General features: G+C 39.8%; 3 protein-coding genes and 1 pseudogene across 4 annotated transcripts; 1 reads left to right on the top strand and 3 right to left on the bottom strand.

Moving 5' to 3' along the window:
* Positions 1-22976: 22976 nt before the first annotated feature.
* On the bottom strand, positions 22977-49243 carry cacnb4b (calcium channel, voltage-dependent, beta 4b subunit). 2 transcript variants are annotated; one of them, XM_036569823.1, is made up of 14 exons: positions 49078-49243; positions 41903-41986; positions 33891-34022; positions 33275-33397; positions 32775-32902; positions 30343-30392; positions 30059-30078; positions 28310-28390; positions 27406-27464; positions 26651-26760; positions 26311-26462; positions 25990-26085; positions 25427-25612; positions 22977-24734 (listed from the first exon to the last, which is right to left on the bottom strand). In XM_036569823.1, exons 1-14 carry the CDS (start codon positions 49138-49140, stop codon positions 24456-24458), a joined length of 1563 nt encoding a protein of 520 aa, XP_036425716.1. In that variant the 5' UTR covers positions 49141-49243; the 3' UTR covers positions 22977-24455. The 2 variants fall into 2 exon arrangements, with proteins under 2 accessions (XP_036425716.1, XP_036425717.1); XM_036569824.1 differs by lacking the exons at positions 41903-41986; positions 49078-49243 and adding an exon at positions 39744-40308.
* Positions 49244-60231: 10988 nt separating this feature from the next.
* inpp4ab (inositol polyphosphate-4-phosphatase type I Ab) lies at positions 60232-152440 on the bottom strand. The gene is given in 25 exon segments (XM_036569822.1): positions 60232-61401; positions 73603-73757; positions 78479-78591; positions 79141-79238; positions 81204-81471; positions 82752-82875; positions 84849-85021; positions 87015-87047; positions 89219-89540; positions 90652-90867; positions 92780-92966; positions 95564-95581; positions 102063-102171; positions 104558-104662; positions 105661-105791; positions 107442-107589; positions 109588-109678; positions 110750-110861; positions 111187-111245; positions 111247-111267; positions 111420-111536; positions 112268-112386; positions 112942-112986; positions 114166-114375; positions 152329-152440. Coding segments are annotated over 24 exon segments (2988 nt in total). The 5' UTR covers positions 114257-114375; positions 152329-152440; the 3' UTR covers positions 60232-61268.
* A 6254-nt stretch (positions 152441-158694) lies between these two features.
* Positions 158695-165785, top strand: tmem182b (transmembrane protein 182b). Its single transcript, XM_036569486.1, has 5 exons — positions 158695-159005; positions 160959-161088; positions 163310-163396; positions 163496-163633; positions 165062-165785. Exons 1-5 carry the CDS (start codon positions 158826-158828, stop codon positions 165340-165342), a joined length of 816 nt encoding a protein of 271 aa, XP_036425379.1. The 5' UTR covers positions 158695-158825; the 3' UTR covers positions 165343-165785.
* A 91100-nt stretch (positions 165786-256885) lies between these two features.
* Positions 256886-256993, bottom strand: LOC118808738 (annotated as a pseudogene).
* Between the last annotated feature and the right edge of the window lie 9297 nt (positions 256994-266290).

Raw genomic sequence — 266290 nt, 5'->3', positions numbered from 1 at the left:
GCATGCCCTTCTGTAAATAAGGTGATGAGTCATCGTTCTGTCATCTCTCTCTCTCTCTTGCGCTCCCTCTCTCTCTCTCTCTCTCTCTCTCTCTGCTATCCTAAAATAGGCCTACAAGAACTAAATTTGGGAAAAAATCAATTGTACATAGAAAAATCTGCACATTTATAAATACATATTACCTTTTATGGAACAACTTTAACCAAGTACAAAAATATATTAATAGATACTGAACAAACGTCCAAATTTAGTCATCACTCTGTGAGAACATCAGAGCGTCTCCCTATCGGTTTGACCTGGAATCAGCTTGAATTTCGCTCGAATGCATGTCACGGTGCTCCTTGTAACCTGAAAATGAAAAGGTTGCCATAGCGTTCATCTGATCAGCGTTCTCATGGTTTTTTTCCCCTCTCACTGGGGGCCTGTTCTAAACATAGTGCTCAAACGGCGCTGTTATGTAACACCTTTCCAACAACGCTCATAGTTCTAAAAGCACATAAAAACCATCAGAGCTGAGCACAACTTCCTCAGCATCACAGACCCAGGCAGCCACACGTTAAATACAGGGATGACTGTGGACCCCGTACCAAAACCCCAGAGTGATAAAAGAGTGCTGGATCATGGGAGAGAGCCAGAAATAGGCTTGGGAATCGGGAATACATCTTAAACACTCGGGAAAAGTGCCAACTGTCAGTAAATCAGTCAACCAATAACGTTCATTGCTCAGATTCATGCTGACATAAAGTCTACCGTCTTCAGTTTTCTGACTATGGTCTGCATTTCAACATTCCTAAACATATAACTGTACACAAGCAGTATTCATAAGCAGTACATACATACTAGTAGAGCAGTACATAAGCAGTATGCTTTTCTGTAGTAATAGTGTAGCAGGATGCCACTAGCTTGTGCGGCTATAGGAGCGCTGGAGGTGTGGCCATGCAGAGCGATCATGCACACAGGCTCTTGGAAGGTGCCAGTGCTGGCAGGAGAGACTTTAAACTTTGTAAATAAGTTGCTGATGTTGAGGTTGGGATGTGTTTATGTGTTATGTGTGTAATATTATGCTGGGTGGTGGGGTTAGCTGGTATGGTTTGTGGTTATTGATGACCTGCCCTGCTTTCCTGGCCATTCAGTAGATCTGAGTGTTTTTCCCCAGCTGCTATGTTCAGTAAAAGAGCACTCGCTTAAAGCACTATGTTTTCTGTGTCTTATTCTTCACCAATGCCACAATAGTTTCATGTATTAACATATAGTAGATGTCAAAATTTGTAGCTGAATACACAAATTAGAGGGATTATGGCTTTGGATGTATAGTGTATGTTTAGTGTATGTTTCTTACAAATCAAATCTTACTTCAAATTCACATGAAAACATTCCATGCTTGTAATTATACCCTAACCAAACCTTTATAATTAAAAAAAGCACAAGGCTCATTAAAGTTTAGGAGCTCTGAAAATGCTACACCAGCTTTAAGCAACACACCACTCTCAATAACAATAACAACACAGCACATAGCCCTGTCTTTTGTTCTGCCATTATAGTGAGGTGGATGAACTGGACTATAATTAGTGAGGGAGTTCAGCCATTCGGTCCACGATTATAACTGTCAGAACTGTAAAAATGATGGACGTTCATACTGGACTAAAGTCCTGTGTCTTCTGCAATCACTTAAATTACAGTCCCTCCCCAGTTAAACTAATCCAGCTTGAAGAGAGCTTCGGCTTCACCAAATTGGTCAGAGGTATTACCACAAAACTCTGGAAAAAACTATGATAAAATACAGTCCTGAGATGGTCCACTGTTGTAGAAGACAATAGAAAATACCACCAAGAAGCAGCCCTGAAGATCACTGCATCAAGGTTAGGCCAAAGCCCTAACTGAGGTGCATCTACTGTGGTCACCCAGATCAGATCTGCCCCAGGGGATACTGCAGACGGCAGGTCAGAAAGGTAGATGAATGTAATGGAACAAAGCTGCTCGAAAGGAAAAGCCATATCCTAACACCACTATTTATTCAGAGAACGTCACAGATTTGAGGTAGCGGGTAATATATTTGATTATGAAGCAGACAGTTATGGGTTCAAGTCCCAGCTTGAGTACAAGGATGTCAACTATGGTGACTCAGGTCTTTTTGTCAATAGGGTTGGAAGAGTGTGTGGCTTTCTCAGAAACACATTTCAAGCTGAAAAGCAGCCACATTTTAGTGATGTGCACTTGTACTCTTGAATAGCAATTTTAGTAATAAAAAGGCCATATCCTACCGTTTTCTTACATTTTATTTTTTTTCCTGACATCTAATTATGATTTTTATATGGGATTATATACCAGAAATAGTCATAATTAATTGTGACATGGCTATTTTCCATCCCTAAGAATGAAATAGGCTGTTTTTATTACTGTGCTTTTAAGACCAATATATAAATGACCTTTGGTCTGATGTCGGCTCTGTACTGTGTCTCATTCATAAAGCAGTCCAAACTGAAACACTCCTAATAATGTCAACATGGCTAAACTGCTGCAGGCTGAATAGATAGATAGATATAATAGATATGCAAATGCATCGGCGTTTTGTGATATCACAAAAACCACTGAATTTAAAAGGGAGCTGTTTTTTGCAGCTTATTTTGAGTGGCATGTTTTGAACCAGTGTTTACATGTTACATTAAACTCTTATTTCAAATTTCATTCCATCATATGGGCCCTTTAGTAGCTGCACTACACCAGTGGGACACCTATAAATACCTGCAATTCAGATAGTGCAGATAGTCTTAAACTGACACTTTGATATCTTTCAATGTATATTAATCAATCACCAAACTTTGCTCTGTTCAAACTCTGCTGCATTCAGAGTGAAGCATCCTGTATCACTGCCAAAATGGCTTTCAGAGCAGCTTCCTCCACAGTGCTCATCGCTTAAGGTCAGAAACTCTCAAGGTTTCTCCTATTCAGGCCGGTACAGTCATTCGCTCAGAGTTAGTGCCCTTTCATTGTGCAGTTAACGCTTTTGCCGCACACTTTGATACGGTGACATGATTAAGCATTACTAATAGCCCCTGAATCCAACTTAATTCACTTACTTTTCTATATATGTGCGAGCTTTCAATGCCACAGTTCAATCTCATTCATTCGCTGTCATTCACCGCAGCGCCAGATAACTCCCACCCACACATCCTCTTCTACAACCCCAGCCTCTACGGTTCTTGTAGCCATGGCTACACCTGAAAGAAAGAGAGAGAACGAGAGAGAGAGAGAGAGAGAGAGAAAGAGAGAGGCTGACTCATAATACCATTAGCCACCAGGTCCTCCTGAGGCAGTTAGAAAGTGAATCATAAGCACTTTGTGCTTTGATCATACTTAAAACAATGGTTACCTTGCATGCTTTAAATATGTGTTTTTAATAAAGTAAAGCGGGGGATTCCAGATGTTAGCACGACGTGTCACGTTAGGCTAGAGTTTTGCTGCCCTTGCTAGCCTCACACTACCCTAATGCAGCATGGCCACAACTAATTCATCTGTCTGAGTTTTATAAAGATGTTCCTTCATGCTCAAAAACTCATTAAAATCCAGCTTAGCTTTCACAACATGGCAGTACTGGCTAAGGACACTCCAGCCTAAAACTCATTCAGCATGTTCTCTGTGATGTTTTGAAATTCGGTTGTAAAGCATTGCATCCGTCAGACTCACAAGTTTGACAGAATTCACAGTTTAGTATCCTTTTTGTGCTTTTGCGCATCAATGTTCTCTCACTACAACACCCAGCATGCATTACGCCGTTTATACAACCACTGGGATTCCCTCACACTGTGCAACCTGCCTGCTAGCTTAGCCTCTGACGTAGAGGCTAATAGCAGTTGCCATATTCAGCATTCTAGCAGCACAATAAGCTATCTGGCCTTCTTCTGCATTAGATAGCTAGCTGAAATTTTAGCATCCACCCAAAGCACAGCGTAGTTTTTCAAAAGTTCCTCCCACCTTCAAGCTACATCATCTTTTCTGGTCTTTAAACAGGAAAATTTTCCGACTACTGCAACTATGTTGTAGGGGGCAAGTGAGTTAGCAAACGTAGCGATGGTTACACTTTCTTATTTTGGCTGAAATGTCTCTTTAACTCATCTTTAATTGAAGTCCGTTCGAATCGGCAATATAAAAATCTAGAGAGAAGTTATAACTGATAAAAGGGTCATTCTACAGAAACATTTTACATTTTTGTGTCCCTAGCATTTACAGATATATTACACTTAAAAAACATGTTAGGGTTACAATTTATTTATGTTTTTAAAATAAAACAATGAGTTATTTTAACAGTTACACCTTCTTGAGCCTCAATTTAGCAATATTGGTTTTTATATCAATCATATAGAATTCCAAGCACCACAGAAGAGCTCATCCCCAGAGTTGTGTGTAAAGGCTGAGGCCATATTTAAAAAAAAAACAAAAAAAAAAAACACATTTTTCTGCAATTTTAACTACAATAATCTATACATGACTATGGAATATATAAATTAAATGGCATAAAGGAAACAAATGCTAAATAAATATTATAAAATATATAATGAAAGCTGTTATCCCCAGGAGTGAGGTCACTGGTGTTACTGCGTAACAAAAAATCTCTTATTTTGAAATAAAAGTCACACTGATGACATCACGACCTCCTTTTACCTATTATCTGAGGATCTATGGAGAAAAGCACATGGTGAGTCCACTGTGTCTTTCAGTTATCAGAGATTTTCTCATTTAGCTCCTGATTTCATATGAAGCTTTTAGTTGACGTCACTGGTGTGACCCACTTTATTCTTAGGTGAAAAAATAGAACAAAAATGGATTAAAATTCCATATTTTAGTGGATGTTCCATGATTGACAACATGTGGTTTGATGCTCTGTAGCAGCCATTTTATAAAATGCATTTTTCATTAAAATGTCTCTGGTGTTCCCTTTCTTATGTGTAACACCAATGAGGATCAGTAACACCAGTGACTCCTATGGAGAGACAGAAAAGTGGACGTTTCTGTAGAATGACCCAAAACTGATGAAACTGATGGAAAAGGTCACCTAATTCATCCCCTGATCTGATGGAATGGATACCAACCTTGTTACATCCCTAAACCAGTATGTTGACAGACTGTAAAAAGTATGTGCTTCCAGTAGCCTATGACATTTAAAGCAACGCTTCTATGGTGTCCTGCAGACAGCTAAACATAAGCTTCTGTCAGGCCCTGACTTCAGAGGCAGTTTTTCTGAGGCCGCTTTTCAGCAGAAATGTAGGCCTGGCTATTCAACAAACTAACTGGGAATGCTGAAAGTGCTGCGGTTTGAGTGCCGCTCCGTTTGAGAGAGAGTGGAGGTGGTTGAACCTTGTGGGAGAAAGATGGATAAAAATACTCTGCCAAAAATGGCACGGCTCAGATAGACCTACTGTCAACTTTTAAGTACTTTATTCAGATCACAGTCAGTTCTGTTTCCTTTTTAGAAGCAGACAAAAACCGAAGCTGAAGTTAGAGTTTCAGTGTAGGTAGACGGAGCTGCCAGCTACATTCGAGAGCCAGCAATGAAAAAGGTATATGTGGGGATCTTCACTGCCACTGCTGTTAATCTAATCAGATAATCTAATCTAGGCTATCTTGCATGCTTTAAATAGCTCTTTTGATAACATTAAGTGGGAGATCTCCGAGGATAGCATGGTGTGTCTTGCTAGACTTTTTTGCTGCTCTTGCTAGCCTGATTTTAGCATGTCCACAGCTACTTCATTTGTTTGGGTTTCCTAAATATGTTCCTTCATGCTCAAATGGAAAATTATGCTTTAAATCTTAACTCATTAAAAAATAGCTACCCTTTCACTACAAATCACAAATTAGGATCCTTTTTGTGCTTTCGACCGTCAATGTTCTCTCACAACTATATCCAGCATGCATCATGCAAGTCATACAACCACTGGGATTCCCCCACTCTGTGCTAACCTGCCTGCTAGCTTAACCTCTGATGTTAAGGCTAATAAATACAGTCACCAAATTTGGCTTCCTGGCAGTCCTTCTGAGCTAAATGGGCCCAGCCTAAAACTCGCATTCAACGTGTTATCTGTCATGTTTTGTAATGTTTGGTATCACAGCATCCCAGATAGCGAGCATATATCAGTCCACTGGCTTGGTTGGAACCCCGCTGACTGTTTGCCACTGCTGGTCCACATTCGGACCATCCAGATTACTGTCCTGCATACAAGATCTAACTAGTTTTTAATCTCCTCAAACAGATTTTAAATGCCCAGAGACTTTTATTTTAGAAAATAAGACAAATATTACAAACAACTGAGAGAAAAAAATAATAACTAGGCCTGATATAAAATGATTTTATAGTAAATGTTGTTTCTGACTCTGTGCTGGATTAAAATTATTTACTAAACTAATTTACAAAGTATAGCTAAAGAAAGGAAGGAAGGAAGGAAAAATCAGTAAGTGAGGGAAAAATGAGCGATGATAAATGGAAAACGCTGAGCAAAACGGCAGTGGACCACCGGCTTTGCCATTAGCGGGCCGACAGTGGTCCACTATCCTCTTGCTATCAGGGATTGCATCACTCGGCCTCAACGGTTTGATGGAATTCTCAATTTTCTTTCATTAATGTTCTCTCACTACAATACCCAGCATGCACTATGCAAATATGTCACACAACCACTGGGAATCCTCCACATTGCTACAAGGAAATCCTAAGACTAATAAATACAGTTGTCATATTCGGCGGTTTTATACATGGAGGGGTTTTTACTGCCACAGCATATATTACTGTTAATCTAATTAAAACCGCAAAAAATGTCAAGTATCTAATTGGCTGATTCCTTAACTATCAAGGTCAATTTGATGGTTGGATACAGTGGGGTAACTAGGGTCTTCTTGCCTCAGTGCAAAAAAACATTGATAATGTTATTTGTTTGTGTTCTCATGATTTAACCAAGTTGGACTTATAATGTAAGTTAATGGTTGAAGTAAATTATCAAGATATTATATTTGCCCATGAGTGTAAAATTGCATAAGTCATGATATTGTTGTTTGCAAAAATTACGTGAACCATCTAAGCAGTGGTGTAATTACTGGCCATGCAGGTGGGGAAATCACCCCAGGCATGTGGAGACTTGCGGTGACCAAGCCCCCCTAATGTCTTTCACAGGATTGTTTATACAGTCATATGCAAAAGTCTAGGCACCCCTGGTCAAACAACACTCTAATAGGTTAATCCTCTACAGAGAACACACTTCAATATGGCATTTTTCTGCAAGTTTAGTATTTTTGCTGTTTATTTGAGGTTCACATGCCATTGCTGTCCACAGAAAACCATGTATCTCCATTTTTGGCGATTTTTATTTTTCTGCATCATTTCAACACACCAGCTTTCTTTTACGTTGTATGAAATTTTTATGATGAATGGACCAATACAAATGCTCTAAAATCACTTGGAATAAAATCTCTTTACATTGACTTACTTTGAAAGGTAGGACGGTTTTTGCCCTTTCCTGTGAAGTTACTGTGTTGGAGTTTGCTTTTTTTCCTTGGACAGCGACGGTATGTAAAATGTAAATATAAAGTGTGCTATAACTTTTGCACAGGCCACATATTATGCCTTAAATATTTTCCCAATCTGATAAATTCACAAATAAGCAGCAAATGTATTTTAACACGTGCAGCAGTGTGTTCTCTGTAGTGGATGTGTTCACTTTTTTCACTTAGAAATTCAGCAAAATGTAATTTAACTGGGGGTGGCTAAACTTTTGCATGCGACTGTATAAACGATCCTGTAAAAGACATTAGGGGGCCTGGTCACCGCAGATCTCCACGTGCGGGGGCTCCCGGTGTGATTTCCCCACCTGCATGGCCAATAATTAGGCCACTGCTTGGCTGGTTCACGTAGTCTCAGAGCCCATTCAGGAGCGGTGCTGCTAAAGCAGTCTCTTTCTCTCGTGTCTCTTAACACCTTGACCATTGTCATTCCCAATTTGAAGCCATTTACACCGTGGCCAACGGGCCTGTGCCTTAAGCTGCTGGCTTTGACACATGCTGATGAGGCAGGGGAGGGCATTGTGTTGTGTGAGGTGGGAAATCGTTCTCTAGCCTGAGGCCTAAGGGGGGGGATGCGCTATGGGGCATGCAGGTACACACATTAAGCCCAATGGACTTCAACAGCGGGGGTTACTTTGGAAAACGGTTGGGGCTGGCGTTGGAGCCATCAGCTCTCCTCCCCCATCAAGCTGTGCTAAAACCCTATTGCTGATTGAAAGAGAAAAAGCCCAACAGTGGTTAGCAGACCGGGCTAAAGTAGGCCAGCTGCCAGACCGATGCCTCTGCCTGCACACTGGGACTGAGAGAAGAAGCAACTGGAGCATAAGAGAGATGGGACAAGCATCCAGGCAGACAGATAGACACACATGCACATGTAGACTGGCCTTTCCCTGTGATAATACACTGAAAAGGAGCACTGAATTCACTCATTCAAATGTGTGTCATTTAACTTCTTTGGCAGCAGCTGTGTTGATGATTAACACATTTGAGTCAAGTAAATTCCATGCATTACTTTTCTGTTTGTTTGTGGTGGCAAATGCATCAATATTGAGATAAAGTAGTCCAGATGCAAAGTGGACACATTATTAATGATTATTATGGTACAAAGTCCACAGCTGATATCAAAGTGTTTTTCTCCGGCCAGATAACAGGAAACATGAGTAGTAAGGGAGAACAGAGCACAGCCTGTCATATTTTGGTTTCTGATTAATAACTGTAAATGTATTTGAGTAGATTCATATATTTTAAAACGAGCTACCTACTCATCTCTATGGAAGCCCATTTTGGCCACTTGAAAAAAAAGCCACATACAGTATAAAATACAGTCTGTTACAATAATCAGAATTCTTAAATCTCATAATTGTCTTAGTATCTCACAATAACAACTTAATGTTTTATAATTATGAATAACTTTCTTATCTCACAATAACAACTTAATGTTTTATAATTATGAATAACTTTCTTATCAGTGACTAAAAATGAGAAATTTTCCTCCTAATCATTAATCACTAAGTCATTATTATCAGAATAACTATAAGAATGTAAGTCATAATTATGAGAAAGTAAGTCATAATCATGAGAATGTAAGTCATATTTATGAGATACTAAGTCATTATTAGGAGATACTAAGTCAAAAATTATGAGTCAGGATCTCATTATTATGAGATTGCAAGTCATAATTATGAAATACTAAGTCTTAGGAGGAAATGGCAGAAATGGGCTTCTATACATGCTACAAATTAAACCGTAGACTTTGGGTCTAGCACCTGCTTCTTTCTGAATAATTCTGACTAAGGGGCTCACTGATTTTTTATGCCACAAGAGTCGGCGTCTCGTCCATTCTTGATTTTGTCCAGCGAGTATTTGTGTTTGGGTCGTTTGCTGGCAGTTTTTCAGTTTCTTTTTCTTCTTTAATCATTCAAACTAATTCAAATTAATCAATCACCCATTGACTGTGTTTTTCCTCTTTTTCTTTTGCCGAGTTGAACAGCTGCCCATCCTGCTGCTGATGCTGCTGCCTCTGCTGCCTTGATCGGGTGCCACTGCTCACCGTGCAAACCTCACCCTCACAACCTGACCCCACTGATGCTGCTGCTTCTGCTGCATGAACTGAACTATTCAAATTAATTGTTTCCTTCACGTTTTACCCTGTTTTTTGTACTATAATACTTTATACTAACAATGTTTACTATCCGGTGTCGACCAGAGGAGGATGGGTTCCCCTTCTGAGTCCTGGTTCCTCTCAAGGTTTCTTCCTGTTTCTCTTAGGGAGTTTTTCCTTGCCACTGTCGCCACTGGCTTGCTCATGGGGGCTCGGACCCGGACTTCTTTTTGTAATGCTCATTTCCTTGTAAAGCTGCTTTGTGACAACACCTGTTGTAAAAAGCGCTATATAAATAAACTTTACTTACTTACTTACTTACTTTTGGTGGGGGAGGTGTGTGTGAGTAGTTGTGGACAGTGTTTAGTCTTTTGAAACTTTAAATTTGATTTCAGTGTTTTTTTATTGGCCTCCCTTTGTTACCTAAACTGTAATTGGTTTGTGTCACAGATTTGCTGTATTTCCATAGCCTAACTTTTATTAGGGAGGCTGTGTTTCAGTGAGTCCTGCTTGCAGACGCAGACGCAGTGGAGACTGGTGGTGCTTTGGGTGAGTCTGCTCTTCTTCCAGGGCCGGAGGCCGATCGAAATGGAGTGGACTGCCTAGCGCATAGATCCTGCTTGCGACTGGCGAAAAGCGAGTCCTTTGACTCGGCTCTGTGGCAGCAGAAGCCTGCAACCTAGCTGTACTAAAGGGGTACTAAAAAGTCTGCTAAACTGAAAACACAATTAATTCATTTTGTTTCTATGTTGTTTGAACCGGACAAGCTTTCCAACCTTTCCAAATAAATAAAAAAAAAAACATTTTTAATAAAAATATGATTAGTGAAAAGAGAGTGGGTCAAATACTGGCAATCGGTGGTAAGTTTTTGATAAAACCTAATTTTCTTTTTTTATTTATATAGGAGGATATGGATTGTTCTCGTTGTTGAATTTGGATATGGATTGCTGTCATTGTTGGATTGTTGGATTTGGATTGCTGTCATTTTTGGATTGTTGGATTTGGATTGCTCTCATTGTTGGATTTGGATATGGATATGGATTGCTGTCATTGTTGGATTGTTGGATTTGGATAAAGATTGCTGTCATTGTTGGATTGTTGGATTTGGATTGCTGTTATTGTTGGATTGTTGGATTTGGATTGCTGTCATTTTTGGATTGTTGGATATGGACTGTTCTCGTTGTTGGACTGATGGATTTAGATTGCTGTCATTGTTGGTTTGTTGGATATGGATATGGATTGCTCTCATTTTTGGACTGTTATATTTGGATATAGATTGCTTTAATTGTTGGTTTGTTGAATATGGTTTTGGATCGCTCTCATTGTTGGATGGTGGGATATGGTGCAAATTGCTTTCATTGTCATTACTTTGCAAGGCTTAGCATTACAACTAACCCCACCATGAGGAGGCTGTACTTTAGCCTGGCAGGCGCTCACTATAAGTTATTTATATGTTTCAAAAGTACAGTGTATTACAGCCACTAAGATGGTGATTAAAAGAATATAGGTGTAAATTCTGTGACTTCTCAATATAGTGATTTAAAAAATAATTTCTGGTACAAAAACAAGTTGAGAAAATTTGCAGATGATGTTGCTTTGGGAATACAACTAAATGACTAAAAGCAGGTTCTACTTTGAACCCATTCATCCACACAAAATATCCGTGACATTTTACGTCTATATAGAGTCTCTCCTATAGAAGCAAAGGTCTTGGAGAGTGGACGCATGGTTCTTGTCTAGTTTGTGCATGAGAAGGCTCTAACTGGGATACTGCATGGCCTTCACTTGTTTCTAGAGCATCTGACAGGCAAATCTCCAGAACCCACACACATGCTCTTCTTCTTGAGTCTCCTGCCACACTCCACCAAATTACCCCAGATGATGGATGGCATTTTACAATCACCTGCTAGTACTCCTGTGACGCAGGCCTGTTTTGATGTTGCTGTTTGATCTCTCTTTCTTTCTCTCGCTCTTTTTTTTTTTTTTACAACTTAGTGGGGAAAACAAACAAGGGCCTCTCAAATGTCACACAGGCTGCGCATCAGCGCTCCACAGAGGAGAAAATTGAGAAAGAGAAGGAGAGAAGCAGAAGAAGATGAAGAGTAACAAGAACGAAAATAAAAGGCGTAATGGAAGAAGACAGGAGAACCACGACTTTGGAGAGTGACCTTTCGGACAGTGGTGAGGAGTTACCGTGAAGTGACGTTACTCTCACCTCTAATGGAGGACGTCACTGATTGGCTGGCTTTGAGCGGCAGGACAAACAGACGTGTTACTCATCTCTCACCAATCTCTCAGAGCTCACAAAGCACGCATAATGATTAATCAACCGGGTCATTAATGGGTTGTATAGTAACAAACAGCTGATGGCTACTGCAGGCAGTCAGCACAAGTCAAGATTCTAATCGCAGGTCAGTTCCATGTCAGTATCTGTAGAGTGGCTCTTATGTTTTATGCCAGCCAGGGGTAGACTAAATGATCTTCACAGCCGGAACAAAAAGTGTACTTTTTTTTTTCTCAAACAAATGTTCTATTCTGAGGCAGTCACTAAGCAACTAAGCCAGAACCTGGCAGACGCAAACTTTCTCCGACCTTGAAACTGCAAACTGTACTACAGAAGTTTATGCAGGCTATTTACTCTGTCACTGGACAGAGTGTGAGCGACGTGAGGGACATGATTGTATTGTAACCGGCAGACGTTTATGGCTTTATGATCCCTGAATCGGATGTTTTTCTACACAAATCTGTAAACGTGGGCAATTTTACCTGCAGGCCAATTTTATGGGTCCACCAGTCACAAAGCGTGTTGTTCTAACCTTTGTGTGGTGTTGGGGTCTGTGGGAAACATATTCATTGTTTACCAAAAGAAAAAATGATGTGATTTATTATTATTTCAACCTCAGATTTATTGGCCTTTGCTCATTTTCTGTGAAGAACATATAAAATAACCCATTTTCAGTGTCTTCACTCTGTTCACCCCCCACACATTTATATTACACATGTGGTGTTGGGTGAACCTGCGGGGAGTAAAAGTGTGGAGGTGCTGTGTCCTTCACTCTGTTCTCCTCCTACATGGCCTGCTGTTAGTGTGTGTGTGTGTGTGTGTATATGTGTTGGTGAGGGTGGACAACATGGACAGGCTGCTGACTGGCTACAGCTGCTAAAGGAGAACCCTACGCTGGACACTTGTGATATTTTAAATATCTGGTATTTTTACATAAATTGTTATGGCTGTCCTGATTTTAAAAACAATAATTTGGTGGGTCCACCAAAAACATGAACACCACACAAGGATTAAATGAGGTTGAATGACTCAGGAAATGTTTAAGACTGCATGTCTTAAGTTGCAGTTGAACAAGTCGAGATGACTAGGCGGTCTGCAGCTGTTCTGAGTGAAAATTCTCAGTTGAACTTGTTATGCTTGCTGATTTAACACCTTTAACTCCAAGGGCATCTCAAAACTATGTAACTTACAGATTAGTTTCTTAATAGTTACTGAATCCATTTTTACAGTACAATTTTAAGATTGAAACTGGATTATAAGATTAAAACTGAATAATACGGCTGCATATCTTACATATTGGGCCATATCCTACTCTTTTATGGTATTTCATTCCTCCTTTAAGTCCATTTATGACAGTCGTCATATATAATGTCTACAAGGCCTCTTTTTTATGTCTTGGAATTAAACACACTATTTTTGCTACTGTGCCTTTAAGACTAGTATATGTAAATGACTTAATTCTGATGCTGTATTGCACCTCAATCAAAAAGCAGTTGGAGCTGAAACATTCCTTATAACATCAATATGAATAGGCGGGGCTAAACTGCACTGAGCTGAATAGGCGGATGTATGTAAATGTGCTGGTTTTAATGACATCACAAAAACAAAGAAGTCAAAACAGGCTCTATATTTAGCCTGTGTGGACCGAGGAAAGAATAGTATGTTCTAAAATCTACTACATCAAACTCTTTCATTTTAAAAAAGCAAGGAAGTCTAATCTTCTATGATATGGGCCCTTTAAAGGATTAATGGAACCAAGCAAAGTGCTAAACATCTAAAACTGACACATTTTAATGTGTTAATTGATGTCAGTAGATCCAAAAGTGTTGTTAATCCCAAGAGGGTACTATTTAAAAAAGGATAAATTAATTATGATGCAAATTCAGTGTTGCCTTCTAAGGAAAGTGTATTAATCCTATCTTTGGAGTCAGCTGTAATGGCCTATGTGCACTGTGTGCTTATGTATCAGCATTAGTGTCAGTATATGCAGTGTGTACACATGGTTCTGTAGCACATCATGGAGCCAGATTCTATTTTTCACCACAGTGACCAAAACCAAAAGCCACAGCAATTGAACTACACTTCTCACCTTATCTTTGAGCCGTGACCCACTTTTCCAGAAAGAGAGTTAAAGAAACTAGTGCAGAGAGAGAGAGAGAGAGAGACAGAGAGAGACAGAGATAGAGAAGCAAATCTCAAAACCGCAGGCAGCCGAAGGAAGGATCTGCAGAGGAGTGTGCCAGGTTGTTAGCCAGGTTGGATTGGTGACGCTTTGCTCAGGGTGCCCCCCCCCCCTCTTTCACACCTCTGTGCTGGCAGGAGTCGCTGGGCGCAACCCTACGTGTGACCATCTGTGCCTGTGCTAGTGTGCTGCCGCTTCACATCAGTCCATGCAGAATTATACTGCAGCCATTTAATTAGTGGACAGCCATTGTGTTATAGTGTTAGAATAATTAGTGATTAGCACCACCAAAGGAAGAATTAACCCATTCATACTGAACAACCACATTTAGGACGAAGGAAAAAGCCACAGAACTTGTTCTGACTTCTGTCTAAAGTGATGAAATGTTGTGTAGCAAAACCTCAGATGAACATCTAACAGTAATTTTCATTAACAGTATAATTTTCATATGTCTATTCAGAATTGTGACTTTCTGTTGTTTTGGTACAAAAACAGTAGCACCATGTGGCCTAAAGACTAATGGGTCATTCTACAGAAACGTCCACTTTTTTACCTACCCATCGGAGTCACTGGTGTTACCGATCCTCATCGGTGTCACACCGAAAGGGAACACCAGAGACATTTTTAATGAAAAATGCATTTTACAAAAACGGCTGCTACAGAGCATCAAAACACATGTTGTCAGTCATGGAACATCCACTAAAATATGTAATTTAATCATTTTTATTCTATTTTTTCACAGTTACCTAAGAATAAAGTGGGTCACACCAGTGACTTCAGCTAGAAGCTTCATATGAAATCATGAGCTAAATGAGAAAATCTCTGATAACTGAAAGACACAGTGGACTCACTATGAGCTTTTCTTCATAGATCCTCAGAAAACAGGTAAAGGAAGTCAAGTGATGTCATCAGTGTGATTTTTATTTTAAAATGTTTTTTGTTATGCAGTAACACCAGTGACACGACTCCTGGGGACCAGATTTTTCATTATGTATCTTATAATATATAATTAGCATTTGTTTTCTTTATGTCATTTAAATCATATATTTTATAGTCATGTATAGATTAATGTAGTTAAAATTGCAGAAAAACATGTTTTTTTTTACCTCAAAATATGGCCTCAGCCTTTATGACTGTGAGGATAAGCACTTCTGTGGTGCTTGGAAATCTATATGATTGATTTAAAAAACAATGTTGTTAAATTGAGGCTCAAGAAGGTGTAATTATTAAAATAACATTGTTTTATTTTGAAATTTAAATAAATTGTTACCCTAACATGTTTTTCAAGTGTAATGTATCTGTAAATGCTAGGGACACAAAAATGGACATTTCTGTAGAATGACCCAAATTTCAAATGGCTCCCTATGTACTGAACAATGTAGATCATGAAATATTAGCTTCTGAACCCAAATAATGCTTTATATGTAGAATAAAAGCTATTAGCTGCACAACTCTCCATCATTTAGAACATTATCTGGGTGTAAAAGCCACAGGGTGCGTTCCAATCGCCCTCGTAGTTCCCTGCAAAGTGTACGGCCCAGAGTATTCAGACATTTTGAGGGTGATTCCAAACAACAGGGTATGAAAATGTTCCGCTGAAAGGAACTTCAAACTGCACAGGGAGTAATGAACAACGCTTTATCACTTCTCAGGAAGCTTCAGGGCAGTTTAACCATCAGTCATGACTCATGCAGTGCACTTCATAGGGAGCAGTGAGATTCAGCCTTAAACAGCCCATGTTCTACATTTTCTAGTATTTTTTTCCTCCCAAGGTCCACATATGTGGTTTGTATGGTTTTAAATATATAAAAAAAGTAACTTATTTTTAAGTGACCATTTCCCAGCCTCTCTTTATCCCTTTGAATGAAACAGGATGTTTTTTTACTTTGCCTTTAAGCCTGAAATATGTAAATAAGCTCTGTTCTGATTGGCTCTCCTGTGTTGTGACTTCTTCATAACGCAGTCAAGGCTGAAAACTCCTTTTAACATCAACATGAATGGGCAGGGCTGAACTGCTGTATGCTGTATAGGTGGAGGCATGAAACTGAATTGGTTTTTGTGACATCACAAAAGCAAAACATCTAAACCAGCTGTTTTTGGAGGTATATACATACATCATCTAAACCACTTATCCTTCTGGGTCGCGGTGGGGTGCTGGAGCTTATCCCAGCTGTCATTGGGCAGAAGGCAGGATACACCCTGGACAGGTCGCCAGTCCATCGCAGGGCAGACAGACAGACATACACAGTCACACCTAGGGGCAATTCAGCATGTCCAATTGGCCTGACTGCATGTCTTTGGACTGTGGGAGGAAACCCACACAGACAGAACATGCAAACTCCACACAGAAATGACCCTGGTCGCCTGGCCAGGAATCGAACCCAGGCCATTCTTGCTGTGAGGTGGCAGCACTACCCGCTGCACCACCGTGCCGCCCTGTTTTTGGAGATTTGTTTCTGAAATGTAACTGTTTACATACTACATCACTCTTATTTTAATGAAGTGATGAACGTTTTCCACAGTAGGGGCCCTTTAATGAGAAAATGTGATTAGAAAAAAACATTTTTAAACCATCAAGTTTGATCAAATAAAAAATAACCTTCAAATTTGTGCTCCGGCAAACTCAGAGAACACATATGACCTAAAATAATACAACCCCATTTCCAAAAAATTTGGGACGCTGTGCAAAATGTAAATAAAAACAAAATTCAATGATATGCAAATCATTTAAATCCTGTATTTCATTGAAAATAGAACAATGACAACATATCAAATGTTGAAACTGAGAAATGTTATTGTTTTTTGAAAAATATTTGCCCATTTTGAATTTGATGCCAACAACACGTTCCAAAAAAGTTGGGACGGGGGCATGTTTACCACTGTGTTTCATCACCTCTTCCTTTAACAACACTCAAGCGTTTGGGAACTGAGGAGACACTGCTGTAGCTTTGAAAGTGAAATGTTTTCCTGTTCTTGTTTGATATAGGATTTCAGCTGCTCAACAGTTCAGGGGCTCATTTGTCGTATTTTTCAATTTATAATGTACCAAATGTTTTCAGTGGTGACAGATTTGGACTGCAGGCAGGTCAGTTTAGCGCCCGGACTCCTTTAATACAGAGCCATGCTGCTGTGATACATGTAGCATGTGGTTTTACATTGTCTTGCTGACATAAATAAGGCCTTCCCTGAAAAAGACGTTGTCTGGATGGCAGCATATGTTGCCAAAACATATTGTTCAGCATTAATAGTGCAGCACAGATGTTCGCGTCACCCATGCCATGTGCACTAATGCCCCTATACCATCATGAATACTGGCTTTTCAACTGTGCGCTAAGTGCTCTTTAGCCCAGAGGACACAGTGTCCATGATTTCCAAAGAGAATTTCAAATGTTGATTCATCAGACCACAGGAAACTTTTCCACTTCCCCTCAGTCCATTTTGAATGTGCTCGGGCCCAGAGAAGGTGGCAGTGTTTCTGGATCCTGTTTATATTTGGTTTCTTCTTTGCATTTAAGAGTTTTAATTAGCATTTGTGGATGCAGTGACGAACTGTGTTCACAGTGGTTTTCAGAAGTGTTTCTGAGCCCATGCAGTGATTTCCACTACAGAATCATGTCTGTTTTTAATGCAGTGCCGCCTGAGGGCCCAAAGATCACGGCCAGCAAAGTACTGGTTTTTGACCTTGTCCCTTACATACAGAGATTTCTCCAGATTCTCTAAATCTTTTAATGATATTATGTACCGTAGATGATGAAAAGCAAAAGTTCTTTGCTATTTTATGTTGAGAAACGTTACTCTTGAATTGTTGCACTATTTTTTGGAAATGGGGTTGCAAAAATAACAGAAGGGACATCAATGGATTAAAAACTTAAATGGTCATCAAATGTACATGTGAAATACGTTATCCAGACAGAACGTCTCTCACTCCTGAATCTGACTGCCTTTAGACTTGAAAAATCTAGGCTATGCTGTGTTCAACACACACTCAGGCACATGGACCTGCACTGCTTCAGTTACATAATGTTTATGTAGGTGCCCTCGCTAGCCGACAAGCTTTAGCGGCCCCCCACGACTCCCCCACGACTCCCTGTCTCTTTCTCTCTCCACATGTGCGTCCACTGATCTGGCCTACTTCCACCCCAGCTTAAACACACGCCATTCTTCAGCTACCTACGAGAACAAAGAGGAAACAGCGCGATTTCAGCAGAACGTTTCAGCTGAGTTACCACAAGCGCTGAGTCAATCGGGTCGAGAAAGTATAGAGACATAACTCAGTAAAATGCTGATGCTTAAAACTCCACATGACGCAGCATCAGCTGTATTGTTTCCATGCACAGTGTAGGCTACTGTCTCTGCAATCAAGAGCTCTTGTCGTTTTACTGAATGAGAGAATAACATGTTGCTTGGCAACAACAAAGTAGCCCTTTGCTCTGGTTACTTAACGACCAATTAAAAAACAGCATGTTATACAAACGTCACTGATTTGAAGAGAGGTAAACTTTCCATCAGTCTCCTAAGGAGGTGATTAATACGCCTACTTAAATATATCAGGGCTGCAGTCCTCGACTTTGATATGGACAGTAATGTGCATTTATGTACCGAGAGTACATTAAATGACCATTTCATAACCTCTCTTTATCTGTTTGAATGAAACAGGCCTGATTTAAACAGCAGTCTGGGTTGAAACACTCCTTATAACTTCAACATGAATAGGGTGGGGCTAAACTGATGTAGGCTACTGTACATATTGGGTTGCCTTTGCAGCTTAGTCTCCACATAAGGAACATATGAACTGGTGAGTGAATGTTACTGTTTTGAACTTAAATGCTTGTATACTACATCAAACTTATCTTCGGAAAGCAAGGAAGCTATTTTTTTCCATGATACGGATTCTTTAAATTATTTTTTTACAAAATGTTTTTTTTTAACATATTTTCATCTTCATTTTCAGAATATTTATGGCTACATATATTTGACATATTTAACGGACTTTAAATGTTTGCATACATTGTAAATATATATTTTGAAAACATTTAACAAATATGTTGCTTTTCCACATAGAATGAATATTGACCCCTCCTCCTAACTGCCCACTGCATCCCTGACTACTTTGACATATTTAATGGACTTTAAATATTTGCATATATTCTAAAAATATATTTAAAAACATTGTTTTTCTATTTGGAGGCAGTCGTGGGCTGAAGGTTAAGGGAACCAGCCCTGTGACTGGAAGGTTGCTGGTTCAATCCCCTGAGCCGACAGTATGTGACTGAGGTGCCCTTGAGCAAGACACCTAACCCCCCAACTGCTCCCTGGGTGCTGTGGTTAGGGCTGCCCACCACTCTGGGCAAGTGTGCTCACTGCCCCCTAGTGCCCATGTGTTAAACAGATAAGGCCCACCACACAATCCCATCCGGCCCACAAAAGTATTTTAATTTTCTACTGATATTAGCCCATTTCATAATTTGCTGCACTACAGTACCCAGCATGCACTGCAATGTAACTCCTTCAGTATCAGTATCATTAACTTTGACTCTCCTACCCCAACAACAGTCTATGGGACATCGGTTACACCTTTATTTTTGGGGGTTCTACGCAGTTCTACACAATTCCACACCAGTCGTATCACCAAATACACTAACAGCATTTCAGCTGCAGTTTAATCAATATAAACACTTAACTTTAGCTCAGCAGCTCAGAAACTGAGCCCACGTATTAATGAACTTGCAAGAAAGAAAGGATGTCAGGGGTCTAATTCAAGCAGATGAGCAGGTTTAAAAGACGGAGCTCTTGGGAGCATTTAAATTTTGGATATTTCAAGTATTCATGTAATATTTCAAGATCTACTACAAGTGTCTGTATTTTACTGATTTTGCATATTTTGAATAAACAATGGCCAGTTCGGGTTACAGCACAACACTAATAAAAAACGAGAAACAATGTTTTTTCTCTGGCCCACAGATTTAATGAGATTTTTTATTATCGCCCTTTTACTGGTTGAGTTTGACACCCCTGCCCTAGTGTGTGTGTTCACTAGTGTGTATATAGTGTTTCATTGCATGGATGGGTTAGATTGTGGAGGTGAAATTTCCCCGTTGTGGGACTAATAAGTGTCACTTAATCTTAGTCTTAATTTAATATTTAACCCCCCACCCACCCCCAACTGGTCACTGTATCCCTGCTGAAGATGTTGGCTATTTTTCATGCTACGTAAAGGCTGTGGCACCTCTGAGGCGTGATAGGATTGTGATGTTAAAGGTCAAATTGATTGAAACAGATAAAGAATAAAGAGAAAGAAAGCTCATCACAGGCCTCACTGAACGGATCTATACTTTCATTTATCACCTAATTGTTTCCCGGTTAGACTGACAATCAAGATAATCTAATGACATTGTTTCCAGAGTGTTAACACAAGATTTCGCCTGAATTCCGAAAGCAGGACAAAACGAAGTCTGCGCAAATCTTTCTTCAGGGTGGTGTGGTCTGCGTTTGACTCGTCAGAGAGAGAGCAGACACTGTTCCAACGGCTAGATCTAACAAGCGTCCTCTACTACAAAGTGCCTTTAATCTAGGAAAGAGAAGAGATGGGGGCGAAGGGGGAGAGGGGGAGACACTCTTTCATCAGCAAAGGCCAGCTGCTCCTGGGGACAGCAGGATGGTAGAGGATTACTGGCCCCTGGTGGTGACATGCGGCTTTGCTTCAGTAGCAAGAGCAAGGCTGTGTTTGTGTAGGTTTGGGTGCATTAATGAAAAGCCTATTGATTTGAAGTATTGATATTAAGAATTGACATGTCAAACTTAACATCTGCCACGGTCAGTTTTCTAGATGTCCTTTCTAAATCATGCAAAAAAAGGCAGATAAATAAAATAATTATTACATGAAAGCATGATTAGAGTGTCATCTAGTGGTCAAATACAGGAATAATATGCTACACACACACTATATGGCCAAAAGTATGCGGACAACTGACAGTCAAACTACGCTTGCTGGACATCCAGTTCCAAAACCATGTGTTGCCCTAAAAGAACAATTGTGAGGTCAGGCACTGATGTTGGGCAAGAAGGCCTGGCTCCCAATCGACATTCCAGTTCACCCCAAAGGTGTTCAGTGGGGTTGAGGTCAGGGTTCTGTGCAGACCACTGGAGTTCCTCCACACCAAACTCATCAAACCATGTCTTTTTAGATCTCACTTTGTGCACAGGGGCTCAGTCATGCTGGAACAGGAAAGGCTCTTCCCCAAACTGCTGACACAAAGTTGGAAGCATATCGCTGTTGTCAGAAGAAAAACTCGTATCTCCAAAATGGTAACTTTACAGTAGGAGGAAAAAACATACTCTACTTTTAATGTAAGTCAATGGAAGCAGACGTCAAGTAATTTTGGGCCGTTTCTTTTGGTCCATTCATCATGAAATTTACAGACAATGTAAAGGACAACAGGCATTTTTAAATTCTGTCAAAAACTCAAAAAAGATACAAGATTTTCTTCCGACAGCAGCGATATAATGATCTGAAATGTCTCTGTATGCAGTGGCATTAACATTATTCTACACTGGAACCAAAGGGCTGAGCCCATCCCTAAGAAAACGGCCCCAGACTACTATTATCCCCCCTCCACCAAACTTTACAATGCATTCATGTAGGTAGCGTTCTCCTGGCATCTGCAGAAGTCAGATTCATCCATCAGACTGTCCTATAGTAAAGCATGATTAATCACTCCAGAGAGTTTCCTTTGCTTTGAGTCCAGTGCCAGCATGCTCTACACCACTCCAGCCAACGCTTGGTTTGATCTAAGGCTTGTGTGCAGCTGCTTGGACATGGAAACCAATTTCATGAAGGTCTTCATGCACAGTTCTTGTACTGATGTCGCTTCTGGAGGCAGTCTGGCACTTTAGTAGGTGATGCAACAGAGAACAGGCATTTTGTACGTGCTTTGTACTTGCTTGCATGGTCTACGTCTTCCTGGCTTAACTGTTGTGGCTCCTAGATGCTTCCATTTTACAATCATAGCACTTACAGCTGCCAGGGGCAGATCTAGCAGGGCAGAAATTTAACAAACGGGCTTGTGGCAAAGGTGGCGTCCTATGACAGTGCTGCGTTTAATGTCTCTGAGCTCTTCAGTACGACCCATTCTACTGCCAAGACTATGTGATTGATTTTATACACGTTAGCAATGGTTGAAACACCTGAACTCAATAATTAGGAGGAGTGTCCACAAACTTTTGGCCATACAGTGTATAAACTCCACAACTCTTCTCCCCCGTTTGTGAGACCCCTGCAAGTCAACTGCTCCCCAAGAAATAACCTGACCCAGTTTTTCAAAATGGCCATTTATTTTCCCCTCTTTCTTTGTTTTTCTCTTTTTTGTAAAAGAAAACTTAAATACTGCTAGATTTATCTTTTACACAATTATTTCCATAAAACATTTTTTTTCAAATTTTTATAAATTAAAATCATATATTTGTGCATGCAGTTTTGCATTTCCCTCAGTAATTTTTCAACTTTCACAAAAAAAGAAAAAAAAATGAACACTTTTTTTTCTTTTCAGAGTTCAGATGGAGCCGGAAGAGGCGGTGGGGGGGGGCAGGTAGTTGGAGCAGGATGCTGGGAAGGGATAAAGAATGTTTCCGGATGAACAGAGAACTTCCATCTGATTGTCTCAAGCAGCGAAGTCGGAGATGAATCATCAGTTCGGTTATGGGTCAAATGGGTGTCGACTCTCGATCCGTTTTTGTTCATTCATCCTCAGTTACAGTATTAACAGAGAAGCATGCTCATAGACAACTGCATACAGAATGTACTTGTTTGAATACTTCTTGCAGTCCTAAGTTTTTTTTTCCAAAGATTTTTTTCTTCTTCTTTTAAAATCTTAAAGCACAATCTAGCATAAATCAATGAGACGGGGGATATGCAGGAGAAGATCCATGGTTTGGCAGGGAGTTAGGTTCTTGACTTGCAAGTTCCTTGGTCATTCATGCTTATACCTTTGTGTACATTTCCCTCACGCCACGTTCAGGTAGAATGGCGGAATGGACCCGACCTCAGCTTTACCAGCTGAGGTATGACTGCTGTCTACCTTTTGCCAAAGCCAGAGATCAGTGCATGTCACAAGAATGCTGAAGAACTTGCTACTCTGTTGATGCAAATCAACCAGAAATTAAGTGTGAAGGCCTGTTTAGTGCCTTAAGGAAAATCTTTGTTGGCATCCAGCACCCTATGAAGAATATACAATCCCACTAACTTGCCCTTTCTAAAGTGCCCTGGACTGCATCTGTTCTGAGGTCTACTTGTGGTGATTATCTGAACTATGAGATGAGTAAAGCCTAAAGAGCGATGTCACCTACATGTACTGTAAACTAGCTCAGAGCAACACTACTTACTGTTCACCAGCAGATTCTGGCTGGTGTGCGTTTCTTGGTTAAGCAGCCATTCTAAATAGCAGGTAATGGTCTATGCTGAGAAGGCCATCGAGGCCCTGGAAGCTATGAGGCAGCGCTTTCAAAGAAGTTACCCTTTCTCTCCTGAATGAACACATTAGTGCGAAGTACGTAGAACTGCACAGGTTAGTAGTGTACTATTGTGTGCTGCACCGAGCAGCGGCACAAAAGCTGAATGAATCCTACTGTATAAAAAATCCCTTTCGTCATCAAAAGATCCAGAGGCTTCGGAAGACTCTAAGACCCTGGTCTTACAGAATTCTATCTGCTCTCCATTAAGTATAACAAAATATCACTGGCAGTGGGTTGGTATATTATCAATATAAGCCTGACTGTACTATCAGAGGTGCTTCTGTGATGTACTCAGACACGTCACAGTCGCATCCAGCGTTGCGTGTTCATAGGTCAGTAATGGCTGAGGGAAGCATGTGTTAAGACAGCGTGCCAGTAGCAACGCACACACAGACTTGACTGATCTGTTCTGGGGGTGATTTCGTGTGCGTTTGTTTACTTTCCAGCAATGGATTTCAGGGCTATCACTCTGGTGTATTTTTGGCTGGGAAGAACTCAGCTTTTAGCAACAGAACCAACGTATAAACAAGGAAATAAACGATCAAGAGAAAGCATGAATGGCGGAGCAGTCTCTCCTCCATTGGAGGTCCGGACTGTCCTTCTTCTCTTAACACACACTTCGAGTCACGTTTGCAGATGGAGACGCAGGCTTCGGTCACATGACTTGGGTTCGGGGGGAGCTTATGACGTCCACTCTGACGCCAGAGGCCCTACCGAAAAAATAAATAAATAAATATAACGCGATGGAGGATGAGAACGCACGCCATCTTGGCTCTGGTCGCACTGCAGCTCAGGCCTGAACGGTGAAACTGGGCAGGGAAAGGGTCAGGGCTGGGGGCTCAGAGCCTGTGGCGGGAGTCCTGGCTGTAGCTACCTGGGGAACTACGATTGCGGTGGGGCTTGTAGCTGTCCTGGTACGGGTCCTGCTGCTCGTCCATGTAGTGGTGGTCTCGGCCGCCGCTGCCTCCGTGCTGTGAGCCAGATGAGCCGCGGTTGCGGCCCTTGTGCGCCCGCTCATTGTGGTAGTTCTCGTCGGAGGCCATCAGGTTGCGGCGCTCGTTTGGTGTGGAGTGGTCACCGGTGTGGTTGGCATGCCGTGTTCTTTGGCCCTGCTGGTTCTAAGAGACACAGAACAGGACAGTTATTTTAAATGGGGTGTCAACTCAGTTGCAGATATTAAAAGCATGTCAGTGATTATAAAGATATTTGATAATTCTCCATAAATTAAAAGCTAGTGAAAAGCTAAAGCAAAAGTGAAAAAACTCAACTTCTCTGCCTTATAAGGACTGTATTGGCAACAAAAACAACCTGACAGCAGCAACCTTTAATTTTCTGGTAAAAAACTTTAAATCTATATGAGATATCAAGTTACAGATGTCTGCTGATTTGCATCAGGTTACACAAGCCTATTGTCCCTTTGTTAGGAAATCTCTGGTTCGGTTTTGTGCTCTATATTTCACACATGCTCACACTGTACTTCATGCGGCGTTTCACATCAGATTATATTAGGCTGGCAAGCGCATGTGAGTGTTTTCAAGTCGTTCTGCGTTCTTGTGTGGACAGAGAGATTTTTAAAAACAATGTTGGCATGGACAACGATTTTTTTTATTTTTATTTTTTAAAGTATTTTCCGAAATATATAAAAAATGTGGACAATGCCTTAATAATCTACTTAAACCATGAAGCAATAACATTACTACCTCTATCATTCAACAGTGTAGACATCCTACTTGCTAATGTAGTATTTATTGAGACAAGTACAGAGTGAAAATTGAAGTAACTGAGAATGTCTGTTTGTGAGCTCCCTGACCTGCAGAGCAGAGATGGTGGACGGGTAGGGGGCAAGGGCGGCAGGGCCGAGGTTTCGGCCCAGAAGTGGGTTTAACGGGGTGCTGCTGGAGGTGTGGGTGGCCTTCCAGTATGCCTCGAGATACTCTGCCAAGTGTTCACACGCATCCTCCAGCTGATTCTCGTCCAGGATGATGTCAAACATCTCCTGTTGGATTGAGAAAGAAACAGTCGGTTATGACAGGAAAATATGACTGTAATTATGTAATTATTGTGTTAGTGCTCATCTATGTTAGTCTGTTAGTGTACTGGTGTACTAATTAGTGTGTAACCTATTCATCATTAGACACAGGACTGCCGCTGACCAAACGTTGTTACTGGAGTTTGGACATACGTCAGTATCACTGTTAGGTTAAGAGTAATCTGCCACCCAAAAATACCTAGCTTAGAGCAGCTTTGTGTTCAGGAACTGACCACTGATGAAGGGCTGGAGGACAATTAACACAAACAATGCATCTACAGATGAGCTACAGTTTCAGCTGTGTATAACTGTATATGTACGTATGTGAGATTGAAATAACACACCGGTGGGCACTGTGCGAGTTTATCGGCTGCTACAAGCTGCACATTGAGATGTTTACTCTGAGACTTTCCTCTGGATTTGATCAGCCTCTGGAGGACCTAAGAGCAAAGAAAGATTTTCACACACTCGGTAACTGCGCAGCACAGCAGAGAATCACCACAGTTTAGAAATAGCTCTGTCTCTTATGTTATTTATGGTGATTCTATTATGGTTACCAGAGTACAATGGCCACTGTTGTTGATTTCTGAAGAAACAATTTCATTGCTCTGCATTCAATTGCTCAGCTCATACTTTTACGGGCTATGTGTGTGGGCTGTGAGTACCTTTGGCGAGGACACTTTGACGTGGACGATGATGGGAGCTAGTGAGGTTTTCATCAGCTGAGCGGGGTGGTTAATGGTGTCTGCATCCAGCACTACCAGCTGCAGAGAGCGGGCCAGCTCAAAGATACGCTCAATCTCACTCTGCACTTCAGCTACACACAAACGCACAGGGTGAAAACGCACAACTTTAGTTGTTCAAATATAATCAAACACTGACAATACAAAGAGTATGACAAGTATGATAAGTTAATGACCATATTGTTGACACACCAGAAAAACTGTAATGAACTGTATCACTGGAAATGTTATTAGCAGTATTTGTCCTTTGCAAGTGTCTTACCAAGACTGGATCTGGTGTTAGAGCGTTCAATGATGGCTCTCTTGCTGGGGTTATTCAGCACAGATCTCTTAGCCAGGGAGATGTCTGCAGTCACACGGGTGATGGATATCCTACAAAGATTAAAAACCTTTGTGGTCTGTGTGGTCTTGTGTTTGTGGTTTTATTAAATTTCCCGTCTACCGACTAAAAATTCATGGAGCTGGTTTCCCAGAGAAGGACTAAGCCTAGTCCTGTAGTACACAGCATTTTGAAAGGAGATTCTCCAGTGAAAAGAAAATGTAGTCAAAGACTTTAAAGGCTTTAAAGACCCATATCCTTTATTTTTCTTGAGTTCTATGCACTAAAACAGTCTTAATTCATTTTTACATGCCAATTTTCCAACCTTTCTTTAGCCCTTAAACTTAATAAGGCTGTTTTTGTTATATGTCATTTATGTAAATGACCTCTGGTCCGACTGGCTACCCTCAAACAAAAACAGTTTGGGTTGAAACGCTCCTTATAACTAAAGCATTAATGGCAGAGATAACCTGTTGTAAGCTGACTAGGTGAATATGTAAATGCTTTGGCTTTTACGACATCGTGGTGAATCTTTAACAGTCTTTCCATAACACATTAAAACATTTTACACAATACATTATTTCCAAAAATGAGGGAAATAAGTTTTTCTATGATCTTCATCTGGGAAACCAACAAACAACCCATGGTGTCTTAAATTGAATCTGTGATTGCCTACTTGAACTTGCTACTCCACTCACCTGCCATCAAACCTGTGCTTCAGGAAGTCAAAGAGAGCCTTTTGCATCATATCAGTAACCTGCATCACATAAAATAAACGTAAGAGGCGTCTGACAGTGGAAAATGCAAAGAAGACTTTTACAGAAATGTTCTTCGACAGTGCATTTTAGTCTTTGTTATTTTTCTGGAGATTATGTTTGTCCTACAGTTTAATATCCCTTAAGCAAGACATGGGTCTAGACATATCTGACACACTATTACTCACAGTCTCTGTCACTTTTGCTTTCTTCCACCCTCTGCTGAATTTTCTCTCTCTCTCTCTGTTTCCCTCCCTCTCATTCTGTCTGTCGACTTCTCATTCATTCAGTCTTTTTTTCTCCCTTTCTCTCTGTCCCTGGCCCCATCTCTCGTTTCTTCTTTTCGTTCTTCTGTCTTCCTTTACATCTCTCTCCCCCTCTCTTTCTAATTTCAAACCTTGCTCTACTTTCTACCACTGACGTCTCTTGGACCCCGGAAGGTTGTTGCCATGGCAACCGAACGGCGGAGAGGAGGAGCGTGTTTTTGTTTTGTCCATGCAAGTAGATGCAGAGAGGAGAACAGATTTGGTGTTCTCTGTATCTTACAAACACAGACGCAATGACACAAACACGTATGAGAAGAAAAAACCAAGACAGGCTCAAGGCCTTTACACAGAAAATCTCCAAAATCAGGCCGTGATGAAGCCGTGCATCTACCCACAGCCGTTTATTTATATTTAATGTTTTTGTGCTTTTTCAAGTATGTTAAAAGAAGGGAGACAAAGGTTCACATAGTCACTCTGAATATCACATACATTATATTAAAATGTGAGAAAAGAAAACTGAATGTAAAAAAAAATCTGAATTAAAGATTATTTAGGATTAAACCTACAAACAAATTCGTTACCTCATATCCTTTTAGGGATGGGCCAACGAGCACCACAGGCCTCATGGAGGGAACGACATCATAGGGGGCCACATGCTCAGTCTGAAAAAGAGTCACATGCCAGTTACCAGACAAGTTATCAATACTCTTAGTTCAATGTGTCAAACAGCAACCGCAGCAGTATTCTTCTGTGATGACAACAGATATATTAGAGATCTATGAAGACGATGACATCATTTCATACATGGTGACATGGAGCCAGTTGGCCATCACACTGGTACTCTCCCTGTGCACGCTGCTGTCTATGTGTAAACCATGTGTCAAACACAAGGCCCGTGGGCCAAGTCAGGGCTGTGACACAGTCCTATTCGGCCCGCAAAATTACTTTCATTTTCTATTATTATTAGCCCGTTTCACTCTGAGATGCACTACAGTCCCCAGCATGCACTGCAACATAATGTGCGTTCTGACCCTCAACAGCAATCAACGGGCCAGTGGTTACACGAAAAGAAAAGATGCCTATCTTGTTGAAGTTTTGTCATATTTTGAATAAACAATGGCCCGTTCGGGTCATGGCAAAATGTTACTTAAAATTGAAATTTTAAAAAAAGCTGGCCCACAGATTTGCTGGGATTTTTTAATATAGCCCTTTTAGTGGTGGAGTTTGACATCCCTGATGTATAATGTAAATACACTGCCAAAAATGCAGACATGGAACACATATGCAAAGCAGTGTGCACCTAAGAGCACTGTTCAAAACCACCATATATCATTAGTGTTTTTTCCTGTAAAACCACCATATATCATTAGAATAAACGCAAATAAACATAACACACAGTAAAATGTAACAGTAGAAGATACTTTGTGAGTTAGTTTGAAGAATAAAGTTTCCCGATGGCTCCTCAACACCTCCAGCCTTTTCAAGAACTTTTTAACCTTGATTACCAACATACTTGACTTAACATAATGACAGATTAATTAGCCAAAAGAGGTGTTGGATGATATATAAAGTAATACTAGGTTTTCCTCAGAGGAAAGGTTTAAACAAACATATTAATGTATTGTCATTGTCCAAAAAACAGGCTTTTTTTTGTATTTTTGTTTTTCTATATTACCTGTACACAGCAGCTGTTGTTAACATGGTCGAAAAAAAGACTAAATAACATTAGCATGTGCATGCACTGCCGAGAGTCACACAAAGAATAGTTATCTAGACCATTTTCTCTGCAAACATTAGCTAGCTGTGTTAACGTGCTATTTTTTGGCAAGATTTTGATCTAGTTTATTTTCATTTTCAAATTAAAAAATGTCAGACAGAAACAAAAATACCTTCAGCTTCATCACATCTTAAAGTGAACCTAAAGTCAAAACGGACTTTTTTTTTACCTTGTTTGTTCATACAAAACTTAATTCTTCAAATCTCGTCATTTAAAAGACAAAATTCTTGTTTTTCTGTAATTTACCATCAAAATGACTTCTGTAATGTATAACGTCTATAATATATCAACCAATAATATCATGTTTCACTTCTTTGACTACAAAGAAAAATATAATCACCAGAAAAAAAATCAATGCAAGTCTATGATGTACATTAACGTCTGGGGAGTATGTGCTGCTGGAGTGGTGGCTTCAGTAATGCTCCCTTTGTCAGCTATATAGGTCTATAATATGCATATCTATGCTAAAGACCAGCATAACACCATCGTAATGTCAGCTCAGAAATGTACATTTGTGCTTTGAATGTCCAGATGCTTAGAGATGATCACTTACCACTTTTTGCTTCTGCTTGCCTGTGAAAAGAAAAAGACACAGAAGAAGTCAGTCTACCTTTTCCCGCCTCGGTTAAGGTTGAAAATAGATACGAACCAGCAGAATATCATAATACACTGTCCCATGCTCACAAGAAGCTGCTTGTTCATTCTTTAGCCTTACGCAGGACAGTGATGAAGTAAAATCGGCCATTGATGAAATGCCTACGATTCCGTTTTTCGAGGAGATTCCTGTGACCCCACCCCCATCTTCCCAAGCCCCACCCCCCCAGACCACAGGCTCACCTGATGACATCACATCCCCCAAGCTGGAGGAGGAGCTTCCGCTGGACTTACTAAAGAGACGAGCGAACAAACAGAGACACAGAGAGCACAGTATTAGGGTGCCCCTCCAAACACAGTAGTGGGCTACTCTATAACTATCAACTATCCTAATTCTTAACATAATAACATAATATACCTAAAGATGGAATTTTGATCTTATTCTAACTACTTTGTAGATTTAGTGAACTATTTAATGCTCTACAGTGATACTGAAGAATAATTGAGGAATGGGCAGAAAAATTATCTTAATATTACAATAAATCTCAGCTAGACAAAGATAAGTGTTCTGTTAAAACCCCTTAAACTCTAAGAACCTGTCCATGGGATCCCTAAATTATTTTTTCAATAATTCATAGTATTTACTGGATAATAAGCCTTGAATGAATAAACTTAAAGTTTAAGGGGTCAAGATTATGGTTTCCTCTTACAATAGCTAACAAGCAAGCAATGAGTTATCTATGATCGAGTGAAGGTGTTATGAATTGATGTAAACCACATGCATCTTCTCCAAGTCTCTGTGTTTTTGATTCAAAATCCATTTTTGGGAACATGGTGAATGCTGCCATTATCCCAACTGGAAAGGCCCATTTTTTCCCCAATCATAAATGTTATATACAACATTCTGCTGAGCAGCCAAATCAGAATCAGTGATGCAATATGGAGAATGTAAATGATCTGTAATCAAGTAAGTGTCTTAAACTACAATTCCATTTCCAAAAAAGGGGCCGAAAGTTGGGATGATGTGCAGAACGTAAAAAAAAAGAAAATGCAATGATGTGCAAATCATTTAAATCCCTATATTTCATTGAAAATACTACAAAGACAACATATATGAAATGTTGAACCTGAGAAATTTTATTGTTTTTTGAAAAATAAATGCCCATTTTGAATTTGATGCCAACAACACGTTCCAAACAAGTTGGGACGTCATCACCTCTTCTTTTAACAACACTCTGTAAACGTTTGGGAATTGAGGAAATGCTGCTGTAGCTTCAAAAGTGAAATGTTTTCCTGTTCACACTAATGCACCCCTATACCATCATAAATACTGGCTTTAGAACTGTGCGCTGATAACAAGCTGAGTGGTCTTTAGCCTGGAGGACACAGTGTCCATGATTTCCAAAAAGAATTTCAAATGCTGATTGGTCGGACCACAGGACACTTTTCTACTTCCCCTCAGTCCATTTTAAATGAGCTCGGGCCCAGAGAAGGTGGCAGTGTTTCTGGGTCCCATTTATATTTGGTTTCTTCTTGCCGTTTTAGAGTTTTAACTTGCATTTGTCAATGCAGTGACGAATTGTTTTCAGAAATAGTGGTTTTCAGAAGTGTTTCTGAGCCCATGCAGTGATTTCCACTACAGAATTGTGTCTGTTTTTAAGGCAGATTTTTGAGGGCCCAAAAATCATTGCCAGCAAATACTGTTTTTTGGTCTTGCATAGGGAGGTTTCTCCAGATTCTCTGAAACATTTAATGACATTATGTACCGTAGACAATGAAATCCCAAGTTCTTTGCTATTTTACGTTGAGAAATGTTATTCTTGAATTGTTGCACTATTTGATAATGCAGTCTTTCACAGAGTGGTGAACCCCTCCTCATCTTTACTTCTGAAAGACGGGATGCTCATTGTATACCCAATCATGTTACTGACCTGTTGCCAATCAACCACCATATGTTTTTTTAGCATTACACAACTTTACCAGCCTTTTGTTGCCCCGTCCCAACTTGCTTGGAACATGTTGTTGGCATCAAATTCAAAATTGGCAAATATTTTTCTAAAAACAATTACATTTCTCAGTTTCAACATTTGATATGTTGTCTTTGTACTATTTCCAATGAAATAAAGGGTTTAAATGATTTGCACATCATTGCATTCTGAAATTATTTACGTTTTGCACAGCATCCCAACTTCTTTGGAAATGGGGTTGTATGTGCTTGAATTTCAACCTTTTCTATATGATGATGATGATGCTACCTGGCTGTGGTTTATTTCTGTCATTTATGCTTATACATTCTCTATATAACAATTTCTACTATATCTAAGTAGAGCATTTGATTTTCTGGCAACAAAGTAAGGAATGCAGTTTTAAATAACCAAGAAGAACTTCACATAGTCAAAAACTATGCACTAAAAAAAAAAGTCAGTCAAACAAAGCTGAAAATACAATGAACAAAAACATGAAAATGACCAAATTTGCTGAGTGACAGTTAGTAAAGTACATCAAGGCAAAATTCCACAAGATTTTGTAACAATACAAGAATTGTACAAAGGTAGCCGGATTCCACAAGTACATTTTCTGCAAGCCCCCCGCCCCCTCTCCCCCCAAAATGGAAAACCAAATGCTCTAATTCAATACTTAACTTAACAGGCAGGCACTGTCCTACAGCTGCTTACCCTTGAACACGGCTCTTCTTCTGCTCCAGTTGGGCTCTGATGTTCTCCAGCTTCAGAGGGCTGGGGATGAAGCCAATCTCACAGCCCTCCTTCACCAGTCGCCCGATCCACCAGTCATTGTTGAACTTCTGCAGTTGATCATCATAAGGGAACAAAGAAAGGATGTACTTTGGAAACTACCTTGGGTGGGTTCATCTATATTTAGTGTGGCTAAGCTTTATATATCTTACCACTCTATTCTCTTGATTTCAGACTTGATGACCTTTACAAGTGAATTACAACTGGGCTATTTATTTATTTATTTCCTCTGCTTGTGTAGGTTTGCTGCTTGCTTATAGTACAAACACTTCACAGCCACTGCTTTGTGGTGTTGGTTACAGACACAACAAAGTCCAAGAGCACCGAACAGCACATTACTGACTGTTTCTTTCACTTGCAATACCCAAGAAATGTTTCCAAGGTACTAATATTGTGACAAATGGGACACAGGGCAATTCTACCTCTTTGATATGCAGGAAGTCCTTAGCATCAAATGAGATGGCCGTTCCTGGCACAGGCACATCCTCGTCCAGCGCTCCACAATAACTGACATTCGTCTTCACGGCAAAGGCCACTGCTTTGGCCTGTTAACCGACAGAGAGCCATCGACACAGTGAACACTTAATAAAGTAAGGGAAGAGCCAAACAACCATGATAAACACACCATATCTATTTGTTAATCTGTGTGTTGACTATAATTCAGCCTCCTGTCACTGTGACATTTAACACATTTAATGCTGCTTAATATATCGCATGATAATCATTACTTTGATAATGGACTGATTTCGCAGAAAGCTGCAATACGCTAATATGCCCTCTAACAGCCTTAGATGAGTGTCTCTGTGGGTGTTTTGGTAAATCACGGCTTTCACATGACCCACCTAAAATGATTCTGGTCAAAATAATGCAGGGTCATCTTCAATCATGGAATATGAACATTAAAAGTGTATTTTAATACACTGAATTTGAAACATCTGAACAATTTGAACATTTGAACAATACAAACCAGTTCACCTTTATGGTCATTTACCTGTTAGCATTCATTAAATCTATCATATAAGTACAGGCTGCTCTAACCTTGGCCCTTTCCAGCTGCACAGCGGCCTGCTGCTCTCGCTCCTGCCGGCCCTGGCTCCCACCCTCCTGCCTCTCCTCCTCCAACGACACATCCGAGTCGGATGGCCTGCTAGTGTAGGAATCAGCTGAACCCTGGAAGGAGAGAGCATCCAGCAGCGAATTACTTACACATTCAAATCAAAATCAAATCAGCTTTATTGTCACATCAAATTTACACAGGTGCGAAGGTGAGTGAAAATCTTAGGTGCGTAGTCCTGTTGTAGAACTTACAAAAAAATACAAAATATATATATATATATATATATATATATATATATATAAGAAAGAAAAATATATATACACGTTAGACTCTAAATATATACACATATACACATTCATATACACCAATGTTGCACTATTTCCAATGTACACTAACAATAAAATACATCGATCAGGCATAACATTATGACCACCTCCTTGTTTCTACGCTCATTGTCCATTTTAGCAGCTCCACTTACTGTATAGGTGCACTTTGTAGTTCTACAGTTACAGACTGTAGTCCATCTGTTTCTCTGCATACTTTGTTTGCCCCCTTTTACCCTGTTCTTCAGTGGTCAGGACCCCCATGGACCCTCACAGAGCAGGTACTATTTGGGTGGTGGATCATTCTCAGCACTGCAGTAACACTGACGTGGTGGTGGTGTGTTAGCGTGCGTTGTGCTGGTCTGAGTGGATCAGACACAGCAGTGCTGCTGGAGTTTTTAAACACTGTGTCCACTCACTGTCCACTCTGTTAGATACTCCTACCTTGTCAGTCCACCTTGTAGATGTAAAGTCAGAGACGATAGCTCATCTGCTGCTGCACAGTTTGTGTTGGTCATCCTCTAGTCCTTCATAAGTGGTCACAGGGCACTGCCCACAGGATGCTGTTGGCTGGATATTTTTGGTTGGTGGACTATTCTCAGTCCAGCAGTGACACTGAGGTGTTTAAAAACTCCAGCAGCACTGCTGTGTCTGATGCACTCAGACCAGCGCAACACACAATAACACACCACCACCACATCAGTGTTACTGCAGTGCTGAGAATGATCCACCACCCAAATAGTACCTGCTCTGTGAGGGTCCATGGGGGTCCTGACCACTGAAGAACAGGGTAAAAGGGGGCTAACAAGGTATGTAGAGAAACAGATGGACTACAGTCTGTAACTGTAGAACTACAAAGTGCACCTATATAGTAAGCGGAGCTGATAAAATGGGCGTAGAAACAAGGAGGTGGTCATAATGTTATGCCTGATCAGTTATGAAATAAAAAGCTATGATATGTTATGATATTCATGCAGTTTACAGAAAGAGATTTAATTGTGCTTTTTGGAAGAGGATATTCAGCTTCTACCTTTAACCCCTCTTAACTGTCACATCAAGAAGCACATGTGTACATACAATAAGAAGAGGTGAAAAGCAGCTGTTTAGTGTTTCTAGGTCCTTTTTCCAGGACTTGTACTTTTGTGGATAGTTTCAAATGATGGCACTTTGCATAAGAAAAATCTGAATCCATTATTTTACTTCCTTCGAACTGAGGCAATCCCAGTTACATCAACACCATAAGTATGAAATAACAATTCTGTGGAACCCGATAAGTTTATCAGTCATCATATCTGTTCCACAAAGCTCAGGGCCCAATCCTGCAGTGTTTCACAATACATAATACAGAATTGAGGCTGTATAGATACTCTGAAGTTATGGTTCAGTAAGTTAAAGAAATAACTGCACCCACTGTCGGCCAAAAAAATATTCATAAATGCTATTTGAGCACCTATTTTTCGCTCCTGCTACAGAGGTTTTCTGAAGAGTAGTTTCTTTTACTTCCACTGATTTCTTTTCTGAAATAACAGCACTCCTTCTTTGGTATGGTTCTGTTTTCTTCCCAACACTGACAGCAGCAAAAACAGCATCGTCCTGAAAAATATCACTCTCCCAGATCCACTAAATCAGAACTTAAGCTTCTAAGCATACTGAAGGAATAACAAGCAAAACATTCAACACCTGTAATCGAGTCAACTCTGTCAAAAATCTGTCAACTCATACCAGGCGAAGTCCTTAAACCAGCAAAATTATATAAATTCATATTAAAATGCAAATACAAACTTTTTCCCTCTGAAAACATTTTCCCCAGTATTCTGTGTTTTATTTTTTCCTCTAAAGCAAATACTACAAAAGTACTATCTTGTCAAGCATTGGGTGGAGCATCAAATGAGACTGCAAAATTGCTTTTAGAAACTCTAATATGGTAAGACCTGATAAGAAACAAAACTAATGTAATTTTGTAACTATAAAACTATCATCGCTATCCACTGCAGTTAAGCGTAGAACACAGTAGTAGTACAGTGTAGAAACACAGGCAACTGACTGCTAACTATCAAGCTACTAGTTAAATAATAAAAAAAATCAGTGACTGAAAAAAATCTGTAATTCACACAAGTATGTGATGTTTATAGGAGTTATGAGAGTAACTTTTTGTGCCGCATGTTACTTTAGAAGCATGTATTTGAAGTTAAAAAAAACAAAGTAATGCCACTTCAGATGTTTTTTCATGACCTTTTACCACTCCCTTTATGCATGACTAATATATTATAAAATTTCCAAATAAACAGATGAGACATTTTCACAGACAACACCTTTAACATTTATCATTTATTTTACTCTCAAATACAGGGCGATTCTAAAAGATTCATCCGATTTCAAAGTGCCATATTTTTACAACCGTGAGGCGACTAGAAACCAATCACATATCAACTGAAAGAGGGGGTCATAGAGTTTCTGACCGTCGGTCTGGCAGTGAACCTCCAACAGCTCAGAGCATTGGTCGTTGGTTCCAACAGTTCCAAGAAAAAGGTCACCAGCATCACCTTTTTTTGTGGGGGTACGTTAAGGATTCTATTTATGTGCCGCCACTTCCAACAAAACTAGACAGTCTCCAAAATCGCATTGAAGGAGCCGTGAGTGCAGCGACACCGAACATGCTCAATCGAGTCTGGGATGAATTTGACTATGGAGTTGATGTCGTCCGTACAGCTAGAGGAGGTTCATACTGAGCACTTGTACAATTACATAATAAACTTTATGCTCACTTACACCATTTACAGTTTACTGCATTGTTTTGTAATGATTTACTAGTGATATAAATCATTTTGATATCGGATGAAACTTTTTGAACCACCCTGTACTTCTACCTCTTTGGATTTCCATTGAAACAGAGCACTTCATGGCGACTTTCTTCACCTCTAAACTCTCTTTCACATGGCAGTAAAGCAGCAATAGCATCCACAGTACTATCCTACTACAACACATGCAGTACCTTTTCAGGACAATGAAAGACCTCACAATACAAAATCTGAACATTTTCGTCTGAGATTTCCATCAGGTCTTCAGAAAGCTCCATCATCACCACTGAAGAGGCAAAGATGAGATGGACTGTATCTCAATTAAAACTCAACACCAGATGTCCCAACCATTTGGTCCTACTAAGATAATGAAGGATATCCCAGCAGCAAGCGCTCCAGTCCCCGATTAATATGAGCTGCTCCTCCAAGTGAGGTATAGTGAGGGAGTTTGGTTGTGATAATCCAGTTGGGAAACAACATTAGCTCAAGTCGGTGAAAGAAGCGATCGGGTCAATATCGCATTAGGGAGAGAGAGAAAGCCTTGCAGTCGTCTAAAAAAAAAGAAAAAAAAGGAAAAAACACTCCAACATGCTGCCTATGGCAAAGCACTTTTTTCCCTATTGCAGCAGCAGCCGCTCCACTCAGGCTTACTTCAGCACGGACCCAATTGAGTCCAGTGAGTCCAATCACAAAACGCCTGATTCGGGAAACAAGAAATGCACAAGTATGCTTATCTTCCCCCCCTAGAAGTGATGATTCTGGGGAAAAAACTGGAATTCAAATGAACGCCTTTCATCTTCGATTCTGATGAGATAACAGTGTTTTGCTGAAAAATGACTTCTTAGGGTCAGTGCAAAAACTTCTCAATGAGAAGTCCCTCCACTATTATTGGGAGCAGGATGGAAAAGTATTTAAAAATATAGAAGTTTAATTAATGCATGTCTTTCATGTCGCTGTTCTTGGAACAAAACCTTGTATCTCTAAAACAGTATCTTTATAGGAGAAGGAAAAAACCTACTTTACTTTTAATGTAAGTCAATGGAACCAGAATTTTTTCCAAGTCATTTTGGGCTGTTTCTTTTGGTCCATTCTTAATGAGATTTACATACAATGTAAAGGGCAACAGGCATTTTCAAATTATGTCAAAAACTGAAAAACGACAAAAATGAAGATACAAGGTTTTCTTCCAACAGCGCTTGTGCTTCACACAAGTAGGTACTACTTAGTTCCACTGTTTTACTTTCTTTTGTGAATGTAAAAATGATGGATATATTTAAGAAGAAAACATATGATGAAAACAGGCATAACAAGGCTGCTCATTACTATTTATTACTATACTAGCAATGTGCTAGTTTGGTCTTCTAAAATATTTCCCTCTAAGTGTTCCTTGAAGAAGCTACAAAAAACAGCCAATCTTAAGCTGTTTCTACCAGTTCAGACAAGTCAGCTTAAAAAAAATGGATATAAAGTTGATTAACTAGAAAGTAGAAGTTATGAAGAAAGCACTGTCATCATTTATTAGTTCAGAATATCCCAAAATAATGAATTAATGAACTTGCAGGCCACAAACGACTTTTGAATCACATCATTCTGTTAATAAACTCGGACAGAGCCACGGCATTGTTTTGGTAACTACAGGATGGACCTTTAAACTGGAAAAAGATGATTCAGACTCATATCAGAATTGGATGTTGAGAAGTATATAACTGCCAGTTTCTTAACTCAAGTCATCTCTGAGCAGACATGCCATGAATTTGACAATATGTTCAAAGCCAATGTACAAACAATTAACCATAAAGACATAAACGCTATCTTTCCTTCTACCTCTCAAACATAGGGGCTCACACATGGATGCACACTGAGACGTATGCACACGTGCACACATATGACAGCACACGCAGGTTACTACACACATGAATGCGAACTCATGCGTGTGCGATAAAATCAGACGGCGTGAAAGAGCAAAGAAAAGCAACAAAAGTCCATTTGGACAGCTACCCTAAATTACACATCTCTCCCATCCTGACAACCCACTGGATCAGCACAGGAAACATTATATCACACCATGTGTGACACGAGCGTACGCTCACGCAGAGGCTGCTGGCTCTATCTGTCCCTCCTCACGACATTCAAGTGGGCCACCTAAACCATGTGACTCATTACATTCTACACATCATCACCGAACCTGCCTGGCTGGCTAGCGAAACCATTATTGAGACGCTGGCCCTTTAACACTGCCAGCGTAAATGCAGCTCTCTGTTGCCAGAGCCTATATCATGATATATAATGGAAGCTCTAGCTTAAAGGGCCGTCAGGAACACCTTCCCGACACTTTTATTCAGTATCTCTGTGATGCAGAACGCTTCGCTGTAGACAGATTCATGTGAGGCTCCAAAGCCATTTTTTCCAAAAAGAAGCACTTCACTCAACATCTATGTGGTCTCTCGGAAAGGTTAGCGTTGTGTGCTCTGGATAAATACACATGTATAAACACACACAAGGCTCTGCCGAATGTGTCCCTACAGTACACCCACAGTGATCGTTCTGCTGCATCTCTGAACGTTACGGTGAATCTCCCAGGCCCTGTGTGTGTGTGTATGTGTGTGTGTAGCACAGAAGAGCCAGTGCTCATCATATACATACACACAGAGACAGCAAGGAAAAGGAAGAAAGAAAAAGAGAGAGGAAAAAAAACAAAAGCGCTCACACTCACCGCCTCCGAGTCTTCAAATCCATGCAGGTACAAATTGTCATACATGGAGGTTTGCTATTCCAGAGAGCTTCTCTTCAAGAACAGAAAAAAGATGAGAGAGAGAGAGAGAGAGGAGGAGGAGGTGTAGAGGAAGAGAGGGGGGAGGAGGGAGCCACCACCACTGAGGAAAAAAAAAAAGGATCGATGGGGGGGATGACGATCCTCTCCCTCACCAGAGGAAGAGGGGGGGAAAGAAAAGCAGCAAGAGATGCCTATCGGAGAGCACGAGCAAGAGAGGGAGAGAGAGAAAGGGATGGAGAGAAGGAGAAAAAGAGGAAGAGAGGAGTAAGGCAGGCCTGTGCAGAAGGCTCGGCCTGCAGGTTGGAGCAGATCCCTCGTTCAGCCTCCGATTCTTTCACATCCTCAGGCTGGGAGAAGCTCCCCGGAGGCTGCTTGACGCTGGCATTTCATCATCCCTCAACACACGCACACACGCGCGTACGGCACGGCTCCACGCACCGGAGAGAGAGAGAGAACGAGAGGTAGAGGGGGACAGATAGAGGAAGAGAGGGAGAGAGAAAAGGTATAGAGAGAAAGAGAGAACCCTTCCTCAATCTCAGCCTGATGACACACTTGGCTAGCTTGCCACTGATTGGCCGAGCCGGCTCCCAGTCAGCGCTGGTGCTGACGTGCGTTCTTCTTGGCTGGGAGCGTTAGATATTCCCCCCACCGCTGCGCTCCCCCCTGTACCCTGATGTGATTCGAATGTACAGTAATACACCTCGTTCTCTCATTGCATTCATTCTCATCTCTCTGTCTGCATGGACCCCTCAGTGAAATCCATCAGTTCGCTCAGTGCTGTTATTTATGCACGGAGCGTATTGTTCTATAATTAGATTTGCCAAAAATAATACCGATGACAGCATTCACTATGCCAAATATGTACTATGCACCTAACTGCTCACATATGCAAAGAAAAACAGGAAAATCAATCAAATAAATACAATATACATATATTGAGTAGCCTATTTTATATATATATATATTTTGCTGTTGTCAGAAGAAAACCTCATATCTCCAAAATGATAACTTTACAGGAGAAGGAATAAACCTACTTAACTTTCAATGTAAGTCTATGGAACCAGACACTTTTTCATGTTGTTTTGGGTCGTTTCTTTTGGTCCATTCATCATAAAATTTACACACAATGTAAAAGACAACAGGCTTTTTAAAATTATGTCAAAAAACTGAAAAATGGAGATACAAGGTTTTCTTCCGACAGCAGCGACCTCTGTTTTTGGAACAAAACCTTGTATCTTTACAGGAGAAGGAAAATACCTACCTTACTTTTAATGTAAGTCAATGGAACCAGATTTTTTTCCAAGTCATTTTAGGTCATTTCTTTTAGTCCATTTATAAAGCACAACAGGTATTTTCATATTATGTCATAAACTGAAAAACGTATATATATATATATATATATATATATATATATATGTGTGTGTGTGTGTGTTAAAGTAGGCAACATATTAAAAGGGCAACATGATTTTTTTGGTATAAATATGACTAAATTGTTTAATTTATTTTTATATTCAACAGCAAATATAAAATATGTCAAATATCTAAAAAAATATGCCACCATAATTCCTCTGTTTATTCCTAATGGGCTTTGCTGCTCAGTTCAAGTGCTACACAGACCAAATGCTCAGTGATCACACAAGTTTAAAACACCCACAAGATGTTAAGCTTGCAAGAATGACAGTAACAGACTGTGGAAACAACAGCTTCATACTTTTTAGCTTTTTAATTCAACATAAGGGACCAAAAAAGAAAGAGAATCATGTGTGCTACACTCTGTCTGTCACGGTGAACACACAGTCACAGCACCGAACAAGCAATTAATCAATAGCACCCCACAAAAGCTCAGATAGAACACTCTGATTTAGGTTAGTTCTGACCTGGGTCGAGCTACCCAGAATGACTGCTAAAACTGTGATAACTGTACTCTGCAAATTCTCGATTCACTTTCAGCTCAAAAGAGCTACAACTGCAGCCAAAAATGCTCTGGGTTGCCGCTGTTATTATGAGTCCAGCACTTATTATTCATATATATGAAGACAGAAAAAAAACAAAAGATAAACAGAGAGGACTGAGCAGCAGTGCAGAGTAACTGGGCTCACCTGTCTGAGGATAAAGCTGGTAGAAGTGGTGCTGCCATCCGAGCGTTTCAGTCGGCTCCGTCTTGAGTATGTTCCTCTGTTCACCTGCAGGGGCAGCAAAGAGCAGCTCAGCTTAATCACCAGTGGACTGATGTTTTAATATTCGGGAATGATGGGAAAGAGAAGAGTCTGAGATATGAATAAAAATTTAACAAGGTTGTTTATGCAGAACAAGTGATGTTAGATTTGAAATGACTTTACCATATTATAATAAAAAAAATACCCAGAATGTGACCAAACTGTGATGAAGTAAAATGTCACAGAGGCCACATTTTCACAGAGTTCTTATGCTGCATATTATATATCTGTCCATCAACTGATGTGGTTTCTGACTGAGGCCTTAATACACCCCTCGCTACTAAATATTCGTTTTTTTTTCAGTGTAATCAATCAAACAATCTAATTATAGAGACTCATTTCTAATAAGTAGTATTATCAATAATAAGCAATATTATCATGATACTTGAGTGAAAAATAAAATTGCATTGCAATTTTTAAATATATATATATATATATTTTCTAAATACAAATATAGAAAACAGTTTAGAAGATGTGTGTGCGTGTGTGTATATATATATATATATATATATATATATATATATATGTATATATATATTAAGATGTTTTACTTTTGACTGTAAATTGTGCCTCTAAATTAAAGTGTTCTCATTTTAATATAATATAGATTAAATTATATCTCATTCCAATAGGTTTTACTGAAACAAAACACAATTCTGAAGAAGACAAAGCCATATTCAAGATGCTTTTATCCAGAGTTTACAATTTACAATGGCATGACAGTGTAGAATTAGAAGTTTTGCCCAGTGACTCACAGTCATGTAATACTACTTCCTGGCCTCATGTTTGTATTAGGGCGGCACGGTGGCGCAGTGGGTAGCGCTGTCGCCTCACAGCAAGAATGGCCTGGATTCGATTCCCGGCCGGGCGACCAGGGTCATTTCTGTGTCTGCGTGGGTTTCCTCCGGGTACTCCGGTTTCCTCCCACAGTCCAAAAACAAGCAGTCAGGCTGATTGGACGTGCTAAATTGTCCCTAGGTGTGTGTGTGTGTGTGATTGTATATGTCTGTCTGTCTGCCCTGTGATGGACTGGCGACCTGTCCAGGGTGTATCCTGCCTTCTGCCCAATGACAGCTGGGATAGGCTCCAGCTCCCCACTGCGACCCAGAAGGATAAGCGGTTTAGATGATGTATATTTGTAAGCAGTGGTGTTTACCACTACACTATCCAAACACTCCTACTAAGGACACCACTGGGAAGCCTCATTCTCACCAGAAAGAAAGAAAGAAAAATGAGAGAAAAAATTTCTTATTTCTTATCTTTTGAACAAACAGTGTAAGTCCAATCGCACCTTTTGCTGTCACTTTACAATTTCACTGTATATACACTACACTTTCCACTCGCGACTGGTGGGCGTTTCTGTTATGGAAAAGAGGAAAAAGGAAAAGGAATCATTCTGAACATACCCAGCAAAGTAAACAATCTGATGCTGTTCGGTATTTATTTTCTTTACTACATCAAGGCTCACAATAAAAAAAATGTGACTTTTTGTACTTTTTTAATTTTCATAGTGCGCATCAGTCGTAACAATATGCAAATTTCACAGTACTAAATGTAGTATCTTTATTGCATCACAGTGCAACAAAAGTTTGATTTAGCATTAAAAAAGGGAATGATAACATATCTTTAGCACTTTTTTATTTTTTATTTTTGGGTAATTCTCAAAAGTTTTTTCAGTGCTTGTTGAAGTGACGACTGGAACAAGTTACATAAAATAAATTAATATAAACAGAAGTTCATGGTCTATATTACGTGGTGCAGATGTGTGTTTGGGAAATATTTATTATTATGGCTCATTATAATAAAGGTAAACAAAAAATGTTTAGACTGTAAGGCTACATCTAAAAAATTAAATAAACTGAGAATCAAAAGTGTTCTCGGCACAAAGCTGAAGCCGGCTTCCTTTTCACTAACTTCTACAAATTTTGCGTTCCACTGTAAATTGAACAGCAGTTGCAAGGATATAACGGCTGATTCATTTCAGGTAGAAAGGAAAATTCGAATAAGAAGCTGATGAATAAGAAGCAAACTTCAGCACTGTGTTTTTTCTTGCTCTGGTAACTGACACATTTGAGAGATGTCTTAACAAATAAATTACCATAGCTGAAGTATTAGCACAGCTATTTGATAGTAGCGTTGAGCAATATCGGCATCGTTCGATCTACCAAGCTTAGTTTCTTTGCTCCCATTTCAAACAGCTTGGCTAATTAACCAATAGCATAGTGCAGGGGTTCTCAACCTTTCCCACCTCAAGGCCCACCTGGTTATCACTAGAAAGCATCAAGGCCCGCAAGAAAAACAAGACTCAATGCTTTTGCTTAAAAATGTAATTTTTGGGAAATTTTCAACACAGTGATATTAAGAGGGGCTACTCTTGCGATATGTTATGTGTATTAGTGAACGTGAAATATCAGCAGAATATTGGTGCGAGTGGCCACTAAAAGGACAAGTGTTTTGAGAGGCAAAGGACAAATAAATTGACGAAGACGCCTTTGTGCGCTGTTATTGTGGGGCATGTATTAATGTTGTTAACTGTCTGAAAACATTTTATATTTCTTTTTTATTGTTGTATAAGTCAATTATTTTTTTCACTGTTTTTTATGACAAAGTGCCATCATAGGCCCACTACGGACCACTGGACCCTCTCAGTATAGGTCCAAGGACCACCAAGGGGTGCTTTGTGGCCCCTTAAATGGCCAGAGCCTAACAGTGTGCCCAAAGTTTTATGACACACTTCTATAACCCAAAAATAGCTCAGCCAGTTTGCACTGAAGTCCCTGTAGTTACTGAAGTCTTCCTCCAAATCTTCATGGTCAACAGTGATGCATAAAACCAGGACTTTTCACCGTTATCCAAATCTGTCGTGGCTTGAATGAAGAGAGAGACAGGTGTTGCTGCCTTTCTCTTTCTTTGGAGAGAGTTTAATGTTTGTGAAAGAGCAATCGATCCTTGCCCAGTTGGCTAAATGCAATGTGGCTGCTAGACTCATTTGCATGTAGTTGAAATCTGATGAACTTTTCCACTTTCACAGAGTGGCAAAGCTAATTTTGCCACAAGTGGACATGCACCATAAGAGAACAATGCACTGTGGCATCCCATTAGTCTGAAATGGGCTTGAACCTTTAAAAGGCCTCCTATTCCTTATTCCTAGAAAGTAAGAACTAAGACAGTCTGCACTGCTTTCTATGTAATTACTAAATGATAAGCCTTAACACTTATTAAAGATTTGAATTTAAGGAATAAATACATATAATTATATATAACAAGCTTAATTAATAATTAAATAATAAAACAACGAGAACTTCTAGGGATGTAAATGATTAATTCTTTAACCGACAAATACCCAATCATTCATCCAAAGCCATCAGTTAGAAAAATGGCAAATTATTTTTTATTTCTATCAATACCACTTTTTTACTAAACACCTCACCAAACTACACCGATCAGGCATAACATTATGACCACCTCCTTGTTTCTACGCTCATTGTCCATTTTATCAGCTCCACTTACTATATAGGTGCACTTTGTAGTCCCACAGTTACAAACTGTAGTCCATCTGTTTCTCTACATACTTTGTTAGCCCCCTTTTACCCTGTTCTTCAGTGGTCAGGACCCCCATGGACCCTCACAGAGCAGGTACTATTTGGGTGGTGGGTCACTCTCAGCACTGCAGTAACACTGACGTGTTATGTTAGTGGTATGTTAGTGTGTGTTGTGCTGGTACAAGTGGATCAGACACAGCAGTGCTGCTGGAGTTTTTAAACACCTCAGCGTCACTGCTGGACTGAGAATTGTCCACCAACCAAGAATATCAGTCAACAGCGTCCTGTGACCACTGATGAAGGACTAGAGGATGACCAACACAAACTGTGCAGCAGCAGATGAGCTATCGTCTCTGACTTTACATCTACAAGGTGGACTGACAAGGTAGGAGTGTCTAACAGAGTGGACAGTGAGTGGACACAGTGTTTAAAAACTCCAGCAGCACTGCTGGGTCTGATCCACTCAGACCAGCACAACACACACTAACACACCACCACCACGTCAGTGTTACTGCAATGCTGAGAATGACTCACCACCCAAATAGTACCTGCTCTGTAAGGGTCCTGACCATTGAAGAACAGGGTAAAAGGGGGCTAACAAAGTATGCAGAGAAACAGATGGACTACAGTCTGTAATTGTAGAACTACAAAGTGCACCTATATAGTAAGTGGAGCTGATAAAATGGACAATGAGCGTAGAAACAATCATATTCATATCAGGTCATAACGTTATGCCTGATCGGTGTATGCTGTTTTGCGTCTGAGTTTCAAATGTTTCAGAGGGGACAGTAAAATACACTTGAACGATGGATGGACAGATGGATAGACAGATACTTCATTGATCCCGAAGGAAATTTAGCAAATTAATTTTGCTAAAATATATGCAAAAAATATGCAAGGAATCTGCAGTCACCCCTGCTCAAATACACTGACTGAACCACTTGAAAACCTTTATTCCCCCAGTTCTGTAAAGGTTTATAACATGTAGCCCCTCCCAACTGGCCTACTGCATCCCCCTCCCTCACTTGAAGCCAAAGTCTGTCCATGAATAGCAACGTTAACCTCAGAGGGATAGGTTAATTAGTAAGTCCTGATTTGATCCATTTTTGGCAGCCTCTTGGGTTCTCCGCTAGTGTGAGCATCGACGCCGGCTGCTCATTCTTCTCTGAGTTTGTTAAACAGGGCCACCTCAAACTGGGTCAGTGTGCTCATTTCACAAAGGGCGTCATAGAGGTTGTTCCTCCTGTGGTCATTTACCAAATGTGGTCTCAGCCGACGGAACAGCAGGGTACACAGCAAATGCAAGGAATCCCCCTGCGCAGGGGTTCTAAATCCTGGTCCTGGGGTCACCCAGCCTTGCACGTTTTCACGGTTAACCCTGCTGTAGACGATTAAACTCAGGGATGGTGTGTAATGAGTTGATGAGCTGAATGTGTGAGAGGGAAAAACAGCAAAATGTAGAGGCAAGGTCCCTGTTGCACAACGTTGCCTGAAGGCAACAAACTCATATTCCTCACTTTTCAATAACATTATACATATTTAAAGACAACGACAGGGTTAACAATAAAGGGAAGAGTTTGATTAAGTCAATAAAAAGCATGTAGCTGGTCATACTATCTCTTAGTGGGCACATTTAAACCCCCTTTTAACATTCAGTAAACATTTTTTTTGTTATAAGAATTTGCAGAAATATGTTTGTTGCCTAGAAGAAACACTGTGTGACAGTGGAATGGATTTAGCTGGGCTTGTCTGACTTTTCAACAGTGTGCGGGCAATACTCTGTCTACTCTATTTAGCTAGTCACAAAGCCAGGTCTCACCACTTCAGGGAACACGGCTCTATAGCATTTCTTCCCATTGTCGCAGAACGTTGCCTCAAAGCAACATAATCCAAAAGGACCCCTGCACACATTATTTTATGTTTCTAAATGTAATAATGGAGAAAAATAAAATAATGGACCATTTTATGCTAAAAAAGTGAACTGAATTTTTTTTTACTGCTCTCATAATGCATGCAGTAGAGGGTTAAGGTCCCCTGGGCTAAGTTGTAGAAGAGAAATATCTAGTCTCACAGCTGTGGATATCATACGCCTAAAATGTGAGCACGGCAGAGTAACCTAAATACCACATTCAGGAAAAGCCTTCAGTTAACTAACTCTAGAAAGTAGATCTTCTTAGTACATCCAGCATCTAACAGCATAGCAACTGAAGCTTGTTAGGCTTTATTCCTCTCCGTTTGGGATCATGTTGGTCTAAAATGCTAAAATGCTAATAGCACAGTGTGACCTAAAGAACGATAACAAACGAAACAGTAAGTTAACTAATTGAGATTTGTTCGTATTTGGCGTATCTAAGCTACACATTTCAAAAAATGGTTCTTCAAAAGTTCTTTAGAACTATTTCATGCTTAAATGACTCTTTGCGTGGTGAAATCGTTCTTCAGATGGATGGAGGATGTATTGTATAAGGTTTTATTATACAGAACCTTTTTGAAATGGTTCTGTGCAGCTTGTAACAAGAGAAGTAATCTTTTTGGTGCTACATAGAACCAAACGTTTCTATGTGGTGCTATATTGAATCAAAGAGGTTCGATATAAAACCACATACTACTCATTCTCCACTGTTCTGAAGAACCATTTTACAGGGTGTCCCAAAAAAACTGACATCATTTTGTAGTCTAATAACAGCCAATTCTCCCTCAAATGATCTCAAATTTTAACAAAATGTGTAAAAAACTAACCAAGTTTCATTTTTAATGGCGTTCACGAGAAATGAAAAGGCATTTTGTGTGTTAGAATAAGCTCGAACACAGTCAAACAAAAGTGTGCAGCGAGAATTTTCGAGAACATTCAATAAAACTGCACCAACTGGAAAGCAGATTTGGACACGGCACAAGAAATTCAAAGAGGAAGGCTGTCTGTGCAGGACAAAGGGGTCTGGACGACCACCAGTATCGGAAGATATTACATTTGTGAAGCTGTGAAGTCAGTTATAAAATCTACATCCCTCTGAATTTTTTGTTCGTATTTTAAAAATAAATCTTGTATTGTTCAACATGAAGCCTATTTAATTTCGTTTGCCTCGGACATGTAGTTACTCAGATATTCACCTCTCAAATGATGTCATTTTTTTGGGACACCCTGTATGTAGAACTCATGGTTCTAAACAGAACCATTTCCTTTACTAAAGAACCACTGTAGAACTATTTTTTATGAGTTTGACTGTTAGCTCCGTTAGCTCTGGTTCACTGACTGACTAAAAACGGAGTAAAAACGAGGCTCCTTTCCTCACAAACGTCCACCAGTACACACGAAGTAGAAGAACTAGCTTAGTACCGTCGAAAACTTTCTTAAAAGTTATTTTTTTAAACCGAATTTATCAAAATTTTAATTATTTACGTTACATGGAACTGGGGTTAACTTACTTATTAGCCACCTCGAGCTAACTAAAACACAACCGTTGCCCTCTCTAATGGAGCTGCTTCCCCACAGCGAGTCCACTCACCGGCCACCCTCACCTGGAATATGGGCGCCTGGATGCCCTCTCCGATCTTGTTTCTGATGTAAATGTGTCGAGACATCTCGGCCAGCACATCGGTCCAGATGGGGGGCTGCCCTGCCGGCGCTGCCCACTGAAAAGTCGGCGGGTTGCGGACTGCCTGCTCCAGCTTCGATGATCTGGGTTTCCCGCCGTCGAGAGCCGTTTGCCGCCTCGCGCCACAAATGCAGCTCGCGCACACTCGCCGTCACTGGATGAGTGAGTGCGAGTTAGCGAAGTCTGACTCGCGAACGAATCGCTCCTTTGAACCGATTCCTTTCAATGAATCGTTCGTACCGATTCCTGAGTGAAACTGAATCGAACTTATTTTACAGCGTCTAATCAACGTGTTACAGGCGAAAGAGTTCAATTCGAATCGTCTTTTGCAATTTAGCATCATTAAAAAATAGCCATAAAACTGATGTAGAAACAATCTTTTTGTGTTTGCTTACGCTCTCTCTGTAGACTGTAAATGGCTGTACTCCCTCTTTGTGTTTTTTGTTTGTGCATCCATTAATGACCAGAAGCAGCCAAATTAGATTCCCTTGCTGTTCCGAATGTCATTGTATGGAGGAGATGAGAATGAAGATGACCTGAGAATCAGTGAACGGTTGAATCGGACAGTTCAAAAGGAATCGGTTCAGTACACTGAATCGAACTTTCCCGTCACTAATGTGAATGACAGGAATCCCTGCCTGAAGTAGGCTACACCAGTCTTCTTAGAGCTAAGCGTACAAAAAATAACTTAGATTAAAGTGGCAGTCAATACCAAAATACTTTTCGAATCTAAAATCATATTTCTGTCAATGCTTGTTTATGTAGGCTTAATACAAATTATTTGTCCAGCAGTACTTTACAGCAGTATCCTTTTGCTGTTCAGACCATGGCACGAGACCAAAAAAAGCTTGAAAAACGTCACTGTGGTTATGAGATGACTCGAAGGTTTGTGAGGAAGATCGTTCATCTCTGGCAGTTTGAAGTGATGGAAAAAATCTAGGCTATTTTATTTAGGTTCGAGATGACATTTTGCACAGTATTTGTCTTGGACCCCCCCACAGAAGAACCCCAGGAACGGGACCCTCTCTTGTGAGGACCCTATAAGTGCTTTAAAGTTACTAATGAATAAAAAACAGGAGATGCCAGTTGGAATAACAGTAATATATATTCACTGAGCACTTTAATAGGCACACTATACTAACACTGGGTAGGGCCTCCCTTTGTGCTTAGAACAGCCTGAATTCTTTGTGGCATGGATTCCACAAGATGTTGGAAACATTCCTTTGAGATTCTGATCCATGTTCACATGAGCACATCTTATAATTCCTGCAGATTTTTCAGGCGCACTTTCATACTGCAAATCTCCTGTTCTACCACACACCAAAAGATTGGATTCAGATCTGGTGACTGGGAAGGCCAAAGAACAGCACTGAACTCACTGTCATATTCATGAAACCAGTTTGCTTTGTGATATGGTGCGTTGTCACGCTGGAAGTTGCCATTAGAAGATGGGTAAACTGTGGCTAAGAAGGGATGCACATGGTCAACCACAGCATTCAAATAGTCTGTGACATTCAGGTATTGATTGATTGGTATTAAAAGGTTCAGAATGTGCCAAGAAAACATTCCTCACACCATTACACCACCTCCACCAGCCTGGACTGTTGATACAAAGCAGGTTGGGTCCATGGATTCATGCTGTTGATGCCAAATTCTGAACCCACCATCAGATCAGGCTGCATTTTTCCAGTCTTCAACTGCCCAGTTTTGAAAGTGAAATGTGTCCACTGCAGCCTCAGCTTTCTGTTCTTGGCTGACATCCGCCTCAAGGTTTGACGTGTTCTGCATTCTGATATGCTTTTTGCACACATTGCAACGGCATGGATCTGTTGTGAAAGAGATGCTAAACTGGCCTGCCTGCAGTCCAGACCTGTCACCCACTGAAAACATTTGGCACATAATGAAACAAAAAATACAACGAAGGAAAGCCTGAACTGTTGAGCAGCTGAAATCCTATGTTGGGGAAAAATGGGAAAAATGGGAAAACATTTCACTTTTAAAACTACAGCAGCATCCCCTCAGTTCCCAAACGCTTACAGAGTGTTGTTAAAAGAAGAGGTGATGAAACACAGTGGTAAACAGGCCCCCGTCCCAACTTTTTTGGAACGTGTTGCCAGCATCAAGTTCAAAATGGGCACATATTTTCAAAAAAACAATAAAATTTCTCAGTTTCAACATTTGATTTGTTGTCTTTGTACTACTTTCAATGAATTTTGGGTTTAAATGATTTGCACATCGTGTTCTGTTTTTATTTACATTTTGCACAGTGTCCCAACTTTTTTGGAAAAGTGGTTGTATATGCAATGTTGATTATGGTAAAATAGAGGAAAAAACTGAAAAAAAAATCTTTGTGGACTTTTTTTCCTTTATTTAAACACATGAATTTATTACAAAAATCTTTTAGGCCAAAACTGTGTCAAAATCATTGTAAACCAATGTCACCAGCATCAGATGATATGTCCACACTCATTTCATGTAATAGCATTTTGTGAGGGAGCTTTTAGAGGCATTAAACACTTCAGACGTTCTTATTACCACCAGTGTAAACAATTCTGAGCTAGTAAGTTTCTCTAGAGCAAAGCATTTTACATCAAATCACTCTGAATGACTTTGTTTACATCTAAAAGATAGAATCACGCAGTAATTCTGAAAAATCACTGGAATTCACCTTTAATAGGTGCATTTGGTTATTTATCCTATTTACTACAGTACTGGTATGTTTAAGGGCTTAGCAGTGCTATACCGTTGATGATTTAATGTTTTAAAGCCAGCCATTAGCACGTCTCAAAAGAAATTCTTACAGACAAAGAGGTCTTCAGATTCTGAAAGACATGTCAAGATATTAATCAAAATCTTCTCTGGATTTTGTTTCTGATGTGTTTTATATACAGCACAGTGCAGACCTCTGGTGGCACTCATAGGAACATGCATATCCCTTCTCTGGTTCAGGTTCAGTCAGGAGCAGCTTTAAGTGAGAACTCTCAAAACACCTAAGGCTGCACAAAATTAACAAAATGTTCAATTTCAAGTATCCTGATATGGATGAATGGCCTGATTTATAAAAACACCTACAGAACACTCCATCAGCACCATCTGAAAATGATTATGCAGGTTACAATACAATATTGTTGTTTGATCTGTATACTAATTAACATATTAAGGCTGCAGCCATATGAATACTGCATAGGGCAATGAACACAGCATACATCAGTAGTGAGCTCTGTGATTCCATATGCCTTTCTGGTTGTTACTTATCAACACAGAAGATGAAACAGGCATGTTTCTAGTACAATCATGTTCCAATTGCACATTAAGTAGAAGTACCAAAAAGTTGGAAAGTAGGATAAATGTAAATAAAAACAGAGCAGTGAGTTGCAAATTATTTTTGACCTGTATTCCTATATTTCATTGAAAACAATAGAATAACGATATTTAATGTTTCAACTAATTATTCTAATTTTCTATATATTAGAATATTGGTTTAGGGGTATGTTTACCACTGTGATACTTCTGATTGTTTAGGAACCAAGGACACCAATTGTTGTCATGAAAGTAGAATTTTTCTCATTCCTGCTTGATATAACGTCTCAGCTGCTCAACAGTCTGGGGTCTCTGTTGTTGTATATTGTGCTTCATAGACAAATGCACCACACCTTTTCAATGGGAGACAGGTTTGAACAGCAGGTATGCCAGTCTATCACCTGCACTCTCTTAGGATGAAGCGTTGCTGTTGTAACATATGCAGAATGTGGCTTGGTGTCGTCTTGCTGAAACATGCAGAGACATCCATGAAAAAGACGTCGTCTAGATGGCAACGTGTGTATGTACCCCTCAGCTTCAATAGTGCCTTTACAGATGTGAATATGCCCAACCAGACTTTTGATATCTGTGTTTTTAAAATTATTTTATTACTCTTATTTTTAAAATATGTAGGTATGGTCATTTTATATTATGAGTCAAATGTATTCTTCTACTTATGTCATAGATCCTATCTCAAAAACTCACACATCCCTTTGCCTATAGTGTTGGTTTCCTCCAAAACATGTTGCTATGTGTTGCTTAGTACTTAGTGGTTAGTAGAGCATCAATCCCTTTTTAAAACGTGAGAAAATGGCATGCAATTAGTAATAAAGTGCATTTGTGAAATATAGGCATAGTTTGCTTTGTGCTAGTACCAGCTAAAGCTAGTAACCATCCCTCAATCCGGTCTGGCTTGGTAGCCAGTCGTGACAGCATAGCATGTTATTTAATGTTGGTATGTGAATCTTATGGCAGTGAACAGGCTCATCTGCACTCACAAAAATTGATTTAGTGTTGTTTTAAAAATACTCCCACCGAAGTCTATATACATCAAATTGCAGGAAACTCTGTCATTATTTCTCTTTTTAGTCCAGGAAAAGACCCCCATGCCTCCCGTTGTACTTGTGGCCCCCTAGAATGTTGGCTTGCATGACACCCACAGTAATAATAATGTTTTATCAAGCATCTTCTCTCACTCTGTGTGCCTTCCAGTGTTAAATCTCAGCATGTTTCTGTGTCTAACACAACCGGTTACTGCGCCACATATCAACAGTCTGATTGGTTTCTGCTCAGCTCATTTGCAGGTAATGTGTACACAATCCAGAATGTATCTGATCCATTAGCCACAAAAGACTGACTAACATTCTGTAAAACCCTGTAGCTTTAGATTTGCTCCCCAGTGTCTTTTTTTCAGGCCATCATTCATACTCTTGTCCCAAGCTCTCCAGCTGACCTATTAATGACCTCTAATTCATTGCCAGCTTTTTCTGCTCGGTTACAGACCGTCTAAGCAATGCTGCAAATGAGCTACACAGCAGCAGCACTGCTGTGTCTGATCCACCCAGACCAGCGCAACACACACTAACACACCAGTGTTAGTGCAGTGCTGAGAATGATCCACCACCCAAATAGTACCTGCTCTGTGAGGGTCCATGGAGGTCCTGACCACTGAAGAACAGGGTAAAAGGGGGCTAACAAAGTATGCAGAGAAACAGATGGACTACAGTCTGTAACTGTAGAACTACACAGTGCACCTATATAGTAAGTGGAGCTGATAAAATGGGCGTATAATAAGCGTTGAAACAAGGAGGTCATAATGTTATGCCTGATCGGTGTATAGCTGGCTATATGTCCAAGAAAAGAACGCTGAAAATAAATCTGCACACACAATCCAGAATGTATCTGATCCATTAGCCACAAAGGACTGACAAACATTCTGTAAATTGCTGTTGCTTCAGATTTGCTCCCTAGAGTCTTTTTTTTTCAGGCCATCATTCATACTCTTGTCCCAAGTTCTCCAGCTGACCTGTTAATGACCTCTAATTCATTGCCAGCTTTTTCTGCTCAGTTACAGACCGTCTAAGCAATGCTGGTTACACTCTCCCAAGCTGACTTCACAGAAATAATAATACATTAAATATTGCATTTAATTTTAGATATTCCTTTTTAAATATTTACCTATTAAATAAAATAATTCAAATTAACTGCTGGAGTTTTTAAACACTGTGTCCACTCACTGTCCACTCTATTAGACACTCCTACCTTGTCAGTCCACCTTGTAGATGTAAAGTCAGAGACGATAGCTTGTCTGCTGCTGCACAGTTTGTGTTGGTCATCCTCTAGTCCTTCATCAGTGGTCACAGGACGCTGCCCACAGGACGCTGTTGACTGGATGTTTTTGTTTGGTGGACTATTCTCAGTCCAGCAGTGACACTGCTGTGTCTGATCCACTCGCACCAGCATAGCACACACTAACACACCACCAGAACATCAGTGTCACCGCAGTGCTGAGAATGATCCACCACCCATAGAATACCTGCTCTGTGGTGGTCTTGCCAGGGTTCTGACCACTGAAGAACAGGGCTAACAAAGTACGTAGAGAAACAGATGGACTACGGTCTGTAACTGTAGAACTACAAAGTGCTCCTATATAGTAAGTGGAGCTGATAAAATGGACAAAGTGTAGAAATATGGAGGTGGACCTAATGAAGTGGCTGGTCAATGTATATTACTTTGTTTCTTTGCAAAAGATCGCATATACTGGCATTTACTGCACATAAATTTTGGATGTGAAAACATATATTTTGCATATATCTTTGTTCCAAAAGGGTAATGCTGTTAGTTTCGGTTTAGTTTCCTCTGAAACATAACTGTCTCTCTTAATAGGCGTGTCTGCAATATGCTGAAGTGCAAATGAAATGTCTGTGCACAGGCCTGTTGTGTACAGTAAAGAAAACACATACGCAAGTCTCTTTGACATTAAAGAGACTTGCGTGCAGTTTGTAAGGTACACACTGATCAGGCATAACATTATGACCACCTCCTTGTTTCTACGCTTATTATACGCCCGTTTTATCAGCTCCACTTACTATATAGGTGCACTGTGTAGTTCTACAGTTACAGACTGTAGTCCATCTGTTTCTCTGTGTACTTTGTTAGCCCCCTTTTACCCTGTTCTTCAGTGGTCAGGACCCCCATGGACCCTCACAGAGCAGGTACTATTTGAGTGGTGGGTCATTCTCAGCACTGCAGTAACACTGACATGGTGGTGGTGTGTTAAATGTGTGTTGCGCTGGTCTGAGTAGATCAGAAACAGCAGTGCTGCTGGAGTTTTTAAACACCTCAGTGTCACTGCTGGACTGAGAATAGTCCACCAACCAAAAATATCCAGACAACAGCGTCCTGTGACCACTGATGAAGGACTAGAGGATGACCAACACAAACTGTGCAGCAGCAGATGAGCTTTTGTCTCTACATCTACAAGATGGACTGACAAGGTAGGAGTGTCTAATAGAGTGGACAGTGAGTGGACACAGTGTTTAAAAACTCCAGCAGCACTGCTGTGTCTGATCTACTCAGACCAGCACAACACACACTAACACACCACCACCATGTCAGTGTTACTGCAGTGCTGAGAATGATCCACCACCCAAATAGTACCTGCTCTGTGAGGGTCCATTGGGGTCCTGACCACTGAAGAACAGGGTAAAAGGGGGCTAACAAAGTATGCAGAGAAACAGATGGACTACAGTCTGTAACTGTAGAACTACAAAGTGCACCTATATAGTAAGTGGAGCTGATAAAATGGACAATGAGCGTAGAAACAAGGAGGTGGTCATAATGTTAAGCCTGATCGGTGTAGGTTTCCATTACTTGTCAGCTCCAGCTCAATAACTAAAGAAGCAAACTTCATGCATGTCTTGGCATGTTTGTAAACAAAACAGTAAGTGTGATTCAGTACTGATAGACTCATCTGGTACCCACATAGATCACATGATTAACTTGCCTTTTGATCAACCTACTGCTTTATTCACACTGGCCATTCTAGCAGTTTGTTTAAATGCACATTGGTCATTTTTTAGGGGCACTCAGCCCCCAGGCAACAGTTCTTCCCCTTTGTGAAACAGAGCTGCTATTGTCTCATATCTGCCATGGTCTAAAGATTCAGAAAAACAACACAGTGTAGTGACGCTCCACTGCCCACACATCACACCGCCTTTCATCCACACTCATCAGTTTTGCTTTGAACTCACTGACACACTCATACACACACACACACATGCATATGCAAACACACTGACAGAACATAAAACCCAGCTGCATGACAAAGGTTTAATTCTCTTTTTAATGGCATCAGATATTGATGACGGCATATTGTACAGCAAAACTCTGTTTTAAACAGACATTGTACATCTAAGAGGGCTTAATAAAAGATACAAGTTCCGTAAAATAGAAATAAATACAAATCAAGTTCAATCCAAATATCCGTGAGCATAACGGCTTAAATAATACATGACAGTTTTATAAAGTACAGTAATCGAAAACACATCGGTGTACGTAAAATAAAGAAGAAAAACAATGGCAATGTTACAAATATCAGAATAAAAACCATGTCAAGGCTCCCGAGTGAAAGAACTCGATGAATGCAGCAACGGTGAAATTGCATTTCACAGTCGGTCTGATGGTCGCCAGCTGAGGTCGATACAGTAACACTAGTGCTTGACAACAGTGAGCTGAGCACTGGCGTTGCTATGTTGACTAACGCAACTTATTCACGATATTTACATACATGAATGGCAGATGGCAGTGCAACACAAAAAAACAGCAGTGCGGCAGAAAAAGTCCTGGACATCACAGACGGTCAATGCACACGGTACGGTGTATTAAACTTTAAACTGTGTTGAGTGAGGAGGCTTTTTTTCTTGAATTTTTAGCAGTCGTTCACTGTCCATTTCCGCTTCATAAAGGCAAGTTAAAGCAGAGAGTCTAAAGGTGATTGGCTATCCTAAATATTGAGGGGGATTTTGGTCAAATAAAACAAAAAATAAAATGTTCTGAATGGATAAATGAATTAAAATGATGCAACTGAATCATTTAGATGTAAACAAAGATTCACTCGGAGTGGTCTGGTGTGAAATGAATGATTCATTGTAGAAAAACTCATCAACTCTGATTTCCCTACAGATGTCTACAACTCAAACATAGACATTTTATTTGCTGTTTAAAATCTACATGCATCTATGGGTTTTTATACATAATGTTAATAAATAGTGGTAAATTAAGACAAATAGTGGATCTTATGAAAGCCTGACATATTTCTCTATTTTTCAGAGCCCGCCTCCAGCTTTTCAGAGATTTTACCCTACATTTCTTCCTGCTTTAGTTTTCCCTTTACTTTATTCTTCTTTCATATTTTCATTACCTTAAAACAATTTTTACTTGGTTTGCTTACATTTAAGGTTTACCAGGCCCGTGCATAAAAATAACACAGCTAATCAAATCAGGAAAACAGTTACAGGCCAAATTGATTTTCACAATGCTCTATATACAACGTGTATATGTTGTATGTATTTATATGGTGAAGAATAGAGCATTAAGGAAAGTTTGACTTAAGACATTCGGGATGTTGTTCAAAAGCACTACAATATATATATATATATATATATATATATATATATATATATATATATATATATATATATATATATATGTGTGTGTGTGTATGTATATATACACGTCCTTTGTGTGAAAATTTCATGATGAATGGACCAATAGAAATGCTTTAAAATTACTTGTAATAAACATTTTTGCCTTATCCTGTAAAGTACCTGTTTTGGGGATACTTGTTTTTCTTTGGACATATATATATATATATATTTATATATATATTAAATTACATACACATGTTTAGTTTTATTTAGCCATCTAATAGCTTATATTTCATAATTATGATAATAATTTGGACTCGGGACTCAAATCAATGTGGTTTCTCTTGGGCCAGACTCAAAAATTCTCAGGCTGCATTCGAGTTTGTCCCAAAATTTCAGGCCCAATTAAAGATGTAGTTTTTAATCACCACCAATTCTGAATTCTGCTGAGTTTCTTTAGAACCAAGTATTTCACATCAAACCAGTCAAGATGAATCTCTTTACATCGTAACCATTTAACTGTGCGGAAATGTTGGAAAATTGGTAAAACAAAAGGATAAAATAACCAATGTAATATGTGTGCATGTGGTCAGCAGTGGTGGGGGGAGGTAGATGGAGCTCCATGATGCAAACAGAAGATCTCAAAATAAAGCTCAGCATACCAGCATCACATGAGGGGTCAGAGAGGAAGAAGAGAATCGTGCATGTGCTTTAAATCAGCATTGGAGCAGTGAGGGACTGAGGACAGAGTGACTAAAGCATACTGATGACCACACAGCTACAGTGGAGTACAGTACCAGTTAAAAGTGTGGACATACCTGACTGACTGAATGCTTTTCACAGTCTTAAAGACATTTTAGTCTATTTTTAGTTGATGCTTACATATGCGCTTATTTGCAAACATATTTAAAACATGCTCGGCATATGTGGAGCTTCTTTAAGTTGGAAAAGGATCCTGGGTAGTTCCTCATGAAGCAATTTGAGAGAACACCAAGAGTGTGTAAAGCTGAATCGAAGCTAAAATTAGGCTACTTTGAAGAATCTAAAATTGAAATTTTGTTTTGTTTAATACTTTTTAGTCACAGTATAATTCCTCGTGTTGTTTCTTGGCTATCAGTATTTTGTGGCTGATACTGATATGTTACCAATAACTATTTTAAGGGGCTACAAATTCTGATAAACAATAATATCTGCTGACATAATTTTATTATGGCTGTCAAAGTCAACAAGTTAATAAAGCATTTACCTGATAAAACTACTGCCACTATTTTTTCAAATCAGCATTAATGTATTATTCTAGTTAAAACCTTTGAACCATCTATCATAGTGCAGGCTGAAACTCAGCTGACTGCTGCTCTGATTAAACACAATTAATTATTTTAATCATTTTATGTCAATTTTTACTCCAATCGTTTTAGGTGAAGTTTTACTGACAGATATGATTGTTACACTTTGTAAACTTTCGTACAGAAACTCACAGGCTTAAATAATATAAATATTCTAGCACTGGGTTGGAGCTACCTGGAATCTTTGCAGATTTGTTCTGTTATTCTAGCTATGATTTTGTTTTGTGGTCAAATTGATCACCTTATATTGCTGTCATATCATTAAACAGGAGCGACTCATATTGGGTTGACCAGAGGCATGACTAGAGGTGGGCAATATAACAATGTTATAGCAGAAACAATATGCTTTTCTGAGAATATCGTGGGTACAATCAGTACTTAAAGAAAACTGACCAACATGTTTCATCAAAAAAGAGCACAATTAGTCCTGTTTTTTATTTTTACCCGATTTTCTCCCCAATTTAGTCGTCTCCAATTCCACCCGCTAGTTCGGACTCCCCCAATCACACGATACTATCAACGCTAGGAGGGTGAAAGCTAACGCAGGCTTCCTCCGAGGCCTGTGAAACCAGTCACTGCTTCTTTTCGAGCTGCCGCTCACGCAACGTCACTGGACAGCCGAACGCGCTCGGAGGAAAGCGCCAACCGCCAGATCTGTTACGACGCCTGCGCTGACTAGCATCGCGCTGAGTGAGTGATGGGGGGAGAAGGGCAGCCATCCCACCCACCCAGAGAGAGCGAGGCCAATTGTGCTCTCTCGGACTCCCGGCTACGGACGGCTGTAGCATCACCAGGGATCGAACTCGCGATCTCCTGATGAGAGGGACAACGCTTAGACGGTTGTGCCACTCGGGAGCCCTATTAGTAGTCCTGTTTAACTGGGTTTAGTGGAGGACAGTATGCAAAACACTGGATAAACTCTTTAAGTATTGTGATGTGATATTTTTTACATATTGCCCACCCCTAGGCACAAACATTTAAGGTATTCTCTTATTATTCTCTCATTCTCTTACAAAGTCGCCCTGGCACGCTGCTAGTTATCAGGGTGTTGTTGACAATGTTCTTGTCGATACCAATAAAATCATGAGCGGTCAACATCAGTCGGGATTGATGGCCAACCAATAATATAATAATAATACCGGTCAGGTCCTAGTTATTTCAGTATTGAGAATAATAGTGAAGACATCAAACATCAGAAACTGTAAAACAGTACACAGTTGAAAAGGCCTGATATCAATATGCAAGGAGCGAAAAATTCTGATAACATCAGTTGATATAACTTTATATGATAAATTACACAACTGATTTAGTTAAACAGATCTTTACTGTCTGATATTATTCAGTCAACTGTGTATTGTGAAATAAGACCATCAGTTCCCATTACACAAGAAATTTCAAAAACGATCCAAGCTGTTTTACCCAGTTTAATGACATTAGCAATTTTATCTAGCTTAACAGTAAACTCTACGTTAGCAACACGTCTAAACTTTTGACTGGAACTGTACATTAGCTGAGATTAATAACGGAAGAAGTGAATGTATGTTCAAATATAAGACAATAACCAGTTTGTGACATTCGTCTGGGAATCTCTGGCAACCATGAGGATTGTATGATTGGTTAATCTGCATTCACTTAGAGGTTAGTTGGGAAACATGAGACTCAGTATGCCAAGTATGTTATGAGGTCAACAATCAGAGTGAGGTCCTGATTGACTACAGCATATTGTACACACCAGCTACACAGTGATTTGTTTCTGTGGTGCACGTAGCCACTTGAGCCTGGCTTACTGCGTTTAGCCTAAAGCCTGCCGGTCTGCCTGATCACGACTCCACCTTTCCGAAGGTTCCATCTGGAGGGCGGTAATGTTTAGGGAAGGCTTTCAGCTGCAGATAGTTGAAGGCATACTTGCGACATCCCACGTTCTTCACCGTGTTCTCGCGCCGGCATCCCTCACTGGGGGGGCAGGAAGGGGGGAATGAAAACAGGTGCAAAAAAAAACAAACAGGGAAAACAACAAGGGGCCATGTTTAGAGATCATGAGGAAAAAAAATTGAGACAATCAAGCAGCTTGGATATATGACTGCACATGCTATTGGTTGGGAATGAAAATGGGGGCTGGATGAGCCAAAAACAAGACGTTTGTTCGATATAAGTGAAAGAAAAGAAGGTAAATCAGATACACAACCACACAACAAGCAGAGCATGCAAAGAACATGATAAGCCAATGCAATATCTGTCCTCAGAGGATAAATACAGGGAGTAGCGGAAAGCTGAAATCAGGAAAACAAAGGGGTTACCAACAGCAAAGGCTACATTAGAAAGGCTACAAGGCAGAATTTAGAGAGGTGGGAGCACAACTTAGTATACTTATCAAGCACACTTGACAAATAAAACTGCATATAAACTCAAAGTTCACTCTAGGTCAACCTTTATGCTTTTGGATCACTTTTGGAAATTAATATCTATATTAAAGAACTCAAAACTACTGCAGAACCATCCTATGTTAAAACAATGAAAAAAGGGAAGTAAAATGTTGGGACGCTGTGAAAATGTAAATAAAAACAAAATGCAATGATGTGCAAATCACATGCGCATGGGTGACGTGCACATCTGTGAAGGTACCATTAATGCTGAATGATATATACAGGTTTTGGCAACATATGCTGCCATCCAGACGACGTCTTTTTCAGGGAAAGCCTTGATTATTTCAGCAAGACGATGTCAAACCACATTCTGCATGTATTACAGCAGCATTCGTAGTAAAAGAGTCCGGGTGCTAAACTGACCTGCCTGCAGTCCAGATCTGTCACCACTGAAAACATTTGGCACATTATAAAATGAAAAATACGACAAATGAGACCCTGAACTGTTGAGCAGCTGAAATCCTATATCAAACAAGAATGAGAAAAAAATGTCACTTTCAGAACTACAGCAGTGTCTCCTCAGTTCCCAAATGCTTAGAGAGTGTTGTTAAAAGAAGAGGTGATGAAACACAGTGGTAAACATTCCCCCGTCCCAACTTTTTTGGAACGTGTTGTTGGCACAATTCAAAATGGGCATATATTCTTCTGCTAACAACATCTGCTTTGTACTATTTTCAATTAAATATAGGATTTAAATGATTTGCACATCACTGAATTTTGTGTTCATTTACATTTTGCACAGCATCCCAACTTTTTTGGAAATGGGGTTGTAAACAAACAAACAAACATATAAATAAATAAATAAATACTTCCCCTCACATTAAAAAACAAAAATTAAAGATATGACACTCTTACCATACCAAATATCTGCTAATAAACATTAATATATCCCTCTTTTCAGCAAATGGCAAAACTGACTGGCTATATGTGAACAAAAGAGCCATAAAATGTATATAAAGCATAACCTCTCAATTTCTGAAAGACCTAATGCAAACTCTCATTTACAGTGAGCACTTAACGTATTGCATGCAACCCACTTAGTAACCCTGCTCAAAATCACACCTCATGAAAGAAAGCGGTCAGTCGTCTGAATGTCCTCAGAGAACTCAAGGTGCTAGTAAACATTTCAGCACCAGGGGGAGCTCCAGCTCAGCCTGGACTGTGCTACCTCTATCACATGCTGAACCTTCTACCCATGCAGGGTACATATACACGACGACAGCGTGGGAGGGAAGAGCGCTGTTGGAGACGCTCCACCACTGATTACAGCTAATGCGACACCCAGTCTCACTCTATTACTCCATCATGGCACGGCTAAATAATGCTTCTTCAGCTCCTCTCATTTTGGATCATATTCACAATTCAGTGAATCTAGAGGTAGTTTAAGAAATCTCGTCTTCAGTAGTAAATTACAGGAAACATGAAATATTCTATTATTAGCACACTGACATTAAACTCCTAATATGATATTTTAAAGTTTTCCAAAAAAAGACTCAAAGAACTAGTTGGTAACGGAAACATTACTGCATATATCGTCTGTGTCCAAACAAAACTTTGCAAAATTATAACTTTATAGAGGATGTACAAATTGTTTTTGTCCAAAAACAAAGTTTTTGTTCGAAGTGATTCTGGACTTTATCTACTCGTCCATTCATCACAAATGTGTCCTAATGTAAAGGACAGTTGGCATTTTCAAATGGTATTTAAAAAAATGTGATTATGAGGTTTTGATATGACAGCAACGATATCTTGTAAACATTCTCTTTGCAAGGAAGCTAAAGCCAAACCCCAAGCCATAACCAAGAAAATCAAGAAATATAATATAAAACCTCTCTCAAAATCTTAAAATGGAAATAGATCAAGAACAATTCCCAAAAAACTTATTCTCCATACTACAAAGTCAAGTTGGCATAAAGTTGAATGCAAAACTTTGAACACTCCAGTCGTATTTTTTCTTACTTTCTAAATGGAAATAAGTTAACAAATACTCTACAGAGAATAAAAATGCCATTTTCTGCAAATTTTAGTGCACGATTTCAATTTTTCTGCCGTGTTTAACATATTTGGAAAAAAAAAATTGTTAACCTACTTTACTTTTAATGTAAGTCAATGGAACCAGACGTTTTTACAAGTAATTTTAGGTCATTTCGTTTGGTCCATTCATCATTAAATTTACACACAATGTCAAGGGCAACTGGTATTTTCAAATTATGTCAAAAACTGACAAAAACCAAAAAACGGCTAAACTGGAGATATGAGGTTTTCTTCCGACAGCAGCGATATACAAATATATATCACTTTGTTTTCTTCCCAGTATGTTAAATTAAGCAAATAAGTAATTGTACACTAATATGTGCAGAGGTGTTTTCTCTGTGGAGGAGGTGTAACTTTTCTCTTAGAAAATCAACAAAAACAATCTGACCACGGGCAACTTTGCATACAACATACTACAGTGTATTCGGGCTGGGACCACTTAACAACCTGAAACTGATTTGAAGTAGTGTTTATTGTTTCTTTAGTGTTCTGTGCTCTGATCCGTGGCCCGAAACTCCTGTTCAGTTACTTCATTTACACACATAAAATTCGCCACAGTTGCCATGTGTGAATAAATGTCACATTGGAGTCAAAGCACACAGAGAAAAAACTCTAACAGATACAGCCTTATTCATGCTTAATTACAGTTTCTGTTTAGTTGTCATGAAGTCTTTTCAAACAGCATTGAATTTTCTGGGTTTAACATACTGAAACTTTCACATCAAGTCCAATGTGCTTTTTTTATTTAACACTAAGGAAGCGGGATAAAAAAAATATTTTTCTTTTAGCCAGTACGACTGAAAGACACTGAGTAATGGCCCATTCTGCTAAAGTTTTACAGACAGAACAAGACATCTCACCGACTCGCACAGCAGCTGAAACTCCGCGGCAGTGCTTTGTGTGTATATGACCTTAGTGTTTATTAGCATTAATCTGTTCACACGCCCTTTTGTGGGTTTTTTGGGTCTGTAAACCTTTGACTTGGTGTGGAAAGTCCAATCTGACCCTGCATTCACACCGGCAGCGACACGACGGAGGTCATTCTGGCGATTTCTGGCGACAGGAGGCGACGCAAACCTTGCCGATGTGAAGTGGGCGGGGTTTGACTTTATGCAAATAAGGAGCGAAACAACGTGGCGACTACCAATAGGAATTGAGAATTGAGCCAGAGAACTTGTGCAATGTCTTCCGGGTTTCTCAAACACTAGAGGGCGCTCCCGAGCGAGTCCAAAATGAATGGGTTAAGATAAGCTTATAAATGCTTAAACATTTTTAATGTTAAAGAATACATTTATTTCCTGAACACAGAACGGCATAAAACATTTTAACACTGCTTATATTTTTTAGAGCTTTTAAACTCGAGTTATTGAGTTTAAAACGTCGCATCATGTACGTTCATGACGTCTGTGAGCGCGAGCATCCAATGAGCTGCTCCGCTCGCCAACCAATCAGCACTCAGTAGCAGTAATGTTAGTGTCCTGCTGCCCAAAATCCGTTTGCTGTAGAAAAAAGGAAACATACAGGTGAGTTTTCTTTGCTTTTTTAGTGAAATACATCCTTCTACTCTCTAAAATGAAAAGAAAGTTTTATCTAGAAACTATTAACTTTTCGTTTTTAGCCTTTGAGCTCAATTTACTCCCATTCATTGAGGACTCACTCACAGGGTGCCCTCTGCTGTTTGGCAGGCCTGTTTTTTGATATAACGGGGGAAATAAGAATTGGGCAGGCTCCTCAAAATGCAGCAGCGTAGTACGCGCTTTATCTCCGCCACTGTGAAATGGCACGCTCCGTTTCTGGTTACTAGACCAAATATTACTCACAAAGACCAAATACCGTTTTCCTCCCATACTGACTGCACAGACACAAGGATTAAATAAAAATAAGCACACAAGCGATTTCTCACCAGGATTGTTATTTGTAGTGGGGATGCATCTGATTTGTGCTTGCCATCAGTGAAACCATGGCAACCAACAGTCCGCTGGAGTTTAGAAACGCCCACAGGCGCTTTGGCCAACAAGAGGGGAAAAGTCACTGCCGGTTTGATCGCAGGGTTAGATATACAGAATTTGTAACTGCAAATTAGTGAAGCTGATATTTATTGATATTTCATCCCCATTTATCGACTTCTCAAACCTGCTTATGGTTCCAGCCCAACACCGTATTAGAACCAACTTTTAAAAGTCCCCAAAGCCTAGAAGCCTCCCTGCCTACGATATCTAATCAGTGCCATAACAGAACATCACCTCAAACCTTAACCTCATTATTTAAAGTAACTAACACAAGACCCAACCTATCAGATGCAAAGCATTTCTGTCATTTCCAGCAAATTACTGCAACCTTTCTATATTTTTTTTCAAACTTCTGCCTGAGCTTTCAGTAAAAAATAGATACCACAGAAAAAAAAAAAAAAAACGCCTCAACCACAATGTTCAGCATGGATGTCTGGCTTGGATGAATGAAGTGAATATGATCCCCAAATGGAGATATTTCAGGACAGTCAATTTCCGTACTGGGTCAGATTGTACACCTTTGGAGTCCTGGTTAGGAGCGCATGCAAATCTCCACCAATCAGGCCTGTGAAATGCACGTCTTCATTCAGCTAACCACGTGCGGCACGCAAACGTATGGAGACGGATACAAAAAACTGGAACAAATCTTTCGATACAAAGAAGGGAGATCTGCTAACTCTGTAAATAAACACTCTCCTCAGATGCTAAAGTGAACATCCAGTAAATATATAGTAAAAAATATAACAAGCTATTAGAAGATATTGAGCTGGGAAACCCAGGGAAGAGCTCTGAAGCTTTGGGACCTGAATAATATGGCACAAAGAAAGCGACACGAGTAGCTTAATATTTGGCACTAGCAGATACATTCTCCTTACTGTTCCTGCATAATCTGAGTTCAAAGCAACACATTTAAGCTCACGCCCTCCAAAACAATACGCAAAAATATATGGAGATCCAACTGGTACCTTCAAACCAAAGGTACCTATTGCAATTTACCCCCTTGTGAACTCACTACATCACTGAAAGTGAAGACTTGAACACTTTTGCTAAGAAAAATAATCATATTAAAAATATGTAGCTATATTTACTGCATAATTGACTCCGTCTGAACTAAAAGTACAATCCGATAAGTTCTAATTCAATCTCTTCTCGCTAACTGGCGCTAAACCTTCGTCATAAAAGTGCACTGGCTTTGTGTTGAAGCAGATCGATTATGTTTTTTTCTGCTAAACGTAGGAAGACAAGACAACAACGAGTGCTGTAAAAGTGCAGCCGGCTTCAGATGCAAATGAGATGCTAGTTAAAACGAGCTCTGGCTAAAGCCTTTAACGTTGCATTTAAATAGGAACACATGGAAGACATAAAAATTCAAATCGACCACAAAACACTGAGGAATCATGATAATAGAGGAAAAAAACAACAAGAGACACCTCCATGGTGTATTATATATAACCAGCATGTTCTAGCATGTGCTGGAAAATGATAAAAAAAAAAAAAATCAAATTAAATTGTTACACTTTGTGCGAATATCTTATACTTAATAAATTAAACTCTATTATATATATATATCAATATATACCTTTAAGATGAAAGCTAAAATAATTTCAAATGTTTGTAATACTGTATTTCACAAACTTTACAAATCTTGCATTTCACACCTCGGTTATGTAACAAAGTAAGGAAGTAAGGCAGAGAAACTGACTGCAAGAGACACGTAGACCTTTAGACTGGCTGTTACAGGAGAAGCCACAGAGGATATGCAGCCACTGAACAGAGTAACCTGCCTTCTCTCTACGCTCCCGATCCACAGAGAGAAGGGAAAAGGGGGGAAGAGGGGAAGAAAGAACGTTTGTGAGAGGGGCTTCAGCCACTGTTTAAAGGTTTGGAATCGCTCGTCATATTAAAATGTAGACAACTCATACAGTGTAGATTAAAATATTACAGCCTAGACAGTTTTAAGACGTTTTTCAATGCAGTGTTTCATTTTTTGGAAACAAAGAATTCTAGGGCGTTAAAGGTATTCATTGAATTATTTATGTAAATAAAAAATTCTCCTCAAATTATTTCCACCCAATAGATAGTTATCTCTATCATCAACTGCTGATAATGCAGCATCACTGGACAGCTCAATATGCTTAGACTGGGATGTGGGAGGTAGGGGTACCTTCAGGATTTCAGGATCGCAGCTGCTAAAAACTATTAAAAAAATGGAAGAGGAAAGTTTATCAACAAAGATTAAATCTGCCTGACAGATCCAATTCTATCAAATCCCAGGTGGTTGGTAAGGTGTTGCTATGCTATGGCATGCCAGGCTGTTGCTAAGGTGTTGCTAGGCTGTTGCTTTGGTATCCCAGGTGGCTGCTAAGGTGCTGCTAGGCAATTGCTATGGTATCCCAGGTAATAGGTGTTGCTAGGCTGTTGCTATGGTATCCCAGTTGGCTGCCAAAGTGTTGCTAGGCTGTTGCTATAGTATCCCAGATGGCTGCTAAGGTGTTGCTAGGCTGTTGCTAAGGTATCACAGGTGATAGGTGTTGCTAGGCAATTGCTATGGTATCCTAGGTGGCTGCTAAGGTGCTGCTAAGGTATCCCAAGTGGCTGCTAAGGTGTTGCTAGGCCATTGCTATGGCATCCCAAGTGGCTGCTAAGGTGATGCAAGGCTGTTGCTGTGTTAATCCCAGGTAATAGGTGTTGCTAGGCTGTTGCTATGGTATCCCAGGTAATAGAAGTTGCTAGGCCATTGCTATGGTACTACAGGTGGCTGCTAAGGTGATGCTAGGTCGCTGCCGTGTTATCCCAGGTGATTCCAAACGTTTGAACAGTGCCGTGGGGGACAAGGAAAGGAAAAAAAAGAAAGAGGAAAGAAAGAGTGCGAGAGTTTGTAAGAGAGAGAAAGAGTTAGAGAAAGTGTGGAGGCTCAGCTGCAGCGGAGTTTGGCTAGCAGGTAGGCCAGGCTGAGGAAGAGCCAGACGATGAGCAGGTTGGGGCTGAGGGCCAGCAGGGGCAGTGAGTACAGCAGACTGGGGTCCAGCCTGAATTCCCTCACCGGCAGCAAACCGCTCAGATTCTTCTGCGTCACCCCCTCCCTGGTCCCAATGCTGCAGGAGGGGCGGGAGGGGAGCAAGAGGGGGGCACGGGGGGCCACGAAGCATGAAAAGAGGGATGAGTGGAATGTGGGGATGGGGATTTTTGGGGAGGATGATGAATCGTGGCAACAGTGGTGGAATCGACATTGATGAAGGTGAGGAATAAAATCACATACGGATTTAAAATTGAAGATTAAAAAAAGGGTCGATGCGGGTAAATAAATGAATGGAAAAAAATACGAATAAAAGAAAGAAAGAAAGAAAGAAAATAAACAAATAAAGAAAGAAAAATAAGAAGAAATAAAAAAGAAAATAAAAAAGGAAGAGAAACAAAAACAAATAAAAGTAGGGAGGGATAAAAGAAAAAAATTAATTGATAATGAAAAATAAATAAAGTACGAAGAAAAACAAACAAGCAAATAAATGTAAGGAGTGAAGAAAGAGAAAGAAATGGAGATAAGAAAGGGTGAAAGAAAGAAAGAAAGAAAGAAAGAAAGAAAGAAAGAGTAATGAAGGAATAAAGAAAGAATGAGAAAGAAAGAAAGAAAGAAAACGAACAAGCAAACAAAAGAAGAACAGTGTATCAGAGGAGCAGAACGAAAGAAAGAAAGAAAGAAAGAAAGAAGGAAGGAAGGAAGGGGAAAAAGAGAACAGGAAGAGTAATAAAGAAATGGTGCGGGTTTATGAACGAATGGCAGGAGGGCAAAATGTGAGTTTATTTACAAAGAGGGTAAAAACAAATAAAAAGCAACACGACGCAGTGAAAGAGAAAGAAGAGAGAGAATAAGAGGTAAATTAAGTCGGATGTTCTGCTTCATCAGTGTGTAAATCAGAAGCAGTGAGAGGCAGCAGTTCCTGCATGTTGGTGTAATCGGGGGTGAGGGGGGGACTGAAGCTCAGGGCCGTGCAGTTCCAGCATGCACCACCGCCTGCATGCAACCAGCACAGCATACCATCACACAGGACGTCCCGGACTACTGTCCCTCAGACGCACACAGAGTCCCACAGGGTCAGCTAAACGACCCAGTGACAACACAGAAAGGCACAGAGTCACCTGTGTGATCAGCATCAGCAGCACTGAGGCTGTAGAGGAGTGGAGGGAGTGTGTGGAGTGTGTGGAGTGTGTTTCTCCCCCCACACACTGCCAAGGAGCAAAACACCCTCACACACAGTGTCAGACTCAGAGCTCTGACAGACTGAGATCAAGGTCTTTATGCAGCACTTAGAGAGGAGTATTTCACCAAGCAGGATTAGTCAGTTAACCAGGTACCTTTAAGGGGAATTTGACTGATTTGTTTTTTTCTAATCACAAGATAATTAAACGATAATGTCTGCAAAAGTTTGAAAACTCCATGTTTTGTTGAAAATAGTGAAAATATGTTAACCTTCCTCTACAGGAAACAAACATTTTTTTTATTTGTAAATTTGTTAATTTCAATTTATTTGCAGAGCTTAACATATTGGAAAAAATAACCCATATAATATAAAATGTGCCATTAAATATTATTAAAACACAATATCACCATTCCCACATGTTGTATATCGCTGCTGTTGGAACAAAACCTCGTATCTCCAAAATGGTAACTTTACAAGAGAAGGAAAAAACATTACTTGACTTTACTTTCAGTGTAAGTCAATGGAACCAGACTTTTTGTCCAAGTAATTCTGGGCCACTTCTGTGGGTCCATCCATCATGAAATTTACACACAGTGGAAAGACCAACAGGTATTTTCAAATTATGTCAAAAACTGAAAAAAACGCCAAAAACGGAGATATGAGGTTTTCTTCCGACAGCAGCGTTAATCAATACGTCGTGTGCACTCCGGATAAAATATCCCTACAGTGTATATATTTTTTGCTTTTTTTAATTTAGAATTGTTTATATTGTTCATTTTTAAGTTTATAAGAAGGATAGAGTTTTTTTATCTTATATTTTTTACCTTTAGTGTTTATACTGTATATATTGTCTATATAGTAAGTAACAAACTGTAACCTTGTTAAGTGATTAACAAGGTTCATTACTCTGTTAATTCTCATCTTGTTACTTCTTTCCTTGAGTGCCTTGCTCTCCCTTTGCTGCTGTGGCACTGTGAAATTTCCCCGTTGTGGGACTAATAAAGGATTATCTTATCGTCTGATTATCTTATAACATTTGCATACACCATACTTTGTGTTTTTTATTTTTCCAGTATGTTAAATTCAACAAATAAACATTAATTGTGCAAAAAAAAAAACAAACAGCATAAGGACGGTTACCACAGACAGTAACTTCCCTGCAATAACAAGAACGACTTAAAATAGAAGAGAAAACTTACTGACTTGAAACCCACAACAGAAGTGTATGGAAAGGTGCTTCAGCATCTGCCCACTGGCTTCTATTCTAATTTCAAATCAGCATGTTTTCTCACCAAGCTGGGAAACTTTGAAAAGACTGCATGTGGTAAACAATTGTATGATGCAGACGTGGCGCACAGAGATTAAGGCCCATTCCCATTCTTCTTTTTACCCCTGTCCCTTGTTTTCGAGTGTCACCCTAACCCCTTGGAACTGAGTTACAAGGTAGTGGCTGAAATCTTCCCTATGAAATGGGACCCTCCAATAAAAAAGAACATTACTTCATTAACAGCTACTAGCGCGGCTCTGTAGGTGACCCTGCCAGTCTGCAGTGACAGCAGAGGAGGGTAAAGTTCAGCTCCTCACTGCTGGGCTTTAGTTACATTTAGGGCATCATATGCCTTCAAAGAGGGGGCAATTATTTATTATCGCCCACCACTAATTCTCTGGTGATATGAAGCTGATGTCAGATATTCAACAGCTTATTGTTTGAATTTTCCCGTTACACCTTAAATGGAGCAGCAGTTACATTCTGGCGCTTCAGGCATCAGAACTGCTGGACTATTTAAGGTGGAACGGGAAAGTTAGCTAGCTAGCTACCAAGACATTAGCATGCTATTAGCAATTTTTTATGTTTGTTATGAAGAAAAGGACCATAATACACTGAAACGACATTAAACTAAGATAATACAGTGGTTATCGTAATTTTTTAGCGGAGAAAATTCTCACATCGCTCGCTCAGCCATCTTGTCGATTTTTCTTTTTTTCTCATAACTCTCTGATCGGAGTGGAAAAACCTCCGTTTGGAGGGCCATGTAGCCCTAACACTTCGCCCTACCCCTCTACCTCAACAAAAATTGGGACACCCTACCCCTAGACATGAATGCACAAAACGGAGGGCTAAGGGCTAAGTGGTAGAGGCAAGGGGTGAAATGGGATTGGGCCTAAGTGGTAAAAGTGGCTGGAGTGCTCCTTTAAGCCTGTCCAATAAGAAGACAGGGACATTAAACAGTTTAGGCTTCAGTTATCCAGTTCACTGAGAAATCCTGCTTTGTGAAATAAGCCCCGGGTCACATACGCAGCCTGCACAGCAAAACAATCCCTTTTCTTGTCTCCTTTCCTCCATTCCCCATTATCTCACAGCTCAAATAACTGTGTGAAGGTTATTCGTTCACACTTCAGAGAGGAGGCAAGAAGGAGAGAGGTTTGGGACAAAGCCATTCAACTCAAACACTTAAATATGGCAATATGTGTCTGGCAAGCAGTGAAACAGCTGCAGCTATGCTGCTTCCTAAATCCCTGTTCAGTCATACTGAAGTGCTTTCGTCTTACATCTACTGGCTTAACTTATGCTTCTGTCCCTTTAGCAAGCACAAGGCAGGAGAGCAGGTAGAGGGTGATGGAGAGGGAGGATGAGGACGGGCGGCAGAGGAAAACAAATGTAACTGACCAAAAAGAGCAACCGTGACAATGAGAATGAAAACAGCATCAGCAAACATTCTGCAAAATGTGGCAAAACAGACACAGGCAGAGAACGGAGCAGGATAAACAAGAGGATGAAGTGCTGAGGACAAGTGCTAACTTCAGAGAGAGAGTGAGAGAGAGAGAGAGAGAGAGAGAGAGAATGTAGGAAATAAAGAAGGAGTGAAAGACAGAGAGTGGGCAAGATTAACAAACAAATATGGGGAAAAAGGCAAGAAAAAAATAATGGATATAGAAATAACCAAAGTAGAAGAAAAAAGGAACAAATGATTAAAGAAAGGAAGGATGGAGGGATGAAAGAAAGAAAGAAAGAAAGAATGAAAGAAAGAAAGAAAGAAGGAAAGAAAGAAAGAGTGAAAGTGACTGAAAAAAGAGATGAAAAAAGATGGCAATAAATGAAGAAATGGATAAATAAAAAAATAAAAAGAAAATGAAAGAAAGACAAAAATAACAAAAGAAATGTAGAAAGAAAGAGAGAAAAAGAAAGGAATGAAAGGGATGACAAAGAAAGATTAGGGGTGAAGGAAAAAAGATATAACAGGAAGGAGAGAAGAAAGAAAAGAATGAATGAAGGAAGGAAAAATAAATAAATAAATAAATAAATAATACAAAATAAATAAGAGAGAGAGAGAGAGAGAGAGAGAGAGAGAGAGAGACAGACAGAGAGAGAGAGAGAAAAAGAGCGAGAGAGCCTCCTGTAGTTGGCACTGTGTCAGCACTGAGGCCGGGTTTATTAGAGAGCATGTTTATTTATTTATTGATGGTCAGCAGTGGTGTTTGCGTTTTTACCTGCGCATGCAGTCCAGGGCCTGAGTGAAGACCTGCGGGGCCATGCCGTGCTCGTGCTGCAGGATCAGACACTGCTCCAGCGTGACCGACATGGCCGTGCGGTCCTTTGCACTCTTACAGCTGGTGAAGCGAACTCCATTCAGCCGTCGACAGATCTGAAGACCAGAGGAGACGAGAGGAACTCAATTAACTCACATATAATATGGTATAATACAGGAAACAACATACAGGAATATTAAAGAAACTGTTCAGCTGTAAGAACAAAGTTAGGGTTCCTCTACTAGTCTAAATGCAGGTGATCTGCTAAGACATGCTTGGTGTCTGAAGTTTGGTTTGTCTTTAGTTTTACATTAGACCTATGAGACGAATGTATCTAACAAGTAGGGGGAGCTCACAGCCCACCAATTAGCATCTTACAAACCATATGTCTAAATCACAAACTTGCCTTAAACTGTACTCCTGCATTATAACCCTTAAAATCCCAGGCTTATTACATGCTGAGGTTTATTATTCAGTAACTACAGGCACTTCAATGCAAACTGGCTGAGCTATTCTTATGTTATAGAAGTGTATAATAAAACCAGTGGGCCTTGACCATTTAAGGGGTTAAACTCTGCCAAGTATTGTAGTAAAACAAAAGGGTTAAGATCTTGAAATGTCCAGCAGAAAACTGTCATTTTTTCTCATGGCATCTATGTTGACTTAGCCAAGTGAGCACTTCCACTGGTGACGACTTCAGGAGCTGAACTGAAGACCTCACATGTTCATTTAACTACCAATACAATAAGAAAGTGACAGTGGAGTCAATCACATTTAATTTGAACTGGGTAGGATCAATTTTGTAAGGAAAAAATTGTGACCCTAGGCCTTCTGGAAGTCCCAGATACATCACTGACTGTGAGTGTGAGCGGCAGTTTAACCAGGACTCTGTGCCAGAGCTCTTCACTGAAAAACTGACTCCAAAATCGCATCACACAAGGTCAAATGAATATTAATGTCATTACAATCAGACAAATTGGACGTCTTTCTACAAGTGTCAAATGTCTTTTTTAATCTAGAATGGCCAAAATATGTTCATGTGCAGCAGCGCTAGCTTAGCTCTAACATACTATTTAAAATGCCATTGTGGGCTAGCAGATATTAGCATTATCGTAAAGCAGTTTATAGCCCAAAGTGTATGCCTACTCCTAATAGTCACGGTTTTGCCTGAAGAACATATATCACATAGCTAAAAACAATGTTATGGGTAGTGATGGATAGTTTAGGCCATTTTGCTGGCTTAGCCACATTTAAAGCTGTTGTAAAATACTTGTTATGAAACAATTCTGTTCCTAAAATGCGGCGCTGCACTAGAAGTTGCAGTGAAATGCTCGATATACACCCAACTAAAGCCTTGGGTTCACTACACGACTGAAGAGGTTATATCAGACAGGTTTTTCCATATTTTTGGGTGACTGAACGATTAGGGATCACACACACTACTCAACTTTCCAGCTGCTGCTGAACCAAACAGAACTCACTGAACTCACTGAACCCACTGAACTCGCACAAACTCATGCGAACCCTTGCGTTCTCCTGTTACTAGGGGACGCAAATAAACAAACGTGCAGCTGCTGCTGTTGTTTTCTCTTCTGTTTGCACTGACACAGTAAAGAAGCAGCAGGTAAACATGTTTAAGTGAGGATCATTGATTTAAAAATGTGATCAGTGTGGTATTTTTTAGAGTCTTAAATGTACCTAAACTCGACTGTGCCTTAAACTCAGCTCATTAAAAAGTTTCACTCCACATGTGAGAGACTTTTCGCCATTTTTTTTGTTTACTTGCTGTATTTTCTTCTTTTGCGTAGCTCAGTTTTCACTGGTTGTTGCAGGAATTCGTTCAAATTGAGTCGTTTTCCAGTTTACACTAGATTTCACTCAGAGTTGGGTTGAAAAAATTAGACGTTTGATAAACTCTGACTGGTCTGAAACGTGATCAGGAGGCTGCAAATCTGAGTCTGCGCCCCTCAAACATGACTCGATTCTCTCTCCAACCGTCGACTCTGACTGACCCAAACATCTGCAGACTAGAGCTGACCAGCTCAGACTCAGCCAGACTGAGAATCGGGGCTAAAATCAGGGCAAAAGTCATGTAGTGTAACCCCGACTCACATGGACCAACGAATGTACAGATGAAGGACTCAGTTTTCTTGAAACTATCCCAGACATGCGAAAAGGGACATACAACACAGTTAGCTTTTGTGCTACATAAGACTGGAAATCGCATGCAGGCACTAATGGAAAGTAGTATTGTGATCGTGTTGGAAAAAAAAACTTATCAAATGAAGGTTTTTGTATTAAACACTGTTATAGTATGATATGCTCATTATGATATGCTCATTATGATATGCTCATTATGATATGACAAAAGTTAAAACGTTTATGAAATGCCTGGAGTATGTAATGAAGGGCGACTGTACATTCTTGTCCTCCTTTCGGTAGTCCTTGGTTACTTGGCAACAATTACATAATCTAAAGGAAACAAAATTTCTTGATGGAATAATTGTTCATTTTGATTATTATTAATAATAGCAAATTATTAAAAGTTGTGTATTTTATCATATTTTATGTTGTCCATTTTATAAAAGCAATAAGCCACTTAATGCCCTGTGTTTCAGTGATTCTATCATGGGTAACGGGGGGTTTAGGCACACCAGTTAATGTCACGCCTATCAACACAATTACCTGAGATAAAATCACTGTAACGCACAGCTGGATTTAATCTGCAGTTAAAAACCACTGTGCTTTTCACGGAACGATCTCTGACGGTTGGCAACCATTTCCTACTGTTAACGAATGACATTATTTGTTGGAAGAACAACTGATTGTAGTAACTAATAGAATTATTTATTAAACATTTGTAGTTTTTGATCAGACTGTATTTTGCAGCTGTTTTATAAAGTCAAGCCACTCAAGGCTTTGCATTGAGTCTAACTGCTTTAGTAACAGCCAATTTCTGGCCATTTTTGTGCATTTTTATAGATTACATAGTAATAAAAGGGCATGAAACTCCATTACATTGAGAATTGTTACATTAGACTCAGAGGTTCAGGGAACTGCATAAAGCTGATTCTTCTTCAAACTACTTAAATCTAATCAGGTGCCCAGCCTGCACTATTAGAAACCTGGGTGAGTATTTATAACAGATGCAGATTATAAGAGCAATAAGTGAAGACACTGCTGTCTGATATGAGTACTGCAGAGTTTCAGTTCTTATTAATATGAGAAACAACACACAAGACGTTCATGTGACTAAGACTGAGATCTCAGATCTGAAGTGATTTTAAAATGTGGAGAGAAACACAGTCTCAGTCTCGATCTTAGGCAGAGAGGCCTGCGCACTGCCCACGTTATACCTAGTGATCTGAGCTCTGTGTAAAATCAGGCTGTGTCAAGAGATGAGAAGATGAATCTAGTTACATAACTTATGATAACAGAAGGCCAACAAAGAATAAACAGTGGTATAACAGCTGTGTAAACAGCTGTTCTGACAGCTGGCTAGTTAATGCAGCTGTTTACAGCAATGTTAAGATTTGAGAAACTCGTTTTTGAAACTGACAAAATAAAACTGGCAACCTTAACTTAAGATCTGACAGGTCAAAACAAGATTTTTCACAAATTCGTATCACAGAAGTAAATCTTATCTTGATTTAGGAATCTCATCTTACAGCATCTTATCTCAAGCTCTCAAGAAATCTTAACTAACTCAACTGAAGTCGACAATCAACTGTCATGTCTGTTACCTAGCAACCAACCATAAGTGCACAGCTGAAACATAACGTAAACACGTAAACAAAGTAATCAAGCTAGTTAGCCAGGCAGCTAACATTAGCTACCATTACTGATGTAAAAAGGTCAAACATAACTAAAGCACGATAACCTAAAAGTTAAGTATATTGATTCAGCGCTTTGTGCTGTTTATCAGAGCGTCGCCGCTCTCAGTTTCAGTTTCAGTTTCCCAAACGCTTTAGCCGAGCGCGCTGTTATTCCTCCTAATAAACAGACACACGTTCAGCTCTGTCTCTTTATTCACCACCATCATTGTAATATTATATCATCAACATTAACACACGAAGGTAATTAGAGGGGGCGGTGGAGATCGAGTCTGCAGCGTCTGGGGTTTTGAAACACTGTTAGGTAAAACCCTCACAAGTCAAAGCACCGTTTTCAGTGTAGATAAATGTAGCGTCATTATGCTGGTTATAGTGAACTGTGCTGCCTGACACTGCATAAAACAATAGAAACAAACGGTTAAAACAGAAGTTAAGACGCTCTGGGGTTTATCTTAAAGTTAGGACAGTATTTAGGATTAGGATTAGGTCTAGTTAGGATGTTTCTGTAATACTGTTTTCTGATCTGGAGCTAGGATGAGCTTGAACTTAAGAACTGTTGTTCTGTAATAGCTTCTGTCCTAAATTCAGTCCTAACTGAAGTTGTCATGGTGTCATTGGTGACTAAACAGATCAGATTTCAGACTTCAGAAGTTTCTGTAATACGGCACCTGATTTCCTTTTCAATCTCCCAGTAAACCTTCTGTTCTGTTTTCTTCTGTCCATCATTGCCATGAAATCAATAGTTTGAAATCAGCTGACATGATCATGTGATGCATTATCAACAATCTATTTTATGAAACTTGCTTCACAAAGCTGAGAAGCTTGCAAGTATTGTGGCCAAGTTTCAGATCTCAGATCTGAAGTCTTTTTAAAATGTGGAAACAAACACAGTCTCTTCTCGATCTTAGGCGGGGAGGCCTGCGCACTGCCCACACGAAGGATCCCAGATATGATCAGAGAGAAGGTCATAATGTGCTGAAAAATGTCTGAGTCACGCCGTCTACCTCTGCAGCCTGCCATAAGATGTCAACGTTCTTGTTTTTCCTGGCATGAACATTCTGGCCGAGGAACCGCAACAGCTCAGGGAGACATGTCTGACTACGAGAACGAGGGAGACCTAAAAAGGGGGGAGGGAGAGAGAGAGAGAGAATATCATTGTTATTATATACTCCATGAGGGAAGGATAAGTGTGCTGACAGGCAGTAATTCTTATTCATAACATGAATTACGCCTCTTAATATCTCTTGGTTTTAAGAGAGAGAGAGAGAAAGAGAGCAAGAGAGAGAGAGAGACAGAGAGAGAGAAAGAGAGCAAGAGAGAGAGAGAGACAGAGAGAGAGAGAAAGAGAGAGAGAGAGCGAGAGAGAGCGAGAGAGAGAGAGAAAGCAAGAGAGAGAGAGAAAGAGAGCAAGAGAGAGAGAGACAGAGAGAGAGAGAGAGAAAGAGAGAGAGAAAGAGAGCAAGAGAGAGAGAGACAGAGAGAGAGAGAGAGAGAGAGAAAGAGAGAGAGAAAGCGAGAGAGAGAGAGAGAGAGAGAGAGAGAGCGAGAGAGAGAGAGAGAGAAAGCGAGAGAGAGAGAGAGAGAGAGAGAGAGAGCGAGAGAGAGAGAGAGAGAGAGAGAGCGAGAGAGAGAGAGAGAGAGAGAGAGAGAGAGAGTGCTGACTCACAGTCCTCTGGTAAAACCTCCTTGAACTGCTCATAGTATGAATTCAGACGAGCCAGACTCTCAATGTTAATGAGCTCCTGAAGAGACGTGTCTCCAAACCTGCACACAGGTAAGATATACTTTTTGTCAGCTCATAGTATTTGTGCTTTTCTGCATTTCTGTGCATCACTGATTCGATGCAAAGTAAACACAGATGTCCAAACATAATACAGCATGTTTCTGCATTCATTGCTGTCATATTTAATTGTTACAACTCACTTAACTATTTGAAAAAATAGGCCCAAAATGACTTGAAATAAAACGTAAGGCTGGCACGGTGAATACATATATAATAAATATAGTACATGGCAGAGAGAACTTTCCCCCCTTACATAGGTCCCTCCTGTCTTTATATTTTGTGTATATATTTGTGTATATTTAATATACTTCAGTTGTATTTTTAGTTTTACTTTGTTTACTTTCTGTAGAGTGATTATCTGAGCCTCACCACAGGCATTTCCATGCATGAATGCCCTGATATGTTGTGCAAATGACAAATAAACTTGAAACTCTTATGCAACTAGATGCATGTGAGTTGCATGTTTCATAATTTCCATGCAACTTGACAGCTACACAATGCAACTAAAAAAACAAAGTTGCAAGCAACACATTCAGTTCCTCCACAATAGCTTATTTTCAATACTGTATCATTCTCGCTATAATATCATCTGTAAGGTGTTATTTATGTATTTGCAGCATTTTTATCAACTTCATATATTTTTTTCCAGTTGTCACTGCTGTCTAATATGAGTACTACAAAGTTTCAGTGCTTATTAACATGAGAAACAATACAGACGAAATTTATGTGACTAAGACTGAGATCTCAGATCTGAGGTCATTTTAAAATGTGGGAAGAAATCGTGTCATTCTCGATCAGGCAGCGTCAGGCAGAGAGGCAGAGTAGGCGGACTGCACAAGTTATACGTAGTGATGTTAGTGTAAAATTACGCTCCGTCAAGAGATGAGAAAATTAATCTAGCCACATAACTTATGATAACAGGTGTGTAAACAGCTGTTCTTGTTAGTTGGCTAGTTAATGCAGCTGTTTACAGAAATGTTAAGATTCGAGAAACGCGTTTTCGAAACTGAACCTCACAAAGTTAATCAGATTTCCTCTTCAATCGCCCAATAAACCATCTGTTCTGTTTTCTTATCTATTAATGTCAAATCAATCGTTTGAAATGATGTCGGTCGACATGATCATGTGATGCGTTATCATCAATTTGATTGTTTTATAAAACTTTCTTCACTCACAAAGCAGAGATGCTTGCAGCTGTTGTGGCTAAGTCTCGGATGAGTTGCAGGACACTTTACATTATGGAACTCAAGTGCAATTTAGGTTTATAGTGGGTTTCAAGCAACTAAAGTAGCACCATAGTGTCACTGCGTAAAGCCAGCCTTACATAAGCACACATTAAAGGGGTATTCCACCATTTTCTTCTAAATTTCTGCACAATTGATGTCATTCAAAGTGGTTTAATGCGAAATGCTCTATGAATTTTTCACAGCAGTGGCGATAGGAACCAGATGTCTTAAGCATTTAATGTATCTAAAAGCTCCCTTACAGAAAGTTATTGCATGAAATAGTTATGGAAATGCTGCCTGATGCCTTACGCATTGCTTTATTTTCATTTTGAGAAAAGATTTTGGCCTAAAACTTTAAAGCTTTGGCCTAAAATCTGTTCATGGTGGAGGGATACATGTACGGTGTTGTAAGGCACTATTTGCCACTATTTTACCGTTGCCGACATTACATATACAACTCAGAAGATACCTGTAGGTCACTGGCCATAATTTAGATGGCTATATTTGTGTTGTAGACATCTTTCCTCCTGGATTCCTTTCTCTACAATGAACCACTTCACATCAGAAAACACTGAATGACTTACTTTAGACATCAAATGATTTACTAATACTGAGTTTTTTTCCAAGTTTTACTACAGCAACAACATATGTTGTTATTCTGGCTTAGACTGTATAAGAACTGTATTTCTGAGAGGTGTGTTATTGTATTAGCGAACTCACTTCTCCGCAAGAGTCTGCTGTTCATTGATGCCAACATTGAAGAGGACGGGTTGCACGCGCAACAGCATGCCGTTCTGGATCTCCCGTGGCAACGCATCGAACATGCTCCCAGGTAAAGGGATGCGAACGTTAAAGCCGTCCCGGTTTCCGGTGATGACGGGCAGCATGTCCGGCGAGGAGGTAGAGATGGCCTGAGTCACTTTAAACGTCACGTTCCTCAAGTCCATTATCCCCACGCTCATGTCCTCCAGCATAGCCAGCTCTTCTCCTGCACACACAGAAATCAAACACAATCAAGGTACAAAATTGCAAATCCTGAGCTGACTCGAGTAGCCTACAGCTGTATTATGCGTACTGATTATACGTGAATACAAAGATGCTCATTTTTTTCCAATGATGCACGTCTCTGACCTAATACTGCATTATTTACAGGGCATGAAGAGAAAGTTAATCTATCTTATTGTAAATTTTACAAGAAGCATTAATTTCCTGCTAAATAAATGACCTGCACAGCTGTCAGGTTTCATGGTTTATTTAGGATCTGCTGCTTTAAGACTGACGTCTTTTACCTTTATGAAATCTCTTTTGCATAACAGAAACAGAAAATATCAGACTCAGCCACATAGTGCACTGTAGTGATTTGCATTCTGCCTCTTTCCAGCAAGTCAGATCAATAGTCTCAGTTCACCAAAAAGAACAGAGTCTTTTGGCTCCAAAATGCCTCTACTTCAACAGCATTAACACATTTTTAAATTAAAATTATTTGGAAAAGTTAACAACATTAATTAAAATTTTAAAAAGATTGTAATAAGATTGTTGTGAAGATCAGACTGTGATAGATCCCCGTTCTTTAAATAAAACAGGGTGGTCACTCCTAATGGAGGAATTTTGGGGAGGTCAGCCCCTTCTGGGAGGTTTCATCACTGCTCCAAGTGTTCTCCATTTGGAGATAATAGTTCCCACTGTGGAGTCCCAGAGCTCTGTAACTCTTTCCAGACTGATATACTGCAGTAACCTTCCTTCTTATCTCTTCTGGAATTACTTCCATAGTGTGCTGGAATGGTTCTATTTAAATGATGTTTAGATTCAGATGTTTAGGGCTGAGTGTGTCTGTTGAACTAAGTTTACTAAGGTAACTGGCTGATTGAGTAAATAAGGGGAAAATGACTTTTTCCACAGAAGACCAGGTGGTGTTGGATTTACATTTTGCTTGAAGATCTGAAACAATGAAGTGTGACAAATATGCAAATGCTTTTCCACAGCACTGTATAAGTATATTTGCCCACACATGTCCTGCCCTCACTTCTACGTGTGTGTGTGCGTTATTTAGTTTAGGGGACAATTACTCTTTCACATTAGTACATACACAACTTTTGTCTTTCAATAATAAAAACTACTGTGTTTCCTGCCTGTCTTCTGTTACATTTTGTATGAGAATCTGAAAACCATTTAGTGGGTGTGTATATATGTGTGTGTGTGTATATATATATATATATATATACATACACACACACAGAGTCTTCATGTCTTCAACATATGTGTGTTTACCATAGGTACTCAGCAGACTCTCAAACTGAGCAAGCAGTCCAATGGTGTATAGTTGCCTCAGGAAGCCGTCGTCACGGAGACAGTTCCTCAGTTTAATAATAAAGCCACAAATAAGAGCAGTCAGCTAGAGAGAGAGAGAGAGAGAGAGAGAGAGAGAGAGAGAGAGAGAGAGAGAGAGAGAGAGAGCAGGAAATACATAATATCATGATTATTGTTATTACTCTAACTACTATTACACAGTCGAGTCACATTATTATGACCACCAGCTAATGTCCAGAGTGACCCAATAAGGTCCTGGTAGGTTATCACAGACATGCTGAATGCAGTGCATCCCACAGCTGCTGGAGGTTGTGGGGAAGGATCCACAGAGTGAACACGATGATCGAGGTGGTCCCACAGCTGCTTAATTGGGTTCAAGTCTGGGGAATTAGGGCTCCAGGGTAGAACCTGGAAGTCTTGGTCATGCTCTTCCAACCAAAGTCGGACATTTCTAGCCGTGTGACGTGTCGCATCGTCTTGCTGGAAGATCCGCCCCAGGGAAGACAATCAGCATGTATGGGTGTTTGTGATCTGCAAGGATGGATTCGTACCCAAATCGGCTGAGAGTGCCTTCCACATGGATGAGTGGGCCCAGAGAAAGCCACGAAAACATTTCCCAGACCATAACGCTGCCAGCACCAGCTTGTGGACATGAAGTGGTCATAATAATTTGACTTGACTGTGTATTGCTGTTTGCAACAGTGGGAAAAAAGCACACCATTTCAAAACTTACTCCAGTTGTTAACCAAGACATGTTTGGTGCCCAAACTTTGCTTCTTTCATCTTGCAGTGGAGCTATGAGGCTAATGTAGCTTATAAGTAATGAGTAGCATTGTGCAAACTGCAAGCCTAAATCATCACATCTCAAACTATATACATATATATATATATATATATATATATAGTGAACATTTGTACTTTTTCACATTTTCAGATTGCTGCTAGTGTATTCTATGATTATTTAACTATTTTACTTATTTAATTTAATTTTGTGACACTATCTCACTATATCAGCAGATAATTTTGGTTGTTTCTAGCATATTTCTTAAAATAAGTAACATTACCTGCCAATACAGTGAGATACCCACCTAATAAAATTGCTTCAAACTAGTAAAAAATGTCTAAAACTAATTTCAATGATCTAAGAACAAACTTACAGCAATCTGAAAATGAGAAATAAGAATAAAATACACTCCTCAAAAGGTAAAAGATCCTTTCACCTGCCAAGTTATACTTATTGCAGTGTACGTTTTTACGTAGTCTCAAATAAACTTGCTATGTGATTCGACACTATGGCATACAGGTAAAACAGTATGTCACAGAGCTAACAGCAGTAATAGCAGCCGTCTGGATGCCTGGATTTTACGCGCATTTTAGTCCATTTTTAAAAATAACAGTACGTCATTCAGTGCCTGAAACCAGATAAGCTTCTACTGGAATACATGAGCTTCCATTACCTGTTAGCAGGAGTAGAAAAAGTACAGAGAAATTGTACTTAGATGAAAAAAGGTCAAAATCGTCGAAATGAATTCAAAGTGGAAGTGTGGAGCCAATAATGTACTTACTCTGAAAGTATTTGAAAGACATTGAAAAGAATATAAAAGTAAAAAGCAAATATTTTAATAAATATATTAAAAGTTTTCTTTGTTGGTGGTGTGTGATGCAATTGTGCGTGCATGGTGCAGAGACTAAAGCGGTGTTCCTTCCCTCAAACAAAGACCTGTGGGTACTTTCATTTTACACAGATATGAATTTGGTTAAATAAAAACAAGACATTCAAATGCACAAGAACTTTGATTTCAATGATACTCAAGTAAATTACAAATCTTCCAAAATAATACTTGTACAAAGTACAATCACCAAGTATTTTACAGCCCTGCTTGTTAGATACATCAGCCTCGCAGCTCCACTAAAGAAGCAAACAGCAAACAGCAAACAAAACAAATCAAGAACATTTGTGGATTTTTTGCAGAACTTTCGCTGTATTATTATTATTTTTATTATTATTATTATTATTATTATTATTAGTCATCTGGATTTGTGCATGTGTTTCCTCACTGTCTGGCAGAAGACCACGTCTCGGCGGTACTGCAGACTGAGGTCCATGGCGATGGTGGGCGCTCGGTCCTGCATCAGCAGAAACACCATCGACTTCTTGGCCTTATCGCTCATCATCGCCACACACTCCGTTAGCGTTGTCAGCAGTGGATACAGAGCCTCACTCCACTCACCTGACACATACACACACACACACACACACACACACACACACACACAGGTCATTTTAGTAGAATGTCAACCGCGCCATAGCTCAGTTTAGCAACAGAACACAAGAGGAAGTGTGTTATCACTAATAATGTGGTGATAACACACAACCTTGAGTGTTCAACTGCTTTTATATAACACTTCTGTAAAATAACTAAAAAGGAAGAGCAGAAAAGTCCTCAATATTAAAATCAAATATGCTTTAATCTTAATAATTCCTTCCGACAAAAACAATAGCATCCTTTTGTGTTATGAACAGCGCCGCAAAGTTTGTTTTTTATTGGACAAACCTACATTTTTATACCCCTGAAAGAAAAACTACAACCAAATATATTTCAAAAATGCCTGTGGTTCAATTATGCTGAACGTAATGTTTCAGAATCACTGTCATTAAACAAAAGAGTCATAAAACTGTCATAAAAGTCATAAAAACGATTCACATCAGGTTCCACTTAGCTTTTTCAATACTGGCCAGATTAACTTGAATGTTTCTTTGTTTCAGTGAGTCTGTAAAGCATTTCACAGCTTCCTGTTTGCTGAACTGTCGTTTGTTCGTTTCTGGCTAATTCTAGCATCTGTTTAGCTGACGAAGTTTATCTGGAAGCTGGAAGACGCTAATCAGCAGCTGAAAGATCAGCTGTAGGAGAAGGATGAAGTGATGCAGCAGGTAGAAAAGAAGCCAAACGCAGAATAGAGAAAGGTGAAGAAGGCAATCGAGGGGTCAAACGAGCTTCGTTCAAAAACAAGTACATGCTGGAGAGATACATGGCCTGATTCAGCAGAAGCTGGAGGAGCTGGAACATGAAAAGATCATAAGAGTTGATAAAGGAGAACGAAGATATCGTCCTCTCAGCGGTTCCTGTGGTGGCCATGTGGAAACAGAGGCTGCTGCAGGAGCTGAAGCAGAAGCGAGAGTACCCGAATGAGAATGTGAGCAAGAAAGAAATCCAAAAGGGAAAGAAATCCTGGTAAGACGGAAAAGAACTAACATGAAGTAATAATCCTAAATGGATTATTCCACCATTTACCACCTTCAAACTGCGGTGCCACAGTAAACACCTATATAAAAACAGTGAAGTATTCAGTATTCAACGTCCCAAACCCTGAACCCCACATTTCAACTTCTGAATTTTTTGTCTTTTTTCAGTTTTTTTTTTTTAAGTGAAGCTGAAAGATTTAGATGCATCATGAGTTTAATTTTTAAATAAAAAAAAACTTTATTCAGAAAATGCTGTACCATGTTTTCACGTCACTACTGAAACACAGGGTTTTAGTCTGTAGGTGGGGCCTTATTTTAGCCACGCCCCAGGATTTTAGAGCAGAAAGTCAGACTGCATCCCTGTCCCTCATGGCCACATGGCGAGCAGTTAGATCCCATTATTTTGAAGTAAATGTGTCCCAAAGTCTGAAAATCGGTGTGTAACTTTAGGAACTGTCACTACAGAAACATATTTTCTGGAATCAAGTAATTTTTTGTGTTTTAATAAATAAATTAATGATTTTATGTGTGTACAACGGTTCATAGCTGTGTTTGCTAGTCATGCACTGGCCAGCGTTTTTGAATTTGGCTCAAAATTATCTATAATTGTCACCTTCGAAACATTTGGTCAAGGTTTGGTAGTGTTATGATTGTTTTGTTCGTGACAAAATGGACTGTTTCAATCATTTGGTTTAATAATACAAACATAATTAAGGTATAAGATCACTCAAAACAAAAGGATTTTAGTACAAAGTTCAAGTCAGTTAAAAGTCTAAAATGTGCATTGAACTCTGACTTTGAACCAGTTCAGTCGAATCATCCATCTAACCTACTGACTTATGTTCTACAACTTCAAGAGAAAAACAAAGAAAAACAGACCAGACAAAGAACATATAAAAGATGAGATAATGACTTGACCTTTTTGGGTAGACATTTAGCATAAGCGCATTAGCAAAAGGGGCTGGGGGGGAGGCTCTTACCTGGGTAACTCTCCTCTCTGCTGCTACTGCCATCTAGAGGGGTGGAGGTGCAACATGCACAGTTAGGAAGCAGGACCAGCACACACAGCCTGGCTTGGCCAAGCTCACACAGACAAACAGGCATATGGCCATAATGGTTTAGAGCAACATGATACGAGTAAGACAAACTATTTTGCATCTAATATTGACGCTACGGAAAAGTAGGCTGACCAAGCTGCTTCTGGATCAAATGCAAAAGGAACTCTAACTGAGCATCATTCACAAAATGACAGCCAAAGCAAATGATCAATACAAGCAGCTCAGAAACGATCAGTGCTAAACAGTTTGCTGATAGTAAATAAAAGGATTACATAGAAGGTTAAATTGGTTATAATTTTGTTTTTTAGTATTCAAAATTCAGTATTTCATCAGCAATGTATCTGTCGTGCCAGCCTTCTCTCTGGCACAGGTTAAAACACACAAGCAGGAGCACAGAGAGGTGCCCTGAGAATGTGCCAGCCAGCCAGCCAATCAGAGTCAGCGGCCGGTCACATGATCACAGTGGGTACATATGCTGAAACGAAAGACAAGACAATCCAGAGGAGCAGAGATGATACAGCAACAAAACACAATCTGGATTATTCTATATAACACCAGTAACACAACCCAGTCAGTTAAACCATCTGGCATCGTCTCCGTGTGTCGTACACAGAGACACACAGACACACAAAACAGCCGAACTGGAAGTCGTGAACTTTACACTCACTGACAGCAACAACGTCACGTGCGTGCAGGACGATGTGGGGCTGGAGAGACGGCAGAACGAGTGATGAGAGACAAAATGTAAAAATAAGCCAGAGTAAAAATAACTAATGACAAACTTATGCAGAAGCCTGTTGCTATGGCAGCATGCGCCCTGCTTGATGAGCAGGTAAGAGAGGGTACGAGGCAGAGAGGCAGAGAGGCAGAGAGACAGAGAGACAGCGAAGGAGAATCAAACAGAGTGTGCATGAGTGCGTGTGTGTGTAGCTTAGCAGCATCATAACAAAACCCGAGGCTTTAAAAATTAATAGTGGAGTTCAGTGAGACTCCAGCAGAGACTGCCATAACACTCCCACAGAGAGAGAGAGAGAGAGAGAGAGAGAGAGAGAGAGAGAGAGAGAGAGAGAGAGACAGAGACAGAGAGAGAGACAGAGAGAGAGAGAGAGAGAGAGAGAGAGAGAAAGCGAGAGAGAGAGAGAGACGGAGAGAGAGAGACAGAGAGAGACAGAGAGAGAGAGAGAGAGAAAGAATGAAAAAGAAAGAGACCAATAAAGAGAAAAGAAGGAAAGAGACAGGAGAGAAACAAAGAAAGACAGAGGACTGATATATAGAGAGAGTTAAAAGAGAGAGTGATTAATAAAGTGAGGAAGAAAGAAACACATAAAAAAGAAAAAATAAAGGAAGGAAAAAGAGCATAAAATGAAAGAAAGAGTACATAAGAAAAAGAAAGAAAGAAAGAAAGAAAGAAAGAAAGAATGAAAACATTAAAGAAGGAAAAAGGGCAACATAAAGAGAGAGAGGACTGATTTATATATATATATATACACACATATATATATATATATATATATATATATATATATATATATATATATACATACATAAATAAATAGAAATAGTAAAAAAGAAATAAGAAAATGAAAGAAAGAAATATATGAGAAAGAAAAAGAAAGAAAGAAAGAACTAAAGAGAGGAAGAAGACAAAGAAACAAAAAAGAGATACAGAAATAGGGAGAGTGAGAAAGGAACAAAGATGCAGAAAGGCAAGACATATAGAAAGAGAAAGAGAGAAGGAGAAATAAAGAGAAACTGAAAGAAAGAGACTGAGAGATGGGACTGATGTAGAAAGAGAGAAAGGAAAACGCAAGAAGGAGAAAGAGAGAGAAAGGACGAGAAAGGATAAACGAAAGAAAGAAAGAAAGGAAGACAAAAAGACACACAAGAGAAAGAGAGGACCGATATATGGAAAATCACAGAAAGACAAAAAGAAAGAAAGAATTAAACAAAAAAAAAAAAGCAAGCTAGAGAGGAAAAAGAGAGAAAGAAAGAAACAAGAAAGAAATATATCTACTTAGGAATATTTATTCATGTTTATATATTTATACAGAAAGAAAGAGAAAGAATGTAAGAATGAAAGTAAAAGAGAGAGAGACAGAGAGGGGGGGGGTAAGTGAGGGACGTACAGGGTTGTGTTTCTGCATTAGGGTGACATGCAGTGTTCAGAGCAGGCAGTGAGGTTGATGACGATGATGGTGAAGAGGATGATGATGGTGGTGAGGACGAAGGCTGGTCTGGTGAGGTGGGAGTGGGACACTCGTCCATGCAGGGATTGATCCAGAACGCTGCTCCGTTCTTCTGGTTACCTTTCTTAGGGGCGCCGCCCTGCTGGTCATTCTGGAACATGTCCTCCGTGCTGCTGCTGCGGAGCCGCTCTCTCTGCAGGAGCTTGTCCACCCGCTGAATGATGCACTCCAGACTCTTATCCACATTCACCCACACCTTCTCCTGGCAAACAGACAGAGAGCAAGACTGAGGAAGATGTTTTAACTCTTCTTCTTCAGTTTAGTCGGTCAGCTGATAAAATCAGCCAGTATTAAGCTTCAGCAGATTTATCTCGTAACTCGTGTCACTCTGGTTCGTGTTATTTACCTCTGCTAAAGATGCATTTTAAGGATAGTTTATAGGTTATTTCTGATGACGTTTTTCCCACTAGGAAGTACAGTACAGCACATCACCGTTTCAGTTACAAACCTGAACCCAGACGTATCAATACCCTGGTCGAATACCCGTATCTTCCATCGCATAACATTTCACGTCACATCAACTGACACACGAATCTAGCAGTAACAGTAAACAACAAAGAGTCGCAACACTGGATGAGTTTTGAGCTTCAAGAGTCAAAGACAGCAATTCTCTTCACTCTGTGACGACTGCATTGGATCAATCAGTGCACACATTTACATGCACTCAATAATCCGATCATAATCAGATTTCTGCAGTTACCCGATTATTCAAATGGTCATGTAAAGCCCATACTCCGATCTAGAAATCCGATTAAGAAATCTGATAAAGAGGCTGGATTTTAGCTCAGTAATCAGATTTCTCAGTGCATGTAAACTCTTACTCTGATTTCTTTCGTATTTCTCAGTCTGTGCATGTACGAAAACAGACGGCGGTACCGGAAATAAGCGACTGTCGCCGCGAGACGCAGCAAAACACTTTTGGAGTGACGCTGAAACTACATGTCTGACGGAATGAAGATTTTTTGCTCAAAAGTCATTCTCAGCACTGCAGTAACACTGATGTGGTGGTGGTGTATTAGTGTGTGTTGTGAGACACACGTCTGCACATTTTAATGCACCATTACTGTGTATTTGCTGAATTCAAGCAATTTTGAGGGGGAGGAGGGACATTAAATGTGGCCTGTGAGAAAGTTTTGGCACATTTCATATTTTATTTTTTACTTTTTATTTATTTATTTTTTTTTATAAAAATGAAATTGTGCACTTATTTTCTCCTTGGAAATCGACAAAATATGTAGACCAGGGGTGTCCAAACATTTGCCTACAACCGTTTAGCTGAAGTAATGTATCGAATCCCCCAGTGGTGGTCTTACCCACTCCTCTTCGTGCCAGTCAACATGTAGTGATGAGCGACTGTTGCGGCCGCTCCACTTGGCCAGCAGAGTGTCCTGGTCATTCCGCAGCACCACGTGCTCCGAATCGGCTGACGGCGAGTTCTTGGAGGCGATGTACTCAGGCCGGGCTGCGTTCAGGGCCTGCACAGCGGACGCCAGCAGCTTACAGTCACATACAGTCACCAGCTGCCGCGTCTGAGAGAGAGAGAGAGAGAGAGAGAGAGAGAGACTGATCTAAAGGTAGCAAATCAACTGCAGAGTTTCTGTGATAACAGATCATCATTATAGTAATGAAATATCGATTACAGTAATATTCAATAGTGTGCACGCTTGATGTTCGGCCAAAATAAATTTTTCACGCTATTTTTCAAACAAAATTGAAAAAAAGTATATTGTTTTTACTACCTGTATTTCACTACTGTGCCGTGTACAGCAGAGGTGGGCAGTGAAACTTAATACATTCAGCATTTATCAGATGAGAAACAGGCCTGTGAGATTCTTTTCTTCTCTTTGTGATAAATGTGACTAATCGCAAAGCAGTACAGACACTATAACTTCAAAAAAAAAGAAATTAAAACTAAAAAAAGAAATAAGTAACTAAAGATTAGTGATTAACATTCAATGGAGTAAAAAAGCTGATTCTTTGTGAATCCTTGGCAAAACTGCATGTTTTGCTGGTTTTCTAAGTGAAAAAAAGTTGTCACATCCTCTACATAGAACACAATTTAATGCACAATTACTGTTTATTTGCTGAATTTAACATATTGGGGAAATGAAAAACCCAAAAATGTGGCCCGTGCAAAAATGACTAAAATTAGTAGAAAAACGCCATATTTAAGTGTGTTCTCTGTAGAAATCAACAAAACATGTCATTTGACTGGGGATGTTCAAACATACAATGTTAATACATAATAACACATCATTACTTCAAATAAATAAATAAATAGTCAAGAAAGTACAAATTCATTCATCCTTGAGTAAATGGCTCTAGTTACTACCCACCTCTTTGTCTGTTCAGTAGCATTTAGTGTATTTTAAAAAATAATAAAAGAGGCATTAAATCATTTCTTACAGAATCAAAATCAAGTGTGAGGTCAGAGAACTGTAGTCTTAGCTATAAGCAACTGCCACAATGATTCAGGGCCACTTTATGATGAAATGTGCTGTGAACAAAGATGCTAAGAACTGTTTGCAGAACAGCTGATGGCTGACAAATTCCATCATCTGGACTTGTTGAGGATGCTGGAAAACACAGTCTTAGTAGCTATTCTGGATCCCTCTACCTAGAGTCAGCTCCAGACATACTGGGATGGTTCACAAAACTGGGCAAAAGTTTTGGTTTCACTTAAAATGTTATTAGGGGTCCCGCTAATTTAGCCCCATACGTTTTCAAAAGAATACAGTATTCCTAGAGTAAAACAACACTGTGATGAATATTTTGTGCTTTATATATATATATATATACACACACATATATATATATAAAAACTACATATATATGTGTATATATATAAAAAGCGCAAAATATTCATCACAGTGTTGTTTTACTCTAGGAATACTGTATTCTTTTGAAAACGTATGGGGCTAAATTAGCGGGACCCCTAATAACATTTTAAGTGAAACCTAACAAACTTCCGTATTTGGGTGGAGTTATTTCTTATTGATCATAGTGCATTTGTGGTTTATTTTCTACACTGATTTTAGCTCTTTAAAATGATAGCTGACTATATTTCCCAGATTTGCCAGATTAAAATTAGGCTTCTGAGAGGGCGATGGTTTATGGATTACTCTATTTTACCACCTGTGAGGACGGAAATACTTTAATCTGAGATTTTTGTACATGAGACTAATCAGGATGCTCCTAAAACCCCACGTGTTAAAGCTTCTTGTTTGCTAATGCTTGTCTACCTTATTCACTCGGGGTTTTTCGATAACCTTTTGAGGGCAACGCTGAATGGGCTCCTGTCTTAACAGTTTACAATGATGATTCACCAAGAAAACAAGCTTATAGTGCACAACAGAGTGTGTGCTGGGGGCTCCTGACTGGACATAGAAAAAACAAACATTAGAGGTCTTGAAGCCCAAGCGTGCTCCTTCTGGTGCCCACCTTGTCGGCTAATATGGTGAGGGTTCTCTCCAGGCCATTGGCAGAGCGTTCCTTAGCGGCCCGCGACAGGCGCTCAGCGTAATAGCTGACCTGAGTCTTCAGAGTGTTGATGTGCGAGATGATCTCTTTGGCACGGATGATGTCCTGAGGCATGTACACAATGGACTGGGAGCTGGTCAGAGCACTGCTGCAAGTGCCAAAAAGGTTACACAATTAAGTTCAGTTACATACCACTCAGACCCACCATCCACTTTCATTGGAAACATCTACTTGGTACGTCCAGTTACTGACCACTTTATGCAGTTCACCTGCCTTATAAGTCTATAAGGCATCCAGCCATTACAGACTGCAGTCCATCTGTTGTCATGCACAACATGCCAGCCACTTTAACCATTCTCAATAGAAGCGACACACGAGGGAGTTTTAAAACACAGAGTTTGAGCTGCACCAACATTTTGACAACCAGAAAGAAAGAATTAAAAATGGCAAACTGACAGAAAAACTTTTCCAGGACAGCAACATTCATTCAATGAAGCCAACGTTGCTAATGATGAAAAAATGGTCACTGAAAGAGCCGATATTGTCCCTGCACTGCCCTTGAAGTCCAATTATGACGTCTGTGCTGGTGTACCAAAAACGTATTCATTTTTATTTGACTGTTTTCCAACCTTAGCCCTTAGAATTAAACACTGTGCCTTTTCAGACTGAAGTGTAAATTCTCTCTGTTCTGATTAGCTGTCCCACATTGAGCCTTGTCAAATCAAGTCAAGTCAAAGTTTATTTATGTAGCGCTTTTTACATCAGGTGTTGTCACAAAGCAGCTTTACAGAAAACTCCGGGTCCAAGCCCCCATGAGCGTCACCAATGGCGACAGTGGCAAGGAAAAACTCCCTAAGAGCAAGAGGAAGAAACCATGAGAGGAACCAAGACTCAAAAAGGGGAACCCATCCTCCTCTGGTCGACACCGGATAGCAAACAGCTTTAGTATAAAATATTAGAATACAAAACGGGGAAAAACAGGTGGAGCAACGGTTAATTAGATAGTTTGAGTTTATGCAGCAGCAGCAGGAGGGTCAGTTCATGCAGGTGAGGTTTGCACAGCTTTGTATAGCGTGAAACTCCATGGTGGTCGAAACGGTGCAGATCAGCCAACGGAGATTGAACTCTGGTGACTGTAACAGCTCTGGTGGCTCCCATGTGGCAACTCAGGGGCTCAAATAAAGGGAGAGCGAGAGAGAGAGAGAGAGAGAGAGAGAGAGAGAGAGAGAGAGAAAAATGCACTACGCTTGTTTAATTGTTTAATTAGTTAGAATAAAAGTCGATAGCTTTTAGCTTACGAATCGTGAGCTCCTGCTGGTGTGGGTTTCTTCTCTTTAAATGACGCACAGAAAGTTTACAATTCCAGACACAGCTTGACCTTTAATACATGTTCTCACTACTATGTTATTTCACCTGTTATTAGCACACTGTTTTCATGACCCATGATGTGTTTATATATACATATTTTTTTCAGTTTTTCAGTTTTTGACATAATTTGAAAATGCCTGTTGCCCTTTACGTTGTGTGTAAATTTCATTTTGAATGGACTAAAAGAAATGGACCAAAATGACTTGGAAAAAATTCTGGTTCCATTGACTTCCATTAAAAGTAAAGTATGTTTTTTCATTCACCTGTAAAGTTACCATTTTGGAGACACGAGTTTTTCTTCCGACAACAGCGATATGTTAGCTTATATTGGCAGTGTTGGTAGGGTATGGGGGGGTGACATCAATGGTGTATAGCATCATCTGCCGCCTTACTTGGGTGGTGCATGTGCATGCACTTTCTGAGAATGGCTATCAGTCAGTTTGTCAGTCAGTGACCCAAAAAGAGACCGAAACTCTCATAGGCTGGCCTGGTTCAGCAAAAACTTGCTTTGATGTGGCATCTTCATGACCACACTGTGAACCACAGGTTGAAAACTACTGAGTTATAAGCACTGACCTCAGTCGTCTCTACTTCTCTACTGCTTCTTTTTCCCCAACTCTGCACTTATTGCCTTTAAAGCATCACCATCAGGTTACTTGTCAATCATTGCTCATATCTGATTATGTTCCCATGCTGCACAGGCAACAGATGGACTCTAGTCGTTAACTGTAGACCAGCAATGTGGAGATACAAGATAGGTGTTTCTGATAAAGTGGCCAGTGATTGTAAGTATTGACACACTTTTTTTCCAAAACATACAAACATACACACACAGATAATGGAAGTGCTCAGCATTCGGACAGAGACATATTTGAACGTTTTTTCAGGTGGGCTCCCTAAACTGCAGGTCTTTCTGTGGCCTACTTCCTTTCTCAGAGTGGACTGTGACTGGGGCTCACTAACCTAAACACAACAGCTGCAGGTGTTTTCCAAAAGACTCATATCGTCAGTTCTGTAAATGAACAAGCTTTACTCCAGAAAGATCAAGCATGCAAATAATGAATTATTAGTTGTTATTATTATTATTATTACTATGTGAAAATGTGGTTTGATACAGTGTATATTTCTGTGCTTCTCTCCAAAGAAAAGATGCCGTCTTATATACGATCTACAGTGTTTTCAACAAACGCACGTGCATTTAAACTCTAGGGAAACAAACATAACACACAGATATATGTGTGTGTGTCGAGCACAGATCACACACGCATACTCCTCCACACACTCATAACGCAAAGGACAGTGCATGAAAATGCCCAACCCATGAGAAAAGTCATGCAGACAGAGAAAGGACAAAAGTTCAACTTAAAATAAACTCACCATTCCTCCTCATAAATGCTGATTAGAAAACAAAAAGGTGATTAAAGAGCCGGAAATGAAAACAGGAAAAAAATCTCTACTATAAAGCAGCTATTTTTATAGTAAAACAGCAAGTGAAAGCAGCAGCCTGAGAAACTAAATTAAAGCAATAGTTCTATACATAAAATGCTATAATTAAGCAGTAGAACACGAGAGGGAGTGTGTTATCGCGAAATAACATCACGGCTGTGATTTGGTCGCCGTAGATCATCACAGCCGTGATGTTATTGGCGATAACACACTCCTCGAGTGTTTTACTGCTTTTATACAACAGTTAAATAAATACAGTAATAAATTAATAAACTGGGCCGTGAACGTGGCGTTTAATATGTTTTAATGTTCGCAGCTCCTTCACCAAATTATAGTTCCTTAACGAGCAGCTTGTTGCTACGTCAGAGTAACGAACTCCGCCCACTCGCTGTACAGCAGGCAGTTCGTTCTCCAGCTCCACACAGACCAACTGACAGTTTGGGAATTTAGTGTCGTCTCATCTTCAGAGTCTGACCAAATCAGCTGTCGGTCAAATGTGATCTTAAAAGTGTCCATTTTCTGTTTGTGGCAAAGTAAGAAGTAAAAACGTTCAAATGGCCTGAGCATCTCCTACAGGTGTCAGAGTCGTTGCTTAGCAACGGCGTCTCAGCGGAGTGATACGGTGTTTGTGAAAAACACTGATGTTATGGCAAAATAACAGCGCGGTTAGAACGCCTCTCAACCAATCAGCTTGCTTGGCCGGAACTAACTGTTGTATAAATTGGAATAATCAACATGCAATAATACACAATGCAACTGTCAAGTGCAAAGGCATATGTACATGGCATGTAATGAGGATTGCCAGGCAGGGTGTTCAAAGTAAAGCCGCTGAAGAAATGAGTTTGCCTCTAAAAAAAACTTTGTCTGATGAGGATAAAAGTGATGTAGCAGAGTCTTATTAAATTTAGATTTATGTTATATATTATGCTTGAAACCTTTGCAGTTACACACATAAGATCAGTTTCCTGGACATGGATTAGGCTAGTCATGGACAACACAGAGATTTTCTATTGAAAGGAAAATGCAGCCCAGAATTAGAATTAACTGCTGTCCAAGAAGCCAATCTATCCACGACTTTCCTGAACTGTAACCTTTCCCATGGTTTGGAGCCAAAGCCGGTTTTTGGTTTGCGGTTGGAGTGTTTCCACTCTGAATAAGTGAAATAGTAGACATGCACTGGAGTGTTTTTATAGCCCCTGTCTGCTCATTTTCATGACTCACTTCTAACTGTTATCTATAGTTTTTATGCCGTCTGCTATTTGGTTTGTGGTTGAGCAGGACTAAACCTGGTAAAGGTATGGAGTCAATGTTGTGTCAAAAGATTAAAATAAAATAATAAAATCCTCAGGCAAAATATTAAGTATCAAAATGTCCAAAATATGTTGCAAATGAGAGTAAAAAATGGGAGTTAAATCAAACCTAACTTTTCAAAAAAGATTACTACTCATTTTCACTCATTCTGATATTAAAAGAATTACAAATTTTGCCTGCTTTTGCTTAGATTTGGTTCTATTTGTCAATTTTACTGATATATTTTTTGCTTATGAAATCTGGTCGCAGAAGAGGGAGTTCACTTGCACTCTCTATTGGTCAGCTGATTTGGAGTGACAGATCTTCTGAACACGAAGCCACACCCACTCAGTGAGCCATGATCTGCCTCGAACATGGGGGAGCACTTGGCGCTGACATGTCCATCCTTATGAACAATGTTTGCTATATTTGTTGAAGTAACACACGCTCAGGGTTTTGTGTCACTCTGTGTAAAATTAGAAATTTAAGTATATTAGATAAACGTAGCTGTTTGCAGCTGCTAGTGCTACCTAGCAGAGCAGTGTCTGCTAAAGAGCTAACTAGGCCAGCTTTGCAACCGTTCAAAATCAGGGTTAGCCCTGCTTCTGGAGAACCTACAGCTCTACACAGTTTCACATACTTGCATTGGCCACCTGTTGCTAGATCCTGCCACAAGCGATTAACCTCATTTACAGAAGCGCGGTAGCTAACAGTCCACTGTTAACCTTAACTGTAGGACTAAAGTAACAGCTATATTAGCTAAGTGTTACATTTCGCTGTTGTCGGATTAAAACCTTGTATCTCCAAAATGGTAAATTTACAGGAGAAGGAAAAAAACTACTTTACTTTTAATGTAAGTCAATGGAACCAGAATTTTTTCCAAGTCATTTTGGGCCTTTTCTTTTAGTCTGTTCATCATGAAATTTACGTACAATGTAAAGGGTAACAAGGATTTTCAAATTATGTCAAAAACTGAAAAACGTCAAAAATGGAGATACGAGGTTTTCTTCCGACAGCAGTGATTTGCTACCCCACTAACACCAAGGCTCACAGTGCTTCCCTGCAATTGTAATTTACAAGTGTGGTGCACAATTAGGCACACAAGCAGTGCCAACTGATAACAAGTATCCTCGGTTGCAGAGGGACAGTCCAGCATTTAGCTAGTAGGTTATGGATATAATATCAGTGCTGCTGAGCCTTCAAATATCATACACGATATGTCCGAGATCTGCCATTCATAAGATGAAAGCCTCCAACCAAAGCTGCAAAATGTAATCAGATCTCTGAAATGACCATCAGACAGCTTGTTGTCTGTTTCACAGTCTTTACTAACCATTCAGAGACCAGCCGAGAAGAGAGAAGTGGTCTATTTTCCTGCGGGGAGGCTCAAACATGTGGGGCTAAACCACACAGATTATCGGTGTCGCTCACCACTGTTATTGGGCAGAGTTGCCGAGCACTTATCTACATTAAACTGTATTCATTTGCATCTATTTCTTGAATCTAACACTGGGCAACGCTTTCTCTGTGGCATATCCTTACTGCTCAAACAAAAATGTAGACGTTTGAAACCATGTTGACAGGGGCATTCATAAAAAATGGCCAGAAATACTAGGTGGTTGCTTAGTAACGACATTTTATAAAGCTGTGATGACTGCGTTTTGACAGCGCTCCATCCCTCACCGCTTGCAGAGTGGGTAGATAAACTGTGGCTGGAGGTTAGCTACACTGATACTGTGAACTATTTTGTCTTTGCTGAAGGTGTAGACGGTGAAGAGCTATGGAACAATAAAAGCAGAGGTATAAAACTACCTTTATAGCAATAAAACAGGAAAGGTTTTGTACAGCAAACACAGCCAAGTCAGAGCATCAGCCAGAGTAAACATGAGGCGTGGGTAAAGTGGAGTGAACTGCAGGGTGGGGTAGTTCTGCAGCCATGCAGCAGCTGTCTTGTGGAAGGAAGGGATGAGCGCAGAAATATCCTATTTATTATATATCCTATTTATATGAGCGAGTATATATACACATCATCTCTGGAGGACATTTCAGTTTTTAAGCTGCAAACCACACCAGTTTCCTTTCCTTATTCTTGGGCATGGAAAGGAACGCATAGGGCACGGACAACGTTTACTAATCGACTGGTGCTCAAAGTATTTTTTTGTGTTTTGTGCCACCTGAAAACAGTGAATGTTGAGCCTGAGCTCATGCTTGAGTCAAGTAGTCTGTACTAGATCCAGTTTAAGAAATCCTCTGGTTAGCACTACTGGAATTCTAGCACGACTGTAAACCGGCAAACAGAAATAGTGAGGTGCCATGGCAGCATCTACTGGGTTTTCAGGAAAATCGTGGATAATGAAGTGATTTTAGAGGGCTTTTGTATATTAAGGTCAGAACATGTGGAAAAAGTAGCTGAAATCTGCTGACCTCAAACAGCTGAGTGGACAGTTATAGACAGTGTGCAATCAGACACCAGCACCACTTACCAAGCAGAGGAAGCAACAGTTATAGTTTCTACTTCTCTTTCTCACACACACACACACACACACACACACACACACACACACACACACACATACATCACACAACCATTGGGAATCCCTGTGGTGTCAACCAATCATGACAGCTAGCTTTGTCAGTGAGCTATAGAGCAGTAATTACAGCCAAGCTAGCTTTAGTAACTGTTACCGCTTTTGTTGAAGTCATTAAGAAAACAGCAATTCAATATTTATTCAGCATAAACAGGTGAGGCATCTACAGTCAGGTAGCTTCCATGCAAACTGTAGCTTTAAGCTTGCTGTCTTTCTCATTTCTATTGTATGAGTAATGTTCTCCATTGCAATAATGAAGATACCTACAAATTACATAGATATTCATCTTCCTAACAGTGACATTAGCTATTTGCTTTCAAATCTCAGTTTCTCCCACCTTCAAAATGCATCATCAGAAAGGGGGGTTTCCTAATCTTTAAACGGGAAAATCTAGCTCTAGACTAGTGCAGCACTGCTGAAAGACGTTAATAGGTATGTTTAACACAGATGTAGCGATGGTCACATTTTTCATTTTGGTCAGAGAATCTTTTTAAAATATTGTCGCTGTCCAATGAAAACCATGTACCATTTTTGTTGATTTTTAATTTTCTACATCATTTTCAACAAACCAGCTGTCCTTTACATTGTGTTAAAATTTCACGATGAATTGGAACAAAATCTCTTTACATTGACTTACATTGAAAGGTAAGAGTGTTTTTTCGCCTTCTCCTGTAAATTTAATATTTTGGAGATATTTTTTTTACTGGACAGCGACGATATACGTTTGGGAACCGTTAGTGGGACATGGTTTAAAGACTGGTCTGCATTACTACGTCTAAACAACATCTGTGTGCTGAATCACAAGAATGGCTTGAATTATCAACTCATCTGGAGGCTTATTATACTTTACCTACATGGACTACAATCCAAACTCGCTGGGTTATTCTTACATTCTAGAAGAGTGTAATTCGTAACCCATTTAAGGGGTTAAGAAATTTGACAGCTGAGAACTTATAATCATACTTGACAATTTACAGTTGACAACTGACAATCCTATCAGTATTTAAAGGCACTGTTTAACTAAAACTACTGAAGTCTGTTAAAATTTGACCCTATAAAATTGTATCATCTGATATTATCAGTAAATGGAATTTTTAACTTCTTAAAATCTGAATTGTAACAAGATTTTCATAATAAATTGCACCCTAATTGGCAGAGATTCTCATAATACTCAATAAAATAATGTATTAGAGGCCTCACTTGACATAGTGTAGCTTGTAATACTGTTGCAGTTGTGAATATCATATTAATAACAGTTGTAACAGGCTTGTCATAATTATTCAATTTAAAAATCATTGATTAAATCTACCTTTAAAACAAACCAGTCACGATTATTCAGTAATTTGCATGATGATAATGCAGAGTATCAAATCTCCCACACTGTTCTTTGATATGCTTTGGTTTAATGTAGTCTTTTTGAAGTTTTCTTTCCAGTAAAGTATTCTGGCATCTTTGAAAGGCTCTGCATGGCTTCTTATTCCTCAGTCACTTTTAACGGTGTGGCCTTTTTAAAAACTCTTTCACTTGATTAATCATCAAAATAATCAGTAAGTTGCTTGATTAATTGTCAAAATAAGTGGAAGTCTATTTTTTCCAATAAATCAAGTAAATCAGAAGATCCCTTAATTAACCTGTAAATTAATTTGTAAAACCACAGGATTATTCATCAGTCTAATTGGAAGAGTACTCAATTAATTGGTAAATTAGTCTGAAGATTTCTTGATCTGTCAGTAAAAAAAAATTGCAAATTAATTTGGAAAACCACAGGATTAATCATCAATCTAACTGGAATACTAAATTATTTGAGCAATCGACAAAAATAACCTTCTGGTCATTTTTTGTCGATTGCTCGAATAATCTTGCTGTTGCTTTGCTGATTAATTGAGTAGTCTCGAATATTTTTGTGATTATTTAATTATACACAAGCTTAAGCATATACCACAATATAGAGAGAGCCTTTCATCAACATAAACACCAAACTCTTATTAACCTTATAGACTGTAATCAGACTCACTTGTAAACATATTTACATATAATGATATATTCATAATGGTCATTTTTTGTCGATTGCTCGAATAATCTTGCTGTTGCTTTGCTGATTAATTGAGTAGTCTCGAATATTTTTGTGATTATTTTGCAGAGCTATTTTTTGATACATTTTTAATGACAGATGAAGTAATCGTTCAGATTATATTGAGTAGTCCTCCAGTTAGATTGATGACTAATCCTGTGGTTTTCCAGTTTTTGCAATGTAGCAATCAGAAAATTGCTCAACTGATATAAAATATAAGGAAGTTTACACAATTAATTGTCAAAAATTGGAACAGAAATTAAAAGTTAGGAGGTCATTCGATTACGAGTATAGTCAACAGTGACAGCCCTACACTTAGTATATGCTTTCACACACACACACACACACACACACACACACACTTTCTCTCCCTCTCTATGTTTCTTACACAAGCACACACACACACACACACACATAACCTCAACACACACTCTCACCATCAGTATTGCATTTCTAGGCCAGACTGTTCGCTGCCACTTACTGTTTCTTGGCCTCCTCGAATTTCTGGATGAGTTTGCGCAGACCACTGTTCTTAAACCCCTGACAGTGGGCAGCTGGAGCACCGATCGTAACCACATCGTAAGTGTGATCTACACACACACACACACACACACACACACACACACACACACACAAAAACACAGTCTCAATTATACACAAGCTTAAGCATATACCACAATATAGAGAGAGCCTTTCATCAACATAAACGCCAAACTCTTATTAACCTTATAGACTATAATCAGACTCACTTGTAAACATATTTACATATAATGATATATTCATAATGTTCTACATTATGCACCTGCCACCAGGCTAAGATAGATAGCCAGTGCTTGGTCCAATGTAGGTCAGTGTTTTCAAGGATGGATGAGTACAGAGCTGTGGCCTAATAAGGAGATGTGTGTGTGGTGTGTTTCAGTCAGAGAGACCCATATTCACATAAACAATAAGACCCATAGAAGCGCAGACCCAATCCTGACGATAATAGAACGTAAATTGAATGTTATTATGCAAGTATGTAATTAATTATGCAGTTTCATTCCATTTAAAGCAGAATTCCCCTGAGAACTTCCTCACAGAAAACTATGTAAAATGTAAAAGTTACAAATATGCCTGCGACATTGTTTTATGATAGTTTTGAGATAAGGGTTTGGCCTAAAATCTGTTTTTAACCCTTGTGTGGTGTTGATGTGTTTGTTACTCGGTGGGCTGATGGACCCACCGCATTATTGGTTTTTTAAATCAATACAGCCATAACAATGTATGTAAATATACCAGATGTTTAAAATATCACAAGTGGTCAGTGTAGGGTTCTCCTTTAGCAGCTGTAGCCAGTCAGCAGCCTGTCTATGTTGTCCACCCTCTCACACACACACACACACACACACACACTAACAGCAGGCCATGTATAAGGGGAACAAAGTGGAGGACACAGCACCTCCACACTCCACACCCAACACCACGTGTAATATAAATGTGTGGGGGGTGAACAGTGTGAAGGAACTGAAAATGAGTTATTTTATATGTTCTTCACAGAAAATGAGCAAAGACCAAGAAATCTGGGGTTGAAATAATAATAAATCACATCATTTTTCACATCATATTTATTATTATGGGTCCCACGGACCTGAACACCACACCAGGGTTAAAATCCATTCAGGCTTATCAACCTTACATCTAAAAACATGTAACTTCACTGCTCATTTTGGATAGGGAAATAAAATAGCCAAAGTTGTGTTATGGACATCATGACCCCTGGTTCCAATAACCACCACTGTAATGCGTCGGCAGGTTTCTCTGCAATGAATCATTTCACATCAAACTAGTCTGAAAGACTGTTTATGTTTCAACAACTGAATTATGTAGAAACTCTGACAAATCAGTGAAATTCTAAAATTATTTAGTATAGCAAAACAACTGTAAACACAGACTTGGTCGCACTCATATTTTACCTGCTTCTCCACTGACCTCTATCTGTGTGGGTACTCAAAACCAAAACATGACCACTGCAGTCAGTTTTATTCACAGCCTCTGTGTGTACTACTACTCCCCACTATCAGTCTCAGAGCCTGGACACTTTTAGCACCGAGGCCTACAGAGAGCAGCAGCTACACTCAGTCTAACACAACACTACTGTATAACCGACAGAGAGAGAGGGAGAGGTAGAGAGAGGTAGAGAGAGACAGAGAGAGAGAGAGAGAGAGAGAGAGAGAGAGAGAGAGAGAGAGGTAGAGAGAGAGAGAGAGAGAGGGAGAGGTAGAGAGAGGTAGAGAGAGAGAGGTAGAGAGAGAGACAGCAAGAGAGAGAGAGAGACAGAGAGAGAGGAAGAGAGAGGTAGAGAGAGAGGGAGAGTGAGTGAGAGAGAGAGAGAGAGAGAGAGGCAGAAAGAGAGAGAGAGAGAGAGAGAGGCAGAAAGAGAGAGAGAGAGAGACAGAGAGAGGTAGAGAGGGAGGGAGAGAGAGAGAGGTAGAGAGAGAGAGATAGAGAGGGAGAGAGAGAGAGAGAGACAGAGAGGTAGAGAGAGAGAGAGAGAGAGGTAGAGAGAGAGAGAGAGAGAGAGAGAGAGAGAGAGAGAGAGAGAGGTAGAGAAAGAGAGAGGTAGAGAGGTAGAGAGAGAGGTAGAGAGAGAGAGAGAGAGAGAGAGAGACAGACAGAGAGAGAGAAAGAGGTAGAGAGGGAGAGAGAGAGTGAGAGAGAGAGAGGTAGAGAGAGAGCGAGAGAGAGAGAGAGAGAGAGAGAGAGAGAGAGAGAGAGAGAGACAGAGAGAGAGGTAGAGAGGGAGAGAGTGCTAAGTGCTCTGAATAACACTACTTCCTATAGTCTGCAGGAAGAAAGAAAACAGATGCAGTCAAACAAGAGAGAGAGAGAGGTAGAGAGACAGACAGAGAGAGAGGGAGGGAGGGGCTGAAAAAGGGAGGAAAAGAGAGGGGGGGGAGACAGAAGAACGTAATACAGAGGACTTTAAGTGAAGTTTACCAAAGCCAGTGTCGTCCTGCACTCTCATCCTCTGTACATGCAGGTTTGTGGGCATGAACTCCAACTTCTTGTCTGCCTTCAGATTACTGGCTTTGAACGAAGGTCCTGAGAAAGAAACGACAAAGACAAAGATGAGAATGATTCACAATGATCCATCAGCAACCAGCAAAGCAGTCATACACATAAAGCGCTTGAGAACAGCATTAAATGATTAAATGCTGGAGTGCACAGTGTAAGCAGCTAAGCCTCATAGCCCTGTTCTCAGAAGAAAACCTGGTATCTCCAAAATGGGTAACTTTACAGGAGAAGGAAAAAACCTACTTTACTTTTAATGTAAGTCAACGGAACCCGAGTTTTTTCAAAGTCATTTTGGGTCTTTTCTTTTGGTCCAACCATCATGAAATTTACATACAATATAAAGGGCAACAGGCATTTTGAAATTATGTAAAAAACTGAAAAACGACAAAAATGGAGATGAGAGGTTTTCTTCCAACAGCAGCGATAGGCAAGCTGCATACTGTAACAGAAAATATATGAAAAATCTGCCTCAAGCTTACAGATGAAGAATTATTTTCAATTTTTTTATATTTTATTATTTTAATTCTATTTAAACTGTACAATTATTTTTCCATGTAAAATAAGCTGTGCATTTTTACAGCTATATGAGTGGACAAAAAATCCATTAATTACTTTCAGAATCCATTTATTACTTGAAATAATTCAATAATATTATTTTAATCATGTGAACCCTGTGCTGAACTCATGAATAAAGAGTTAGGAGTTTCCAATGTATCCCATCAACTCTGCTGTTGCATTTATTTGCTGTGTGTTGGTTTATCCATGGGAAGGTGCTGAAAGGTGCTGAGTTTCAGCCTGCACTACTACAGATGGTTCAAATGGTCAAATTAGAAAAAAAATGCAATAACAAATGTTAAATCATTTGTGATATTAATACTAATGTAATATCATGTTAGCAGGCTTTGACAGCCCTAATTATTACATTTTGAATTCTCAATTTTCCAGGGTCGTTTCAGAGCACTAAGTACCACCGTTGAAGAACCACTGCTGTATACAGTTATTGATAATTCAGCCCTTCGACAAACCTTTATAGTCCTGCAGGTCTCTGAGTGTCTCCTGATAGGTGAGAATAATGCTCTGGTATTGTGTTACGATCTGCCGTCGCAGATTCTCCCAGCACGGAGACAACTCCCCCAACTCCTCCAGCTCACACACCCTAGACACACACACGAAGACACACACACATGCATGAACACGTTATTAAAAGGGACGCCCTGATTCCATTTAAAAGGACTTCAGATCCTTTCAGAAGCTCCGATCATGAAACTGATTGATGTTGGCTATTTTAAAAATTAGACTGATTTCTTTTTTTATGTCTGCAGAGAAACTTGCTGACTCTGATTTCTTTACCGGGGTCACAATGTGTACAACACAAATTTAACCAATTTATTTATTGTCCAAAATGACCAGTGAACCTGATAACGGTAAATAGTGGTCAACCTGAGGGGACAAAAAAAAGTTTCTATTGGATGCTTTTTGCCAAACAACTAGCTGCATGTACCTCTCTACCATGAAGGTATAAAAGGAAGGTAAAAACATATTTTAGGCCAAAACCTCATCTCAAATCTATAGTAAAGCAATGTCTCAGGCATCAGCCAGTGTATTATTAACCATCCTGTCTAACAGCTTATCTACCAACACTACTGTTTTGAACAATTCATTAACAAAACTGCCAGAGTTTATATCTTAATGATGGAATTATGCAGAAATTTTTAGAAAACAGTGCAATTCCCACTTAGGCCTGATTCAGTTCTTGGAAATTATGGCCATTTTACCCCACTGTGCTTTAATTACCTGGGTGTTGCAAAAATGACATCATACAACAGTTAATTCTGACTATACAATCTGATCAATCTGATCTTATCACGATAACTGAGCACCCGCTGCTAAATAATGACCCACTGTACTCTGCAGCTAACCATTACAATGTTTCTACTTTAGCACATACAAAAATAAAAAAACTCATTTAAAAAAAAGCAGTTAAAAAAAAAAACAACAAATAATGAACACAAAACACCAAACAAAACAAAACATCACTTTAAAATGTGTCGGAACACATCTTACCAAATTTGACTAGTTTTACTATCATTTACGGGAAAGTGCAGTGACTCTGCAGTGATTTTTCAAAACAAAATCTGCAGAATTCAACTGTCAATATGTAAACAAAGTCATTCAGAGTGGTCAGATGTGAAACGGTTCACTGCAGATAAATTTACCTAATCATTTTCTCACCAGTGGTGGTGAAAGGAACCATGAGTCATGACATCTACTATGCAAATATAGCCACTTTATTTACTATTCAAAATGACCAGTGAACCTACACGTGTCTGAGTTTTATATACCACGCTGATCATTTTAAAATACTGGCAAATCTGAAAAAAATACATTTTCTTCAGGTTCTATTTTGCCTATCAATGCTTTGTATGTATTCCTCCACCATGAGTGACCATGAATTAAAAAAAAACGTATTCGAGCCAAAGGTTTATCTCAAAACAACATAAAACAATGTGTCGGGCATCAGGGCAGCGTATCTGTGTGTAATGTGTAATAACGCTCTGTGAGGGAGCCTTTAGAAGCAATAAACACTGACGTCACCACTGCGAACAATTCTGACACATTCTGATTTAACTATGCAGAAATGTTGAAAAATCTGTGGAAATATCTGATTGGGTTTGGGATCAGCCTATCAGAACACTGACCACATCGAATGGTGATCAGTGATAAAAATATGATCAGGATATTTATGTTTATAAGCTGACTTTGTAGCTGATTGAGAGAAACAGTATATGCGTGTGCGCAGAGATACCTGGCAGCGTCTTCCTCTAGCAGCAGTTTGACAAACTGCCGTGGGACATTGAGGGACAGCACACTCTCAGCCATCTGCTCCAGAATGCGCAGGTGATTCCCGTCAGTGGTGGGGAACCGATACATACGCGACATGGTTCCCCCGAACACTGCCAAACATAAAGAGAGACGGGTTTCATCTGACAACAGCGATTATCACCTAAACAACTGTAGATGCTGATCTTGTCTTCAACTTACGTTTAAGTACAGGTCTACTCAATTCAGCTTTACTTTTCTCTTACCCTAAGAATGAGCCTATTATTAACCTCAGTCTGAAACCTAAACCTAATCTACTGTGGAAACATTTTTGTTTCTCAGGGTACAATGTAAATGGACCCTTAGTCAGCATAATGCTGCCGATCCCTCAGAGTTGTGGTAAAAAAGCCAGCTAGCTTACGTTAGCTGTTCACTGAACTATACAGCTGTACGCAAAAGTTTGAGCACTGACTACATATTTGGTTGATTTTGAAGTGAAAATAATTAAACACAAGAATTACAGTAAACTACTTTAATATGTATAATATACATTTTTTTATAAATAAAAAACTGTAGATGAACAGTTTGACGAATGTAGAAAATAATAATTTGTCAAATGTAGAAAAACAGAGAAAAAAAAAATAATTGTGGCATGTGCAATAGTCTGGACATCCATCCAGTTGTAAAGTCCAGCACTAAGTAACTCACGGTCAATTAGAAAACTGTCCGCTCCTGACAATTCCGGGATAAATTCTTTGACTCTTCAAACCTTGCACTAATTCTCAAAAACCATGGATTCCTCTAGGCAGCTGGTGAGGATCGAAAAAATGAAGCTAATTGATGTCTACATAGCAGGAGAAGGCTATAAAAAGATGGAATCCAGTGAGCATTAAGAAATAGCAGTTAAGGGGAAATGTGGATGTCAAGGCAGGATCTGGAAGACCAAGAAAAATCTCAGAACTACTGAAATGCAGAAAGGCAAAGCAAAACCCCCATATGCCTGCAAAGGACCTGCATGAAGGTTTAGCTGACAAATGTTGGTGCACCATTCTACTGTGCAAGGTTGCTTGCAGAAACATCAGCATGGAAGCTCTGCATGAGTCATCCGAAGAAAACATCACAAAAGTCAACATCCTTAATTATGCAAAACAACTAGATAAGCCTGAGTTGTTTTGGTGAATCCACTAAATATCAGCATATTTTTGGAAGCAAATGTAATACAGTCAGCAACTGCAGGTGAAAAGAAGCTGGCTTCTACAACAGGACAATGATCCAAAACATACCTCATAATCCACCATGAACCACTTCAGGAAACACAAGCTGAATTATGCATACAAAAACATCACAAACATCACAGAACAGTGGGTTTCCAGTGGGTGAAAATGAATAAAACACAAATAGAAATACTCTGGCTGGCTACAAAAAGCATTTACAAGCTGAAATCTACCAAAGAGAGAGTACTGACTTAGAAGGGTGTCCGAAATGTTTGCACTTTTGCACAATTTTGCATAAAAAAAATATTAAGTAGTTGTGCACTAGCACACAGATTGTTCTGCAGAGGTTGTATTTACTTCTTTTAACATCAAAAACTGTATATACTATACAGAATGTCCATCATGCTGGCATTTTGCTCCACCCCAGCAAAGAAAAGTCCACTGTGAGCTGCTTATTGCTGTAATAATGCACCTAATTTATTATAGGCTATTCAAATTAAGTGTGACAATACAGATATTTACACTATTATAGCAAGAATGCAGGACATTTTGTTAACACAAGGGGCTGAAATCTACGATGCTCATGCTGATTAAACTCCTGTCCAAACAGAAGACACTGTGGAGGCTGGGCTGTGTATGATTCAGTGGGCTGGACGTGTGCCCACATGAACACTCAGTCTCAGATCATGCAAACAGTTGAAACTCGGTGACAGAATCCAGCACCAACAGGAATAAACACAGCAGAACGTTTCACAGTTAATAGAGCAATAAATCTCAATACCCTGCACCACTACGCCTTCCAAACATGACAGTTACAATTAGATAGACAGTCACTCAAGAAATACAACAAAGGCAAATCATAAGGCAGCACATTCCATATATCTAATGTTTATTTAATAACCACTTTTTTCCCTTTACCTGATCGCAGAAGTGTGTCTTTACTTAAGGATGCATATTTGGCTCGAATCCCCATTGATTCTGTCAGACTTTCATCCACAGCAAGGACCGTCTGTGGAAAAAGGCATACAGAAGTTAGGATCATTCATGCTAGCAATGGATTATTAGAAGGGTGTATTAATGGAGAATTCCACCGATTTGTCAGAATTTCTGCATATTTAAAGGGATAAAATGTAAATTCAGAGTGGTTTAATGTGAAATGCTCCAGAAACATACTGAGTCAGAATGATTAACAACGGAGATGATGGGAACCAGACCTCTGTAGACTTTAATGCCTTTAGAAGCTACACCACAGTAGGTTGGTACAAGAACTGAATATGAATGATGGTTGAGACATCATTTTATGACAGTTTTGAGAAGGTTTTGGCCAAAATGTATACATTTTTTAAATCTATTAATGGTGGAAAGGTACATATAAGGTGTTTTAGGGCAAAACAGTCCCCAAACAAATTAGATTTTTTCAGATTTACCACTATTTTACCATCATCAGCACTACATATAAAGCTCAGCAGTTGTGGTTCCGGGTGGTAAGTAAAAAGGCTATATTATTTACTTGACTGGTTCCGTTTGCCACCACTGTGAACAAAATCTAAGTCTGTAAGCTTCTCTAGAACCACTGGATATATATCTTTGTTTACATTTCGACCACTGATTTTTGTGGAAATTGGTGATAAATTGGAGGAATCCACTTTTAAGGATGTAAAAATTAATCCCAGCAATGCATCAGTCTGCAGCTAGTGACTTAAAGACATCGATACTGGAATATAATTTAAATACAGAAACATAAATATTAACTTTTTATTTTTGGCCAAAATAAAATTAAAGGTAAAAACGAGAGCTCAGTAAATTAAAGCAATGTTTTTATCGTCTATATTCCAGTACAGTGTGAACAGTTACCCTAATCACTGTGTTTCATTTTTAAATAATTCTGAATCGTACAAAAACACACAAATTAAATCATCAAATTTAATTTTAAAAATTCAGCAAAATCAGTCAAATTTGAGATTCCAGGATACATTGAATTGTTTTCGTAAGAATCATAAATGAATTAAACTGTTACAAGGTCAGAGATTAACGGCTTTATTTGGTTTGGAAGTACCAAGTGAATTTTGTGGTGACTGACCCTGCCATTGACGGTGTCCGGTAAACGGGCGACCGGCACCCGCTGCTCCCTCTTCTCCTCCAGCTGCCAGGCGATGACTGTGATATTCCCCACCTGCTTGTTCTCCGCTGAGCTGAGGAACAAAAAATAAAAATGACTTTTTTGAGCTATAAAGACGAGTTAGAACACACAGGACACACAGTGTCACTGACATGAATCACCACTCCATTAGCAGCCGGTACCCATGGTCATGGTCTTCTAATCTATCTAAAGTTCCTCTGGGTTCCATGTATCAGTAAACAGGGGTGTGCACTGGCCAACAAAAAATGAATGTGTGATGGAGGGAATAAGTGTGTGAGTTACAAGCCAAGAGGTGATTTGCATCTATAAAGTATCACATTTGTTTTCTAAGCAGCTTCCATAAGGAATTTCGAAGACATAACCGATTAAGGCCGTACCTGAGCGGCAGGTGTAGCGTGTGGTTCTTGTCCTGCAGTAGTTCTTTTACTGGGAAACATTGCTGAGCCTAATAAATACATCTACAGAGAGAAAAAAGGGAGCGAGAAACAGAAAGAGAAAGAAGCAGAAATAGGAAGTGTATGTGAGGGCTTTTTCAAGAGATTTTCATATCCACACACACACACACACACACACACGCACACGCACACACACACACACTGGTGTAACTCACCGTTCCCTGGGAGCGGTCCTTTACGTCGTACACAGAGAGTTTGATCTGTGTCTGCTGGTTGATGAAAGAGTCCTGGAAGAAGGCCACGCTGCTGAGGAACATGGGATTCGCCGTGCCCTAAAAACCAGAGACCATAACAGTCAACGAGACTGAACATCAACGTCAATTGAACTGAATGAACGGAACCTCAACATCGATTTATGTTTACATATTTTTACATATCATTAAACTCTTTTTTGCATAATGCTTCTATCGTCACTGCCCACAGAAAACCAAGCACCAGAAATTCTCACTGTGATTCCAATTCTCATTCCAAGCGATGGGAACTGAGAGTAGATTCCTAGATAGAGTAGTTAGTGAAATGTTTAATAACCCATATGTTTTATATCTTTACAATCAAGTGTAAATTTTGGTAAAAGAAATTGTGTTTGTTGAAAAGTAAGTGTGAAAGAAAGACAAAAAGGAGGATTTAAGGGATGAACTCTATCTAGAGTTCTAATGGTTTCCGATTGAAATGTACTGAATTTTGCTGGACAGCATACACACGTGTTTTGTGTGTGTGCGTTATGTGATATTTCAAATATTAATGGAGATTTGTTGTTGGTCTATTTTATTAGTTCATAAAATTGAGATGAACAGAACACTAAACGTTCCTTAAAATTTTCCAAAAATAATGCACAACTAAAAAAAACAAACAAACCCTTTCGGATCAAAGACTATAGAGTCTTTAGATTTTTGCTCAGTTAAACTCTAAGATCCACTGTAGTAATGGAAATTTAAAAAGTCCAGTCTGGGTAGAAATTAGTTAATCGAGTATCGAGTGAGCAGTGAATAGGGCAGCGTATTACCTCAATGATTTCTGTTTGTGCATGTTTGGTCCAGAAGGCTTGAGGTGGCGTGGTACAGCTCACGGACACAAAACTGTTGGGCTTGCGGTCCAAATTCGGAGTAGTCAGCTCACTGCAGGCTACACACACACATACACACACACACACACACACACACACACACACACACACACACACAAAGACACACACACACCAAGGTCACGGCAGGGTGAGAATTTTCCATAAAGTGTCCAGTGTACACAAAACAGACATGGCTGTTAATAACTGTATGGAGAGGCTCCAGTGGAGCTGGAGATAGGATCAGCCTCTATTTAGCTTTCCAGAGAGAAATAGGAGAAGAGGAGACCAAACACAGAAGCTTTTAGCCTAACGCCGCCACGGGCCTCCCATATACACACGCATGCATGTTAGGAACACGGCGATTCACAGAAACATTCTCCCTCCTGCACAGCCTCACCGCTGCTGAGGTTTAGAAACATCTCGGGACACAAATGCATCCATTAAGGCCTCAGGGTGATATTAGACTGCCATACAGTGCTTACAGCTGAGGGACAGAGGCCAGCGCGCTCAGCTAATGGCTAAACTAATGTCCGACTGGCCATGACCTCCTTGCTGTATGAGAAAAGCAAAGCGGGCTGTAATTTGATGAAATGATACAGAGGCGCAGCACTGACCGAGACTGAACTCCAGCACAGGCTCGTCCGGGTCCTGACTGTTCCCTATAAGGAAGAAACAAGGCAGGTCTTATTCCACAATCCAGCCCATGAAAAAAAAAAAATCAGACTGCCATGATAATGTGCCAGATTAAACATGCCTTAGCAAGAAGTAGCAAGAAAAAAAAACAACAGCAGATGAATAGATTACTGATTTCATAACTTCCCTTTTTATGTTAGGGAGTTTATGGTTCATATTACTGAATAATATGCCTAGAAATAGTCATTAGAGCTAATTAAGGTTGTCCAGTACTACAGAATTCCAAAGTTTCTGCATAGTTATATGGTTAAGATGTAAACAAAGTCATTTCGAAAGGTTTATTGTGAAATGCTCTGCTCTACAGTCAGAATTGCTTACAGTGGTCGTAATGGGAACCAGACGTCCAAATCATTTAATGCCACTAAAAGCTGCCCCACTCGGAGTTGTTACAAGAAACGGTTACAAAGACGTGGCCTGATTTCTGAGACATTATTTCAAGTGAGTTTCAAGATGCTTTATGTTATATAACGTAAATATAAGTGCAATTTAGTTTCATGTGGGTTTCAAGCAACTATAGTTGCACGAAACGTTTCACTGCGTAAAGCCTTAAAGTGCAGTAGTTACGAATTTGAGCTAAGCAGCTGCATCAAAGGGAGAGAAAACAGAAGCCAAATATAGAAGCCAGAAATGCCATGAAAATGGAAATGTGGTTAATATTCCTCCTTAAATGCTCTGCAACCCAATTCCACATTAGATGGATCAAGCTGTTACTGACCAGATATCCAAAGCATTTAATGGCACTAAAAGCTGCCCCACTGAGAGCTGCTGCTGCAAGAAATGGTCACGAAGATGCTGCCTGATTTCTGAGACACTGTTTTAAGTGAGTTTCAAGATGCTTTACGTTATATACCTCGAGTGCAATTTAGTTTCATGCAGGTTTCAAGCAACTACAGTTGCATGAGAAGTTTCACTGTGTAACGCCTTAGAGTGCAATAGTTGAATGAATCTGTGCTACCTAGTCATTTAGACTGAGAGTTGGGTTTCGGCCGGTACGATACAGATGTGGCACATGTAGTTTAGACTGAAAAATGGTAGAATATTCTTTAAAACTCATTGTACGTGAAAACGTTATAATATTTGATCCGGACTCTGATAGTGTTGTACATGTATTATACACAATAGCAGATACACTGTATGTTACTGACCTGCCAGCGCCAGGCCAAGCATCTCAGAGGAGATGTCCAGCGTGCTGGCCCTGTATACGGACCACGGCCGCTGCCGCTCCCTCGTAGACATCCTGCCAAGGTGTGTGTTTTCAGGTCAGAGAAGCAGTAGCGAGTGATGGAGCCACACACACCACCACGCATACACTCCTGTGGGGCAGGTAGGCCTGGGGCAGCTCCCTGCTCAAACAGCTGCAACAGAGGGAGAGAAAAGGAAATAAAACTGAATCAAAACAGAAGACAAGAAATGACATGAGAAAGGAACTGCGGTTGATTTTCCACCTTAAATGCTTCGCAACCCAATTGCAGATAAGATGGATCAACCTGTTACTGACTCAACACATCTGTCAACATGAGATTTTCAGAGATATGCTGCTTGCCTGCTGGCAACATGAGTCATGCAAAAATGATTTCTCGAGAAAAGTGCAGATTTAGAGAATAAACAGATTCCACTCAGTATGGAGAGAAAAAAAAAACAACAGAGCAGATGGCATTAGTGTGAAGGCCTTCGTCCAACACTTCTCTCCTTTACTCTGAGCAATCCTGGGGGAATCACTGGTCCACTTTTGGACTGGGATGATATGTTGATGTCCCATAATGGGGATGTCATCGTATGGATATCGCAATATGCTCAAATATTGTGAACCACAAACAGCCCAAACCGGTCTGGCTTTAGTGTTTCTGTGCCTAAACAACAAAGAATGCTGTACAGTTTCTGTTGTTGCTGCTGTTAAAGACAGAAACAGCACCCCTCATGTGAAACCCTGTATTTGTGGAAACATAAAGAAGCTTCTACAGTGTTATGCTTCATGGTTTCCCCACAGGTGTCTAAGCTTTAATGCCAGAAAACACAGGTTTTTTTTACTTATACATATAAAGCATGCAGTCATGGCTGTGAAACTCACTCATGCACATTTAGCAGTCTAAAGTTCCACCACAAAGGGGGCGCCATTAGCATGCAATTTGCTTTTCAATTAAAGAGAAGAAACAGCTACAGCTTGAACCCACACATAGGTATCTCAAAAATGCATGTCTGAATTCACAACTTTCAAAACAAGAGGGAAATAATAAACCAAAGGCCGTGGAGTTACACGTTGTTATGTGATGTGATTTTCATTAAATCAGTTATTAAAAAAAACATGAAAGCTAAAAATAGCATAGAAAGTAGGTCAAAACTGCAGTGGACAGTGTGTGTGTATATATTTGGAGTGGGCTGGGGTGATATAATCAATATTCCTGATTTTTTAACAATAAAATATCATGATACTTTCTTTTGGATATTGCCCAAAACAAAATATAATATTCTATTACTAGGACTGTCCAGAGATTTGGAAATATACAATGAGTTCATATCACCCCCCCCCTACTTTGAATCCAGCCACAAGACCATCGTATAGACCTCTGCGGTTGAGTGTCTGTCTTTACTTGGCATCTTACCCATATTATAAACTTAAGGTCTTTCTCTTTTGATGTTCTCTATGAGAAAAATGACTGGCATTTTCAAAAAATCGTGCCCTGTGGTAAACAAAATGTTTCTAGAGCCGTACGTTTTGACCTGTGTCCACCTGAAAACTGTTTCACCTCTCATTTTCAAAGTTATTACTGCAAACAGGCACATTTATGGCTGTTTTTCCAGGGATGCATTGATACCAATACAATATCGGTATCTGTATCAGGTATCAGCCCGATACCGTGCTTGTTTACTCGTACTCGGCTTCATAAAAAGGTACCAATACTAACCTCCAATATCAGCTGATAATGTCATATAAGCTTAGTGTTCACTGCTGCACTAATTAACAAACAACTCAAGCTGGCAGTGAACGAGGCTCTGGTCTCGCAGAGTTATTAACCCTGTGGTGGCTGGACACAAAGCTGTCAATCACTTTAAATGTTCCACATTGGTAAATGTCCACTAGGAATACAGTGTATGATTTTAAACGCACACAAACACAACCACAACCACTTCCCCAATACGGGTGGAGACACGTAGGCTAGCAAAACAGAAGCGAAAAAAATAGACATTTGCTACAAAATTTAAATTGTCTTCGTAAAACAGGCCATAAAGATACTGTATTGTCCAACTGTATATATTTCCTCAAACTTCTTTAAAGCCACTGAATACTATCATTTTATTGGTTCTTAATTGAAACATCTGCATGAATTAGGATGTACACTGTGTAAACGATATGTAAATGAAGTGCTGGTAGGCTGCTTGATTTCATGCACTGAAACTGAATTATCATTCGCGCACAAATCGTCGTTCATTTACGCAGCGTATGAAAGTTTCATGAATCAGACGCAGGGAGGTCCATACATCAATAAAAGTAGTCAAATCTGCGTTTAGCTTTTATGAGCAAAGGTCACTGTGTGTGCAGACTGTATACAAGTTTCTCTGAACATGTGTGTTGACTTTTTTTGAAGACAAATGTTAAAAGCTACGTTCACATTACAAATCCGATTTTTTGCATAAATCTGATCTCTCTGACATGATAGGTCACACTCGTTTAGGTAAGTGATTCAAATCTGTCATTAAAGCAAATGAACCGGCGTCCTGAAATGACCCTCATGCGCACATCCTGCTCAGTAACGTCGCGTGAACGAATCACGTGCATCATCAGCACAAACTAACGAGCAGAACGAGCTTCGCTGAGAAGATAATTAACTCTGATCAGCTCTCAGCTTCATTATTAGAGCGAGACGAAGGAGAAAAAGGTGAGATGTGCTGCTTTTCCACCGTTTACAGGCTTTAACTTCTGAGCGTCACATTAAGGTCGCATGGGCACGAATCAGACACGTATCCGATCTAGGACCACATATGAAAGTGGATCAGGTTGGATTTGAAAAGATCAGATTTGTGTGTCCACACAGCCCTGAAAACATCAGATCTGAGTCACATGAGGACAAAAAATCAGACATGTTCAGCAAAGTGCATTACTACCTTAAAATCAGCTCTGATCCAATTGGGGACCAAGCATGGATTGCTTTGTGTATATAAGGTTGCACCATACCCCATCTGCTGCTAAACCTGTGTATTGTTACTACTGGTGGATGTGTGAAAATCGCACCTAATCGTGTGTGAGTGTGTGGACTAGGTTTATGCCACATTGTGGGGACCAAAACCTGTTAACAGACTCACGTTAATGGGACCGTTCTTCCTTGTGGGGACCACAAGCTGGTCTCCACCATGTAAATGGTTCAATTTTAAGGTTAGGGTTAGGGCTAGTAGTAATTCTGGTTAAGGTTTGGGTAAGACTTCAGTCTATGTATTGGCCCCACAATTCACAGAAACAAGACTGTGTGTGTGTGTGTGCGAGAGAGAGTGTGTGTGTGTGAGGGAGAGAGAGAGAGTGAGAGAGAGAGAGTGAAAGACCTTTCCAGAATTCTGTGTCTGCCAGCGGGCATTTAGATATGACATATTTCCTTCTTTAAGCAAAGAGAATGATGAATATAGCACTGTCAACCCACAGCATCCTCTCTGAGTCAGACATGAAGCAGAGCAGCAAAACCATGTGCACAACACGCACACACAGCCGACCGTTAAAAAGGACAGCATTAAGCTTTAACAGTAGCCCCCCTCACATATGGGTGTATGTGTGACAGAGAGAATGAGAGAGAATTTGGCCCATTTCCTGCCTGGTCCGCTACATGCACGTGTCTGTGGTGAAAACCAAGATCAACAGTGATCACACTCTGTCTTCTTTCTCAATCTATCTCCTTTTCATCTGCCTCTTTCTACATTTCTCTCTTTCGTTTCTTTCTGCAAACTTCTTATTACTCCTACTATAGCTTTTGAGCTGGAACCAAAAATCTTTGCAGGATCATAGAGCCAAACCCAAATAGGATTATTTGACTTTTTGAACTGATTTGATGTCTGTACAATGTTTATTCAAACACTTTTCAGTAAATAAATGGGGGGATTTTGAACATCCTAAAACTATGGACACTCCTCTTATGTCACCATCATACAAGCATGCCAGCAACACCTTAGCAACCACCTGGGATACTATAGCAATGGCCTAGCAACATCATAGCAACCACCTGGGACACTATAGCAATGGCCCAGCAACACCTTAGCAACCACCTGGGATACTATAGCAATGGCCTAGCAAGGTCATAGCAACCACCTGGGACACTATAGCAATGGCCCAGCAACACCTTAGCAACCACCCAGAATACTATAGCAATGGCCTAGCAACATCTTAGCAAACACCTGGGATACTATAGCAATGGCTTAGCAACACTTTAGCAGCCACCTGGGATACTATAGCAACAGCCAAGCAACACTTTAGCAATCATCTGGAACACTACAGCAATGGCCCAGCAACATCTTAACAACCAGCTGGGATACTATAGCACTAGCAACAACTTAGCAACCACCTGGGATACCACAGCAATGGCCTAGCAACCACCGTATTCTAGCAATGGCCTAGCACATCTTAGCACCCTGGGTATCTATAGCAATGGTCTAGCAACACCTTAGCAACCACCTGGGTTGACATAACTATCTAGCAGCACCTAAGCAACCATCTGGAAAGACACAGCAATGGCCTAGTAACCTTGGCAACCATCCACGGAACAACCACCAAGAAATGCCTTAACAACAAGCTGGAATACCATAGCAACGTCACAGCTACACCACAGCAACTACCTAAGTTATCAATCAATCAAAATTGTTCTACAACGGCTTTAACTTTCAAAGTTTTTAAAGTTTGCAATCACTTCTATAAATTCGGGTCCAGTCCTGTTACTTTACCCAAGAATCCAGCATACCCACTTTTTCTGGCTTGAAGCTCGAATATTGACCTTAGTGTGGCCGACTGCCTATTGTGGTTGTATTAAACACAGCATATGGGCGTCCAGCTTCTCACTGGTCTGACACATTTACAGGCAGCTAACAAGCTCTCAAAAAATTGCACTCTTTCAAATTGCGATTTCAATTTTTATTGTGTTGTATTGATATATTGTGATATCATGGGTGGGTGATATGGCAAAAATATTATATTATATAAGACATTTTCATGATTCACAGATTAGTTTTATCGACATTTCACACACTGTACTGCACTAAATTTAATGAAAGAGGACGAATTACGCCCTCATTTTAATGAAACATACAGATGGTGATGACGATACCAACAACATACTCAGAAAAGCAAACTGTTTATCACAATAACAAAATCATAATAGCGTTAAAATATCGTCACCTCTGCCACCTCTATGTTACGGTATGATTTTCATTGGGCATCAACTGCATTTATCATAAAAAACACATTTATAGAGAACATGTAAAAGTCTTAGACCGATAACTGACATTAAAAAATATTTCATGCTCTCACATATAACACTTTTTTATTGCTGCACCTTTATTTACCCACTTTCTCTGTACAATCATTCTTTTATATAGTTAGCTAAAAACTCTATACAATAGAAAAATGCTGCTCTTAATTATAGGCTACACAAACAAAACATTAACTAATTGACTACACACATACATACTTTGAATATATCGCTGCTGTCAAAACAACATTTTTCAGTTTTTCACACAATTTGAAAATGCCTGTTGTCCTTTACGTTGTGTGTGATTAATCAATTTCATGAACGAACCAAAAAAACTGAACAAAATGATTTGGGAAAAAAGTCTGGTTCCATTGACTTACATTAAAAGTATAGTACGTTTTTTTCCTTCTCCTGTAAAGTTACTATTTTGGAGATCCAAGGTTTTTTTCATTGATATATATGGTAACATATTGTCCGTCCCATGCTGGGGAACATGTAAATGAAACTATTAAACTCCTATTCATGAAATCTACTCCCAGGGAGAGAGAAAAAAAAATGGATGAGCTGATCATTACAGTAACATTACTGTAGTAATGGCCTGAAATAATCATTGAAAGGTCTAAGGTGTCGGTCAGACTCCGTATTAACGACACATGAACAGGTGGCTTCATGTTTAGGTCTCAAATGAAACGACATTATACTATGAAGAGATGATGATCATAGATCATTCACTCACATCCTCGGAAGACACGTCCTTCACCATGTTTTGACTGAGTTCTCGTTGAATCCTCTTTCAATGCAATCGCAATTACGTGATCCATCCCCTCGAGGAAGGGGTCTGAAGCATGACCGACGTTACGAAGCTGCATTCTTACTTAGGGTTTTTTAACTATGGTTCAGGGCGTTTTATTTCATATACAAGAAATCTAATACCCTAATCCAAATGAGGCTGTGCCAAAAGTAGAGGTGGGCGATATGGCAAAAATCTGATATCGTTATACTTCCAAGAAATTTTCATGATACATAATATGCCACATTATTTACCTTTTCAGACATCTGATTAGCTGGAACAGAGAAAAAAAAAGAACCAGTAATGCTACATTTTAAAAATATGATCAATAACTGCGAATGACAATGACTTTTATTCAATATCTGGCATACTGTGTTTCACTTAATCCAATAAAACGGGACTAATTTTGCATTTGGCCAGTGTTCTACAAGCACTTATGAAATACGTGATATTGTACTGTTTTGGGACATAATTTATATAATTATATAAATTATAATAATTATATAATTATAATTTATCAGAATTTATCTATGTCAAAGTATCCCACCTCACACAGTCTCTGACAGGGCGTGAGCGTAACAGCAGTGGAAATGTAGAGCCCAAATTAAAAGTCCAATTATCATGTTTCGTGCATTGATTCAGAAGTGCTGATGAGTCGACTGAGAAGCATCTGAGAATCAATTATTTTTCCCATCCCTATAAACAACCAGCCATTATGACGTCATCTTGTTGCTTCATTTTTAGTAGTGGTTTGATTTCTCAACCTGAACCTTCTCAAATAACTTATTTGAAAACTTTAAAACTAGTTGAAAGTCACTGTCCTCAAACAGGTTCCTCGCTAAGAAACATTTCCCGTTAGTCTGCTCCGCTGCTCATCTCCATGGAGATAATATTTCTGCGTGTACCAGTTTTCTGACCCCCGATGTTGTCGTGAGGGACGCACAAACAGGACCTGCTGTGGACGGCTATTACGCAATAATGGCTCCTCTTCCTCCTCATTAGCTCCACAGCCTCAAACATCTCCCTCTCTGGAGCGAGATCAAAACACAGAAACACAGCCTACGCATATCTGACAGTTTACACGGCATTGTTATGAGATTACTAAGAACCTATTTCAGTATTCAGAAAAAATAAAAATCTCACTACTAATATTATCAGGGTTTTTCTATTTGCTAGAGGCCGAAGAGAATTAATTATTAAAAGCATCTGCGCTAAATTTAACCCTCTATTTCATGGTGCTGCCATACGGCAACAACTACTTTCTCTCAATTTTACTAAAAGGCAGTAAGAAAAATCTGTGTTTTGCTATTTAATTGCGGAAAAAGGGTCTTTTACTTTGAAAGGTCAAATACTTTAGGACATCACATGACCAGGAAATCTTATTATAGTGTTATTATTACCATACATTCCAAACACCAATTGAAATTTTATTACTTTCCAATATTTGTAAATATCGAGTCGTATTTGGATTATATAGTCGTATATTGAGTCGTAAGTTGGATTTGTTTAGTCTTATTTTCAATAAAAGGATGTTTTTAGAGAAAATTTTGATTTTATGGTGCTTTTTTTTAGATTCTATTGTGCTTTCCATGATTGCACATTGTTGCCATATGGCAACAATTTACCAACTACCCCCTTAAAAATATATATTATTATTTTCAAATATATTAATACACATTAAAACATTTTTATCATGTCTAAGTAATACTTCATGCAATAGAGGGTTGAGCCACACAGTGATTAAACAACAGAAACAAAGAATATAAACAAGAAAACCGGAAACGTCTGAACACAGGAAACAATGTAGCTCATCTGTTGATGCACAATCTGTGTTAGCCATCTTCTAACCCTTCATCAGTGACCAGTTTCTGACCACAGAACTGCTCTTGGCTGGATATTTTTAGATAGGGGACCCTCAACGCAACACAGCTGTGTCTGATAAATTTATACCAGCACCGCATACACTACCCCATCAGTGTCACCACTGTGCTGAGAACGCACCACCAGCCAAATAAAATCTGGTCAGCGGTGGTCCTTTCCTATTGATGGACGGGTCAGAGTCAGGCTGATCAGCAACAGATGCACTACAGTCTGTAACTGTAAACCTATGAAGTGCACCTGTTCAGAAGGTAGACCCGATAAAATGCCCACTGAGCACGGGTGTATGCAAAGGTCTGGGCACCTCTGGCCAAATGATGGAAAGGAAATGATGAAGGAAAAAAATAAAAAATAAGAATAGCATAACATTTTTCTGCAAATGTTAATGCAGAGTTACTTCATATTTGATTAACTTTGATTAAAAAAAAAACGTCAGGAAAAACAAAATAGTAGTTGTTGCATATATAAGAGTTCGGACGCTCTACTAAGTCAGTACTTAAGACCCCTTTTAGCAGTTAACACAGCTTGCAAATGCTTTTCATAGCCACGTAGGAGTCTTTCTATTCTTATTTTAAGAATTTTCACCCACTCTGTCTTGCAGAACACTTCTCGTTTGTGATATTCTTGGGCCGTTTTGCATGGACAGGATGTTTAAGATCTACCCACAGATTTTCAATCATGTTCAAGTCAGGGGGCTGTGACTGGGACCATTACAAGGCTTCAGCTTGCACTTCTTGAATTAGTTTATGGTGGATTTTGATGTATGTTTTGGATCATTGTCTTGTTGTAGACGTCAGCTTTCAGCTTCAGTTATCTGACTGACTGTCACGTTGGCTTCTCAGATTTTCAGATATTTAGCTCTATTCATTCTTGCATCTACCGATGCAATGATTCCTGTGACACTGTGGCTGCCGAACAACTCCAAGGCATAACAGATGCCTCTCCCATGCTTAAGAGTTGGCACTGTGTTCTTTTCATCAAATGCTGCTCCTTTTTAACATCTTTGGTGATTGTGGCCAAAGAATTTCACTTTTACTTAATCAGTCCAGAGCACTTGTTTCCAAAATGCTTAGTTAGATATTGTTTTGGCCCAATCCCATTTCACCCCTTGCCCCTACCACTGAGCCCTTAGTCCTCTGTTTTGCACGTTCATGTCTAGGGGTAGGGTGTACTGATTTTTGTTGAGGTTTTTCAGAGGCTCCAAACAGAGAGTTATGAGAAAAAAAGAAAAACCGGCAAGATGGCTGAACAAGAGACCAAAGAAACCCACAAATGTGAGAATTTTCTCTGTTAAAAAATTACGATAACCACTGTATTATCTTAGTTTAATGTCATTTCAGTGTATTATGGTCGTTCTCTTCATATAAAAAATCGCTAATAACATGCTAATGTCTCGGTAGCTAGCTAGCTAACTTTCCTGTTCCACCTTAAGTAGTCCAGCAGTTCTGATGCCTGAAGCACCAGAATGTAACTGCTGCACCATTTAAGGTGGAACGGGAAAATATGAACAAGGCGCTGTTGAATATCTGATTTCAGCTTCATGTCACCAAAGAATTAGGGGTGGGTGATAATAAATAATTGTCTTATAGCCCCTCTTTGAAGGCATATGATGCCCTAAATGTAACTAAAGCCCAGCAGTGAGGAGCTGAACTATCACTGAAGACGGGGCGGGTCGCCTACAGAGCACTGCTAGTAGTCCGTTAATGAAGTAATGTTTTTTTATTTTTTTTTATTTGAGGGTCCCATTTTGTAGGGCAAGATTTCAACCGCTACCCCTTATAACTCAGTTCCAAGGGGTTAGAGTGACACTCGAAAACAAGGGGTAGGGGTAAAAATAAGAAATGGGACTGGGCCTTTGTACACTTTAGACAGTGACTTCTGTGATGAGGTCACAGGTAAGGTTTCCACGCCTGTGTCAGGTAAACGTTCTGCACATCCTTTGATTTCACATGAGGGTTTTGCTTTGACTTTCTGGCCAGCATATGAGCAGTTCTGTCTGAGAGTTTTCTTGGTCTTCTGGATCTTGCCTTGACTTCCAAAATTTCCCTTAACGGCCATTTCTCAATGACATTTCGGACAGTATCAAATTGCAAGCTGGAAGCGATTCGATATCTCAGATTTTCAGCCAGCTGCTCAGCAAAGGACAGCCTTAATCAGCTGAATCATCACCTCCTCTATCGTCTGCTTACAAGTCATGTTAGAGGTTCATGTGATCTAAACGTTTCTACCTTTCGTCCAGTTATGAAATCTGATCACCGGAGATGCACTGGATACACATGGAAAGGCCAGGAGTGAAAGCCTATATGTCTCGTTGTCTACTTATGATCAGATCACTCAAGATGGTGAAAACAGGGCCTTAGTGTATTTAGGCTGCATGAATTCACTGCTAATTTCCTGCATCAGAAAAAAAAAAACACTGGTCCAAACTGAGTTCATCTCTGCTGGCTTGTCAGAAGATGCCCCTGGTGGACACTCAGCTGCTTTGACAGGCACGGCCAGACCTGCTGCTGGGGTGCTGTACGGTGACAAGCTGCGAGACTGACCTTCAACTGACGGTGATGTACTTCCTTAAGGGACGGGTATTTTATCTGGGTTATTTATTTATATATATCAGATACATCATTCTATTCATAAACCAATACATTGCTCTGCTGAGATTTCAGTTAATGTGTAATGCGATATCAGCTGGTTGGGTCCTGACATACTCTTGGCTTCTATATCACCCAATCAGTGCAAAACATCTTACAAGAGGAAAATATCGTCCTATTAAAATCACAAGGTATAACGCATTTCTTCTCATTCCACGCTGCACATGCCTCATTCAAATGTCAAATGAAGCGAAACAGTACTCTGAGGACTGCAGATACCCGTACATTTCACAGCCCATGCATTTTCTTTCTTCCTCTGAGAAATGTAGAAGCAGGAGGAATGTTTTTTTGGTGGATTTATTCATGGAATATAAGGTTGTCAAAGGTTTCAAAACTGTACAAGCTACTGAAATTTAAAAATGTATCACTCATATGTCCTGTGGGCTTTTCTCACGGTCTTTCATTTGCCATATTTTGTAGAAACCACTGTCAATGGTCAAAACTAGGCATTTGGGTGCATCCTATCAGAGGGAAGAGGACGTGGTATCGTCCAAAAAATCGCAACATCACACCCATAATGTAAATAATGTTATACAGATTGACTTTAATACTTAAAACATGCATGTTTATTGGCTCACAGATGCTAAGTTTTGGCGAAACTCTATATTATCGACATTATTCAGACACCCGAACGGCTGGGCCATTTTTCTTAAAATTTCTTATAAATTTTAGAGGTTTGTGTTTTTTGGGGCTTATTTTGGTAGATGACTGGCACAGCCGAACCAATCTGTGCTGTTTACAAATAGAACTCTGTAGAATTCAGACATCAACACAAAGTACTGAAAACTGAAATGAAAACTGTGTAGAACCTGAATTTGAAGTGGTTCATAGTTCTTTTCAACATTCAAAAATGTTCAATTAAGTTGTATTTACTTTAAACAGATCATTCTGTTTTGTTTTGGCAAAGTATTCTTTCAAAAGTTATCATTTGAGCAGTTTCTTTGCAGACGTCTGCAGGTTTGCATCAAAAATGCCTTTATGCACTTCAGAGTCCACGACCAACACCATTACAAGAAAAACACGACAAGACATTGAGTGTCTCGGATTTCTGCAGTTATCAGAATATTCAACTGGTCACGTAAACATCATACTCCGATCTAGAAATATTAAATATTCTTCATCTTCTAGATGATGTATGTTCATATTTTTAGGTCAAGTGGTGCGACGTTTTAAAAAAAAGCCACAAGACGAAGTTCGAGTTTTACGTTTACGTCTTCTTCTGTGAGTTTATTGGCTGGTTGTAAAGCAGAAATCCGATTACTGCCTGACTCATGTAGACACAGAGTTTCCCCATTATCTGATTACTCAAGAGCATGTAAACCTGTTGATGGGATTACTGATAAAATCAGATTTCTGCAGTTATCGGATTATTAAGGGCATTTAAACGCACTCATTGACATTTCAACCTTTGTGCTTTACAGTAGCCTCAGTGCAGTCTGGTTGGAATTCTTCTCCAGGCTTTCTCTACAAATAGTCTACCATCAGTTGAATGTGCTAAAAGTGTCTTTCTTCAAGCGTCCAAACACATTTTGCAACCACTGGTAACCTAAGGTAGCTCTTAACATTTGACTTGCTCATAAGAGAGGACCAGTCAAGTCTGCTGCCATCACACCAATGACACATTTGACCTATCCTACTTAGCACACATCCAGATCATCCATCCAGCTCTGCTTAAACCTCTTTGCACTGTATCTGGAACACTCCAGACACATCCATCACTGATACAGACATGCAGTGGAGGTCTGCCTGGGGTCAATTCCTCCTGGTGCTTAACATTCTGAACATCCAGGCATATATGCAGCATTTCAACCCCTTTCCTGGAGGCCTTTGTGGACAAAGATTTGTGTTTTCTTTGCTCTGATTTACACCAATCAGTCATAACATTATGACCACCTCCTTGTTTCTATGCTCATTGTCCATTTTATCAGCTCCACTTACTATATAGGTGCACTTTGTAGTTCTACAGTTACAGACTGTAGTCCATCTGTTTCTCTGATACTTTGTTAGCCCCCTTTTACCCTGTTCTTCAGTGGTCAGGACCCCCATGGACCCTCACAGAGCAGGTACTATTTGGGTGGTGGATCATTCTCAGCACTGCAGTAACACTGAAGTGGTGGTGGTGTGTTAGTGTGTGTTGTGCTGGTAGGAGTGGATCAGACCCAGCAGTGCTGCTGGAGTTTTTAAACACTGTGTCCACTCACTGTCCACTCTATTAGACACTCCTACCTTGTCCGTCCACCTTGTAGATGTAAAGTCAGAAACGATAGCTCATCTGCTGCCGCACAGTTTGTGTTGGTCATCATCAGTGGTCACAGGACGCTGCCCACAGGACGCAGTGACAATGAGGTGTTTAAAACCTCCAGCAGCACTGCTGTGTCTGATCCACTCAGACCAGCACAACACACACTAACACACCACCACCACTTCAGTGTTACTGCAGTGCTGAGAATGATCCACCACCCAAATAGTACCTGCTCTGTGAGGGTCCATGAGGGTCCTGACCACTGAAGAACAGGGTAAAAGGGGGCTAACAAAGTATCAGAGAAACAGATGGACTACAGTCTGTAACTGTAGAACTACAAAGTGCACCTATATAGTAAGTGGAGCTGATAAAATGGACAATGAGCATAGAAACAAGGAGGTGGTCCTAATGTTATGCCTGATCGGTGTAGGTCATGAACACATTCATTGCTCAGCTTTACCTACATAACGAACCAAACAGTGTAAATGAAGCCGACACAGTGCACTTGGAAGGAATCTCAAGACAGCCATTATGTGGGGTTGTTCCAACTCAAAGTAGGCTATTAAAACACAATTGCTTCAAAGGGCCCTTCCGAGCCGACAGCCCTGAAGGGACTAACTGATGTACACTTTGCTCCAAATATTCTTCGTGGTGTTATTACTCTGACTGGAAAAATGGCAGCAGTAAGTGGCCCCTCAATGTATTTATAATCACAGCGGCTCGAGTCCTGACATTCTCTGTACTTCTACATTGTATGCTCAGTTAACACATTACAAAAATACACTACAGCACCTGTAAAGCTGACAAGATTAAACATAATTTATTATTTTTCTATACAACAGAGGTCTTATTTAAATAACTATTTGGCTAAACATCTCTCAGCAAGTTTAACAAACATGCACTGAAGTGATATTCATGTCTAATAACACACTGTGTTTGTAAATTACTTCCATCAATTCTAATCCTAGCAGGCCATAGTTTGATTTAACTCATCCATTCATTACCAGGTTTAGTAGGTATGTTAGAGCAGGCTAATCACCAAACTGCTGAAATCAGAGCCTCCAAGAGAAAAATTACTCATACTCGCCCTATTTAATCATTTTAAACCTGTATCATAACATTTGATATCCTGGGCTGCTGGTATAACTGGACTAGCAGGGCTAAGAAGAAAAAAGCCTTAAAACGAAGTTACATTTTTGGCATCCAGATCGTTTTACATGCAGTTAATAAATGATCAGAAAGTGTTTATTATGGACGTCTGTGGACCCAAGAACAGTAGCACCACAGGAAGGTTGCATGAAAATATGAACTGACTAAGATGGGGCTGATGTAGCCCAAACAGTAGATTCTCAAAGCCTATCTATGATTTTATGTGAAGTGCATTGTGAGGTATAACGTAGTGAAACGCACACTGGTTCGTTTTCTATTTTTCAAGCCCATGATGCCCAGCTCCACCTGCCTGCAGTCTTTAGTCAGTACAAGATGGGGCGGTATGAGTCAGGTTAAGGGCTGAAACAATCATTTAACGTCACTGATATAAATAAAATACACAATATTGTTGATAATTGTTCATTTACATTTTCGAAGTGACGTCCAACCTAGAGTGAGGTAACGACTAAACGTGAAGAGGGCAGCAATTCATGAATAGTGTTGTAACTATGTGGGCAAATAGCAAAAGAACAAAAAAAAGGAACAGCAGTGCTGCTGGAGTCCACTCACTGTCCACTCTATTAGACGCACCTGCGTTGTTGGTCCACCTTGTAGATGTAAAGTCAGAGACAATAGCTCACAACACAATAGCTCTCAACACAAACTGCTGCACAGGATGCTGTTGGCTGGATATTTTTGGTTGGTGGACTATTCTCAGTCCAGCAGTGACACTGAGGTGTTTAAAAACTCCAGCAGCACTGCTGGGTCTGATCCACTCAGACCAGCGCAACACACACTAACACACCACCACCACGTCAGTGTTACTGCAGTGCTGAGAATGATCCACCACCCAAATAGTACCTGCTCTGTGAGGGTCCATGGTGGTCCTGACCACTGAAGAACAGGGTAAAAGGGGGCTAACAAAGTATGCAGAGAAACAGATGGACTACAGTCTGTAACTGTAGAACTACAGAGTGCCCCTATATAGTAAGTGGAGTGAGTAAAAGTGAGTGGCCACAATGGACACTTTCAATGGGGCCCAAACAATGCCAATGTGCAAAGTGGTATGTAGCTGGGGGGAAGGCCATGGTTGTCATATGGCTATTTTAACCATAAGTGAAACAAAACTCTAAGGATTAATAAGGAAAAACTAGAAATAATTTTGAGTGCCATATATAGGGCCTGGAGACCCTCTGCAGATTTCCGAGTCTCATGAACTGGAACAGGAAGCTGGGGAGAGCTTTTTCAGCTAATCCCCTGAAGACTGCCTGACACACTTTTCACGTGACCTGACAAAAACGGCACACATATTTGGACTGGAGACCATCTCTTCAGACAGCAAATGAGAAAAAAGGGGCTAACGTCATTAAATACTCTAAATATATTAGCAAAGATTAAAGGTTTAAGCTGTAGGCCTCTTGGAGTAGATGTCTGCTAGGCCTGCACTGAAGGACTCCAGGGTGCGTGTTAACATCCTCTGCTTAATACCGCATGTGTGAAGTATTAGGAAGAGAAACTGTTTTTTAGACCCATGCAGTGCCCATGAAACCACCTGATGCTTCCAGAAGCACCCTCTCCTCTACTAGAGCCTGTAACATAGGCAGGAGTTGTGATTAAGGTGGGCAACACCGCAAATATAACACTACTTGAACTAGTAGTGGGTGGACACCTCCTGCTGTGTAGTCCATTTCATCTGTAGATGTCCACTTTGTAATCAAGGCAGCGGACTTAAAGGAACGATCGGTCTTTTGGGGTTAGCCTTAGCCTAATATGGACACCGGACTGAAGAGGCCTGGCTGAAAAGCCTCCTGACCCGGTCAGCTGTATCAGATGCTGTCACAATCTCCTGCACTTGTACCCACAACACCAGCTGTTGTAGGTCAGCAGGTATTGAAGCTTGACTGACTGTAATATTTCCAAAATTCACAAGAATATGTGATGGAAATGACTAAAGAAATTCAACAAAGCTTAAGTTAGCTTTTTGGTTAAATTTGCCATCCCACTTTAAATGGTGCTGCACTACAAATGTACCAAAATAGGTTTACTTAAGCATCTAAAAGGGTTTAAGTACACTGTGATATAATTATTTGGCCATGCCACCCATTACTATACTGAAGACATTTTATGAAATGCAATACATATAACAATATTGCATTTTTTGTGCATGTTCTCCTGCATGTCACTATTGTATTCTATACTGTATTCAGTATAACTGAACTCCCCACACTGGTGTTCACTTCCCCATCTGGCAAGGACACCACGTTATAACAATAAGAGTCCTTGGGCAAGACTCCTAATGCTACATTCATGCTGCTCTGTATATACAGGACACTGTTTAGGCCACTGCAGCACTCAGTTTAGTTGTTCGGTGACTTCAAACATGGATATAAAAAGAGCATCACAGAGAGGTTGAGTCTTTCAGAAGTGGAGATGGGGAGGATTTTACCACTTTGTGAAAGACCATGTGGGGAAATAGTGCAGCAATTCAAAAATAACATTTCTCAATGTAAAATTGCAAAGAACTTGAGGATTTCATGATCTACGGTACATAATATCATTAAAACATTCAGAGAATCTGGAGAAATCTCTGTATGCAAGGGACAAGGCTGAAAACCAACACTGGCTGGCCGTGATCTTTGGGCCCTCAGGTAGCACTGCATCGTGTCGACAGACACAATTCTGTAGTGGAAATCACTGCATGGGCTCAGAAACACTTCTGAAAAACACTGTCTGTGAGGTTTGTCAGTTTGTCACAGTGTCTACAAATGCAAGTTAAAACTCTACCATGCAAAGAAAAAAACATTTATGATCATGATCAAGAAACGCCGCCGCCTTCTCTGGGCCCGAGCTCATTTCAGATGAACTGAGGCGTAGTGGAAATGTGTTTTGCGGTCCGACAAATAAAAAAAAATTTAATTCTTTTTGGAAATCATGGATACCGCGTCAACCAGGCTAAAGGGTAGAGGGACCATCTTGTTATCAGCGCACAGCTCAAAAGCCAGTATTCATGATGGTATAGGGGTGCATTAGTTCACATGGCATGGGTGACTTTTGGGCACCATTAATACTGAACGATTAATAAAGGTATAAGAGCAACATGTGCTGCCATCCAGATGACGTCTTTTTCAGGGAAGGCATTGCTTATTTCAGCGAGACGATGCCAAATCACATTCTGCATGGCTGGCCTGCCTGCAGTCCAGATCTGTCACCACTGAAAACATTTGCTGCATTATAAAACAAAATTATGAAATTAAAAATACGACAAAGGAGACCCCAAAATGTTGATCAGCTGAAATTCTACATGAAACAAGACTGGGAAAACATTTCACTTTCATTTTCAATGAAATTAAATGATTTGCACATCACTGCATTCTGTTTTCATTTGCACTCACAGTGCCCCTGTTTTTGGGAAACAGGATTGAGTAGGGAAATGTTAAAATCATTGTTTGTGGTAAGTTACAGTGCGTTATGGATTCTGCAGATAAAGATTAAGTTGAAAAATGCTGAAATAGTCCTTCAAAGATTAACTGCCACTTAAAATTCATTGTAAAAATGAATACAACAAATAGGCGTTCGAACGCCTAAAGCCAAATAATGATCCAAATGACCTTCTTTGCAATCAATATCTCCTTGAGCATGTTCATAAATGGCTAAAAAAAGCCTATTATTAATAAGCACTCTCAATTTTAGGCAATTACTACTGCAGGGAGTAACTTCGTATCTCTGCAGACAACAGTGCAAGTCTCTCTCAAGCATCATTTTTACAGTAAATCACAACAGAGGGCCTGTATTGCAGCTTCCTCGAATTCGCTAACCTACTTGAAATTCGCATCCATTTCTGTGCAGAGATGAACCCAGATAAACACAAGCTCCCCCCTCGTTTAAATATCCAGGGGAGACCAAAAAAGTGAGGATGTGTTTGTTTGAGTCTCATTTTCCACAGCCTGCTGAAGGAGGCAGAGAGCAGAGCCTAACAGCCATAAAAGGGCAAACCCACTTTCTCTTTCTGTCTGCCTGCCAGACCTCAAAATCTCCCGCTCGCACACGCGCATTAACGAGGAGAGATGGCAGAGGGGGTGAGTGACCCGAACCACCCTCAGATCTGACATTTCATCTCTTATCAAACACTCCCACACCAAAAGCTACATTACTGAACTCAACAAGCTCTCTAACAAAAAACTCTTCTGCCCACATGCACTCCATTTCACAGCAACAGAACTTCAATCCCCCTCGAACAAAAATGGCAAATGAATATACGTTAAATGTATATTAACTAGACTTGAAACTAGAAACTTTGCTTCTTGCACTAGAGCTACAAGGCCAAGATGGAGACTCGAGGCAGAGACAGGGACTTAAGTCAGCACTCAAGTTGCACTAGAATTGCATGTGACTGACTCGCAACTCGGTCAAGTTACAGATCATAGAGATCATTAAAACTTCAAATGGATTAGCTATTATGCTACCTAGCTAGTACACTTGCAGTACAAACCACTGACTAACCAACTGTTTCCAGCTGTTTTGCCTCTAAACACTGCATTTACTACATATAGCACTTCAGTTCTGTCCTTCAACGTGTTGGATCTTCTATAATGAAGGGCTTGTTCTGCTGAACCAGAATGGTTTTAGTAGGTGTTCTGAACAACGCAAAACCGGCATCTTTTAAGACTAGACTAACATTCTGTACTAAAGACTTGAGACTCAACTTGCACCCCAAGAGACTCGAGATTAAAATCTCACATGCACCCAAGAGGCTCAAGATTCCAGTCGAACAAGCACCCAAGAGACTACAGGCTTGGACTTGTACCCAAGACTTGACTCGAACCCCCCAACTCGTACCCAAGACTTGACTTAGACAACCACCGAATAGACTTAAGACTTAACTTGGACACCCACCCAAAAGAACTTGAGACTTCAACTCATACACATGACTTTCGGGGAACTTGTGCCCAAGACTTCACTTGGACAACCATTGAATAGACTTGAGACTTAATTTGGACACCCACACAAGAGACTGAAGACTTAGACTTGCATCCAAGAGACCTGAGACTTGAACTGGACACCCAAAAAAACTCGAGTCCCAGCTTGGACATGCACCCAAAAGACTCGAGACTTAGACTTAGACCCAAGAGACTCAACTTGGACATGCACCCAACAGATAGGACATATGGTCTCACACCCAAGAGACCTGACTCGGACATGCACCCAAGAGACTCAAGGCTTAGACTTATGCCCAAGAGACTCGAAACTCAACTCAGACTTGCAGCACAGTGACTCAAGGCTCAACTTGGACTCGCGACACAGTGACTTGACACTCAACCTAGACTGGTACCCACACCCTAATGACTCAAGACTCGACTCGTACCCCAGAGACTCAACACTCTACTCAGACTCACATCCCAGAAACGCAAGAATTGGCTTCAACTACTGTAGCCAGTTTATGTGTTTTCTGACACTTTATTATACACCGTTATTAAAAATTAGGGTTTCCCCTACTGTTTTTATGGATAACAGCGAACATAAGCAAGACTACTTGAGACTAAGTAACAGCTTGACATGGGTTGAGGCAAAGGTGTGATGATTTAGCCCAAGTGAGATGATCTGATAACTGGTGGTGCTTAAGCTTCCATTCCTTGGTAGCTACATTAACTTCACAGCTCCAGAGTAAAACCAAGAACACTGGGCTGAGCGGCTACAGTCGGACTAGGAGGGAAACTGTGTGGATTAGACTTATCGCAGAACTATTCCTCAAGTATTTCATGACGGTAAAAGGAAGGTGATGTTACATGGAAACAGGAAATTTCCTTCCTCTTCTACAAACAACCAACTTCCTATTCTAGCCACACAATCTCCCATGTGACCAAAAGTGTAAAAGCAACACATGACTTAGTGAAAAAAAAAAACAATACTATGCAGATGGTTAAAAACAAGCAGCCCATGTTTTGAAAATAATAAGCATTAGCTTCTCTCTGCTACTTCTGGTTTACAGAGGACACATCACACATGACTCATCCCTTATTTTGCATGGATGCGTGGTTCTGAACTCGCAGCTGCTGTAGTCACATGGCAAACCCCAAACAAATGATTTTATTCAGCCATTCAAGCGACACAACAGTCTTTGCATGCTGTAAAACAGGGGATGGAGTTCAAATCACCTGAGCTTGGTGAGGCACAGACAAGTATAGACCCAGCTGTTTCCTTTCCAGCACTGGGTAAGTGGTTATGTAAGAACAGGCCACATTCTCTCACGTGCTGCTGCACTACTCTATTCTGCCTGGAGAGAAGCAGCATCACTGGGCCTTGTTCCTGTCAGAGCAGCTCGCTTTCAGAGGAGGTGCAAGTTCTTACTGCACGAGAGAAGGTTTTAGCATCTCGCGAGCTCCAGAGCATCTCCACTCAGTTAAGTTCTTTCAGGCAGACGTCAAAATGCTAAACTGCCCTGAGAGCTTTACCACACAGGTAAGTCTACCTACTCAGCAGCTGTCAACACCCCCAGCCAGTTATTCCCAGGGTGCTGTCTACCTAAATAAGTGGAGTACTAAAAACCTGAACACGTTTCAAAAATACATTTCAAATCACTGGTAATGTCTGACAAAAAAGGCATAAATATTTTTGGGCATCCGTCTTAAATAGCACACAAAAAAGGATTTTTCATGGTTGTTCCAGCTATTATGTTTACATCTCCACAACAAGGGGTCAAAGCTTTGACAACACCAACGTTCTTCAGGGCTGCTTGCATGTTTTCTCCTCTGATAATGTCTCTTGTACCTTGACTTTACTTTCTTTACTTTAGCCTTTTATTTTTCCAAATTTCATAACATATAGCAATAACAACAATAATGATGATGATGATGAAAGTAAGTTTTTCTTCTGGTAATTTAGCGACAGTCCCTAACACAGTCCTGAGAGCTGAGAAGTGATGTTTCTTACTGCAATTACAATCACTGGGCTGCTTTTTTTTCCACAGATCTGAAATAAACTTTGGTGCTGAGGTGGGAGGCGGGGGGAGACACAGACTCTAAAAAATAAATAAATAACAAAATTCATAATAATAACTTTAAAAATACACAGTTTTCAGTTATGTACAAATATAAATAACACAAGATTTTTTTAATTTACAGGTTTAATGTATGTCTATGTTTTCTCTGAGCGTGAGTGATGTATTTTGCCTCAGTTTAAACTGGCATTTTTATTAATACTGTAAAAGATGCTGATTAAGCCTACAGCCTACCAGCCATGTTTATCACTCTGGCAGAGAAATAACAGAAGTTTTTTTGTTTTATGCCTGACAGAAAGAACCATAATCGCTGGCAAAGAGGGTTAAACACAGACAGTCATTTCTTCAGACTGTATTTATGTCATGGTTTAAGCCTTGGGTTCACTACATGACTTTTAAAGTCCACACAGATTATAAAAGACTGGGTGTTTCACACTATCAGACTGGATGTTTTTGGATGACTGAAATATTTGGGTTCACACACTAAACAATTAGGATCACACACTACACGACTTTAAAGCTACTGAACTTGCACGAACCCTGGCGTTTTCCCGTTACCCAGAGCTGCAACTAAACAAAAGTGGAGCTGCTGCTGCTGTTTTCTCTGCTGTTTGCACTTAAACATGTTTAAGTGGCTCACTGATTTAAAAAATGCTATCAGTTTGGTATTTTTTAGAGTTTTAAATGTAAATAAACTCAACTGTGCCTTAAACTCAGCTCATTAAAAGTTTCCCTCCACATGTGAGAGACTTTTCGCCATTTTTATTTGTTTATTTGCTGTATTTTCTTCTTTCGTGCTCTCAGTTTTCATTGGTTGTTGCAGATTTTGTTCAGATTGAGTCGTTGACCCGTTTACACTAGATCACGCTCAGAGTCGGGTTGAAAAAATCAGACGTTTGATAAACTCTGACTGGTCTGAAACGCAATCGGGAGGCTGTAAATCTGAGTCTGCCCCCCTCAAACACGACTCGACTCTCTCTCCAACTGTCGCCTCAGACTGACCCAAACGTCTGCAGACTAGAGCCGACCAGCTCAGACTCAGTCAGACTGAGAATCGGGGCTACAATCGGGGTAAAAGTCGTGTAGTGTAACTCCGGCTTTAAGCTAGCTTAAAGATCGCAAAGCGCTTCTCTCACCATGAATTAGGACGCATCTGTATACCTGAGCTACAAGTCCTTCTTCCTCCTCGCCCGGCCTCTTGTTAAATTAATTCTCAATACTCATTGGTTAAGTGAATATTAGGCATCGTTCCAATTAAGAGAAAGCAAATTATAGCCAGGGCAACTATGCTAGTTATGAATAATAGCTAATAAGTGCGACTCGCTCTCCTGCAGTCTCCTTCACTCTCTGCTGCTCTAAGGCGTTCACGTAGCGGTCAAACGGGCAAATTCAAAGCACTTCGTTTTTTAAAACCTACCGGTTAATTTTCTCACAGTTGAAATATACAGCTGTCCATACATGGACCTAAGCATGGGAAACAATACTGGGGGCTGTTCCTCAATTCTTTTTTACTGTGTGCTGTAAGCATCCTGACCAATCAGAGGGGGGCACTCAGTCATGATGAATGTTTCGGTGGGATGAATCAGGTAATAATTTACATTTGTAAATGAATAATTTACATTTGTAATCTAATATAATGAATAATTAATCTAATAATTTGGGAAGTTATTCTGGTCAAAATAATGCAGGCCCATCTTTAAACATGCCACCAGTGTGTTTTTGGTATACTACAAGTAGAGGTGCATGATATGGCAAAAAAAATATATCATGATTCTTAAAGAAATCATATTTTTCTGACATTTGATAGGTTGAAAACATAAAGTAAGGCCACATTTTAAAATATATATAGTCAAAAACTATAAACACAATAACTTGTATTCAACATTTCACATAATGCACTACACTACATTCATTTAAACAGGACTAAATCATGCTCTCTTTGTAGTCAAACACAGAGTTGGGACGTGATTAAGTACTAACGATATCCACGATGGTGTGACATACTGTGATGTCATTTAACAATATCGATATCATATAACAATATATATAACAATATCACAATAACGTTGTGATTATAATTGCAATACCAGTATTTTTCCATATTGTGCAGCCCTGAGAGGGACCAATTAAAATGCAGTATTTCTGGAGAAAACAACTCCAATGGTTAGAAATCTTCTCCTAAATTTGCTCAACAAATCATCATCTCAACGTTCCTGATGGCCAGTGGCTCAGCTGATGAGCTCATGGCTATCTCAGAGGCGTTAGCGTCTGGCCTGAAGCTCTATGAAGTAAGGCCTCCTGTGCTGATGCTCTAAATAGAGAAAGTTTCCAACACGGAGGCTCTCCAGATGGCCTCAGCACCATCGGGCAGACACTGATCAATGTGCAGGAGCCACATGCACTCCCTAAACCACTCACTGTGTGTGTGTGTGTGTGTGTGTGTGTGTGTGTTTGTTTGAAGGCCACAGGAAAAAAATGAAGTACCCCTCCTTTCTAGAGGGCCATTATTCAGACTGGAGCGTGCATAATTTCTTGAAAAGGCAACAACAGATGTAACCCTTTCAGATGAAAATGAGCATCGGTCATCCTCCCTTCAGCAGCATGTGCTTTAGACCCCTCCTTTAGTCTCCTGTTTAAAATACACAGATGGGTTTGTTTTTATACACTGTCAGGACATGGGGTCATGCATATGCCCCACATGTATTATACACTTGTGCATCTACCTACATGTAAAAAGAAGTGATATATCGATTCCATTTTTTTAGACCGAGTACACATTTTTGTGTATTTTGGATTTCATTCTGAGTCTATATAACATTTAAAATCTAGCTGATTTTAATTATGTGCATTATGTTACATATCGCTGCTGTCGGAAGAAAACCTCGTATCTCCATTCATGTTTTTCAGTTTTTGACATAACTGAATGCCTGTTGTCCTTTACATTGTGTGTAAATTTCATGATAAATGGACCAAAAGAAACGACCCTAAATGACTTGGAGAAAAGTTTGGTTCCATTGACTTACATTAAAAGTAAAGTAGGTTTTTTCCTTCTCCTGTAAAGTTAACGTTTTGGAGATAAGAGGTTTTCTTACCCTGGATTGAGAAGAGTGGGCTTTGTTGCATGTGAGAAAAGTGCTTCTGTACAGCTGTAAGTAAAGTGTGTTTCATAGTTTTGATCCCTGCTCCTCGTCTCTTTCAACAACAGTCTCTGTGGCACAACAACAGCAGGAATCACATCCGAGGACAATGCATCTGAAGAGTCTTTTGTTTGGCTGGTTGAGCTGTAGTTCAACTGCATCCTCCAAAGCCAGATATGCACGGTGTGATTTTAGAGATCTTGTTCTTTGTTGACTCTCACTGTATATTTGAACAGACCATCGTCCACAGACAAAGCCTACGATTTATATGATCGCACTGGACAAAAATGCTTGGTCTGATGTTATGAATGTGTTTGTGTGTGTTTAAAAAGGGGCTAAATCACACAGTTTATGCCTGACTGGAAATATACCAAGGCGGAATGTTTAAAGTGTTATCAGGTGGTATCGGATGTTGGTATCAGTGCATTTTTATGAGCATTAATACAAGTAAACAAGCACAGTATCGGGCCAATACCTGATACGAATATTGGTATCAATACATCCCTATTAATACGAATTTTCTAATTTTCTTAACCTTAACCACAGTGACCAAAGAAACATGTAGCTTTTGTAATTTTTTTGTTGGTACTATTTTTGTGGTACTAATATTGAAGGTTACCCCAATGTTTAGTGTCCAACGTTGCTCACTATAATACCCATCATGCACTATGCAATTACATTATACAACAGTTGGGAATCCCTGTGGTGTCGATCAATCCTGTTAGCCCAGCCACTGATGTCAAGGCTAATAAATACAACCAAGCTAGCATTAGTGCAACTCTCTCTCAACTCCCTCAGTTGTTGAATAAAACCGTTAAGGAAGCCGTGATTCTCCCTTTATGCATCTCAAATTGGAGGCTGGACACGAGTTTTGCATGATTTTAAACTGAGGCGATGTATCTAGACAGTCAAGCGTCTCGCTAGCTTTAGCATTTAGCTTGTTGTCTACATCAGATGAGTCATTTCTGTCATTTAAGATATCAATTTTCTCCACTGCAATGATTTTAAGACAGTTACTAGTTATACAACTGCAAAAATGTACTCAGCTTCCAGTAGTGATGTTAGCTATCTGCCCTCCTTCTGCATTTCAACAGCCCACCCCCAAAAATTCACACAAAGCAGCTGTAGTTTTTCAAAAGTTCCACCCACCCTTCGGATATAACATCATAAAGAGTTTTCCTAGCCTTTAAACTAGAAATTCTCAGGCTACTGCGGCACCAGAGCTTCTAGAATTCTTACTAGTTTATTGACTTCCGTTAATTAACTTCTATCTCTCTTAATTTTCATCAGTTCTTATCATAGAAACAACTTTGTGTTCTTCAGATGCGAATGAGTTTTGTAAAACACACTATCTGTCCTTTACTGATGACTGATTTATTTTGCAGACATCGATAGATCTATGACTGTCAATATCAGATGTTATTATTGTCCAACCGATATATCAGCCAGACCCTACTTTTTCTGAAAATGTAATAAAAACACGTGCACACTTTCTTCTCAAGGTTTGTGATGCAATTATAGGAGACAACATCGTTATACAACATCTAAGACACTGCGTTCATATTGAACTACATCCCCCAACATGCTGCACTGAGATCAATGTGTAGATAAGAGCCATTAGGCTACATATTGACAAAACCATTTTGTGCGCTTGACCAAAAGAGCAGGGGGGTCCTAATATAAGCAGCCAGCGGGAAACTGTGTCGATTGATCCATCTGGTGAGCGGAAAGTGACCAGCAAGTCCCGTAAAGGGGGCAGTGCTTTCTCTGGCAAGCAGATGCCGCTTCACTCAAGAAAGCTGTAGTTCCTCTTTGCTTGCACTCAAGTTGAAACTGCCGTAAAAAGATCCTGTCAAATGCCAGGTGGGGAGGCAGCGGACTTCAAAGCTTTCACTGCTTGAGCTCTCACTCTGAGAAAAACAGGAAGTCTGTGTGGTGACACTTAATTTCACTTGAAAAACAATGCTGCACATTGTTACACCCACAGAAGCAAACGCTGAACATTTCCTATACCTTCACAGTGCAACTCTGTAGTGGTTTGTAGAAACACTGACAAGAAACGGTCGTTGCTAACAATGAATCAAAGCAAACAGGAACCAGACACAGCACCGATACTGAAAGAGAAAAATATAAGTTTGAATTGTTTTAATGATAGCCGACTTTCCGATGTTCATCTTGCGTGAAGCGCTTTAATTAAAATGGCTCATTTTAAAGTTTACCAGCTTTCAAAGAAGAAATTTTAGATCAGTATTGGCCGATTTTGGTAAAGAAAGTGGTATTGGGCAAATCAATCAGCAATCAATTAGCATTTTGCAAATAACCTCATGTTAAATATTAACTACCAGCTTCCATTCATTTAAACGTGTTTGTACTGTGTCTGTACATGCTAAACATGTGGCATCAGCATTGTGGGGGCGACCAAGGCTTCAGATAAAATACATAAAAATGCACTTTGGCTGCGTTCACATTACCACGCTGAAGTGGCACAAATCTGATCTTCTGCCCTAATGTGACTCAGATCTGATGTTTTCAGGGCTGTGTGGACACAAATCTGATCTTTTCAAATCGCCACTTTCGTATGTGGTCTAGATCGGATACGTATCCGATTCGTGGCCACGCGACCTTAATGTGACGTTCAGATCGGAGTTCATGTGCTTTTTTTCCACTGCGCCATCATTCAGCGTTACCATGGCAGCAGCGCTGAACAGAAGTTAAAGCCTGTAAACGGTGGAAAAGCAGCTCATCTCACCTTTTTCTCCTTTGTCTCGCTCTAATAATGAAGCTGGGAGCTGATCAGAGTTAATTATCGTCACAGCGAAGCTTGTTCTGCTCGTTAGTTTGTGCCGATGATATATATATTTAAGTACGACCACTGAAATGCTTAAGAAATCCTATTTTTGTAGGATATCAGTGCCTTTATTATTCTGAGATAATAACAAACATTTTTAACAACCAAAGTAAACCTGATTTTTTTTTACTGTGCAAATGAGTAAAAACAAAGCTGAACAACATCTAGATGAACCTATGTTAGCATTGCTTTTACACACTCGTCCCTAAGGCCTGGCAAAAAGCTTAATTGCTTTATTCAGTGCTAAATATTGTTTTATGCCTTAATTCATACGAAGTTGAAATTGGCTTCTTATTCAGCAGCTTTTTGTTCAGATTTTCTGTTCCACAGGCACCTGAATGTAAACTCTTGCACCATTTAAGGTGGAACTGGAAATCTGAATAAGAAGCCAACTGAATTTCTCCAGCCACCTGTCTGTTATGTGTGTCCCATACACCTCAGACCATCAGACACTGCTGGAATTTGAAAAATATTACAGTCATTCTTGCTATCAGTATCAGCTGGTTCACAGCTCGTTTCGTGCTCAAGGTCACAAGATTACAGAACCTGATGTAACTGACTGAGTGAGGCGTAGCTTCAGGTGGTATGAGAGGACGTTTGGCATGCAGTCCACGTTAGGCCAAGACTAACCCCAAAAGACTGGCTATTCCTTTATGTCTGCTGCCTCAAAAACAAAATGGGCTACTTCAGGTGCGACAGAGTAGACAGTGGAAGGTGATTGAGGGTCTACTGCTTTTTCATTTTCATTCAAAGCATGACTGAAACATCCCTGACTTAACCACTCAGCTAAACAGCGTGGTTTGCACTGTTTGTACGCTGCATTATCTGCACTCATGTGTGGCATATTGGTTTAACGGTTAGGACAAAGTTCATACTGGAGGAAGACACATCAGATGAACCAGTATACCACCCACTCGTATTGCATAGCTCCAGTGCTAAAGAAGCAAAACGAAAGAAGGAAGTGATGGTCAACAAATATATCACAGCTAACTGACCACATTTAGGATAATGGAAATATTAAATATATATTATCACTGTCACTATAACATATAGACACTATTGCATTTCCATAACATAATTCAGATGATAATGGCCAAATAATTCTAAATAATGGTAAAAGCACAAAAGCCTGGCTAAAATCAAACAGCATACTCATTCTGAACAGGAACAATGATGACGCTATGCTGAAAAAGGTCAGCGGCAAAGGGCAGCGGTCATCGCCGACACATGGATGCTGGTAATGTAACAGACTCATATTTCACTGAAGTAGATGACCAGGCACTAAAGCTTTTTTTATATATTATCTTCTCTTAACATTCATACATTCATTCAGCCTCCAGCTGCTTAACAGATGTTGGTTTTTAAAGCGGTTACTATTTGTAGCATATGCAAACATGAAGCCCTGCATTAAAGGAATGAGCAGCTTTAAAAATGTAGAACAGAACAGGCCTTTATTAGACGTCCTAAAACATTTGCTTTACTGATAGAAATAGTGGATCAAGCTTCTTTCAAACAGCCGCTGCCTTTTTTTCCAGAGAACCTTTAAACACAAGCAGCTCTTCGAATAGCAGCTTTGGAAAACAAGTACGTCTGATTTTTCATCGCTCTCTCTGCAGTGGTGCCAAGTTGCTGATCAATACTGTCCACTGTCCCTGGCTCATGACCGAGTCCTGCGCTATGTGTAAGGAAACAGTTGGAACACATTAAATCCTAAACGGTCAGTGATTCCTACGGCCTATGTTACCAGAATAGCTCATCAAAAAAAAAAACAAAAGTACACAAAATCTTTCTAACCCTAAACGTTGCTGATCAGCCCAAACATGTTCGGTGTCTGAAGTTTGCTTCTTTACTTTTGCACTGAAGCTTCAAAGCTAATTTAGTTAAAAAGTAACCAAGGCTCATAATAACACATAAATAAATTTATAAAAACAAGTTGAGTATGTTTTATGGTTTATTTCTCCTTCTATGTTTCTGACAGCAGTATGTCAAAATTTGGTCAAGAGCTGTAGATCAAGAATTGTTAACAAGATTCAGAGATGCTGTGTGGAAACAAAGAAGTTTCTAAATTTCAAGAAAGGAAGTCAATATTTCAACAAGGTAAGTCAAAATTCTAAAGAAAATTAGTGATTATTTTGATATAAGTCAATTTTGTGGACATAAGCCATTATGTTGATGTAGTAGATGAAATATTAATAACTTAAAATCTCAAGATTATACATCATTATTTTGACAACATAAGTCAAAATTATGAGAAAATAAGTCTTTTCTTTGAAAAGTTTGAGAATCTCAAGGATAGAAATCATTATTTTGAGAGAGCAACTACAAATTCTTACTTGCTCTACCAGTTTTTTTATCTGATTAATTACAAAAAAACAAAACAAAACAAAACAAAACAAAACAAAAAAAAACAGTGAAATCTTAAAGCCAGAATTGTGTATGATAGTGCAGTTAGTGTGAAACGCAACTTTGGACATCAAACATGCAAACTAGCATTTCAATATTAAGACGACGTGATGCTGGGAACCGTATAGCTTAAGAGGAAACGACTGCCTCAATTTCTTTTTCAAAGACCAAAATTTCACACCAACCACCAGGACTCCCAAATACTGTATCTACAACAAGATCTGATCAGACAGGTGTCGGTATTTGGTAACCCTGTATATCGCAATGGTAACAACGCATTGTAACGTTATCACAGACATCGTCACTGCATTCCATTCAAACAAGTTGCAGACATTTTCAGATTTTGAACCAGAGCAGCTCTGGTTTCACAAGCTCAAAAATTTCGATAAATTAAGATGATCAGAGGTAAAGCCGGGCAATAAAACAATAACAATAATTATCACAATATAACTTTCCTTGATAGAAATGAGAAATGTTCTAGCGAAAGCCCTGGTGGTGTTTTCTACTGCAAGGAAAGCGACACTACTGTCGCCACGAGAGGGCGCACTTCCGAGTTTTTCCGACATGATTAGAGAGGGAGGGGGGCAAGGAATAAATTGAGTCGCCAAATATACTTTGGTAACGTCTGAAACGTGGATTTATATATTCCCTGTCTGAGTGGAGCGACCGGCGATCTGTTCTCCTGTGGCCAAGTGTGAGTGACGAGATAAGTGGCGTAACTTTACTGTCCTACAGTAACCTCACCTCTGTCCATACATCCTGACCAGCTTTAGCAGCGTTATATCACGCCTGCTCCTCTCAACTACAGCACTGCTACAGCGCTCAGTCATATTTTAGTACTAGTGCAAATGTAAACAAAAGTAAACTGAGGATGCTGTGAGGCACTGGAGAGTGGGAGAATGGTAGCTTCCCTGGCTAGTTGTTTTTAGCAGCGGGCTAACTTGAAGCAGCGCTCTGTCACTCGGACAGCACGGCGACTTGATGTTACTGTAGATCAAACAAGACCAAAAAGCACAGATTTCAGTTTAAATGTACCTAAAAGGAGGAGTTTGTCAGGTAAAAAATAATCATTTTTCTTTTTTATATTATGAATACTACAAAAATTGCGGCTGTGCTTTTCCAGCTGGTAAAAACAGCTAACTAGAAATCTTCTCCCACTGTCCAATGACAGATTTGTGAAATGTTCCACAGTTTGACGAGTGTTTGTCATGTTCAGCCTTCAAACTTGAAAGAAATAACGATTTGACATTTATCGTGATATGTATCGATATCGACTGATATGAAAGTTTTTATCGTGATAACATTTTTGGCCATATCGCCCAGCCCTAGTAAGAAGTTGGGTAATTACTGTGATATACATTTTTTATACTGGTCCATACCCTAGACCTGATCTAGACTACTACATCGAGAGGAAAGTAGATCCCATTTATAGACGTTCAGCATCAGGACCACCATTATGTAACACCATTTCCCCGCTGTAGAGCCATGGCGTAGATGCTTTTTTGCACATTCACGTTTACAGGCACACTCTAAGCCTCTTGGGGCTCTACTTAAAAGCAGGATAGACCAACTCTGCTCCATTCAGCACGTGGGTTAGATGTTCTCCAACTTACTCATGCACATCAATAATGAAGAGCAGTGTTGTGTAAGTACATGCCAACTGTCAAGCACACCATGATACTCAGCTTGCATCAGTTTAGGACTCCATGCTGTGTTATTAGTTGTGCTGTCCCCACATATCTAGTGAGGGGTCATTAAACAGACACTGAGTTGATACGACAAAAGTACAGAGTGTTCTGGCCCAGCTGTGATTCACTCTTCAGTCCTCAATACACGGACACTCTCCTGAATTAGACAGGCTCATGAAAAATACTTTACAACACTAGTATGTTAGACTAATTTCATGGTAAACTGATCACATGATCCTGAGATATTCACAAAGAAACCTCTTCTGGTATAAGAGAAAATACAGAACATGAAGCAGAGACAGGAGCTATGAGAACTAATAAAAAGGTACTGTATTTACATATTTCTTTTATTGTATTTTCCCCACTGATATCCACTTATAACGTCTGTGATTTTATGTACCAAAAACAGTCATAATTCATTTTTACATGACCATTTAATAACATCTCTTTACCCTTTACAACAGTCGTTCGTTTCCATATATGGACTGAGCAATGAATGGCATGTTTTGAAACTTTATCAAATGTTTACATACTAAAAAAAGGAGGAAATTTTGGATTTCCATGACATGGGCCATTTACATACCCCTGGCCAGAGTTAAATACTTTTTTGCTATCATGAAAAACCTTGTATCTCTATAATGGAGATGCATAGCGATATTCTTTTATGGTGAAAAAAGTGCTCAACTTTAATGCACATTCAATGTAATACAATGTGATGTGGTCCCAAACACTTTTTAACCATTTTTAATCATCCCACTGGTTGGGGTTGGGGGGGTACGCCGATCCTGACAATCCCATAAATTAGGCTTGTGCACTCATTTACTCATTTAACACCAGTAAATGAGAAAAAAAAAGTTTTTTCATTTATTGCCTTATTTTATGCAAACGCATAAAGCAGTTTCAAGTCAGTTAAGGTACAGTTATTGTACCCAACATAGATGAAATTCTTGTAGAAATGCAGCTGCGCTAGTTAAACATGGTTTGTTTATGATATCAGGCCTGTACGAAAAAGCCGCATCTATTGTATGGTGTACATTTTAGGACATCGTCATACCATAGTGTCAGGTTTCAGACTGCAAAATGACTTCAGCCTCAGGAAAAACACTGTCTCAGCTCTCGTTCAGTAGGTGAAACGGGTCGTCTCAAATGGCCCCCAGCAAAATGACTTCAGAGAGGAAGCCAAACACTAAGCTAAGCGCCTTAGTTCACGTGAGTTAAAGTGACATTCGCAATTCTGTGATTTATTACTAGATTAATTGCAGTTTTGCGGCTGAATTAATGATGACAATTAACTACACTGACTTTTACTTAACTGCGCTTTATTATGCTCTTTTATATGACAAGGAAATACTCAACTCTCACGGCATCATTGGGTCCCCATCACTGGTTTATTTTCCACACAATTACCAGAATAATAGGAAGCTGTTATCGGCACTGGCCTACCACAAATTCAAACAACCATACAGTTATCATTACAGTTACATACCTGAGGTATGATAATGTTATCATGGAAAACGACGTTACAATACATGGATATCGTCTGTTTGTAAAGAACACTGGCCTATGGCAGGTTTCATTACATGGAGAGCATAATTAGTAGCACTTAATTGAATTTAATTTACAGTAACGTTCAGTATACCTAGGATCGTTTTTATTTCAGGGACACAACAAAGCCGACAAGCTATTACAGACCAAAAAAACTTACAAAAGGCAAGTTTCGAAAATGTACACATTAATATTAATGCAGTCTTTTATATCAGAGCTAATGGCTGCTTGGACCTGGCTGAGCTGACACAGCTTTACCTTCATTACAGCATGTTATAAAGCTCAAGTCACAATAGAGCTGGAGCGGAGAGTTTACTCTACTGTGCCTGAGGACGTATGAGGGCCAGTCTCTGAGGGCCAAGTTACAACGGCTCATCTAACTCGGCATAGACAAACGGTCCTAAAGGCACTGCTAAGCCCTCCAAGGCAAACATGCCTCAGCGATTTCTCTGCAAACAAACCTGCAGAGGGTGCCTTGCAAGATGGTAAGTCACAAAGTGAGGCCATGCTTGACCACTGAAAGGAAGTGACCCTGATTAGCTGAGACACTTAACCTCAGTAAATGATACAAAGAATGCTGCACTAAATCCCAGCTAAACTCAGACTGACCTATACTTATAACAGGTCCTGGCTGAGGTCTAGTAATGAGGCATTCAGTGGGTTTAGTATCTTAATCAATGTCAGACAGACTCAGCAGATTAATAGAGCAGGAAACCAAAAGATCCCAAAAGGACTGGAAGGTGTAGTGATGAGTCAGTGTAACCTCAGACCTGTACGAGCACCAGTGCTGACTGCTTTCAATGAACAGGACACTGTTCAGGTGTCACTGGGCCACATTAGTCAGGGACTCACGGACATACGGACACATATTTTCTAAGCTCCTTATCCTTCTGGGTCATGGGGGTGCTGGAGCCTGTCCCAGCACTCATTGGGCGGAAGGCAGGAAACACCCTGGACAGGTCACCAGTCCATCAGAGGGTACAGTCATGAATATTTAGTAAAAAGAAATAAATTAAAAAATGCGGTTATAAGTCTTCTAGAACAATTTAGTCAAAAATGTGCACAATTTTAAACAGAATGCTGTCATAAGACAAGCCTTCACTATGGTTAAGTCTATGTTTATCAGTACAGGGTGATTCAAAAAGATTCATCCGATTTCAAGGCGCCATATTTTTACAAGCATGGGGCACCTAGGAACCAATCACATACCAATTGAAAGAGGGGGTCATAGAGTTTCTGACTGTCAGTGGAAGATGGCTCCCTTCTGCGACCTCTGAGCAGAAAGCGTTCTGCGTTCTCCACTTCAATAAGAGTGAATCCGTCATAACTGTGCAGCGTGATTTTCGTGGTCAGTGAACCTCCAACAGCTCAGAGCGTTCGTCGTTGGTTCCACAACACTGGATGATCTCCGAAATCGCACTGAAAGAGCCGTGAGTGCAGAGACACCCGACATGCTTAATCGAGTATGGGATGAGTTTGACTATGGTGTTGATGTTGTCTGTACAGCTGGAGGAGGTTCATACTGAGACCTTGTACAATTACAAAATAACCTTAATGCTCATTTAAACCATTTACAGTTTACTGCATCGTTCTGTAATGATTTACAAGTGAAATAAATCATTTTGAAATCAGATGAATCTTTTTGAATCACCCTGTATAAAAGGTTATGGTGTGAGCAAATGCCTAAACTACAATACAGTGTTATTATTGATAATATTAGTATTATTAATGCACTCACCTACCTACTACACATCTACGAGACACAGCGTTACAACAAGAGACAACACAATCTCTAATGTTCTCAATATCAATATAACGTTAATGGAGCTCTACTATCAGATCTGTATTTGGTAGTTCAGGTATTGGAATATGTATTAGGAAAGAAAAAGCTGGACTGATACATCCCTAATAAGATGGAAAAGCAAGAGTCCCTCTGGTGATTATATTAAAAATATGGATGCAAATGATATTGGATTCATGAGTATCAGCAGATAATTGTTAAAAAAAAAAAGCATGCGCATCAGACAGGCGTTTAGATTTGACCAATATTTCAGACTGATGTTTGAGGAGGTATTAAAGAGCAGCATGTTTAGGTGATGCTGGGCTGCTGGGCTGAAATATCTGTATTTTATTCATTTTACTACAATTGTAACCCTACAAATATAAGTGTTATATTTCTTTGTATCACTAATCCAGGTAGACTTACTCCCAAATTTTACATTATTATAAATGTTTATCTATGGGCACTGGACATGGCCATTAAGTACAAGCTATTTGTTTTTTTAGCGTAAAAAAAAACAAAACATATTTAACAAAAACTTACAAGAAGCCTCAAAAACTAAATACCTACTTTTTTAGTATTGAGAGTGTCCACTTTTTGCCTTTATTGCATTTTTCATTATTTTCAGGAGACTTACTTTCAGCTTTTAAACTAAATCTGCAGGGATATTTTTTTTTCCACACCTGCAAAGTTCAGTTTCAGACGTTGGTTGCACTTTCTGCTTATTACAATCCAAATAATCACAAGCACATTGAGTGATGTTGAGGTCTAAACTCTGGGGTGGCCATTTCCTTTTCTCAGTAAGGGCTTCTTGACAGCTGCACATCCTTTCAGGCTCATAGCACTGAGTCGTCTTCTCACAGTGGAAAAATGGACAGAAACACCTGTGGATTTTTTTAGATCTGAAGCAGCTTTTTTTTCAGCTTTTCTCCTATGTGAAAACTTCAGGTGCGGTTTATCTGATGGTTACAGTTTCGGTGGTCTACCAGGTCTTGCATGGTTTATATCTTATTTTTTGAACACCAGTTTTGGAGACTCATGTTTTTTCACTTATTTTATTTATTAGCCAGCAGGCTGACATTATATTTTCATATCAGAACAACAGACTAATTTCAGACTCATACAAATATATTACTAATGCATATGCACATTTTTATATATTTATTTGTTTGACGTGTTTCACATTTGACCTTATTTATTTTTAGAAACAATCCAACCCCAGGCCTAGGTCTGCGTAGAATAATAATTATATATAAAATAAAATATATAGAAAAAATTAATTACTTATTGTGGGGGAGGCATGAGGGGCTGGAGGTGTAATCCTGTTACTGTATGTTTTATATTCTTTCATACTATGTCTACAAGTCTTTATAAACCAAACTAGACTCGGTTTCCCAAAAGCATTTTAGCACAAAAATCACTTATTTTCCACTGATTTTCTCCTTTGTTGTGCAAATGTATCATCTTCTATTTTAATCACCTCAGAAATATCTTCTTAAAACTGAATAACTTGTACTTATTGGATGTTATGACTGGAAATTACATAACAAAGGTGGTCACTGACTTTTGCACAGTACTGTATGTGTGTGAAAAACATCAGATATCGGCCTGTCATCTCCAGTTAATGCCATGATACTAACTCTGACACAGAAAGATCAGTCAGATAGTCTCTGGACTGGCTTGTTAACAGTAAAATCCTCTACTGCTATCAACATTCCAGCTTAGCAATTCTTTATTAGACTATATCATCACATACAATAAAACACTTGATTTTAAATGAGAGGAAATCATCCAGCAAATTTCCATTTAAACGGATTAGACTAAAGAGTCAATTAACAGTTTTTGGCCTGATGTGAAATATCTGCCGTGTGTGCAGAGGGGAGACTTCTGTTTTCCTTTCCGCTGAGTGTAACTTGCTCAAATCCCCCAGCAGAGCAACCACACCACATTACTGAAACACGATTATGCAACAGCCTGTCAGCCTCCGAACAGGCATGAGCAATCCTCTCACTCCGGCTAACCTGTCCATACCTTCTATACTTCAATTTAAAAGGGGAATTCCACCATGTTTTTCAAAATCTCGGCATAACTCAGTCATGGAGATGTAAACAGAGTCATTCAGCAGGGTTTGATGTGAAACGGTTCGCAGTAGAGAAACGTACAGGCTCAGATGTCTTTACAGTGGTGGTGATGGGAACCAGGGGTCACAGTGTTTGCCACACAAATATAGCTATTTTACTTACTATTTACAACCACTGAAGGCTGAAGGTTTCTTACGGCACTATTTTGCCTTACAAGAGGAAGCATGTACCTCTCCACCATGACCGGATTTTAAAAATACGGTTTAGGCCACAATCCAATCTCAAAACTTAGTGATCTTCTCTAGGAATAAACCATCTTAACCACTGCATTAAATTTAATTTTTAATTTTAAAGAAATTTTAAAAATGTGGTGCAATGAAATGAAATGAAACCATTCGCCTTCGTTCTATCTTTGGCCGAGTCTCTTGAGCAACAGTCAACAGATAATCAAGGACCTAGTGCGGCCACAACGTTGGCCAGTAAAGAGCTGTGGTCAAGTGAGATCAGCTGACCGTCTGCAAGCACTAAATGTCCCTTTAATCTTTCTCAGATTTATGTCTATTTATTTTGCATCCCCTTTGGAATGCATATGAGCATCTGCCCTCAGCATATGACCCCTGCATCTTAAAGGGGAATTCCACCAATTTTTCAAATGTCTGCACAATTCAGTGGTGGAAATGTAAACAAAGTCATTCAGGGTAATTTGATGTGAAACGGTTCTTTATAGTGGTGATGATGGGAACCAGGGGTCGCCATTGTCTACAACGCAAATATAGCCATTTTAATAACCACCAGTGAATCTACACGTGTCTTCTGAGTTTTCATTTGCAATGTTGATGATGGTAAAATCTGGAAAACCCGAAAAAATGAGAAAAAGAAAAAATTCTTTGGGGATTCTTTGTTTGCTTTCCTTCATGTATCCCTCCACCATAAATAGATTAAAATAGATTGAATAAAATACATTTTAGGCCAAACCTACTGTAAAATAATGTCTCAGGCATCAGGCTGAGGATTCATAACCATTTCGTGTAATAATAATCTGTGAGGGAGCTTTTAGAGGCGGACGTCTGGTTCCTATCACCACCACTGTGGACAACTCTGACTCGCTAAGTTTCTCTAGAACGTTTTATACCAAACCCCAGGCGTGGTGCTGAAGTCTGTAAGCCAGAGAGATCATTGGAGATAACTGGCATGCTGTGGCAGGAAGTTGTGAGTGAATCTAAAACTGATAAAACTGGTCTGTTTTGCTCAAGTCTTCATGTGAAGCATCAGTAACACGAGGGGAATCTAAACATAACGCAATAAGGTCTGAACAGGTTACACTGTAAACACGTAGCTTTGAGCCTTGTGCACCTGTACCTGTACCTGTAACACTCCCTCCTGACCAGAGGGTGACCAACGGATACACTGAATAGAGTTAACCAGCTTTCGATTTCGCTCACTGCCGTATCTGAAGTCGATACAGCGCCCGAGTCACCACAGCCGAGACCTGAAAGTAGCACCTAACATCACATAACATAACACAGCGCCAGCTAGTTGCCTCCAAGTTTGCCGTCTCGCTGCGCATCTCGGCGTTTTTGCCACAGCAAAGTAAACAGAGCTGACGCTGAATTCCCCGCTGGTCTATCAGCCCCGCAGGGCGTCTCTGACCGCCGCAGACGCACCGCGGGCTGACGTGTACTTACATCTCCGCGGGCCACGGCGTCAGTCCATGGCTGAAGGTGAAATAATCCTGATACGCTCAGTTGTCTGAAGACATATTCCAGCAGCAGCCCTCACTGCTGCTCCTGCTGCCTCTTGCGCCACTGCATAGGCTCGCCCCGCCCTTGCGTCTGACGACACCGGCCCCGGCGCCGCCCACCGCGCACGTTCCGTCTGCAACTACACGTGCAGTGTAATATTAGCCAGCAGGCTGACATCATATTTTCATATCAGAACGACAGACTGATTAAGGGCACGTGCAAACGTGTTAATAACGGATATGGGAATCTTTATTTATTTATTTATTTATTTGTTTGACATGTTTTGCAACTGACTATTTGTGGAAACAGTCCAACCCCAGGCCTAGACCTGCACAGAAAATACAACCCCATTTCCAAAAAAAGTTGTGACGCTGTGCAGAATGTAAATAGAAAATAGGGATGCAATGATGTGCAAATCATGTAAACCGTATTTTTAAAGGGAAAGACTATAAAGACAACAAATCAAAGGTTGAAACTGAGAAATTTTACTGGTTTTTAAAAAATACATGCTCATTTTGAATTTGATGCCAACAACACGTTCCAAAAAAGTTGGACGGGGGCCTGTTTGCCACTGTGTTTCATCACCTCTTCTTTTAACAGCACTCTGTAAGCGTTTGGGAACTGAGGAGACACTGCTGTAGTTCTCAAAGAGAAATGTTTTGCTGTTCTTTTTGATGTAGGATTTCAGCTGCTCATCTGTTCAGGGGCTCATTTGTCATATTTTTCATTTTATAATGTGCCAAATGTTTTCAGTGGTGACAGGTCTGGACTGCAGGCAGGTCAGTTTAGCACCTGGACTCTTTTAGTACGGAGCAATGCTGCTGTAATACATGCAGAATGTATATGTAAACATGTATATATCATTCAGCATTAATGGTCACAGATGTGCGAGTCACCCATGCCATGTGCACAAATTCCCCCCTATACCGTCATAAATACTGGCTTTAAAACTGTGTGCTGATATCGAGCTGGGTGGTCTTTCAGCCCGGAGGACACAGTGTCCATGATTTCAAAAAAGAATTTCAAATGTTCAAACACTTTTCCACTTCCTCTCAGTTCATTTTAAAGGAGCTCAGGCCCAGAGAAGGTGGCAGCATTTCTGAATCTTGTTTATATTTAGTTTTTGCTTTGCATTTTAGAGTTTTAATTAGCATTTGTGGATGCACTTCTGGGTTTTCAGAAGTGTTTCTGAGCCCATGCAGTGATTTCCACTACAGAATCATGTCTGTTTTTAATGCTGGTGCTGCCTGAGGGCCCAAAGATCACAGCCAGCAAATACTGGTTTTTGGCCTTGTGCCTTACATACAGAGATTTCTCCAGATTCTCAGAATCTTTTAATGTTATTATGTACCGTAGATGATGAAAAGCAAAAGTTCTTTGCTATTTTACGTTGAGAAACGTTATTCTTGAATTGTTGCACTATTTGATCATGCAGTGTTTCACAGAGTGGTGAACCCCTCCTCATCTTTACTTCTGAAAGACTCAGCCTTTCTGGGATGATCTTTTTATACCCAATCATGTTACTGACCTGTTGGCCACCAGGTGTTTTTTTAAGCATTACATAGCTTTACCAGCCTTTTGTTGCCCTCGTCCCAACTGTTTTGGAATGTTTTGTTGGCATCAAATTAAAAATGGGCACATATTTTTCAAAAAACAATACAATTTCTCAGTTTTAAGATTTGATATGTTGTCTTTGTATTATTTGCAATGAAATATAGGACATATTTGCACATCATTGCATTTTTTTTTTACATTTTGCACAGCATCCCAACTTTTTTATAAATGGGGTTGTAATTAAATTCATAATAATTGTATGTAAATGATGCATAAGCCAAAAATAAGAACATTAATTACTCATTGTGGGTGTGTGTGTGTGGGGGGGGTGGTGGAGGTGTAATCCTCCTGTACACACCTGCTCCATACACACAACACGTTATTTCACTCAATTCTGTGATTTAAACTAAAACTAAACTAGGCTGGGTTTCCCAAAAGCATTTTAGGACAAAGATTATTTTTACATGGTAGAGCGAGCATCACATTAAACACTCTCTCTACCAGCTCTACAGTCTTGATGATCTTAATACGCTGAAGCTTTTGGGAATCTGAGCCCCAAACATTTCACACAGTGATAACATTAAAACCACCTCCTTGTTTCTACACTCATTGTCCATTTTATCAGCTCCACTTACCACATAGGAGCACTTTGTTGTTCTACAATTACAGACTGTAGTCCATCTTTGTTATCTTATACTCTGTCTGCCCCCTTTCACCGTTTGTCAACATTCAGGGCCCCTACAGGACCACCACAGAGCAGGTACTATTTGGGTGGTGGATCATTCTCTGCACTGCAGTAACTGGACAGTGAGTAGACATACAAGAAGGTGTGTTAGTGAAGTACATATACACACACCTACACACAAACCCTCCCTTTTCTACACCTATGTGTGCAGAGACAGGTTTGTTTGGTGTATAACCCCCATGATAAATTTGAATTAAAGCTGTGCTGCCACCATGTGGTCATATGTTGTAAGAACAGGATTTGAACTAAACTTTTATTGAGATCTGTCAAAAGTTTCCTGCTAATGCTCTCAAATAAATCCATGTTTTTGCTGTTTGCTCACACTACCTGCTCGCATTCTTAAATCCTTAAAGGGGAATTCCACCAACTTCAAAATTTCTGCATAATTTAATGACAGAGGTGTAAACAAAGTCATTCAGAGTGGTTTGGGGTGAAATACTCTGCTCTAGAGAAATAACAGAGACAGAATTGTTCACAGTGACAGTGGTGGTGATAGGAACCAGACGTCTGAAGAATTCAATGCCTCTTAAAGATTAAGAATTTAAGATACTAGGAATGCTTAAAAATTTAATGCCTCATTGGCGTAAGATTTTTATATTTTTAAATCCATCCATGGTGGAGAGGTCAGTCTTGTTATAAGGCAAAATAGCACCCAAAGAAAGCTTAGATTTTTAATTACCATTATTTTACAATTACCAACATAACATCCAAAACTCAGAAGGCACACGTGAGTTGACTTGTCATTTTGGATAGTAAATAAAATAGCCACACTTGCCACAGGCTATAACTCTATTTGTAGACATTGTGACCCCTGGTTCTAATCGCCACCACTATCTAAAATGTACCATTTCACATCAAACCATTGTGAACAAAACTTCTATGTCAATTTTTAACAATTTTCATTTTTCAATACCAACTGCCTTTTACACTGTGTCAACATTTCATGACAAACATATCAATATAAATGATCCAAAATACTCTCAAAAAATCTTTTTACATTAACTTACATTGAAATTTAAGAATGTTTTTTTCCTTTTCCAGTAAACTTACAATTTCAGAGTTACAAGGTTTTGACATGCAAATACCCTGCTAGAAAAACCATCATGGACCAGCATGGCTGCTCACTAAAAACCAGCATATGTTGTGTTTTGGTAGCTGGTATGCTGGTCAGCAGCATGACCATGCTGGGTGAGCAACTAAACCAGCGCCATGCCAGCACAAACCAGCTTAGACCAGTACAGAACGCACGCTGGTCTGTTTTTCTCAGCAGGGTATTGTGTTCTTTAAGAAATGCATCACATCAAAGTTGATGAAATTCTCCATTTAAAAAATCTGCGTCAACTAAGTTACTAACAGGTAACGCTTGTCCATTTAAGCTATGCTTGTCTGAAAACCATGCAATCAATATCAGTTTATGCTATTTCCTTTAATGTGTTTAGACATTTTGAACACATTTTAGTGAATCTTATGAAATAATACCACATAGTACCATCAACTAGTGCCTGTACTTTTTTATTTCCTAGTTTTAAATGACCATAGTATAATAACAATGTCAACATTCATATTAGCCTGAAAGGAAAAATGGCTGTGTGGTAACACATGCTAGGATAATCTTAAAAATGATGCCTTAAAATAGGAAAAATGTACATAACAGTCAACTGTTATCCAGTGCAGTCGATTGTTAAAGCTGCACTACATCATTGTTTTTGTTAAAACTGAAAGAAGTAGTGTTATTGTGTCAGAAGAAAAAAAAACTAAAATTTGGTGTTTGTGCACTGCTGTGAGTCACCCTGTAAAGCCTGAAATAATAATTTAAAAGTCAGAAGTGTCAGATTAGATTTTGCGGGAGATTTTCAGACCACATGATATGTCAAATGTATTAATGTCAGGCCTAAAAAGAGGGTCCAGCTAGATGTTTAGGTCCAAAAGGTGAAATAAACATTATACTAAAGATACTGTAGCATCAGCAAAGAAGATGATGCAGAAAACATCGTGCTTTAAAGGCAAGTGCTCTTTTATTGAACAGACAGCAAGTGAGAACCACTGCCAGCACTATTTAAGTGGGCAGGTCACTTCAATCCATACCCTTTCTCTTTACTGTAGACACTAACACTGACACCAGTGACCCTCACAGCTCAGTGCAGAGTAGCACTAATAACACACATGCACATCTTAGACTGAACAACAGCCATGTCTCCTTACCAGGAGCACAGCACCTCCCAAGAGCCCCTTTGCATGGCTACACTTCCCGTGCTCCTATGGCAGAATTTTTCCAGTTCAGCAAATAGTAGTCATTGAAAGTCAGAATGAAACACAAATTCTTGTTACTTGTTTATTGTTCTCTACCGAATCTACAGTTCAAACGTGACTGGTGTCATTTAACATTATCATTTATTGTGAATTAACCCAATCTGGGTGCCGGAGTCATGACTGCTCTTCACCTTTGGCCTGACTCTAGGCAGTATCATGCACTTAATACATAAAGTGCCTCAGTCCTGTTTCACCTAGACTATTATTCTTCTATATGATGTCCTTCATACATTCATTCTTTAAGAATGTGAGCATTCTGCTGATAATAATAATAATATTCAGTCCAAACTGATTAATAAACTGGTAACATTGATAATGTGGTGTATCAGTTACATATAATACATTTTGGGATGCAAAGTCACTTCATTGTTTTTTCCACAGTAGAATGGGTTGTATTGAAGAGCTCAGGGACTAAGATAGATAGATAGATAGATAGATAGATAGATAGTTGCACATAACCTTACATATACTATGCAGAAAAATAGAAAATTGAAATAAATCTAGACATAATGATATGACATAACTGACTCGGAGTTGCATCGATATTACAGTGTAAAGAGCGCAGTGAGAGTCATTACAGTAGCAGTTATGATATATTGCACAGTGTGTATCAATAGGAGAGGTGATTTAGTGATGTGGTTCAGCTCAGTTCAGAACCTTCATGAAATGGGTTTTCATGATGGAGCAGCTGCACACAAGCCTAAGATCACTATGCACAATGCAAAGCATCAGTTGAAGTGGTGTAAAGCGCCTCCTCTGACCTCTGGAGCGGTAAATACATGTTCCCTGGAGCACTGAACCATAAATCAATGTGGGCAGTCATGGGCTGGAGGTTAGGTAACCAGCCTTGTGACCAGAAGGTCACTGGTTTGATACCCAGAGCTGACAGTATGTGACTGAAGTGCCCTTGAGCAATGCTCCCTGGGTGCTGGATAGGGCTGCCCACTGCTCTGGGCAAGTGTGCTCACTGCCCCCTAGTGTGTGTGTGTATGTGTTCACTAGTGTATATGTGGTGTTTAAATGCATGAATGGGTCAAAACGCAGAGGTGAAATTTCCCTGTTCTGGAACTAATAAGGGTCACTTACATATTATATGCACTATTTGGCAGCCTGTTGGACTAATCTGGGTTTGGCAGATGCTAAGAGAACACTACTAGAACGCATAGCGCCAACAGTAAAGTTTGGTGGAGGAGGGATAATGATCTGGGGCTGTTTTTCAGGTTTTGGGCCTCTTAGTTCCAGTGAAGGGTGATGTTAATGCCATAGTGTACAAAGACATTTTGGACAATTATGCTTCCAACTTTGTGGCAACAGTTTGGGGAAGGGCTTTAGGTGTAACACATGAGGTAACACATGTGAAATGTGTCAGCACAATTTACAGTTAACCCTGGCTCCCCCTAGTGGCACAGCTAAAGTTAAACACTTTGTAACTATATCTAAAAGGTTCACAACGCATGATGACAGATTCTATTTTCACTACTCTTACATCATCTCCAGTGTGCAGCTGCGGACATCCATCCAGCACACGATCCTTATAGCACAACCTGAGACTTCCAGCACTCAACACGAGGAATGCAACTGTTGTCAATCATGTGCGTCTAACACGTCTTTTATTAGCGGTTATTTTTGAATCGTGCCACACCTCTGCTTTAAACTGACTCAGGAGCTAAAAGTAGAATCTAATGATGGTACCAGAAATAATGAAGACAGGTTGGCAATCTAATTTGATCATAGACTCACAGACATGAGAGATGGACAGACAACCCATCCTGGAAGGCAGATGATAATCTATACATGAGACGGTGGGCAGTTAAGATGATACAGTAGATGAATGAGCTTCAGTTTATCCACCATGCGGCTGGCAGTGCTGCAGTTCATTGCCGGATTCTGTGGAGCTCTGGGATCCATCTTTCTTCTGCTTTCTCTCGGGACCGACTACTGGCTGCTAGCCTCCGAGTCTTGTGATCCAGGGGACAAAATTACAGCAAGACTAAGGAGAGTCACTACAGAGGTAAGGGAGACCAAATGGAATGAGTATAAATGCATCAAACTAAACTGATATCATGTTCTGTGTTCTTGTACTATTTGAGGTCCTGGAACAGCTGCATGTATGTATTCTGTCACACAGCTGTTATGAATGATAAGAACAGAGACGCTAAAGAGACCAGTGCTAAACTGGAACAACTGTATCCAAAGCATTCTAACAGTACTTAAAGTGACAGTTAAGGTGAACAATCTTCATAGAAAAATGCAGTAAATCAGGATGCAAGACATGTCTGGCGTCTGAAGGTTAGCTACAAGGCTATTCTAGCTAACAAGTTGCCCTATTGAATTGTATTTACTAGTTAGCATCATGCACACTGCATACCTACATCATTGCACTTGTCTTAAAATCATCTCAAGTTTTTAACCAGGAATTTCACCCATTTTCATTCATGCTGCATAATTAAATCATAGAGTAAATCAGAGTGGTTTGGTGTGAAATGCTCCATTCTAGAGAATCTTAGTCAGAATTGCTCACAGTGGTGGTGATAGGAACCAGACGTCTGAAGGAACTAAAAGTTACATCAGAGAAAGTAATAACATGAAATAGTTACAAATAAATTTCCCGAAATATGTGTCTGTTCTCCCCGTGTCTACGTCGGTTTCCTCCCACAGTCCAAAGACATGCAGTCAGGCTGATTGGACATGCTGAATTGTCCCTAGGTGTGACTGTGTATGTCTGTCTGTGTGCCCTGTGATGGACTGGCGACCTGTCCAGGGTGTATCCTGCCTTCCGCCCAATGACAGCTGGGATAGGCTCCAGCACCCAACCGTGACCCAGAAGGATAAGCGGTTTAGATGATGTATGTATGTATGTGAGTGACATTGTTTTACAGTATGTTTTCGGCCTTAAAGGTACCTCTTATGGCAGAGAGGTACATGCAGGATGTTTAGTGGTTTTTACTGTCAGCACCATTATACAATTCTCTACAATGAAATGGCAATTTCGCATCAAACCATCTAAAAACATCTGAATGATTTTGTTTGTATCTCAGTCATGGAATTATGAAGAAATTTAGAAAAATTGGTAATTCAGCAGTTGGGATGTCATTCAGAGCAGTTTGATGTAAAATGGTTCCTTGTAGAAAAACTTAGTAACTCAGATTTCTTTACAATGGTGGTGATAGGAACCAGGGGACGCCATGTCTATGATACAAATAGGGACATTTTATTCACTATACAAAATCTACATTCTGATGAAACAAGTTTTCTTTGGGGACTATTTTGCCTTGAAACACACTTCATGTATCCATCCACCATGAATAGATTAAATTAAATTGATTACAAAACATTTTACACCAAAACTTTATCACAAAACCACTGTAAAACAATGTCTCACACATTAGACAGTGTATTCATAAGCACTTCATGTAATAATGTTCTGTCGGGAGCTTTAAGAGGGAGACGTCTGGTTCCTATCACCACCACTGCAAACAACTCTGACTCATTAGGTTTTTCTAGAACGGATCATTTCACAACAAACCACTCTGAATGACTTTTTTGGCTTGCTAACCATTTAATTATGCCTACATTTTGAAACATTGGTTTCCCTTTACATTACAACATTGAGTTCCTCAATTCAGCTTAATTAGCCTGGCATAAGCTTTCATTGCCCTCACAGTTCACTAGCAAAAACGATGCAAACTTTAGAAACCAAACATATCCTGACTAAATGACCACATTTGAGAAGATGGGAAAGTTGTGTAAATGTGATTTTTCACCAAACTATCCATTTAAGATGCTGCAGATTTAATGTTATTCTCACTCCCTGTTCTATACTGTGTACAGTACAGCTAAATATCATGATCAAAAGCAAATTACTTTTGCGTATTTGTGTATTCCAATTTCTAATGATCATTTCAAAGATAATAATAATTATATCATAATTATGTATTATAATAATTCTATTTCCAATGTGAAGGATGGCCTTCAAGAAGATCAAGATGGTCCCGAACATGCGGTCCTGGCCTACCATGAAGGTGTTTTCTGGAGATGCTCCTACATGAAGGAAATGGACAGAGGAGAGGACAGCATGTTGGACTTTTGGATCAGTAGGTTGAAAAAACAGGCTAATCTGTGGTTAAAAAAGGATTTTGTCATGGAGAAGCACTGCTTATGGTATAACTTAGGTCTAAACTTTAGCCATACCCTCCAATTGCTCTTCATTTCACCCTTAAAGGGGGAATTTCCAGAAATTTTTAAAGAATTTCTGCTTAATTAAAACCTTGCGGTCTAAACAAAGTCATTTAGAGTGTTTTGAGGTGAAATAATTAATTGTACAGAAACTTGTTGATTCAAATTTCTTTACAAAGGTGGTGATAGGAACCAGGGGTCCCAATGTCTACAACACATTTACTATCCAAAACCTCCAGTGAACCGAAGACATGCTTCTTCTGGGTTTTATATGTAGTGTTGATAACAGAAAAACAGTGGTAAATATGAAAAAAAAGTTTTCTTTTTCTGTTGTTTTGCCTTTTAACGCCCTGCGTGTGCCTCTCTGCCGTGAGTAGGTTCACAAAATTACATTTTTGCCCAAAAGCATAGTTCAAAACTATGGTAAAGCTATGTTGCAGACATCAGGCAGCTTATTTGTCACCATTTTGTGTAATAACTTTCTGTGAGGGAGCTTTTAGAGGCATTAAATGCTTCGAATGTCTGGTTCCTATCACCACAACTCTGACGCAGCAAGTTTCTCTAGAACAGCTCCACTGACATCAAACCACCCTGAATGACTTTGTTTACATATTAGCAATTGCATTATGCAGATTGTTTCACTGAATCATTGCATTATGAAGAAACTTGGAAAAATTGGTGGAATTCCTCTTCAAATTCAAAGGCTTATTAGATGCTTAAGGCTTATTAACCCCTTAAAATCTCAGGGTTATTACATACCAAGGCTTATTATTCAGTAACTACAGGAACTTCAGTGCAGACTGCTGAGTTATTCCTAACTTAAAGAGTGTGTGCTAAAACTTTGGGCCTGCTGGTGGACCCTGGCCATTTAAGGGGTTAATCAGTGATTACATGGAAAATCATGCCCATATCACTGAAACTTGAGTTTTCCTGATTTTATTTTAAATGAAAGAATTTAATGAATTTAATGAATTTAATTTAATGTCATTTTCAAAAAGTAAAGTTCACTCACAACCTATACAGTCCACATCTGGACACTAGGCTGCAAAACAATCTGTTTTGAATTCAGTGGTTTTGTGATGACACGAAAACCACAACATTTACATATACAGCCTACAGTAGTTTAGCCCCGCCCATTTATACTGAAGTTATAAAGACTACTTTTTGAATGAGGCAAAATACTGCACAGCCAATCAGAACAAAACACATTTACACATACACCAATCAGGCATAACATTCTGACCACCTCCTTTTTTCTACGCCCATTGTCCATTTTATCAGCTCCACTTACTTTGTAGTTCTACAGTTACAGACTGTAGTCCATCTGTTTCTCTGCATACTTTGTTAGCCCCCTTTTACCCTGTTCTTCAGTGGTCAGGACCCCCATGGACCCTCACAGAGCAGGTACTATTTGGGTGGTGGATCATTCTCAGCACTGCAGTAACACTGACGTGGTGGTGGTATGTTAGTGTGTGTTGTGCTGGTCTGAGTGGATCAGACACAGCAGTGCTGCTGGAGTTTTTAAACAGCTCAGTGTCACTGCTGGCCTGAGAATCGTGATAAAATGGACAATGAATGTATAAACAAGGAGGTGGTCATAATGTTATGCCTGATCGGTGTATCAGTCTTAAAGGCACAGTAACAAAAACAGCCTATTTAATTCTGCTGTTTGCTATCCGGTGTCGATCAGAGAAGAATGGGTTCCCCTTTTGAGTCTTGGTTCCTTTCAAGGTTTCTTCCTCCTGCTCTTAGGGAGCCACTGGTGACGCTCATGGGAGCTTGGAGCTGGATTTTTCTGTAAAGCTGTTTTGTGGCAACACCTGTTGTAAAAAGGGCTATATAAATAAACTTTGACTTTACTGGACATCTAAGGGATAAAGAAAGGTTGGAAAATGTCATGTAAAATGAATTCTAAACCACACAAACTTCATAAGTGGACTTTAGGGAAAAATAAAATGCAAGACAAATGTAGGATATGGGCCCTTTAAGTTAGGCATGATAGGACTGGTAGGTCCTGGGCACCTAACCTGCAACTGGGAGCCAGGCTAAGTTGTCTTGTCAAACAATCTCCAAAGGTGTATGATGTCGTATGGCATAAGCAAAACATATGAACTGATGATACATATTTTTTTCTGACAGCCAACCAACCATCAGAGAAGATCTGCACACCAGCCTATCTCTCCCAAATTCCTCTTTCTGGCATTTTAACCTCAGATTCAACTACTGGTGAGTAGACCCCCCTCCTCAAAAACCCTAACCAAATCACAGAACATGATTTTCCATTAAAACTTGACCCGCTGAAGTCATATCTGATGTGTTGTCCAGTACATAGGGCGTTTTGGTGCATTATGTCTGTGCTGGGACTCACCATGGTTACGCTTGGTGTGTTTGTCACCATCTGCGGCATCCCAACGGCCAGCCGTCGCCTTTATGAAGCTGGAGGAGCTCTCTTCATAACTGGTGGTAATAAGGCAAATTAATAATTAATGCATTCTGTTTAGCTGTCCTCTTCCTTTCAACACTTCTTGTCGGGGGTTAAACTGGGATGGGGAAGGTGTGGGAGCCCTGCTTCAATGTAGAAACACTATTATTCAGTTTATAACTTATTAAAGCTGATTTAGTGTGTTATAGGCCTCAACACCTCCACAGCTCTCTGTAAAGCTTACAGTGCTCTACAGGATCAGCTCATTTGAGCTTTACAGGTTTTTGGCTCATTTCCAGCCAAGAATGATAGAAACCCAGCAAGTCAGATTTTGTGAGTTGGTCATGTTTGGGAACCAACAAGGTTAGGTTTAGAGAGCTCAACTCACATCTCAGTACAGTGCCTCTCAGAATTTGGCACATTTTTGGGTTTTGGTCATTTCAGACTGACTACAATGATGTTTGATTTAGCAAACGTTACTGTTGATACATCTCTGTATGTGAATGTTATTGCTATGGACTAAGCTAAGCTAACATTACTGTTACTCAAAAGATTCACACTCAAAAGAATCAATCTCTGCCAGCTATTAACTAGAGGTTCCGGCTCATCTCTGCAAGCCACTCACTAAAGATTCAGACTCGTCTGTGTAAATTAACATTACTGCCACTCACTAAAGATTCAGACTCATTTCTGAAAGCTAATGCGCTAATGCTATTGCTACTAACTAAGGATTGAGGCCCGAGGACGCAGATTGAGGCCCGAGGACGCGAGGACGCAAACGCAGACACTTTGAGCTATGCAGGTGGGGTTTCACGTGTAGTTGCGTTCAAAAATGTGTCACGACGCATTTCATAACGCGATGCAAGCGCGAGCTGCATTCTGAACGTTACAGCAAGGGGCGCTATAACGACAGCCAAGCCTGACCAAGCGGTCTTGTACCGCCAGCATGCTTCTCAACTGCCATGGCAGACGACCACTCAAGTCTCATGCCATAAAATGAGCTCACTCAGCCCACTCTCCTCTACTGTCCAGGTTTAGCTGTTGAGGCTATTGGAATAACAGTAGATCCCTCTATGATTTGTACTCTATCGCCCCCTTCAGTACTGAGTATTTTAACCTCCACAACAACGTAAGAACACGCGGTGAGTTTGTACAGAAGGACCGAGCATTTGCAGTGCATTGACCGAGCGCTGTCATTTGCGTTCGCGTCCTTGTGTGAAGTATGTTTCAGGCCTTAGGCTCATCTCTGTAAGTTACTCACTAAAAATGCAGATTCATCCCTGTAAGCTAACATTATTGCTATGTATTAAAGATTCAGACTCATCTCTGTAATATAGAAGTGTGTAATAAAACTTTGGGAAAGTCAGTGGGCCCTGGTCATTTAACTGGACTAAAGAACCTTCACACAATACTCAGTGAGAGAAGAAATATATTGAACAATACATCTAACTTAAACTCTCTGTGTGTAGGCCTGCTTGTCTTTTTGGTGGTAGGAACGTTTGCGGCGTGGGTGCAGGGTTCATTCTCTCTGGAGCAGTACGTCCTCCAGCGCAGGCTCTCGGCATGCCCCAGCCTCCACCTCAGCGTCCACTATGGCCTGTCCTTCATGCTGGCCCCCGCTGCCTCCTTCTTCTGCCTGCTGTGTGGCCTGCTGATCCTGCTCACGCAGACCGCCTCCAGAGCAGAGTCTGCCAGCGCAGCACGTGAGCCGCCCTCAGTGCAGGAGGGATGGCAGGTCAGCACGCTGTAGGTCTGCTGAGTAAGACATGGAGATGTAATGGAAAAAGCTACTGCTAATGCTTCTTCTGGCTGCCAAGGAGGATGATGTGTTCCTGAAGAGAAGAGTGCTGCTGGTTTGCGCTTAGGTCTACTGCAGGGGTGTCCAAAGTCCGGCCCGAGGGCCAAATGCGGCACACAGACCGATTTTAATTGGCCCCCGACTTCTGTCTTACAGTGTATTTTAAGCAGCCCGCCAGCCAGTACGTTGCAGTTCTTTCTTTTACCTGATGGTGGCAGCTGACCAGACCTGCAGCTTCATTTACTGAACTACACTTAGTCAAGACTACAGACATAAAGCTCAAACTAAACACTGAGATAAGAAAACTTCTTATCAGAGCAAATTCAGTCGTTCAGTAAATATTAACCCTTTAACCTCTTCAACTCCTTGAGACCACCGGTGGTTCCAAAACGCACTTCGTCATATTCTTCATAACTTTCATATTTCATAAGCTACATTCAAAAGCTGGGTGTCGTATGAGAGCTGTAACTGTCCTCTTTCCAGTCAAATAGATGGGTGATGTAATTTTAAACCCTTATAATAAAAGAAGTTGAATTTTTTTTTTTCTACTGAAAATCGACCCATTTTTCCACAAATCTGGGCTATAAACTATAAACAGATGGCATCTGCTCTGTACAAATTATTTTTATAAAATAATACAAAGAGCGTCTAAGATTTTTGGCTTTCAGTAGTAAATTGTAAGCATATAGCAATATGTGTGATCATAAAACACATTTTTTGTTAATTTGAGGGGAGCTTTTAAAAAAAAATAATAATATTTCATGCAGTTACTGAATAATTTGCCTTACGATTTGGTCTTGTAAATTCAGATGGACAAAACAAAATATACCCTGGTCAATAAGAGGTTAAGGTTGAACAACAACGTGGCTATGCTGTTTATTTGGTATGTAAAAAACATTTTCTAACAAAACCAAAAATGTGTAGATTTTTGTTTAGTTTGTCTCACAAAGTGTATTTTTCAACAATGATTAATACATCAGACATGTTGTATTACTCTTAAACAATTTAATTTATTTATTATAAGCACTTATCGATCCAAACTGTTCTGAATGAACAAGCCAACAATAAATGAAGCCTCATGCATCTTTTATGCAGTGATAGGAAATGCAGTAGCTCACAGAAGCCTCAGTTTCTAGGCGCTGATATTTTGAAAACATAATATTTTGAATCCTCTGTAAATAATTGTTCGGCCTTTGGGTATTTTGACATTCGATCTGGCCCTCTTTCAAAAAGGTTTAGACACCCCTGGCCTACTAATATTCTGAAACAGAATGAAGAAGAAGACTGTAGATGCCAAAGATTTGAGTTACATGTTATCTTGTGACTCTGATTCAAGACTAAGGTCATGTGGAATTTAAGCCTGAGAAAAAAAAACAGAACAAAACAGATTAACCCTTGTGTGGTGTTCATGTGTTTGTTACTCAGTGGTCTGGTGGACCCACCGCATTATTGGTTAAATCAATAAAGCCATAACAATTTATGTAAATATACCAGCTGTTTAAAATATCACAAGTGTCCAGTGTAGGGTTCTCCTTTAGCAGCTGTAGCCAGTCAGCAGCCTGTCCATGTTGTCCACCCTCACACACACACACAGACACACACACACACTAACAGCAGGCCATGTAGGAGGAGAACAGAGTGAAGGACACAGCACCTCCACACTTTTACTCCCCGCAGGTTCACCCAGCACCACATGTGTAATATAAATGTGTGGGGGGTGAACAGAGTGAAGACACTAAAAATGGGTTATTTTATATGTTCTTCACAGAAAATGAGCAAAGGCCAAGAAATCTGGGGTTGAAATAATAATAAATCGGATCATTTTTTTCTTTTGGTAAGCATTGATAGTGGGTCCCGCAGACCCCAACACCACACAAGGGTTAAATCAGGACCACCAATATTATTGCGGTAACTGAGTTTGCCCTGTCAGTTTTGCTAAGGTCATGTGCTGTCATTACTGCAAAGCTGTTCTCCAGCAGTTTGTTGTGCGATTTGGTTTCAAATTACCATTAAAGAAAAACCTTCTATAAAAGACCGAGGTGCCGTGTGCAGAAAATGTGTGGAGTTTAAAGGGAAAGAGGCAAAACAACTTGATGGCTAGCAGTTAGTTTGGTTATCAAGTATGCTAGATAGTGCAACTGCTAATGCAGCTAAAGTTGTCAGCTAATTTAGCTGAGTTTTAATGAGTTACAGATCACATTCCTTTAAAACTTACTAAAGATTCAGCTGGATTAGCTGTTACTCAACCTAGCCAGCAGAGCTGCTTTACAAGCTACAGACTAGCAAACCGTTTCATGTGTTTTGCCTCTTTCTTTTAAACACTGCATGTAGCGTTTCAGTTCTGTCCTTCAGACTGAAGGTTTTTCTAGAATGAAAGGCTGGAAGTCGTGTTAAACGTGCCAGGCCTTAGCCCTGTTTACTTCTTACGCTGCAAGGCCTGCAGCTAATACTGAGACTAAACTAAAATTCTCTATTAAAAACTCTAGACTCAGTTTGTACCCCAGGAGCTTGAGACTCAACCTGGACTCCAACATTGACCTAATTGTTTTCTTCAAATACATGCATCAAACAATTCTAATATTCTAGTCATGTGCCTCCCCAAGTAGGAGTAGGAGGCTGGCAAACTAGTGAAGAAATTTTAGATGACTCAAAAAGATGCATAACATCCAGATTTAAGTTAAAAGATAAAATTACTAATCCATAGCGCAAGTGTTTTTTTTTTTTTCCTCAGGGCTGATAATGATAATAAGTGTAAAAAGATAATGATTGTACTTCTAATAACTTCTTGTTCCAGAAACACTCAAATTTTAAATAAAACATCTAAAAAGCATGGTGTCTAGTGTCTAATTTCTGTTGTGTACGCTATTATTGTACATTAAATAGCAAGAATAATTCAAATGAAAAGTATGTGGTTACTCCACACTTTTCATTGACCCTGTCTATATGAGGGCACTGACAGTAATGTGGCAGTGGTTCAATTTGGGAAACTCATCAGAGAATACTTCACAACTACAATCCCTGGCCACTTTCTCAGAAACCCCATCACCCCTGGTACCACTGGTACACTTCTAGAGACTGTAGCCTATCTGGTGATGCACAATTTGTGTTAGCCTTTCATCAGAGGCCAGTTTCAGGCCACAGAACCACACTCTGGGTATTATTTGTCCATTGTGGATACTTACACTGTCAGTGTCATGTTCTGAGAATGGTCCACCACCCATCTGGTCAATGGCAGTGTAGAGGGTGACTGACAAAATATGCAGCAACAATCTATGATTGTACACCAATATAAAAGACCTATAAGGTAGGTGTATCTAATAAAGTGGCCAGTGGGTGGAAGTACAAGGTGGGTGCTTCTAATAAAATGGCTGGTGTGTGGAGGTACAGTGTTTCTAATAAAGTGGACAGTAAGTGAAAGTAAAACGTTGGTGTTTCTAAGAAAGTGGCCAGTGAGTGGAAGAACAAGGTGGGTGTTTCTAATAAAGTGGCCAGTGTGTGGAAGTACAAGGTGGGTGTTTCTAATAAAGTGGCCAGTGAGTGGAAGAACAAGGAGGGTGTTTCTAATAAAGTGGCCAGTGTGTAGAAGTACAAAGTGGGTGTTTCTAATAAAGTGGTCAGTGTGTGGAAGTACAAGGTGGGTGTTTCTAATAAATGGCCAGTGTATGGAGGTACAGTGTTTCTAATAAGGTGGCCAATGAGTGGAAGCAGAGTGTTTCTAATAAAGTGGCCAGTGAGTGGAAGTACAGTGTAGGTGTTTTTGATAAAGTGGCCAGTGTTTCTAATAAAGTGGCCAGTGAGTGGAAGTACAGGGTAGGTGTTTCTAATAAAGGATTGTAAAAGCACAGAGCATTCTTGCAAGACCAAAATGCACCTGTCTGTCTCTCTGTCTGTCTCTCTCCTTTTTCGCACTGTGTAAGAACAGTAGCATTAAGGCTGACTCAAGCTGTGCTGATGTGTGGCTCTAATGATGAAGCACTTACTAAACTGTCATTTAAATTATACAAACCAACCACCAGAGGGCAGTATTGCTTTAGATCTTGTGAAATGTGCTGTAGGGAAAAAAAAATCTCTGAGACTCGTATCCATCTATGATTTCTGTTAGTAAGCGGTTGTTGAACCTGTGCAGAAAAATAAAAATGAATTCTATTAGTTTATGTAGCCTAAAATATCAGAGTTTGGTAACAAAATTAAAGTTAATCAAACTGGTACATTTTGTTCTCCAGGCACTGATGTTAACAGTTCTGTTTACTCAGTGTATGTACTGCATCTGTAGTTAGATCATATGCATCTACCAAAACAGTGCTGATGAATTTGTCTGTTTATGATTATTTTTAAATGATAAGACTTTTATTCATACTGAAGACTACTTTCACTCATTTCTATTTTATGCTGAGTCCCTATTTATGCAGGTTTTGTTACTGTATCATTTTATGGTCAAAAGAATCCCAAAAAGAGAAGAATAGAGCCTAACAAAATTCACTTATACTGCTGGATGCTGGATGTACTAAGAAGTTGCACTGCAGTTCTGTGCAAAACTAAGAGACCACTCTTCTTTTAATTTTAGTCAAAGCAGGCATTAAGAACAAGCTACTCGTTTTTCAAGGGATGATTAGGCATAACATAATCCACTTGCATTAGGAAGAGGGAAGAATAGGAAAATAACTAAAAAAACAAAACCTTCTGAAATTGGAAATCCAAAAAATACTTAAAAATATAGAGAAAATGGGACCTCCAAAAACTACGCAAGACACAGGAGACCACCAAAACCGTCATCATCAGATAAACATTACATAAAGCTTTCATCTTTGAGAAATAGGAGAAAATCTGTCTTCACTTTGCTTCAGATTTGAAAAATTCCTTTCCCAAGGGCTCAGCCAGGAATACTGAGCTGCTGGCTCACCTCTCCTGCCACCAGGCATTTCTGTTCATCCTTCCACTCTGAGAAGACCACTTAATACAGTGGGTATGAAAGGATATGTAGCTGTAAAGAAGCCCTTACTGAGAAAAGGAAACAGACAAGAAAGAAGAACATTGGCAATTTCACCATAACATCACGTTTTTTCACAAACACTGTATCACTCCGCTGAGACGCTGTTGCTTAGCAACGACTTTGACAGCTGTAGGAGACGCTCAAGCCATTTGAACGTTTTTACTTCTTACTTTGCCACAAACAGAAAATGGACACTTTTAAGATCACATTTGACCGACAGCTGATTTGGTCAGACTCTGAAGATGAGACGACACTAAATTCCCAAACTGTCATCACCACTGAGCAGCTTTTCAGTCGGCAGCTGTGACAGAAGAACAGCTGAACAACCTGGAATCAGCCAGAAATGAACCCAACACCATTCGCCAAACTAAATGGGCTGTAAGATGCTTTACAGACTGGCTGGAACAAAACAACATTAATACTGATCTGGCAAAAATTGACAAAACTGAGCTAAACTTGATATTGAGGCACTTTTATGGCTCAGTCCGACTTGGTCAGACTCTGAAGACGAGACTACACGTTTGGCAAATGGTATTGGGTTCGTTTCTGGCTGATTCCATGTTGTTTAGGTGTTCTTCTGTCACAGCTGCCTTCGGCTCGTGCCTGCGACCAAATCACAGCCGTGATGTTCTTTTGTGATAATACACTCCCTCTAGTGTTCTATTGCTTAAGTTGAGGCTTCTGTGTAGTTATGCATTAAATGTATGTTTCCACCCTTTTTTCTAATGGCTAAAAAGAAGAACTTGAGCTTCAAGGCCTTTTTGACTTTTTTGCATTTGCTTGCAAAAGCTGTGCTTTGCTTAAGCTCAGACATGGAGCAGCCCATTGAATTTACGTTGATGCTGTACTACGCCGTGCAAACCTCACCCTCACAACCTGAACCCACTGGTGCTGATGCTGCCGCCGCTGCTGCTCCGTGAACTAAACTAATCAATTTAATCATTGCTCCACCTGTTTTCCCTGTTTTTGTACTAACAATGTTTACTATCCGGTGTCAACCAGAGGAGGATGGGTTCCCCTTCTGAGTCTTGATTCCTCTCAAGGTTTCTTCCTGTTCCTAGGGAGTTTTCCTTGCCACTGTCGCCACTGGCGACGCTCATGGGGGCTTGGACCCGGATTTCTTTCTGTAATGCTGATTTCCTTGTAAAGCTGCTTTGTGACAACACCTATTGTAAAAAGCGCTATATAAATAAACTTTACTTACTTACTTACTTGATCTTGGATTGAAATATAAAGACATAGTGTCGCTTCTCAAAATCAAACATGATTCTGCTGTTAGTGACTCAAACTGAGACTGAGGTCGAGGGTCCTTGTACAGTAAAAGCTACATTTACAGAGGCTGCAGAGAACAACAGCTGAATAAACTCAGCACAGACTGGTGAAACGGGGAAAACAGCTTTTAACGTTAGCTATGCTGAAAACAAAGCTCTAATGTAGGCAGTGTCGTCGGGCACCTCTGGTCCTACGTTTGCTTGCTGTCTGACAAGCATATTTTTTTGCGAGGGAACAGCTCCTTAGGGGCTACTTTCACTTCTACTTGGCACATTACTTCATTGAAAAATTTGACCTGAATGTGGTTCTAGGCTTCTCCAGCCACCTTTGACTAATTCACCCAACTTCCCTCTAAAATTAGGCTTTTCCTGAATATATTCTGTATATGTTCACACTATTCTAATTGGAAAAGGCAAACACCCCTGAGAGACGCAGAGACGTGGGCCGAGTTTGAACGGGGGGTCTAAATGATGGGTCCCAACAGTGCGCAGCTCTCTCTCTAACGTCTGCATTCGTCCTCCTCCTCCTCCTCCTCTCAGCCTGTAACTCCACCTGAACCTGTCACATTCACTTTCTCCACTGCCGCCGACTTAAACATCTCTGTCAGTCCCACCCTCGTCGCACCCCTGGAACGAATTGATGTTTTAAGGTAGATTTTAATGAATACGGCGAGTCGTATTCAGTCATATCTCTCAGATTAAATTTTTTCCCCTCTCTTTTCCATGGTGGGGAATCTGTTGGCAGATTCATTACCAGTTCATGCCCCTCCCCATCCCCCCACTCCGCTCCCCCATCCTTCTCGCTGCTCCATTGCCACCCACGTTGCTGCTCCCCTCATCACCAGGGTCTTTGTCCCAGAGAGATGGAACTGTCCAGAACAATTACCTCAGGAGCTTTAACGACACACCGCATGAGGCTTTTAATCTTCCCATTGTTCCTCCAGGAGACACCATTAGGAGAGTTGACAAAGCTCAAAATATCTGTCACTACGACGAGTGCGAGGAAAAATAAACATTTTTTTGCCCACTCTGGCCTTAAACGTTGTTTTTTGCAAGGGCTGTAAATGGGATATGTAATGTCCTTTTCGTTTGGTCACACAGCTGAGGGAAATAACAAAGTTAGCCTCATTTAATCTTCTCTTCTCCTCAGTTTCTCCAAGAGGTACTGTTAGAAGGGTTGAAGCTCAAAATATCTGTCAAGATAAACTTTCTTTGTGCCTCTACAACCTTAAAAACTGCTTTACACAATGCCAGTAAAAAGGTAAAAACGCTGAGTATGGTTCTCTGTTGGTTACATACTTGTGACTCAGAACTTAGCTGAATTGAAAATGCATTATTTTAAATATTTCATAAAGTTTAAAACGTGTTTGTTTAAAATACTGACCCACCTTTGTGCAAAATGTGCATGGTTCATTTAAAGCTTGCTTGGTGTTGATGTTGCTGGGGTTATGTAGTACTTAATAATAAATTCTCCTATATTTACATTCTATTTATATCTAAACTTATTTTGCTGACATGGTGTTATTACAGAACTCCACACCCAAAGAATTACTGGTCTCAGACAAATAAAGCATAAGAAAGAGTTAGCTAACAAAAAAAGAGCATCACTATATTAAAGTCTGAGGCTTTGTTTATGGATGTTGTCGCTACACAGCATGTATATACATACATACATCATCTAAACCGCTTATCCTTCTGGGTCGCGGTGGGGTGCTGGAGCCTATCCCAGCTGTCATTAGGCGGAAGGCAGGATACACCCTGGACAGGTCGCCAGTCCATCGCAGGGCTACACAGCATGTAGAGTATCTAAAATCTAAAATTCTTGTATTTTTGTATTTAATATATAAATACTAAATTTATATTTTGTATTTAATATTTTGGCCTAAATACATACTTATATGCCTTAAAATGTGTTATTGTAGGACCTCAGAGTAAATGAGTTTCTAGTCTCAGGTGGATTTTTCTGAAAGAATAAAGAACAAATGAAGAAAAATTAGATTAAAAATGCATCACTGTGTTGAAGTTTGAGACTTTGCATGGTAAAAAAAACAAACAGTAAGAAGTCCTACAGCAGGGGTTCCAGTCAAAACTCGGTAATTAACAATAAAAGTATGTTTTCTTAATGATGGTAAAAAACTGTAGAATTACATCATTTAGTTTCTTAGAAATGCTAATTCATCACAGTAATTCATCACTTTCACTAGTTCAACTAGTTATTCTGACATACAGTATTGTACCATATTAATAACAGTAACGACCATTAAAATAAATGCAAATATGAAATAACCTGTGAAATAAAGGTGATCATTCATTTTTGTGAATTTACAGTCAATTTCTGTAAATTAACAGGAGCAGAGTTAAAACACAGTACATGTATGGTTTATTTACATTTTGTACACTGTAGTGTTATAACAGCACCCCACTCCGAATAAGCTATTGGTCTCAGATGTGCTTTGCAGAAAGAATAACATATCAATAAAAAAACGTTAGCTAAAAAATTAAGCGTGCCACTACGACAGAATCTGAGGATTTGATCATGGATGTTGTTATTATAGTAATTCATTGAAAATTGTTATATTTATATTATCTTTGTCAGAGTTAACATGTTAATAATTTATGATGGTAAAGTGACTACCAGTAACTTACTAACACAACATATTTTTAAATGCATTTTCCTAGTTTGACCCTTCTAGCCATCCATAGTGTCAGGCTGAAGCCCTGCTGATCATGAATTATGGCTGTGACTCCACAGCTGTTTTTCTCCCTTCGAATAAGTTTTAATTTTAATAATGGTTTTCTTGATAAAACCAATTTTTAGCTGTTGTCATGCTGTGAATTTGTTTATCACTGAAGTACGTTGAGTCTAAAGTAGGGGTTGCACAGACTAGTCGACTCAATTTTACTGCTCAGCAATGATGCTTTGAGCTTGATGACGCTGATCATGTGATTACGATACTAACAACATGGGTGCCTTAGAGAGGACAACAGGGGAGGAGCCTGGTGATTTCCGGGTCTGTATCTCCGGTTCCTGAAGGCTAGCAATGTCTACTGAACTGCGGAGTTTGGCTTCGCTCTAACATTTCTCTGCTGATCTACAGTGCTTCAAATATCAGATATTGAATTCCGTTATCTCTCTTTTCCCGAAGACAACAATAAAAATTGTGTGTTATTGGAGAGGGAGCATAACGCCCTATAATCGTGTAACTAAAAGTTACTCTTATTTTTTCCGAATTATGGTGTTTAATAATAATTTAATAACAATTTTGTCTGGCTCTACCACAAGCGAGCGTCTCGGCAAGGCACCTACGATGCACCTACGTTGGAAACAAATTTTCGAGATTCCGGGGTCTGTATTTCCGAGTCCCTAAAGGCTAGCAATGCAATCCTTATTGGAAAGGGCATGTCACGCTCTGCTGACCTGTGGAGTTCGCCACAGCTTTATAAGTCAGATTTTTAAAGTTGCTTGTTGCAAAATATCTCCATCTCCTGTGGTTTCATTCATGACATCATCAGTAATTAGTCAACGTTGACCTGACTTTCATCACATAACTGCTGACTTTTGTTAGTAATTTGCCTAACTGTGCTGGACAGTGCTCACGGGAGAGAAACAAATAAAAGCAATCGCAAAGTGGAAAGTACAGTTCAAGTGTCACGCATCTCTCGGGCTCAGAGGTCTCTAGGGACTCCACTTCCCAGAATCCCCGGGCGGGATCACATGATTCTCAGCCCTCCATCTTTCGCCAATCACCGCTCTCTGTCGCCTGAGTACTAACTTGTTACACCTGTTCCTGTATGATTAGCTTTAGTATGAAGCCCAGGCTTTTAGACTAGTTCATTGTGAGGTATTGCTACTTGTTCCAAGAGCTACTGAATGTTATTCATCTGTCTATTGTGATTTTTGTATTTTGACTTTTGCCCTTTGGACTCTGTTTGCCTGGTTATGTTTGTGTTTTTGTGTCTTTTGTCATTCCTGGATTCGACCTTTGCCTGTTCTCTGACCACGTTTTTGGATCACGATTCTAACATTAAAGCCTCACTTTCCCTTTTTATCCGTGAGCGTCTGAGTTATTCTGCCTCGTTACATCAGGCATAACATCATGGTAACACAGTCCCAGAGGAGCTGGAACATCTAGCCACTATTGCTTTGACTGGACATGATGAAAAACTGGAAACTGTGTTCACCTCATTTTCATGTTCATCCTGCATTCACAGCAGTTTCATGGTCAGTTCAGGTGAACCCAGCATTCACACAATGAGTGTAATGTTACTGAACTACTCAAAGTAACAAATACAGTCCAGTGAAGCTTATTTTATTTTAAAGATATAACACAATGCACTGCCTTTTAAATGCAAACATTCTTCTGTAGGGTCAGTTTTGAGCCAATGAACTACATAAAAACTACATAAAAAATGCAATTTATCATTATTGCAATATTAATACAATTTTATAAATTATTTTAATCCTTTAACAGCCATAATTCTATCTATTTATATATATTTTCAAATGTATACAGTGTTATTACAAGACTCCACAGCAAATTACTCTCTGGTATCAGACAGTTTTGCCAAAAGAACAAAGAAAGCAGTAGATAAAAAGAGCAGAATCCTGCTGCGCTGAAGTTTGAAGGCTTTGTTCCTGCTCTGAACAGTCAGGCCCAGCAGTCTCCAGCCCACAGACTGCCAGCTCCAGCCTCATTTGGATGGCACAGTTTGTCCTGAGGAGCTACCCAAGGGGTACAATTACCACACACCCATGCTCAGCCAAGCAGAGGAAATTACACTTTCTGGAATAAGGACCTTCAACCTGGGGACCTGCTGTTGGACCAGTGTCCCTCCAACAATTACGCCACCCCCTCCTCGCAGCCCTTTTTGGACCATCATCTCTGTTTATGAGTGGGCCCTCTGGAGGTCACACTGTGAGACGACGTCTGGACTCGTCTGGACTTCGGCTCCAAGGGCCCCTGGCTCTGTGTGCCGTCCCCAGAGTGGCCACTGGATGACTGCTCTCAGACAAACAGAAGGAAAAAGCAGAGAGAAACGTCTGGATGAAAACGCTATGCAGTCCCATAAACAATATTACTTCCACCTTTATGTGGGGGAATAAATTTAACGTAATAAGATAATATACGGGTCATTCTGCTGAATTACTTCAAAGTCAGAGCTGAAAATACAGAAAACAAGACTGACTTGGAGGCATAGAGTCAGTAGTGAAGCAACTCATTTTAAATAGCAGCAAATGCGAACAAAGCAGACTAGCAGTAATGCTAAAATCCTGTTGTGTTTGAAGCTGTAACGTCAAATGTACCGCAGTACTTAACAGCTTAGGTTTAGGTTTTAAAAACAAATATTTAATAGAATTAAACTCATTTAGCTTGGCTGTAAAATTTCATAGTGTTTCTCTTGGAGATGCTAACAGAAATTTGCATTACTGTACCAGATAAATAAAGGCTAATTAAAAAAAATTTATGTTTCCTGGATCTTTAAATTTCCCAGATGGAATGTATATGTTTATCTGTCAAAAATGAACAATTCCTTTTAATGGTGAAGTTATTGATGTGGGAGGAACTGTTTACAAATACATGCAGCCTTGCTAATATCAACAACAATGACCTGAGGAGCATCTAGATATCAAACTGCGAATATCTGAAGATACTATCTGAGTATTTTGATATTAATGCGTGGTGGTGGTGTGTTAGTGTGTGTTGTGCTGCTATGAGTAGATCAGACACAACAGTGCTGCTGGAGTTTTTAAACACTGTGTCCACTCACTGTCCACTTTATTAGACACTCCTACCTTGTCAGTCCACCTTTTAGATCAGAGACGACAGCTCATCTGCTGCTGCACAGTTTGTGTTGGTCATCCTCTAGTCCTTCATCAGTGGTCATAGGATGCTGCCCACAGGACGCTGTTGGCTGGATATTTTTGGTTGGTGGACTATTCTCAGTCCAGCAGTGACACTGAGGTGTTTAAAAACTCCAGCAGCACTGCTGTGTCTGATCCACTCAGACCAGCGCAACACACACTAACACACCACCACCACATCAGTGTTACTGCAGTGCTGAGAATGATCCACCACCCAAATAGTACCTGCTCTGTGAGGGTCCATGGTGGTCCTGACCACTGAAGAACAGGGTAAAAGGGGGCTAACAAAGTATGCAGAGAAACAGATGGACTACAGTCTGTAACTGTAGAACTACACAGTGCACCTGTATAGTAAGTGGAGCTGATAAAATGGACAATGAGCATAGAAACAAGGACATAATGTTATGCCTGATGGGTGTAAATGAATCATAAACGTTCTTTGGTACATAAACCAATGCAAATGTTAAGAATGGACCTCAGGAGAAAAATAAAATGCAACAAAAATGTATGTTTAGTGATCAATAAGTTCACTGACCAGATTCTGGTGCGTTATGCGCTACAAAGCCTCTTAAACATCAGATCCACCCTAATGGGTGTAACATTTTGAGGGGAAAATGTCTCTGTTGTCCTTTGTCCTGTAATTTTCAGTCATACTAATCACTTCTATCACTCCCTATTGCTTTGTTTCTTTTCTCTCTTTATCTTTCTCTGTCTCTGTCTCTCTCTCTCTCTGGCCAGCTCTTTTCAGGTCTATAATGAGTTCTGTGATTGCCGTGCGCCCCTGTGCCCCATGCCTCCCCCACCCCGACTCCATGGCAGGTTAATGAATATTGGAGAGATCAGCATGCTGCTGTTAAACACGTTACACACACTGAGCTGGTGAACGCAGCCCACATCCACCTCCAGCTCTCAGCCCACTGCTTTGGCATCAACTTGCAGATCCGGGGGGCCTTAAACAATACACTGATCCACTCATCCATCTTAAAGGAATACTCTAGCATTTTTCATCTGCTGCATCTGTGTTGCACCGTCAATTAACGCAGACAATAATTTTGTAACTCATTTCCCTGTTTTTACAAAGATCAAAATTAAAAATTCACTTTTAATAGTAGCCAATGGGCAGTTGCTGGATCCTTCGAATAATTATTATAGGCATTTAAAATACATGATAACACAAATTTGAAACTGCAGTTGTTTCATACTAAAATAAAGATCTTCTGATGAGGCTTCTTATTAAGTTTTATCCAAGTTTCAAACACTGAAGGAAACGGATTGAGTTACTTAGGTTTTCCCTAAGCTTCTCTGATGTCCACGCATGATGAGGCAGAAAAACTCCACACAGCTATGCTGGTAACGAATTACCACAAATTCTTCCCTCAACTCTGAAAGAGCTCATTTCAGATCTTCAGGTCTTCAGCTTACTTTACAAACATACAGTACTGCGCAAAAGTCAGAGACCGTTCTTCATTTAAGGTCAAAATGGCAGTTAATTGAAAGTTATTCACTTTTCACTGTTTCAGCAAATATCATATCCATGCCCAAACCCATTTCACCCCTCACCCCTACCACTTATCCCTTAGCCCTTGTCCACGTCTAGGGGTAGAGTGTCCTGATTTTTGTTGAGATAGAGGGGTAGGGCGAGGTGTTAGGGCTACATGGTCCTCCAAATGGAGGTTTTTCAGAGACACTCCAAACAGGGAAAAACCGGCAAGATGGCTGAACAAGAGACCAAAGAAACCCACAAATGTGAGAATTTTAAAAAATTACAATAATCATTGTATTATCTAAATTTAATGTAGTTTCAATCTAGTATAGTTTTTTTTTCATAACAAGCATAAAAAATTTTACTAATAGCATGCTAATGTTTTGGTAGCTAGCTAGCTAAATTTCCCGTTCCACCCTAAATGGTCCAGCAGTACCGTCACAGCATGTAACTGCTGCTCCATTTAAGGTGGAACAGGAAATTCAAGAAGAAGCTGGCAAATATCTGACTTCTGCTTCATATCACTGAAGAATTAAGGGTGGGCGATAATAAATAATTGTCCCCCTCTTTGAAGGCATATGATGCCCTAAATGTAACTAAAGCCCAGCAGTGAGAGCTGAACTTTACCCTCCTCTGCTGTCACTGCAGACTGGCAGGGTCGCCTACAGAGCAGCGCTGGTAGCTGTTAATGAGGTAATGTTCTTTTTATTTGAGGGTCCCATTTCAGAGGGAAGATTTAAACCACAACCCTCTGTAACTCAGTTCGAAGGGGCAAGATGACACTCAAAAACAAGGGGTAGGGGTAAAAATAAGAAATTGCCTTTGTTACAGCTTCCACTCTTTTCAGGAGACTCACCTTCAGAAATCTGCAGAGGTATTTTTCCACACCTTCAGAAGTTCAGTCTTAGAAGTTGGTTGCATTTTCTATCTCTCACAATCCAAAAAATCCCAAACACATTCAGTGATGTTGAGGTCTGGACTCTGGGGTGGTCAGTCCATTGTTCTGAGAACACCAGCAGCTTCTTTGCTTGATTTGTAATGTCTCTTCTTTTCTATCTATTTCCTTTTCTCAGTACGGGCTTCTTGACAGCTACACATCCTTTCAGACCCATAGCTCTGTGTTGTCTTCTCACAGCAGAAGGATGGACAGAAACACCTGAAGATTTTTTTTTTAAATCTGAAGCAAGGGAGGAGCTCAAAGGTGAAAACTTTAGGTACTGCTTATCTGGTGGTGACAGTTTTGGTGGTTTAGCAGATCTTGCATGGTTGTAATGAGCCCCATTTCTCTTACATCTTTTTTAAGTCTAGTTTAGGAAATTTCTATGTTTTCACTTATTTTAGTTTCACCATTTGATGGGGGGAGGAAGGGCCTACCTTGGATTCCAGGCTCCTGGATGGCCAGGGTATTGCCATGGGATTAAATATATGACGTCCTGATTGTGGGTCCAACCCTTAGACAGAATTCAGCAACAGCTCAGTGGCACACGTGAGTTTCAAGTCAATGAGTTTTCTGTTTATTAAATGACTGTGGTAATCAACAGTATCACATAGATGTGGCCGATGTGGAGCATTCTTTTAAAGCATATGGCATTATGTAGATCACTGTTCAATTTAATTCAGCTTTATTGTCATGACCGCACTTCATCATTATGAAAAGCTTATTCTGTATACTGTCTAGTGCAACATTACTGAAGTGACAAACAATGCAAGGTTGAATAGTGCAGACTGGACAATGCAAATACACTATATAGGCAAAAGTACAGGAACACCCCTCCTAATTACTGAGTTCAGGTGTTTCTGCCACACTCATTGCTAACAGGTGCATACTAGCCTTGCAGTCTTGATAGACAAACACTGGCAGTAGAGGGTCGCACTGATGAGCCCAGTGACTTTAAACATGGCACTGTCATAGGATGCCACCTCTGCCACAAGTCAGTTTGTTAAATTTTTGTCCTGCTAGATCTGCCCCAGACAACTGTAAGTGCTATTATTGTGAAATGGAAGCATCTAGGACCAACTACAGCTTAGCCATAAAGCTGTAGACCACGCAAACTCAGAGTGGGGCTGCCGAGTGCTGAAGCGCACAGTGCCTGTCCTCTGTTGAATCACTCACTAAAGAGTTCCAAACTGACTCTGGAAGCAACATCAACAAAAGAACTGCACGTTAAGAGCTTCATGAAATGGGTTTCAATGGCCAAGCAGCTGCACACAAGCCTAAAATCACTATCCCCAATGCCAAGTGTCGGGGGGAGTGGTGTAAAACACGCTGCCACTGGACTCTGGAAGTCTGATGGACGAGTGTTACCAGCCTGACTGCATTGTGCCAACTGTAAAGTTTGGTGAAGGAGGGATGATGCTATGGGGTTGTTTTTCAGGGGTTGGTCTAGAACCCTTAGTTCCATTGAAGGGAAATCCTAATGCTTCAAGACATTTTGGACAATTATACGCTTCCAACTTTGTGGGAACAGTTTTGGGAAGGCCCTTTTCTGTTCCAGTGCACAAAGCAGCTCCATAAAGGCCTGACTGGGTGAGTTTGGTGTGGAAGAACTTGACTGGCCCTCACAGAGATCGCGTTTACGCATCATTCCTACCAGACTCAATGCTTTACAATGGTTCACAATGAGGTTAAGTTTATCCTCTGTGGGCACCCTTACGCCATATACGTAACACCACCATGGCCGCAAACTTTTTTTTTACCTCACAGAAGAGAAAGCTAACCGATAAGCTGACTTTCTGCACAGACGAATATCCATCGCGGAATGAAAATGGGTTGTGTTCCATGCAGTTTTGTACACACAGAATTACATTATTAGTGATACTTAAATATTATTTTCAGATATGATTTTTTGTTAGAATAAAGTTTAGATGCCCTTGTAAGGCGCAAGCTTATGTGTTTTGAATTTCGCCTGAGCAATTGGTGGAGAGAGAGAGAGGAATTGCGCAATACGCGCAAGTGGCCGATATTGGGGGATGGCCGATGTTAGGGGTAGCTACATTATATGGTTGCTATCTGTAGCATATGGAACACACATAGAAAACTCTTTGGCTTACGTATAATATAAACCAAAAGGTTTTATATTTTTTCATTTAATACGGGGAAATTTACGTTTGTGGCAATTGGCAAATGCTCTTATTCAGAGCAACATACAATTTGATTACAGAGGTAGCTGAATGCAGCATTTGGAGTCTTGCCCAAGGACTCTTTCTGGCATAGCATGGGGTACTCGGCCAAAAGGTAACTGAACCCCAGTCAATGGTAAAAAGATATAGAACATCTCCCATAGTCAATTTTTAATCTTTTTAATATTGAATATTTTTCTTAAGAATATATTTCTCTAGTTTTTTGGCTCTGGTGTCTCTGTGAGGCTTGTGACATGTTCCTTGAGAAGGACACAGTGCCATAAGATAAGGACTTTTTTATGCCCATCTCCAATATATCCTACCAGACATGGCCACGGCCTATGGTACAAGAATTGGAACTGGGTTTTGCCATTATCGTTTAACTGGGTGAAAGGTGACCATTTGGGAAACTTCAAGGCCTTAGGCCTGACTCAGACCGACTCTTGCTGATGTCATTAAGATGTGCATGAGGGACAATTGCCTGTACTTGTCAGACAGACAGAGATTAAGTAGAAAAACACTGGAATATGTCTTTAATTATTCCATAATGCACTACAAGGCAAACTGGCTGAGTTATAAAGGATACAGTGTGAAATTATACAATGCTATGCCATTATACAGTGCCTTCTCTCTCTTTCCGAACTCCTCGTGTCTCCTGTCGCTCTCTCTGCACCCACATGGCTCATGGGCAAAATACCTTTCTTAGTCTCCTTATCTGTGCTGAGAGAGCACGGGCCTGGGCAGCAGCGTTGCTAGCTTTTCTTTATCGGCCTCTAAAAGTCCATCCGAATTTCATTAGATTACTGTGTACATTAGGGAGGGCAGGCTGATTATATTCCCCTAGTTTCTCCCACCTCTCTCCTCTTCCTTCATGATCGGAATAGGCTCTTCGTTTTCCTCCCCCTCGTTCTCCTGCTCGCACGCCTGCGTTTTCACGCTCTTCCCAGAGAAAACCATCAACACAGTGTACTGGAAGAGCAAGCGAGACGGAAAGAAAGATTAAATCCAACTTGCTTTCATCCATGGCTGCTTTCATGTCTTCTTCTTTTTTTTCCTTCCAAATACACAGAATTATCAGTGCTGCTACTGACGCAGTCTCCTCTAAGGAGGAGAGGAGGGAATGAGTGCTCTAACAGAAAGGATGAAATGAGTGGAGTGAAAACTAAGGTTTCTAAATGACGACGTTTCACGCTTAAACTCTTAAACTCCAGGCTTATTATTCAGATATATATTATATATTTATTCTTAAACCTGAGAAGTCACAGCGATAATAAAAGCATGATGAAATTTGACATTAATTCTTTTATTTCAGCTCATTGCAGCAAGCAGAGACATTCTGGCAGAAGTGTGGATTTTAGACTTCTAATTGCTGCCACCCTTGTGTTTATTTGAGGAGACACTTTATTATGACTTGAACGTTATTGTTGTGTCTTGTTTCACAGAAAGAAAAAACATTTTTTGCCACGTTTATATGAAGGTCCTAAGAAGAGGCAGACGTTAGAGTCTCACCAAAGCTGTTCCCATTACATGCACTCAATAATCCGATCATTATCAGATTTCTGCAGTTATCTGATTATTCAAATGGTCATGTAAGCAGCAGACTCTGATTTCTTAGATCAGAGTAAGGTCTAGAAATCCGATTAAGTAATCTGATAAAGAGGCTGGATTTTAGCTCAGTAATCAGATTTCTCAGTGCGTGTAAACTCTTACTCTGATTTCTTTCGAATTTCTCAGTCTGCGTATGTGCAAAAACAGATTGCGGTACCGGAAATAAGCGAGCAGTGTTGCCGCGAGACGCAGCAAAACACTTTTGGAGTGACGCTGAAACCAAATACATGCTTGATGAAATGAAGGGTTTACATTTTCTTCATCTTCTAGATGATGTATGTTCATAGTTTCAGATATAGAGGCACAATATTAAAAAAAAAAAAAAAGTTTTCCTATGATCTGATTACTCAAGTGCATGTAAACGCGTTGATTGGATTACTGACAAAATCAGATTTTTCTGCAGTTATTGGATTAATAAGTGCATGTAAACGTACTCAATGTCTGAACACTGGAGCAACACAGTAAAAGCTGTTTTAGTTACCTTCATTTTCCCTGAGCTTTTCTGGTGTCTATGACTGGTAAGGAATAAGCACAAATTCTTCCCTCAGGAAAACTAGTCCAATCTCTGAAATTAGGAATTATGAAATTACAAATTCTGCTGATTTTCTGGTTGAAAAATTCATGAAATTGGTTTGATTTTGAGAAATTTTGGATTCACTGAAGATAACGAAATGTAAAACACGGATTACTGTTCTGATGATTTACTATTAGAAGTTCATAGTACTCAGATACTTAAGATTTTAAGGCCACCAGGTTACTTTTTAAGTTAAAACATCAATCATTTTTTACAGTGTAGAAAACAACGAGATCAGATGGAAAGACAAAGGACAGTTTAGCTGAACGCTGCTCAGGTATTTCTCCTGAGCAAAAGACCCCAGTAATCTCACATCTCTTAATTTTAGCCATACGCTTTATTTTTAGTGGGCCTATCCAGTGGAAGTGACTGCATATAGCACCATCCTGTGTACAATTTCAAAAATTTCTTCAACTTTAATCACAAACCCGCTTATGCTTCCTGCATTATGACTAACCAACCTGTTAGCCGCCAGCCCAGCCTCATTATCTTTCACACCTGTGTGTTGTCAGCGGCCATTTTCCTGCGTATATAAACCCACCTCTTTCACTCTGTTTTGGCAAAATCTTACCAGTTTTACTCTGTGTATTCTTAGCTTTGGTAATTTGCTTTTTTTCAGTATTTTTCTTTATTAGCCAGAGTTTCTGTTATTCCCCTTTGGCTCTTTCGGTAGCCTGTTTGCTCAGTTTGTTTACTCTGCTTGTTTTTTGGAACTACTGCCTTTTTGCTGTTGGGTTGGCTCACTAATGAGTCCTGCTGCACTCGTATCCAATCTGCCTCCAGTGTGTGACGGAGGAACTGTTGTTTACTGGTAATGAAATAAAATTAAATACTTGTTTTTTTTACTGTTCAAACAACTGTTTATTTGTTGATTAATGAGGGAGGAATTTAAAGATTTCCCAAAATTCCTACAAAATTAATTGTTGAGATGTAAACAGAGTCAGACTTTTTTAACATGAAACGGTTCACTGCAGAGAAAATTACCGACTCGGAACTTCTTTACAGTGGTGGTGATAGGAACCAGGGGTCTCATAGGCTACAAAGCAAATAGAGCCATTCTATTTATTATCCAAAATGACCAGTGATTCTACACATATTCAGAACTTGTATACACTAATTAGGCATAACATTATGACCATCTCCTTGTTTCTACGCTCATTGTCCATTTTATCAGCTCCACTTACTATATAGGTGCACTTTGTAGTTCTACAGTTACAGACTGTAGTCCATCTGTTTCTCTGCATGCTTTGTTAGCCCCCTTTTACCCTGTTCTTCAGTGGTTAGAACCCCCATGGACCCTCACAGAGCAGGTACTATTTGGGTGGTGGATCATTCTCAGCACAGCAGTAACACTGATGTGCTGGTGGTGTGTTAGTGTGTGTTGTGCTGGTCTGAGTGGATCAGACACAGCAGTGCTGCTGGAGTTTTTAAAAACTGTGTCCACTCACTGTCCACTCTATTAGACGCACCTGCATTGTTGGTCCACCCTGTAGATGTAAAGCCAGAGACAATAGCTCATCTCCTGCTGTACAGTATGAGCTAATCATCCTCTAGGCCTTCATCAGTGGTCACATGACGCTGTTGGCTGGATATTTTTGGTTGGTGGACTATTCTCAGTCCAGCAGTGACATTGTGGTGTTTAAAAACTCTAGCAGCACTGCTGTGTCTGATCCACTTGTACCAGCACAACACACACTAACACACCACCACCACGTCAGTGTTACTGCAGTGCTGAGAATGATCCACCACCCAAATAGTACCTGCTCTGTGAGGGTCCATGGGGGTTCTAACCACTGAAGAACAGGGTAAAAGGGGGCTAACAAAGCATGCAGAGAAACAGATGGACTACAGTCTGTAACTGTAGAACTACAAAGTGCACCTATATAGTAAGTGGAGCTGATAAAATGGACACTGAGTGTAGAAACAAGGAGTTGGTCATAATGTTATGCCTGATCGGTGTAACTAGTTATGCAATCATGTAACTGTATTTAAATATTATAGTAAAAGTACTAACTGTTGAACATCTAACGGCTTAGTCTTATTATTCAGTAACTACTATAAATGGTACAGTAACTAATATGTAAGTTGTGTAGAGAGTGAGGAACTGAAATTTAGGCCCACAGGGTTTAAGAGATTAATGAAGGATCAGCCAAAGCTTAATATCCTTTTCATTGTTAACGACTGTTTTGTCAGTTGGCACAAACTTGATCATCAAATCCTGTTTTAAACAGAAACTCTGATCGAGTCTCATCAGCACTTTCACTCTGAGGGGCCCCACAGAGAACCAGACTCTTTTATATTTGACCTCAATACGAACACAGGGTTTCAATAAAGCCCCCAAAACACAGAGACGGCATTAAAATGCTATTAACACGTCTCAAATTAAAATAATAAGAATAATATTAATAAATAAATAAACACCACCTCCACCTATAGAAAGAACATTCTCAGATATTCTTGGCTTGTCTTCTAATCTCCTGTGTTTGGAGCATGTGTGAGTGTGTGTGAGTGTGTGTGTGTGTGTGTGTGTGTGTTTTCTTTTTTTCTTTTTCATTAAATTTGTGTCAGGACTAATTTTGAGGCGAATGAATACAGATGTCAGGGTGCCATCGGATCCCGTGGCAGCCCCTCTTAAATGAGATAACAGGCTTTAGTGGAAGAATTAACACTATTGGAAAAAATGAGATTAGCTGAAAGGACGCGGGTTACGGCTGGAGCGGGGCTTGCTGCGCTGCGACCCGCGCTGCCAAAATCGCAAATCTATTTCCAAACGCTCCGTATTAATTATCAAACTAAAGCCGCTGTTGCATATTGACTCATCGGGCGCGCTCTTGTATTATCTCCCATTAAGCGGGGAGAAAGGGGAGATTATGTGGGCCTTCAGGGGCGTTTTTATGAATTCTGTGAGAGTGTTAAACCATGTCATGGACTTTGGAGGATCACGCCGGCATGCACCCCTGATGCGCCTTCTCTCCTCCTTGTGCTATAAAATGCATCTTTAAGCTGTAAATTTGATTATTTCTCAGTGCCGTTTTTCAATTAACAAGGAGGATATTGGCTCTGGATGTAAGAGACACCAAGTAAATGTGTGTGAGCGTATTGAGGGTATTTGTTTGTGCACTTGGTGAGAAGAAGGCATTCATAGCAGACCATGGCCGTAGATAAGGGTGTCTGGACTCTTCTATAAGGGTTCTTCAATGTATCATTCATGCCATTATAGATGCAACAAAAGCGTTCCTGACTCATTGACTCTAATGAGGAATGGGACACAATGAACATACCATGGTTAAACAAGACCTTTGGTTTTACATCGTAAGGGCTATTTTGCATACATTATAAAGTGGATTATTTCAGTTCAGCATGATTGCCTGAGACACTTTCAGAAGTTGTTGTAAACTATGGAATATGATTTTATATACAGTCATATGCACAGTGTAAAAATGAGAAGGCTGCTAAACTTAAAATGATATAGTAACTGATTACATGGCTTTTCTGAAGTTCACACAACCCAAACTTCTTAGTTAAGTCAAAAATTCTCCCAGCTACTGTTTCTAGATCTGCATCTCACTTAGATAAACAAAACTGAATGTGTGTTTTTTTTCACTCTATTTCTCCTCTAGCTGGCACTCCTTTTATCACACAGTCCCATCTGGCATGTTTTCCTCTTGGACTTCTGGACACGGACAGCTGTGGAATTGCTGGGATTCAAACTCACAACCTCCTGAGGTTGGGATGAATTATTAGACAGTTGCACCACGAGACGATGCCATGTTTTAAACTTAGATCAAAAAATATTTCCTCCAGTGTTTAAACATATGTAGACACAAAATCTGAGCTGCTTCACGTGTTCCCGAGTGGTGCAGTGGACTAAGCCGTCACCCCAATGGGAGGTTGTGAGTTTGAGCCCCAGCGATAATATAGCCATCCATAAGTACATACCCAAAAGGAAAATGCCCAGCAGGATTGTGTGATGGAAAGAGTCCTGGCTAGTAGGGAAGATGAGTATCTCAAGAAAAGCCAGGAAATCAGTTACCATATAATTTTGAGTTGAGCTGACCTCTCATTTTTAACAGTGCATAAGTTTGACCACCCATATCAAATGTAATGTTTTTGTTGACATTATACTACATTTTTTATTCGCTGAGTTTGCTAAGTTTAACATATTGGAAAATCATAAAACATACAATATAAAATGTGTCATAACTTTTGCATAGACTGCATTTTGCCGAGTCGAACAGCTGCCCATTCTGTGTGTCTGATGCTGTTGCTTCTTCTGCCTCGATCGGGTGCCCACTGCTTTGCCAGCCTTATGGACCGTTTCAGCGTTCTGCAAACCTCACCTGCATGAACTGACCCTCCTGATGCTGCATAAACTCAAACTATCTAATTAACCATTGCTCCACCTGTTTTTCCCCCTTTTTCTATTCTAATATTTTATACCAGTGCTGTTTGCTATTTCCTCTTGCTCTTAGGGAGTTTTACCTTGCCACTGTTGCCATTGGCGACGCTCATGGGGGCTCTGACCCGGATTTTTCTGTAAAGCTACTTTGTGACAACACCTGTTGGAAAAACACTACATAAATAAACTTTGACTTGACTGCATTATCACAATATGCTACATTTGCAAAAGAAACATTAGCTGTGCTTGAGTATAGCAGATGTGTGTTCTTTGTAGAACATGTCTAAATCAACAAAACATGTTATTTGACCAGGGGCGGGACTTTCGCATCTGACCTCACTCAATACAAATACAGACAGATGACCGCAAATATGAACTAAATCCTATATTAACCCTGTTAAAAAGCAGTACTGGAAAATTCTGTTCATTTTTAGAAATAAGGGTGACTCTAAGGGTTACTGAGTGATGCCTTAGAACATGGTGCTCAATCCTGCTCCGAGAGATCTACCACCCTGCAGAGTTTGGCGCCAACCCCAATCTAACCTTCCTGACCCAAGTAATGGAGGTCCTCAGGGTCAGAACCTGGTGTGTTGGATCTGAACTCGCCAGGGTAGTAGATCTCCAGGACCAGGACTGAGCACCCTTACTTTAGAACAGTGGTCACCAACCCTCCTCCTGGAGATCAACCTTATTGCAGAGTTTAGTTCCAACCTGCATCTAACATTTTTGGAGAATCATGATTGAAACCAGATTTTATAAGAAGGTAGATCTCCTGGACCAGGGTTGGTGACCACTGCCTTAGAACAGTGTTTCTCAAACCTGGTCCTGGTGGCCCACTGTCCTGCACATTTTAATGCTTTCCTTACCTTAACAGAGCCACTTTAACTCAATCTTGGGCTGTTAATGAGCTGAGTACTTGGATCAGGTGTGTTGGAAGCAGGGACCACACTAAAAAGTGCAGGGCAGTGGGCCTCCAGGACATTAGATGTGCATTAGAAGAACAAGTTTGCTTCCCTAAAGATCCAGGATTAATAAAAAGATTTGTGAATGTGATGAACCTTCACATAGGGTGAGTTTTCCAGATCCAGATTAACCCTAGACTAATCTTGGACTATCTAAAATTTCCAAATGAATCCATCATTGGCACTGCAGTTCAGCACAAGACAAGGTTTAATTTATACCCAGTAAACTGGACTATAATCTAAACGTTATTTACCAATTTAACAGCTCTCTCTAGACTTTAATGGTAGTGGGTGGTAATACACACAAGAATGATTGCTGTGCTTCCTCTAGTCATCAGACGAGGCTGCAGTTTCAAGACCTTGTGCACAAAACAAGCCGTGGACCAGCTGGCACTGACAATGTGGATAACTAATATTTCCAAAATTCCAGCAGTGTCTGACAGTGGGAGGCATGAGTATATGGAGCACACATATGAGACACAGGACTTGAGAAATTCAACAAAGCTGAATTTGGCTTCTTTAAAGTACCTGTTACACTTTAAACGGTGCAGAAGTTAATTCAGGAGCCTGAACAGGTGCCAGAATGTAACTGCTGCTCAATTTAAAGGTGGAACAGAAAATTTGAACAAAACGCTGCTGATAAGAAGCCAATTTCAGCCATTTTTCCCAGGCCAGTGGAGCTAGTGTTGGGAAGCAATATTTGCATAGCTTTATCTATATATTGTTCAGTTTTGTTTTTACTATTTTGCACAAAAATATTCCAGATTGACTTTGGTTGATAAAATTTTTATTTTTATTAAAAAGTGAAAGGACATCCCCAAAAAAGCCACTGATAGCCTACAAATAATACGTGTACATAGCATCTAAAATGCATACATAACATGATATATATATCAAAACAGTCAGCAATTTTTATTATACCCTGATATAAACGTTTGGCTATACCAACCATCACTACTGGAACCTTTACATCATGTGGAGTTTCTTTAAATTTCAAAAATGCTCTTCACATTTACACATCTCATTTGCAAAAAAATGGTTCTCCAAAGAACTATTCATAAAAGGTTCTATAGGGTAGAAATAGTTCTTTTACGGCATTGTGCAAAGAGGCCCTTTTTGGCACCTTCATTTTTAATAAAGATGTTGCTTCACAACTGTAGACTACAGTTAACAAGTGACATTATTTGGCAGAAAAATTATTCTTTGCAACTATTTTTAATAATAAAAGACAATGTATTTAAAGTTATTTGATTGTTATTATGTTTTGATTAATATTTTGTCATTGTATATTGCTAGGCGGCACGGTGGCGCAGCGGGTGGCACTGTCGCCTCATAGCAAGAAGGGCCTGGGTTTGATTCCCGGCTGGGCAACCGGGGTCCTTTCTGTGTGGAGTTTGCATGTTCTCCCCGTGTCTGCGTGGGTTTCTTCTGGGTACTCCAGTTTCCTCCCACAGGCCAATTGGACATGCTAAATTCCCCCTAGGTGTAAATGTGTGTGTGATTGTGTATGTCTGTCTGCCCTGCGATGGACTGGCGACCTGTCCAGGGTGTATCCTGCCTTCTGCCCAATGACAGCTGGGATAGGCTCCAGCAACCCACCGTGACCCAGAAGGATAAGCGGTTTAGATGGCGTGTATGTGTGTGTATTTTGCTAATTAATTAAAGCATAAAGTCACTTGAGGCTGTATATCACAGATATTTTACTTCGTGTTGTGCCTAACACCTCTTAACCATGGGAAAATCACTCTAACACGTGGCCCCTCGCGGCTCATTCCTTTAATATACTGAAAGGGATGAAACCGGCTTCCTTGGTGGCTACGACAATCAATTTGCATGTAAAATTGTGTGCCAACACAGTCAGGTCTAGATTTTACAACCATATGATTATGAAGGAGTTGCCTACTGTTTATTCAAGGCCTGTGTAGTGAGTGGCAGCTTGCTCTACAGCAATGCGACGTTGATGATCCACAGAGCACACAGGGCCCTCTTCATAATCTCCCAGGTAATGATCCCCCCAGCCCCACGCTGCTATTTCACACATGGATGCCGCCTGTGATGAGAAGAGTGTGTCAGTATCGATAAATAATTATGAGCAATGAGACTTTCTTTCCTGTATTGGAACTCGGCCGAAATGACTTCATATAGTGAGCGGCGCCTGCCATGACAGCATCTTTCGGGCTTTAAGCGCAAATTATGCAGTGTGAAGTCATCTACGGCCGTCCGGTGCGCATCTGACCGGCCGTCCTATGCATTTCTCATCAGATGCGTTCAGGTATGCGCCTGGTGGCAGCAGCACCAGTGCATATTTGTTGTAGAGAAATGAAAGAAAGAGAAAAACAAATACAGAGAAAAACAAAACAGGTGCACCTGAAAGAGAAATGTGGACGGTGTTGTATTCTTATATAACAGCATAATAGTAAACATAGGGCATGAAACATAGATGTTTGTGGTTGCTGACAATTCAATATAATACGTGGTAGTAAAGTTATTTTCGTTTTTTGGGAATTTTGTATGCATTTATGTGTAACGGAATGAACAAAAATGTTCCGAGGACACGTCATTCCCAAAAAAGGTGCCCCTAGACGGTTATTGTGAGCAGAAAGGGAGCGGCTTGAAGGCAGGAGAGAAAATGGGAGAGGTGGAGGTGCGAGAAAGTGAGAGAGAAAATGAGTAAAACAAAAAAATAGGAAAGGGCAGGGAAAGAAGAAAAGAAAGAAAGGGAGAGGAAGGTGGTGTTTAAAAAAAAAAGCAAAAGCGAGAGAGGAGGAGATTTAAAGAGAGGACAGAAAATAGAAGAGAGAGAGAGAAAGAAAGGGTGGAGGGAGGGTTGGGGGTGGGGGTAGGTGGCAAAATGAGACCAAATTTTCTTTGGCAATCTCGCCTCTCCTGCTGCAGGTGTGAGGCTATTTCACTAAAGCAGGCCAGACGCGAATGTCATTAGTTCCTAAGCCCCAGGTGAATTTGCCACTGTTCCACATGATTAACCCAGATAATTGTGTGTTGATAGCGAGCATGGTCGATGGAATACAATTTTCGGGCCGAGATTCCTAAACAAACAGCTCAGCAGAGGGCTGTGGGGAGCGAGAGTGTGTGCGTGTGTGTGTTAGCTGTATGGTTAGCAGTGTAAGGGTGGTGACTTGGGATGCTGCTTGCGTCCTGCTGCCTCTGTTGTTGATGGTGTCATGCGTGGTCTGAAGCAACAGAGGAGGACCAGGCCGCTTTTGGAGAAGCAGTTGGCTACAGCTCTTCCGCCACTTCAGGCCCCGCGGCTTCAAACAGCAGCTTGGACGTCTGATATTTCATATGGTTTGTGGATCATTCTCCTAAACTGGTTCCAAGTCAGAGTTCAAAACAGATTTTTTTAGTTATGATACTGACAATTGTAGCTCATTTTGAGCAGAACTCAAAAATGTAGCTGATACATGACTGCAAAGACAGCGTTGAACAGTTGCACACACAAAATCACAAACTGTTTCATTAAAACACAAAAATTGTTTTAATTAATTTAGTAGTGACAGATTTTCAGACTTTACATCAAAACAATGGGATCCAACTGCTCACCATGTGGCCATGAGGGACGGGGATGCAGTCTCTCTTCCTGCTCTAAAATGCAGGGGTGTGGCTAAAATAAAGCTCCGCCTATGGACTAAAACTCTTTGTGTTTTGGTAGTGAAATCGTGAAAATGTGGGACTGCAATTTTTTGAGAATCAAAAAATAAAAAAAAGCTCATAAAATAAACTCATGATAATTCTAAATCTTTCAACTTTAAAAAGATCTTTAAAAAATATTTTCACAAGTTGAAAAATAGGGGTTAGAGTTTGGGACACTTCCCAGTAGATTAAGATTAAGTGACCTTTATTAGTCCCACAACAGGGAAATTTCACCTCCACATTTAACCCATCTGCGCAGTGAAACACCACACACACACAAGTGAGCACACTAGGGGGCAGTGAGTACACTTGTCTGGAGCGGTGGGCAGCCCTATCCACAGCACCCAGGGAGCAGTTGGGGTTAGGTGTCTTGCTCAAGGGCACTTCAGTCACAGACTGTCGGCTCAGAGGACCGAGCCGACGACTTTCTGGTCGCAAGGCTGGTTCCCTAACCTCCAGCCCACGACTGCCCCCACATATGTAGAAATGCAACAACATGCTAAGTTTGTTATTTTCCTATTAAATAGTTTAATAAATACATGACACATTTAACTCTATAATACCTTTATTATGTAAACAAATTTAATTGACTCAAAATTAATTTCAGGCGTTTATGCCTCCCAAAGTCTAAAAATACCACATTATCCAATCATATACAGTAATGTACAAAAGTCAGGGATCACCTTTCATTCATTTAATTTCCAATCAAAGTGACAATTAAGTACAAACAATTAATTTTCAGGTGATATTTCTGATTATTTTTTTATTATTTCTGATCATTATATCTGAGAATAGATATTAGATAATCCATTTGCAGTCAAAGTCCAAGAAGTCAAAGGAAAATAAGTGAAAAAAACTGTAGTTTCCAAAACTAGAATTCAAAACCTTATTAAAATACATAAAGAAATTGGGACTTAACAACCATGCAAGACCACCACAACTGTCACTATCAGATAAACAGTTCTCAAAGCTTCGTCTTTGAGAGGAGAAAATCAAGCTTCACTCTTCAGATCTGAAAACATCCACAGGTGTTTTTGTCAGTGAGAAGACAACTCAGCATTATGGGTCTGAAATAATGTGTAGTTATCAAGAAGACCTCACTGAGAAAAGGAAATAGACAAAAAAGAACATTTGTTTTCAGAACAATGACCACCCCAGAGTCCAGATCTCAACATCACTGAATACGACTGAACTTAGAAGGTGTGGAAAAATATCCCTGCAGATTTCTGTGAAAAACTGAATAATAAGCAACATTTTAAAGCATTTGATTGTTTATACATTCTGATTTCCTCAAATGTCACAAAACAACAGACAACACAGAATGTTTATGACATGCTTTTAAGAAAGAGTGAGCAGGATAGTGCATCATAAAGAAGGCCTCAAGTGACCTTTGTGGTGCAATGCCAATGTCAGTAGCCCTTTAGTAGCCCCGAATAGGTGCTTGTGACCCAGAACTAATTTACCAACATCAGTACCTGACCTAACTAATGCTTGTGACTGAATGCAATCAAATCCTCACAGCAATATTTCAGAAGACTGACTCAAAATCAACAATAAACCCAGAACAAAGGCAGCACTGTGCATTTATATAGTGAGAGAAAACATCGTTGCCCACAGATTTGTCCAAGTCCACAAGCTGAGACATTTTAGTATCTTCAGCATTTTAGTAGTTCAGTGTTTCTGACAGTGGGGTTTAATGAGTTAAAGTTTCTGAATGTATCGTGAGGGTGATGTTAGGTACGACGTGGTTAACACACAAAACCCAGTTCATGAATTCATAATTAGCCGATGAGTTGAATCAGGTGTATTAGAGCAGGGAAAATGCAAATGTGCCCTGCATGGGTCCTTCAGGGCTGGAATGAGCACCACTGACCCAAACACAGCTTCATTCTCAAAGAAAAGGCAGCCTTATATTCTGAATTCTCTACAATATTGTGCAAAAGAGACACTACCCTTAATTTGTTTGCTTTCCAGTCAAAAAAGCTAAGAATTATTCACTTTTCAGCACCAGGAAAATAACAGAAACATATATTTAAAAGAAAATTATACAAAAGTCTTAACAGCTAAATATATTATAAACATTTACAGTGCTGTATCCACATTTTGTCTTTATTATAGCTTCCACTCTTTTTCAAGAGACTTATTTGAAGAAATCTGCAGGGATATTCTTCCACACCTTTAAAGTTCAGTCTTAGAAGTTGGTTGCATTTTATGCTTTATATGATGCGACTAATCCCAAACACATTCAGTGATGTTGGGGTGGACAGTCCATTGTTCTGAGAACACCAGCAACGTCTTTGCTTTGTCTTTGTTTGTTTTACTTCTATTTCTATTTCTTTTCTTAGTAGCAGCTTCTTGAGAGCTACACGTCCTTTTCTCAGGTGTGAAGAGTGGAGTTGGATTTTCTCCTCTCGCTCAAAGATGAAAGGCTCAAGAATCTGACGATGGCGGTTTTGACTGTCTACCAGTTCTTGCATGGTTGTTAGGAATCCCACTTTCTCTGTATCTTTTAATCCTTTTTTAAAATCCACTTTCCCCTTCCTTTGCAATTTATTAAGAATTATTGTATATCTACTGGGCGGCACGGTGGCGCAGTGGGTAGCGCTGTTGTCTCACAGCAAGAAGGGCCTGGGTTCGATTCCCGGCCGGGCGGCCAGGGTCATTTCTGTGTGGAGTTTGCATGTTCTCCCCGTGTCTGCGTGGGTTTCCTCCCACGGTCCAAAGATATGCAGTCAGGCCAATTGGACATGCTAAATTGCAGCTAGGTGTGTGTGTGTGTCTGTCTGCCCTGTGATGGACTGGCGACCTGTCCAGGGTGTATCCTGCCCTCCGCCCAATGACAGCTGGGAGAGGCTCCAGCACCCCACCATGACCCAGAAGGATGAGCGGTTTAGATGATGTATGTATGTATATCTAATCTCCTCAGAAATATTTCCTGATGAATAGCCTGTGCTGAACAGCCAATTTGTCTGGAAATTAAATAAATGAAGGGTGGTTTCTGACGTTTGCACAGTACTATTATTTTACAGCATTCAAAAATGTGTGAAATTATATGAAACATTCTTGATGAATTGGCCAATAGGAATTATTCCGGATTACTGAATTAAAATGCATTTCTCTTCTCCTATAGTTGTTATTTTTTCTTATTTTATTGATATTTCCTCTTGCATCAACAGAAATTCCTTGTACTTTTTGTACAGGGCAAATTAAAAAAAAAAAAAATTAAACCCTAACCTCAACCCGAGACTCTGTTTCTGATAAACGCTTGTGCACTCTCTCTCTGCGCCGAGATTTATGTTTTGAGGGACCGAATGGTAACTACTTATGGTTTCATCATCATAAGAGAGCAATCCAGCCATCATGAACCAGCGCTCCAGCAGTTTGAACCTGGCAGTAGCCATGAATGGTGTCACAGTAATAGTAGCAATTTCAATTTCCCTCTTCAAGCGTTATTTATTAAGATGAATATCACTCCGTTGAGGACAGGGAGACTGATATAAAGTGGCTGAACAATCAGAAGGTGGAGTTCAAGGGTCATAGATTATTAGCGGTGTGCTGTTCATGCGTTACTGATGCTGCACTGGATTGACAGTTATGGACTGCAGGGATGGTACAGCAAGTAGAAATCTCTTAGTGGGTCAGAAAATGGAGTGTGAATGGATGAAATAATGATTTTTAGAGAACATTTTATTGAACTGACTTTTGATTTTTTATTCCTGTGTTATTATTAAAGTAGAATTAAGATTTTTCAGCATTGTTGCATTTCAGTCATTGAGTGTAAACAAAGTCATTCAGAATGATCTGATGTGAAATGGTGCACTGCACCATTGACATTAGGGGTGTTATAGAAACTACTCTGGTGTCTTTACAGTGGTGGTCATAGGAACCAGGGGTCACAATGTCTACAACACAAATATAGCCACTTTATTTACTATATAAAACCAACAGTGAGCCAGTGTTTCTTCTGGGCTCCAAATGTAATGTTGATATTAGTGAAATAGTGCTACATCTGAAAAAATCAGTTTTATCTGAGGACTATTTTGCCTTACAGGAACTATACATGTACCTGGCAAAACTGCATGTTTTGTTATTTTTTTTGCGTGAAAATAAGTGAACACATCCTCTACATCTATCTACCCTCCTTCTACACATTTCAATGTGCAATTACTGTTTATTTGCTAAACTTAACATATTGGGGAAAAAATTTAAATGTAACCTGTGCAAAAGTTATGAAATGTGGCTTATGGACAAGTTATAAAATTGTTCTCTTTATGTTTTTTTCCCTGTAGAGGACGTGTTAACTTATTTTCACTCATGGCGTTTTCACACTATAGTGTTTTTCCGAACCCAGGACTGCTTTCTCTGCGAGTTCAGTATGTTTGGTCAAGTGTGAAAGCTGCTTGTTAGCCTGTGCGTGATCCAAACAACTGATCTCTGGTCCTCCTGAAATCGGTGGTCTGGGGTTCACTTCAAGCAAACTCTGGTACGTTTTCCTGCGTATGTGGAAGCTATCTGCTCTCTGAGCTGACTGGGGGGGTTGCATGATTGGTTTTTTGTAATGTGACTGCTTCGTATAATCACGTCACCTCCCTTTTCAAGTTCGTGATGATGGTGAAATGTCACGTATCCAAAAAGTGCTGTTCTTCACTGCTTGAGTGTTTGTATCCAAGGAAAATAATAAAAAAACAGCAAACGGAAAAGCCAGGGCCTACTGTTCTGCAAACCTGCGCACAAAAAAATGACAATCGATCCACGGTTTGGATGGAATTCTTCTGTGTGAAAACAAACCTGTTATAATGAGCCCCCCCCACAAAAATGAGCCCCCATCAAATGAGCCCATAATCAGTCCTGGGTGTGGACAAGTGGGAAAATGCCCTTAAAAAGTCAACAAAATATGTTTGTGAGTTCAGACCATGCCTTCAACATGGTGGTAGTGTGAGGGAAGACTGATCGAGGGAGGAGGGAGACTTCTGAGAACTTGGGCTAGAGTTCTGGGCAGTTCTGGGCAGCTTATGCCTGTGGCTAGAAGGCCGAACCCCCTTACAGGTGTAGAAGGACTTATGTAGGACTGAGGAACAGGGAGGAGATGGGGTGGCGGTGGGGACTGCGAACCCTTCGTCACAGGAACGAAAGGTGAGGATTTATAGGGCGTTAGATCGGAAGAAGGAGGGTTTTCAGCCATGCTCCTCCGCCCTAAACTTCAGTTATAACATAACTACATTAATTTTACATATTCTTGCATGTGACTGTACGTCTTCTGGATTAAATGATTTAAAAAAAATAAGTTTTAGGCCCAAACTTATCTTTATCATAAATCAATATATAAGACATCAGGCAATGCATTCATGTGAAGTAGCTTTTGGAAGCCACCACTAATATAATTCTGACTCAGTAAGTGTCTCTAGAACTGAGCATTTCTCAGCAAACCACTCTGAATGACTTTGTTTACATCTTAACTATTTAATTATAATGTCACGTTTTAATTTTGTGGAATTCCCTCTAAAAGACTACAAGAAATAAACTCCATCTTTCTTGGTTCATCAATAAAGATCGACTAGTTTGGGAAAGATGTGCTACACTGATTTGGTCACGTACATCTGTTTACCATCATTACCCCAACAGACAATTACACACTTAAAACTTTGTGAAGAAACTTCGCCCTTGCGCTCGTTATTACTGAAACGACAATGGAAATGTGAAATTCAACTGAACTTGTAACAACAAGTCATTAATAACGCTCTCGCCAAATACATATTCATGGTCAAATCAAGGCAAAATGATTCTTGCATCATTTCACTCAGTCTACACACAAGCGACAACGCCCGGCCCCGAACCAAACAACAGCGTAGTTGCCTTCAGCGTTTGATATTTGCATATCATTTTAATATGACCATTTTTATTGCACTTTTGGATTTTCAAGCAGAGTTTTGAACACTGCAGCCTCCATGTCTGAGCAGAGTTCCGGATGGCGATATACCTGCCAAGCGCACTTTAGAAAAAACAGACACTTTGCATTCCCGCAAGGTGTTACTTCACCTGTGGATGCCGGGGGCTTTTAGGAGGTGCTGCTGCTACCTTCACATCATACATCCTGTTTCTCAGAGATGCTCAGGGATGCAGTGTGAAAGGATGCAAATCTTTACAAACATGGGTTTTCACTAAAACAGAGAGGCACCAATCACACTTAGGCTACATGAACTTGTGTCAATGAATCACACATTTTATAAAAATGTTCCACATATAATTAATGCTTAATAAATGTAACAATAAAACCAATCATTTGAATCGTCAACTGATTCTAGTCTTTTATGCATGGCATATAAATACGTCCTCAGTGTCCACTGTGAAGCAGACATATGTGGTTAGCAAAATACTTCGATATACAGCAAGAGTGAGAACAGCTCTTACTCTAGTAGATGGTTACAGGCCAACACTTGCAAGAGTGTCAGCAACTTCAGCATCCACTGATCCTCCTCCATGCTAGTCTCATTTAAAAAGCTTAAACCTGAAGGGTTGGCCTTGCCCGCTTGTCCGTCTATGGTATGCTGTTTTTTAGTGAAAGGGAGGTTCATTTGGTGGCTGTCTTCACTTCATGCCCAACACCCAAACAGGTCACTGCAAATGAAATACCTTTTAATTGTGTTTAATTGCAAGTGTGTTTGTTGAAAAGTAGAAGGTGAATTTTTAATCATGCCTTAGTCATGCTGTCTTTTTACCGAGGTCAGGCCAAGAACACATGCCTCATACTCAAGTGGAGAGTTGTGTTTGCCCTTCTCTCCAGTCTGAATGGACAAACTCAACAAAACTACACAGTGACAACAAGTAGGTCAGAGATTTATAGAGGATACAGAGAGATAATACGGCAAAAATGCAGTGAGAAAGAAACAGCATTACTGGTGCTAAATCCAACACTGGCCACTTAGTGAAAAAAAAAAGTAATTTGACCTTTACATTGTGTGAGCATTTCATTACAAGCGAGCCAGAAGAAATGGACCAAAAATAACTTGAAATAAAGTCTCTTTAAGGAAATATTTCCTTATGGTTAAATGACCATTTCAGAGATTTGAGCTTTTGTTATTAAAGTGACTATACAGAGTCCAGCTCTCACTGACGGTCCTCTCGGTTGTTCCCATATTGAGAACTATCAAGAGTTGAGAGAACTCTTCCTACATTCGCTAAAGTTTGCCTAACTAGCTTTATTTCAACACAATCTGATCAACCAATTTGAGGGCTGAGTTAAAGGTAAAATCATCACATAAATATTGAAAGTTTCATAAGGTGGATGGTTAAGCACAGTTCACACAGGAACATACCTATATTATATATTCCCAGGGCTCTATTTATTCTATTTTGAACGCAACAAACTTTATTTTATAGTTTTAAAATATAAGGTATGGATGAAATGTCCGTTGCAATCACTGGGCGAGCTCTACTCATTAAGTCTCTACTTATACTGACTTGGTACCTCACTGCTCAAAGGGGTCACTTGAGCTAGTACTTTAACGGAATGGCCCTTAAGATGGCATCATGGATGTGCTCACAGATTTCATTGTTAGCACCACTGCAAACTTTGGTAAAGCTTTGTGATGTTGTTATTATTATTATTACTATTACATTCACTGTACAACTAGAGTGTGTTTACATAAGGAAGTCTATTTGGTAGCCGCGTGACCAAAATCCAATTTTAATTAATGACTGAACATATAATATGCACTCTCTTAAATTTATCAGAGGTGTGGATGTTTGTCTTATTTTTCATGTTGAGAGTACATGATTAAGGCCACATGGGGCTGAAACACGAGGCCACAGGATCATCAGAAAATGATCAAGAAACATAGAGCCCTGGGAATAAAGGGCCCTTGGAAGCAGTGATTCTCAAAATGGTCCTCATGGAGCCCGAGATGGGCCTCATTTTTGCTCTTACCTATGTAACTTGAGTTGTTTTGGAGCATAATGTGGAACGTCTGGGGGTCTTTAGCAACTGATGTGAACTAAAGGATGACAGCGCTATTCTGGATCGTTCTGGCCCAGTTTAACTCCTGCCCACAATCAAGCCCAGACTTCCAAACCATGTGAGATTCCTCAGTGTCCACAATGGTGTCAAAGCTGAAATTTGTGCTTATCAAAGAACAGACGAGCTCTTACGACGCAGTCAGTTTCTCGCAAGTTTCTGAGTATTTGCTCGTCGGCTGAGGTGCTCTTTTTCGGCTCGGCGCAACACTGCGACAGATGAAAGCTCATTAGGCGGTGTGGTGAGGAGAGGCGAGGAGAGGAAGCGATCGAGGGAAGCGGGGAGCAGGGGCGGCTAATTGGGGTGTGTGATTACACCGGCTGCTGTTAGTGGGAATTAGGCAACAACAGACAGACCCCAGCAGCACGGCTCATCACCACAGAGAAGAGAGAGCGGGTGGCAACGCTGATATTGCTCTAATTACACTGCACACCTTCACTCTTGTAACATTGCACGTTACATGAGGCACATACACAGACATACAGCGCAGGCACAAAAACGCTACCCAACATAACACCATACACACTATAACACATTTACACTCATACATGGCAAATGCACAAAATCATGAGCACAACAGGACCTGTGCACAGGTGCATTACTGTTTTCACAATCACAATTGACTACTGTGTGACAGCAAATTACAGTCTACATTAAAGGCTACATTACGTAAAAAGACTCAAATCTCTGTTGACATCCAACCACCCCCCACAGAAAATTAGCTGTGAGGGGAATTCGACCAATTTTTCGAACTTTCTGCACACTTCCACGGTTGAGAGGTAAACAAAGACTTTCACGCTGCTCTGATGTGAAATAGTTTATTGTAGAAAAAACTTACTGACTCTGATTTCTTTACAGTGATGGTGATGAAAATCAGGGGTTGCAAGGTTTTTTGTACTATCCAAAACCACCAGTGACCCTACACACGTCTTCTGAGTTTTATATGTAATGATAATGGTGAAGTAGTGGTAAATCTGAATTAAAAATATTTTTTTTTTGGGTACTATTTAGCCTTACAATGCCCTGGATGCACCTCTCTGCCATTAATGGCTTTAATAAATGCATTTTGGGCCGAAAGCTTAAATCTAATTTATTGTAAAACAATAATATTCTAATAAGCATGCATGGTTGACATCCCTCAGTCCGACATTCCCTCTACTCCACCACTGAAGCTGAGCTAAACACAACAGCACAAGAGAACAGGTGAACTTGGTTGCGAGCTTTCGCTTTTATTTTAGGTTTCTCTGACACAAACAGATGTTCAGCTGTAGATGTTCAGTGGCAGATATCTGGTGATGAAAGTACAGAGATATAGATGCAGTGTCACTATTATAGATCATTAGTGACAGATGACTAGTGCAATAGTGCAATAATACAGGTGGACAGTAATGCAGTCATAGTAGTGGAGCAGTACAGCTGCAGATGACTAAACACTGCTACAGATATTCAGTACACTGCTCTAGATGTCCAGTGACACTGCAATACCTGTTCACTGACACTTCTAAAACTGTGTAGTGACACTAATATAGATATTTACTGATAGATGTCCAGTGATATACAGTTGGACATCTCTGGGCTGTTGAGTGAAAAGAAATAAACACTACTTCTGCGGCAAACCAAAATACAAATAAATAAAAAATAAAAAAGATATTTAAAAAATAAGATTTTATTTCAAATGTTAATGCACAGTTACTTTAAATTTGATTATTTTAAAAACAGAATAGTAATTGTGGCATGTGTAAAAGTTTGTACACCCTCTGCCTTTGGCAGAAATCACTGCTTTGTAGCCAGCTAGGAGGCTTTTTATTCTTGTTTTAGGAATTTACATCCACTCTTCCTGGCAGAACACTTCTAGTCCTGCTATACTCTTGGGCCATCTTCCTTACACAACATGTCTAAGATCTACCCACAGATTTTCAATGATATTTAGGTCAAGGGACTGTGACTGTGACCATTCCAAAAACTTCACCTTGCGTTTCTTGAAGTAGTTCATAGTGGATTTTGAAGTATCTTTTCATCAAATGCTGCTTCTGTGATCAGCTGATAATTCCTAATGACAATTCTTGACATTCCTAACCAGTCCTAATGAGTCAATTAAGGCCTAGTGAGTCAATTAAGTTCTGAGACTTTACAACTGGTGTCCAAACTTTCGCTTATGCCAAAATTACTCTTTTATTTTTTCTGTTAGTAAAGTTACTGTGAGGAAAAATGTTTGCGTGCATTTCTTTTCACTTTAAAAATCAATAAAATATGTCATTTGGCTGGGGGAGCACACACAACTGTAACTACAGATGTGCTGTGTTACAGATGAACAGTCGTACTACAGATGTGAAATGGTACCGCATCGACTGTAGAGGTACAACAATACTGCTTGCTGTAGTGATACTACTACAGACACAACATTGATACAGCTCCAGATGTCCATCAGTGTCACTTTTATAGATCTGAAGATCAATACCATTACCCCCTAAGAGTGTGCTGAATAGGCCATCTGAGCACACACCTCCTTCTTACCCAGTGGATTAGTGAATGAGCTCAGCCAGGAGTTTCCATCTCTGGCTGAGCATCACAGCGAACCATTGATTTACACTTTATTTAAGGTCACTCTCCTCTTCAGCGAAGCTCCGTCTATTTGATTTCCCAGAACAAAAAGCTGAAAGAGAAAGGGCCAGAAGAATTAGGAGGGACTTGACATGAAGGACAATACGAAGACGAAGCTTTGATTTTGCGTCAGCAGTAATCTACGCTAATATGAGGTCATCACACCAAAAGAAACCTCTGCTTTTACAGAAGGTTGTTATCCATCCTCTTAATTAAGACTCAAAAGAGACACTGAAAGATCTGCCTTGAGATGACTTGAAGGACTTAGACCTCATGTCCTTCTACAAAGACTGCAAAGAAAAAGACATAAATTAAAAATATAATAGTAATATATTTTGGTCACATTACGGAGTTGAATAGGTTCCTTCAAGCACTACCAGCTTTGACTTTGTCAAAATTAGAAAACTTTTTTTAAGGAAATGTTGAACTAATAAAGCACCCAATTAGACTTAAGAAAGCGGCTGAGATGTCAGTAATAGCTTCCTTTTCATTTACCAAAAGACAGTGGTGTTTGAGATAGAGGTGAAAGAGGTGATATAGGTGATTTAGCAAGTCTTTATGTTATGTATCTGTACATTTATTTTGCTAGCTAACTTTGTATCAAGTCCTGTGAAGTAGGAAGGTCATGATCATGAAATGTTAGATGAAGATTAACTGCCACATAAATAACGGTGCTCTGTTTTGTTCGGTAAACAACTATTAATGCGTAAGCCTAAAGGTGCCTAAAGTGTCTGATTATTTGTCTTTCATCCTAGCTGTAAATAATTAATAGCTCCCAACAGACAACAGAGATGACTCAAGCTCAAATAAACCAACATTTCCACTGTTTGATTGTTAAGCATCATCTGTTGTGTCAACAGCTAAGAAGCAAGACAGCCAACCAGACAATTTGGCTACTTAAGGCTTTTATTTTGTAATGTAAGTAAGTGACCCTTATTAGTCCCACAACAGGGAAATGTCACCTCCGCATTTTGACCCATCCATGCAATGAAACACCACATACACATTAGTGAACACACACACTAGGGGGCAGTGAGCACACTTGCCCAGAGCGGTGGGCAGCCCTATCCATGGTGCCCAGGGAGCAGTTGGGGGTTAGGTGCCTTCCTCAAGGGCTCTTCAGTCACGTACTGTCGGCTCATGGGATCGAACTGGCGACCTTCCGGTCACAAGGCTGGCTCCCTATTCTCCAGCCCATGACAATGAACAATTAAGACAACATCAACTGTTAAAACAACACTTTAATTGTCAGCTAAAAGTTCATGATTGTAACAGGTCTAACAACAGCAGTCAGATCACGTGAAACCCATGTCATGCCTCAATAAATGCGATTTCCTCAACCCAACAGATGAAAACCCACCCATTTCACTTTGTTTTTTGCAACATAAACATGGGATTGTGAAACCTAACAAGTGTCAAAAATAACTGCAGTCAGCTTAAATAATTGCGATTAAGTAATAATGGTGGCAGGCTTACTGTGAAGGTTTTGTGTGACTAGTTATTTTATTGTATTTTTAAGACATAATTCAACATAATCAGACATAATAAAAGATAATGACCTTGTACAGAAGAACTTTGATCTATCTGATCCATCTGAAGCAACAAAGCAAAAAGAAAGAACAACAGGCAGATAAACTATTAACCCTTGTGTGGTGTTGATGTGTTTGTTACTCAGTGGGCTGATGGACCCACCGCATTATTGTTTTTTTAAATCAATACAGCCATAACATACATACATACATAACATCATCTAAACCGCTTATCCTTCTGGGTCACGGTGGGGTGCTGGAGCCTATCCCAGCTGTCATTGGGCAGAAGGCAGGATATACCCTGGACAGGTCGCCAGTCCATCACAGGGCAGACAGACAGACATACACATTCACTCACACCTAGGGGCAATTTTAGCCTGTCCAATTGGCCTCACTGCATGTTTTTGGACTGTGGGAGGAAACCGGAGTACCCGGAGGAAACCCACACAGACACGGGGAGAACAGGCAAACTCCACACAGAAATGACCCTGGTCACCCGGCCGGGATTTGAACCCAGGCCATTCTTGCTGTGAGGTGACAGCGTTACCCACTGCGCCACCGTGCCACCCACAGCCATAACAATTTATATAAAAATACCAGATGTTTAAAATATCACAAGTGTCCAGCGTAGGGTTCTCCTTTAGCAGCTGTAGCCAGTCAGCAGCCTGTCCATGCTGTCCACCCTCACGTACACACACATACAAACATACACTCACTAACAGCAGGCCATGTAGGAGGAGAACAGAGTGAAGGACACAGCACCTCCACACTTTTACTCCCCGCGGGTTCAGCCCAACACCACGTGTAATATAAATGTGTGGGGGGTGAACAGAGTGAAGACACTGAAAATGGGTTATTTTATATGTTCTTCACAGAAAATGAGCAAAGGACAAGAATCTGAGGTAGAAATAATAATAAATCACATTTTTTCTTTTGGTAAACATTGTGTGGTGTTGGGGTCTGTGGGACCCATTTTCAAAGGTTAAGCAAGCATAAATGACTGAAGAGAAATAAGAAAGTGTCAAATCTCTGGACCTAAACTGGTGCCTCATGAGAACAGGGCTGATGATAGAAGACAGGAAAAGAAACTTTTTTGTTGAGAACTGTCATCACGTGGAGTGTCTGAAAGTGGTCCAAACGTTTTATTGGTTAACTTGTGAGTACACTGGAGTTATGCGTGTCAGTGGGACGAAGTCGCTACTGTACACCGTCTGGGAGTCTGACTGTAGTCGTACAACTCCTTCACAAAAGAGTCGTTAAAAAATGGGTCTCGGCTAATATGAAAAGCACTCCACGCGAGGAGAAGAGATGTGAAGAGCTTTCAAACGAACACGTGGAGTGGGCTATTCAGCCGCTTTGGTTCTTCGCGCGGGCTGCTGCTGCTCGCAAGGGGCGTCACCATCAAAGCTACAGGTGCTGCGCGAGCGGTGCACATCAAAGGGCGCGGCGCCTCCTAATGAAACGGCGTCGTTATGATACACGCCTTTGAAGCGCCTCCTCTGGAAAGCGCGTGACAAAAGCTCAATTAGCAGACATCAGAAGCGCTGAGCTGTTTTGTCTCGCGTCCGCCCCTGAACCTTTGCTGTCAGCCGATGTTATTCTTAATCAAGACGAAAGTGGCAGCGTGACGAGAGCCGGATGAGAGCAAACATTGGGCGGTTAGGCTCGTGCTTTTGTGGAATGGACAGCAGAGCGGTAGTGGGATTTGAGGACTCAAGACCAAGAACTAAGGTTTAAACTAATGCACTGGATCATCAGAAAAGTCCTACACTCTTAAAAAAACAGGGTTCTTTAGTAAAGGGACTGGTTCTATTTGGAACCATTTCGTGTTTAAATGATTCTTTGCATGGTGCAATGGTTCTTCATGTGGATGGAGAATGTGTTGTATATGGTTCTACACAGAACCTTTTTCTAAACGGTTGTATACAGTAACAAAAATGGTTCTTCTACTGTTTACGATGTCAATGTTGCAATAGAAGAACCTTTTTGGTGCTATGTAGAACCATTTTCAAAAAATTTCTACGGAGGTCTGGAGAGGCCATAAGCTAGTTATAATTTTGTTATTTTGAGATAACGAGTTAATTATCTTGTTATCCCAAGATAACAAAATTGGGTAACACTTTCTATGAATGTCACGTTTGTAAGCATCTATAAACACATTTATAACATGTTATAATGCATTCATATGGCATTATAAACATGATTATAAACATTTATAAAAATGAATTACACTTTATAGCCATGTTTATTATACATTATTAATCGTTAATATAATGCATTATAAGTAGTGTTGATAACATGTTATAATGTCAGTGCCAAAGAAGTCAGTCCCAGCTTGGAGAGCGTAAAGTAAAGACAAATACCAAGCTAACGGTGGTGTACATTACCTTTCCCACATTGGGTAAAACACTGATGGCAGCTCTAGTTTAAACTCTGACATTTGAAGCCTGTAATGAGCTTTACTGTGAATGTTTTAGTATTTCAGTAAATCCTTCAGTAAATACTTCAACTTGAAGCCTCACTCTTAACACTGGAGGAGGCTTTAGTACAGTACGCTTCACTTTACTTAGAGTGGACAAATACGACTTATGACCTCTTATAATTTGTTATGATCAGTACTTATGATGTACTATGTTAACAATTCATAATGCATAATAAGCATGGCTATAACGTGTAATGCATTTTTATAAATAATTACAGCCATGTTTATAATGCCTTATGAATGCATTATAACATGTTATGAATGTGTTTATAGATGCTTACAAAGGTGACATTCATAGAAAGTGTTACCCAAAATTGTCATCTTTAAATAACAAGTTACTTATCCTGTTATCTCAAGATAACAAAACTTGTTATCTTGAGATAATGAGTTAATTATCTTGTGATCTCAAGATAAAGTTGTAATCTTGAGACAATTAGTTACTTATCTTGTTATCTCAGATAACAGATAATAAGTTACTAATCTTGTGATCTCAAGATAACAAAATTGTTATGTTGAAATAACAAGTTACTTATCTTGTTATCTCAAGATAACAATCCAGAAAATACAGCTCAAGGCCTCTTCGGATATCCATAAGATTCTATATAGAACCATATATAAGTCATTCTCCATCAGTCTAAAGAACCATTTCACTATGCAAAGAACAATTTAAGCATGGAATGGTTCTAAAGAGAATCACGGTTCTAATAGAACCTTTCCCACTAAGACACCCTTAAAGAACCATCATCTTTAAGAGTGTATGACGTTTTCAGACATACTAAAAACTCATTGTATGCCACACTTTAAATACGAACTCTAGGTATGAATGGGTTCTTTGATGTACAAGCTGAAAACACGTCGACGTTAACTGTACTTAAACTTCATATTAAAGCAACAAGATGTGTCTTTTTCTGAAAGCATCACATCCGTCTAGAACTTGTCATGAATTGGAATCAGATTCATGATTGACAAGCCCTACATGTACTCCTGCCCTAACATGCTAAACCTTGCTCACCATGTTCTCCTATCATAGTCAGCTTCGTAATTACTGGCCCCCAACCTCAGCTGGAGTCAGCTGAAAGAAAAGGCTTTCTCCTGACCTGCCTTCCAAACAGTCTGCTTGCATGGCTGTGGTGTATACTTGTTTTGGGAGACTTGGTGATGAAATATTCTGCAGTTCTCCAACCGTTATCCTTTGAGAAATGTCTAATCATCTTCTTCACTGTGCATGGGGGTGGGGGTGGGGGTGGGGGTGGGCCTCTATTAGGCAGGTTAACTATAGCTATGATTGTTTTAAAATTCTTACATATTGCCCTAACAGTGGATACGGCCTTTTCATGCGGAGTATTTTTATAGTGACTGCCTGATTTATGAAGGTCAACACACTTCTGTCTCATTTCATTTGTGTATTCATTAATCTGCCCCATGCTGATAAATGACAAAAGGAACTTGGCCTCTGTGTTACCTGTTACATTTTGTTTGAACTTCTAGAGCTTTTGCTACATTTTTTTGTTTTATTTGGCTAAATGTGCATCAGTTAAAGGTTTTTTATTATATTTTCTGTATGAGACTGAGCTAATTAACCACAAGGACAAGTTAATGACCTTTTTTCTCTACTCTAACTCACCCACTTCAAATAATATATATATATATATATATGTAATAAATTATGTAGGATGGGGATAGTCTTGAACCAGGGTTGGGAACCACTGCTTTAAACTTACTTTCAAACATGTAATATCATCATTTGTATTGTATTTCCATCTGGTGGATCAGAGCAAAATGGGTTTTATGTCTTGCTTTGTCTCAGTTTTCCTGCCACTGTTGCCTTCAGCTTGCTGATTAAGTGTCTTGGACGTTCCTGGAAAGCTTCTTTGAGACTTTGGTCCATTTGGAAAAAGCCTTAAATAACACGTATTTAAACTAAAGTAACCAAGTCAGAGCAATGGATGCTGAACACAGAATACAGAGACTGAATTTTGAGGGCTGAATGGAGCTGCTCAATTGTTGACTACTAGAGTCCCTGCAACCACTAGATGTCGCTAAAAGATAAGAGTGAATGGCCCTCTCACATCCCGATCTCACAGCCCATGAGGTCCAAATGCAAACCTATGTCCAACCCATATTCAGAATACGCACTGTTTTTAATATTACCCATAGAATATGAGGGATTGATGTTCATTTCTCACTAAATAAAACAGACCACTGTCTTCATTTCAGTCATGTTTTACATGTACAAGTAAAAGCGTGACCTGTGTAACTGTGCCTAATTTGCCTTAGTCAAGACCCTCAAACCTAATCAGGCGCCCCCTTGTGAACAGAGCGTACAACAGCAGCAACATTTAAAGCAGTTTCACACCTGCTTTCGACACACACACACCCTTTGCTATGCGTAACCTTTTGTAAAATGTCCATATGTTGGGTAAAGCTACTGTTAAATTCACAGATTCCTATTATCTCTTACGCCTCAGCAGACTTCACATATGGACGAAACCGCAGGGGATATTCAGAGACCTAACATCTGTTTAAAAAAAAAGAAAAAGAAAAAAACTTTGCTGGGGACTAATATGACACTGAAGAGCAGGATATGGATTAACAATTATTAATAGTTTTCTATACTCCTTTACCCTTTCCTACACTGTATATCGCTGTTGTTGGAACAAAACCTCGTATCTCCAAAATGGTAACTTTACAGAAGGAAGAAAAAACCTACTTTACTTTACATGTAAGTCAATGGAACCAGACTTTTTTCCAAGTCATTTTGGGCCGTTTCTTTTGGCCCATTCATCGTGAAAGTTACAAACAATGTAAAGGCCAACAGGCATTTTCAAGTTATGTCAAAAACTGAAAAACGGCAAAAATGGAAATACAAGGTTTTGTAATATTAGTGTAATATTATGCAAATTTTGAAGATGTTAATCACCATTGCCTGCACATACTGTGTTGACTTTGTTATCTGGTGAGAAGGAAAATGGAAAATGTGCTCTTCTGTTTGTCCTTCTTACCAGGCTGACCTTGTAGACTATTATAACTTGAGTTAAGACAATTTTTGGTACCTTGCTTCATGTAACAGAAGGCGAGCAGCTCTACATTCACTTAAGAAGGTGAGGATTTGGAATTTATCTGCAAATCTACAAAATAAATGTAAACATTTATTATTATTATTATTATTATTATAATTATTATTAACAGTGTGCACCAACTTTCTATAGGCTGGTGAACACTGTCTTGCATACGATCCTAATTCAGCCCTTTGCTTATTTCATATTTCAATGAAACAGCCTTCCAGTAACAGAATATTTACATATTATGTTAATGTTTCGCTCATTGTATTTTCAATGACATTTTGTTTTTCATGAAATTAGTAGCTGTAAGATGATAATGAATAATCAGCAGCCAGAGTAAATATCATGATTTCCATCATAGGTTATTGCTGCATATGAAGTTGGCGTGTGGTCCCCCAAGAATGTGATGTGTTGAATCTTAAGCAGCCCATGCAGTGAACAAATGGAAATGACTCTGGTCACTTCGGCAAGACCCTCACTTTTCAGATATTCGTAACTGGAATTATGAGAATGGCAACTGATTCCTTTGGTTCTGGTTACAGTTTGCATTTTATTTTTCTTTTATGTAGGACTACAAATAAATTGTTGCTGGTTTTGTCCCCCTTTTTTCTCATCTTTATGTAAGGGGTCAGTATAAGTGTTGTGGAAAATCATATAGATATTCCATAAAATAATGCTTCTTCTCTTCCCAGAGTTCGGGTATTTTATTTCATTAAAAACAGTAACGAGAGTAAAAACAGAAGGAATATGAGCTTTGAAACTGATGCTTTAGAAAAGCAGCAAATAGTGTGAGGATGCACTTCATGTGACACTACATAAAAAAGCAGGTGCATGCAGACATTTGGAAATAAACATAGGACTGAAACTAGAATTTGGCTTTGCTAAGGAACGACTCTCTTTATGCAGCAGCTAACAGTTACTGTGTCTTTGGCATTGGATCTATGAGATAATATTTCTATAAGGTAATACTTCTATAAGATTAACCTGCAGCCCAGTTAGTCAGATTTTGAAGAAAGGTGCAACAACAGGATGCTGTTGAATCCCAAACCTTCTTGTTGTCCCTAAACAAGCTTTTCAGTCAGCAGCTGGGAGGGCAGAGCCACTAAACATACAGGAACTAGACAGAAATGAATAAACTTAAATTAAGCTTCCAATTACTGAAAAAGCTGAACCTCATATTATTACAGACTCCCTCACGTGTTCTTAACTAACTACTGTTATGTGATTTATTACTGGTTATAACATACAATTAGAAAACATAATAGTTTTCATCTTTTTCCCTAATATAATTTTATTTATTTATTTGAAATATTCACCGCAAAAGAATATCAGATCTGGCTAAAGCTGAACATTCAAGAGCATCAGGGCAGAGAATTGTCTTTAGTAACAAGCCACAGCTTTGTTTTAAGAGGCCTGGCTCTGTGTTCTTTTTACCTGCTGCCAAATGACTTCCATTTGCATGTCATTCACCGTTTCTACTTTCATCTAAAATAACACTTCTTGCGTAATATTCTGATGAGCGGCAGTGGTAATGCTTAATGATGAGGCGAAGCTGTGGTGCATCTGGCAGCGATCCTCTCCTCCACCACCAACCGCCTTTCTCAGCAGCAGCCGGTTTAGTAAAAACGCAAAGGGTGATGTCCAGTCGTTAGATGGACGCTGGGGCTTTTGATTTTTAATTGTCATTGTAATCCTCTCCACTCGAGGACTGGAAATGCTCTGTTTGAAATCCGGGCCGAAGACAGGAGTGGGGGGGGGGTGTGGGATCGAGGCGGGGGGGGGCCGGGATGCATTCAGCTTGGCCCACTTCACGGCCGCAATGCATTAAAAGGTTTAATCCAACTGAAATGTAAATCACAGTTCTTGAAAACAAATTAGGCCCAAAGATAACAGGATGGCGCTCCATCAATAACCCATCGGGCTCGTCCACGGTGGCCCCAGACTGCTCTGCCGCACTCGGGGCCTGAAATTACGGCAGGCCTTGTTCGTGTGGGTAATGGTAGACTGTCAGGTGGACTGATTACAAGGTTATAGTAAACAGCAGCGTCAAAGTGAGCTGCACAAATCGAGGGGAGAATCACCATCACAATCACCAAGCTGTTCAAACAGACGCGCTCGCCTGTCACTCTTACCATCACTCCTCATAATTGTGCATTCAGCTGCAGTGATTTTGGCCAGGCCTTAACTTCCATGTCTTGTGTCTTTACCTTGTGAAAGATCGGTGTAATCGTAGACTATTACAGCACACAAACACACAACATGACCTCTTGTTGAAAGTGGGCTGGTTAATTTTTGACAGAATGGCTGCTGTAAGCTGGGGTTTACATTTTGCTTCGTGAAGCGTATGTCTGTCGGAGCTGCACCCATTTTCAAGAAATTAAATAGGGCACCTAGCATATTAACTGACCGCACAGTGGGGTCCAAAAGTCCGACACCACACTGAAAATCTGGGATATTTTTCATTTAAACCTGAAAATAAACAGAAAGTTTTCGAATTCAGTAAAATTCATAAAACTAAGTCAAATGAAGAAGAAATATTCAAAATTATGCACGAGGCCTTTTTTTAATCTCACCCCCTCTATTAAAGCAGTGTTCAGACAACTCTTAGGTGGATTTTATCTACTCATCTCTTGCCATTGCCAGCTCAAGCGCAAACTGTCATTAAAGCAAAAGATTCTACTGTCACTCAAACTGTTATGTTGACAATATAATTTGTAATTAAAACCTTGTATTAAATTAGAAAGAAATGCAAATAGAAGCATTTACACTAATGGTCTCAGACTTCTGGATCCCACTGTAAAATCTTTTGGTAACACTTTGTTTGAAGCCTACCTGAATAAGGATTATATAAAACTTGAATAAGTATTGAAATATGTATTTATAAAGCAATAATTGAGTATTTATGAACACCCTGCTCCATTAATCGCAAGATGACATAGGATGTTTTATGAATGTAAGTAACCCTGGCATGTTAAGAGGCTGACAAATGGATTCCTTCTGTAACACCTTAAAAAACTGTACTTATATTTACAGCTAATATAGTATTTTTATTTAGGGCTCTGCATAAGCCTTGTGTAATAAGCTCCATCATTTGAGGAAGACGCTTCATAAGAGTGTTATAAATGGATCAAAATGTCCATCACTTTAGTTTTGAGGCCCCTTATGTCAGTACAATGTAATTTACTTCATAAAAGATCTTACGCTATCTTGCGATTAATGACATAAGCTGTTCATAAATGCTCAAGTATTGCTTTATAAATATGTTACTCAAGCCTTACGCATGTGCTATGAAGCCTTTATGTAGGTAGCCTTCAAATGAAGTGTTACCAATCTTTCTTTGTGTTTCTTTGCAGCATTATGTCCTAATTTTTCTCTCACCACTGAAAGTTTCCACATATTCTTGTAAACTGTTTCTATCAGTCCACTGGTTATAAGCCCTGTTTAAACAGAGATGTAAAAAGCATACTGTGGTTAGGCTTGGCATCAGATATCATGGCTGCATTTCAAATCTACTCTAGACGCACATTTGAGCACTCTGCTATCTGTGTATCTCTGTGTTCTATCAGTGTTGAGTCTCAGGTCAGTGAGCAGGATGCAGATGGACAGGTCAGCCTGTGACCCGGTCTTTCTCTCTGTCTCTCTCATTCTCTCCTTCTCACTCTGTCTCTTTCTGTCTCTGTTTTTCCTTTCAAAAATCCCCAAAGGTGCTATTACTCACCTCAATCAGCCCCTTGTTTGGCCCACTTTGCCTCAATTAAAGAGAGTTGGAGTTACAAATTCGTTACAAATTAAGCTCGTCAGGATCCTGAAATGCTGAGCTGACGACCACAAAGGGGGCAAGACCATTTCGGAGTGAGCGTTTCTGAACTTGCCCTAGCGCCCTTGGCCCTGGGGGCCCCCCAGTGCCAGCGATACTCGGAGGTCCGGGGGAAGAGGCCGTCTTTCAGAGCCTCTCCCCTGCATTAAGGAACAATCCTGGTCATTGTTGGCTTTGGAAAGTGATGGGGTTGCAAATGGGATCCTCCAGGAGGAAACAAAGATGGTGGGATCGATTTAGTGCAACCGGAGCTCAGGCCAGGTGCCCCTCTTCGACTCTTTAATTGATCTCATTTGTTACTTATACCTCCCGATCAGGCCACTATCGCTGCCGGACCCGTCCCTGGCCGGGCCCCGTCGTGTCACCGTGACGACAGGGGCCACAGGACACTCCAGGGGGGCGCAAGTCACCCAGGCGAGCCAGCTATGCTACTCTTACGGGCTTCATTTTCAGCCGCATCAACGGCTGCCCTGAAACAGGACGCCCCCAAATATCCCAATTACACCGGCACTTCATGTCCTTTTGTAACTGGATTTCTCTCATTCTCTCCCTCCTGAGCACAAAGGAGATGATTGTCCCACACAGGCTGGCTCAAATAGGCATGTCTGTTTTACAGGAAGCAGGAGGATCGCATGTGAGGATAATTACCTCGAGCTTTTAATGGCCCCCAGTAGAGGCCAGTAATAGGCCCAGAGTTATGTAAACTGTCATTTATACAGCTGCCTCTGTGCTGTCCTCTCTTGGCTTGCGCTTAAGATCTGATTCGCCAGCCACTGCTGCCGAGACATATGCAGTCCAGTCATTATCTTTAATGTACTACACACTGTAAAATGGCTCACCACATATCATTAGCCAGCCGCTGAGTCTTGTAGAGTGTAGCGCGTTGCGTTTCGGTGTACCATATAATGTCTGCCTAAGCGCAGGTGCAGACTCATTAATGTATATACAGCCTAATTACAAAAGTAAATAGTTTCATCATTTCATTATCAAAACATCTCGGGGGTTTTAAACTTGGTCTGCACATGTTTGTGTGTATGCATAATGTATTTTGAGCATATTTATGCTTGTACCTGATTATTAGGCATGCTAACAACTTCATGTACACTGTAAAAAATGGTTCATGTGGTAACAAGTAAATTAACTAGCTTTAATCAACGTTGATAGATAAATGGAATTAATAATTCTTTCAATCAATACAAAATAATTGCTTTTTATTATATGAAGTGATTTTTTTAGGTTTTACAGCGTAGATTTCCTGTCACACAGCCCTAAATTTCTGCAGTTCCTCATGTCAAAAATGTTGTCACTATAGAGTCGACAAACAACTTGGACAAAGAAAAATATTACCAATAATTGCTGTTACCACCGCCTGCATTTTCATAACAGTTTTCCTTTTAAATCTTTCAGCTGGAAACCTGTCTAATGATTTAACCCACACTGCCCTTTTTGCTGGACTTGATCAACAAAAAAAGTGATGCTGTTTATTGTAGGACATGACTAAGGCTACGATACCGAATGTTGCCATAAATCCTAAGTACATGTGACTGGAGTCTGACTAGTGCACTGTGGGCAATGTCACTCTCAGGCAAAGTCACTGAGGTTGCGATGCAGTGCAGTGAAGGCTCTCCTGGGTATGTCATACGGTCGGTGGCACTTTTTTGTCTGGGTTTGTCCGTCTTTGTCTCTCTATTTCTTCCAAATTCCCCCCATCAGTGTCTTCAAAGTTGGCATGAGGCTGTGCTCCTCCTCGCCCGAAGCTCGGCCACGCACTTGAGTTGGCTGTCACAGTCAGAGACGGTGGCTTCGACAAACCCAATTAGCGAAATTCCCTCTGATTCCGAAAACGAATCACATTTTTAGTTTGCCCCCGTCCGTCATCTGCCAATTTCCCTGGAAGTTAAAGTGCCACCAATTACTGCCCAGCGGCACCAGCCCTGGCATGGACGTGCTGTGTTCCAGGCACTGGTGTGGCGCGATTCCGAAGCATGGTCTTTGTCAACGGCAACGAGAATGAAATTAGACTAATAGGAAGCTTGTTTCCAGCCACTGATTAAAAGGCCTGTGAGCTCCTCAGGCATCGCCCGCATCCATGTCCGAATGTCCTGTGAGAGCGAGAGCGAGAGAGAGAGTCAGACTGCTCCTGTAATGTCATTTCGGACATCAGCACGTCTGTCTCCTCAGGGTTATCTTTCCTCAGCCTCACTTGTTTTTTCCCCCGTAATGCGGGCACCGAAGTCTCTCCTTCCTTTGGGGTGCTAATTAAGGGAAGCGTCCAAAATTAATCAGCAAATTCACTAGGGCGAAGGGCGATCTGTCTGAAGGCCCCGCAAACAAAAGTGCGCTCGCACCGGGCACAAAGGAGCCTTCGGCTATGGAGCGAGAGGAAAACAAGTGCACAGACGGCGATCTGACACAAAAATTCATATAAGTATAAAATTTTACACTCATTTTCAGTGTCAGCTTGTCACATTGAATTATAAAGGTTGATTTGCTTGTTCCGCTAAGTGAGATCATGGGAGCTCGGTCATCTGAATAGCATCATATGGTCAACGTCTCCAGCATGGGAGCTGGGGCTAACCGTGGCACAGCGGAACGCTGCAGAAGCTGAACAGACGCTGTGAAATCCCAGGAAAAAAAAAAGAAACTGTAAAATCTGGGGACATTTCACAGTCTGACTGGGCCTTGTGTTAACGTCACTTGCTCACCCAGACCCTGTCATCCTGTTCTCCAATCTCACCTCCTCTTCAGGAGGAGATGAAGCATCCTCCAGAAGACGCCAGCACTTCATCCACTTTGTCAGCTCCCGATAAAATCACTTATATAACTCCAGCTTTTCTTGTTAAGCGTATCTATGTCTCTCTCTTTTTCCCTCTCTCTCTCTGTCTTGTTTTAAGCACTCGCTAATTAGAGCAGAGCCTGGAGGCTATTTGTGACCTTTCCGTATGGAAATGCAGCAAGGCCCTCTTTGCGTGGCGTCTGCCGAGAGGCTGTGAAAGGCCCTGCGTCGCACCTCTCTGGGCATGTTTGGCACTTTTGCCACTGATACGACTGTGTGAGGTGTTTGGCGGGTGATGGCAGCAGATTGATTTTTGACAGGTGTGACTGTAGAGGCCACTGCAACACGCAGCAACTGTCAGCTGTCACTCATCCTCGTCTTTGCTTTCTGCTGAAAGGCTCGGCGAGGCCGTCCTTGACTTTGGCAAGCCTAGACGCACGCCAGAGAGGACCTTCGGAGAGGCCAGAGTGCACAAGTCTTAATGCACCAATAGATGATTGCCGTCATGGTCAACAATAGGATTTGTTTCACAATGCTTAGCAAAATATGATGTTAAAATGTTAACACGTTTAATATACGTTCATGGGGAAAGATGCTACAGCATGAACTAACAGATGGGACATTATGTTGCTTTGCAACTGATACTGTTCTCACAAGGCAAAATAAGGGCCTGGATTGTAGCTTTTATGAATGGGTTTTCATTCTGCACATACAAATTCAGTGTGTCTTTATGTTTCTGGCCTGCAGTAAAATAAATAAATACATAAATAAAATCAAAACACACTGTATCTCAACATATTTGTTATGCACACTTCCCAAGTAAACGGTGGTCTCGAGGGACCACAATGTGGGGACCATAATTTTCACTTTGCGTAATACTGATAATGTGGCTAATTTGGGCTGTCCCGGCGCAACATCGCAGCTGAGCATGCAGACAAAAGACAGCACTGCATCTTAGCATTCTTGTGCATTAAAATGAACCTCATTCATCAGCTAGAAAGAGAGGGGATACACAAAACCTCTGATGCATCAAAACACTCCGCATGAATGGAGCAGCGCCTTTCAGAGGGGTTCTTCTCTTTGCCTGTAAAATGTGGAGGTCCAGGCCACAGAGGCCGAGGAGAAGAGAGAGCGCTCTGACCCACGGGCTGGTAAACAAAGATGATGGCACTCCGAAAGCGATGGCGATGAAGCCTCACTTCTCTCGTTCCACAATGGAGCTCTGAGGTGGAGTTACGCTTCGGCTTGGTTTTACGTTTCGCGAAGTCAAGGAAGGAAAAGGACACGAGTAAAAAGTTGGACAATGTTTTTTTCAACACTAATTTTAACCATTCTTGCTATTCTAATATCCACAGTTTTAAATAAATAGTGTTTAAATGCCCTAATCATTAAATATATTATATTTATCATAAATATTTTAAATCATAACTATATATTGCATGCACCTGGCATAAGTGGTGATCAGTCTCTGAAAGATCGATTTGATTTTGTGCTTCACCATCTTTGGGTAGAAAATATTTTCATGCACAGTATTAACCTTTATTTATTTAATTTTCAATTAAATCAACCATTAATTACAAGTTTTTTTTTATTTTCAGCTTCTGGAAAACAGGAGAAAATTACACTAAAGCCTCAACAAATAAATATATAGTTTTTTCAGTATTTAATATTTAACGTGTCCACTCTTTGCTTATATTGCAGTTTTTTCGGGAGACTTATTTTTAGTTTTACAAAGAAATATGTAGGATATTTTTCCACACCTCCAATGTTTAGTCTTAGAAGCTGGTTACATGTTATGCTACTCACAATCCAAGTAATCCCAAACACATTCAGTGATGCTGAGGTCTGGACTCTGGAGTGACCACTCCATTGTTCTGAAAACACCAGCAGCTTCTTTATTTGATTTTTTTGAATTTTGCTCTTTTTTGTCTATTTTCCTTTTCTCACTAACAGCTTCTTGATCCCTTCAGACCCATAGCGCTGAGTGGTCTTCTCACAGTGGTGGAACACAGAGAAACACCTGTGGATTTTTTCAGATCTAAAGCAAGAGTGGAGCTTAATTTTCTCCTATTTGTACTGTTTATCTGATGGTGACAGTTTTGGTGTATATGGTGGTCTTGCAGAGTTGTTAGGAGTCTTCTTGTATCTTTATGTTTTAATATTTTTTTTAAACATAGTTTTTAATATTTATTGTTTTTCTCATTTATTTTCCTTTGACTTTCCACAAGCTTATGCAAGCTGATCATCTTACACCTAATCTCAGAAATATCTCCTAAAATATGAATAACTTGAATGTAATGATTAAATAAATTAAGGGTGGTCTCTGACTTTTGCACTGCACTGTATGGTCCTGTCTAGATTTATTAAATATGAGACTTAATATCAGCTGCTTATACCATGACATTCTATGTCTAACCTAAAAAATTAATACAAATAATATTGCTTATTTATTTATATTCTAAATGACAAATGCTTTATTTTAAATAAACGAATATTATTTTTTAAGTTTAGATATCCAATAAAATGTAATAAAAAATGCCAATTCCTAATTTCTGTAGCATGTCAGTGACAGCAAAAAGAAAATGCATCTGTGACAGACAGATGATATAATAGTGGAGCATGTTTGCATCCTTATCTGGCGTTCCTTAATTTGACATGTATTTGCTAACAGACATAACAGAAAAGTTCCCTCAAACTGTTAAGATTTCACTCCGGATTTTCTTGGTACGAGGACCTTCACGTCAGAAGTTTGTGCCTCTTCATAATGACCTGCTATTTTCCGCAGAAAATATTTAGAAGTGGATGGTCTACTGTCATATTAATTATTGCTCCTGTTTTAGGTGCATCTGAAAGAGCACAAATTTGGACAACGCTCCTGATTTGCCCAGAGACTGCGTTTTACATACTGCTAAATTACACCCGGTGTTGATTTGACTTGTCTGTAAATATGAATCTTAATATTCTGAATGTATAATTTCTGATGCGGGCCTCAACCCACAGAGACATTTAAAGAGATTTTATCCATATTAATATACATTTTTAAAAAGCAGTAAATTAGTACATCAGTGAAAGAGATGAATGGCAATTTGCATATTCCGAACTCTAAAGTGCTCTCATAATTAGCTAAAATCGAACGTGCTTTAATTTGGCAGGATAATTAACGTGCTGTGCCAAAATAAGTTTCAGAAATTGATTGACCCTTGCTGAGGCGAAAGGCAGCCGAAGTGCTTTATGTGTTTTTAAATAGGAGATGGAGGGAGCGCTGGAATGACGGGCGACGTGGGGGGACACGAATGACCCTATGGAGTCAGACGGCGGCTCGGCCTTGCATACGTAGCGATTGTGTGACTGTCATGTAATGTATGAATAATGTCCATAAGCGGCCTGCGCCTGCTCCGACTCGCCGAAGGAGAAGTGCCTTCCTGGGGTGGCTTGCGGCTCTCTGGAGATTTCCCCGTGTGTGAAAGCTTGTAAGTGTGTAATTACTGATCGGCGCTCTCACGCTGTTCTGTTTGCGGTGAGAGAGACTTCAGTCAGGGAGGCGAAATGAAAGGCAACTCTGTTAGCGAGTTAGCGTGTGTCGTAGCCGCATACATTTGTCCTTGACTGCTGCTTGTAGCGGGGAGTTACCTTTCCACGGCAGTGTGGGGTTTCTTTTCATGGCCTCTAAATGTCACTTGTTTGTTGCTTTGCAGCAGCTGCCCTCCAGAAGCCCCCCTCCCCTCCACTCCACTCCTCTCTCTCGTTCTATCTCTCACTTCTCCCTCTTTCTATGTGCTGGCTGCTCTAGCGTGAGGTCCTCACATTACCCACAGGCCTTTGAGCCTGCGTCCCTTGGGCGGGAAAAGGGCTAGATTGTGGATTGTGGGTGGCACTGTGCCCTCTTGACTGACCACCTACATCTCCCCTCTCGCTGCGCTGTCTGCATCCAGGGCAAACATTCCTCTGGCCCGCTGATGCAGAGTGACCGCTGAGCACGGAGCATCCCCCCCCCCACCCTCCGGACGTAGGGCATGTCAGGGTAAGGCCACACAAAAACCGCAGAGAGAAAGAGAGAAAGAGAGAGAGAGAGAGAGACAGAAAGAGAGCATATAGACCTTCTCTATCAGATTACTCCCTCTTTCTACCCCTTTAAATGATACTTTAACACTATCTAGCTTTGACATTACAGGTAACGTATCCGTTATACCTGACACTCTCTCATAGGCATGTTTCTCTCTGAGGAGAACAGACATGGATTCTGTTAATTAAGTGTAATCTTTTTTTCCTTCAGACCCACCTTAAGGTTTTTGCTCCTTTTAGGAAATGAGGGCTTGTGACGTCTCAAAGCTTATCAACACTCTTTTAAAGTTTACGTCCAGTAAATTTGCATGGAAATTGGGAATAGTTTTATGTGTTATAATAAAATTAAAGAAAGAAAATTGGTAAGAATTCTAAATTCAAAACTCTTAATTATGGCTTAATTATTACGGATTCATAAACTGTGCAAATATAATAACAATAATAATAATAATAATAATAATAGTGCAGGAAAATGTAATTATAAACTAGAAATTCGTGGGCAATTTTTGGACTTCATTTTAAGGGCCGTTTAATTTATTATAATACATTCTGTCATCACAAGTTTATTGTTAGAGATTTGCAGCATTATTGAAATGACTGATGAGAAATTTTATGGCAATTAACACAAGCATCAGTCGATTCAGCTGGTCAGTAACTAAAACACGGAACAAATTGACGTTTGTTCTAAATTAGACATGGCTGTACCCTGGCAAATATCCTGTCACCCAGAAAAATATTTCACTCCTTTGCCTGCGTGCGGATAGAAGCCTTGCGTTAGCCAGAAAGTGTTAATTAATGAAAGACGAGCTTTTTGCCAATTAAGTGCACATTTTTTTTTGTGTGCGTACCCCCTCACCCTGTTAATCATCTCTGTTCCTAGGCTCATTGTGTTGCCTTTCATTGTGGCTCTGGGTTTTTTTGTGGCCCTTTCGGAAGAAGGGAGGGTGGGGAGGGAGAGCAGAGGGGAGAAAGGTTGAAATAATTTGTTTAATTTGGAGCCGCTCAGTGTCTGGGCAGGTGAGGGCTGGTGGGTGTGAGCGCTGCGGGGGATCATGGGATAGTAGAGACGGGGTCAAGCTGCCCGGCTCACCCTTCGCTTCCCCAACTGCAAAAGCACCATGACCCCAACCACAACACCCCCCCTCCGAACCCCCAACCCCCCAACCCCACCCTCCAGTGCCCTGCGACACAAAACCAGCCGCTAATTATCTCTGAATAGCAATTTTATTGAGCCCTAATTTGTGGTAATGGATTGTGATAGGTTGTGAGAAGAAGAAAGAGAGAGGCCATGGAAGGGGTTGGCGGGGGGAGAAAGATGTGTAGTTTGTAGCCGATTAATGTTAAAGATGATGGGGGTCTCGCGTTTGACCTAAAAGAGAAAAATCTATGTAGTGAAGGGATGCATAATTTTCAAACTGCAAAAACATTTAAGTTTTTCTTAAACATTGCAAACATCTGCATATAAAATTGCTTCCATCTTCAGTTTAAACGAGGCAGAAAAACATTAACTCAAAACATACTTATAATACAAGCCAATGGGCAGTTGATTCAGCACATGCATATTTGCCTTTATTTGTATGTGTTTTAGGTCAGTTTGCGTTCTGCTCTTTTTTTTTAAACACAAAAAATCTGTTAAATTTTTGTTTGTGCTAAATGTTCAAGCACTACAGATGAGGTAGGAAATCTGGTTGCTAATGCTGCAGTATATATTTAAAAGGGGAAATCCACTAATTTCTGCATTTATAGATCATTAAGACGTAAGGAAACTCCTACAGAGTGGTGTGATGTGAAATGAGACGTTTTAGAGAAACTTAACAAATTGTCAGAACTGTTCACAGTGGTGGTGATAGGAACCAGACCTCTGGAGTGTTTAACTCCTTAAAATCTCAGGCTTATTACATACTAAGGCTTATTATTCAGCAACTACAGGGAGTTCAATGCAAACCGGCTGAGCTATTCTTAGATATTATAAAAGAAGTGTGTAATAAAACTTTGGGCCCACCGGCGGGCCCTGGCCATTTGATGCCGCTCAGAAAGTTATTACATTATGAATACACTGCCTTGTGCCAAAGACAGTGTTTTAAAATAGTTTTGAGATGAGGTTTTGGCCTAAAACATTCGAGGCTGAGGGTTATATGCATGGCGTCGTAAGGCAAAAAAGTGCCCAAAGACCCCCCCCCCAAAAAAACACCATTTTACTATCATCAACAAAACAAAAGATACACGTTGGATAGTAAATAAAATGGCTACCTTTGCACTGTAGATATGACAATGCCTGGTTCCTGTCACCACCACTGTAAACTACTCTGAATGACTGTTTAAAGACAGAATTTTTGAAAAATCTAATAATAAAACACTAACAATTTTATTCATATAGCACTTGCAATGGAAATGGAACCAGCAGAAATGGAAATGCTTTAAAACTCTAAGACTAATATAAAAATAACTAAAGCAAATACAAAGAAAAATGGTCCTATCAGAAGCAGAGGTCATGAGAGTTAAACTAAACAATCTAACAAACTAACAGATGCTACCAAACATTTTATTTTCCACTGTATTTCTGCTATTCCTCTAAAGGAAAGGCATGCTCTTTGAGGCCTGTCAGCCTACGCAGTTCTGTGTATAAGATATACCACATAACCTTTACAACTACAGCATCAGCAGCCTGAAAAAATATGACAAAATGAAAACAAATAGAAGTATCCCTTAATGCGGCCGCGCAATTTCCATAGATACCATGGTTTTCTTTTCACAGCATCCGGAATAAATGTGTCTCCCTGCCTGACACCTTTGCTAGGCTTTTTTCCACAGTGGTTGGGCATGCATCCTGTGTTTGCACAGGATTTCAGCAGCGTGGACACCCATCGCAATGTGCAGCTTTAGAGATTTTAAAGGAAGTGGAGAGGCTGCGAATGCAACCCCCCCACTTCCAAAGCCTCCCTCAGCCCGTCCACCTCAATCAGACATCAGCCGCTTCAGCTGAGCTCCGCTTAGCTAAAATACCTGATTACGATTCACCAATACAATTCAAATATGATACCCAGGCTTAAGGCTAATGCCACAGTAACAATATCATTTATTTTTCTGCCTGTACTCTTTATCCATCTCTTACTGGGCACTAAGCCTGTAAACCCTTTGCCAAACAGATAAAGATCCGATAACCAGGCTGCGTTGTTTTTATGTTTCTACAGCTGTGACAATGGAATTGAATACATTGTTTTAATATCTTTTTTCTTTCTAATAAGGTGGTTTTTCTTACCTACAGACTGATAGAACTAAATAACAGAGCAAAAAAAAAAATGCATCCGCTTTTTAATAATTAAATCTGAATATTTCCAACAAACTACTTGTTTACAGTGAGTAATTATGCATGCAAATGAACAAAAAATGGAAGCGTAGAACAATGTAAATTTTGTTTGGTTTGACGTTTTGCGCTTGTGACAATGATGCATTAAAATGTTATGCCAAACGCTTAGGCAGTTTATTCAGATTTCACAAATATATTCATCAAGTCTTACGTTTAAAGAAGAGTGGCTGGCATTTACATTTTAAGTTTTGCAAATGCATTAAGTAGAACTAATGAATAATGCTTTTTATTAATGACGGCACATAATAACACGGTCCTCAGGGCAAGGGTAATATTTCAGAAGGGTTACAGTCTGGTGACTGATTTCTGAAAAGTTAAGTGATTTTAATATTTTGACAAGGAAGAGAAGAAAGGAGGGGAATCATTTTAATATTTGTAAGGCGAGATTTTCTAAAGTCGGTTGCAAACAGACACATGACACTATTAAAAAGTTCTTCTTTTTGCTCTTTTTTGTTGCAGTGATAGTCATACAAGCAATTGTACGGTTGATTCTGGAGTGGAAAAAGCTTTTCAAAAACAAATTTTTTCACCAAAGCATTTTTTTTTTATTTGACCGCATATAAAATGGTGCAATTCACAGAAACCAAACATTGTAAAATTGGCTCAAACTAAATTCAAAAATTATTTGTGCCAGGTAGGCTATAAGAGACTGAACCCCTTAAAGTGCAGGCTTTTTATTCAGTCACTAATCTTATGATTTATTACTCAGTAAGTAGGACTGATTCATTAACTACTAAGAAACTAATATGTTAATTATGTAGTTATGAGAAGGAGGAACAGTTTTCACTTTTTATTACTTTTTTAAATTATTTAAAATAGCACAGAAGAACTGCAAAGTGTCTGTCTGTGGACAGTAGATTATACTTTGATTGTCCACTTATCATATACTTTGATTGTCCACTCATCTAAATCACCAGAGAACAACACACAGCATTCAAGCAAGCAGCAGACGTTTCCTAGTCTACCTGCTGATACTGGGTCAGTTTTGTCTGATTAAAATGATTGTTACCGAATTGTTATATTATTGAATATTGTTAGAACAGCTGATCCCAGAACAGTTCCAGCCCAACCCAGTACAATAACAATAGTCAGAAACTGCACTCGAAGAGCAACGACGGTAAACCTGCACTGATCCAGCCGCAGCACTCTGCTTGGATTCGAACCATGTTCATTAGCAATTCAACTCCTTATTTTTGTTTGGTTTCCCCTCTGGCTGCTAATTAATGCTTAATCGAAACTGCTGAACTGAGCTCATAGAAAATTCATGAATATTGAAATAAGCCCTAACAATTTTTTGGGGGGTTTCTCTGGCGCAGTTTCTTTCCTGTAACTGTCAGAGGACTGACTCAGTGTTTCGGTCTCTGGCTTTCGTCTCTCTCTGACACCGCGGCGCTAATGTATCTGCCCTAAGAGACGCGAAGATCAGCGAAAGAGAACAGCCATCAAAAGCTCCTTGCCACAGTTTCGGAATAATAGCTATTTGATCGTGACTGCAGGTGCAGGCTTTGCTGAAATGGGCCTCATACGGTGGAGATGTGACTTTTTAGGTACATTATGATTATGCAGAATTACTACTTAGCCAGTGAAATAGTTCCCTCACTGAACCCTGGCTTAGAATTACACCATTCAAGGAAATAAAGTATGTTTCTGAATGTCAATATTATTGTCAGGACTCTGGTAACTACCAGCCGTCGAGAGGGAGACAGAGAACGAGAGGGAAAGGAGAAGACGAAACTACTCGGACCCCTGCATGAATTTTTCCCTTTGAGAAGTTCGCTTCCTCTTTCTTTCTCTACGCCTTTTAATGGAAGATGATTATTAATGTTCCCTTGCAGGAGGAGCTGTCATGTTTCTCCGTGGCGAACATGTGAGGAGGTGGAAAATGAATTTAAAATATACAGTAAACTGCGCTCTTTACCATATTTTATTAGAAAACAATTCGCTTGAAATGGATTTATTCAGAGGCTAAATATTTCATTTTATTATTATTATTCAAGCATCCGGAGAACAAAACCTTCGCGCGATGCCGACGCTTCATTTAAATAACATCCAACGACAACGGGCATCATACAATCTTTTTGAAGAACAAACATATGTCTATTTTTATTCGCTGACAAAATCGGGAGTGGCACGGAGGGCGTTCGGTTTTAAATCTCAGTGACAATTGCTCTAAAGTTACTCAAATTCGACCTGACTCGTGACAAGAGGGCGTAATTCCTAAAACGGAACATGCCTATCAGTGCAGGCCCCATTTGCATAATGAGGAGCCTTGCGTTTCCACCAGCGATGCTTCTGACATCCGCAACTCGGAGCTGTGCTCCAGCAAAAGTGAGAAACGTCGATAGGCATAAGGGAGAGAGAGCAGTGAGGGCAGCCAGAGCCAGGCGGGCGAGAGGAGGGCGAAGTCGCACACATGCAGCAGAGGGCAGCGACTTTGGCAGAGGGGTTCGCTGGAGCAGGGAGAAGTGGCGAACGTGCACCACCGCAGGAAAGGCATTTTTGGACTTTTACTGACAGCCTGACAAAAAATGACTGCGCTGACGTTAATTCCATGTAGCTCTTTTGCTCTAATTGTTGATTCAATTTGCTAATTAGTAATTTGATTTAAGTGGCAGCCACATCATGTGTTCAGGACATGGTGGTGGGGTGGGGGGTGGTGGGTGTTGGGGGGGGAGCGAAGGACAGAGGTGCCGTGATGGCTTGTCATGCAAGGGGTAGCTGAGTTATGAATATTGTATGAGAGTTCAGTCCTAATTGTTTCTGATTTGTTTATTTTTCAACATGGTGCACAGCAACACACTCCAGCGGTCCGGGGCTACATACGCACACACACACACGTACATCCCCCCACAACCACGTTTTACAAGTGGCATTCAAAGCATCCATCAAAGAAAAGACAGGGGGATCACTAGAAGTTCTAGCAGCTCTCAGACAGAAGCACTTCTGTACGGGCAGCGCTCTTCAAATTCCAGCATGTTGAGAACCACCTGAGTACAAAAGCAAACACATCAGCTCTGAGATGAAGAACTCTGACCTGTTGCAGTTTGGCTCGCATTTCCAAAATGTTGGAGACAGAATTGGAACGTTCCGTTGGAAACAGATGAGCCACTTTGTTTCAGGAAATTACAGACTCTAGATTAGCATTAAACAAAACGTACAAGATGCAGACTTGCACTAAACCAAATATTGTCGCCGTCATTTCAACACCATGTATCTATTCTTTAAAATTTTTTCTTTCTAAAGAATTTGAGAAGATACCCTTTAAACTGTGTGAACAACGAATGGAATGAATGGCTGCAAGTGAAATGAAAACAAGAAATTGTATAAAAATAATTAGAATAAAATCTAATTTTTGCTTTTCACTGTAGTTACTATTTTGGAGATTTGGAGATTTTGGAGTTTTTTTTAGGACAGCGACGATATACATGCACTATTGTGTTCTAGCAACACCAATATATATCAGCTATTATCAAATACTGCGCAGAATTAGTACAAATTGTATGTCTATTGTTAACCATCTACTCATAGGTTGAAACAGATTCCATGTAAACTTTAAAACTTTTAGAAAATGCCATATTGCTATTATTATAAATTAAAGCTATTATAATACAAGAAGTTTTCAGGTTGATTATACATTTTCGCTTATGAATAAATCCCCCAAACTTGGCTATATAATTTTGACACTGTTGAAACACCTCAATATTGAAACGATATGTGCTAGATGGTGCTAAACTTGTTGAACACTTGTAGTGAACGCCATTCAACAGAGCTAAGACCACTGAAAAGAGCATCATTGTTCGTAGTTACTCACAAAGTGTAGTGTCACTTTCCCAGATGAATGAAACCATTGCATCAAGTTGCATCCCACGCTCTTCGCAGACGGGACGTCTTTGTCCTTCCCGAAACAGAAATGATCAGCTGTCGATCTGAAACTGCCAAATCTAGGCTTCCTCTCGAGCGTTTGTAAGGGACGGTACGATGTTCCTCCTGGCACGGACACAAACTTTGAAAAGACCTGTAGGTGCGCTATTTACGCCCTTATATTCCCAGAGCCTCAGTCTGGACTTGCAAATGATACGTTGATATTGAACTGCATTGACATTTTCAGATGTAGATACATAAATACACTGCATAGCTCTTTGGTGGTGGGCGATGGTAAAACGGCTCTAATTAAATTATATAATGATATTTTCCTTCAAAACCACTGTGGGTCAGTGTATGTTGCTATGGCAGTAGTGAATAAATATGGTCACGTATTCATTTATTAATTCATACATCTGAGTAGATGTTTAGTCGGGTGTGCTCATGTATTCATTTATTAATTTATACTTCTGGGTCATTCTTTCTTTTAAATGTGGGGTTTATCCACGGCAAACCTTCAGAAATGTGTAAAAAAATATGAAATGTAGTCCATCAGAAGAGCATAACACTGCTAAGAGCAAAAATATTCATCCCCCTCACAGGTAAACTTAAATAAATTAAATAAAAAGAGACACCAAAATGAAAAACACATATCCACTATCGCTTTTAACAACTTTCTTCCTAATTTACAGTAACTTAATATAAATATTTCTTGTTTGTTACATGCAGAAAGTACGCAGGCCTCGCCCAACGGCCCACAGCCCGAGGTGCTCCACTTTGAGGCTCTTTATATTTGTATTGATAAATAAACATTATTTAAAACATCTGTCAAGCCCTGTTAAATATCCTCCTGGTTCAGTGGCTTTCGGGAACCCTGGGCGCGGAATATTTAATTATTGTACTAACTGAATAATCAAAAAGTCAATTTCCAAACTGCCGCGCGCCCATGTTCAGACAATTGCATTTGCAATATCTGTGTACGTAATCTCTTTCTCGCCCCTTTCTGCGTCCCCCTCCTACAGTATTACCAGGAGACAAGAGAGTGAATTTACATACTGTAGCAGAGTCACCAAACAAGCCTGCATCGCTCGCTTCCACTCGTCCATATTAATCACCGGCTTTAACTACAGTTCCTAACGCAGCGATAGATTATACAACTGGACAGTAAAGTAGACTCAATTGATCCTGTTGTGTCCATGAAAATGAGCTGGTCGATAGCTAATCATTATTCTGCTGTAAATAGGTGAGCATTTCATGCATCTCATTTAACTGCCACACATTACACTTCTACTATCTTTAGTGTAGTAGGCATTAGTGGGTTTATGGGGAAGTGTGTGGATTTATAATGAAATGCAAATATAATCTCAATGATGTTTGATAAATTTGTACCATGATTTCATTACTGAGAGGTGAATCTATTAATTTCGATTAGATTTGGTATTATTTACTGTAAAATAAGTGCAGCAATAATTATAAAAAATGAATGCGGTACATTATTGTTACTATGACAACATTATAATTATTGTTTTTTATAATAATAATAATACTACTAGGACAGTGTATTGCCTATTATTATAATAATTATTATAATTTTATATTACAATATAATAATATTTAATTATATAAGATATTAAATTAAAGATATTTTATTTTATAATACATTTTCCAATATATTTTTATATGTATCTATATCTATATATATGTCTATACATATATTGATCGTAATTGCTGTGATTATTTTTATTATTATTATTATTATTATTATTGTCATACATGTGGTTATCTTTTTTTTTTACTGAAGTTTTCTTCAAGTTTTACAGCACTATTAATTGTATTATTACATGGTGTTGAAATTACAATAAAGTATCTTATTGCTTTTTTGTTGTTCACATTAGTAAAACATTCATGAAATATTAATAAGTATGTTTTGCATGTTCAAGTGCTTAGAGTAGTTTTGGGGCAAGTTTGGTGAGGCAATTTTACTATTAAATCAATTTGTTGCAAAGTAATTATATTAGCAATGCAAAAATCTCTGGGACTTTCTGAAATCGCATTGTTATGACAGACTAAATCAGATCATCTGTGACTAAAATACAAATAGATATGACTGGAAAAGAGATAAAAAAAAATGAAATATGAATGCTACTCTCCGTTTATGATTCAAACGCACTTCTCCGTACGGCGAGTCAACCGTTTTAGGTAGTGAGCTGGAACCTGTGTGTATGTGTGTGTGTGTGTGTGTGTGTGTGTATGTGTTTGGCAGGCAGTACCAGGCCAGGTCAAAGCAGCTTAGTTCCAAGCCGTTGGGTGACCTGCCCGAATGCCATGCTTGCCTGCTCCCACTGACCCGCATGATTTCATTACTGAGAGGTGAGGGGCACACACACACATACACACACACACACACACACACACACACACACACACACACACTCACAAATATTAATACATAAACACAAACGTGCTGCATGCTACTCTACCGCAAGCCCTCAGCTGCCGTAAAGAAGGGGTCACAAACGTTCAGGCATGCATGGCCCACAAACACCCAATCAACTGCTAATACAGACATATCGCTCTGTACATACGCAAGTAGGCATGCACGCAAATATACAGACACATCATCATGCATACAGTACACTGTAATTCTGTATTTATACTTTAGTAATAATGCCAATAATTCTGAGGTGATCACAGAATTGCATAAGAAAGGAGAAAGTCAAAGAAACACGCAAAAAAAAAGGAGTTTTCAAAACTGCAGTTCAAAAAATGATTAAAAGACACAGAGAAAATGCAAATAAGACGTGGTAGATCACCAAAACTGTCACCATCAGATAAACAGTACTTAAAGTTTTCACCTTTGCAGAAAATCAAGCTCTACTTTCCAGATCCAAAAAAAAAATCCACAGGTGTTTCACAGAGCTGTGAGTATGAAAGGACGTGTAGCTCTCAAGAAGCCGTTACTGAGAAAATAAAACAGAAGGAAATCTGCAAATCAAACAAAGAAGCTGCTGGTGTTCTCAGAACAGTGGACTGTCCACCCCAGAGTCCAGAGCTCAACTTTACTGAGCAGGTTTGGGAATGCCTGGATCGTAAGAAGCAGAAAATTCAAGCGGCTTCTAAAACTTTAAAGGCTGAAAAATATCCCTGTGGATTTTCTGAAAAACTGAAAGCAGGTCTCCTGAAAAGAATGTAAACTGTAATAAAGGAAAAGTGTGGACAGACTAAATACCAAAACATTTCATATTAAATTTGGCTTTTGTGTAATTTTGTATTAAACATATGTTTTCTGAATTTTGAAGGGTGGTTTCTGATTTTTGCACAGTGCTGTATGTGTGGGATTCCACACTGAAATACACTGAATTTACACACTGCAAACGTGTGTACAGTTTTAGTGGCATCAATATGATAATGTATGATAAACTACATCACAATATGATTTTCTGAGTACTGTAGATATCATATCATTAGTACTTAAAGAACACAGAATGTCTGCATATTTCCTTACAAAATAATAATAATTAGTCATGTTTAACTGAATTTAGTGCAGCTCAGAATGTAAAACATGAAATAAAAATCACTGCATTCATTATTTTTGACAGTAGTTTTTAAATGTGGTGCTACTGGTTTGTTTTTGTCTATCCCAACTCATTACGTATCTCGGAAATGTCTTGTAGCATTATTATGTGATGCCTTTTTGCCATATTGTTCAAACCTATATCATTTCCACAAGAATAAAAGATTGTCTCTTTTAAAACTAAACCTTATATTTTTTAAAAAGAAACCTTTTTTTAACTTTTAATAAAAGTCACTATACTGAGCCATTTTGTATTAGTCCATTTCTATCGGTCCATTCATCATGAAATTTTCACATAATGTAAAGCTGGCATTTCCGAACAATTAAAAAAAGAAAACAAAAACATTTTTACAAGGTTTTTATATGACAGCCATGATATACTACATCAACACAATTGTTGCCAAAAGTAAGTCAACTGAAAAACAAAACTGAGTTGATGTAATATGTTGTATTCATGTGGAAATGATGCACACAGTTGAAGTTAATTAAATGCGTTACTTTTTCCACTGTAGTCTTAAACATCACTGTAAGTTGTATCCATGCATCAAACGTTAAATCTAATTCAACTTGTTATATTAACTGTCATATTCAGTTTTACCTTCTGTTTTAGCAGATATACTCACTGTACTATGTCCAAGGCAGTAGGGGTCATGCCAGCTTATGCCGCTGTGGTCACTAGATGGCGCTGCAGGTTTGTGGTGTGTATCTGGATGGGGGGAGCGGAGGCAGGACCGTAGCTCATCCCGTTTTCTCCTACGCAACCTGATACACTGACACAGGGCAAACACAGTCAAAGAAAAGAGAAGTATCGTCATCATCCTCTGTTCACTTGCACAGGGCACAGCAATCAAAGTGGGTAATGAAACTGTCTCTAAGTTATTTCTACACAGATCAGCTCACTTTCTCTCCTCTTTTGGTGTTTGCTTCTAGGCGAACCGTGTGGACTGGTATACATGTGTGTGCAGTATATGATCACTAGTGCTAATCTTAATTTGTGATAAAGTGATGATAAACTTAGTGCATTAAACTTTTTTTCCATCTGATTTACACAGAAACAGGCAATGCTTGTGAGAATTATAGCCAGTGTTATCACCCTCAGCTGGCCCAAACAATCTTCAAGGCTATGTACCCATAAAGGAGGGGCTTAGAAAAAGTACAGAAGATTTTAAGATGACCTGACAGAACGACTATTCTGATAAACTGAATCAGACAGAATAAGCATGTATGAGTTATATATACAATTATCCACAATCCAACACTTATCATAGCACATATGATAAGCATAGAGCCAGCAAAATTTAAAATTAAAGGAGATTTAAGTAATTTGGACCATGTTCTCTTGGTCCATTCTTAATCAAATGTACACACAATGGAATAAATCTAAGCAGGCCTGAATGATGTATGGAAAATATCTAATTGTGATTTTTCAGGACAATTTTTTAAGCCCAATGACTGCAATTAAAAATTTTGTGATTATTTTCTATAATTCAAGGTCCAGAAAAGACCAGCACATCATTTTTTCTGGCTCATGCATCGTTACAGCGAATGCATCAGGCAAGTGTTCAGTTGCTTCTGATTGGTTTAACCCATCTATAGACAATTCACAAGCGCTGCGTTATTAGGTTAAAGCTCCTCACTTAAAACTTGTAGGCTGTTAAAATTACAGCTCTTGCGATTTGGACAAAGGGAAGAAAGTGGTTCTACTCACCATAGGTGAGGTGCACAAATCAAATGTCAGAAAAACTTATAACGTATAAGACTCTGAAAGCCAAAACAGTTTTTTCTTTAGGCCAAAAAGCCACGTTTTCAACTTAATAAAGCCATCCGTTCGCTATAGAGTGAGTGTTGCACCTTTTGCTCTTTACTAACACTTGCAGTTTGAAAATTGCGCTCTTTCCAAACTTTGATTTGAATAAAAAAACGATTAATCATTCAGCTTGAAGTCTAAGGGACCTAAAATAGTACTCTGACGGTGAAAGCCAGGCAGGAGTAATAACTGTGGTGGCACTGAATGTAAAACAGGCCATAAAAGGGCTACAAACTCACAATACTGACCATTACATTATTCTCCCTCTCACAAACAACAAAAACGCTGCATGCAAAGGTGATATATTATGATTCTAATTTAAATGCATTTAATGTAACCAAAAGACTACCTATAGACTTCTTCCTCAGTGATACCCTCCCCTTAACTTTCTTGTACCTTTAGAGTTGAATGAAAAAAAGAAAAATAGTGAAGAATTATATGATGTACGTCTCTCAGAGCGATTCCAGCTAGGGGTGGGGGACCCACAGTGACTGTTTTCAAATGATTTTACTTTTTTTTTTAAAAAGGGAGACTTTTTTTAATCTGACAGAACAATATATTAATTATTAATAATTACTGATATTAAATATTATGCAAAAAAAAAAACGTTATGATAGGATTTTTGCCCATATCACCCGTCTCTGTCCGTCAGACACTCAAAGAAGAGTGGAAGATCTTAGTCCTGATTACAGTAAGTGTGCAGTGTATGAATTGGTGTGTGTGTGGTGGTGTTGTTGGGGTGGGGTGGGGTGGGGTGGGGGGTTTGTGTGTGTGTGTGTGGGGGGGGGGCATTAACGCAGGCTGTGTACAGTGCAGCTGCCCACTTCAGCGCCACCTGACACAAAGCCTCCCTCTCTCTTTCTCTCTTCCACCCTTGTTCTTTATCCCCTCCTTCTCCCTCTCTCTTTCACTTCCCCCCTCTCTCTCTCCATCTCTGGTCTTTAAGGGGTCGACAGTTTCTGAAAAGAAGCGGTAACACTCGCTGTCCTTCTGATTTTTGTCTCACGGTCAGAAGAAAAACGCTGAAAGAAAACCCCACACGCACAAAAAAGGACGTTATAATATCCGTCAGCGAACAGGTACAAGAATACACTATTACTGTGCACAAGACCTCTCAAACTACCCCCCATTTATTCATTCATTCATTCTGCTGCACCCCTGCCTCCCCCCGCCCCCCCCCCATTTTCCACCCCCCCTTCTCCTTCTGTACTGCTACAATTCTCAGCTCACACTTTGTGCATGAAATGCATTGTGAAAAACGGAAGACTGGAGGGAAATTGAGTCTAACAAATAGCTTGAAAGGAAAAACACGGCATATCAAACTCGGCCCAGCGAAGACAGACAAAACGCTGCCGTTTCCTTCCAACTTCTGATGTCGATACGCAACAAACTAGTGCGCTGACGCCGGCGGAATGGGAAAGCGACAGAATCGGCCCCACGTTTTGTTGTGCTGTCACTCTAACTTGAATGGGAAAAGTTGGCATGCCAATGTTTGGCTAGGTGGAGGGAAAAGAGAAGCTTGTTTGATTATGGGCCTCTCAGAATTGTCAGTCCTGTTAGGATGCAGTGTAAACCCCGTAAACCCTAAAGCCTCCTTTTCAGTCCCCAACTTTAATTCCTCACTCTAATATCCACATAATTTACAGTAGCTACTGAATAGGAAGTCTGAAATCCAATATTACTAAGCCTAGAGTTCAGCTGGTCAAAGAAGGTCAGAATTAAGGATGGGCAAAATGGCAAAAACAACATGAAATTTGAAAACGTTTTCCTTATATCATGCGTCAAAATATTTAGTTTTCTGGGGCTCATATTATAAAGAACAAAATGCAGCAGCACCGCAATAGCAGAAAAAAAAATGAACAACTGCTGAAATTAAATGAATAAAATTAGACAATGGCAAAATAGACAAATACACTGTAAGTAGGTTGTATTAGAGAAGCACCTAGCATGAGTTTTATGGCCAATTCTGATTTTTTCACAGCTAAATTAACCAACGGCTGTTTTTTTCGGTTTCTCTTTAGCCTTTTATTTAAAGCTTTTCTGAAGCTCAAACTGTGAAACACACTACTACATTTCCATGACTTTCTTTTAGCCATAGCTGCAACGTAAATAATAATATTTGCTCTTTAAAAATGCCAAACCGACATTTTCAGCTCATAGATGAAAAATCAGTTGCCTATTTAAATAACAAGAATCAAACAAAGTGCTACATGGAAAGTAAGCGGCAACTGGATATTTATGAGTTATGCATAATTATGCTACGATATTTTGGGTTAATGTCATTACCCGGCTCACGTTATTCACGTCATTAAATTGCAGCACAGATTGGTCTAAAATTAAAAGTCCTTTTTAGTGTACGATGGATGTTGTTTACAGACTCTCTGTAATTGATCTAAGTAATTTAAATTTTACTTGGAGTTCAATAATCTTAAAGTATTGATGTTATCCACAATATTCAAAGAAAAAGGGTATCATGATGTAATTTACAACAGTAACAATAACAAACTGACATAATGTTGTCAGCCATACTGCTCACAACTACAGAGCAGTTCACTACATAGTGTCTCAGCCATGATCTAATTCTCTATGGCAAATCCTTTGGTCATTCCGTGGTTATTCTCCAACCAGTTGACTACACAGTAAACGCTATGCAGTGAATAGTGAATGACTTACTAAGACCACAGCGTTCATTAGTTCTCCTTTCGTATGCAACTGTAACAGCACTAAAGGAAGGTTATCGCTGAGAGAAAGGTCTCAGTTTTACACAGATAATAGTCTTTTGGTTCTGTTTTGAAGTCACATTAAATGGATTTGTGCTATAATCACAATAAAGCACCTCCGAGTGCCGCATTTTCGTTGTTGTTGTTTGTCTCTGTGAGAGCGAGAATAGCGTCGTGGTCAGTATTGTGAATTTGCAGCCCTTTTATGGCCTGTTTTTTACATCCAGCGCCATCACGATTATTACTCTAGCCTGGCTGTCACCATCAAAGCGCTATCTCAGGTCCCTCGGAGTGTACGTGTGCGTGTGTGTGCGCGGGGGTCTGTGTGTCCACATCATTGATATTCGGCTAGTAAAGCAGCAACCTTTCCACACAGATCAGGAGAATACTAATGCCCTGTCTCTCTGTTGTTTTAAAACAACTAAATTACAGAAGCCATCCTCAGCGAGTGTGGAAATGACATAACATGCACACAATCACTTTCCCAGGTCCTGAACGTAGAGAGAGAGAGAGAGAGAGAGAAAGGGAGAGAGAGAGAGAGATGGTAATGACACGCCATTATTCAGAATGCACCACACACACACTTTCAAGAGAGGACAGAGATAATGTAACTCAGATATTACAAAGAGTTGTTTCAAGTGCAACTGTGGCATTTCCCCTTTATATAAATATATGTACCCTCCTTTAATAAAGAAAACAAATGCGTTTCTTTCATTCGAGTACTGCCTTATTTTCTTGAGGAGACACTACATGGGAATATTCACTTATTGAAACAGTTTATGTAGCTCTGGTGTTATTGGAAATAAGGCATGCGGTGTGCACTACAATCCCCTTTCATCACCATCACTTCTGTTGTCCACCAATTTAATCATTCGCTCAATAATAGTTTGGAACCAATGGCATTAACAAACCTATATTAATTTGCTTTTCATTTTCTATTATTAGACATGCGATCGGCAGTCGGACAATGTATTATTTTTATTCTTGACGACCTGTGTTTTAGTTTTATGATGTGACTAATGTAATGTAATCTGAATGCTGTATCCTGTATCAAAATGCTGAAGCATAATTATACATTATTATTTGTGCTAATTATTTGTATATTTATGATGTAGCACTTTATTTGATTCATATTATTTAAACAGATTCATATTATTTAAATACCAGTTTAGACTATTGCTGTCAAATACTATTAAATATGCTGTTTTTCTATTAACACACATTTCATTTTCCTTTGATTTACAGCTGTGACACTCATGTGTTTTCAAGCGGTTTGGCTTCCTTGTAATAGTGAATCAGTCCTTCATCATCTCTGCTTTGGATGAACCCTTCAGCCAGGTCTGACTCTACCATTTTGGGGGGCCCTAAGCAGTATTTTTTCTGGGGGGACCCCCATCTACCTAGGCACTCCCCCAGACATACACCTTGCAAACAGTTTAAAGCTATAATTTTCAGTTCATTATCATTATCAGTGTTAGTAACCTATTTGATGTGTTCTATTTGTGTTTTAGCTGTCTATTTGATTGAATACTGTCATGGCGTGTTTATTATTTTCAGTCTAATTTTGTTAATGTTTATTATAGAAAAGATTTGCTGAATTATCATGCATACAAGAACCAGCCTTAATGTAATCCAAACGTTTATACGTACAAATTTTATATATAGTTTATATATATTTTCTACTCATCAGAGTATGACATGATTAACTAGTCTCTGTAGTCCTTAGACAACATAATGGTAACCTACAAGAATTACCTACAGCTTGTTAGGGGGCTCCCTGGTGGCTGCGGAGGCCCTAAAGCAGCTACTTATGTCGCCTATTAGGTAAAGTTGGCACTGCCTTCACCAAACACAGGCTTTTTCAGACGAAGAGGCTAAAATGTCTGAAGTGTAACATATCAAACCTATTTCACTCTCACCACATTTATATTAGGTCTGCTAATGCAACAGGTCTCCGGGATGTAGAATGAACTGGGCTACACAACAACAGTGCAGCTGGCTAATCCTCTTTCAGTGCCCTGGTTCAACACCAACAACACTATTTGAGCCCATTACTCCCATTACTGTGTGTTTTCGATGATAGACATACACACATACATCTCCATTATCCACGAAGAAAATGGCAGGAGGTTTTGGAGGCTTGTGTAGAGGGTATAATATTGCTTAATTTACAGTTGAGGTAGTGTATCTTTACAGCATAAAAATGATGCATAATGCCTTTAAATACTTTCTTTTTACTACATAAGTTGATTTTCCATTTTCATTTCTGTCATTCTTGATATTTTAACCATAAACATAGTGATAACGACTCGTTGAAAGGCTTTTAAACGTTAAATTAGCTTAGGCGGCCTGAGGTAAACCAGGCTGAAGGGCAACAAACTGATAACCAGTTTCCAGAATTTTCCGCAAAATATATCGTGATTCTACACATAAATGATCAGTTTATTCGCTGTAGTGTTTCGTGTGATACTATATTTTGGGGAATAATCTTCGTTTCCTACCTCTACTCAGCCCTTTCTAGCTGTTTTGGTTGTTTTGGTGCCACTTGCTTTCTAGCTTGCTGCTCTCTTCTCTCCTTGCCCGCGTCTGTGCAAGCAATGCATTCTGGGAATTGTAGTCTTTGGCTAAATGTATTCAGGGCAAGTTGCGTTGATACGCTTCACTTTTGAAACTACAAGGGAAAAAACGAGTAGGTTAAGGGTCATCAACGAGCCCGTATTCTACAGTTTTTATTTTCCACTTTTGACAGTGTGGTTTGAAATACCAAAAAGGCCTTAATTCATTATTTACAGAACCGTTTTTCCAGCTCCTTTTTATCCGTTCGAATTAAACAGACAGCTTTTGTTACTGAGCGCTTTTTCAAGAGTGATTTATGTAAATGAACTTTGTTTTGATTGGCTGCGCTGTTCAAAAAGCAGCAGTCCAGCCCCAAACACTCTTTATTACTTTAACATTGAATGTGCAGGGCTAAACTGCTCTAGGCTTAAATAGCAGGCATATGTAAATGCATCAGTTTTCATGACTTCACAAAAACAATGAATTCAGAATGGACTGTTTGCAGCTTTGTTGTTTGTTTTCTGTGCAGACTGTGTATAAGATGGTATGCTTTGAAACAGTTGTTTACATATTACATCAGACTTTTTATTTTGAAAAAAAAAAGGAATGAAAATCTAGTTCCCCATGATGTGGACCTATTAGCTAAACTCGATCTGTGTCCTATTTAAAAGCATCCAAATTTTATTATTTTGCTGATAATGGGTATATAGTAACCGCCCTGTTGTTGCCAGAATGAGTGGGAGTCGACCAGTTTTTCACTGTCTGAGCTGAAGGAAAGTCTGTTGTTGTCTGTGATGAGAATGGAGTCTGATGTCCAGTTTATCTTAATTGAGCGTAACTGAATATAACTATAATACTAACTACCAACTCCACAGACAAAGCTCTAAAGACTGTGATACATTTTTCAATCTGTAGGCCTACCTTTAAAGGGCCAATCGCCTACATTTTCCACTTATGATTTTTGTGTACTTACTTACTTATTTACCAAAAATATTCATAATTCTTTTTGTTAATTTTGTTAGCTTGTCTGATAAATGGAGACGAGTTTTTTCTGATTGGCCATTCAAAAAGCAGTCTGGGCTAAAACACTCCTTTAACTCCATCATGAACAAGCTAAATCTCTGCAGGTTGAATAGGTGGATATATATTCATGAGTTGACTTTCATGACATCACAAAAACAATAAATAAAAAAGAGTTGTTTTTGCAGCTTAGCTTCCATGTAAACAGTACACGGACATCTATATGTTTTGAAACACATTTACATAATACATCATTTATAAAAGCAGTTCGGTTCTCCGCACTATGTGTCCTTTAATTGAAAAAGCTCAGTTGGAAATTAGTGATAAATTCTGAGTACATTATCTGTACATGTTGCTATTTGAACAGGACTATCCATGTGAATCTGCCCTCGTGGAGAAGGTGGAGGCGGCCCGCCTGCCGTCTGAAGCTGCGACCTCCTGGCCCTCTCTCCCCACAACAGAGAGCATCCTGGGTAATGAATTGCCCCACTCCTGCTTATTAACCTCTGCTAATGAAATCGTCAGGACACTATTGTTCCTCTAATGAACCTTCAATGACAGGACAGAGCTCCATCTTTGTCCTTCGACACCACAGCTAAATTAGAATTCTATTCTTCCCTCTCTTTCTTTCTCTCTTTCTGGAGGGGTGTAGGGGATGGCGGTGTCCTGGCGGTGCTTCCGTGTGCGCTGAAGGGCGGGCGGGCGGCGGGCGGCTTCCCTGGCCTGTGGGTTAGCCGTGGCCAACAGCAGCCTTGCATTAGCCGTGATTAGCACCTCCAGTGTGGAGCCGCGCTGCTAATTACTTGCTCGGCTCTGGTTCACTGAGATTTAAGTACCAGCGCCATCCCATTATCTGCAGTCCCTGAAGTCTGGCCCCGCCACGCTGCACCGTAGAGCTCACCACAGGGTTATCGATAAGAGCCGCCCTGCCTAGGCTTATGTGGGGCTTACACACATACACACTCGCACGCCCACACTTCTTCCGCTAACTCTCTTCACCAGCGTGTGCTTACGCACATACATACTTCCTTTGCTAACCCTCTTCACCAGTGAGTACTCACAGTTACCCACACATACACACTCTGAAGAGCCTGTATGTCTGTGTATATGTGTGTGTGCATGACTGTGTGTGTTTTTGTATATTTCTAGGACAAAAATGTCTAGACTTTGTAGGAACATCAGATCAAAGCAGAGATATACATATAAAATAATGAAAAAAGTCATATAGTACTTTGCGAAGTCAGAGACCACCCTTTATTTTTTTTTTACATTTCCAGTCAAAACAGCCTTCAATTACAAGTTATTCATTGTTTCTTTTTTTAGGAGATCTTTCTGAGGACATTAGATATAATAGAATCCACTGGTATAAGGAAGGGAGGAGGGAAATCAAAGGAAATGAAGTGAAAAAATAGGAGTTTCCAAAACTGGAGTTCAAAAATGCAGTTAAAGATGTCATCACTGTTTAGCAAAAACCTTTATTTTTGTTTTTTTAATTTGTTGCATAATTTGAAAAACGGACTGTTCACAGAAACAGAAAATTTCATGATGAACAGACCAATAATTACTATGAAAAAACCTTTTACATTAAACTTCACTACAAGTTAAGAATTCCTTTCCCTTCTGCTGTAAAGTTCCCTTTTGGAGATACAATGTTTTATTCCCACAGTGATGATATAAGCCTTTAGAAAAAATGGAACTCCCAACAACAGTGCAAGACCTAGTAGACACCAAAACTGTGCCCACCAGATAAACAGGACTTTCATCTTTGAGAGGGAGGAGAAAATCAAGCTGCTTCAGATCGAAAAACATCCACAGGTGTTTCTGTCCATCCTTCCACTGTGAGAAGAAAACTTAACATTATGGATCTGAAAGGATGTGTAGCTGTCAAGAAGAACCTCACTGAGAAAAGGAAACAGACAAAAATCAAATAAAAAAAATTGCAAATCAAACAAAGAAGTTGCTGGTGTTCTCAGAACAATGGACTGACCACCCCAGAGTCCAGACCCTAACATTACTCAGTTTGTGAGAAACAGAAAATGTAACCAACTTGTAAGACTGAACTTGGAGAGTGTGGAAAAATATCCCTGCAGATTTATTTGAAAAACTAAAAGCAAATCATCCAAAAGAATTAAAGCTGTAATAAAAGAAAAGGGTAAACACGGAAACAAATCATATTATATTTGGCTGTTGAGATATCCATGTGATTAATGTATATAAATATATACATTAAGTGAGAAATGTTAAAATGTCTGACATGTCTAGAATGATGAACAGTGCTGTTTCAAAATGACTGAAAAGGCCACAACAAACAACAAAGTTCTAATCAAATGAATATCCAGAATACTTCATATTTTAAAAGGCAGGTACCTTGACAAAAAATTGTAAATGGATAGTCATGTGCAAAACTCACTTATCATTTTTTTAATTTTCTAAGTGAAAATAAGTTTATACATCCTCTTCAGAGAAACACTGTTGCACATGTTAATGCACAAATACTGTTTATTTGCTGAATTTAACATACTAGAAATAAACAAAACATTAAATTTGGCCCATGCAAAAATTATAGCACATTATATTTCCTAATATATGGCAAATAAATAAAAATTATGCACTAAAATTTGCATAAAAATGGCCTATTTAGGTTTATTCTCTGTAGAGGATGAGATAACTTATCTTTGCTTAGATAAACGACAAAATATTTAATTTGACCCTGGATGTTCAAACGTTTGTATATGATTATAATTATAATTGGTATGTAATTGATATATTATTTATCAATTTCCTTCCTGACATATTGAATAAAGCATCTAACATTTTTCGATGTTGTGTGTGTATATATATATATATATATATATATATATATATATTTTATATGTGTGTATATATACACATATATAAAAACATGCATACACTGCTGTTCAAAAGTTTATGTATATACAATATATATACATTTGTATCCGAGTCCAGTTGAGCCTAATTCAGTTCTGGCCCAGTTTTAGCTTGAGTGGGGTACCAAAAGTAAAAGGGGGTGTTAAAAAATGAGGGGTCTAGACGATTGTTAAATGGGAGGGGTTGGTTGGGGGGGGGTGGCTGAATTGGATGGGGAGATTTTGGAGGGAGTCTCCAGCCTCTTGGAGTTCTCATGTAAGCCCCCAAGTGTGCGGAGGCCCTGCTCTGCCGTTCACCCCACAGCTACTAATTACAATTCACATGTCACACACTCGCCGGATAATGGCAGTCAGGAAACGGGATTGGAATATTCCAGAAAGCCTGCAGGGGTGTCAGCGCTGCGGTGAGGAAAGTGTGTCTGTTTCTCTTGGAGAGCGCGCGGCAGAGGGGTGAGAGTTATCGCTATATTTGGCATCTCTGCGTGCGCCCGTGCCCTCTCTGTATATCTGTCCCTGCCATCCATCCCCCTCTCCTGGCACCGTGATGGCTGTCTGCTGGGCAGGAGATGGAGGGGCATCTGCCGGGTGCGGCTGGCACACACGGGTACAAAGGGTGGCGGCCTGGCCTGGCCTGGTCCGACAGCATGACATCTTCTGGAATGAAACTGCACCCCCTCTCCTTCTCACCCTCTTCCATCTCTCTTTCTCACTCTCTCGCTTGCTCGCCAACTCCTTCAGTCCCGGCCTCAGTCCTTCACTCCGTTCTATCTTCAGAATTCCTCAAAAATTCCATTACGGACTATCTCAAGTGAAATTGAATAGAGATATTTACTTGCATTCACAAACCCATAAACTTTATCAATATGTTACCTTCCAAACATGAAATTTATAGTGAGCAAACATGAATAAATTAAAATCAAAAAAATAACTAAACTAAAGCACTGTTTGCACTGGGTTAGTTTTCCCAGAGCAGGTCCACTAATGTACCCTGGAAGAAGTTTGACTGGCTGATTCACACAGGCTAAAGTATCTTGTGCAATTTCCCCAAATTACCCCAGATAGTCTGGATCAAAACATCAAAGCCTGGATGTTAATTACTCAAACAAACAAACTCCCAGTTAACACTAGACAGAATAGCTTTAGGCTAGTAAAAGCAGGTTTATTCAACTCAACTGATGCAGCCCAACAACATAGAAATCAGAGACATTTCTGTCACTTTCCTATCAGGTCATCAGTGAAAATGCAGTAAATTACACCAGTTCTGTTTTGAGCTTGAGGATAAAGGAACTATCCCCAGTAAAACTCCATTGTAGCTGTAAGTCTTATTGTCCAGTCGCTAAAAAATAGAGGTGCTGATGTCTATAATCAGGCTTTGTTATTATCACCATGTTATCACTGTGAGGTAGATCCAAAGAATTAGGGCTATTACTGAGGGAGCTCTGCATTACTGTCACTCAGTTTACAGCACCTCCCCAGGTACAACTAATGTACCTCAAATACCTCAAATCTATCTATCTATCTATCTATCTATCTATCTATCTATCTATTTATCTATCTATCTATCTATCTATCTATCTATCTATCTACCTATCTATCTATCTATCTATCTATCGGTCCTTCTGTTTCTTCAACTGACCTATCTATGCTCTGCCCACAAATGTGTTCTTCCACAGCAACTATTACTGGACTGGACAAGCTTTACAAAACACTGTCAAAACTCTCATTCAACACAATGAGATACTGCAGTATGAAATTGGTTCAATAATGCCTTATTCATCTAATGGTGTATATTTTATATATCTGTGAAGGTTGCTGTGTTAAATCAGCATGTAGGCAAATGAATTGTTCCTTATTTTCAATTACCTATAACAAAAGGGTAACAGTATAAAGGCAGCATTGCATTTTAAATTGGAAAGTCAGCTTTACATTATGTTAACAAATCTAAAATCCAACCTAAATTCATTGATTGAATTCATTGAGGTTGAACAGGATTTCCACCAAATTTCTGTAAACAAATCTGTGGACAGGGCATGGATGAGTCAGTTCAGTTCAATCCATTAAGCTTCACTGGCATTCAATTTCAAGCGTCTTTGAAGTTATAAGCAACGTAGCAGTTTAGGTTTCAATGGCCAAGAAATTTAGTCCGAAATGATCAAAGAACATGAATACGAATGTCATTTTAGAAATGAATGAATTCAAATGAATTCGCTGCGGAATGTTTTCTTTCAGATCCACTGTCCTCGGTGCTTTTGTTTTCATCTCCTTCGTTCTCAAGTTTCTCTTCATTCATTCCATTCACTCTCCATGCCGGAGCTTTAGAGCTCTTTCAGTGTACGTTTGTATCCGTCCTCAAAAAGGTTCATAGATTTTGCACTTTTGTGGCCAAACCAACAGGCGCTGTAGTGATTTTGAGTCTGCGTGGTCATTTTAGCTGGTTTCTTAACTACCGAGTTTCCATTTTGATTTGCGTGTGTGTGTGTGGTTGTGTGTGTGTGTGTGCTTGTGTGTTTTTAGCAAGTTGTTTCTTCTTCTTCATTTTTTTTTTATAAAACAAACAGCGTTAATGAACCACTGTGCTGACATCTGCAGGAACCCAACAACTAAATTAATGCGTGCACCACATATCAAGTAGGAGCCTTCCTACTGTCAGACATGGCATCTCAAAGAGAATACATAACAAGCCGAGACAGCTCGGAGAGAGCTGCAGAGAGAGTGAGTGAGTGAGAAAGAGAGAGAGAGAGAGAGAGAGAGAGAGAGAGAGAGAGAGAGAGAGAGAGAGAGAGAGACTCTATACCTTCCAAGTGGTTATTCTACTAACTCTCCTGCTGAACTGCACACAAAGAAAACCATCACAACCTCACTTTCAGTAATGTTTATCATGTTAAAATCAACCTTAACACTTGTATAGAATTAAATTAGAATTATATAGAATTAAGCTATATACTAACTTACTATTTACATTATTACTAATTAACAGCTAATTCAAGTTATAGAAGTGTGTTAGAATTAAACTTAGAATTATATAATACTTATTTATGTCTGTGTAAAATTATGTTTTAAGAATTGTAATAACAAATGTTATAACTGCTTATAGAGCTTGTTATGCTATAAAGATCCTATTCATTAGAATCCTATAAATACATTCTGCAGTATATTTTACTATTGTACTAATAATTATTGTGTTGTACTATAGTTATGTAAATGAACTGGGTTTATATAGTTATTTGACACTTGCAGTCATAAAAGCGTTATAAAATTAGGGTTATAAAAACTAGTTATAACAAAATTAGTTATATGTGTTAAAATTACGCACTTGTTATGCTATATATTTCTTGTCAGTGCATTTTGGAATTAGGCTTCATAATTAATTACAACAAGTATTGTACCTTAATATAACTATGTAGATGTTATAGAATTAGCTTTGCATTTAGAATTGGACACTTAAAATGAATTAGGCTTTATAATTAGTGTTAACAAGTGTTATACTATTAATGATTGTGTTAATGTTATAGAATTAGATTTATATTTACAACTGGACAAAGAATTATGGTATGTAATGGTATGTGGTATATAATTAACAAATGTTACAACCAATTATAATTATGCAAATTTTACAGAATTATTTTTAGAACAGGATATTTGTATAGAATTACGGTTTATAAATAGCCATAACTTTTATAACTATTTCTAAATATGTAAATGTACAATTATAAAGTTATGCAACACTTTCAACTATTTGTTATAAGATCAAACCTATAAAAACAACATAACAAAAATAAGTATAGAATTTGAGATATGTAGAATAAATATGCATTATAAATTGGATATTTACATTGAATTAGGCTTTATAAGTAGTTATAATAAGTGTGTTATAGTAACTAATTATAATTAAGTACACATTACAGAACAATGTTTATATTTAGAATTGGACAGTTATATATAATTAGGCTTTGTAATTTGTTATAACAAGTGTTATAACTCATTAGAATTATGTAAATGTTGTAGAATTAGGTTTACACAGCTGTACAAAACTTGCTGTTGCGTTAGTGTTATAGGATTAGACTTATAAAAATGAGTGTATGTGTTATAGTTTAGATATACATTTTGCAGTGGATTTTAGAATGGGGTGATCTTTCCCTTCCGTGATCAGTCGACTTGTTCTCTGATCTCATTTCCAAAGAGAGTGCCTTCATGTTTTTGTTTTTTTTTCATAATCACCACAGCAGCGTTGTCTAGGCAGAGGGAAGCTTTGGTGTTGTAAATTGAGTCGGTGGAGAGAAGACGCTGATGGATGAATAGAAAATGAACATCTTCATGACTGACCCCTCAGACGCCTCCTTGCAATTGCTTCGCTCCCCCCAGCCAGTCGCTGATTGACAGCATCCCTAATGAGCTGCGGCTGACATGGTGTCATCATTCACCTGGTCCGGACCCTCCCCCAGGTAAGAGAGAGAGAGAGGGAGAGACTTGGCAGTTGTGTGCATTATAAGTGCTATGTATCAACACTATATTAATCTGTATCTGTGTAGTGCTGAAAATACTGTATCTGTGGTCAGATTTGAACCAGAAGTGGGCGTGGTGTTAGTCAGAAGGGGGTGGGATCAGTATGCAAATTTTTTATACACTCTTTTTAATCTGTTTATTAATGTTGAAACATAACATCTAGCAAATAACATCTTTAGGTGCTGTCCATAAGAAACTTAACAAACTTGTTAGATAAGAGACTTCAACACATGACATCACACAGCCAGTTAGAAAAGAGCTCATTTACATATTTCAGTCTTAAAGGCACAGTAACCTAAACAGCATAACAGCACAGAGCTACTTGGTACTTGGTGGTGTTTGCAGTTTACTTTCCTGGTTACGCATGTGAGGTTACAGTGATGTTTAGAGCGAGTACTTTGGAACTTTTGTACCACACACTTGCTCAGTTAATATCTAGAACATGTTATGCATTTCACTCTAATTTAATTAAGCTGTCTTGATACTTAACCCATTTAACACAAAATATTTGGCTAGTACTTTCGAATTTGTACCACACACTTGCTCAGTTAATATCTAGAACATGTTATGCATACATACATACATACATCATCTAAACCACTTATCCTTTTGGGTCGTGGTGGGGTGCTGGAGCCTATCCCAGCTGTCATTGGGCGGAAGGCAGGATACACCCTGGACAGGTCGCCAGTCCATCGCAGGGCAACATGTTATGCATTTGAGCGTAATTTAATTAAACTATCTTGATACTTAACCCATTTAACACAAAATAGTTAGCTAGCACTTCGGAATTTGTACCACACACTTGCTCAGTTAATATCTAGAACATGTTTTGCATTTCACTGTAATTTAATTGAACTATCTTGGTACTTAACCCATTTAACCCAAAATATTTAGCTAGTACTTTGGAATTTCTACCACACACTTGCTCAGTTAATATGTAGAACATGTTATGGATTTCAGTTTAATTTAAACTATTTTGATACCCCATTTAACACAAGTTATTATCTAGAACCTGTTATGCACTTCAGTGCATTTAACAGTCATGGTACCTATCCGATTTAATCCAAAATAATAATCTAGTTTTTTAGATTTTGTACCTCACACTTGCTCAGTTAATATCTAGAACATGTTTTGCATTTGAGTGTAATTTAATTCAACTATCTTGGTACCCCATTTAACCCAAAATAATAAGCTAGTACTTTGGAATTTGTACCACACACTTACTCAGTTACTATCTAGAACCTGTTATGCATTTCATTTCATTCAGCTGTCTTGGAACTTTCCATCATGTTAGCCACAATAATAATAAAGTTTTTTTTTTTATTTTGTACTTCACATTTAGCCAGTTAATGCCTAGAACTTGTGAAAATTGGGGAATTTTCCTGGTACTTCACCCATTTTACCCAAAATAATTACCTAGTACTTGGATGCCACTAAATCAGTTAATATCCATATCCAGCTATACATTTCAGTGTAATTCAATTAAACCGTCTGGAAGCTTACCATCATGTCAAACAATAACCTAATAAGTAGTATTTTTTTGTACCTCACACTTACCCAATCAATACCTAGAACTTGGGTTACTGTAAAAGAAACCGTTACCAAATTGTTGACAGTTTTGTTACTTTTATTTCTTTTTATATTTTCTTTTCAGTTGAAATGAAGGTCTGTCAGTGAATTAATGCTGCTTTTTTAATTGAGACGCAGAAGCCGTCAAGCACGTAAAACAATAGAGACGAGAAGGAAGTTTTTTTTTCTCCTACAACAATTAGCTCTGAGACAGAAGCCTTGCTTGTTTGTCTGAGTGATTAAAAGGTGAGGCGAGTGTGTTGATGGTCTGTCCTTTTAATCAGAGAGCGCACGTTATTATAACCTTGATTAAATCTTCATATTGTCACCTCTCATCAAGACAAACAGGTAGGATGCCGTTTTGATTACAGTGATTTCACTCTGGGTGTGCGTGTGTATGTGCGTGTACAGGGTGCCTGCCAGCCTGCTTGTGTTTGAGCTTTTGTTAAATCGTCTGAAGGACAACCTGTGATGACTGCGCCGAAGGCCGTGACGGTACTGCTGTCGCTCTATACTCTCGTATACGGTTAACGCGGCTAGACTTCATATTCCACCCACCTCTATGTTATCGCTGCCACTGTCGCGTTAAATCTGTGATGTGTAGGCCACGTATCAAGCTGCAGTGTCATCCTCCTCCTCTTCTCTCCCTCTGCACCGAACCTGCAATTAATTAGTGGCTGGGAGTGAGTCAGACTCTCTTCATGGCTCATAATGATGATTTCACCAGTAGCAGCACGTTGACAGCAGCACGGTAGCACTAACAAAGCCAAGTCAGCCTCGCTTTACATCGCATTAGGCCACACAACTAACTCTGGTGAGACTGACAGCGAAGGCCCAAAGGCCTCATCTACCTGTATAGACGCCTCAGTTGCACCATTCTATGAACAAAGGCTAGCAATAAAGGGATAATGAGACAGTACTGTAGACAAGGGTACTTTACTGTATTCACTTCTCCAAACTAGTGTATAACCTCTGGATGCCCTTTCAAAAAAAAATCGCAGAAACCATTAAACGGGAACGCAGTGATCCACACACATGTTTGTGTGATGCGTGTTGTTTGTATGATGTATATGTAGATATGGCCGTGTGGTTGGTGAAGCACAGAGAACCTGTTGATGTGATTGTTTTTCCTCTGGTTTTATATTAAGCTGATTTCATTTAATAGTCAATTCAGGGATCTTAACTTTATGTAGTAGTTATTTATTTACAGTGATGGTTAAAGCTTTGTAGTGGTAAGTTATAACATTCCTTAATCCGTGTAGATATTCATAACAGATTAATGTTAGCACCATTTTACATGAACCTGAAATCAAATTCTTATTTGCCAGCTTCTTGTTTAAATTTTCCCGTTCCACCTTAAATGCTGCAGTTCAGGCACCAGAAAGTGACTGCTGCACCATTTAAGTGATTCACACATTGATGGATTTGCTGATGTATGTGTGAGATTGTGTTTCTCTCGCTAAATTTGGTTTTTAACGTCAGGTGCAGACTGAATACTTTCCTGCTGGTCCGGACGGCTCGAGGATTATAACAAAACAGATTTGATGAAAATTGGTTGAGTAATAATGAAGTTGTGGCTGATTTAATCCTGAGACTCATCGTCTCTCAGTACAAGTGAATTTGTTTACAAGCGGATCTTGACCTCTCCAACATGGCGGACGCTCAGACGGATCGCCTTAGATAGAGAACAACAGACAATGCGGCATCTAGGTATGTATATCTATAGTCAGGGCATGTTGCAGAGCAGATTACGTTGCAGTGCATGCTGGGAACTGTAATGCAGTGCATTGTGAAATGGGCTAATATTAATAAAAAAACTTTTGCAGGTCGGATAGGACTGTGTGGCAGGCCTGATCTGACCTGCAGGCCTTGTGTTTGACACACGGGGTGTAAAGGATTCTAGTGGTTTAACAGGTGTTCTGATTCCGATTCTAGATGCATTTGATGGCTTCCTATTGGAATCTAAAGGTATCCCAAAGGAAATTAGTGGTCTCTACTGGTAATCATGAAGCCAGTTCCCATAACTATCAGCTTTTAGGCCATAATGGTGCTAATGGTCTTTTTTCAGCAGGGTGGTAATAGCTGTAATGCTACAATAATATCTATATAATGGCTGTCATTTCTGTAGTGAATACATGTTTGGTCAGGCAGAAGGTGAGCACCGTCATTTAAGATCTGCTGTTTGATTTCACCAGTAGCAGCATGGTAAAGCTAGTACTATATCTACTGTCCAAACTTGGCTCTCATGTCGCAGGGGACCTCACAACTCAGCACCAGTGAGACTGACAGGTGGCCTGTATAGACGCTTAAATTGCATTCAGTAAACAAAGGCTAGTAATAAAGGGATGTTGAGACAGTACTGTAGAGATGGGTTCTGTACTGTTTTTACTTCTCCAAAGTGGAATATAACTTCTGGATGGTAATAGCTGTAATGCTGGGATGTAGAGGTCTGTTTTTTCAGTCCCACTCCCGCCCGTAACTGAAACATTTTGGCCTGCTCCCGCAAGATTTTGTCCCACTCCCAAAGAAAATCTGAATCATTTGTCCTGCTCCCGCTGGCAACCGAAACATTTTGGTCCGCTACAGCCCGTGCAGTTCCGTCAAGGCGAACTGACATTCAATATCTATTCAAAAATACATTCTTCTGCTGAAATAACACGGAAGTCATGGTCATCAGACAAGCAACAAAAAAGCTCTGAACTTTTTCCTCGCCACTGTCGCCTCTGGCTTGCTCAGGGGGGATTGGACCCCGTTTTAGTTCCTTACGTCTATACATGGACTCCTTTTTATTTTTCTTTTATTTTCATTTTATTTCTTTTGATAACCCTTCCATAAACTGTTTTCCTTCTATAAACTGCTTTTCTCTAAAGCTGCTTTGAGACAACACTAGTTGTAAAAAGCGCTATACAAATAAATGTTGTTGTTGTTGTTGTATCAGGCTCACTCTGAGTAACTTCACTAAACGCCATTTATTCCCAGTAAACACAAGCAGGAATTAAACCACAGAGTGGTTATTTTTGGTGTTTTGCTGGGCAGCTATGGCCATCAGACTGAAGGCTCCGCTGTCTCTGTAAGCTACGAGAATTTGCATACTGTTCACGTGACCGGCTTCGCAACTCTTTAGTATGACTTCATTCATTTTACTGTTTTACTGTTATCATTTAATATTGTTCTTATATATGATTTACTGATCATTCTATTTTATTTAGGCTGTTCATCAATTTGCAGGGTTTCTCTTCATGCGTGCTTTGGCTCTCCTGCTTGGGTATTTTTGGCAAAATATCAACCAAAGTAAAAGCCTTCAGGGAATGTTATTTTCCCATCTCCCAATTACTTACTAAATACAACATTTTGGGTTTACTTTGTCTAATATTAAAAGTAGTTTGATGAGCTAAAATGGGGACTGGAAAGGGGGCAAATACTTTTTCACAGTACTGTAGCTATACACTGTCATAGATTAAGGACATTACAGCTTAAAGACTGCACACAGAACATGATCTATACATTCATTTTAAAACTTATTAGGTGCCACTAACAGTCAGAATACATCATTACATCATTGTATTGCGTTGTATCAGCGCCTCGCTGTAGTCTGTCGAGGGTCTTACTGTCAATCACGCTTAACGTTAAACAAAAGAGTTTTTATAGGTTCCTCTTGTAAGGAAAACTCACATCCTGACACAGTAACTTCATGGGAGAACTTATTATTAATGATTCTTAATAACTAATGCAATGAGATTCCGCGTAATTTTCAACCATTTCTTTCAGCCCATTCTTCATGAAATGTTCACACGATGTAGGTGTTTTCAAACTGTGTTAAAAAAGGTAAGGATGAGCTATTTTGCATGATAGCGACTTACAGTACAGACCGTTCTGTGCAGAGTTGCAGTGTTTCTCATGTGTGATGAGGAACAGCTCCATCACATAGTGGTGGGTGCTAATAGCTGCGGCGCTAATACGAAAGTGGCTGCAGTATTTGTGCTCGTTTCTCCGGGTCCCTGAGCACATGGCTGATGTTTGGTCAAGCAGAAGGTGAATGCCTTTATTTAAAGGCTGCTGTTTAAGGGGTCACTGACCCTGACCTCTCCTCTAATGTCCCACACCGCTGACTCCGGCCACCCGTAATTCATGCCCCCCCACATGCACACACACTCTTCCCTTTTCCTCCTGCTGCTCTGGAGCTTTGCCCCTCACTGCTGCCCTGCTGAGCTCTGTGGAACGAGGGGTTTAGGGGGGTCCCATCACACCTGGCATCCAACCCAACACAGCCTGCCCACAACACCCCAGGTGGGGACTGGGGGTGGGGGGGTATGAGAGAGAGAGGGCCAACTGTCTGCTCTGCACCTGGGGAAGAAAAGAGGAATACACACACACACACACACCTGCATACACACACACACGCACACACACACCACACACACCCACACACACACACACACACCTTATCCTCTCCTCCTAAGCCCCGGGCACAGGATTTGCTGACTGATCCAGTTTAGAGGACGCCTGGAAGATTCTCCACACTGCTTTATGCTCTTTTCTGCACCCTTAAAAAAAGATTCAACCCCAATACGGCGCAGCCAGAGAGAGAGAGAGAGCGAGAGAGAGAGAGAGAGAGAGAGGGAGCAGCAGGTTCCACGGCCGAAGAGGAAGAAGAAGCGCCTATAGAGCAGTGCTTCCCAATCCTGTCCTGCAAATTTTGTTGTTTTTCCTGCTCCGTCACAACACCTGATCCAACTAGTCAGATAATGAACAAACTCTAAGTTAAACTGGGTGGGATAGAGCTGGAAAGCACTAAAGGGCTGGGGTGGGCGACCAAGGTACTGCATGGCGGGTCGGATTCGACTCGCGAGTCTTTAGTAGGGAATTTCAGTCTCACTGGGTGTGTTTACATGCACTTAATAATCCGACAACTCCAGAAAATCAGATTTTGTCAGTAATCTGATCAACACGTTTACATGCACTTGAGTAATCAGATAATGGAGAAACTCCGGGTCTACATGAGTCAGACAGTTATCAGATTTGTGCTTTGCAACCAGCCAATAAACTCACAGAAGAGGACGTGGCATAAACGTAACATAAAACTCAAACTTCATGTCGCGGCTTTTTTTTTTTAAAACATTGCATGACTTTATCTGAAAATATGAACATACATCATCTAGAAGATGAAGAATATTAAATTCTTCATTTTATTGAGAATGTAGTCGGTTTCAGCATCGCTCCAAAAGTGTTTTGCTGCATCTCGCGGCGACGCCGCTCACTTATTTCCTATACCGCTGTCTGTTTTGACACGTGCAGACTGAGGAATCTGAAAGAAATCAGAGTAAGAGTTTACATGCACTGAGAAATCTGATTACTAAGCTAAAATCCAGCCTCTTTATCAGATTTCTTAATCAGATTTCTAGATCGGAGTCTGGTGTTGACATGGCCATTTGAATAATCGAATAATTGCAGAAATCTGATTATGATTGGATTATTGAGTGCATGTAAACACACTCATTATTAGCTTCACCTTTCAGGTTCGACAGGGCTTTAAAGCACCCCCAAAGTCATTCCAAGATCGTGTCACGTGGGTGGCAGCCTGCTTCAGCAGCTCCAGCTCCCTTTAAGATTTTCTCGCTTTTCTATTTATAATGTTTACATGGTTACTTTTTTCACCATGTAGTATAATTAATATTCCACGTGCAATTCGGGTAAAATATCCTTACGTGTAAATATTTTTTTCTTTTTTTATTTGTAATTGTTTATATTATTCATTTTTGTGAATAGAGTTTATGTGAAGGATAGAGTTCATATATATTTTTATATTGTATTTTTTATCTTTAGTATTATATATATCGCTGCTGTCGGAATAAAACCTCTCAAAAATAGTAGCTTTGCAGGAGAAGGAAAAAACATACTTTACTTTGAATGTAAGTCAATTGAACCATTTTTGTCCAAGTCATTTTGGGCCATTCACCATGAAATTTACATACAATGTAAAGGGCAACAGGCTTTTTCAAATTATGTCAGGCACTGAAAAATGACAAAAATGAAGATACGAGGTTTTGTTCTGACAGCAGTGATATACTGTTTATATACTAACAAGTAACAAACTGTAAGCTTGTTAAGTAATTAACAAGGTTAATTGCTCTGTTTGTTAATTCTCTTCTTGCTACTTCTTTTCTTGAGTCCGTTGCTCCCCCTTTGCTGCTGTGGCACTGTGAAATTTCCCCGCTGTGGGACTAATAAAGGATTATCTTATCTTAAAATAATACACAAAAAATTCAATTTTCATGTTGAATAATAAACTGTTATTGTTTTATTGTTACGACCCCCGACGAAACTTCTCAAAATGGCACAGGAGCGTCTCTAAACCTTTACACTCATTAAGATGCAAAGTTCTGTGAATTCGCAAAATGTAAACGCCCCCTTGCTGCCTTGGCTCTAAACTCCCCCCCACCCTGCACATCGTCTCTATGTTTGAACAGATGACAAAGAGCAGAAATCAAAAATAAGCTTTGACTGTAGCTTTAATAATCAGAGAGATTCTGTCTTTCTGTCTCTTTAGCCCCAGTCGCTCGAATTTTGCTCCCTCAGATTCGAGTCTTTATCCTCTAAACTTCATCTTGCAGTGTCAGTGAATCAGAATAGCTGGGATTTCTGCTTTCTCGCTAAGCTAATGTTAGCCTCTGGTGATAATGATGTGAATAAAAAGTAGCTCAATCTAACAACTCCACGCACAAAAACACAGGTTTGCGTTTGGCTTTGAGTCTTTATTCTCTAACGTTGCCTCAGTGCGGTGTTGGAATTGCTGGTGGTTTAGCCTTCTTGCTAAGCTAACACTAACCTATGGTGCTAACGAGGATATAAATTAAAAGTAGCTTAAGCTAACAGCTCCACACAGAAACACAGGTTTGCCTGCTCAGATTTGAGTCCTTATTCTCTAAACTTGCATCAGTGAGATTTCTCACTGTGCTCACGTTAGCATTTAGTGTTAATGTATTCCTTTTTGCAGATGTGCTGAGAAGGCCTGTGTTTTTTAAGGGAAAATTCTGCGCTATAGTAATACATTTAATAGAAATATAACCATACTAAGATTAAGAGACCCTTATTAGTCCCACAATGGGGAAATTTCACCACCGCATTTAACCCATCCGTGCAGTGAAACACTATATACACACTAGTGAACACACACACTAGGGGGCAGTGAGCACACTTGCCCAGGGAGGTGGGCAGCACTATCCACAGCACCCACGGAGCAGTTGGGGGTTAGGTGGCCTGCTCAAGGGCGCTTCAGTCACATACTGTCAGCTCAGGGAATTGAACCGGCAACCTTCCGGTCACAGGGCTGGTTCCCCAACCTCCAGCCCACGACTGCCCCAACAGGTTTAGCTTTGCCATAGCAGAGCCTTCAAAAATAAGAAGAACTCGTCAATGTTCCCCTCCATGGAAATCTTTAGTAAAAGATTTGTGCGTGAATGAAGAGAAACCTGAGCTATGAGCCACCGTAGAGGAGCTATCTGTTTACAAAGACACATTTTTGAGTGCAGGGGGTCTTTAAATAACCCTTTCATTACAGAAAAAACCTTCAGTCTGAATAACAGAACTGAAGTGCTACACCTAGAAAACACAGTACTTAAAATAAAGTGGCAAACAGCTTGAAATGCTTTGTTAGTCTGCAGTTTGTAAATATGCTTGCTAGCTAGCGTAACAGCTAATTCCAGCTGAAGTATTGGTAGGTTTTAAAGGAAAGTGTTCTGTAACTTACAAAAACTTCAGATTAGCTGACAACTTTAGCCACGTTAGCTATTATGCCTTCTTTTAACACTACATTCACTAGAGCGCTTTGTTCTGTCCTTCAGACTAAGGGTTTTTCAAAGGATCGTTACTTAAAGCCTTTGAATATTGTGAATATTCAAAGGCTTTAAGTAACGAATATGAATATTGTGGTCAGTGTAAATATGGTCAGGGCTGTTGGTGCCTTTATGGCTGTTTAGTGTATGTGTGAATGGTGAGGCTGCCCTGCTAATAAGCGTCTAATTAAAGCTAATAGGAGGGAATTATAACGGTGGTGACTGAGAGGGAAACACCCCACATCTGTGTATGTGTTATGTGGAGAGCGATTAAATGAGGGAAAATACTAAAAATACAGGTGTTTCTATTCTTTACACCTCTCTCTCTCTCTCTCTCTCTCTCTCTCTCCCTATTATCTTTTTTCTTAATGCATTCTTTATCTCCTTCTCTCCCTGCGCTCTCTCTCTCTCGCTCTCTCTCTTTCTCTCTTCTTTCTATCTTTATGCATTCTTTGTCTCCCTCTCTCTCTCTCTCTCTCTCTCTCTCTCTCCCTTTCTGTCTGTCTCTCTTCTTTCTATCTTTATGCATTCTTTTTCTCCCTCTCTCTCTGCTTTCTCTCTTTCTGTGTCTCTCTTTTTATCTCTCTCTCTCCCCCTCTCTTCTTTCTATCTTTATGCATTCTTTATCTCTCTCTCTCTCTCTCTCTCTCTCTCTCTCTCTCTCCCAATCTATCATCTTTTTTCTTAATGCATTCTTTATCTCCTTCTCTCCCTGTGCTCTCTCTCTCTTTCTCTCTCTCGCTCTCTGTCTCTCTCTCTCTTCTTTCTATCTTTATGCAGTCTTCATCTCCCTATCTCTCCGCACTCTCTCTTTTTCTCTCTATCATTTTTCTGCTTTGTTCTCTACCTTTGACCTTCCTCTTGCACTCTCTCTTTCTCTTTTTCTCTTATTCTGTATTGCTCTCCTTTCTTTCTTTCTCTCTCTCTGTATTTCCATTCCTTTCTGTCTCTCTATCTCTCTTTCCTTTTCTGTCTTTTTCTGTGAATTCTCTTTCTCTCTATCTTTCTATGCTCCCTCTTTCTCTGTTTCGTTTCTTCTGTTTCTCACATTTTATCTTTCTCTCTAGCTCTGTCTCTCTCTCTCGCTTTCTTTTCTCTATCTCCCTCTTTATCTCTGAGTGTTCTCTTTCTCTTCATCTCTTTGTGCCATCTCTCTATTTATCTCTATTCCACAATCTCTGAGCTCTCTCTCCCCACCTTTTCTTTGTCTTTCTGTGCTCTCTCTTTTTCTTCCTTCACTCTCCTTTTTCTGTCTTCCCTCTCTCTGTGCATTCTTTCTCTATATACCTCTCTCTTCCTCTTTCTCTCTCACTCGCTCTGTATTGTTTTGTTTTTCTCTGTCTCCGAGAACTCTTTCTCTCTCTTTCTACAGTCTCTCTCTCTTTCTCTTCCCTCTCTCTCTTTTTCTCTCTGTTTCTCTTCATCTCTTTCTGTGTACTTCTTTCTCTCTCTTTGTCTCTTCCCCTCTTTCTCATTTTTCTCTCTGTACATTCTCTCTGTCTCAGTCTCTACCTCTCTCTCCACCTGTCTGTTTCTCTTCATCTTCCTCTATCTTTCTCTTTCTCTCTATCTCTGAGTGTTTCCTTTCTCTGTGTCTCTGTTTCTGTTTTCCTCCCTTTGTCTTTCTCTCTTTCCTTCTCTTCTTTTCCATCTCTAACTTTTACTTTCCTTGTTCTGTGCTTTTCTCTATCTCTCAGGGCTTTGTCTCTCTCTCTCTCTCTCTCTCTCTCTCTCTGTCTCTCTCTCTCTCTCTCTCTCTCTCTTTCCCACCTTTCTCTTGACACTTCTACCTCTCTCCATCTGTCACTACGTCACTCCTTCATTTTTATTGTGTTCAGTTTGAGATTGTGGTTCTTGTCACCTGACGCTCTGAGATGATACAGCAGCAGCTGCTGAGACAAACTCCTCATTCTGCACAAACACACATGAAAACATTCTCCACACACACACAGCACAGGAGCACACGCTCTAAATGATCTTACGCTGTAAAACCATTAATTGTTTATAACAGCACCAGCTAAAAGCTTTACTAGCAGAAGTCAATCCGCACGCGAGCAGAGGCATCAGGATTCACGGCGGCGGATTGCACACGCAGGCGTGACAGTGTGGTTATTGATTTAGTGTCAGCGGATGGGCCGCGCATATGTCTGCGCGAGGGCGTTATTGAAATGTAGCGCGGAAGGTAATTGCATTAGACACCTCCTAACGCTGCTTTATGCACATAACGAGCATGTAATCAGGCTGGGTGGCAGGCAGCACCGATCTGCTGAGTCATGCTTCATGTCGATGATGTCATGTCAGAGAGCAGGGAGGACATGCCAAGGCTTACAAAGGGCTGGAACGACTCGTGTGAGTGTGTCTTTAGGGACCAGGTGGAACTATCTGGATGGAGAAATAGAAAAATAGAGCAGGAAATATTCCGCTGTCTTGTTATGTTTTCTCATTGCATGATTTTCCATTGGCCAGTGGTTTCCAGCCCTGGGTCTGGAGCCTTTTGTGGGCCCTAAGCAGGATTTTTTAGGGGCACCCATTTTGCTAGCTGATGTTAAATCCATCCATCCATCCATCCATCCATCCATCCATCCTCTAAACCGTTTATCCTTCTGGGTCGCGGTGGGGTGCTGGAGCCTATCCCAGCTGTCATTGGGCGGAAGGCAGGATATGTTAAATACATATATAAATTAATTAAATCTATAACTGGCTTATTGTGGATAATTATTTCTGATCTGGTCAGTTTCATGACACAGTATTCCTTCTTACCGGGCCATATGAGCTTAGTTTAACAAAACTCTGTCTCCAATGATGACAGTGTAGCATTTTTGCGTTCAAATATATTCACTTAATTCATATTTTGATACTATGATTTCTTTTTCGTTTTTTGGCAAATCCTCTCCATGTTTCACATGTTTCTTAGGTCTTGTGACATTGCAAGTCAGAAATTTCTAAGTTGGACCTGCTTTATTAGACAGACCCCAGATCCACTACTTCTTGTTTTCCAACTACAAGCCAAAACAAATGGCTTAAGGTGAAAAAAACCCAAACCATATTTTGGTGAATGCTCTTTTATTTTGAACAGACACTTTAACAGGCAACAAGAAATGCCCTGCCCAGTGCTAACTCAGCACAAAACCCAAGGGTTAAACAGAAGGACATCCATGGAGGGTGGACAGGCATTACACTGTAAACCCCCACCCTCAACTACACTAATAAAATAAACAACAACAGCAGCAGCAGGAGTGTCTTTTTAACCCAGGAGCGTGGCACCTCCCGAGAGCCACTTTGCATGGCTACACTTCCTAAGCAGAATTCATGGTTTTCTCATGTAACTGGGCCCATGTGTTCCAAAATATTCCACCTTTGACTCACCAGTCCGCAGAATGTTATCTCGAAAATCTTGGGGGTCTTCATCATGGATACCCATTCTTAGCCAGTGACTTACCCAGTGACTTACTTTGGAAGTGTGTACATTCAAATTAACTTAGACTGCAGTTCTTTAGATGTTCGTCCTTTTTTGACCTCCTGGATGAATCATTGCTGTGCTCTTGGTGAAATTTTGATGTGCCAGCCACTCCTAGGAAGGTTCACCACTGTTCCAAGTTTTCTCCATTTGTGTATAATGGCTCTCACTGTGGTTCTCTGGAGTCCCACAGCCTCAGCAATGACTTTGTAACCCTTTCCAGACTGGCAGATCTTTCACATCTGTATTTGAATCTCTTTAGAACGTGGCATCATGTGCTGCTGTTTGAGATCTTCTAGCCTGCTTCACATTGCCAGACAGGTTCTGTTTGAATGATATTTAGATTCAACAGGTCTGACAGTAATCATGCCTCCATGGGTGTGGCTGGTGAAATTGAACCCAATAGTCAATTGAGATTGGTTAACTAGGCGACTTAGTAGCTAAGGGGGCAATTACTTTTTCACATAGGGCCAGGTAGGGCTGAGCAGCATTTTTCCTTCAGTAAATGAAATCATCATTTAAAAACAGCATTTTGTGTTTACTTGGGTTACCCCTGCTATAATGCTATATACCTCTACCTCTGTCTAACATCTACACTCATCTGTGTGGCCTGATATGAGAACTTTTTGAACGTCAAAGGCAGAGTGAATGTAAGGATGATGGGACGGGTGGTATGAGCACTGTGCCCTTGCTCCAGCAATGTTTATGAACAGCAGTAAGACAGTCCCATAGCTGAGTGGAGGACGTTAGCATGTGTTACGTTCGCAGTATCAGTGATCTCGGAGCAAGAGAGAATAAAAATAGTCACTTGCGAGGCTGTTTTGAGCGCGTAGGTTGGTTCACTGCCATGAGATTTCTTTGCGCAATCTGAGAGCTTGAGAAAAGGCTCAAGAGTGCAAGAGCGAAGGATGAAGTAATTATCCAAAACGTTAGCATGTTAAAGATTTAAATAGGTTTGTTTTTTAACCTGTTGATGTGAGGCCCCACTGTGCTCAGGAGGCTCTAGGCTGGAGCCCATATGGCCTGTACAGTTCATTTGGAGTGGCCTTATTTTCATGTTGATTCAAGGGTGTGTAGGAGTGCTAGCTTGCATGTAGAATATATCTAGCAATATTGTAGCACATATGTAGCGATATTTATATTCAGACTGCTTAATAACCTCATAATCCAGAGGATCCAGTGACGCTCAGGGGGAATTTTACATCAGACAAAAGTTAAAACAGTTAGATAGGGTGGTCTTTAAAAGCCATTCAGTTTTTTTTTTAATTTTGCAAAGGTCAGCAACATTTTACTGCCCTGTTGTGGCTCCACAGCAGAATTAGATTTTTAGGTAAAAATAAAATAATCCTCCTTTGCAGTAAAATAAAGCTCTGCTCATCACTTTAACACAGTTTTAACAATAAATGTTCTTAGATGCGGAAATTAATGTATAACTACTAATTCACCCTTTAACCCTGAAGGTTAGTGCAACAATCTGGCCTAGCTAGTAGCTAGCGAAAAGACAAAGAGAGAGATTTAAGACGAACGTTGATAATTTAGAGACGAATAGATTTATTTGCATTTATAATCACTCCAGCTGGTTTCCTGATGCGTTTAATCTGCAACGAGAAACTGTAAAACACTAAAAGTTGCGGAGCTGAAGTCAGATTCTCGTTTGCCAGCTTCTTTTTTGAATTTTCCCGTTCCAAAAATTCGAACAAGAAGCTGGTGAATGAGAAGCGACTTCAGCCTCATGAAAAGTTGAACGTTGAGAGACATTTTACAAGAAACTGTTCTACTTTTGCAGAAAGGTTTCCTGCCGGAGATGCGAGAAAGTAGCTGTAGCAGAGCTGAAACTTAGAGCAGAGCAAAATAAGTCAGTGTTTTTGTTTATATTGTATTTTTTGGTCTATATTAGTACATCAGCACATATTAAGACATATTTTCAGCCAATGGGGTAAAACGTTACTTCAATAAAATGGGCATAAGATGTTGTGGCTCTCAAGGTGGTTTGATTTTTGTTGGATGAAATGGCTCTTCTTAACGTTTGGGTTGCCGACGTCTGTCATACGGTAACCCTCTTTAATCTCAGTCTTTATTTGTGCATGTCACAGTCTACAAAATAATGCATGGGTCTATATATTGAGGTAACACAGGCTGTATATGCTGACTGTCCTCTGAGTGAATGGAAATGTGTGGCATGATTAAATTAAGTTTACACAAACAATCGAACTCTTTGGGTGTAGAGGCGTGAGGCACGATCCAGGCCTGCTCTAACCTACCGGTTCAAACATCTCTGTAATTCATGCAGCGACACTTTCTCCTCTTCTCCCAGCCCTTAAACCCATCAAACATTTAAAGCCTCCAACCAAATCCTGCTAAAAACTCATTTCCTGCTGATCTGTGATCCGACTATTGCTGGTCCAAAATAAAAAAAAAAAGAAGCACTCGAGCAAAAGTAGGCCGTTATTTAAAAATCATCCATTTATATTCTCTCATTTGCTCACTCAACCTTGAGAGATGGAGAGAAAAAGAAGACTGAAGGGTGCACTTTTATGTATTTTTCACCTCACCTTTTCACCAATGGAAATTTCTCTGGTTATTACTTTCATTTTGCTTTTCTATTAAAAAGGAAATTCCTCCGATTTTTCCTTTGGTTTAGTTTATGTTAAACAAAGTGTAAACAAAGTGTAAACAAAGCGATTTGATTTCTTCAGTGGTGGTGATGATAGGAGCCAGATCGGGTCGTTATGTCTAAACATAGCCTTTCTTTAACTATCCAAAATGACCAGTGAACCTACACAAGTTTTTTACATAACATTTTCAAAAATTAAAAAAAATAGATTTTAGGCCAAAACCTTCTCTCAAAGCTATTGCAAAACAATGTCTCAGGCATCAGGCAGTGTGTTTATGTATAACAGCTTTCTATAAGCTAGCTTTCAAAAGCTTTAAAGGGAAATTCCACTGATTTTTTAAATTTCTGAAAAATTCAGTGGTTGAGATGCAAACGTAGGCCCCCCCGTTTAGACCTGGTCACTTCGTGCATCTTGAATATCAGGATTATATCTAGATAAAGCCACCCAAGATGCATTTAAACCAGATACAAATCTGATCACTCAAACTACTTCAGGAGGTGGTCTGAGATGCATTTGAGCCTCATGTTATAGTAGTGTAAATATATTAGCCTCTCCAAGACACATTCAACCACAAAACCCCTCCCAGTACAACCGAAACCCCTCCCACTACAACTGAAACTCCTCCTGCTACAACTGAAACTCCTCCCCATGCAGTACGTCACTGATCTGTATCTGTGAGTAAGATAATCATGGAGGGTGCAAATGTTTAACAGCAATATGGATGGACACTACTGTGCAAAACAAACTGTAAACGAAGAGGCTGAATGGATAAACGATTGGTAATTGGTTGCTGATTAACGAGCAGATTTGCATATTTTGTCCCACAACAATCAGATTTCAGTCCGACTAACCGGTGACACATTTGACTACCAAGTGTAAATGCATGTGGCTAAAATCTTTTCAGGAAACAATCCAGACACTCGTCACATTAGTGACCAGGTGTAAACGGATATATAAAACAATGTCCAACAATGACAAATTTATTGTTTGTCCAGTGTAGAACATCAAATAAAAAACAACACACATCTGTAGAATATGGAACATTGTTTCTGAACTAATGCAGCTTTACCAACTGCCAAAAGTCTATATGTAATATACTTATTTAAAACCAAAACATTGACATCTGAAAGATAGTAATAAATTCCTGTTTTTAGATGTTTCTCTTTTTTATCTTAAAATCTGTGTAAATATATAAACAAAGAGACAAAAGTTGCTTTATTTGTCTTTTTTTTTACTAAAGCTGGTTTAGTTGTAATGCAATGTAACAGCTAAGCCTGCAGTATGGAGGCTGTACTTAGGCCTACCTGGCACTTGCTGTGAGCTTGTCAGGTGCTTCAAAATGATGCTACACTGCAGGCAACAAGATGGTGATTACAGTGATGTAAGGTTGGATTTTGTGATTCACACAAACAGCTCAGTAACCAAAAAACTTGTGTTGAAAAAATGACTTACATGCCCTGAAAACACTCTGGGTGGAATACTTTCACCCTAAAACAGGTCAGTTACATGTCAGCACATGTGTCAGAGTGACAGCTGTCCACCACCCAAAAATGTCTCGATACAAGCTCCTCGGCGGTCAGCGTCTGACCACCGAGGAGAGGCTAGAGGACAGATAATAGAGACTGTGCTGCAACAGATGGTCTACGTTCTCTATACAGTGTTCAGCGTAGGTGTTCTGAACAAAGCGTCAGTGTGCACTGCATATCAACTGTACGGCAAAACTAGCCGAGACTCAAGTGTTACAAGTCTCTACGCACCTATCACGGCTTTGAGGAGCAATATTTACAGTAACCGCCTCATTCTCCTAGAGAGGACAAGAGGAGGAGGTAATTAAAGAGAGCTGTATGATTGGCACACACACATTAATAAATGAGATCTGCAGTGTGTGTGAGTGTCTGTGTGTGAGAGGTAGCAGGCCAGTGTTTGCAATGTAAACAAATGCCTGGCTGTGTTTTGCCGTGTACGGAGTTCAGATTGATCCTGACAGCTCCTCAGGTTTCTGAGCTTTAATTAGAGAGCCTGGGGTGAGAGAGAGAGAGAGAGAGGGAGAGAGAGAGAGAGAGGGAGAGAAGGACTCTGCCAGTGCCCTGTTACTTCCACGTTTTTCTGCTGTGCACCAGTAATTGCAAGCAGGTGCATTGCGACCAAACGTAACAGAATGTTTTTTTTTGCTGCTCTCGCTCTGGATGTGATCAGTATGCAAGTGTGCATTGTAGCTTTTAATGGCATGTGATTTTTTTTTGAGTCTAATCACAACAATAGTGTAAGATTTTTCAACTGAGACTAAAAACCAGAAAAGTTTGACCAAACTTTAAAGGAAAAGCTCAGTGCAACAAAAAATGTACACAGTTTTCCACTTATCCCAGATGTGATCGATCAGCCAAGACATGTTTGGTGTAAAAACGTTGCTGCTTTAGTTTAGCACTGGAACTGTGAGGCTAATGTTGCTAACAAGCACTAGAAGTCAATAGTCACCCAAATCCTTTTCTGTAGATGAAGGGTTTCATTCCAAAATTTGAATTGGTATAACCATTAATTGGTATAACCATTTGATTATTTGATCATATTGGTATTTGATCATATTGGTATAACCATTTGAATTGGACGCTTACAATGCTTTTTTATTAACATAACTATGGCAAAATGTCTTCTACCAAACATCAAGTCATCAAAGATAAGATTTCAGTGGTCCATAAGCTCTTATTACTGGTAGAATATGCTTTAGCCTTGTATAAACCCATGCAGTCCTGCATCATGCTAGGTGATGGGTGGAGGAGGGAGGGCCATGCTATCCACCTAGGGAGTGCAAGGCCTGTTATGCCGTCTCGAAGACCCAAACACAAGTGACCATAGCATCGGTAGGGGAAACT

Source organism: Colossoma macropomum, unplaced genomic scaffold (assembly GCF_904425465.1).
Source record: "Colossoma macropomum unplaced genomic scaffold, Colossoma_macropomum, whole genome shotgun sequence".
Classification (NCBI taxonomy): domain Eukaryota; kingdom Metazoa; phylum Chordata; class Actinopteri; order Characiformes; family Serrasalmidae; genus Colossoma; species Colossoma macropomum.
This window is presented reverse-complemented; position numbering and strand designations above follow the sequence as displayed.

Bases quoted from the DNA above. Each gene is read 5' to 3' on its own strand.
- cacnb4b (XM_036569823.1), bottom strand. From the start codon at position 49,140: ATGTCTCGACACATTTACATCAGAAACAAGATCGGAGAGGGCATCCAG. The intron at 34,023-41,902 runs GTGAGCCCAGTT...CTCTCCTTCCAG, and splicing joins CCAGCTTTATCCTCAGACAG to GGTTCAGCTGATTCCTACAC. The intron at 33,398-33,890 runs GTTAGAGCAGCC...GTCGGTTAACAG, and splicing joins TGCAGCTGGAAAGGGCCAAG to GCCAAAGCAGTGGCCTTTGC.
- tmem182b (XM_036569486.1), top strand. From the start codon at position 158,826: ATGAGCTTCAGTTTATCCACCATGCGGCTGGCAGTGCTGCAGTTCATT. The intron at 163,397-163,495 runs GTGAGTAGACCC...TGTGTTGTCCAG, and splicing joins AACCTCAGATTCAACTACTG to TACATAGGGCGTTTTGGTGC. The intron at 163,634-165,061 runs GTAATAAGGCAA...CTCTGTGTGTAG, and splicing joins AGCTCTCTTCATAACTGGTG to GCCTGCTTGTCTTTTTGGTG.